General features: G+C 40.9%; 2 protein-coding genes and 4 long non-coding RNA genes across 8 annotated transcripts; 4 read left to right on the top strand and 2 right to left on the bottom strand.

Annotated features, from left to right (window-relative positions):
* Positions 1–539: 539 nt before the first annotated feature.
* LHFPL6 (LHFPL tetraspan subfamily member 6) lies at positions 540–136497 on the bottom strand. Its single transcript, XM_064408930.1, has 4 exons — positions 136279–136497; positions 133229–133786; positions 13907–14005; positions 540–1631 (listed from the first exon to the last, which is right to left on the bottom strand). Exons 2-4 carry the CDS (start codon positions 133611–133613, stop codon positions 1513–1515), a joined length of 603 nt encoding a protein of 200 aa, XP_064265000.1. The 5' UTR covers positions 133614–133786; positions 136279–136497; the 3' UTR covers positions 540–1512.
* LOC135295491 (uncharacterized) lies at positions 47475–49345 on the top strand. The gene is made up of 3 exons (XR_010357606.1): positions 47475–47826; positions 48185–48306; positions 48717–49345. It is a non-coding gene; the product is annotated as an uncharacterized LOC135295491 (long non-coding RNA).
* Positions 136498–141325: 4828 nt separating the features above from the next.
* LOC135294095 (uncharacterized) lies at positions 141326–143446 on the top strand. Its single transcript, XR_010356254.1, has 3 exons — positions 141326–141430; positions 141838–141875; positions 143319–143446. It is a non-coding gene; the product is annotated as an uncharacterized LOC135294095 (long non-coding RNA).
* An 8464-nt stretch (positions 143447–151910) lies between these two features.
* Positions 151911–206179, top strand: COG6 (component of oligomeric golgi complex 6). Of its 2 annotated transcripts, none has more exons than XM_064408927.1 (19): positions 151911–152081; positions 152638–152781; positions 153121–153192; positions 156500–156558; positions 167135–167246; positions 169254–169336; positions 169575–169645; positions 170389–170482; positions 175124–175252; positions 175367–175458; positions 179727–179791; positions 183556–183647; positions 185335–185452; positions 193430–193561; positions 194111–194278; positions 196204–196311; positions 197703–197756; positions 200194–200273; positions 203790–206179. In XM_064408927.1, exons 1-19 carry the CDS (start codon positions 151953–151955, stop codon positions 203935–203937), a joined length of 1950 nt encoding a protein of 649 aa, XP_064264997.1. In that variant the 5' UTR covers positions 151911–151952; the 3' UTR covers positions 203938–206179. The 2 variants fall into 2 exon arrangements, with proteins under 2 accessions (XP_064264997.1, XP_064264998.1); XM_064408928.1 differs by lacking the exon at positions 151911–152081 and adding an exon at positions 152144–152301.
* A 1752-nt stretch (positions 206180–207931) lies between these two features.
* Positions 207932–221546, bottom strand: LOC135294094 (uncharacterized). 2 transcript variants are annotated; one of them, XR_010356253.1, is made up of 4 exons: positions 221455–221546; positions 212761–212818; positions 211416–211554; positions 207932–210387 (listed from the first exon to the last, which is right to left on the bottom strand). It is a non-coding gene; the product is annotated as an uncharacterized LOC135294094 (long non-coding RNA). The 2 variants fall into 2 exon arrangements; XR_010356252.1 differs by lacking the exon at positions 221455–221546 and having other exon boundaries at positions 212761–213190.
* LOC135294093 (uncharacterized) lies at positions 211304–232956 on the top strand. Its single transcript, XR_010356251.1, has 5 exons — positions 211304–211397; positions 219461–219606; positions 219932–220050; positions 227198–227285; positions 227670–232956. It is a non-coding gene; the product is annotated as an uncharacterized LOC135294093 (long non-coding RNA).
* The last annotated feature ends 10837 nt before the right edge of the window (positions 232957–243793 follow it).

Below are 243793 nucleotides of genomic sequence, written 5' to 3'. Positions count from 1 at the left end.
AAAGGATCAGAAAAACAAATTTGAAAGAGAATAACATTATTTTAGTTATGATTAAATAAATTGATTATGAACTTATAAATTAAGTTCACATTGCTTTAAATGAAGAAAATTAAAGATTGATTTTTTATGTTTTTTATGTACAGTGCCAGTGTCCTGTGCAGAGAATGCTGCCTGGTAGGTATTTGATCAGAGTTATTTGTATTAAGGAAGTAAAGGCTTATTTCAGATGGCTAAACTGGGATAGACAGTTTTCTGTGAATTTCTGAGCCCACAGCAGCCAGGACAAAATGGGGAAGGTCTTGCTGAAATCCCTCAGGACATCTGACAGCAGCAGGAAAAAATGTGGAATATGCCAGAATGTCTCCAGTGGCAGTAGATGTCTATCTTCAGGCAGTGTAACTGAACCTTAAATGTGTCTGTGTTTTACAGGGTAAAAGGATAGAGCATGGTTATAGAAGTTGTGAGTATTTCTGAGAATTTTTCCGGTGAAGATTTGAGAAGGAACTGTTTCATCTACTGGCACAACCATACATTGCAAGTATTGATCAAGGAAAAATTTATTTACAGAGATTTTTCAAATACAAACATAAAATAGCACATATTATATATATATTTTACAAAAATGAATATTGAAATAATAAACATGGTACAGCACAATACAACATCAATGAGCTAAACATAACAGCAACAGAAATCTATGTCTGGAAGAAGTTTGCTGTTAGTTGTACATAACCAACAGAGCTCTACAGTACCGTGAGTGGAATTTCCAATGGACAGGAAAATGTCCATTTACTGCATTTCATAAAAAGTACTATAGTAAGGGTACATATGCCAAGTAATTATGTTGCATTTTGTAATAATGCTGAAAAAAACAGAGTCTTAATAAAAGTTATATAGAGCTGAATAAGCAGTGGATAAATGTTTGGGGAAGAAAAATGTGTAGAGATTATACAAAATACTGATAAAGTGGCTTATTGGTCCTTTTATTAAGTTTAACGTATAGATTAAAAAGTGTTGCAACACCAAGTCTTAAACCACCAGAGAGAAGTTAAAAAAAAAAAAAAAAGGAGAGAAAATAAAAAGGAAAAGAAAGAAGAATCGCACCAAAAAAAAATTTCCCCCCTACTTGTTTTGTGCCATGGTCAACATCTGTGCGTGCGTGTGTGCTTTCGGGAGCGCCGCACTGAGGGGCTGCCAGGCGCTACCCCAGCACGCGGGCGCTGCCACCCCTCACCAGCCTGTCCAGTTATTGGTGCATGCAGAATTTCACCATTTGCCAAAGCAGAGTTTTCCTTGCTTATACTTTTGTGGAGCAGACCCTGAGCAGGCTCGGGTGAGAGAGCCAGTCCCTGCCCAGCCCGGCCGGGTGGCTTTGCACCACCCTTCACCTCCCTGCCGCCCCGGGGCTGCCCACCGTCCTGCTCCTGAGAGAAAGCGCTTGAAAATTCCTTGTCCGTGGTTGTTGTCCAGCAGACCTGGGTGAGCCTGGCAGGGCCCTTGCCCGGGGCCGGCTCAGTAGGGGTATTGCTTCTGCTTCTTGCCCGAGAAGCAGGCGAGCCAGGTGCACACCAGCATGGCGGCCGCCGCGCCCCCGCCCGTGCAGTAGTAGGCCCAGCCGATGTGGCAGGTCCCTGCAAGGCAAACACAGGGACAAGGGTCAGCGTTACAAGGGGGGGAAAACACTGCTGCCGCCACCCTCCTCTTCTGCCCGCCCAGGAAAACACTTTTTGGAGATTTCGGCCCATTTGTACGCCCACGTCTGACAGGGAATGCAGGGCTTAATTCAGGCTTTGCCACTGCTACGGGAGAGTTGGAGACTGGATGTGGCTGAGAATTTCTGGGTGATCATAACCCAGGGCATGGGGGACCTGTCACATCCCCTCACACAGGCATCGACCGTGACCATCCCCAAAGGAGCACAGCGTAAGGGGATCACCTGTATGGGGGCTGCTGGGGGAATGGAAGCACAAAGCCCAGAAATAAAAAAATAGACACATCTCCCTATCCCCCCCCCCCCAAGGTCACAACCCATTGCTGAAAAATTCACCAATCTTCTGTCAGTGAGTGTTACAACAGGGCTTTCAATAATTTAAAGGCCTCAGTATCTTTATACAGTCAAACTCATCAACAGTAAATGGTGCTGGGGAATCCCATAGTGGACCACAAAGTGATTACTTTCCTTTCAGGCCCTGTGCCTGCAGTAGGGGAGAATATCTGGGAAAGAGCAGCTGCAGTAGGGAGGAAGCCTCTTTAGAGATCTCCAAAAGCAAGAAGATAGCTGCTGCTACTCCTCAGGATTTCAACCCATCTCAAAAGCTATTTTCACTTGGGCTGCATCATCTTTGTCTTTTTTGAGTGCTTGGGATTTGTTAGCACTGAGGTTCTTTCTGTGTTGTGGTCACCTCGGGTGATATCACCCTGCTTTGAACAGTGAGTGCTCTCAGTAAGACACAAGCAGCAATGCAACACTTCTTTCCCAACCTTCCCAAAAGCAGCAGAAACCATTCTTCCCTTCAGAGAACAGAAGGTATCAACAGAGTTTGCATCTAGAAATAGGTGTCATGCTGGTATTCTGTCCCAATGGCATCCCCAAGGGCCAGGCTTGAGGTTCAGGCAATTATCAACTCAGCTAATCCTGCCTCAGGCACAAGAAATACAAAATGTCTGTTCATCCTAACATGTCCAAGGCATTTGCATGCCTCAAGGCAAACAGCACCACCACTGCAGGATATTGTCTGGCAGGCTTTGTAAGGAGAAATTAGTGAGAGGCAACACTTATGCTCCTGGTCACTTTGAAGATCTGACACCACAGCAGGAAGCATAATACTTGTTTCAATGTTTTATTCTTCATAACCCTCACAAATTTTATTTTAAAAATGTCCAGTGAAACAAAGATCCTGATGTGACCAAGAGGATTTGAGGACTTGTGGCCTTGGCTTGAGCTCACTACCCTCTCTCCTTAATGTGCTGGAGCAGACAGAGAGATTTACTTGGTTTTGCCATCTAGTTGTGCTCTGTAGCACATTCTTGTCTTCCTTACAGAAGACTGCACAGAGTCTGACTTGTGAAGAAAAGGCCATCAGAAACCCTGGAGAGCTGTCAAGTGCCTGGCAATGTCCCGATGTGATGCTGACACTTGCCCAATCACTTAGCAGTCCATGGAGAGACCTGTCTCTGAGCCACCTATTGCCTTGGCTGAGTACACACCCTGTCCTTAGCTCCTGCTGGGAATTTGAAAAACAGACTTAAGCCTACACCAGATGTTTAAAATCACTGGATTACTTTGAAAATTATCATGTTTATCCAGAGTAGGGTGTGCGACAGCATTTCTTGTGATGAGATGGATAGATCTATCACAAGATAGGTGATCAGACCTATCCATCTGAGAGGTCTTTTTAAATTGTGAAATATTCCAAAAAGTACTAGAGAATTGTAGTTGCATCTTGAAAAAGTAAATTTTTCTCATCATGATGTTTCCAGATAGACAAAATGTCAAAATATTATTTTAAAAAGAGCTTAAAATTCACCTCGTGGCACTGCCCAAAGGTGTAACTTAAACATGATAGAATGAAGAAAATTTGACCTTTTTATATGGTTTGATTTCAGCTTTTGTGCCTTGGCAGTGGGAGAGAGTATGTGTGTACATATTAAGAAGAAAGAATTGTTAAATCAGCGCCAGAGATGTGTTCAACAGATACAACACACACATTCAATATTGCCTGAAGAGAATAACATTTATTTCTCCAGACCATGATCCATTCCCCAAGGAAAGGACCCAAAGGACCACTGCCCTGCTTAATGTTCTGAGGCACGGCAGGCAGGCAGCCTCTTGATCTAACAAATGCAATGTAGTTCACAAGTGTGAGTTGGGTCAAGATGAACAAATGAAAGAATGGGAGAGCAGGAGAATGGATGAAAGAGCTGGGAGCTTGACCTTAGAGCAATAATAACACAGCAATAAACCTGGCCATTATTTCCATGCCCATGTCAAGAGCAATGGGAGGCCTTGGAAAGAACAGCTTGATCTGTACTCGGATGATGCTGAGCAGAACAGAATTTCAAGCTGTTGTGCTGAAAAAGAGCCTGTAGCAGGGCAGATGTCTGAGGGTATAGGACTTAGCTATACTTCTCATTGCAAGTTTAGTTAAGGATAGATAAAGGACCAGAGATAATCTATCTCAAAGGTACCCATGGCAATGAATGCCTGCATTGCATAGCCATGTGTCAAAATGAAACAATGACAGGCATTTTATAACCCTATATTACACAAGGAGGAAAACATTTTTGAGTTATTGTTTCTGCTTTGGTGTTCTCATTTTGGCCTATTTTAGTCTGCTGCATCCTAAAGAAAGATTGTTGGTTATCAATAATTGGGTAATTTAGTTGCAGTTTAAATTGTAAAATGACTTCTGCTTCACATTGATATAAAACACTCATTTTAAAAGGAACAGAAAGCTTTATAAAAAGCAGAGTTGAGAAGCTATTACTGCACTGACACCAGCAGGACTAGTCATGTTTCAGTGGTAAGAAAATGTTGAAGAGATTTGCAGAACTGGGGCTTAAATTCAACCATCAAATAGAGCAGTTTGCATTCATGGGGCCTGTCATATAAAAGATTAGATATCCAGGACTGCAGTTTCCTCTCTTTTTTTTATGTCAAAGTTCTAAAATGAGAAGCAATACTACCTAAATACTTGTAGAATTAAAGAGTTGTTGAAAGCATGTCAATTTTCACACACACAAAAAGGCACAGAAGTTTTGTTGTTCCCCTGAAAGATGCATTGGAATACACACATATATAGACATAGGTAGAGGAGTCCCCATCCATTGAGGGTGTGGAGGTGCGAGCAACAATGTGCTCATGTTCTAGCTCCTAAGATGGGCTAGATCTGAGTTTGTGCCAAAGTAAATTCCCTGCAGCTGAAGTGCTCTTCTAGCTGATAGAGATGACAAGCACCACAGCAGCTTGCTTCTCTGCACAGAACTGGTGTTGCTTTTAACAAATCAGTCTTCACCGACAGGTCAGTATCAAGGGAGAAGCTGTGGCTCCAGCACTTCAGAACTTTGTTAATTCTAGTTGTTTTTTTTATTTTTTTTAAGAGAGCATAAATAATTGGAGCTTTTGGTTGTTCACTGAAGTAGGACTGTCCAAGCTGGCTCAGATATGTTTGTAGCCAGCCATTAAGAACTTTGTTTTCACCTCTATTTTACTGGGATTGGCAGCAAGAGAGTGTCAGGATGAACACTGAAATAGAATCATGGAGCTTGCAGCTATAGGCATGGATGGCCATTTTCCAAGCAAATAAAGGAATGAAAGACTGGAAACATTCCACTCTTTCTTAAGAGGATTGAAAAAAATCATGGTCTCTGAGGACAGAGGACAAAAATTATGGAGAGCAAGGACACTATGAAAAGAATATTTACAGAAAAGAGTCCCATGGAACAAAAGACAGCATTTACTAAACCAAAAGAAATCAGTAGATGTGGAAAGGTAGTTTTGCAGTGATGAATGGGCTTACTAAAAAGCAATTCCATGTCTTTTCCTGATTTCTAATGTGATCCTCAAGGCCAGGATATGCATCCCCTTTCTTCCCTGCTCCACTTGAATATATAGGCAAATAAAGATTAAGACAAATATGGGAGTGAGTAAAATTTGGCAACAGAAAATACGTAGATACTTGATCTACCATGGAGCTGTGCCAGGATCCAGTTGCCAGAATGTAATTTTACCAGGATTTCTATTCATGATGTCTTATAAATAATTATCACATATAGTTATCAAGGTCTTGGAAATAACATATGGTTTCATCTAAAATAACCAATAATTGCCACTTATGAAAAAATATCCTGAATACCAAAGTGTCTTGGATGCAAACCTGTTAATTGCAAGACTTAGAATCTTAAATATTTTTACCTTTTTTGCTGTTAATTTTAAGACTATCCTGGACTCGCAGTCTGGAGTATTTGGCAAACTCTAATCAATTAACCTTAAGTACAGCCTATTTTCCAAGTTGAAGGAGAAAAGGTTTCAGAATTAGTCAGACTGTAGAGAAAAAATTATATACCTTCAAAAATAAAACCTACAATTCCTACTTCCAAGAAGTTGTGCAAGAATTCTAATTAACAGATTCACATGAGAGTACAGTACTATAGAGAATGCAAATTCACATAATCAATCAGGGTGTTGGAAAAGTAGTCAGAGAAAAAAAAAGAAAAAAGCATGATGCTAAGGGATATACTGGGATTTGGAAATGTGAAAGACATAAATGAATGTAAAAGATAATCAGCTAATTAATAAGAAGTTAAACCTATTTTGAAACAAAGCCAAGATAAATTAAATAGCTGAAGATCTTTTTCTTGACACAGTAACAATGAAAAACTGTCATGTGAAATCAGCTGCAAAAGCAGGAAAAGAAGTTGAAACTTGGAATGCATCCAGAGAGAATTAAAGTAGTTATGTGAAACAAAGAAAGAACACTATATAAGGTAAAACTGCAGCCCAGCAAACAGCCTGATAAAAACCAATTAATTCAGTGGAGCTGGTTACTTTTTCTTTTCCAGATATGACCTTCTCAATGGATTTATCTTTTAAAAAAATATATTATTTTTTAATGCATGTATATTTTTTCAAGCTATTTTGGTTATTTAGAATTGGTCTGTAACTAAATGCATAAAATTTTCATGAAGTTCTGAAAGGTAAAATAGTGAGGAAAAGAATTCCAAATTGAAATTCTTCAGTCTTGTTGAATATAGACATATATATATGATCAAATCCTCCTTTCTTTAGAGGATCACATAATTTTGTTTAATCAAACCTCAAATTTGCTCTAGGTATGCATTTATCATGGAGCAATGAAGGAGAAACCAACACCCAGTGTCAATTACAATGCTCAAATTCCCAGGAGCAAATAGCTTATGTGCTGCTTATGAGGAGTTCTCTCATCCTCCTGCAAGAAGTCAGCAGAAAGCTCACCTACTGCAGAAGTGAAATCAACTTCCCCTCTCTTTGAACATACACAATGCCAAGATTCACACTGGACTAATACCCCAGACTCTCTTCAGAGACAAGGAAGAAGAAAAGTCACTTGTGTTGTATTTCCTCTTATAGTAAACATGTAAAGTACAGCAGATGAACCCTGCTCTGGTAGCTCCTATTTTTCTCCTTTTAACTGGGAAGGGATTCCAAACAATCACTTCAGTTGCACTTTTTGAATAATAAAGGGTACCAAATAGTTGCTCCAGGTGGTCTGAGTCCCTTTCTGGATGATGCTGCTTATGTCTACTGACTGCAGAACGTTCTTGCATGACCATGTCTAATACTGGCAACAAAGGCATGTGCCTTATCACAGAATGATAGAATGAACAGGGCTGGAAGGGACCCTAAAGATCATCTAGTTCCACCCACTTTGTCATGGGCAGGGACACCTTCCACTAGACCAGATTGCTCAGATCATCCAACCTGGCCTTGAACACTGCCGGGGATGGGGCATCCACAGCTTCTCTGGCAATCTGTTCCTCACCAGTAAAGAATTTCTTCCAAATATCTAAACCTACTGTTTCAGTTTGAAGCCATTGCCCCTTGACCTGTCACTACACGCTCTTGCAAATAGTTTCTCCTTATGTTAGACAGAATATATGTGGACCTTGATATAGTCACCAAAATCTTACGAAGATTTAAGAATGGAAGCTGTTTGGGTAGCACTAAAGAGGAAATGTTTCTTGATGGAATACTTCCTTTACTAGCAGGTAGTTTACTCAGTCATTTATCTAAGAACTCAGCAGCCGCAGCTCAAGTATGCTTGTAAAGGTTGTGCTCAGCCCCAGTCAAAAAATGAATGCATGAAATCTCCGTGCTGTTTGCAGAGGATCTGCAAACAAGAAAAATGCCTTTTTCAGATAGATTGCTTATAGAAAAACACCTTTGAATGTTTTGCCTTTAATAGGATTCTAACAAATTGTCCTCCCTTCTAAATCCTTTTCTTGTTTCTTTGGCACTCAGTGTCAACACTCAGCCAGATGCTGAAATGATGACACCTAAGACAAATTTAATAGTTGACAAAGCCTTTTTTACATCCATACTGCTTTCTGCTTTCTTTTTATGCTGTTTTAGTAACTTCACTGTTTGCTTGGAAAGTGCTTTAAAGATCATTTACTCTAACATTTCCACAGCAAAAATAATTATGAAGTCAATGGTTTTCTTTAAGATATGTCAAGCCCTCTAAAAGTGGCAAAGGGGAACCTTAATAATAATGATTTTTTGAAACAAATATCCATCACAAGAGAAGTTCCAGAGAGCTTTTGAGGCCAATCCACCTACTTGTTTAGTTCAGGATAGGAGCCAGGCTTTTAAGTTTCTGTCTAGACAGCGGCTTTGGCCACGTGTGCCCTTTCACAGCAGTCCACAGACAGATGGGATGCCACAGATGGCAAGCAAAGGTGTGTGTTTGGAGCTATCTGCTTTGGTTGCTGCTGCAGCTGGACCCCCAGGCCAAGGATGTCTCTGACCCTGAAGGAAGAGATAGAGCTGCTGTATTTTGTCCAAAAAGAAAAAATATCTTACATGTAGTTCAAAAAAAGTTCCGTTAAAGAATGGAGTTTATCTTAAATTTTGTGTCTTCATTCTCCTGGCTAATAAGTACCTGGTATCACTTCGTACATCTGCTGGTTGGGAAGTGGCAGCTGGTGGCTGGTGATGACATGAATCATCTATGTTTCAGTAAGTGAATCTTACTCTAGATAAATATTTTGCTGTTTGGGCTCTTAGGTATTGGTCTTGTAGTGCTGTTTCACCAGATGCCAGCTGAGGCTTGATTTTGTGAGTTAAATTGAGCATGCCCTGACCTCTCTGGGACCTTCTGTGGAACTTGGCTGCCTCTGCACCCATCACAACAGAAATCAGCATGTAAAACTGAGCAATTTCCACGTTTATCCAGGGAAGTCAATGGACAAAAATAAAGTCTCACATTGATTTTTAGACTTTCAAAACCAATACAAATGTGTTCACACATGTACACTCACATTGCCCCTTTAAAACAAGCATGCAAGATAGAAGGTTTCTTCACACAGCTTAAATATATAGAATGTGGAAGCTTTTGCAAATGTCTAGTGCAGTCTTCAATTTTCTGCATACTCTCAGCTTAATGCAGAGTCCCTCACTTTAATGAATTTCCTGATAAAACACTCCTTTTCCATATGTTTTTCTCGTGTATTACATTTAGAAATGAAAACAAAATGTCATTAGTGCCTCTAGCTCAGCAAAATTGAATGTGTGCTATATGATATGCCATAATGACGGTTACTTTTGGGAAATTGCCTGCTAATTCCTTTTGCAGACCCAGGGATTTCGTAGATGTGACTCACTTTTACACCCTTCAGTCAGCAGCTCCATCCTGCTGTGCCACATCACTGCTGCCCTGAATGGGCCCACAAGGCAAGTCCAGGGTGTGAATAATGCAACATAACAGTAACAGTTTGCATGGTGACAAGAGATGAAGATGATTTTGATCCATCCTCAGTGACAGGCAGTCCCTTTGAGCACTGGTCATTTCCTACTCCAGTCTCCACCTCAGGCACTATTACCCTGTTGCCAAATTAGAGTACAGACTTTGACTTGGTCAATGAGCAAGCAACTGTGCTGGTTTAAAACATAAGCATCTCTTTTTTCCTTGCCCCCATTTATTTGTATTGCCCTATTTCTAGGCGTTAACACCCTAAAACAGTGGTAGAAGATTTCTCCTGCTCATAAACTAGTGTTTCAGTGGGAAATCCACTCCATGTGTGACCTGTGATCCAGATGGGATGCTGCAATAGGCAATGGGGCTCCAAGACTTTCGTAGAGGTCATGCTGACTGCTGGGAAGCTGGGAACTACAAGCAGAGCAACACAGCACAGACCTATCATGGCCTTGACCTCTCAACAAGATTTGCAAGAGGTCATTTGTCAAAGGCCTAAGCTATCAGTGGGCTTCTTTTCATGATGGCAAAACCATACTTCTAGAGAAGAGCAGGGAGCAAGCCCCTCTACAGGTACACCAGGCTCTTTATGGAGATCTTTGTGGTGGTGTCTGTTTATGGAGGTTATTCCCCACCCCCCTTTGCAAAACAGCTCATCTCTTGAATTTAATTTAATCAACAAATGGAGTTGTCCTTGGCAGGGTATCTTCATTTGAGGAATAACTCCTCTTTGTCAGAGATGGAGCTATACAACCACTTTTATTTGATTGAAAAAAAATAGCCCAATTAAATACATAAATGTTTAAGTGAATCCTTTTGCAAGGATTCACTTGTGGACATAGTGCACGTAATAAAAACCAAATAAATATAAATTTTTTAAGAGAGCAGTAAACTGCTGGATATTTCACACTGTCAGCTCAGGTTTTCTGGAAAAGAATACTCAAATCAACTTAAAGGCATAGTTATTTTTCCTGCAGCCTTTTTAAATACTACTTTGGAAGCTACACAGAAACGTGTGTGTTTGGCAGGGGTGGAGGGAGGGGTCTCCTCTTCACAGTATGGGCCATCTCAGCACTATTTGGAGTGCCTATTAGTCTAATGCCTTTTCAGAGTACCTGAAGACATGGCATTTCTTATCTGGCACACCCACTAAAGATTAGCCCTTTTTTCTGGGTTCTTAGCATTGCTATTTATTTATTCTCTCTAGTTATGAGCATGTTATGGGGGCAGGAGTTTGACATGTTTTTGTTAAGCAAAAGTTTTCATTTAATTATTTATTCTAGTATATTTCTGGTTGACATTACATATCTCAGTGCACAATTCAGCTGCTTCTCAAGAGAGTTTTTGAAGTCCCTCATCTGTACCTGCCTCTTGTTCTTCTTCATCCTCTTCTAATATAGATTGCAGTTCCTGGATTTTATTTTCTACCTTCAAACTCAACCATTTTTCCTCCTTACTTTTTCTAAGTCCAGAACAAGCATCAGTGCTGAACCCCCACCTTTGCTGGCTCTGTGGTTGAACCTGTTGAGCTTTGACCCTCTCCCAACTGCACACACATGTTCCCTGTAGCCCAGGCTTCAGCACTTGCTCTGCCATCCTGGAAGAGGAGGCTGAATGCTGTCTGCTGATCAGCATTCCTGTGAATACATCTCCTTTGAGAGCAACCAGGAGCTGAATTATCCTCTCTGTGTCATCCTCACTGGCACCCACAGCAGCAGGGGATGCAGGACCAACACTCCCATCATCACCTTTTCTCCCATTAGCAAACCAGTGCAAGGCTCACAGCAGCTCAGATTTTCTGAGAGCAGATTTTGAATGCAGCGTGGTTCTTCAGACAACCCATTTCACAGGCTTATGAACAGAAAGCATATCATTGCAGCTTAATCAAATTAAATATTCAAATGAAAGCAATAATTACTTAAATTTGTCTTGAGACTTAGTAAGATTAAGTCTTTGAAACATCATTTTTGGCCTGTAGGCTATAATGAGTATGCCAGCCCCTAATGATTCAGAAGAGACCTAGAGGGCCAGGGTTATCATCAACCAAGAGGTATTTATGAAAGACTAGCAGCGTGGTCATTAAATGGCCCTCGGACAGTATCTCTTCTTTACAGATGGTTTTGATAACACACCATCAAACAGACACTGACATTAAGTTAAAAAAAAATCATAGCCAAGCATTTAAGCCAATGTATGTGGAAAGGAGATGTTTAGTGGCAGGGCTGCCTAGCAGAAATTACTGCAGCAAATTTCAGCTCTTATTATGATCTGTTAATTAATGTGTTGACATACGATTGCAACAGATCAGTGAGACCAGCACTGCTGTCAAGTCTAGGCATGTGTCACACAGGGGCTGTGTACTCCAGCTCTAGGAAACACAGAGAGACTTCACATTTAATGCAAGGCTTCTCATTGTCCTCATGTGTACCTGGAAGGAAAGCTGCCAGGTGACATTTTTCACATTGGTTTCTTCACTGACTTTTAAGGCAGAGTGACTCAATTTATGCAAGTATCTGACTCATGAGTCAAGATTGAGACAGTGAAGGTGGTCTTGGAGACTGCTCTGACTGTGGACATGACAGTGTTTAGGAGAAAGAGTCTGTAACTGCCCAAGTGCTTCGAAGAGCTCACACTGTCACAACACCCATCTTCTGTGACTCTGCAGAGAAATAATCTGGAAGATAATACCCTTCTGCACCTGGGAACAAACATGGGACCCAAGCTGGAGCCCCAGAAGCAGAGCTGCTCACATACTTGGCATGGAAGAGCAGGAACCAGCGTGCACCAGTGAGGTGCTAGCTGGCCTTTCAAAGGGTGCACTGATCAATGGGCTGGCCAGGAACTACTTCAGGCTTCCACACAGGATTGGCCATGGGCAGGGATGAACCTGAATCTGCCCTGCAACATTTACCACAGAGTTTTGCCTGATCTTTCTACTAGATCTTTACATCCTTTGACACATCTTTCCATGGAGCTGGGAATCTAAGTTCTGGAACATTTTTTTTCTGCTAGTTAACTACACATTTCTGTTCTTATTGTTCTCTCTCCTCTGTGTTTAAATCTTTCTATTATTAGGTGAATTAAAAATTTGCAGGAACTTTTTATACTTTGCTGAGGAGCAAATTTAATATCAACAGCACAGAAGGATATTAGAGTTCAGAATAACAAGGTAAAGCTTCTAGAGTATATTACACATCCCCTGAGCAACACCATAGGTGGTTGCTGGTAAGACATCAATGGCACAGTAGTGATGGGTGCTAATACTGGTTATGAGAATTTCTGGTCCCCTACCAGATCAAATGCACTCAAAACACCACAAGAATTCTGCAGGGGGAGTGGCCTGGAGCATCTCTCCCAGAGCATTAATTTTTAATCTGTCAACCTCAATTCTATTGCACATCTTGACAAGAAATACCTCAGAGATGGAAACAAATCTTCTTATCCTGAAATCTGACAGGAACATCAGTGTAAAATCAAGAGATGATGCAGCAGGTTTGTCTTTGACCCATTAGACCATTTTTATCTACTATTCCTTGCACTGGGATTACTGTCAGACCCTGCACAAGTCCTTCACGCAAAGAATTTCTATGCTTAACTAAGGTTTAGCTTGCCAGAGCTGGAAATGGGGAGCTCTGTATGCTCTAAGAGCAGAAGCTCTCAAGTCTGTGAGGAGTCAAAGTGTTCAGTCCTTCAGGAGGATTGCAGATCCCCCTCTTCCTCAAGCAGCACAGGATCAGGGGATACTTATAGACAAGGGATCGGCAATTGCATTGATCCTTCCAGCTAAACAATTCATTCAACACGCATTCAAACATCAGATCCTGATCATCCACATGGCTTAATCCTTAGGTCTCTGCTGTTCCCTTGTTTTCTAGAGCCCCTGCAGAGAAAGCACAGGTGTGAGCCCGGTGTGGCTGCATCCCTGGCTCTCACTCCAGGCTCAGTGCAGTCAGTAGCAGTAAGACAAGTAGCTTGTTTGGGAGAAGGCAAACAGAGGGTGCAAGTGTTATTTGCCAGCTTCCCAAGTATGTGAGTAACATACAAATACACTCTAGGCTTGTGTTAGAAGGCCATAAACATCCCAGAATTCAAAGACAGTCAATTGCACTCATGGAGAATTACCTTGACCTGAGCTGTGACAGGATGCCTCTCTCTACCCTGTCAAGACCTCCAGGAGTGTTAGCTCCCATATTGCAAGACCATTAAATCTGATTTATTTCTTAAAATATGCATATATACATATATTTTTTTTATAATGTTCTTCTGGAAAATATTTCCAAAGATCCATCTGAAATCCCCTGCCTCGGCACCATTCCAGAATTATTCAATATGATTAGCCTACCACACACTGGTAGGTTGCTTCCCCAAGCCTGTGCTTTTAAAATCCTAGTTTGCTTTTATGGCCCACACATAGAAGAGTCTAATGTGGCTGAGATGCTCTGGTGATGACTCACCCAATTCAAACTGGTTGGAAAGGTTACCACAGGTTTGTCTGACTTCTTCACTGTCCCAGCCAAGAGGATAGAGGGCACAACCAGAGCCAATCAACAAACCTATGGAGAGAAAAGGAAATAAAAGTTTATACAAGCAATTGCCATTAGCTTCAACACAGGCTGCCACTTGGGAATCAGTGTCAAAGTGCAGTTTGAGAATCCCAGAGAAAAAGAAGTCTCTTCTTCTCCTAAAAAAAGATGAAAACCATTTGGACTGCTGCCTTCTGCTGCAGTGTTTTAGAGGTGGTCTGTGGGATGAGCCAGTCTGAGCAGTTCAGCATCAGAAGCCATGCTCAGCTTCTGAAGCTTTTATCTCAGAGCTTTTAGACTCCTCTTCTACTCTCCAGAATAGCTTAATATGCAGTTTGGAATACACAACATGTGGTTAAATAGAAGTGTTAATGCCAGCATTTACAAGCTGATTGCTTCTGATTAATTAAAACAACAACCAATCAGGGTCCATCTAGGTTCCATCAGGAAAACTGACAATTGTGCTAACCTGTTGCCATTTTGCTTTGTTTTTCACTCTTTCAAAAGCAAGGGAGTAGTGGTTTCATACCACTTGATCAATGCATACCACAGGTACACACTCCACAAAGTTTTCCCGATTCATTCAGTGGAAACAACTGAGGTCTTGAGTCATGTTATCATACTTGGTTTAACATTCACAAGATGCTTTGCTTTGTCCAGCCCTCATGCTGCCCCAAACAGACGTGTTTTGGCAAATCCCATCCCTTCACAAGACATCACAGGGAATCAGCAATGTGCCCATGCACCATGACTGTTTTGCAGAAGTGGCATTTTTATCATATTGCATTCTCAGCTGTCACTGCAGCAGCTGCCAAAAGGCCGATGTAGCTGGCAAAGCATTTTACACAGCCTAGAGAGAACTTTTCAGTGTACGTTACAACATTTAAATGTTACCTCCTTTGTGTCAGATCTTATTTATGAGATTGGAAACAAAGTACTGTGTAGATAATGGGCTAGGAGCACCTGACATTTCACAGGCTGTAAAGCCAAGCAAACCGAAGGTTTGCAGGGGTGCCTTTTACCTGCTAGGTAGAGCACAAGGTTTCAAGCCCTACAGCTGTCACACTGCATTTGGGCATACCTCTTGACCTCACATAATCTTACTCCTCCTCTCCTGACAATGAGGAGCAGTGCTCCATGGCAAAGCACTTCTGCTGCCGTGTAATCAGGGCAGAAAAGTCCCGGGTGTTGTGACAGAATCACAGTGGACATCACACCAGTCTAACAGGAGTCCTGAGAGGGATGATGGCTCAGGGCCTGGAACTTGCCATTCCTTCCTACTGTTTCAGTTCTCAAGATTCCTAAGCTTCTCATATTGCTGATGTTCCTGTAAGATATGGAAATCATTTTATTATGTTCTTGATTTGCTCAAAGACACACCTGAACAAGACCCTGAAGTCCAGAAGTGGTATCTCATCTTTCTTCAGATGTTTAATGCTCTTAACATCTTGGCTGTTAGCAAAACAGCTCAGCAGCTTCTCTGCTGCTCCTCCAAGCATGTCTGCCTCTGTTTAAGCCAAATATTAGCTTCCTGGATCTTCCTCCACTATGTTCAGTTTTCTTCTTGTTGCTCAAGCCTACTTCTTCCTTGCCTTGTTGAGCAGTCATTGCCTGCTCCTGTCTCCATATATACATCACATAATGAAAAAGAAATCCCTGAGGCAGCCCTCTCTCAGATGGAGCATTCACCCAACAGCTGTGACAGGAGAAAAGCAATTAAGGACATGTGAATGCTAGGTATTTTGAGAACTTTGCCTGATCTGGGTATAGTTGCTTCTAATGTCCTCACTAATATCTTTCACAGTATCATTTCTTTTTTTTTTTTTTTCCCCTAGGGCCATAGAGCTAAGGGCAGCTGGTAGAATCCATGTAAATGAGAATCACTTTAATTAAATTCTCAGAAAGCATGTTTCTCAGACAAGAGAATTTAGGCCAAAATGGGTCTACTTTTACTAAAGACAACTTAAGACTCTCAAAAAAGCCCCTGCTGATTGTCTCTTGAGCTGTTAAAGCAAGAAAGGTGTTGTGAAGCACAGACAGCATGGGTGGTGTCCTAGGAAGGGGCAGGACCCCATAGGACAAGGAGGAACATCACCACTGACTATGAGAATGGCCGGGGAAGGGAGGAAGAGCACCCTAGATGCCAGAGTCAGCTTCACAGACCAGTAGACTGTGGCAGCCCCAGCCAGTCCTGCCGTGGTTCTGACCCCTGGGCAGCCACAGCTCAGGAGCTGCTCTGACCAAAGTGAACCGCCCAGGCTGGGCTGTTTGCAACCAACTTTTGCACTTGAACAGACTGTCTGGGAGACCTCGAGGGCAGGGAGATGTATGCAGAGGGTAGGAGGGACGGCAGGCTTGCACCCAACTGCCTTGGACCAGATTAAACTGCGGCCAGCCCTTCCCTACAAACAGGTCCTGGGAAAGACTTCTGCCCAGTTCTTCCAGGAGAGCACAACAGCAGCACTGCAGGCAAGTGAAAGGACTATTAGCATAACAATGCTGCTCCTCCAAACCCAGAACAAGCTCTTACTCAGCCCTTGCCAATTACTCTCCTCAGGTGGCAAGAGTGTCTAGTGCCCATTGCATTCACACACTGTTTGTTTTCAGCTCTCTTTAGGTTTTGTTGCAGCAACAGGTTGTTTGGTTTTTTTCCCACGAGTATTGCTCACAGCACTTTCCAGGGCCACTCTCCAAACACAGCTCATCCTTTTCCAGACATGAGTACCTGTTCGCTCTTTCTGCCTCTGATGCTACAGTGGATCAGTGATCACAAACCTTGGTAATTTATCTCCTTCCCTATTCAGCCCTCTCTTTTCCCATTTCTGTACACCCATATCTGTAAGTTCAAAGCCCAGTTTCAGTGAAAATAAATTCTGGGGTTCAGTCAGAAATTCCTTAGCAATGCAATATATTGTAATGTTGAATTGCTCCAAAGGAGCTCACACATGGATGCTCACACCCTTAAAGCCATTCCAACACTGTCTAACAACCAGCCCACAGCAGTCACCACTGAGCCTCACCATTAGCTGTGCCTCCTATTAAGAGATAAACCAAATAAGGGAAAACTATGTCAGAAAGCCTCCTTATCCCAGTGATAGCTGGCTCTCCAGCTGGGTAGGGGCTTTATCAGCACTGCGTTTCACTTGTGAAGTACCAGTCAGCAAGCAGTGCAGTTTCTTTTCCTCCCACAGTCTGCACTGCCCGGGATGATGAGATCAAATGGGAAACTGCTGCCTATTGCTGGTGCTGCCACATGACCCCAAAGCACGAGTGGTGCTTTACACATAAGCATGCTTATGTGCAAAGGACAAGGTACAAAGCCATCGGCAAGCTCACACACTTCTTTGTGTGAGCACCTTTCAGAGACCAACAGGGTGCCTGGAGTTTCCATCTGGCAAAAAGGCTTATACAATTTATTTTTTTTTTTGTTACAGGTACCCACTGGTCACAAGACTTGAAGCTGTTGCTCTGACATATCCTTGATATCACTGGTTTTCAGCCGGTTTGACTGACCTTCAGACAGCTCCCTTTTGTGGTGCATATGCACCTGCTGTGGATTTGTGTCTTGACAAAACACTTGTGTCCTCCAGTACTTATTGCAGGCAAGGTTCAGGCCAGGTTTAGGGATTTGCCATCAGCACAAGATTTCCACAAAGATTTAGAGCCTGCTAGTCAGCAAGAAAAAGTTTCACAAGCTTTGCTTTATGCCCTGAGGTATATTTATATCTATGAGCATATGTGTGTCATATCCCATTGCTTTCAGCAGGATTCTACATGACTTCAACAGGGCTGACGCTGCCTTGGTCTGCATGGGCATTGCAGTTGACAACTGGCATTTGGGCTCCTTTATTTTATGCACTGAAAGTGTGGAGTGTGCCTCAAAGCCCATGGTGGTAATAGGACTTGGACAAAAGCCCCTCAGTTCCTTCCTTCCCTTCTAATCAACCCATCCCTGTTTGCATGCAACTGTGTGGATCAGATCCTGCAAAAGCAAAAAGGCTGCATACCATTACCACTAATAATTCATACACGCTCACAGCCAATTTATTTAATCACAGAGGATGTAGATCCTGCTGAACAGCTGCAACATTCAGTGAAAGATCCAAGTTGAATCCAAGGGCTGCAAACCCTGTGGAAATCATTTAGCTAATTTTGCAGCTTCAGTAAAGAGCAGTTACTAGTTTAGCTCAAAAGTCACTTTCTGGCCTGCTCTACAGTTATTGCATTTAGCCAGCTATGATAGCCAGGATACCACACCCATCTTTACAGCTGCTTAAAATGCTTAGGATGCCTATAACATTTTTTTTAAGAGGAAGAAAACCAAAACCAATAATCTGCTGTAATTATCACCCTCTGTCATCTTCCATTATCCACTGCAGTCATGAAAAGAAATTGAAAGGGGAAGGAAATGTGCAGATCCCTAAATGGCACCTTCACAAAGGGGGTTGCAGCCTCAAGGTGTGCGGGACCCAGTCAGTGGGATGGGGTGAGTCAGCAAGTGGAGGTGCTGGTGGCACTTGGCAGCTTTTTTAGATGATTTACAATGTACCAGTGGAGGTGTTGGCACTGTCACAGACCAGCTTTTCTGGAGAGGTTCCATATTTGGGAATGAAACAGGCTTCTTGCCCTGCTCTGTGAAACACTGCTATTGTGAATGCTGCATCTGGCTCAACGTGCTAGCAAGGCATGGGGAGAGACATGCAGGGCTGGCTGAGCACAACCAGCCTTGGCAATCCAAAGCTGGAATTAAGACCTTGGCTTCAGTATTTAAGAGGGTCCCAGACAGCCCTTAGGCTCTTCGCGTGGTCCATGCAGAATGATGGATCCCTTCAAAAAGTGATCTAAAACCAGCCTACATGGCTAAGTGAGGAGCTGCCCAGACCTACAGATTGTAAAACTGCAAACCAGGGGGTCAGACAGTGGATGCCTTAATATTAAACAATCCAGAGTAATCCTTGTCCCATCCAGACTGCCTTCTCTGTCACTCTTGCTGTGAGTATAATGCATGACCATATTTTAGTAACACTTAGCACTTGAAAGATGATCTTGTCTGTCTGGAGTGGTGTTTGTGATTGAAAATAATTACATATAACAGGTTCTGCATATGGTGGATGCAGCAGGGAAGGGACAGTAATTACATTAGTGGCTTGGCACAGATCTAGGTCTCATCTTTGAAGTGATAAAGAAATGATTTCTGGCATGCAGCAAACAGCTTGCTCCAGGAGGTAAAATATTAAGCACTGTTAATATCTCCAAGAATATCCTGTATATGAGCAAGTCTTCAACAATAAATAGAGAAGGATTAACAAACCAAGAGCCATTAACCAGATTTTGCTGTGGGCAAAATGACTGCACTCATAAACACCAAGACCTATCAGCAAAAGCCAGTGCACAACAAAGGAAACTTGCAAATCCCTGTGGTGGGGTGTTCTCAGATTTCTGCTGTGGCTTCAATGGGAGCCTCCACTCAAGGACCTGATGTGCCTTAAACAATCCATGCAGACATCAGATCATAAATGAATTGCAACTGTCCTGACCTTTCATAGCTGCAAGTCGTGTTTCCCAGCTCTTCCTCTCACTTGTTGAGGGCACAGTGTTCCCCGATTTCTAAATGGCTCATTCTTGGTTGTTTTGTTAGTCCATTTGATGATTGCATCCCCCAAAAGACTGTTAAATAAAGCCAAACCTTCGATAGTCTTCTTCCTTCTCCCTTGCCTAGGGTGAATCTAAGCACATGATTCAGCTAAGTCTGATGATGAAAGCCATCAGTTTGATGAATAAAGAGAGGTGGTGATAGCACTGAATGAGGCACTTAGCTTTGGACTCAGAGTCTTGCTGCTACAAAATGCACTTTAAAATGGTAACTGAACCCTTGGTGGCTTTTCTTGATTATGGGCTTGTTAAGAGCTTTTTACATGCATTCATTTTTTGTATATCCTCAGCTCCAGACAGTTATACCCTATGAATGCAGTGGAAGAGGCTGCTGGGCACCATAAAGGCCTCCTTGCCCAGCAGTTAGAGGGGTCTGCACTGCTGTAACAGGAACCCAGGGAAGCCTCTGAAGAAGGAAAGAGCCCTTCAGTGGGCCTTGCCATTGTAAAAATCCAATTTGTAGTTTCACATAGAAAAATAAAAGGAATGGGCCAGACTTGATATATATACTGCAAAGAAAAATAAAACCAGAACTGAAGGTTTCTTTTTGTACAGTCACTTTTTAGTGAGAAATATCTACTTAAAGTTATCTCCCTCTTTTCTTTTCCCCGTTATCTACTTTCTCTCCTTTTATTTGCAGATCTGACCAAAAAGAAAACTTGTCCTTTTTTTTGTTTGTTTTGTAAGGAATTTCTAATGTATACTGTTCATCTGACAGATATTCAGGCCATATGGAGAAGCTGACAGACAATAATTTGGAAGTCATCGCTTTCAAGACCATTTTCAATCATCATTTTAATGATGATTCTTCCTTTCACATTTTTTCTCTATTAGCCAGCCTGAATGTTCAAGGATGATAGAAAGTTTTCACATTCCCATCTGTCACTTGAAGGTACAGTAATCTCGACAAGCAAAACAAAACCAATTTTTAGATGCAGCACGGACTTTGACTTTATGTTTCTTGTGATTTAAAAACTCACCTCCCTGTGATGATTTTAAAGCATTTACCTCCTACAAAAGGGACTCCAGAGTGTGAAAGTAAAATGGAGCTGGCATCTGAAGTGGTCTGTTGCTTTCAGACATACCTTAGCCAACAATGTACTTAAAGAAGAACTGGTTAAAAACTGGGATGTGAAATACTTCAGTAGACACAGCTTCTGAAGTCCCTGTTCAAAGAACCCTCCAGGAGCTGATACCAAGCAGCAGTGAAGTGATAGAAGAGGGTCAGAACAGATTATGACAAACTCCAGAGCCTGGGAAGAACAGCAGGACCCAAGAGAAGAAAGAAGGGAGCAAGGCTGTGCCAGCTGCAGGCAGCCTGGCTCCCATGCCCGCAGGAGTCCAGCCTCAATGCAGTCAGTGAGGGACAGTGTCTTTATACCATCCCCTCCCAGAACTTGACCCAGAACACCCCTTCTTTAGGGTTACATTTCTACCTTCTCTCAGCACCATCACTTTGTTCTTTGGTGTCTCTGCTGTTCTTCTGTTAGAGAAACGTTATCACACCAATCCCTTCCATTGCTGTTAGTATCTGTTCCTCAGGAGACCCAGACATGGAGCTGAAAAGGGCTTTTATTAGGATTAAACACAAGATCAACACTTTGGGAAAAAGTTCTATCTTTAGCTAGTAGTCACTAAACACAGGACATTTGACTGGTTCCTTATAGAGCCTGAGCTTAATGTACCCTCACCATTTGAGAGAGGGTACAATCCTGTCAATTCACAAATATTAATTAATTCAGCAAGGGACTCCCCAGTGTCCAGGCAGTGGGAGTACAAACAGAGAAATAATTCTATGCTGCACCAAATTTCCTCCCATTCCTCTTTCAAGTGTCATGACATGTGAGACAGCAAGTTAGTTCAGGGTTTCACTCAAGGTCAAAGTGTTTCTGACACAGCCTTCCTGTAGCAGGACATTAGAGAGACTCTCAACACACAAAGGAAAATGAAGCATAAGAACAGCACAAACCAGAAGGAATAAAATACTTCAACCTTCAGCTTGCAGATCTTGCCTCCAATAACACTGCTTAATCTTGAAAGTGATAGAAATAAGGTTTTCTGCCAAGTGCAAAACCCCACCACCCTTTCTCTTCTGGTTCTGAGCTCCAGATTTTAATTCACACCATTTGACTTTACTTAGCCCCCCTTTTTCTGACTGTCAAGCCCTATACTTTTCCCGAGACTTTTTGTGTTACTTTGGGTTACTCCACACCATGAGCATGCACTGCCTGGCACGTGCTTGGCTCCCAACCCCAGCAAACAGGCACAGTCAGGAAATGCCTCCTGCCTGCTGGAGCTCTTGGAAAGCGGGACCAGCGACAGAAGCCTAAAAAAGGTATTACAAATGTGTGACAGTGTCCAGTCAGCAAAGTGCTGTGTCATGGGAGAGTCACAGCCCTCACTTTCACCATGACAGAGCATGGGGCAATGGAGGGTGCAGATGGGAGTTTTCTGACAGATGAAACATCACTTCACTTTGTTTTTTGTTTGATCAAAACTGGTGACCTCATTAATACAGAGGTGCTTCAGACTCAGAGAGGGAAATTTTCTACCCCAGAGATGCTTCGTTTCTAGGTGCCTCAGGGGACACAGGGCACATCAAACCTGTGCAGATGCCTCTGCAGTGGCAGTTGAGTTGAGATCTTTGTCAGTACAATCAGAGAAGTCTAGAAGACATTTTTTCTCATCCTAAAGAATGCATAAACATAGGTCTCTGACTAGGATACATCTATGCTCACATAACTCTTAAGACAGCAAAGACATTCACATGGGACTGGCAGACATGACAAAGAGGAAGCAGGCAAAGCCAATGCATCTGGATTAGCAGCTGGAGGTGGAATAGCCACAGGGACCTCATATGGCACTAGGCACTTGTAGGTCAGTGACTTGAATTGTGCTCCACTGGCAGTACACACCCAGAGTGGGATTTAGCCACCCAAGTATGTCACCTTCTGCCAGTTTAATTGCTGTTCAGTATCTTGCTCCTTTAGCTGCCTCTCCAGAGCAGTGGAAGGCTCCCCTAAGTTCTCTGTCATGCCTGCCAGCCCACACATAGATTTTGCAGACCCTAGGGTATCTCTAACAGTGCAAGGCATCTAGATTTAGCCTAATGAGTTCCACCCTGGATATCTATTGATCTTAATGTGAGTTTAGAAACCTACCTCAAGGGAAAATAGCTGTGCTGTAAACACTTTTATAAAGTGTATGAACCCAGCCCAAAGTTACTTACACTTTTCTTTATCCCTTATCTTCTATCTTTCTGCCCTCATTCTGCCCTGAAGATGCAAATATCTCAATTCCTGTCATCAATTCTCTTCCTTTATGGGAAATTATCTGAATTTTAAGGAAGAAGGAAAAGATTGAAGGAAAAATTGTGTTTCTCCTGAGCATAAACTTGTATGCTTGACTTTAAAAGAAAACAATTTGTATTGAAAAAGTTGCTGCCTCAAAATGTCCTTGGTCTGCCTCAATTGCTACCATTCAATTGCTTTGGCAAGTCTCTGTGTCATTTCTCCCAGAGTCTGTCACACAATAAAATGATTGACACCAATTGTTCTGAAAAGGATGTGACATGGTCCAGTTAAAGACAGAGTGAATCTGCAGAGTGGAACTGAAACGCTTGAAGAGCTCCAGAAAACACTCTGGAGTTTAACTGTCAGCTCATTTCTGTTTGGCAAGCCATGATCAATGCTTGTACATTATGAGCTTTATGGCAAAAAGAAAAAAAAAAAGCCTGAGTGTTATCACATGCCATCAGACTTCTTTATGTGACAACCCATCTGTGTGCTCACCCCGTCGTTTTGTGACTCAGAATCAAATGCTTGACAGTTCAAAGAGTCTAGATCAGCATATGGCATATGGCATAATGTATTTAAATAGAAATCATTCCATTAGAAACACAAGGATGCCTACTGTAATTAATAAAAGGTAGTTTAATAACTAACTTCCCAAAATGCATAACTCCCCATGTAGTCATAGTAGATAAGGCATATTCCTTTTCATTAATATGAATTTCAATAGCAAACAGAGACTGGCCAAAACTAGACAAAACTTTTCAGAAGCTCCATGCTCGAAGGATTTCCCAGTACATGAACTGATCTCCTGAAAGACTGTAAGGAGGGAATGAAGGAGATATATCCTGCATCAGTGAAGGTGCCTAAGCACAAAAATGGATAAATGGACAGGCATCCTCATATATTTTCAACAAGAACTTAAGGACTAAGTCTGCAACACCCTGACTCTTGAGCACTACTCCAGTGATTCCACTGCTTTTGGAAATATTCAGTCATGGATTAAACCAAATAATTGCTTTTCCATGGTTTTCCTATTAGTTCACTAATTTATTAAAAAGCAATTTTTTGTAGATGATGAATAAAGAAACAAAATATGTCCAGCCAGGTCCTTCACACTTCCTATTTGGTGACATATCCCCAAAATCACAGGGAAACTGGAATGGACACAAAGTCTGTATCCAGTGGGGAAACTGGAATGGATGCAAAGTCTGTATCCAGCATACCAGGATTTTAACCTGTTTAAAAGTTTGGGGTCTTTTGGTTGATTTTATTTCACTTGAGTTGTTCGTGGATTAATAGAAGATCCCCCACTGCACATCTCAGTAAAACTTCAGCTATACTCAAGACTTTAAAGTCATATTTTCAGTACACACTCTGCAGACCCTCTGACAAACCACAGGGTACTTTCCGAGGAAGTTCATACATGCTACTAGGAAATCTATACCTGCAATAAAAACTGAATGGCTCCTCATTTCTACTGGATAGTCTCTAAGACCCCTCAAATGAAATGAGTTTGGAAATCACTTCTCTAGATAGGAAATAGAGTAAGATAAATAATGCTGTAAAAGTCAGTGGCAGTCATCAAGCACAGCTGAGAATCACTTTTCATTTTATGCTTTTCTCACTGGTGCTTCCCAGGTTTAAGTCTTCTACTCTGCAAAAATGTTCACACCAGCAGCGTAGCTGATCCACAGGCCTGCAGCCATCAACTGCATCTCTATCTGTACAGTGTATCTACTGCTGATGGATAATGCTCAGCCAGCAAGGTGCTGTAAAATACAGAGGAGCTGGTGGAGAAGAGGTCAGTTTCATTTACTGTTTGCTGCTGTAGATGCAGCATTTTTTAGCAGCTTTTTAAATACCCTTTACATTCACAAGGCTACTTGCAGAGCAAGCAGCTAAGCACATGAATTAATCTATGCATGAACAAAGGTGCATTCAGTGCTGTTTGCCTTTGTGCTGAATTACAGTGGGAAATCAAAAGAAATGGAGTTAAATCTAAGCAATAATAGACTTCATGTGATATCGATTGTTCATATGGCTTCCTCAATTAAACTAAAATCAACTATTACCCCATTCTCAGCTACTTTGTTTTCAGTAAGAGGGACAGTAAGATTCAACACAGCTAAAATTAGAACTGTGTGACACTCAAAATACTGTTTCCCACTGTTAGACTGTCTGTTTTGTTCTGCATGATTTTCATATGCTGAAAAGCTTGCATCACGAGACATATCCAAGAAAAAAAAATTATTTTAAAAAACAAATAAAAACACAGCTTTTTCTGTGCTTCCTATCCAAAGGCATTCAAACTCAATAACTGACCCAATTTGCAGAGGGAAGAACTACTCTATCAAGTCAATTTTCCTCAAAGAGATCCCATTTTTCAGTTTGCCACAAAATGTGATAAAAATGATTTTGGATAGGAGCTGCAGTTTGTTACAAATATATTGCACATCTGCAGCTCAGAAAAATTTGGCGCTGTCACTTATCCTCTTCAGAGAGAATCCATATGGACAACCTTACTAACATCTAAAACAAACCTGACTCTTTCTGTTAATGCAAACCAGTGTGTGAGAGGGAAGAACTGAGTAGAAGTGTGTGCTTCTCCCTTCTCATGAGCCCACCTTTGAAATAATTTTGAAATTAGTTCAGTAAAGTTCAGTTAATAAACTAGGGCTGGAAGGGACATGAAGAAGTTATTTAAATCATCTTTCAGCCTCAAAGTCAGGATAAGCTCTACTTGTACCTTCCAGAAGATCCGTTTGTTGAATCTGTTCTTAAGAGGCCCCTCACAATGGAGATCCCACTACCTTATAAGAGATTCTGTTCTTGTGGCTCTGTGTCTGCTACAGAAGCTTTTCACATTGTCTAACCAGCATCTTCCTGTGGCAATTCCAGCTCACCCCTTAAACCATGGACTCTGCTAAACCTCTACTGGAGCTCTGAGAAACCGTTTCATTTTCTTCCCTTTTTGCACCACCTTTCTCTATAACAAATTAAGCAGGCCCAATTTATTCCTTTTTTCCCTGCTAGAACTGGCCATTCTATACAGCCTCTTTTTCCATCCCAGAGGATTTCTGTGGCTGCTGGCTTTACAGTCTGTTGGAATTTTCCCTTCAAAAAACAAAAAGCCATGCCAGAATATTATGACAGCAGTCGAAAAATGAATCAAACTTGTTGTTTTCAATGGAGAGAACCAAAAGGAGAGTTAAATGAAATTAAGACCTTGAAGAGGTGATAATACCAACTAGCAAAACCCTAAAATGAACGGTGTGACTCTTGGAGCTCATCTTTGTCCGTTCTTCCTAAAAACTTTTTAGAAATAATGCTTTATGAGCAGTGGAAGGCTCTTCTAGAAACTCTTCACTATAAAGGCTGTCCTTGGTAAAACCAATCAATGCTTTGATACCATCGCCAGCACTCAATAGTTCTGGTCCAATTTACAAGATCATTGGCTTAATGGATTAATACTTAGTGAATGGAGCATGCAATTCCTAGATACAAGACATGAATTTTTATTTGGACCTAGGAATAGAGAATGCTAAGGAGAATTATCAGCATTGGCTGGACCTCCTAAAAGGATTGATAGAGAATTTAAGAAAAAAAATGAAGGAGAAAATGAGCAGGCTATGAGGTGAGTGTTAGATGGCTGCAGGAGCCACTAACAATGGTACTTAGACCATTTATAAAGTCTTCAAGGAGGAAAAGCCCCTTATTTTCAACTCTCCTCATACACTGACTATTGTTTGCATTCTTCTTTTAGAACCAGCTGACTCCTGTGACTTGTCCATCTCCTCAATGGCCACTTGTGCAGCTGGTTCCTGCTTGAGTCCCCACAAATTTATATCTCAGATATCAAATGAGCATCCTATGATTTCTGTGATGCAAGTAAAACCACCTGCAAGCGATCCCAAGCCAAAGCTGTTTGACAGAGTTATTTATTCAGCAAACAGCCCCTGACTGAAGCTGGAGTGCAGCTTTTGGTGTGCAGGCTGAGCTGAGCTACTTACAGAGGCTGCAATCCCTCTGCTGCTCCAGGTCCCAGCAGCTGCCTCCTCCTGCTTTCCACACAATGCTGTCCATACAGAACACTGGTCTGCTAAAGCATTTCAAAACATGAGCTCCCTTTATGGCTTGGACAGGGACTGGAGCAACCATGGTCTCATAAGGGTTATAGGATATATTTTTAGACTTGTGAAAGTATTACACTTAATATACAAACGCATGAGTAATTTTCACTGCTGGAAATTGTTGAAAAGAAAGTATATTTTATCATGACAGAAACCCTGTGGTCCTTTGAGTTTCTATTTAAAACTAGAATAATACCCAGCAACTGCTTTAAAGGAAGGGATATTCCCTCCCTCCTGGGTCTGACAAGACTTTTTCTTGTCTAACTTATGTACTCCAGAGGCACCTCCATTGTAACAAAAATTGTATCTAAAAGCATTAGAAGAGCCCTATAACTAAGTCAGAAACATGGAGATCCCTTTACTCCTGGCTTTTCTAAAACATAAATATTCATTTTAAAATGATACCATCACAGCTTCTAGGACCAGCAGTTCATCTTTTTTTTTCCTCCTGTCTCTTTTACTGCCACAGAATTCTTGTTTTGAATTATCAGAACAATAATTACATTCCAGGAAGGAGGAGGGGGCAGGGTGAGCATTCTTGTCCCCCTGAGAGGAAGAGATAAAAGTTTCATTTCTGAAAGCTGATGTGCCAATGGCGGAAAATGGGGAATTGGGATTCCTGCTTAACTGCATGGGAGACTTCAGTGAAGTTTATTAATAAAACAATTTAGATAAACTCCATTTATGCATTATTTGTACTAGTATCTTGGCAACTGCTTATTTAGCATCTTGAACACATCAGGAATTTTAAAGAGAAATACTGAAATCTTCCCTCAGACTGTAAAATCTTTGACAGCAGTGGGTCTGGGAAGTAACGAAGAGTTTTAGTTTTCTGCTTCTCCTTATTTTTCTTCCTCCAACCAAAAACAATTTTCTAATATCCTTGGCATAACTACTATAATGAAGCATAATTTATTTGATCCTTACACAGCCCCCTTAGGATTACTTCGTGCAGATAGCCAATTATAAACTCTTACATACTTTATAGCCCTCATTACGTCTGACAGAGACACACTAATAAATAATGCAAAACCCCTTTTGTACCCAGTCTACCTTGAGAGAATACCGGGGTCTGCTGTGGAGGGAAAAAGTGCATTGTAATGCATTCCTATTTCCAAATGGACTGAAAAACTTTCTAGCTTCAGCTGGCTTCCTTGGGACACGTTTTTTCCCAGACTGGACTCCTGTGGCTTGATTCATTACTAGATAAAAATCAAGTTCGAATAGAAGTGGACCATGACATATGGAGTGTCACTGCCATGTCACTTCCTCGTGACATCCTGTCAGCTGCAGACAAGAAAGGAGGTCTGAAAGCAGAACAGCCAGGTTGAATACAAATGAATGAATATTCGGTTTTAGGCTTTTCACAGTAAGGAAGCAGAAAGGGTCAAGGCTCAAGGAGCACATTTCACCCTGTCTGCACTGCCTTTCTGTTACAACTTCCAGACACTGCTAGTGCTCAGGTCAAGGCTCTGGAGGAGAGCAAAACAGCTCTGACCATCTCTCTGGTGTTAGGATTTAAAGAGCAATGTGAGCAACTCAGCAGAGACATGGGGTTGAATATACATAGATATATGTATAGACTGCTTTATTTTTGCCTTTAACTGACGTGGTACTACCTTTTAAAGGCAAAAGCTGCTACTATAATGACTGAGAAATGTTACCAAGATTTCTGCAGAAACCTGGGGGATCCCAAAGGTTACAGCCAACTTCTGTCCCTACCAGGGACTTCTGTGCAACCACTGTGTTACTCATATTGCCTCTTGAAGCCTTCTTTTCCCTACATAAGGAAGACAGGATAATAGCTCCAAAAGGCACTGGGATTTCTTGCCTCTGTGTGTTGCTTTGAGATCTTGAGAGAGGGTGTTAAAAAGATTTAAAAATCGCAACAGCAAGCAAATAAACAAACCCAACTTTTCCAAGAGCATAGCTCACCACAGCCCTTGATCCTGGAGGAGTGGGTACAGCTACTTTCACAGACTGTGATATGTGCTGCAGAAGCCTGAAGGTTCAGCTCCTGGCACCAACACTAAGCAATATTCACTACATGACACATCTACTCAGCTATTGTCCTAATGACCACAGTGAATTACACAGTCTGAGATTCCAGCAGACTTCTAGGTCTACAGCATCTTCGATATCCCCATGTGGCCCAACACAAATGTGGAATGAGTGCATAGAATAAAAGTTTGTGTAGTATGAATACCTTAGCTACAGTTAAGTTAGAGCCCTGTCACTGAGCCCTGCTAGACCTGCTAGATTATGCAATTAAATCAGCAGCCCTTCATAGCTGGCTCTGGGGATGGCAACCAACAAGAGAAACAGAGACATTTGCCTTTGCATGCAGCTACAAGGAAATTATCTGCCATTTTAACTACAGGGTTTGACTAATGCACACTGAAGCACTCACCTTCAATTAGCCATTTAACCCAGCAGATCCAGCTGTGATCTGAAGAGGCTGAGACACCGCTAAGTGTTTCTCTGACAGGAGCCATAGGAAATGGCTAGAGGATGTGATAAGCAGGTATAATCCAACTGGCTGACAAATCCTGTGTTTACAGGAATGAGCAAAATCCACGATATCTTTTCCATTTTGTGCACCTCTCTACTTCTCATAATCTCAGCACCTACATGCCTCAACTGGGAACAACATGCCCCTGGGAAACCGTGCAAAAGTGTCACTTGAAGATTCGATACTCTAACTCATTATTTATGTTTTGTTTCCTTTTAAAAAATTAAATAAGCATAAATTAAATATGAGAAACATTTTGCAGTTTTCAGGCAGAAACAACAACTAAACTTTAAAGTGTAAGTGTCTGCTACTCTTGGTTAAGATGATTCTGGAAACAGCCTTTACATAAAACCTGATCAAGACAAGGTTGGGGTGCTCACAGTCTGGATATTCCCACCTGAAAAACCTGCTGGCAGTGTCAGGGTAACTTCAACAGGATCAACAACAGGAACCAGAATAAGGCCATCTTCCCATCTGGCTGTCACTGAGGGATGGTCTAAAGGCTTCCTCCTCCCTGTCTGCACCCTTCTCCTCACAACACTTCCATCATCACTTCTTCCTCACCTGTCCCAACAGGATATTGCCACAAGCATTTACGTGGCTGCTTTGTAGAAAACAAGCATTTTTTGCTTCCTGAAGACAAGGAACAACATAGAGTCAGAAATGAGAGTTTGGAAGTGATACTTAATCCAGTTTAAGATAACTAAAACCAAAGATTTGTGCCACTGTATTCTGCAGCAGATGACTGTGTTTCAGGTCTCTGAGTCTAACATACAGCAGATTTGCAAAAACTCGAGATGGAAATGTACAATTGCATCCAGTCCCCTGCTCCCAAGGGGTGGTTCATTCCCTGAGGTAGTCTGCTGTGCTTTGCTCCCTGAAGCACTTTGCTTTAATCTGTGCTGAACACCATGGTGTGTCCAGTCCAGTTTCAAAGGTCTCCAAGCAATAAAGGTTTATGGCTTTCCTGGGGCAACTGTTCCACAGCCAAATGGTTGGTGTGATTTCAGGGGTGCACTTAAATGGAGGCTTGTATCTCTGTCTCACCAGGAAAGTACATCTGCACTTAAGAGCTCTCCTACAATAATTTTTTGTGTATGCATACACACTAAACCAAGGTTGCCTCCCAATACCACACAACAATCTTGTGTCCCATCACACTGACCTTTCATTTCCACTGAGGAGAAAAAGACTCAGCTTGCCTCTCATTCCCCACCACACAAACACCAAACTGTGAGAACAAACAACACAACAAACACTAATGGCATCTCCAGGCACAGCAGCCTCCTCTGGAGCAGGACAGCTCACCACTGCCTTCAGGAGGTGTTCAGTGCCACTTGGTGTGGCCACGTGGAGAGCTGAGCAGTTGGGATTCTCTCTCCCTGGGTTGAACTCCAGGTGCTCCAGCTCACCACGTGCAGTGCACCACAAACAGGCACAGGTGGCAACACAAGGGGCAGCCAACAGGACTGCTCCTCCTCCCCACGGCAGCGTGCTCCTACACTGGTTAATGGCCACAAAATATGACTTTGGGATAATTTCATATCACAGAGGATCTTATGTCATGCCTTTTCTGAAAAAAATAGTTATACACATTTACACGTTCCCAACTGCGTCTTCTTACTCCCTTTCTCCCCTTTCCCTCATGCAATTTCAAGCTAACATCAACCCTGAACATCCAGTTCAGGGAGCCACACCAGCCAGAAAAGAATCACAACTTTTTATAGAGTTATTATTCTGCTGGTATTAACTCTCCAAATTGGCAGACTGATGGATAATGTTAGTGCCATGCCAAGGGCAAAGGGCCACTCCCTCTCAAGTACCAGTAAATCATTCTGAGCAAATAATCAAACCTGTTTGGAACCCTCCATGCAACCACACTAACAGGTTGGGAGCCTAATATGGACACATCAAGGGAATAAAGGGTGTCTGAACAGAGCTCTGGCACCTGACCAAGTCCTGGAGAGGTGGGCAGAGCTGAGGGGACCTGCAGTGCTGCCCACAGCTGAGAGTGGCTGTGGAGAAACACAGTAAATGGGGCTGAGAAAAAGCCTTGGAGACAATTGCGCAGAAATGAGACAAAAGAGGGAACTGAGTGCTGCAAATGTGACATTGAGGGATATTCAGAGACATACAAAATAGGAGCAGGATGAAAGCTGAAAGCTGAAGGAGCACAAACTTTCGAGAAGATGGGAATAGCTTCTATATTCAAGGCAGTTAAAAGGCCAAGGAGGAAAAGATTGTGACAGGAGCCATAAACTTAGATTACTTGCATCAATAAGGAAGAATAAACTGTTGTGTTATAAGAAGGGGCCCTGCAGTCAAAAGGCAATTGGTGTTGGAAAGGGGTTTCTTAAGAGATAATCCTGTCTCAGTTCTCTGATGTATTGCCGTGCTCCCGTACTTCTCACGTTAGTTGGTTACAATGATCTGCCTAACTGCCTAATAAGCATCATTCCGTCTGTCAGCGCAAAAGGAGCTCATGGCTGCAATAAAAAGCTTGGATGCAATTCAGCAATCCCAAATGCCAGGCCTCTAATTTATTCATTCATTTAGTTTTCAGTGGTGCAATGACACCGGCCACAATAGTATTACATGATGCTGGTTTAAGTATCCAGGAGAGCTCAGAGAGTGGAAAATTCAATTCCCATTGCCATGGTGAGCGATGTATGCCACTGAAGAGAGCTTAACTCCCAGGGTAAGAAGGGTGTTCTCCTTGCAATATTCCTTTTGAGCATAGCCACTGTACTCACAAAGAGCATTATCAAAACTCAGAACCCATTTACTCTGACCAGGGCGGGAGGGGTGTGAAAATTCCTCCAAATCTCATTTTTGTGGAAACTCCTTCCAGCAAGCAGTAGTACTGAAAATATGCTGCTGAAAATAATCTAATAGATCTACTATATATCAGGCACTAAAAAAGTCCTTTGCAAATTTGGGCAAGGCGAATGTTTTCTAATTCCTTACAAACTGTCCCAAGAGACACCTTATGAGAACTCTCTATCCTGACCTGCCACTCAGCTGAGACTAATTCAGCTTGTTTGGGGTTTTTTCCATAGGTAGAGGAGTGTAAGAACATAAACAACTTCCTTTATTGACCCTTCACATAATAAAAAGGAGTTAGGCAGACAGTTTGCAGCAGAAAGTCTTTTTGCTCCACAGAGCCATGGCAAAATGTGCCTTTGACACCCCCCTTGTAGTGATGCACCCCCTTGCTCTGATGCAGTACCTCGAAGCAGGGGTGCACAAAACACCACCAGTGACTCACTGCATGCCTAGAGCCTGTGGTGCAGTGAATCAGGGGCAGCTGCTTTGTACCCAGCTTTACATAACTCCTGACAGGCCTATGAGCATAAGTCAAGGGAAATGTTATTCATACAATTGTAAAAAATAACAGTGGTTTGCAAATGTTTACATGTTCAATTATATATAAGCCTTCCCCAGTGAGTACATCTGTCTCTTTTTGCTTTTCTCTGTCAGTCAAAATGCCTCTAAAATGCAGAAGCTGACTGCTGCAAATGAACATCAATGGAATTCTTCCAGCAGGGCCCATGAAAAGTAAGTGGGGACAGAGAAATATGTATTTGTATTCTCTTCTGAAGTGTTCTCTGGGCTGGAATTGCCTCAGTTGGAAGCTTGATAGTTTTAAGAAACCATTTTGCTTTGGTGAATGCTATGCATGATTTTCTTCCTCCAGCATCTGAAATCAGGGGCAGCCCTTTACCTGTTATCACTGCCTAGGTTACAGATCCCGCAGCCACACCTCTTTCCTCTGACAGATGGTGGTTTTACAGGTAGACCCAGAATACTGATGCTTTTTGATGGGAAGAGAGAAAGGTGGCATGGTATATTACTAAAAGACCACATTATATCAGAAGGTAGGAGCAAGCTGCCTGCAGGAACAATTCACCTCATAGCAATGGGAGAGAGACAAGAGAAGGTCAGGGAAAATCAAAATGTTTTGTATTTGTGACAGATAAAGTGCCTTCCATGGGGTTACTGCAGCTCAGTTTTCATGGGGCAAATAAAGCCCTTACATTTAACAGCCAACGTTATTCCTACATTTCATAGATATTTCCATGTTGAGGTCCATTGGAGACTATATTGGGCTGACTATATGCAGAACCTGTGGAAGATAAGAGGTATTTCTATGTCCCCTTGTACTCACTCAGTTTTCACTCGTCTTTCCCAGCTGTTACAACAGACATGGGAAACTAGATGGCTATAACTTTCCAAGGTGGAGATGTCCAGAGGCAGGCTGACTCCATCCTCGAATAGAGATGTGGTATCAGCCACAGGTGCTGCTGCTCATCAGCAAGAAATGAAATGCTTAAGACATTCTCTTAGCAGAGTCATGAAAACTCTTTTTTCCCCTCAGTAAAAGAAAATCATCACAAGGTTGCCTGCCTTAACCTTTTTTTTTTTATTTTAATAAAACTATTTTGCCTCAGTTTCTGTGCAGGAAGATCTTAGGTGACCCATTACAGGTCAGTGACTGATTTAATACAGATGGAAGAAGCTAGAGACAAAGAGTAGCAAAAGTATGACATCATTATAAAGTAAAATTTATTTCAGCTCCTGGGAAGAATATTGCATTCATCAGAGAGCAAATGAAATAAATGCTTATGTCAGAAGAGAAAGATTTGAAAAGTTTATTTGTGCTCTCCTTCCTCACCTTATCAGAAAAAGAAGAGTTAATGCTGCTCCTTGGTATCAACTTTATAGTCAAGAAGATTATCACAATCCACTTACGGATGTGGAGCACAGCAGCACCTTTCCTGAAAGGCAGCAGTCTGTGGGCTGTGCCAGGATGGGATGTGCTTGGTGGGCAGCCCTGCTCTCTGCCTTTGTGAAACTAAGAGTAGCCATTTGACACTCAGAGAAAAATTAGGTCAAATCACTACATTAAAGCCAAGCCAGAGAAAACAGTGCTGATGAGGAACAACAGCTGTGTGACCAATTACAGCGAATGTTGTGATGTGTGCAGGGGCTGCGTTAGATTTTCAGCTAAACTCCTGGGAGAAATGCATTATTTATTGGCATTACTTTGCCAATTATTTCAATGCAATATTTATTACTGCATTAAACAATAAGCCTTAGATCTTTGTAATGGAAGAGGAAGACGCTTGCTTGGTCTCAAAGCAGAACACCAAAGCACAGCCAGGTCCCGCTTGTCCTCCCCCAGAAGTTTATTAATGAATGAACTGCTCCTGACAACACACTCTCTTTTTCTTCCCTGCCTTCCCCCTTTTCTGTCTTGAACTTCCAGCAGAGAATCGAGTCTTTGTTATCACTGAGGCCGTTAGTGAACTTTAACCCCCTGCAGCAGCCTCATGCTGCCCCAAGGACCATGTTCCAGTCCAGAGATGGGTGAAAACATCCCCTGTCCACCCTGCCAGCAGGATCAGGACCCAGCGCTGTCCTGTGCCTGTGTCTGGATATGTTTCAGGGACCTTCAGCACAGAAATGGGCTGGGTATTTGCAGCTATTGAGATGGTATCGAAGATTTAAAGCATTACAGAAATCCCTCTTATCTTCCACAGAATGGATTTAATGGACGTTCCTTCATTTCTAGCCTCTCTCTCCATCATATGCAGCCTGCCCTAAGTAATACACTGGCAACAATGATATGGGAAGAAGCAGAAGAAGCCTTGGTAACACCAAAGTGTTTCATTAATGCATCTTGGTTTTCTTCCCTTTGAACTTCTTCAGGACATTAAAAATTGCATTGTACCATAATTTTCTTTTCTAGGCATGAAAAATGCTGTGAGGGGTTCCTGCTATGCAACTTAATTACACTACTCATGCATCTCTAAAGCTTCATTTACAGGCACATTTTTTGATACAAGACAGAAGGATTAGAATACAGTTATTAGAGCTATAAGGGGAAATACTGTGGGGCCACTATTTACACTGCAGTGGCTTTGAGGGTTCAGTGGGAATAAGCTGTACTCCAAGGACATTTTAATGTGCTTTGGATTATGCCTGCATTAAGAAAGAGATCACAATGGTTCTTATCAATGGTTGTAGAAACCAGATGCCACAGTCTGGTTATTGAAGTTTTATTTCCAGGAAGCATGTAAATCCTCTACTTTATAAACACATCTCCTTTTTATAATATGAATGACAGATGGAGTAAGAGGAAATTGCATAATAAAATGAGTAAAAGCTGATATCAGTTTGAATTTGTTCAGACACTGATGATTATCTCATGCTTTGAATAACAGACATCTGCATGCCTCTCATTAAAGCAGGAGTCCCTGAGCTACCATGTCACAGCTGCAAGTTTTCCTAAGTTTTTCAAATAAAATAACTGGTTTAACCACCAAAACCACCATCTTGTGGTATCTCAAAAAAATTAAACAGCCTTGACTTTTCAGGACTCACTGGCTCGTTTGCATTAACATCAAAGTTCCACAAAAGGAAAACCCCCTGTGGGATTTATAGCATGTAAACAGTCAAATTAATCCAGAGCTTGGTATGAGATTGACACAAAAGAGTAGAAAGGTGCAAAGCACAGCTTAATTAGACTATTATATTCCACAATGGCCAGCACATGGATTATGGAAATCCAGCTTTATTAAAGTCCCAGATATGCTTATTTTGATAGAGAGCTGATATTCCCATTTAATATTAAGTTCAGAGAGTAATAATAATTATAATAATAATAATTATTATTAGATGGACTGGGTCCAGTATGACCACCTTATGCAGGGAAGCACCCATGTTTTACATTTTCAGCATTTAAAAGTACTGAGTAAAATAATTTAGCTAAAGCAAGAGCTAGTGTTTTGAGACAGGGGAGAGGGAGAAACACACTTGAATTTCACCAGAGCAATTCAGAGCAATCCAGTCCTAAATCAGATTTGCTTGGACTGGGCCCAGGCCTAAGTCATCACAAGTTATCACAGCTGAGGTTGTGATCAGTGACTGAGGGACAACGAGCTTCATCTTATTTTTCTATTTCCTGAGGATTACAGGTTGCTGGGACTGGTCAGTCAGCCCAGCTCACTAGGTGGGCTCACTGGGCAAATTTAGGAAGAAAGCTCTTCTTCAGAACAGCCTTAACCAAATATGAAAATTCACAAATAAACAGGTACAGTTTGAGGAGGAATGATAGGGACAAGAGCCAAAAAGGTGCTTGGAAATAGGAATGTTTGTAAACTAGGAAATGTAGGTTTTGTGAGCTGAATAGCAACTCTGACAGAAGCATTTGGCCAATACTCTCAGGCACATGGCATGACTCTCTGGAATGGTGCTGTGCAAGGCCATGAGTTGGACTTGAGGATCCTTATGGGTCCCTTCCAGCTCAGCTTATTCCATGATTCTTTGAGACGTGAGATAACTGGTGCAAGCTAGCAAAGACATGATGTGATGGAGAGGAGTTTGTGAGGGAACTTCCAGTGGGTATATGGGATCAAGAGATGAGCACAAACAAAAGTATCTATTCAGTAGATTAATGCACAGTCAAGAAACTAAGAGGAAATTATGGGGATGTTTTTTTTTCTCTGAAGGTTAAGCAAAACACAGCTGTCCCATAGGAGTACGCACAGGATCAATCATGCTGTTAAATAAACCCCACATCAGGATGCAGGAGTACTGCATTTTGTATGCCCACACCATCCACCCTTCCGAAGCTTGAAACCTTTCCACGTGGGCCATGTTGTTCCATCTAGCACCAACTCTGCATGGTCCTGGCAGAGCCAGCTGTCCAGAAGCCTGCTCAACAACTCTGTTAATTCAGGAGTACTTTTAACTGATAATAGAAGACCCATTACGCCTAACTCACTGCTCTTTAACTCCATTAATATGGAGGAAAATACTTCTAATGCATGCAAAATTTCAAGCCCTGAGCTTCTTCAAAGACCCCAACAGCTTAGTTGCTATGCATTGTTCCGTTATGAATCATTATGAAATCCATAGGGCTGCTTTTTTTCCAGGAACAATCAAAACCTTCATCACAAGACTCCCTTTGTGCAAGATCTCCTGGTGTATTGAGCAGTTGCATATTGTCGCACACAAAAAAATTCTTAGAATGTTTTTTCTTGTAATAGAGTATTAACTGCATTTGTACAATACAGAATTATATTATTTTCAGCATGGTTTTGTTTCCAGCCACACTACCAGGCAGAAAAAAAATACTTATCATTTAGAAATGTCAGCTGAGAAAAATAAATCTAAGGTACATTAAATCATACAACAAAAATGCTGTAAGAAAGCCCCTTACTTCTCCATTGATGCCCTGCAGCTTGCTGATCATTACATATAAAACACACGCTTATTCTCATAAAATGCATTAAGATTTTATGGCACAGTGTCTTGAAATCACTCAGAAACAACCTAGAAATGTCATTAGTGGGTGACTGTGCTATGTGAATTATAGCTTTTGCCCAGTATATTATTTCATACCCTGAGAAATTTGATCTACTCAAATCATAATTATTTTCATTTTCATCTGAACATTAACCCTGCTCCATCTATGCGTGAGTAACTAGCCTGGCTCAAAGTCCATTCCCCTTGGAAAGCAAAGCGTACACCAGCACATTAGGAAAACAAAGAGCCAGTCTCTGTTTCATGTTAAGCTGAACACATCTGGAAAAATAGGTCTTGTTATATTTGGTGCATACTGCATGGCTGCTCTGAGATAGCAAGGCAAGCACCGCTATTTCAGATTAAAAAAAGAATAATAATGTGTTGTTTTCTGACTTGGCAAAGAAGATGCTAAATAAATCATGTGAATTATTCAGTGTTGAGAGACAGGTTATATTTTCTATTTCTGCTCTTTGCTCCGTCTCACATGACTTTAATAGATGCAGAGGTGAGAAAAAAGGCCTTTCTTAATCTCTGAAGTATGGCTTCCTCAGTATTGACTGTAAATTGGGTTTTTCTAGGTGAATGGTCCGAATCTGGGTCTGCTGAAGTGACTGCCAGGAATGACAACACAAGGTTAGATTGGCATCTCCATCCTCCTAAAACTTCTACAGTTGGGTAAGTCTTCTCCATTTTCCTCCTTTTCCTTCCTGCATCTTTCCAAATGGTGGAGATGAACAGTCATGTTGGCAAATCTGTCTGTATCCTTATATCACCCCAGAAGTCCTGCGGGAGAGGATGCCCACCAGTGCTATGCACACGTGCTGCCAAATCCTGCTGAAGAGGATTCAGCAGGAACAGCCTGTTCAGCAGGAACAGCCTTCTCCTGGATATTTATGCCTCCCTGCTCAGAGCTCAGGTCTGACAGAAGTTATGATACCTGAAAGTACTCCATCAGAGTAGCAATAAACATTCCCTAATGCAACAGAGTGCCTGACTTACATGAAGCCTTTCTTCACAAGCACTTTAAACAGAGGATTACGGTTCCCTTGACACAGCATAAATCCTGGGTGACGTGCTGGATGCCATGAATCAAATCAACACTCCAAGGGCTGCACCAGACAGTGGCTGGCTGCTGAAGGCAAGGGGAGAGCAGAGCCAGAGGAACGCCCCTTCCCTGCTTTGTTGTGCTCATTCTGCACAAGAGCTACAAGGCCATTGAGCTAATCACCACCATAAAAACATTATTTCAATGGCTCGTACATGTGACAACACTCTTTACTACTCTGCCCTGCTAATTTGTCTCAGCTCTCCTCTTTGGTTTTCACTCTGAGAGATACTCTGTCAGTACTGGACCTTTTGGGTAATTAAACTTGCCAGGATGCCTGCCTTTTGTCCTGGGACAGGTGTCCATCACCAGGAAAATACACCCAACAACTCCATTCATGGCTGTCTGCAGATGCACGTTATGATGGACATCACAGGACTGTGAGGCCTTACAGATTTCACCTTCTCTGTGTGACTTTTGCTGTGTCCTTTTGTGATATGCTGGGACACGGATGGATGCGACCATTCTCTGGCTTAAGCCAGGGGCATGTGAGGGGTGGGTTTAGATCAGGACCCCACAGGCCATTGCAAACACTTCTGGTCTCTTCATCAGAAAGACTCATTCCAAGAGGAAGGGGAGATTTTTATTGTTCCACTGTCCTTTATTGTTCTCTCAAATTTTCCCACCTCATTCATAAATGCATCCAGGCTTGCATTTGGGGAAGGGAAAAGACTCGGGTCTCTTTTTGAAGGTAAGAATTTTGCTGCTATGTGTTTCAGATAAATTGTTGTTGTTTTACATCACAAGGTTAGACCAGTTGTAAGCCATCTTACAAGTTCAGCTAAGAAATACATGCTTTTCAGGTGCTCTCACTACACCTTATTTGGCTTGTTGCATACTACTTTGGCAATTCTTGTAAGGTAGAGTTTTTGTCATTCCATATTGCACAACTGTAAATCAGTGATGCAGATTAAATATAAACAGATGCAAAAATGGCAATAGACTGTATTTTGACTACTTGTCTTTAAAAAAGGGTGGTTACAGTATCATCCATATTAATATAATTTCCTTGAAAGATTTGAATAATGGCTCAAATGTTATAGAATCAGATTTATAGAATCATAGAATAGTTTGGGTTGACAGTGACCTTTAAAGGTCATCTGATCCAACCCCCTGCAATAAGCTGAGACATCTTCAACTAGATCAGGTTCATCAAAGCCCTATTCCACTCAACCTTGAATGTACCATATACTGCTGTTGTGAAACCAGAAAACTTGTTTAGTCAGTGTGGGTATTTGTAATGCATTAATTGTCACATCTCATAGGTATATAGCCTTCCTTGTACGTGATGTTACAAAGGCATCAAGAAAAAGAGTGTCTTGCAATGTAAAAAAAAAAAAAAAAAAGGAAGGAGTCTAAGGAATTATGTAAATGGCAGAAATTATACAAAAACATTGAAGGAAATAAGTAATCTAAACATATATAGTATCACACACACAAAATATTATTTCAGACCAAAGAGAATATAAGAGACATAACTGATAGCTGTACAGCTGTATAGAAATATAGAGATATGGAATTCATGTTACAATATCCTTTCCACCTAGAAAGTTGCAGTCAATTTAAGTAGTATTTTTTTCTTTAGAATAATGCAACTGAAACCCCCAAAAATGCCTCTTAGATAAAGAAGTACTTAAACATTATCATCTATGGTGAAAAGTAAATTACAAAAAAGTTAAAGAAGTGTGAGGAAGGACAGAAAAGATGCTGGAAGAGCACTCTGTTTAGTTTGACAATACCAGAAGATTCATATTGATCTGGAAATAAGAAATCCATCAGCTAATCCTTCTGTGGAGATGGTGCTCATGCTGCTATAATAACCTTTGAGCAACTGAGATGTGGAATGCAATTATAGATGGTGGAATAAAAGAGATTGAATTAAATGATTGTATACCGGAATCTGTCATTTGTCAAAGAGTAAACTTTTCCCCCTTTCATTCTAAAATATTCCTTAGAATGAAGATCAAACCAGTGCCCTAAAATGAGGGTGAAAGTTTGCCTCTGCAAGACCATGCCTCAAGTATGTTTACAGGACATGAGAATTCCAGGATCTCATAACAAAAGTTTAAATTTTCCTTCCAAGGGGTAAATGTCCCTTCAGTCAGATAAGAACCTCTTACCTGACTTATTCCTCTCTTAGCGTCAATTGATCTTTCTCATATACAACATAAAAGTGTCACAACCACCATCCAATGCTCATCTTTCATTTAACCCATGCTCCTTGGTTTTGTTTTTGTTTTTTTTTTTTTTCAAATATGGAGACAAAATGTTATCGTTCAAAGTATGAGAATATTTTGAATTCTAAGAAATGAAAATGAGGAAGCCATGTTGCAAAAGAGGATGCTTCATCCCCTAAAATCTTCCACAGAGCAACGCATAAGTCCCTATAGACTAAAGTAAATTTAAACACCTTTTGCATTTTTATCAGACATTTCTTTCTAGGTTTATACAAAAAAAAAAAGCTTAATGTGCCTAGTTTCTCCTTCTAGGCTGGCACAGGAGCCAATGTGCTGAAAATCTTGTGGACTCGTCACTAGGTAGAATTAGCTCATTTTTTTTCTTTTTACTGAATTAGCAACATAAAAGAAAGATCTTTTACACTCTACAATCTGCAGCCAAATGCAGTGAGACAGCTGCAGTTTTAGAGAGCATCCTTGCACTAAATGAAATCCTAACAAATGAAAGTTCAGCGCTTAGAAATATGTGTCTTTTCAAACTGTCATGTAAAATCTTTTGCCTTTAACTTGTGTTATATCAAAGTTTCCACTTATAACTAGAGCTACAAACTAGATTGATTGCCAATGTTAGAAATGGACGAGTCCTTTAAAAGCTTCTCCTTTAAAATCATTTTATGCAGTCTTCAAAGCTATAACATCAGAGATATTAACAGCCCCAGAGGCTTTATTTTAAAGACCACATAGAAAAAAGGAAATATTTTAATATTAAAAAGTCTTTTATATAACCCCCTCAGACAGGGAGAGGGGGGAGAACCTCTGCTGAACCTTTTCAAAATATGTGAGCCAGTTTTTGCAGCAGATGCTGGAGTTTCTCAGCCTGGATGTCAAATTGTATTAGCTACCCTTCCGTTGCTCCATCCACAAGAAGGGAAGCTGAGGGTGTTACTGCTGTTGGCATATGGACTGTGACAGCATCAGTATAGGAAGGTGTATCCTGGAAAGTGCAGCAGTCAATATGCAAAATATAAATCGATTCCACTTCTTTGTAGCTTTAATGGCTGTTGTCTGCCAGACTGAAGCTGCTCAGACTTGGTTACACATGCCTGATAGCACTTGGATGATATAGTAGGACTTGCTTTCAATAGACATTACCTATCTTCTGTCAAATCTTCCTCCTGTCAAATCTTTTAACCTGTCTGTGAAGCTTCACTTCCAGTAACCATGAGAATGTGAAGGGGCACTACCTTGCTGCAGGCTAAATTCCATGGAGAAGTATTTCTCTATGGCCAAGCAGTTATGTAGTAACTAACGCAATGTCAATAACTGAGGATGATGAAAGATTCCCAGAATGCTCCTTAGACCACTCTGATGCCTGACAACTCACTGTTGGGTGAGGTTTGCATTTTTTTGAAGCTCGCCCATCACAAAGTTTCAAGGGCTTCACATTCTGAATCTGAACTAAGCTTTAATTCAGCCATATTTTTTTGAGGAATGTCAGTTGTGATGTGTTGGGAGTTGCTTCAGCATGCAAATATTTTCAGGAAAAAGAGCAAACTAATAGAAATCAAAGCAAACAGTAGTTTCCATCACTACAAAGGACTAAGAAAAATAAAAGGAAGGTTACAGTGATTTCACAGCAAAATCATACCAATTTCTATTTTTCAGTAGGAAAGACACCCTCAGCAAGCTTTCTGTCTAATACTCAGATATTATCATGTACAAGCAAGTATACAGTATGAGGCACCTTGCCCTTAACACTTTTTCCTCATAAGCTAAGGTAGAGCTATCATGATGACATTAAGAAAACATTTCTCTGAAGCAGCAGATGTCAAGTCATAATCACTCAGTCTGTGTCCTTACTTGACACAGGTCAAGTCAATTGACCTTCGGAGTCATTGATCTGCAGCAGAACTGAGGACAGAGCCATGCAATGACTGCTTCAACATCCACATTGAAGGGCCTTGTCACAGGCTGAGTGATTGCATGCAAACCAGCTCCCTGCTGGTCTATAGCCCCTCAATCAGGTGTCTCTAACACAGAGCAATGGAACAGGAAGGTACCATTTCACTTTGCTGCAATGCTCCTGTAGTTCTATCCTGCTATTCATGGCTGAAGCCGCCCATTCTGACTGAAACACAGATTTATTTCTCCCGTCCTTATTTATTGTTGGTTCGCCTTGTTTGAAAAATGGCCACTTCCCTTCTTTGAAAGACGTCTGGTATTTTCTAACATTGGCTAAGGGACTTTCTTATCAACGGCTGTTGTGTATTTGGCATCTCCATAAAGCAGCACACCTTGCTGGACCACAAGAGGAAACTGTGAGCCTGTAAATATCCCTGTTTTCTTGTCACTCTGCTCTCTAAGGATGACTCTGAGAGACAATAAGCCTGGACTGTGCTGGGAGGCAGAGCAAGGAGCGAGGAAAACCCACTGTGCTATCTCAGGGGTCTCCTCTCCAGAGCTGTCAGACAAGCAATCCATATTTCCAAATGCACATTTAAGAGAAAAATGTGAATGCTTAGAAGTGTTCCTTCAGCAAGCCATGTGTCACATGGGTTTGCTTTGAACTGGAAGAGAAAATATAGGGTATTAGACACCTGGGACTTTCCAATTCATGTAGCAATACACCACCTGGATCTCCCCCTGACCCGTTGTATTTTAATCCTGCTGCAAAATCTGAAAGAAAAGTTACAGTAAATTTCTGACAACCCAGCTGACAATCCCTCCAATTGGGGACCACAATTCTACCACCTGACCATCAGGCACTTCAATTTTAAGAAGCTTTCCATTTCCCTCTCCTTTCCAAGGCTTGTGCCGGAAAATGTCACAAAAGACACACAAATGAGACATGGCAAATAGATTTGTAGAAATACTTAGCTAAAAGATCTTCTGTAGCAGTTAACAGGTCTCTGCTGAAGAAAAAAGGAAAGCACTTCTACCCACAGGGTTAAACAGATGTGCTAGGAGCAGATGCCTCAAAAATGGTAGGAGGTATGGCCAGAGTGAGTAAAATTCTTTGTCATGGACAAAAAGAAGGAAAATACAGTTCACAGTCATCTGAAAGGAAACCTGCAGACCTCCACAGACTCTTAAAAGTTTTTTCCAGATGCATATAGTACTCTAAAATTCATACTCTAAAAAGAAGGTCTTGAAATATAATAAGCTTCCATGAAGCTTCAAACTTAGGATCTACATTTATCACACTTTAAATACAACAGATGGGTCCACATAATTAGCAGCTTATCTGCATACATTTGTAGATAAGAAAAGAAAATGCTTAATGAGCAAGTAGGAAGCCTGTATTTTTCTAAAACTTCCAAGCCTTTGGGCCACAGCTCTATCTTTGCCCCAAATACAAGAATTCTACTGGCATCACAAGGAGCAGTGCAGGTGCAGGATTCTTTAATCTTTTAAAAGTGAAGAAGGCTTTCAGATGCCCTGCCTCCTCATCCCCACAATTTCTGCAATTCAAAATATGAAAGGAGAAGAAAGAACAACTTTAGAAAAGAATTAGCCATACTTCAAACACTTCTAGACCATCTCGTTTTAACTTTTTTAAGCCTCCACTAATTACACAGAGTTTCGCAGAGCTCCTGCTACAAACCTGACATACTTAGGTTTCTGTTGTAGCCAGCAGTTTTCAGAAGAGACAAACCATTTTTGCCAGTATGCCATGATGGATGTGTCAGGCACAAGAAATACCAATGACAGATCATTTTACTTCTATGCTCAGAGATCAAAATTAATCTAATATAAAAAAAAAAAAAAAGAAAGAGAAGTCAAGAGATTATATGGGCTTATAAAAAAATGTATGAAGGAGAATTTGACCTTGATTCCTGAGCATTCAACTTTCTGTGCTTTAAACTAACCACAATTTCAGCTCTGGTATCACCAATATTCATACACTGACTGAAACAAGCCTATAGTTTGTTGACTTTAATTTATGCTGCCTTGAACTATTTAAGAAACTGAACCAAAAGTCACACACCAATGAACAAGCCAGGTGACAGGTAAGCAAATAGTTATAAAGTTGTCTTACTCTTAGTCAGATGGGAATAGTACCCACCTGAATGTCACTTGCTGAACTATGGCTCCAAGAGCACTGTGAAACAAATAAGGATTTCGGAGAAACTAGAGGAGACAAAAGTTGTGGGCTGTATAGAAAATTCCAAGGGTGCAAGAAGTGAAGGAAACACTCCTGATACCTGGGGAAAGACACAAGGACAAATGAGTGGAACCAATTAATAAATGAGGCCAATCACTCCTGTAAATCTTTCTAAGTTTCTTCTTCTTGTAATGGCTCTATATAGAGCAAAAACATGAATACTTCATATTTTAACTTGGAAATTGGGCCAGTCTTTTTAATCCACATTTTAGTAAAAAAAAAATTGTGCTTGAAATTCTGAATGTGATAGTTTCTGACAAACTTTGGAAGGAAAGTCAGACATAAAGTTCAGATTTGAATAATGCAATTGCTGAGCAGCAGGTACAAGCAGTTACAGACATAACATGCTGAAGATTATTAAAGTCAAAAAGATGCGTCCTCAGCTTCAGCATGGCAATTCTTCTACCATTTTTTATTTGAAGAAAATTAAACTAGGCACTGTAGGCCAGAAAGGGAAACTGGAATAGTTACAGCTAGAATACCTTTTCTTTCTTTTCTTTTCTTTTCTTTTCTTTTCTTTTCTTTTCTTTTCTTTTCTTTTCTTTTCTTTTCTTTTCTTTTCTTTTCTTTTTTTCTTTTCTTTTCTCCTTTCTCTCCCTCTCTTCCTCCTCCACCTTCCTCCCTCATCCTCTTTTGTTCTCTCCCCCTCTTAAAAATCTATTTTTAAGAAATCATACAAAAAGAGCAACTGAACAAAAGAACTATCATGTCAAACTACATCAATAACAAGTTCAATAGGTTTTTTTGTCACTTATTCAGAAGAATTTGAATCTATTAAAAATCTGTGACTTTCAATGTATTGAAATTTTATAGGATTAAAAAATCTGAAAGTTTGGATTGTTTTATTTCAGTATTTTTCATCCCTGATTTTGTTTTAAGAAATAAATTATAAATACGACCTTTTTCATATTAAATGGTTTGATTTTTCAGAGAAACTGAACATATTGACAATGATATACTCTTTCTAAGGAACAGATAAAACTTCAGCTAATCCACCACAAGAACCCTCTACAGAGCACAGAGCTTAACAGGGTATTAGCCAACACATGACAGTGCAGAGAGCAATGCTGCTGCTGAAATAAATTTAAGACACTTCTTTTAAATTAGAACCTTTTGACAAAGCCATGCATGAGGAATGCAGACTCATTTCAGGCCAGTGTTGTTCTGCATCTCTCCCTTGGTGCAGGGTAGACTCAGCTGAGTGATGACAGTGGGGGATCCCAGAGGCAGCTCCCACTCTGTGCCAGTGATCACACACCTGTGTGGCCTTGCCTTTATCTCACGTGAATATCCTCTCTCTGTTTGGCAATGGAAATGATGAATGGAGTTGTTTTCTTGTAAGAACACCCTGTAAGAGCTGAAATTACTAAAACGGGGTGAGCACTGCAGAGAGAGGGTCTGCCTGGAGTGCTGCACCTGGACTGGAGCTCCACACTGCACACACAGCTCAGCATCCCTGGCATCTCACAGCAGACAAGATTATTTATGCTACTGCCTTTATAGTGTTGGATCCACCAAATGGCACCTGAAGTGATTCTTTGCAGAGCCTGAGTGCCTTTCTTACCCGGGTCATAACAAACCAGCAGCTCCCAGCACAGCACAGGTGCCTATGCCTGTGCATCAAAGGCTGCTCTCCAAGGCAGTCTTCTGTCTTTAAAAAACTGGGTTTGAAAGAAGCTGTAGTGGGTCAGTGCCAAAGAACAGAAAGGACAAAATCATTCACTGTTCTTCTGTACACACAGATGCTGGTTATGTTATAAACCATATTTCAAAGTGAGTTGCAGCTAGTGAAAATACTTCATTTGCCACTTTACCCTCTGCTCTAAATTCCTATCAGCTCTTCTTCTTTTTTCACTAACAAAAGGAAAAAGCAGGTGATGAAAACTAATGTAAATAAAATAAAGAGAAACTGTCCCTTCTCAGAAAAAAAAGAAAAAAAAAAAAAGCAGGGATCAAACTGCTGGGGAAAAAAACATCTGCTGCTGGATCTCATGCCTCCCCACAGGAAAAGTTAAACTCATTTCTCCAGGACTCAGTGAGACACAAATAATGGTTAGAGGAAGGCAGAGACTCACTGAGTTATTTCACTTGGCAGAAACAGTTGTGTGACCCTCCCCAGTGACATTAAGACACCTGGATGGAGGGAGGCTTGCAGCAACAGAACAGCTCAGCTGAGCCAGCTTGCAGCTGTATGAATGGGGTTTTAGAGTCACAGAGGGGGTGGGTTTAGTGGTAATTCCTCAGGATTGGGTTACAGCCTCTGCAACTTCAGTCACCCCAGGGGTTCTCAAATCCACAAATGCCATTTCGATGCAGGCTTACCAGAGTAGGCAAACACACATTACAAAACCTTGTAAGGTGGCTCATTCTGCTGGCAGATATTCAAGTAGGTCTCCAGAGCAGACACCTCAAGCCCAGGCAGCTGCCACCTCTAAGGCTTGGACCTCATTTTTTTCCCTGAAGGTTGCCATTCTCTTAGGCACATACACAACATCACTCAGAAGGTAAAATAACATCGTGTGAGCTTCCCAGCTGATGGCTGCTTGCGTGAACTAGGTCTTGTTGTGACTCTCTGTAGCTCTTGGCTTCTTGGTCTGCTGCCATGTGAAAGTAAGATGATTATTTGGGGATAGTTTCAGGAGAGCTCAGTCCCAGCATTGCCAAAGGCTGCAGAGGATACTCTGATCCTTATGAGAGCTATGGTCACCTTCAGACACCGCCAAGTCTGTTAAAGAAGTGACATAATTAACCAGGCTCAAAATTATTTCAAATTAGAGTTCATCCAAAACCATCCCTTTATTTTGCTGATAACTGTCTGCCTTAACAGTGACTAAGTACAACATTCACACAAAATCTCCACAGATCATGAAAAATGTACTCGAGAAAAGTTTGCCATTGAAAGAGGAAAGCTGTTAGAACCACCTGATATGTCAAGCACAACAGAAATGAACTACATCTATGAAGGAGAACTCATAGGAGACACAGTAAGCAGTTTCCAGAACTTCAATTTTTCATTCTATTTTCTAGCTTGTCTGAGTCAAGTTCAAGGGGGACAAATGACTTATCAAAAGGGATCAGACATGAAGGAAATCAGTAATCCAGGACAGGCTGAGAAAAAGCTTGTGGAAAATCAGAGTATTTTATTTCAGTCAGTAAAGAAGTGACTAGTCAAATATTGGTGTGGGACTCAAAAAAAAAAAAAAAAAAAAAAAAAAAAAAAAAAAAAGAGTTAAAAAAATAATGCATAGGAAAGATTTTGGAGGCTGTAAAGAATATTGTGCAGAACACTTAGCATGTATAAATCCTCAAAAGCCAGAGATGCTGACAATGATGTTTGAACAAATACAGAGTAAGTTTTAGCATTCCCTTGCTGACTGATGTATTTTCCTTTCAGCATTCAGTTTCAACACAGACTGGAGAGTCATTAGACTTCAGCAGAGATCCTGTTTTGGAAATGAAGATGTCTGTGTGGGTGTAAGATTAAATGTTCTCCCATCTTTCAAATGACTCAGTGTCTGAAAGACCCAAATGCAATATTTTGGTTGAAATGGTGCTTAATCCAAGCCCAGCCATAATTTTAAGCATTCATAAAGATCTGCAAAAGGACAAAGCCTGCTATCTGTCATTCTACTGACTTAGGTGATTTTACATCCCTTCTGTTCAGTGCTTGGTTCCCTTGGCCGTGTCGTCAAGATTAAGCAAAACAGCACAGACAGCAGGATTTTATAATATCCTTGACATGGCTGCTACTACCTTTAGTTATTGTTGGAAAGCTATTTGTCTGAATCCTCAATCTGTTTAGCAAATGACAAAAACATGAAGCTGGTAAAAGGAGAGCAGAAGGAAATTTTCTGCAAAGAGCGTGAATTGTGGTTACGGGGTGCTGCTGGTGTATTCAGAATTTGAAGTACTATGTGGGATTACACGTGGGCATGGGTCTACAAGACTCTTTATTCAGTTATAAGGTGCCTTGTATCAGAGCAAGAATTGCAACAGGCACACAGTATAAAGAAGCAGGTAAAAATGCACTACATTTATTCAAATTGGACTAAAATTTTGAAAGCATTACTTTTTATTTGAAGAATTTGTTTCAAAGGACCTAAAGAAATTTCATGCTGGACCACATGTCATCTGCCACCCAACAGCCAGCACAAAGCTCAGTGTGCACCTTGGCAAACTCAAAAGGAATACGATCATTGATTAGCGCCCGTCCTGGATCCCCCTGGTACAGCCAGGTGATTTTGCAGTGCAAAGATCCAGAATTAATGAACATGGAATGGTGGCCTGATTTCTGTTCCAATAACTAATTGGTGAGAAGCAGAGCTGCTCCCCCAGAGCCTGTCTGGACACACATGCTGCACCAGGCATCACTAATGAAATGAGGGGGGTTTAACACGCTTCAGCTGAAGCCAGGGCTGGCATTAAGTGCTCAGACTCTGAAATCAGCCTTTCCTGAGGAGATCCCACCAGCCGTGAGGCACCATAATCACTGCTTACTTTTGAAATTATTTGCCATAGGTTATGACCTCTGGATTTCAGAAAAAAACACCTGTGACTGTGATTTGTGGTGAGCTTCCTTTACCCAAACCATTGCAGGCTGTGGAGATTAGAACACCAATTCACCCTCATGAACTCAGCAATTCCCCCTCGAGGTATTTGATGGATGGAGTGTATTCTTGTGGCTACGACGTGTTGTTAGGTCAAATCCACCAAGCTCTAGCAGCCACTAATACTCAGAGTAGAAGAGAAGGGACTTACAGGCGTGAGGCCAGGGTGGAGGAAATCCAATCCCAAATCCCCAGCTCTCACTGCTCTGCACGAACTGCTGCAGGCATACAAGGCAATGCTGCTGCCCCAAAGAGAAACTGGGGGAGCTGCCAGCTCCCACTTGCAAACTCCCAGCCCTGCCCCAGCCAGCAGCTCCAGGGCTGAGCCGCACTCCTCTTTCCCAGCTGGAGCCGGCGTTGTGCTACAGACCTTCCCCAGGGCTGAACCCAGCCTGCTGTGGGAGGCAGTGCAGAGGGGCAGCTCAGCCCCACACACTATGAAGCTCAAAAGTCATCGGGCAAGCGTATTCTGGAAACAATTACAGTTTCCTTTCTCCAGTGAACAAGGCTCTCAAATATTGTATTACCTTTCTTCCAGCAAACCCCATGATATTTATTTGCTGTTACACAGTGTATACATTACCTACATGAATCTAGCGCTAAACAGTGTTACAAAATGAAAAAGCAGATGATAGTGTTGTCCAACAGCATTAAGCTATAAAATGAAGGCAGTTTTGTCAAGTAAGTAAAGCACCAAAATTGAAAATGAAACAGTTCTGCAATGAAAGTGCAGCAAGAGAGAAACAATTATTGAGTAATTATTTCTAGCAGGATTATGTGATAATTGGCCCCTGAATCAAAAATGAAAACATCATTGACTTGTTAAATAATTATTATAAATCAAGTGAAGTAAAAAATATGGGGTTTTGGGGTATTTTTAGTATTTGCCAATAAAACAAAAAATCCCAAACAAATTTATTTCTGTGTCAACACTCTGAATAACAAAAACGCTCATTTTTTGGCAGATTCACACAAGCTGCCCTGTGCTGAGGTCAGCCCTTGTGAGTCCCAGCACTTGGGCTTGCATGGAAGAAATAACTATTCAGTGAAACAAAGAGTGAGAGAGACTGCTTGGGAGGGGAAACCTATTTTTCCATCTAGTGCAACAACTATTTAAGTACTTCATATTTAATAAAAGTTTCCACAAGTAGGACAGAAACCAGCCCCCAGGGTATGGTTTAGCTTTCCCAGGGGACAGAAGCTTGCACCTCTCTGGCATTGAGGGTAACACCTGGTTTGGGCTCTCACTATTCCCCCCTTGGTGACCCTCATCCTGAAAATGTCTTCAGCAATCCCAGGGCAAGCTCCCAAATACTTTAAGGATGACTAAAAGTCATGCTTTTCAACACAGCAACTACTTGGTGGGGGGAAGGGGTAGGAGGGATGCTGCTTGGTGCAGAGGCTTGCACGAACTGGACTGAGTGCTGTGTGGGCCTAATTTTGTCATCATCTGGTTCACTGGCTGCTGGGCTTTCATTAATCAACAAGAAACACCATGCTCGGGTAATTTGGAAAAGTCAATTTGTTTTGAGCTTTCACTTGCTTAGAAACAACCCTGAATGAAGAGAACAGCATGGCTAGAGCGAGTCTTAAAAACAGGCTTTCAGCAGCAACCCCTGTTGTCAGGTGTCAGACAGCAGGGGAGTCCCCTGCTAATGCCTTTTGCAAGCAAATCCTCTCCCCTCACTGCAATATCTATCTGTATCACAGTTATTGCTTTCCTGACAATTCCTCTGTCTCTCCAAAGAGATAATTGAAATGTCCTGCTGTTTCTCTGAGTTTGTCCTTTGAAGCCCATTAAATCTTACTCAGCTATGTATACCTTAGAGAAAATAAACTGCTATGCCATGATTAATCATCTCAGATCTTGGCTTATTTGGGAGGTGGAGGTGTACTGAGAACTGAGGATGTTGAAGGGTATTAAAGCAAATTGAACAAGAAGGAGAAAAATGAAAGCCCCTGTGCACTAACTAGAAGAGAGGGAATAAACAGCTGAAAACAAGGATTAGAAAAAAAAAGATCCACTACCCAAACAGAACCTCTTCCTACTACTTGCACAGTGATGTCTCTGAATATCCCACTGATCTTAGGGAGAAGGTGAAAAGGAAAACACATGGAAATGATTAGTCACATGAAGGACGACACTTGGACAAACAGTGATGAATACTGTGTCAGCAAGGGAAGGCAGTCTATAAGGGAAAGCAGAGCTTCTCTGTAAGAAGGAAAGGAGAAAATTATATTATTAAATTCTCATACTTAAAATGAAAAGAGAATAATAGGTTTAAGGATTTGAATCCTCTCCTTTAAATAAACCCCTCAAAAATCTGAAAAGGATATTGGTCTAATTGTGCCTTACTTTTAAATATCCTGGGTCCAAGCAACTATCACCCTAATTGACTTTGAAATTCCATTTTCAAGCAAAACCCGCTGTTGTAACAGCTGCTTCTGGAAAATGTATGTGCCTGAAATGGTACATACCTGCTATGCTGTTCCAGTGGCAGTGATCTAGCACAAAAGCCACTGTGGAGTTAGACCAGATGGCAAGACAGAAATAGGAAGTTTCTGCAATTTCTTTAAATAAAGAACAACTAGGGGAAAAGCAGAGAAAGCTAAGAAAAAGCAAAGTGCACAGCAAAAAAGAGGAAAGTAGCAAAGTTTGGTGGATAATGAAAGGAAATGCAACTTGAAATCAATGTGAGACAATCACTCCTTATCTGCACACAATTAACAGATAACTTGGACATCAAAGGCAAACTCTGCTTTTTTCAATTTGCATATGCTTGTTAACACAGATTTCTTCATCCAGTAACTTTTCCTCGGTTTGACTTTTCAGATAACATCCTATGGCTTCTGTGCCAGTTATTGGAAATGAGAAACCACTAAATCTTATTTTTATTTGCAAGGTTCCTCTCGCCTTGCTTTCCTTGTTAGGTAGTTTTTACACAAAACTTTCACTCTCACAAGAGGTGCTGCTGCACAATAATTTAAAAGGTTTCCTGTAGGACCAAGGTCTGAATAGCTTATCCCATACACGCTTGTGGTGCCCTGGTGTTGCCACAGAAAGAGATGTAGCCCATGTCAGACCAAAGTATCAAGAAGGAGTTCAAAAATCCAACACAAACCTCCTCTGAGGTGCAGTGACCTTGTCTTCCTAAATCATCTTGTTTAACCTCTTCTTTATGGACAGACCACCATAGCCTTTGTTTTTATAGTTACTTTTAAACAGTGCCCAGTGGCCCCGAGAAATCCCGACTCCAACCAAAACTGTGCAGTGCAGATTGGAGCAGCAAGGGTCACTGTCAGCCACTGACCACGCCGTGTCTGGCCCAGGGCCAGCACCATTTGCCTTGTTCTGCTTCCTCCACAAAGGGCCTGGGTCCCTCGGCCACAGTCACGTCAGAAAATAGGATCATATTAAAAGGCTCAGGACGGGTGCCAAAATGATACATGAGCTATTCTGAATCCCTGCAATCAGCTTAAATATTACAAAAGAGCAAGCTGCATCGTAGTCTACATACCCTCTCCCACTTCATCTATTTTACATTAAGCAATACATTCCTTAAGTTACTACGGAAATCCTTTCTCTGAGCACCATAACTAATTAATCCCTCTGCAAATGAATAGTGTTGGTCCAGAGAAACTGCAAATATAGTGCTTGTCAGTTCACTTGATACTGCCTGATAGATATGGCAAAACCTCAACTTCTAGGTCACAGTTGCATCAACACTTAGACAAATTAAAGTCCTCGGAGTTACAGGGGAAATATGTCCAAGCCATAAGCAAGCATATAAAAGTTATTTCTATTTTATTGATTCCCTGAGCTGGCACTTAGTCCTGTGCCTTTCAGAGATGTGCTGCCATTGCATATTACAAACATGCCTCTTGTTTGGTTTCACCTTCCCCTCAACAGCAGCTGCCTTGGTAGTAAACAGGGGACGTAAACATGAATCCTATCCTGCAATGAGCACACATCAGAAAAAAGGCATTGTCCCCACTGGCCATCATGTCACAGCTTTCAAGAAGTCCCAGGAACAGTAGCATTTTGAGGCCAAGAATTGCTAAATGATTAAAACTCAACCAGATGCACTGTGCAGCAGAAGCAACTTCCTCTGTGGAAAATTCACGAAGGTTATCCTTTGAAAATGCTAATCAAAAGAAAAATGATTTGCTTTGGTACCAGCCATTCTTTAAAATAACAAAGAGTGTGCTCATTTGGATTGCAAGACTATTTGTGTAAGGAGAGGAAGAACATGGGTTTAGCATAATGATGAGGTCATGTTGTCAGAAGCCAGCCCAGACAAACATGTCCCCAGGGGCCACCAGTTTAAGGGACAGAAAGCATCACCATGCTGAACTGCAGGGATTATTTTTTTGCTCTGCAAACAGCACGCTCCACTCTGCATCACTGAAAACTTTTTCACCATTCAGCAACACGTGGGCTTTGGCACTGCAAACTCTATGAGTTTCTCGAAACACCAATGAATAATAGGTGTTGTTGATAGGCATTACAAGAGCCATGTGCTCAGTGTTTTAACCAAATATGGTTGGCCTTGACATCCAGGACTCTAGCTGTGGGCACTTCCCAAAACAGAGAAGACATTATCTTTGTTTTCTAGTAGTTCATCATGAAATTCCCATCTTTCTCCAAGCTTGTCGTTCTTAAAGATGCTACCAATGAGTAGAAGAGAAAGAAAACTCTACTTGCAGATCAGAACTTGACCAGAATTTGGAAATTACTTCTAATACAGAGCTTCCACAGAGACCATGCATTTCTCAGAATGTGCACAGCCAAAGCCTGACTTCACCAATTGTCCAGGGAGACAAAGCAGGTTTAAGTGCAAAACTGTAAAAATATATTACTGTACAAACAAATATTGGTGGGAGAGTGCAGTCCTCAGAAATATATCTCTGCAGAGGTGAGGCAGTGTCATGCTGAGGGCTGCCCAGAGGTTTTGAGATCTCCATTCTTGAAGGTATTTAAAACCCACCTGGACACAGCCTGAATAACCTGCAGGATTTTTTTTGAGCAGGGGCTTGGGCTAGAGAACTCCAGAGGTCCCTTCTCATCCCTGTAAGCCTGTGCCTCTGTTAAGCCAGGCAGAACTGAGCAGCTGCACCTCCGCAGAAGTATCTGTTTAACAGCAGAAGAAATAGAGAAGCAGGAAACCACTTAAACGTTCTGATTCCATATGAGCACAGTGTAAGTGTTAGCTGCATGTTACAGCTCCAGGAAGCACATTGCCAAGGGCTCCAGCAATATACCCAAACCCACACAGTAAAACCAATGTATAGTCCTGAATTTCAGGGCTTTTCAGTTGATGACCTTGACCTTAATCCTTTATTCCATGCCATATCAGAAGAATCAGGGATTATTAGACCATGACAGTTAATGATTCATATTTTGATCTCATTCAAAAGAGTTGTTTGAAGTGATTAACTTATTTCTGCATTGCAATTTCATTCACATACAGTGGAAAGGTGGAGCATTCTATAAAATGGAAGCAATTAGAGCCTGTGTTTTTTTCCAACCAAGTGACCCCCATCTCCTTCTAAGGGAATGTAAACCAGAATTAAGATGATTCTAGGCAGAAAAAAAACAAAACACCAAAACTAAACTATAACAGTAATTCACACTAGTTGGCTCTAGATGAGGTACTGAATTCAGATGATGAAGTAAATTCCTCTATCAAAGGGTCTTATTAAACCAGAGTGTGGGAATACCCTCCTGTGATAAAAGCACGTATTAGTCAAGAAATAACTTCCAAGGATGGCTGCTGCCAATGAGCATAAATCAAGAACTGCAATTGATTAACTAATTTAAACACTAAAGACAGCTTTGGTTGCTATGGCAATGAAAGAAAGGTCAAAACCCTTATGACCTTGGAGGCTCATGATCCTCTGGGGATTTCAGAACCTAGTCTGGAAATATATTAAAAGGTATAATGCTAGCCAGATTGCCTTGTAATAGCTTGGCTGTTTTTTCAGCTGGAAGACAGACTTTGCAGCATGTTTCATACCAGTCTCCAGTGTGCAGCTAGCTTCGACTATCTGATATCTTTTCAGCATCAAAAATCAGCTGGGATATCTGAAAGCCTCAAACATTTCCTCTGTGCTCCATTGTTGGCGTGTAACTACTCTCAGATTTCAGTTCCCTTTCTCATCGAGCACTTTTATTATCAAGTTCTTATTGCTAAGTTAGCTTCCTGGGTAGCTGCTCCTAAATTCATTGTACTTTTCATCCTACATAGTACTTAGAGGTTTGATTCAGAGCCTTTTGATGCATAAAAAGCCACTGCAGAAGGTGCCAGAAAAGCAGGACCTGAACATCCCAGGAGAAACCAACACAGGCCACTGAGCTCAGTGATTCACTGTGTTTGCAGCACCTGAGGATGTGGGGAGTGATACTTAGGAAACCTCCTGGCCAAATGTTACACCTGACTGCTGTTTGACCTCTACTGTCTCCAGTAGGACTTTGCTAGGATTCTCCTGCTTTTACCCACCCAACCCAGAGAGCAGCAAGGAACTCAGAAACTCTGCCTGTGTTGTGTCCAAATTCAGCTATCACTGAATAACAGGTATCTGTGAGAAGCAAGCAAAAATTAAATGACTGTGTGACCACAACATCCTTATTGTGTAAAGCATTTGTCACATTTCAATAATATATAGACAAGCCTTTTAGTCTCCTTTTGAAAAACATGCTTTTCATTTCAGGACATACTAAACAGTCATATGTTTTGTGTTTGAGTGCAAACACTGATTTCTCTTGTCAAGATGGTAGGCAGTTTTTCTGAAGACAGAACTACTCCTGTGCAGAAGGGCTCTGCTGTTTCAAAATAAATGCTGTTTCTATGAGGAATTTGTCAGAACATCAAGATTAGCTGTTATTCCCTATTGCATTTGTAAAGACTCAGATTACATTCCAATCCTACTTTCTAGAAAATATCAAAGCATGCTTTCCTCAGTTTTTAATTAAGATGTTTATCTGTAATTGGTATTACATTAGTATTGTATTGTATGTTAACCAAGGTAGAATCCACATTTGTTCTGTCTAAAACCACAGCCTCCAAAATTGCCAGCTGCAAACTGGCAAAAACCTTGAGACAAATGCATTCTTGATCATTTGTCTTTAGACTAGTCCCTTAAGCTTATTTACTTGTTATTGGGTTTCAAATATTTTAAAAGCTGATCAATTAATTGTAGGTGTGTTCTTCTTACCTTCCATGGGGTAACTACAGACTTCACAAAGACTATAGAAAAAGTCATATTTGATGGGCATCACAGAGCAAATCAGGACAAGAGGGAATCAGTCAATTCATTGGCTGAAGGACGTTGAAAAGATTCATGGTTTGAGGATGACACTTGAAGCTTTGTGTTACAATGACACTCTAGACAGTGCCTGATTCACCTCCAGCACACAGGCACAGGGCACCAGAGAGCATCAGCTAGAGATGTCACTTACTTTGAAAGGAAAGCATCCAGTTGGCTGGCTTTGCTCTTCCTAACAAGAAAACACTCTGGGTCAGCTCCACAGAACATCAGGCTCACTTGAATATTAAGTATTTTAATGGCCACATATCTTCATCCTCTCTTTTTTTCTGCCCTGAATCCATGAAAGCTTTTGTGACAGCTGCATACTATTTATTTATGTAAGAGCAGATTATGGCCCACTTGGGAATGTCAGTCTTGATGCACAGAGCTCACTCTGCAATGCTCCAGCAAGAGCAGAAGTATTGAGCTTTCCACCATAAAACTGGAGGGTGCTGGGAAGAATTCTCCCATAAAATTTATAGTTATCAACATATCTACAACCTTCGACCTTACTGCACAGTCTTCATATGCTATAAACCTCATCTCCATCCACAGGAGATCTGCTGGCCCTGAGGGAATGAAGTTTTCCCTGATAACCACACTAGTATCCACTTCTTTTTCGTTCTTCAGAGGAGGGTGTAGTAGTTTGACCCTGGCTGTATGTCCGACACCTACCAAAGCCACTCTGTCACTCCCCTCCACAAAGGGACAGAGGAGAGAAATTGTAGCAAAGGTTTGTGGGTTGATACTAGGTTCATGAGAGATCACTCACTGAATACCATCACAGGTAAAACAGCCTCAAAATGGGGTTATTAATTGAATTTATTACTAACAAGATCAGAACAAAATAATGAGAAGTAAAATAAATCTTAGAAACACCTTTCCCCTACTCCTCCTCCATCCCAGCTCTTCCTCCCACCCCAGCAGCACAAGGAGAAGAATAGGGGTGGTCAGTTCATCACATGTTGTTCCTGCCAGAGGGGAGAGCCCTGTGCATGTGCCTCCCCATGCACCCTGTGGTGCCCCTCATGGGGCTGTTCCAAAAGCCCTTGGCCCTTCTCCGGTGTTCCTCAGACCGCTGCACCAGGGCGTGGTTCAGTGTATGATCCTTACGAGTGACAGTATCTGAGGGTGGCGAGGGTGGGGAACAGAGATAGAAAACATACAAGCTACCTGTGGACTCTATATCCCTAGCTTTCCCTCTTCCCTGACTTTACTTTCCCCCTGTGCCAAATTTCCTCCTCTTGCCTTTGGTCTCGTCCCCTGCCAGCAGCAGCAGCAGGTGATGTCCCAGCCACCACTGCTGTCCCACATTACTGCTGTCCCATCACAAGAGGAATGCCTGGGTTCCCCCCCTCCCCTCTTCCCACCCACGCCCAGCTACGTGGCACTTGCCGAGGTTTACACTGCAGGAATGTTAATAGGAAAAGCCAGTTGAGCCAGGCAGGCATTCAGCAGATTTTCCGCTCTGTGCTGCTGGCAGGAGGGACGTGGAGCTCTTGGAACGTGGGCTGGTGACTGGGGCTCCTCGACTGCCAGGCAGCCCAAACGCTGCAGGTTTATCGCCTCGCCCGGGGACACGGGCAGGGAGTGATCGCTGCCACAGGTCACAGGAGCTGGGTGTGTGCCACAGGACCCTTCCAGCAGCCCACGGCTGTGCACTCTGCATCTTGCAGACATGGAAGTGCTATAACAAGTTTAAACAGTGTGGTTTTACTAAGCAAAGGGTGAGTTTGTGTAACATTTAATAGTCTGATTTTCTTCAGACTTTTTCTTAAAATACATTTGGTTACTATAACTGTTAAGCTGCAGGTCACTGAGTTTCATGAACAGATTCTGGTTGCCATTAAATAATTTTAAATAATTTTACCTAATTTCACATTCCAGAGGAATCCCCTCAGCCAAAGTTTGCACCCAGTTCAATGAGCACATGACCAGAGGGTTGAAGCCCACCTACATTCCCACCTGGCCCAGCATCCTGGGTGTGATGGCCGCAGTGGGGACTGGCATTCAATGCCCTTGCACAGGGCAGGTGCTTAAAGAAATAAGGAAGGAAGTCCAGCCCACATCCCACACACCCTTGTCTGTCTAGGATGGGTTAAGAGCCAACCCACTGTCTCTTACCCCCCCTAAGCTTGAGCCAAACAAGATGCTTTCCACAGAGCCCAAGAGGAAAGCTGTGGATGAACTGGAAGCTGCTTCTTGTGGTGAACTGGGAGACAAGGGAAATGACAGAGGATGATGAGGTCAGGTCGCATTTTTAGCCTGGGCACCAACTAATTATTTTCTAATAATTTTATATTTTGCAGTGCTCTTTGCCTCTGGTTCTTTAGTATCTTGTATGGAAGAGTTACACACACTATTTATTACCATGGACCACCCAATCACTTTTATGTGACAAATATAGCCTTCTCAAGAAGTCAGACCCAGCAGGGAGTAATTCTCAGCTGTTCACAAGTATTTAAAAGAGCTTCTGCTTTGATAAAGGAAATACTACAAACCTGCTTTGGTCTAGAAGGTTGCCTCAGTCCCACCAGAAAAACTGGCTTATGCATACTATCCTTGACTCAATAATTCCTTGACATGATTCAGTAACCCTAAGCAAAGGCAGCATGTTACAATCCATTGCTGGACCTTACCCCATCAGCTCCAAATTGTTATAATTTATCACTAACCCCAGGCAGTCCAAGTTTATTCCATTCAATATACACTGACATTCACAATCATGGAATATTTGATGGTTTTTGCCAGAGTTTCCCATTTTCAGAATATGTTTGAGCTACACATTCAGCTAGCAAATCATTGTAACAATATTAAGACAAAAGCCATCTTATGCAGTTTGGGCACAGGCCAGTTTATACAGCAGAATCTGATGTGTCTAAGCCTTGATGGATGCTCGCTACATAAATTCCCCTAGTAATTAACCTGGACTAATAACTCCCAACCAGGCTTAGGAGACCACCCTCTTGCTCTCCCCAGCTACAGACTCATCATTTAAATGCTTTAGTGGCTGCTCCTGGCAGGCTGGGGAGGAATGAAAGCATAAACATTTCTGAGAGTGAGGGAGAAGGTGGTGAGGAATGAAATCACATCTCAGTCAGTCCCCAGTTGATATATTATTTTTGTAAGAATGGTATGTCTTGTTCATTTTGCCGATGTGAAATAGAAAAGAGGATGTGGGATATAGAGGATGAATTGATAATGGTGAGAATGGAGGAATTCCAAATGACAAGACAAAGCAGCTCTGGAAATCTTCTTGACCAATTTGCCTGCAAAGGTCTAGCAGGCTTGATTCTCCATTATGCTGGAAATTTCATCTTACTCTGACAAAATAAGTGAGCTTTGCTAACCACTAAGATGCTGCATTTTTAGAAATATGAAAATCTAAGAAGAAAGAAAAATCCCAAAGGTAATCAAAACCAGGAGAAATCACCCTTCTGCTACCTATGTAGGGCTCCCCTCCCTTCCTCCCTCTCTCCCTTTTGCTGTGCCTTCTTAAGGAGCAGACACAAGGAGCAAAGAGAATAAAGGCTGTCGTGCTTATGGTCCTCAGGATAAGGAGTGCATCAAGGGCATAATTGGAGTGTGCTGCTCTCCTGTTACTTGTTTTCCAAAGCCCATAGAAAGATAAGCATAAATTAGAGCAGCTCTGAAGTGGCTATCTTCATATCAGGGGCTGACAGTCCTTGCAATACTCTCTGAAAAACACTGGACCCAGGAATTTCCCATGGCAGCTTATGCTATCTTTACCTTTCCATGGCTTCCCCTATCACAAACACATACAATTAAACCCAGTGCACTTAGCTCACCAGTGGGTTTGTGACTGGGAGGGAATAAAGAAAAAAAGGTGCTTTAAAATGCACTCCAAACATACTTTAAAAGCATAAGCACAGGATTTTGTTCCTTTGTACTCACCAGCCTCCCAGGCCACAGCCACAGCAGTGTGCAATCCATGTGGTTAAACCAGCAAGCAGCAAAACGTGCGTGTGGAAGAACAGGAAGACATTTGTAAAGGTTTTGAGATGATCCTTCTAGAGATGGGTCTTTGAAACAGATGCTGTGGGATAGAAGCTCTTCCTGAACTGTAAGATGAAAATTAGGGATTTATTGGGTCATGTCAAGGACCCCCCTAGTTTCCCATCCAGCCATCTGAAGAAGGACAGAGCAAGTCTGTTACAGACCCTTCTCCAGATCATTTCTCCAGGCTTGCAGACTCTGCAGCTCAAGGACTTTCTGAGCCTGAGGCAATGCCCTTATACTCAGCAGCCCTTGGGGAATTTTCCTGCCATGAATTACTCTCATAAAAGAGACAGTTCAGCATTTTAAGCAATGCTATGCACGTTTCTCACTACCTGGGTAAAGGAACACCTCCTTTTGTTTGTTTTGAACTCACTGCCTGCTAATACTTTTTGATGCCCTTCAGTTTTTCTAATGAATAGGAGAGTCTTTTATTCACTTTTCTTTCTTTCACTTTTTTTTTTAAGTCTATCACATAACCTTTTCAGTAACCTCTTTTCCAGGCTTAAAAAATCCTACCTACTTAGCCCTTATGTAGAAGCTATTCAGTAAATTTTAGCACATATTACAACTTTTATTAAACTTTACCTTTTTTTTTTTTTCACATTCTAGTCCATGTTTTTAGGGAAGGAGGGGAAAGAGAACCAACGTAAAACACAATATCCACAACCTGTGGAAGCCACAGTCTAATTGATGATCTGGTATGCCCTGGCATCTTTCTCCCACACAGAATCTGGATTGAGCCATCCCAGCCCCTGCATTGTAATTATGCTTCCAAGACCTGAATATTCAAACATTTTTAATGAAAAAACAGCAGTTCTTGAAGAGGTTTAACCCATCTCCCTCTTAACTCCGAAGAATTTTCTGGTTCCTTTGCTCACAGGTCTTTGGTTCTTCCAGTAGCTGTGGTATTCTCAGTAAAGTTCTGAAGGAACCCCCAGGAAGCCTTAATAGGTCTTCAGGTTCAGCACCTTCTGGGTTCCCTCTGTGGTACAGTTGGTCTGTGTCTCCTCTAGACATCAGCCACACAGATCATGCCCCCTCCACACTTGTCTACCACCATCCAGTATTATACTATATTATACCTATATTACATTTCAATGTGCTTCATAACCAAGCAACATGAAAGCTTCCATCAAATCTTTTCTTTCTCTTCCCAAAAGATCTACTCGGCTACAAAGAGGTTCCCATTGCTGCCCAGACCTTGTCTCCCTCTGGTCTCCTCTGGTCTCCTCTCCTCTCCTTTCTATGCAGGTGCAATCACTGAGGCAATCTTCCTTACAAATGAGTAAGTTTGCTGAAGGTGTTCCAAAGCATTATGGTGAGCTGGGAATTAACAAAAACAGAAAGTGCAATAAAATGGGATATGCAATATATGGAAAATATTGATTGTGCAGCTGACATTAAAATATTTTAAAACTTTGTTTTTTCTATGCTTGGAATTGCTCATCACCTGATTTTGGACAAAGCTTTTGTTCAACATCGCAGTTCAAATTTCTTTTTGCTGTTTGTGATCAGCTGTGTATGTTTGTGTTTGCCTTTGTGCTGTCTTTCAACAACACAGATGAAAGTCTATCAGAGCATTAAGTATTATCAGTTATCACTGTGGCTATATAAAGAGATTTGAGGGCCCTGGGTCTGTTAGGATTTTTACATTTAATTGTGTTCACCTTGAGAAGGAGAGTTACACAACTACTCCATTTCCATGCAGACAGGATTTCTTGTGAGCAGGAACTAGCACTTTGGGGGGTTCATTTGCATAAAGCCTTATTAATAAAGCAAAATCATTTGATCAGATTACTGAAATTCTAACGAAAGAAAGTTTGGATGTTGTAAGGAATGTGGATTCCACCTTGACAAATCACCTATGTTCTTTCTTGTTGATTTAGCATTGTAATAAAAGACAATGGTCTGAGGTTTTGTTTTGCTGGGTTTGATTTTTTTTTTCCTTTTTCCACTGGGTTGTAATAATTTACAACTGATTTTTTATTTCCTTTCACATAGTGCCCTGGAGCTGCCTCCAACTTTTTCACCTGAAGCAGTAAGAATTTGGATCCTTTGTTACACAGAAATAAATGTAATATTCATCGTCCAATGTGTGAGGGTGAGGACTGGTGTGAGGCCATTCAGACTCAAGGCAGCCTCTGCATTCCCTCCTCACTCAGGTTTCCTCTCTGTATCACCAGCACTTTGCACTGTCCTCTGTGAGACTGGGAATAAAAGCATCACTGCCTCAAAGGGACTGCTCTGTCCTCTGTCACAGAGAAACCAGGAGGTTCTGGGAAGTGTGGAACCTTTAGCAAGATGGGCACAAGCACCTAGAAGACACAAGTCCTCTTCTTTGCAGCGGCTGAATATTCCCCAAGGGCCTCTTTGGAGATGCAAGGCTAAAAATGACCTCTGGCTGCCATGGATTCACTGCAGTGTGGCTGGTAAGGGCACATGGATCAAAAACACCAATGTCTTTGGAACCTGGCTTTGGAACTTGCAGGACCTCCAGCTGGAAGTCAGATGGCAAGTTCTGCCCCAATGCCTAAAAATTGTAATGAAGCTCTCCTCACTCCTTTTCACCTGCACCTGCCCATACCTCACTTTTAAGAAGTCTCTATGGAATCTCCTTAGGCACTGAACAAAGCAAAGTCATGACTCCGTACCAGACTAGGCAGAATAATTGCTCACTTTAATTTGCATCACTCCTTTGTCCCATCTCTCCGCCCTGTCATAGCAGGTAACAAACCTATCACCATTTAAAGCCAAAGGGTTAACAATATCATGCATTTCAATCCATATTTGGCACCCAAATAAATAGACGTCACAGGAGGGGCAAGGATCAGAGGAGATTAAAAAGACTCCACACCTCAAAATACCAAATGCCTTTGATTCAGGGTTTTATGACATTTATGACATTATGGCAATGTCAGGTTTTGGATTAAAGGTGCCCAAGTCCATAAACTCAGCAGAGGAAATATTCTCACTGGCAAACAAAATAGAGCCAATGGAAGAGAGCAAAGAAAGCATGAACCTACTCCCATAGTGAAGAGATCTTGCCTCCCTCATATTTAGACTTGATACACCATTTCAGTAGCAAATAACAACTGTAAAATCTCAACAGTATACTGCTCGGGACAGGAACTTGCATTCTACATGAGGGAAAATGATATTCAGCTCTTAAATGACAGAGTATGGAATTGTTCCCTAACATTGAATTCGCAATGTTGAAAACAAGTTAATCTCACAAACAAAAGACAAGGCTACAAGAAAGCATCTCATCCCTGTGCTGTTACTAATGATAAATGTATGTGCTCTCAGCCTTGGCAATACAGTGCACTCTCCCCAGATGAGTAATATGCTCAAACAACCAGCCTTGGAGACAGGAAATGGACAATTTATTTCACCTTTATTTAATGGTCAGCAAACAACACATTACAATTAAACCAGGTCCCATCTTTCATGCCATGCACAAGGACTTTAATCTCATGGGTCTACACTGTAAAGCCAAAGGGAAATTTCTGAGGAAGTTCATTAGTAGAAATGACCTTTTACAAATGAATTAAAATATATGTACACTGGCTGAGACTCCAGCTTCGAACACAAGCTCTTGCAAGGGAATAAGAAACTCCTCTGCTCCCTATTTTCCTCCTGTAGTTATGAAGATGCAGCATTAAACATGTCCCCTCCCTTTACAGATCATGTAGAATGAGAAAAGATAAGAAATCTTCAAACCTAATGGCCAGTAACATAAGATTCTTTACTGTTTATTCAGGGCATCAGCAAATTGTGTCCCTGGTGCCTAAATATAATAATTACTTTTTCTGGGGATGCTGCTGAAGGTCATGGATGCATGCTCACAAGACTACAGATTATGTCCATACAAAAGGCTGAAAAGAGTAGGAGAGGCACCAGATCAGGAGACCTCCTGACTACTCACTAACTGCTCTTTTCTGCAGAATTTGCAGATTCATCTTTTTTTAAATGTTTCCTACAGGCAAAACTTCAGAAAGGTCCAGACACTCTTCATAGGAGTCTCAGATTGGGGGGGGGGGGTTGCGTCATCAGCTCGACTTTCATGGGAAAAGTTACAAAATAAAGATCCTCTTGGGCTTCCACCATGAACAGTAAAAGTATATGGAGAAATGCTAAACATATTCATTTGTTTGTTATAGGTGAAAAATAACCAGGTTTTGTGAAAGTAGAAAAAAGCCCAAAACAATATTTAAAAATACCACAACAGTTAGTTAATTTTAATTTTTTGTGCCAATGGAAACCAGATACTTTCTGATAATGATTGTTTTTTGTATTGATATGCATTAAGACAAACTGAAGCATTTCCAGTGCTGGTGCAGAGCAACTGGTCCTTCAAAACCACACAGAAACAAAAAAAGGTACCTTGGGTTTATGTCCTTTGATTTTCTGTTTGTTGCAAGTTTCCAGTTTTTGTCAGGTAATGATGCTGCAAAACAATGAAGACTGCCTGCACAACACAGAGTTAGTGATATTTACAGCAGGAAAACCCAGTGGCAAAATTCCAATCTCCTCTAAGGATTTCAGTTCTCTATTGAACACTTCAGTGCTGGGCCATAACTAGTTACAGAGAAAGTAGACCTCATCCACTCCAGTGACTGTTTTCATTTAGTTCTTTTGCACAACACTCAACAACACCCAAAAAAAACCCAAAAAAACCCCGAAAAAAGTCTTTGATATCACTCAGACATTCCTGAATCCAACAGAGTACATGCTTAAATTTCTGATGTCTCCATCTCTCCAAGCCAGTCAGATGCAATCTGGAAGCTATGTAGTCCTATTAGTCTGGCTCCGTGCTTGAACTAATTATGTAGAGACACAGCAGTTCTGTGATTTCCAAATACAGATGGAGACTCTTCAGTTGGCTCAAGCTGCACGTAATGACCTTTATGCACATTGGTAAGACACTTAGAAAAAATAGGCAGTATTGCAACATATACAAATAACAGACTGGAATATGACTTTGAACGGCTCCATATTGTGCAGAAACTTAAAAGCAAATATCTCACCTGGCAAGGGATTTGCATTCTTTAGTGAAATACTCATAGGAACAACAGACTGGACCTCTTTTCCAGAAGTCTAAAGAACAGCCCAGCAGTTATATTTAGTCTTGGTGCTATTAAACCAGTAATGTCTCCTTCATGTTTTTCCTCTAGTAACACACTGATTTTCTCATTTCCTGAAGTCCAGTTGAATTCAAGTTTTTATTACATATGCTGTGCTGCAACAATCTGATTTTTATGGAAGACTTTTCGTACACACAGAGAAAGGTACAATACACACATACACACATACACATGCTGCAGTTGCTGTACACCGGGAGGGGACTCAGTTCCACATGGATGTGACCACCTGGTGTTCCTTTGCAGTCAACTGAGAGAAACCTTTTGGTGCACAAACTGGAGTTTCTGCACCAAAACAAGATGATTCAAATCACCCAGATGAATTAGAGCCCAGGAACCCCTTCCTCTAGAGTGCATGTAGACATCTGTTTCAGTCATAATCATAATAATGCAAGCATTCAGAGCTAGGATGAGTCCCCAGCCTAACATTTTAGCCTAAGTATCTTTGTAACTTACACTGTTTCTAGGGCCATTGGTTATCAGTTTGACTCCATCTCATAAATACATGATACATTCTACCTTCTTCTGATACTAAGTACACTAAGTATAAGAAGGGTAATTTGTAAGTAGGTTTTTGTCATTAGACAGCAACACATGGGTCAGATTCTAACAAGATCTGGTTTGGCAAGAAGGCAAGAAAAACTGGGATTGAGACTTCTGCATATAGATAAGGAAAGGGTACCTCTTCTTGGATCCCTTCTTCACTGTGACTCACCACATCTGCAGCCTCCCTGAGGAGGTTCTGCTTTTAGGAAGTACCTGGTGATCAGTGAGTCACAAAGGTGGTAGGAGGTAAGGCTATAATGGTCCTGCTCTCTCCTAGCCACTGAATCAGGGACACAGTTCATCCCTGAAGGCTGCATAAAAGCTAGGTTATGTACCAGGTGGGTTACCTACCTTCTGGCTTTCCTCATTTAAGGATGTACAACATCGGGGCATCTTAGGATGCAGAGGAATTTATGTGGCTTTTTTGTGCCATCTGAAAATACCACTTCATAAAATTTAGAAAGAGTTTCCAAAGCAATCTTTTCAAAGCTATCAAAGCTTGGAAAGGTTTTGTTTCGAAAGACTGAAACAATTTTCGGAAACTGTCACCCACAGACTTTAATTTTTCAATCACATGATATGTCTGTCTGCAAAAGCATCTACCATAGTGCTTTCTTAAGAGCTACCAATAAATAATGGATGGCTCACTCATTGCCTTAATTCTCTTTAAATAAGTAAAGAGGCTCTGAGCACACCAAATTACCACATCATTTCTGATGTCCTAATGGAGTCCCCACTTAAATCAGTTTGAGACAGGAAATCAGGAAAGTGCTGTGATCAGACAAGTTTTCCAAGCATTACATTAACATCAAAAAAACAAGCCCAGGAGTGAAATTATTTTACCATATTCTGAAAGGCTTTTCCTGAGCCCTCTGAGGCTATTCTAGTCAATGCTTCACAACTGCTACATTCTGGGTCTCAAGTAGCACTAACAAGCAGCAGCCTATAGTAACACTCATCTTGACAAACTTTAGCCATCTGAAAGTTAGCCACTTAATCTGAGCTATTCATCAAGCCTCCCCCTTCAATCAGTGAAGTGAAATAGGTGGCTGGAGTGAACAAAATTTCTCCAGACTATTTTAAAGGTTGCTCAACTAGATACCGACTGTGACAGCAAAAATTGTTTATAAGATTTCCATTTCCTACCACTCTAAAGTCAATTTTCACACTTTTGTGGTCCAGTTTACCACTTCTTAATCCTTCCATTACAGCTATTTTTGGAACCATGCTTTTAATCCTGACTTTAACAACTGATGTGCCAAGTGTAAAAAAGAGCCTTTTTGTGGAACAGTCCCACAAATCAAGGAATAATTGTACAGTTGGAAAGCACCAACATTTGAAATTATTTAGCCCAAATGCTCTGCTGAATAAGGGCCAGATAGACCAAATTGTCCAGGATAGTGTTCAATCAGGTTTTGAATACCTGGCTACAGCCTTGGGCAATCTTCTTCAAGGCATGACATAACCTTAACTTTCACCCAGTGTCTATGAAGGATCTAGATCCGTGAGGCATTTTGTATTCATGAAAACACACACTACTACCAAGTGGTCTGGCCCAACCTCCTCCATGCTCTCTTCTGTGACCACCAGTGTTATCATTCTGGTGGGTGCAACAACAAAATCAAGGTCACAGTGTATCTAAAGAAATTATTATGTTTGGTAGTGCCTGTATTCCATTTGATAGTTTCCCTGGCAAGTTCATCATGCAAGTACAGGAGCTTTGTGCTGACACGGAGAGAGGATGGAAACTGGACATGTAAGGAAGAATCAGACCATTCCGTTAGAGAGGCAGAGGGAAGATGACCCAGACCTTCACCTTTCGGTGTCAATCAGCCATTCAATCAGCTCAGCAGGCTTGCAAAACCATATCCTTAATTTTCACAAGAGTCTTTCGTGAGGTTAAAAATGAAAAAAAATCCATTCCGTTTCCCTCTTCTAGCACGATCCCAGCAATAGGTGTACCAGCACATCCAAAGGGATGGGAATTGCAAATTCAGGAGCAGAAACTACTTAAACCAGTCTGTCATTGAAGTCAGCATCTTGTCAAATGAAACCTCTAAAGACACCTTTTTAGGAGGAAATTAACTGCCCTGTGGAGGTTCTTTTGTCTCTCTACAGTGACTGAAGACATAGCCTATGAAGATATAGGTAACTAACTCAGCTTAGGCAGCTAGCATGCAGACAGTTAAAGGCAGCCAAGATAAATGTCCCTCCTGCAGCTTGGGGGACTAAGAAAACTTGGCCTGCAAATATTCTTCCATTTTGAACTTTTCACAAGTAGAGCTGAAACACCCTGTCCCTTAGCAACCACCTGAGGCCATTTATTTAAACTTGCAAAAGCTTTTGACCAAGCCCCTTTCTAGAGACTTATTAAAAGTGAGTAGTCATGGGATGAGAGGTAATGTTTCGTCATGCATTGGAAAGTGGCTAAGAGACTGAGATCAAAGATAGTCAGTTTTCTTTTACTGTAGAAAAAGATTAACAGCAGGATGCCCATAATTTCCATGCTAGAGATGTTGGTTATTGAATTTATTAATGATACAGAGGCAAGAGCAACAGCTAGCACTGAAGAAATTATTTATGCTAGCCTTTCAGCAACATCCAAGGTATGGGAAAAAAACATGAGGTATTTTGTACAACACACATGCTCCCAACTGATAAAGTTTTGAAAGTGATCTTCCCTTCAGCACCAATATGAAGCACTGACCATTGTGGTGAGAGGATATTAGGTGAAATTCACTTACAGCATCAGAACAGACAGTTCTTTGCTCCTGTGTAATGCTGAAGTGGGCCAGTACACAAAGACATAAGGCTTTGGCATGGAGAAGACAACAAGAAACACCCCACAGACTCTTATTCTAGTATTTATTGCTTAATGGAATGCCATTAAATTAAACTTTGTGAAGTCTGTGAAAGCCAAACTGCTTCACCTTCTGCTGCTTTGCCATCTAACCTAGATTGTCATCCAGGTCTCCTACAAAGGCAGCAACTTATTTTTCTTTTAGCATCTCATAAGGTTAATCTGCTTGAATTAAGTGTGGCACGTCATGATGTTCATTGGCTGGGATGTTCATTAGGCTCATAATATACCTGTAACATATGATCCCAGTAATACAATTTTGACAGAAAAAGTAGCCCAAAACAAGGAGAAATTCACATCCAATTCCTGAAGCTGCAAAACCATCACAACATAACAAAGGCCAGTCCATTGCTAAAGAATGGCAAAGTAATAATGTAGAGAATGTTTCCCACCTGCTTCATGTGGCTGGACACCTCTAAAATATTCTTTTCAGATGCAAAGACAAAAGCTGCAGAGTTACCCATAGGGTATAATTAATCCTATATCATATTAAACCACAGGAAGTAACAAAATTGTCCCAGAACCCAGAAAAAAAAATTGCCAGTCTTTTTAAAATACAGTCTGCAGGTGGGTACATGAAAGTTTTGCACTAAAATGATGGGGCTTTGCCATCTGAAATGCATAAACCTATACAAAATCTAACTACCTGCTGTAAATTGAAGCACCATAAAAATAAAATTGAACAATTACCTTTTGTAGGCAGTGTAGATTGAGCTATATATCAGATTTAACATGACTCTAAAGCAGTAAAATTCCACCAAACACAGCTGAAAGAGTTGCAGTCAGCACCTGATTTAAACTTTGGACTGAGGATACAGAGGGGGTTCAGGAGACAAAATTATCAGAGGGATCATGGCAGTGGCAGGGGGCATGGAAAGCCATTGTGTCACCACATCTATTCAAGAGCTTAAAAGAACTGGAGGAGTTCAAAGTGAGGAAAAAAAATAATACAACAGAGAAGCCACAAATGATGAGGCACAATTCTGCTGCCAGATACATACACAATATTCCTACAGATTTCAGTGTTCTGGATGAAGGGCAATGAAAGTGTTCATACTTATAATAGCTTGTCTTTCTTTCACTCCTTCATTTGATATCTCTCCTTAAGTAAAACTGGGACTGGACAAAATCATTATTCTCAGGAACAATGGCAGGACTTTAGAGAGAGTTCTCTATTCACTAATTCAGAAAGTGACTCTATTTGTTCTTTATCTTGTTTTTTAAATTATGCTGACAATCCTGCTTAGGCAGAGACAATTGTTATTGGGAGTTTAGGGGGGTTGGATTTCTGATTTTGGGCTCTGTGAGGACTCTCTGTGGGACCTCACCTGGCTGAGTGAGAGTGTTTAGTCACTGCAGGGGCACAAATCCTCCAAGGCAATGATGTTAGACGCAGTCTTATCCCATCTTGAAACAGAGATGTTTAATGGATTTCTAACAGACTGGTATGCATATTGCTGAGCTCTACTACTTGTAGTATGGGCTGAGCAGACTACAGTCTGCTCTGATCTGGAAGCCCTTACAACCACATCACTGAAGCAATGTCCTTAAGCTCAGTAATGCTACAGGCCTTGGAGTTAGTACACTATGAAAGAAGGCATGTTAAACTCAAACACAACCTGGCACTAGAGCAGTTTTACAGGTCCTGAAGCCATGATGTCATTCTGTGTCCAGCCAAACCAGAGAGAAAGCACAAGACCTCACCTTATCCTGCTCTCACCTGCCTGAAAGTGTTCTTCCTGGACATCCAATGAAACAATTAGTCCAAGCAAGGCTTATTCATGGGAGGAAAGCTTGTGAAGCTGAGCTGGGAGTATCTGTGTCACAAGTCACTGTGGAATAATTCCCATCTGAGCCCTGACAGTCTACCACCAGCTGGGAAAGCCCCTGATCCCCAAAGAACTTTGTCTAAGACAACCACCACAAAATAAACACAAACTATCACCCATAGTCAGCTGCAGGCGACTTCAGCTTCTGCCCACATGTACACAAATATTTCCATGGCAAAGTGTGCAGTAGGGTTTTTGTTGTATCTTCTGGCCAAATATATCCGAGAGGAGGAAAACAAAACCTCTGTGTGTGTGTGTGTGTGTGTCTGTGCGTCTGTGTGTCTGTGTGTGTGTGTGTGTTAACAGTTATTATCACTTACAGCCCTCACGGCACTTAAAATTCCTACCCCTCCCCAAGCTTTTGGCTGCTCAGAGTTATGATCTGGAAACATGTTTGCCCATCCTTAAAAATTCCTGAGATTTCAAAATTGTTTCCTGTCCTCCTTTAGAATTATCTCAGTATTGACTCTTGAAAAATCATGAAATGCTGACACCAAACCTCTAAGCACTCCTTCTCTACAGCAGGCAGCAGACAGGTTGGTTAGAGCTGCTCTCTTGGTTTGAAAGTTGCAACTGATGTCCCAAAGTCAAGAGATTCAGGTCAAAGACCTGAGCAAAAGCTTCTCACATCTGATTCTGACAAAATGAATTTGCTTCCTCAGAAAGCCCCCAGCCACCATTGCTTGCTATGCCTGTCATACTGGAGGCAGGCAAATGGTTTTACATCTATTTTATGAACAAATTAGCTAAAATGCAAGATAAATGGTTGAACTTCTCTGGGGTCATCTTGAAGATAATGGTAAGGTGTCTTCTCAGCTAGAAAGATGTTAAACATGACTTAGTGACCCTTTCAGAGACAATTGCTGCTGGTGAGCACTGCAACAGTGACCTCCAGCTGACCTGCCATCGAGCAGAGTTTGACCAGGTCTCCATGAGTGCAGAAGCTCTGCTCCAGGCCATTTTAGCAAGACCAAATCAGGGAATTTATGTTTTAAGATGACCAATGAAACTGTGCCATCATTGAAGGGCTGCACCCTGAGGCTGGGGTTAAACAGCTTGCAGCAATTGTCATTTAAGCCAAAGGGCAGTTCCTCTCCTCTCTACCTCCAGTGATCTGTGTGCCACATGGAGGCAAATGCAGGGAGTCCCATGACCTTTATTTCTTTTCCTCCTTCTCTAGTTTTGGTTTTGTTGGTTTTGGGTTTGGTTTTGGTGGGTTTTTTTTTGTTTTGTTGTTTTTTTTTGTTTTTTTTGGCCAAGCCAGTTCCCTGGCTCAGTTTGCTATGTATTTTCACAAACACCAGCACCAGCACAAGGCTGGGGCCAACAAGAGCTGTGGATGGGGACTCCCTGGATCCAGTTGCAAAGACTGTGTGAAACAGTTTGGGCTGGAAAGCACTTAGCCCAAGAAGAGCACGTTCAAACCTGATAAGAAAAACTTTCTATGGCCTGTATTTTCAAAGGTATTTCAGTCACTTGTGGATTCAAGATTGATTATTTCTGAATAACAGGGTAGAGTCTACAATAGAGTAGGCTCTCATATCATGTTTGGCTTTGGGAGTTAGCTTGGAAGTTTTTGCCAGTATACTTTCCCAAAAGCTATTCAATCGAGTAAATGGTAGTACATGCCTGCCCCTCAAATAATAGGGTACTTAATAAAGACCTATTATGGTGCTATCTTGCTTGTGTTTAGATAGCAATTCAGAGACCTACAAGAAATATATCCCAGTGATTGCACCCTATCACAGTTCCCTTTGAAGATACTTTTCAAAGAATTAGTAGGTTTCAATACAATCATGGCTATTTGAGATTGTGTTTAAATGCCTCGAGGTCAGGTCTGACCTTTTTCTCCCACATAGGAATGTAAGACCTCAATCACAACCCAGTGAGAGAATGCACATTTTTCCCCTACTTAAAAATCCATAATGCCATTAAAAATGTATACGTTGTTGTTAAATAAATGTATGATGCTAAGATTAAATCTGTTTGCATTTCCTGCCCTCTGTCAATTATTAATATTGCCCATTACACAGAGACCAATACCAACGCAGTGGGATATAAACATCCAGAAAATAATATAAGCTTTTCCTTTTGAAACACAATTCTTTGCTTAGGTTTTACACCTAAAAGGAAGCAATTCTGAAATAAGGAGCCTGGTTTTGCACCTGTCAGCACATGACTGAGCAGAACAAGCTGCTGCTCAAATTGTCAAGGGCATAGTCCAGCAGTGGATAAAACCCACGTGTTTGCATTCACAGAGTCAATATGGGAGAAATTTGTATCTGAGGACAAGAACTGGAGTCAGAAACTGAACAATTAACATTGTTTTCATGCCCCTCTGTAATTAACACAGATCAAAGAGGACCTGAAACCATCGATTTCATCAGAAACAGGAGGCAGCAGAGTACTAACAACTACAGCACCAGCACTAACAACTACACAGCAGACACAAAAGCACCTATTGCAGCCACAGGCAGAGGGCTGCAACACCAACACAAAGCAGACAGAAAAAAAACTTTGAAATGAGAGAACAGAATTTTAACACCCCGAGGTCTGTCAGCATAAGGACAGTGTATGAGAAAAGCTGTTGTTTTACAAAGCCAGCAAATAAGGTTTGCACTCATACAACTTGTATTCGCTATTCAAGGATGTGATGAGGGAGCAAAGCAAGAAATATTCATGCTATTGGTAAAGACATTAAATACAGAAGGTATATATTATAATATATAACTTATAATAGAGAGAGGAAGGGAGAAAGGGAAATGTGTCATAGTTCTTTTAATTTTGTATTTACAAGATTATTTTCTTGCATGCCTCAGCTGCACTGGTAGCAGCATTTTCTTTATGTAAAGAGCATTACATTTAATCCAGCAGTGAAGACTTTTGTGCTTGGCACCACCACGTGAATGTGTTTTGACTTTCCATCTGTTTGCCCATGAGAAACCAACAAATACATGGTGCTTTGCAATTAAGAACCATAAAGCTCAGACATTACCTGGACAAGAAAGCAGGGGACATTGCCTGTAACACAAGTAAAAGGTGAGAAAGAATAACTCAAAACCATGAAGGTGATATGCAACAGCCACAGGTCTTCAAAGTCAACAATAAGCACTTGTCCACTGTATTGTTTCACTTCCACAATTGTGTTTGTTTGGAAAGTGATGCCTGTGTGAGCTACACTCAAGGGTGATGTTAGGGGTAATAAAAGTGCCACGACTACAAATCAGCAAATCAGTATAGCATGTGTGAAATACAGAAGAGGAGGGAACTACAGAGTAGGAAAAATTTCCAGCAGGAGATAAGGGACAATGAAACAGAAAGTGCTTTTGGCTGTATCTTGTGTTTTTTGATAGCACTGCCTGGTGTCACTTTATCTTTCTGCCCTTTTGATCTGCCAGGTGAAATGCTCATCTGCTCCATTATATTTTTACACTGACTCCACAGAATCATAACCTTCGGTTGGAAGGTATCAAAGATGCAATGACCAGACCTTGCTCTGAGGCAGGATCAAACATATTTTATAATTTGTGCTAATTCCAGGAAACTTTGGGTTGGCAAGTAACATCTAGACTGAACTTTGATTTCATCCTTTTAAGTATGGTCGGTCCCATGTGTGCTTTTACTTAAGTACAAATAATCATAACAGATGTCAATCCCTACTGGGATCATCCCATTTCAAAGGTTGTTATGATGGTCTATTATTACAAACTTGCATTAGCTGCTGTGTACTGCATGCTGATAAAGCAGTGGTTTTTGTTGGTTTATACTGTTTCCTGAAGATCAGCCCTTTGGCCATGCACACCAGAAGACAAATAATGCAGTTTATATTCACTAAAAAATATGTTGTTTGCTGTATCCATGGACTTCCACGTACAATAAATTAACATCATAGTGGAAAGTGATAAATTGGTCAGATTAATCCTGTGCTTTGCTTGAGCATCTTGCCACAGATAATATTAATAAACAAGATAAGAAATAAAAATATGTTTAAAGTCTTTAAATAACTCCTATTTATCTGGCTTTACAAAGGACCATGATCAGTTACAAACTGAATCTTTTATATTTAGATGCCAATATCGGTTCACTTTTGATCAGTCTGCCTACAGATGAATTCAGAATCACTGAGAAGCTTTAGTGGTAAAGCTTTTGAAGTTTCCATTGAATGCTGCTATTGAATGTTTGCATGTATCTGATCAAAAATTACCATGAAATATTTCTGATAAGTGTTTATTAAAAGCTGGAGCATGGCTAATTGCTAAGCGTACCGGCTTAAAGTAGTTTAAGCAGAATATGGCTTCTTCTTATGGATATATATTCACAGCTATTCCACATGAAGAGATCTTTATAATCAGAGAACTTCAGAGAATAACTTCTGCACTCCTATCTGCTGCCTGGGCCAAAGACAAATGTGCAGCACCCAGTGAGTGCCTGCCCACACCAATAGCTGTCACTTTAACTATCAAGTGCTCAGCCTTTATTTTTCCCATTAAACTGTGCTTCTCTTTCACTCAGAACAATGCTGCCTACTTTTATGAAAAGCATGAAAAAGGCTTCATCAGATAAAGCATACTGAAGTGCAGCTGGTTCATTCTTGTCTCTTGTGAAGGCGAGCAAAAGAGGCAATTTTAAGGCTGCAGAGAAGAGTCACTTTAACCTGGCATAAATCCACACTGCTTAGAAGAGGTATTCTGGAACTCTCCTGGCTCTTCTTTCCAGCTGTGTCAAGGTGCTGGCTCTAGAATTCATATTGCTGCATGGTAGGACTCATGTCATCAAGTCAGAAAATATTGTTCCCTTTCTTGGTTTTTTAGGATGTTTTTTTCCTTCCAAGTTAACTTCCAGCTGCATGATGTACCTAGGAGTACATAGGTAGTACATAGTACATTTGTACTTAGCAGTGCAAATCTGTGAAAGCTTATGCTGTCCAGCAGAGGTGACAAGAATGAGCCCAGTGAGACAAAGAAGAACATGGGCCCACCACTTCCAGAGGTAGCGGTGATGATTCTGGGATGAGAGATCCTTTACAATCACAGTTTCATGTTCAAAAGGCAAAATCCTCTCATGAATGCAACATTCTCAGTGATGTAGTTTCCTAATTTAAGAAGGCAAACTGCTATCTTAAACTAAAGCATCTACCTTTCAGGTAAAGTTGTGTAAAATGTCTGTGGTAAGAGAAGACTAAATTCAGTGACACAGGAGTTTCATTTCAGTTTTACATTTACATTTCATTATTGCCACTTAACGATACACTAACTTCAGGATCAGTGTTCAGTTCTAGCAATGACTGTAACAGCCTCCTGAAGACCAAATATAATTGCAGTCCTTTAAGAGAGAGGGGTAGGGATGGAACTGAAGCTCTGAGCCACTGGTTGTCCCCACTGCTCTATTTTTCACCATTTCAAAAATTACCCTAGGACCTACTCTGGGGGACCTAAGCATCACTGATGCAACCATGCAACACCATTTAGCCTGGGGTCCAGGGATTTAGCAGACACAAGAATTTAGAGGAAAAAAATCCCTGCCTGAAGAAACTATAGTCTTAGGGCCCCATTATCCCAAGTCATGCCAATGGGTACACAGGGCCTCTCTGAAATCCTGGGAGCCCTATGGGGGTTCTGTAAAGTTTGGTTTGCACCAAAAGTGTAACTAGGAATTCAGGGAAGGCCAAAGAAATGAATGTCCTACAAATCTTTGGGGATCATCTGGCTTGATCCCAAGGAAGATATAAAGGAAAAAGGAATTAAGAAGTATGTCAAAGAACATATGTGGAAGAATGTCCTAAAGCAAAAAATTAAAAGTTATGAAAAAAAGGTCATAGGATACAAGAATGAAAAAAAGAAAATGCTTAGGGGCAATAAAAAGAAGGATTTGGACCAAAATGTTTGTCAAGCACTCTAAGGAGAAGTAAGACTTGACATTAGTTTTTAAGAGCATAATGCAGAAATGTGACAGGATGGGTCTGAGAGCAGCAATAAGATCCCAAAGAGGGTGAGCATCTGTCAGAGTTAGTCTCTGTCCAATTTCATGCTCCAGAGAGAGTGGGGAAGCTCAGGCCACCTCATTTTCCACCCAGCCACATCAGGCTGACACCCTGAGGCACGAAACTTTCCATGTTGTAGGTATTTATTCCTTAAGCTTGTCACCCCATAATGAACAAGGACCACAGCTAGTCATCTGCTTATCTGAGAGGGCGCTGAGATCCTGACAGCCTGCTAAGCAAGCAGCAAAGCTAGGGAGGAGTGGAAAAGGTGTGGAAAGAAATGTGAGAGATCTTACAGCTAATATGGAGTGGAGGCAGTGATGTAGTTATAGCCCTACTTTTATTTTCACTCGATGGCACAAAGAGGAAGGTGATGAGAATCTTTTAAATGAAACATGGCATTCCCTTATTAAAGTCTGATTTAGACTTCAGCAGTCTTTCTGCTCTGTACGCGTCTCAGTGCTCCCACACCATGGTCAGCCAAACAGAAGAGGCTTAATAAAATAAATTTCAATGGTAATTTCCTGAACAATGAGGGCTTGTTTTCTAAGCAAATAGTCCTTTTGGTGTTGTTATCAAAGATGACAGGGCTAGCCATGTTGTAAATATGAAGATAAGAGACGGTCTCATTTATAGACTTAAAAGTCCTGCTAGGCATCTTTGTTTCCTGAGCAAACAAATTTCTTGTGGGGACTGCATCGAAAAAAAATCTCATTATCCAGTTTTGTGGGGGCTGCTGTTGCTGGAAACAATTGCCTTGCTGCCGGTTTGTCAAAAGCATCATTGTCCAGCAGTGGGCTGCTGTGGCCCCACCAAGGTCCCAGCATCCATTATTGCAATTTGATGCAAGCAGCTTCCATTCACATCAAAAGTGGAGCAGAGTCAGCATTCTCTGCCACATGTTGGAGTGACCATAGGCAACAAATCTGCTGCATTCCTGGTCCATGATCCTTGGAGTCACAGGCTTTGTTTGGGCCCAGAGACAGAAGCAAGTAACCCCTTCCAATCATTTACAGTAATCTCTCTTATCCTCTGTGAAGGACATCCCAAGCAGAGTATTTATATTAAATACATATAGAAGGTGGCTTTACATTTGAGAAAAAACTAGAAAATAACTGAACAACCCTCAGAAACATTATTAATAACACTTCCAGACAAGGAAGTGTGGGTTTCTCTATCTCATCAGCCTGCGACTGCAGCCACGGTTTGCCATAATAGGATTCAAAGCTCCTCCTGAGATTGTATCTGCCCTCAAGGGTAAATAAAGTAAGAGCTGAAACTTTCTGACACAACTTTGTCACTGCCTTATTAATATTGTCAGGCAGTGACCGGAGAATGGGTGACACCAGCAGCATAGCAATTTTAAGGAAACATTTTCTATAATGAAAGTAGCAGCAGTGGTGGCCAACAATTACACAAAGACTGTTGGGAGGCTTTTCCTCACTTACTTTTCTGTGGAGCTCACCTTTCTCCAATAAGCAGTGGGAGACCACTTTGTTGTTGATGAGTTCAATGGAAAATGCACAGTTGCCACACAATTCAATATTATAAGCATTTAGGGCCTGACCCAAAGCCAGCTGACATCAATGGCACAACTGCTATTAAAACTAGGAAGCACTGTGGTTTGGGCTTTCACAGAGAAGTGTTCTTAAGCATAAAGCTTTACAGAAGATTATCAACTAATGAACAACAGCACTGAGGGGATGCTGTTTGGAAGGTAACATTAAGTTTTCAGTATTACTCACTTTAAAAACTGTGGTTTGGTTCAGGTTTGAAAGTCAGTGTCTACCTAAGGAGAGCTATGAGCATTCATTAATCCTTATAATCCTTTCCAATTCACATGTGTTTATAAGGATGATATTCTGGTCTTGCCTCAGAGACATTTTTGGGCCAACTCCCAAAACTGCAATGTGGTAAGCTCACTCCTTAAAAAAAACAACTCTCAGAGGTCCTGAGTTTATGCTTAGGTATTTTTCAATTCTGCAGTAAGAAAAGCCTGATGCTTTCCAGCCTTAGAACATGGCTCAGGGTTTATAATGGTGACCTGGGGTGTAGATTAAATAACAAGGCTCTGTAGCTCCCAAGCCACCTCTCCCACTCTAGCCAGCTCTGTACATGCTCTTCTCTCCATGGCAATGCCCTGGGGTGCATCAGAATATCACAGTCCTCAGGGGACAAATAAAGGTACCTGAGTGCCATGAGCAGGTAGAGAAGTAAACACGTGCTGCAGCTGGGACCAGCTTTTCTTTCTGGCTGACACGCCATGGAGATGAGAAGGCAAGACAGTACTGTTGTGGAAGTGACTCTGCCAGTGCCCCTGGCTCCTGCTCAGAAGAGCTTTATCTTTAAAACTACTGGCTTTTGCAGATATGCAATTCTCTTCACAACTGTGTGATAAGGTGTATGCTACTAAAGGCAAAAGCTAATTCATATCCCAGCATCATCCAAAAGCTCATAAAAGCTCTTTCACTACTAGGCCCCCTTGCTTCTTTTGAGGAAGAAGTAAGTCCCTTCATCCAGTGGGATTAGACCACAATGCCTTCCACCAACTCTGCTGCAACAAGCAAGTCCTTTTCGGAGCAAACACTTTTAGAATCAAAAAAGTAAAGAATTCAGTATGTTGAGATATGGTAGCTTTTGTTCTGGTGCCCTGATAAGAAAAAAGATTTAATACAGATATGCAGTTGCATCCTTTGAATTCCTACACACTCTTCAGGCAACTCATGTCACAGTGAAGGCCAGCTCGAAGCCTAAATGCAATAAAGACATTGAATGGTTCTTACCTGATGTCTATCTGGGTATTGGCCATGTGTTTGGAATTTAAGTTGTGTTTGTGGGACTTTAAAGATATGCTCCTTTTGTACTGGCCTGCATGCTGAATTACTTGCAGTGAGGAACCCTTCCTGAATGTCCAAAATATCAACACTTATCACTGTTGCTGTTGAAAGAAACCAAAGATCTCCTGGAATATTTCTTTACTAATGCAGACACCATCATTGCATAAAAGGATTATGAAAAGGGTTTCCTTTTGTGACCTTTGTCACAAAACCCTCTGGGCAAAGCAGTTTGTAAAGGGTTGTGCAGGGGACTTTGACTGAACCAGTCATGTAGCAATGGTCTTCCTTAAAAGGCACAATTCAAACTCCAATAAGCTTCTCTACAAGCTCATTCCTCCGCTGTACCCACAAGATTTGGAGGCTACAAAGACAGAGACCTTTCCCAGAAAACTTTGCAGGGAAGTTTGCAAAGACACCAATGACAGAGCTGCAGATGAGATCTGCTCAACCTCTCCTACAGGTTCAGGTGCCCAGCAGCCCCACAAGCTGTGTCCCCCCTGAACTGCTGTGTCCTCTTTTAAAGAGACCAGGCTATTTTGCTTTTCTGGAGGCACAGGGGAAGGATCTATATGCCCTGCACTGAATAGTCTCATGTAATCTGGGGACAAAGCAGCCATTAATCACTTCTATTGATATACAGTAGCTTTATTAATAGAAAAACTGCCTGCAGTGTCAATTACTCATACACGTATGTATGCATATCCAATACAAAGAATGAAAAACAGACTTCCACCTTCTATTGGAATTGTAAGTGGTAGAATAACTTCTGAAATGTGGGATCAGGTTTTAATAATGTTAAAATATTGTTTTGTATCACTTGCATGCCCTAATTTATCTCTGCCAAACAGCAAGGCAGGCCCAGAGCCTTCTGAATGCTGTGATTAACTAGCTTGCTGACTATTTGTGTATTAACATCAGATCTGTGATTGTTTCCCAGTGCCACGCTACACACAGAAGAGGATGAAAAATTAGTTGATCATAGGTTATTAAGGGCAGATGGAATATCTGATGGCAAGAGCAAGCTCTTTCCCCACATCTCCCTTGCACAGAAATTGGAGCATGTGGTGTGATTTAGGAGTTTAAACTCTTTTTCCCCTCCAGCTGTGAGTGGTTACCATGCTCCAGGGCTGTGCCCCAGACTCCTGCACTACCTGGCAGGGCAAGTGGGCTGGAGAGGGCAGCAGGGATGCATCTGAGTCCCAGTGAGCAGCTGTCCTGCCCCAGAAAGCCCTCTGAAAGCAAGCTGAGTGCTTTGCCCTCCTTTGCCATGCTGAGGAACCAGTGCTGCCAAGGAATACTGGAGGGATGGGTAAGAGAACAGGTTCCACTGGGGCCAGTGGTGCTGGCACACCATACGTCTGCTTTTGATGTCAGAGGGCTGGATTTGGTGATCCAAGTGTCCCTTATCCTTCATATAGAAGTTGAATGGTATTTAGGTATGGAAGAGGTTCAGGAGCAAAGCCATCTTCTCCATGAATGCTGAATGCTGTCACTGACTGAGAAGCCCATCTCACCTGACAAACCTTTGATACATAAATAAACCTAAAAATCTCCACAATGCAGATTTCTGATGAAGCAGTTACAAGTTTTTCTTTGTTCACCATAGGTACTTTTCCATTAAAGTCAAACCAACTTTTCTCTGTGTTAACTTACATGCCCCAGAAGCCCAAATTCTGTGGAGGCTTAATTACAGTTTCACACTGCCAACCCCCTTTGGTGCATCTCCTTGTAAGCCGAACTTAACATATGTTATCAGCAAACTTAAGGCCCTGCAGCAACAACTACAACAACAACCAGGCGCCTGCACAGCTATCCTGCACATCTAGGAGCCTCCAGGAAAGGAATACAAAACATTTTCAGCCAGCCTTCATACCATCCAAGTGATGTAATTTATTTACAAGCCACCTTGCATTCCTGTGCTCCTGCCACAGATAGAGGCTGCAGACACAGAGGTATCAGCCCAGCTTGCTGCAAGCACTCCTCCCCAGCACGAGGTCACGCACACCTTGGCTGTACATCTGCCATGTCATGAGCCATGTGACTCATAAATATTTCTCACCTTTGGATAAAACAAAGGAGAAAGCTGCAGCATGTTGAGACAGAGTTTTTCTACAGGCAATCCTGCCTTCTCAGCATAGAGAGGCAGCTCAGCTGCTCTTTCACAGCCTGAAGCATCCATAACACCTCTACACCCACCAGGACCAGAGAGCTCATCAAAGCTGACACATTAGGGCCCTGTGTGCTCTTGGCAAAGTCATCTTACCTGCTTAAAACTTAGTAAACCAAGCCACAAAATGAGCTGAAAGAAGGTCCTTTATAAATATATATATGTGGTTTCTAAATTAATCCAAACAAGCTTTCTTATGTAACCTCTTTTTTTTTTTTCACATGAGACACAGAATAACATAGCTGTGTGGAGAAATGCCTAGACTAAACAGAGGACACCTTTTTGAGCTATCCATCCCTGTAGAAGAGACTTGGAAAATCAATTTGGTGCTAAATCACGCTTAATTCTTGTTATCAAATCGAAGATGAGAAAAATTTGACAGTTATCATAGCATGTTAAGAAATTGGTCCCAAGGCCCACTGTCAAGGGCAGCGACACCTCCCACTAGATCAGGTGGCACAGATAATCGATTTAAAAGTTCCTTTAGAGCAGGTGAAGATGGATCCTGATCAGCTGGAGCACTAATCTTATCCCACATGACCATACTGACATCCTAATATGATTTTTGACTAACACTGTCAACACAAATACCTGTCTTAAGTTTTATACAGCATCCATTATGGAGATATGAAAGCAGTATGGCTCAAGGGAAGGGAGTAATTCTGAAGTCTCAACATGCAGTAAGAAGTAAGATTCTTCTCCTCTCTAGAAAGTTAATTTCAGAAATCCTACAGTGAGGTTAACGGGATTAGTTTCCAGCTGCCACTGACTTTGCAAGCATAATACCAGATGAAGACTGGAGAGAGAGAGGAGGGGGAAACTGACTCTTCAAAATGCTGTTTAATTGCAAAGTATCTGTATTGCTTAAGATGTGACTTGCTGACAGGGAGAAAAATATATCAAAGCACAGAGGAGATACATCAAAATAGAAAAATTTAGCTGAATAATCTCAAGGGATGACAGAGGATCCATTGCTTAGAACTCATATGGAGGGATTTCTTGTCCTGCTTGCATCTTGCATTAAGCAGACTTTTCTTTTTTCCTTTTTTTTTTTCAACAGCAGCCAGAAATTACTCTACACAGATCAGGACTTGGGATTTAAAGCTAACTGTTGGTGCAGATATAATATCCATGAAAATCAGTTTGAATGGGAGGTGGCTGCTTGCCTACCCTTGGAGGTGCACTGCATTATCCATGTAAATACTATTCTGAAGGCAGATGAACTTCCAACAGATCAGAGCAGCTGCTTTAAAAATACAAATATGTCACGTAGTTTCATATTCTGATGTGAGAGCTGATCCCCTCCTTTGAATTCCCTGCCCTAGGCTAGGGTGAGGTACCAGCCTCATGCAAACCTGCTTCAGAGACCAAGGCAAAGAGAGGCTGAGACATTTTCCCTAGGGAATTGCTTGTACCAAAGAAGCTCACAGCTAAATGCTAAGCTAGGAAATTTCCACCGGCCTGAGTAACACTTCCAATTGCCTGAATCAGCTCAATTTCTCCATGCAAAGTTCCAGTTCCACCTACTCATTAGCAATCAGCAGAAATCAATACTCTGCATTGGCAACTGGCATCCTCCATCTAAAGGATGAACTGTCATCGTTGTGGTGGATCAGTAGCATCTGAGGTGAGTGCAGAAAAGAAGCTGAAGGCTGAAGAAAAACTTGTTCACCTAAAATTGATGCCAAAAAGCCGATTTTAAAATAAAGACAAGGGGACTTCTGAGCTCAGGCTTACAGCAAAGTGCATTTGCTGTTTGTCCCTCACCCACTTACCCCCATGTTTGGGTAAGAATCTCTCTGAAAGCCATCTTGCCCTCAGGAGGAAGCAATACAGAAAAAGGCAGCAGTGGAGAGCTATCTCTGGCACGGTGGTTTATCAGAGGAGCTGGTTTTCACCCCAACAGCCTCACTCTGTTCCTGCAGGGCAGCAAACCCCATGTCCCCTCGAGCCTCTATTTGTACATCATTCTGCTGGCTTCTGCATATTCTGTATCCATGTGGCAGTCCTTCTTTTCCCAAACCTCTCTACCAGAGAACATCTGGGGAGGGTAGTTTGTCACTATTTAGGCTTCCAGTAACCAGAGCCCAAGAGACAATTCAGAGAAAGAGCAGAGCATTCACATCTACTCTGAGAAACAAAATGAGCCACCTGGTGCAATTAATAAAAAATGATGGAACAAGCCTAGGCCATTTGGTTCATCAGAGTTCACTTAGCTTTTCTATTTAACGCTCTATTTCCTCCAAGAAGGCAACTTATGATTTACCAACTAATGCCAGTGTGTTTCTACCTCGATGGCTTTAGCTTGGAATGCCAGCTGAAAATATGTTTTATTCTGTTTGTATGTGCATGGAGACCTAGTTTTTTGGTGAAGACATCCAGTACACACCACTTCTCCTTCCATTCCCTGCCTGCTGGGAGCTACTGCCACTTTAGGTCATAGAGATTTCTTACTTTTAACACCCTCACCACCCTCTAGCCCAACACTACATCCCACCCCAGAAGTCCTCTGGCTCCTGACTAAAGAATAGGAATGTGCAGGTGTGTTCCAAACTCATCCTTCTCATTACTGCTGAAACTTGGCATGCAGTGTCCCACCCACTTAGAAGAAATGTCCTGGAGTTACTCCTGAACTTAAATGCCACAATCTGGAAATAACAATGAGAAAAAATACGTTTTCACAGTTTTCCACTTAAAATTAATTTCCCCAGTTTTCCATCTGACATTCCTCAGTCAAATCCCAAAGAACTTCTTGACCTGCAACTGCCTATTCATATCAGCATCCCCAAACCTCCCACTGTGTACCAGGGAAATCTGCCTGCTCCAGATCTGCCATATTTCCTCCTCCCAGTCCCCTGGAGCAGCTGACAGCTTTTAACAAGGAGCTCTTTGTTCGATCAAGTACTACACTGGATATTACCAGAACTTCTAAAACAAATGCTTTAAAATTCCCTACTGCCTTTGTAATGGGATTTCTCCCAAGACCTCACAGGGTCCTCTCCCTTTGCCTTAATGGACACAAGCTTCTGCAGCTCTCACCAGAAAAAGGACTAAATTCAGTTCTCTTCTGCTTTGGAAGACTGGCTACAAAGCTGAAAACGAGGAAATCTGAGGAAATCAAAGGAAATCCTTGCAGGTGCCATATCCTGCTTATCCTCTCCCTGACCATAGGCCATATGATGAAAACAATGCTCCTGTACTGAAAAGTAGCCAGATATCTTAGCAGTGTCTCAGGTTTTGATTTATTTCCTGGAAACTGATTTCTCAACTGTTCAGCTCTTTTGGTAAACCAGGCAACTGCTACTCCAAAGGCTTTGCTTTGTGAGCTGTTCTCATTAGGTTCATGTGTTTCATGTTTTTACCCATCATTTTCTTCATATTTTCACATAAAACACCATTTGCTGTGCAGTGACCCAGTTTCACAGCACATCTGACATGCCTTTGATTTTTTTTTGCTGCCTGCTCTTCACTTACAGGTAAGAACAAACATAAGCAGTCTGCAGCTGGCTTCTTTGTGTGGGTCATTTAGACAGATTAGAAACACTGAAGGAAGCACTAACTCTGCTTCTGGCTTCAATCAATACTTCCTCAGAGTTTGACACAAGTCCTCTCTATTTTTTAGCAATTCTTTTTTATGTGATACACTGACTGCCTGATCTCTTCAGGCTGAATAGCAACCTGGCAAGTGGCACTTCAGTAGGTTGCTGCAGAACCCAAATAACATGTCCTGCCAAGTCCTATCATTACCCAGCCTTCTTTTTTATGTACGTGTGTAAATGCTTGTTATGGCAGAAGCACTAGAAGGGAGAATAAAGCTAACAGAAGGGAGAGGACATGTCAGCCTTAACCGTGCTTTCCCTGATGGTAACAATTGAACAGCTTCCAGCAAAAATATTTAGTTATGTTCATTGTGTGCAGGCTTCAGCATCTTACTGTCTGAATGCATTTGCTAAGTCACCCCAGTAAGTGGATGCATGTGCATATTTATTCATTTCAGCTGCAATGTTCAGGTGTCTCACGCATTACTGATGACTCTGGGGATGCATAAGTCACTTCCTTCATTTCCTTCCCACTGCCTGGGGAGAGGTGAGAGTCTTGGAGGCAGCAGTGGCAGCATATGACCCAGTGATTCCCCTCTAATCAGCCTTGCAGCAGAGGGAGATCATCCATTTGCTCAACCACCTGAGGGTAAAGCTGCAGCTGGCTCAAAGTGGTTGACACTGGAAACAGAAGGTGCCTTGGTCACGATGGGTCAGGGAACCTCCCCTGTCTGCTTCCCTTGGTGTGGAAGTCCCAGCCTGGAGGTCTCCGCATTTGTCCCCCGATGTGGCTGAAGTTTGGTCACCCATGGGGCTGCCCCAGTCAGAGGGGCTGTGCAACACGACTGCCTCACGTGGCTTTGTACCACAGCCAGCCCGAGCCCTCTCCACGTCCAGATCTGCTCACTGGCACAGGCAGCATGCACAGAGGTGACCCAGGAGCTGTCTTGGAGGTCTCCCCTCTTCCTTCTCTAGGAGCAAAGTCAAGCTCATAAGGGTGCTTTACATTCTCCCGCAGGCCTGTATGTTTCCAAGCCCCACACAAGTTATCTGTCTCTTCAGGTCCTTTTTGATCCACTGGGTTTCTGGAGTGACTCCTCCTGTGCTTTGCAGATCAGAATGTGGATGGGGATCCTACAGCAAGCTGGGATAACAACACACTATAGCAAAAGACAGCTATGCCTTTCCGAGCATTTCCTCCAGAGCATTTCTCTCCCTGCTTTCAAGATCTCTCATCTCCTAAAAACCCTCAGGCTTTTTTCTTTCATGGCTCTATACTCTTTTAATGTAAGCATGAATCAAATTCTGTTCTTTGTCACTCCCATCTCTAGACCCAGAGTCGCAGAGGAGATTTACGAAGTTACGCTGGATTTACACCAGGATAATGTGAGAAAAAAATTGGCCCTTTGTCTTTATATTTTAACTGCTTCCCATCATATTTTTTATTGTGGCAGTGTTATTGTTAGATTTACTTTGATGTTGCTGTTTGAAATTCATTAATCTACAGCATGCTTTAGGAAAGCTCTTTGTATTTGCTCTCTACTTGGAATATGAAATTACTTCACTTTAGAAAGTATATTATAATATTCTAAATTTATGACATTACTATTATCTGAGGAATCTCCAGCTATTCATGCATATTCCCCCTTTGTTTCAGGCCCTTCAAAGTTAGTACAGCTAATTCTACATTTTCTTCTCTTGGCATCAATTGCTAATTATAATGAATGCTATTAAATTACAGGTCCCCACTCCTTTTCCTGGAAACTTGCTGGCTGGCAGGGTAAGATTAGATCTTAATATTATATGCAAGTTTTTTTTTAACTTATCTGCTTTAAGATGCAGATACTATATGAAGCTTCAATGTGATGCCACCCTTAAAAGCATTTAAGAAATTACATTAAGTAAAATGATGTCACTTCTAATCAGAAATTTTATCCCTTTCTTTCCTGATTAGTGCAGCCTTTAGCAGATTTACTAAATATCTGTTAGCTCCAACGGCTTCACCTCATGGCATCTTGAGTCAGCATTTCTGGCAGAAAGCACAGCCATTGAGTGAAATTCATAATGTAAATTAGCATTCAGCACTGGAACCAAGGAGGTCATTAGCAAATGTTTCCAAATGACCTGTGGCAAACCCACTTCCTCACCAGACCTGCTTTAGGAAAAATCTTAATTATTCCCAGAGGGAAGGGGGGAAAAGCCTCCTGATGTTCAGCTGGACAACCTGGCAGGGGCAAAGGCAGCAGCTGTGCTGGGCTGTGCTGGGGATGTCCATGCCAGCCTGTCCCACAGAGGGCTATCCATGCCTCTCTCCATGCCCACTGGTGCCTGTGACAGTAAATAACACAGGCCTGGTGGCATGGAGCCACCCTCCATGGAGGACACCTCTCACCCTTGCATCCTTTAGAGGAGCACATCCTGACACCTCCCATGTATTCCCCATCAGGAAAAACCCAGACGACCTCATGTGTCTGTTGATCTTCTTGAAATTAGGTTATTCAAAATGTTTAATGTAACTTATACTGTAGTAACTCAACTATACATGTGTGACCTAGTGCATTTGTCAATTATTGGATTTTTGAGAATTTTCTCACTGATTTTACACATGCTTGACTGCATTTACCCATGTCAAAGCTTTTATTTGTAACCTAACTGATAAAGCCAACAAAAACCCATCTACAAATTTGCAGCCTACCAATTCATTCTCTCAGAGGTCTCTATGTAAAGTCTGTGCAGCTGCTTTCATAGCTTCATTTCTTTTGGAAACAAACAGAATTATCATTTTATATATATATAATTATAAACAAACAGAATTATTTTTAAAAAATACCTTCTGAAATGTTTAATGTCAGCAGTGAGCTCATTAGCTATTATTTGCTTTACTGGGAAATGCCAGGTGCAGAGCAAATTGCTATCTCTGGCCAAGTCAGGATGGGAAGATCATCCAGCCCAGGAACCAGTGAGATGGGCCAAAGGAGAATGCTGGCAGACTGGTATGACTGCAGAGAAAACATACTGAGATATTTGTGCAGAAAACACAGCTTTATCCTGTAACAAGAGTTTGTAGCTCAGGGATTTCCCAAGGCAGAGAGAGTGTCCACATAAAGGTTTACAGTCACCTTCTGCAGCATCTCCTTTCCCCCACGCCTTGCCCAGGTGCTGTGGCCTCGGGGCACTCCCACACTGGTGGCAGCTGCCAAGATAAGCAGGTGCCAGCTAAGGTCAGACCCTGTGTGCCAGAGCAGGTTAGAGAGAAGATAAATGGGATTTCTCCCAGGACAGACTAAGGCAGATCAGGCCTCGCTGTGCCACATCTGTGTCCCATCGAGCTGCTGACAGCTTGGCCCTGCACTGTTGTCCAGTGTTGAAGGAGATTCTCCTGAGATTATGTAAAATAAAAAATACTCTCTGCTTGCCACTGGCTGTTTCTCCATGGTGTTTCACTGAAAGGCTGGGCTAGAAGCAGTGAGTTCCCAAAGGTAGTGATGGTGACAGCAAGGATGGATGGATGGATGGATGGATGGATGGATGGATGGATGGATGGATGGATGGTGGACAGACAGACAGATGGGTGGGATGCTTGCTCATACACCCCCCCCCCACTGCCATCAGTGTGGGAGCTGCTCTCACCAGGGCTTGCTGTTTACTGGTGATGTAGGTTTAACTTCGGAGGCTTCACCCATAGCCATTGTTTGCAGCCTGTGCTGGCCAAGGGGATGGAAGTCATGCCGGGAACAGGCAGTAATTAAAGCTGAATTTTGAAGCAGAGGGATTTCTCCTCCTCTTTCTCTCACCCATTCCTCAAGCCTAAGCTCTGGCACAATGTTTCCAGAGGACATATTCCTTTCCCTGAGTTTATTAAAGAAAATGCAAAGGTGGCAGGTCAGGACTGGTAGAGTTGCTGAGCTGCCAGGTGACAAAGGATGGCTTCAGGACTGCAGCTCTCATTGTCCCTCAGTGCCTCTCCATGAGCAGGACCCCATGCTGTGCACAGCACGAACACAGAACTTCTCTCCCACCCAAGAGACACCAGGACTTGGCACCCAGCTACCCACAGGGCATGTGAGAGTCTGCAGACCCTCCTGCATTACCTTCTACCTTACAGCCAGGACACATGACCCAAAAGATTCTCATAGTCCCCATTAAATGCAGAAATCGTATGGAACAATGCAAAATGCGTCTATGGCTTTGAAGGAGTATGACAATTCCAGGCAGATGGCAGGATAGGAATTAGCACTTCTTTCAGCACCCAGCCAGAACAGATGCAATACATAATGAGGGTCAGGCAGCAGCACACGGCACAATTCCCTTTGCACTCCCAGCAAACACAGAAACGCTAAGTCACTCTGTCACTACAGATTTTGCTGCTGGAAACACAACGAGTGTCAATTGTCAAGGTAAATTAGTAATGCTGCATAGGCAGGAGCTGGAGGTAGAAAGGGAGCTGTGAAAGAGGCAGCTCCAGAGACACAATGTTTCTTAAAGCAGTTTCTCTAAACTCTTCCTTCTCCTGTATGAATATTGCTGCTCGTGAGAGGTGCACGAAGTCAGTAACTCCCTCTGAAATGGTTATTTGTTTTACATTCCTGATGGGAAATATATTGAGTTAATTAAAATTGTTACAAGGGCAGTGATTCATGAGGCATCTGACTGCAGAAGAAAAATGCACCTACCTGGCTACCTGTCTTTGGTCCATTTCTTTGTGAATTGCTGTATTTTAACACTTGAAACAGTAAAACATCAGAGCAAAGCAATGGAAAGTTACTGCGTGCATAACTGTGCAAGAATTATATTCAGGAAGGAAAAAAGTATAGGCCTAATTTGTCAGCAGGTATAAAAATAGATCTTGAGGCATTATCTGAACTTAGGAAAAATTTTTAATTGGCTGCCTGGAGCCCTCCAGTATTTTCATTTTTCTAAATGAATTATGGTATATTCATTATACAATAGGTGACTACCAGGGTGGAAGTGTTTCTGTGCATTCATTTGGTGGTTCATTCACAATCTGAAAAACAAAGACAACCAGGTGTAATAAGAAATCTCTGTTTAGGTGGTTGAATTCCTTCTTCTTTGTTCTACTTTTCTGCTGGTGGTATTTGAAACCCAAATTTGCATGAGTGAAAAATCTTCCTTGGAAAAGCTAACTCACACTTTGGGGTTCCACTGCATTGCCAAATAATTTAAGCTGCTTAAATGGATTTGCAAGGTAGATGTTCAAATGCAGATTAAAATGTGAATCCACTTCCTAGAAAATCATGTAATTTATAAACGAGAAATCTTCAGACCTTGAGGTAGCCAAAGTGACTTGGCTTTTAAAGGAGATTACCTACAAAAGGCTCCAGCTACCATTCTGCTGGAGACTGGATGCACAACGCTTAAAGCCCCAGAACAAAAGATCAAAGACTGCTTCAGTCAAGCAAAATATTCCACTGCTGGGTAAATAACTTCTGCTCTGCAAAAGGCATTTTCCCCAATGCGATATCACAATTTAGATCTACTGACAGGTGCAAACACAGGCTGGAAGAGTGTGAGAAAACATGTCCCATGACTGGTGAGAATGAATTGGTTACCTGAGCACATTCAGCGCCTTTGAAAACTGGGGTACAGGGGCCATAATGCTTATGAGAGTACAGACACAAGCTTAGCACAAGTCAATGATAGTTAACGGCAGCACTTCTAAGGCAGAAGCCTTTGAGATGCAGCTTGCAGATGTCCAACCCCCACACAACCCTAAAGGGGCAGCTCTGCAGACCTGCTTCCCAACTGTGCCCGTAAAAACTGCATCTCCCTTTTCTCACCAAGCCCCACACCACTACACAGGTGGTCATATCTCTGGACACAGGGGAAAGGTGAGGAGGGACAAGCTAAGGAAATGCATGGACGCTGCTGGGGACAACCTCACTCTCGAGAGGGGCAAGTACTCAAAAGTCCCTCTATCTGCAAAGGCTGTCACAGGGGCTTTGTACTTTCTTGAATCACCCCACCAGCATAAAGACATCAGGGACCAGATTCCCATCACGCCATCTGTGGTGAATTTTTGCAGTGTAAAATGAGTGCAGGAGGGTTTAAAATGTGAGTGAGGTTTTAAATAGCCCACAAGGCATGAGGGACACTGCAACATCTGGCTGCTCATCTTCTTCCATCTCAATCAAGTGCCTGATATAATTATGAGGACAGGCAAGAAGCAGACAGGAATAGCATGGGAGGAAGGCAAATCTCTTCAAAACTGAACATGAAATCATAGCACTTTCATCCTCCAGAGGTTCAGGCAGTCCAGTAAAAGAGTCACATCTAAGAGGCTTTGAATCTGTGTCACATGTGCTACCAGCCTAGCACAGAGCATCAGCACTCAAATAATTATTTTCCCAACAATCAGCATCAAATCATAGCAAAAGAGATCTGGAGAATTTCTACAAAAGAACATTAACCAGAGAGCTAAATGATAAACCCCACAATGTTGACACAATCTTCTTGCAACTTCCAACAAGCATATTTTGCATTCCAGCTGACTCAAGGCATGTCATGGGTAGTGGATAAGAGCACTCAGCATGCCTCAGAGAAGCCTGACTTTGAAACAGCAGGCTCTGGAATACTCACTGGAGAGCTAACACATGTCTCCAGAACAAGGAGCACAGTGGGGCCTTTCTGCACTGCCCTGCTTTCTGCCTCTTGCACTAGTGCTCACAGTAGGGGTGGAGGGAAAAAAGAGGAATAAGACATTAGTGCAAAAAATAGCAGCCAGCCCTGCAGCATCAAGATTCTGTACAATCATTGCATTTAACCACAACATCATGAGACATGGCTGAAAGAAAATCCCTTTGGCCCACTGTACCTGCTGACTTTTGGTATGGTTTGTATCACAAAGACAAAAGAGAGCAAGAATTCTTCAAAGCTGCATGGCTTATTGCCGGGTGTACAGGAATGGGTTAAACCATAGTGAAAGATAGTGCAGTGCTTGCACATTTTATAATGATTTTTCACAGGGTTTTTTCTGCTGTCATTTACAGTGCCTTCCCTAGGGAAATCATTTCCTCACCTCTGTGATGGTGGCATGAATGAAGACTGACCCCTACCTAGGAAGCCTCATTTAATTATGTAAGGTGATTGCATCCATAAAATAAAAGCCTTTTTTTTGCCAGAATTCCTGTATGTCTCACTTTTATTCCTTTTTACTACTTCTCTATCTTTCTCTGCCACTATCCTAGTAAATTACATTGTATTTTACTTTTTATTTATTTGGAAACTTTTATATAAATCTAATTCTCTAATTTTCAGGCTGTATCTTCTGTATCTCTGTGGTTGACAAAATTTTATCTTTATCATAAGTAACCTTTGGCCATTACTGGCCAAAAATCTCTTTCCAGTCACTCCTATGCAAACCCAAAATAATCCACCAATAAGCAAACTTAGCACCTAGACTGGGAAAGTCTGAAAATGTTTCGAGGTGAAATAGTTTTCTTAGATGCAGACTGATTCTCAAGCGAGTCTACACCAGTAGGCTTAAGCAAGATATATACTTTTATATGTGCAATAAATCCCACCAGTAGAGAGACTCTGTGGAGAGTTACCACTGAGCAGCGAGAGCACGGTAAATTTGTGCACGAGCCTTATCTTACCTGGGCAGACAAAAGCTTTTATTATAACCCCCATTCCATCAGTAAGTCTTGCCTATAAATATTAGTCATGCAGCACAGGAGAATCAATTTTTATGATGATGACAAACTAAAGCACAAAATTGAGCACTTATATGTGGGTTGCCTTTGGGCCTTTTGATGATTCACAAATTAGTCCTGACCCTCCTGGATCTAACTCTAAGTATTTTACTTCAAATGCTTCTAGTCTTTCAAGTACCCCTTACATAGCTGGAATTTGATCTGTCTACCACTAGGAAATGATTTGACACAGCCTCTGAGTACAGAAAAATAAATGTTTTCAAGAACAGACTCTTTCAGTTCCTGTATTCAGGGGAGAAAGATTGGTTTTATTTAGTTTCACGTTGTAGGACCAGACTTCTTCACTTCTCTTCAGACTCAGTAGCCCTTTATTTTTCCAAGCAGTTCTGTTAAAATCAAGGTTGTTTGTCTTTACTCTGTCTTAAGCAGAAGCAGACTACATAAACTGAATTATTTTGGTTTCACATACAGTTGCTCCTTCTAATGGCATTATCTGATTTTTCCCATTGTACTAAGCCTCTTCACTTAGGTCTGTTTATGTTCTACTGCAGCTCAAGGCATATCATCCAAAGTTTTATGCTCTTTCTATAGACATGATCTGTCACCCTGGCTTAATTTTAGGATGTTCTGGGTAGATCTTTGGCAGGTACAAAGCCTCCCTGGAAACAGTAACAGCTTGTCTGAGTTTCACAGTTTGGCAAGAAATAGACACATACAGGACATTTGCGTGTCTTTTAGTGGGATGAGATCTCACTTCTTTCTCTTTCCTCCACGATGCTGTGCAAGTGCAGATATTTTTATTGTTCCTTCATGAGGAAAAGATTACATGTGAATATTTTGTTTGGATTTTTTTTTTGCTAAAATCTTTGTTCTCAGGGACACAGGCATTTAGAATATACCAGAAAGCATCTTCCTGCTCATTCTGGTTAGGTGTGATAATTTTCAACCTTTGGTTCATGAGTTTATTCCTTAATCAGGGCTACAGCACATGTCAAAGCTGTTCACTTTGAATGAAAGGCTTTTCCAGACTGAAAACTCAATTTACTCCTGCTAGTGACATTAAGATAAGCAGTCCCCCAAGGGGACCCAGTCCTTATCTGATACACTGTGTTATTTGCAGGCTCTGGCAGACATTAAGTGGAGTTTCATGTACACACACTTGGGACATGTGTACCTTATTGAACAGGACCGTTCATTTGCACATCAAATGAAGCTTTCCAGTGGCTCAGTTGAGCCCTGTTCACTTGCTGAATATCATCCCTGTTAGAAGAGGCTGTGATAATGTCACGCCTATATATCCTAAAGACAAAGGATTACTGCTCTGCAGGAGGTGGCTATCAGCCCCATGCCCATCGTCTTGTATAATGAATTTCCTGTAACAAAGTAATAACTTTTTATACCCTTTTTTTGAAAAATTACTTATCCCCTAGGAAAGCTTCATCAGATATCCTTCACAGCCCCCATCACAATGCCAACAGCAGTTACTGATGTTAGCAGCACGGAGGAAGGGCGCTGTGCAAACCCAGAACATGTGTCCGTACACAACGTGCACATGCTGGTGTATGCTTTACTGGGGTGTGCCTCCCACCATTCCCTCTCTCCCCTGCTATTTAACCTGATCCAGTCTCTCCGTCAACTTCATAATACAAAGAGGCTTGCTGCTAAGTCTGAAAAAGGCTTTGTGCAGAATTTTTCTGGAATTAAACATAGGTGAGTCCATATGAGGACAAGATTCCTAATCACGTGAAGGAATTAAGAATTTTAATACAAGTATATTAAATTTAACATTGAAATTGAAGTCATTCAACCAAATTAAACATATAAGAAGGAGCTACCCTTGAGCCTGGAAATGGCCTTCTTTCTACTTAAAGGAGAATTAGTTGTGAAAGCTATCTACCACCAACACACCAAGAGAACCAAGGAATTCTGTACTTGAAAACGTTTTAGAAGACTAAGCAGGGAAATTGTTTAGTCAGAAACAGATTTTTTTTTCTGAGCCTTGAACTCAGAAAAAAAAATCCACTGGGGAGCTGGACTAATGAAACCTACAGAGTGTTGCTTCAATTCACCTCCTAAATATATTACCAGAAACATCAGACAAGGTAATAGAAAAGATCAATATTTTCCTGGGGATTTTTTAATAATCTCACTGCACTGAAATTGATGTCAGTCTCATGGCATGATGTAAAATAGTTCGAATTACCTTCAAAAAAGGGTATTTCCATTTCTTAAAATAGCTTCCCAATTTTAGAGTAATTTTTGTAGAATCATATTAGACAGCCTAAGAGAGTGTTACACCTTCATAACTACTGAAAATTATAAACATAAGGAGCCAAGGTCAAATGCTGTGTTAAAACTGAGCTTGGCTTTACATAAATATAGTGAGTATTCCTGACAGTGGAGGGGGGTCAATGTCCTTTTTGATGGAAGAAATGATTGCTCTAGGACTAGATAATTTGCTCTCACTTGGCCATGGGAAGTCTTAGGCTCCCTTTCTAGGTAATTTGTCAGCTGGAGCTCAGGATGTGCACTACAGGTCATGAAAGTTCTCAGTGGAAGAATTTCTAATAGAAGAAACACAATTGGTTTCCTAGGTAATTAGGAGAAGTCATAAGTAGTAAAGGACTGAACCAAAGTATAAGCAACAGAGAAAATTAAATACTTGGTCAAAGTGGGCAAGGACTTCACTAGATAAGTGTCAGATTATTATATATGCTAGATCAAGCTTTATAACACCTGTGATGGGGATTGGTAACAATCATACCTCAGAGAATTTCAGTGCTTTTTGTCTGGTTGTACTTCAAGTCAGATACCACAATTCGATGCTTAGAGTAACAGAATGCAGTATTTACTTGCTAGAGGAGAAGATTGTGCTTCCATACATAGCATGGTCCTGAAGCTGGGAAAGCACACACAGGATCCAGTTTTTCAAGGAAATACAGTTAACAAACTGTCTATTCAGTTTTTCCCAAAATCAGATGATATCACAGTCTTTTCCATAACTGTCAAAACTCATGAGAAGGGATGTCAGTGTCATGGCCCCCAGCTATTGGAAAAGGATGTTGAGGTACCAAGCTGTGAAAAGATTTAATCACAAGCATCCAGGACCTGATTAGAAAAGAAATAAACCCTGATTTCCAGGCAATCCTTTCTCCAATTCTTGGGCTTGTATCCCGGCAAATGGCAAAGGCAAGGCAAGTAAGTCTACAGTAGGTTTTTAAAGATCTCGCTTGAGCCTGTGTTCTCCTTCTCTGAGCTCACATCTAATTCAGCAAGGTCTAAAAGATGCCCAAAGTGCTACCAAATAGGTTAGCCTGTGTGATGGAAGTTAGTTGGTTTTCCACTGAGCAAGAACTAAAGGCTATACTCAGACTGCCTATAACAAACTTCAAATTTCTCTCATCTCAGTGAATTCTGCCAGAATCAGGCAGTCAAGTTAATTAGAACTTGAGTCAACGGCCTAAACATAAGCATTTGGTGCCACCCAAAATTCCCTAGGGTATCTCAGATCACAGGCCTGGCATGTGTGATATAAGATCTATGGGAAATCCATGCAGTTCTGGAGCAGCAGCTAGAGGCCGGGTAAGGCTCCTTAGCCCATCTCAAATGATGCTAAACACCTGTGTTAAGGCAACAGAATGGAGATTTTTATCCCCCAGTTCTCTGTTGCTTGATACCTTCTGTGCTTCTCAGCTTCTTCAGAAGTTGCATGGAAAATCCTGCCACTGAGATTCTGGAGACCTTTGTATCCACTTTGCAGAAGTATAAATAATTATGCAAGACAGGAGAGAAATTAAGCCTCTTTTCTCCCCACCTCAGAGAGATATGAGAAATATACTGTGAAGAGTTAAATACTTGAGTCGGATTAAATTTACCATGACTGCAAAATTTTCTATCAAAAGGTTACCTTTGACACAATGTTTCAGCCTGCAGACTTCTGCTTCCCAGCCATTAAATTCTGTTGTAATAAACTTTTACAATATGCATCATTATAGGAAACTTAAATAGGCTTAGCTCTTGAGAGAGAATCACAAAGACAGTAGAAGAGAGAGAAGAAATGCAAGGTGTCTGGCTTTTTGAATATTTAAGAAAAGGTTCTTCTTTATTAAATAATGCATATGAGGAGAGGGATTTGGAATGCTGAATTTTCAAGGTCGGGGTGGAAGGAAGTCTGTCTGGAGATCCACAAATTCCTGATCTCAGCCCTTGCCTCTGCCTCTGTCTCTGCCACACGGCCTTGTGCGGATCAGAGGACTACCCAACCACTGAGCCCCTCAGTTCCAACTTCAACTGAGCCCCCGGGGCAAATGGGTTGTTAACACTCTCCCCTCTCAAAGAAGAGTCATGGCAATTGCTCTTTTTATTCTTCACAGCATTTTTCTGATACCCATGAGGACAGGCTTAGAAAATATAAATGGCTCAGCTTTGTAGCAAAATGGTTGCTGGTGGTTTAAAAGTAAAATTCAGAACCACTTTTCAGCTTATAATGAGCATTGCAATGCAGAACGGGCAGCAGCAGAAAGTCCAAATGAGAGACAGGAAGGATCAGCCTCCTTGTTATTACTATGGTTTATGGAGACATTTGTCCTCAGATATACTCTCCTTCCTATTCTGCTGGTAATTCATGTGTTTAAAGTACAATATAATTGTCTGCAGACCATGTTACACTCCTTTTCAAAGCTCTGAGCATGTTGGTTACTTAACAGACCTTCTGTCACACATGGGTGAAATGAAAATTCCCTTCCTACAGAAGAGTTACATTTCCTCTTACATTTGTTTTAGAAGAAGGGATTTATATCCTATTTTGTTCTTCGTGTACTCTTGGAACATCAGGTATCAGCCTTAGGATGGCTAGAGAGCATTCATCAGCCAGTGTTGCATTTCATGGCCTGGTACAAACACAGGGAAAGATAGCTGATCCTCACCCTGTATAATGTGGACTTAGACAGGCGTTGACAAAGTCCACATTCTTAAAATAACAAATCCTTCATCCTGTCTATACAAGGAACGGAGCAGAGGCACTGCATCACCTTCAAAGTCTTCTGAGAGGCAGAAGGAGGCAAATATTAAGACAGAAAAACTGTCCTCATATACTCCTTTTCTAATTATTATTCTGCTTCCCTCCCCCTGCCAGCCTACAGACAGTTGCCTTAACAAGCAATGCTTTACATTGATCAAAGATTAGATTCCTAGGATTTTCTCTCTTCCTATTGTTCAACAGATTCCAGCTTTTCAGGATTTTGTGGGTTCACATTTGGCTTGGCTGTGTGGGTCACTGTGCATCTCTGGGAGACTTAACTCCTTCTTGGATTAAATGAGCACACTGATCACTGAGATCACTGGAGGGGGAAGAAGGGAGGAGAATAGCCTGAAACATCACTCATGATTTGCATTGCAGTGTCATTTGTAATCAACAACAGACTCCAGTGCCCTCCATTTAAGATGCTGGACTCCTTCCCACTAGACTCAGTAATACACTTAATTCTTACAACACCCTGACACTTTATTTTATTTCTGGCAATGCTCATTCTAAAGGTCAAAGTCCTGACTGAGTTTCTCAATTGGCAATACTATTTTAATTTTTTTTTTTAACTGCAGAAGGCACACCTCTCATCTGTCCTGTGGCATTTTTGCAGACACAAAGGAAATACAGTCCACAGGGCAATCTCTATAAGAGTGCCAACAGGGACACCCCAAACTAATCCTTCAGAAAAAGCCATAGTAAACTAACAGACCTGCTGGTTAAGAAACTCAAAATATGACTCAGATGCAGTGACTATCAAAGCAAAGGGTCCCACAAGTTCCCATCCAGGAGGCAGAAATGTATAAATGTTTAGTGTGAGTGACATTTATTGGTGTTGGTTCTGATTAAGGGGAACAAAAAAAAAAAAAGAAGGAATGTTTATTAAAGTCTCCACTCTGGCTTTGCAACTTAATCTTAAATCTAAAACACTGCCTTGTCAACAGACAGGGAAGGAGACTCATTGAAAGGTGAACTATGCTGTCCTTAGATGTATGTTAAGTGCTGCCACATTGAAGCCAACTGAGGCTAGAATCTGGCCTTATAAATCTTGGTAGGTTCTAAGCTGGCATGTAATTTATTATGAAAGGAAAACTCAACTTTCCCCAACTCTGGGAAAGGAATAAGGACTGGTGACCATTGTATATCCTTTTGCCCCAATGATGGTGAGATCCAGCAGACCTTGTTGAGGTGTGCAATAAAGGACCTCAATTTTTCTGTCTTCTGACAGTGACTCACCTGAGAACGGTAATATCTATTCAAAGAGTTTGTACCTCATAATAAAATTTAAGCCTGTGAAGCCCCTAATTTATTCACACAGGCAAATTAGAAAGCTTTGGCTTGGTCTAATGTGTCAGCTCTTGCAGCATTCCCCCTGCTGTAGCTAATGAAATGTTACCAAGAGTGACGCTCTGAAATCTGAGGCTGGGGATGAAACACCCTCAGTGCAATGTAAAATACAGAGCCCCCTGTGTGGGCAGGCAGTCTTCCCCATCAAGTGCCTCTCCATCCCCCTGTTTTCATTTCTTAGGTGATTTTTCCAATATTTTAGCTTCAAAATTATTCATCTGGAGGTGCTGTCCCATGCAAAGGAAGGTGAAGCTCCTTTTTTGAACACATTGGGGAAAACAGTTCTTCACCCTCAGCTGGGTTTGCAAACCAGTTCAGTATTTACCATTGGCAAGGGAGGAAGGGAAGAGTATTTGCAAGCCTCTGTTTAAGCACATTTGCCTTCCTTGCTGCTGGGAGGTGCAGACTTTGTTCTGACTGTGGGCTGAACAGCAGAGTGCAGGTTTGAAGAATGCCTTTTTTATTGGCCAAATCCATTGTTTGGAAGCTGCTGCTGCTGCTGCTGCTGCTGCTGCTGCTGCTGCTGCTGCTGCTGCTGCTGCTGCTGCTGCTGCTCCTATAATTGCTGAGTTTATTGGTGCCCGAAGCAAATGAGAGAGTAGGAGGAAAAGTAGGAGGAACAGAAAGTGCATTAATCTACTCTTTGCTGAGTTTGTGGGGGGAATAAAGGCAAGGATAATTCCTGTGGGCAGTCAGTTTGGTGATGAGCACTGCAAAAGCGGTCAAATATCACATAGTACCATACTAGCAGGATGAAGAAGGCAAAGGAGGTCTCAGATGGTCACAGCCCAGGAAGGCTCTCACCAGGGTGCTCTGCAGCATGGGTCTCACTCAGGGCTGCACTAACTCTGTGCAGCCTAACTTCCTTGCAGGTCCTGAGGCAGGACCTGGTCCCATACTTTCTTCATCTAGTCAGGATATGGCCTTGCCTCCCTTCAAAATTAGAGCTCTCTTCTGCAAAGTAGAGAGGGTCAGGTCTAAAATATATATGTTAAAAAAAAACAAGAAATATGAAGGTGTTAACTTATCTGTAAACACCTTTGCTCCAATACATGTCTGCTTATAGATATATTATTATCTTAAATTATTTTCTTAGACAAGACTATCAGTATTCTGTACAAGAAGGAAAATGCAAAACGTAGATATCTATCTTTTACTGTAAAGGTCACTTAAAGTTATTTCCAAATGGAGCAAACTTCATAAAAATGGGAACTCATTCTGTGATCAAAAGAGTTAATGTGTTTTTTAATAAACCATTGATAGCTTTCCTGCTACTCTGGCCATTTCTCAACATAGTTCTGCTATAATAGAGACCACTGAAGTATCTCAAAAAGATGAAGTATTCAGGAAGATACAATATCTTTTGTTAAACCAACTGATTCAGTTGTGAATATAGGCAGGCTTTCTAGTATCCCAGCTTTTCTTCAAGAAATTTCCAAAGAGAAGCAAAGTGGTTCGCCCAGCAGTGGAAACCCTACAGGACAAAAGCTGATTCACTGGAGACTGAAAACCTGCACTCATTAATGTAGAAGGAAGCTCACAAGTCCTCTGTAAAGTCCACAAGGTTTGGGAATGCAAAAGACAAGGTGGGGGGGCAGTGGCACACAAGGCATAATTTTTTGGCTTCAGGAGAAGCAAATTACAGGTAGAACCCTAATACTGCAAGTTTCAGACTCCTATCTCTGTGTAACTTGTAATTACATGATTTATTAAGGAGTTTTTCATGTTTAAGTTGACAGAAGGAGATAAGCAAGGTCATTGAAACTCTACAGCCACTTCATGCTCTTGAAGCATATTGGGAATTGCGGCACAAGAGTCCACACAGAGATGAAGGAGCCCTATTTGTTTATGTTGTTGCTAACTGAGTCTGCTGCTGGCATCACCATTTAAAATTTGAAGTGTATTTAAAGTGGAATTGACTCAACCAAAACATCCAGCAAATCCCCAGAGATACAGATGCAGAACAACAGTGGCAAACTTCCAGCTGCCATAGCAGGCATTCAAAATCCTCTGGAAATAAATTACTTAAAAGCTTTAAAAGGATAAGAAAGGACTGCCAAGCCAGACAGATCTCAGGGCCTGTTCCTGAAGGCACCAGACATGCATGACTTCAACTGATTTCCAATACTGTCATCTTTCCAGGACAGGCATTAAGAGATGCCTGCCTTTGTTCAGGGGGTTGCCTGCCTTGCTACCTTCTACCCCAGTGCTGTGGTTTACATGAGGATGTATTTGGTGCAAACAAAGGGTCTGTCTAGCCCAGTTCCAGCCTCCAGCAGAGCCATAAGCCATATCCATTGCAAATTAAGAAATGGGGGAACATTTACAACATTTCCCCACACACACTATCTCAGCTTCTTACTCATTTCAACTGAGCAAAGGTTTAGAAAACCTTATGTGTTTCACCTGCTTAATGATCCTTTGTAAATCTCTCTTTCAAGTACTCCTTTTCAGTCTCTCCTTGAACTTTTGCATTCATAACACCCTTTGGCAGGGAAACCCATAGGTTCATTGTCTGTTACACAGGGAACCACCTTCTTCTGGTGGTTTTGAACATGTCTCCCAAGCAGTCCATCTGAGGGATGTTTATCTTTGCCCACGATGAAGCACTGAAGGTTTAGCCCTTATTCACCTTCTCCACATCCAGGATTTTGTAGCTCTTCAGTGTAGCCTAACTATGTAGAGTTTTTACAGTCCTAATCCTAAATTTATGCCTATTCCTTGGCCCCACAGCCAGGCAGAGACATCTGCCAGATAGGTACAGGTGAGTTTAAAGCTGGAAGAACGCCTCAGCACCAAACTTCTGCAAAGGAGAAGAGGTCAAACCCAGCCCCACATTCAGAGAAGCCTTGCTAGATGGCACATGCACCAGTGGCAGTCCAGCTTCTGGTGATCCCCAGCCACAGGACACAGCACCGTGCACCTCTTGCCTCAAGAGGCAAGGGCCCATGTCTGCAGTTTCACTCAGGGCAGCCCATCTCCACGGGCCTGGAGACCTGCCAGTAACGGGGCACCAGGCAGCAGCACCCTCTAACACAGACAGGAGCACGTTGAGATGCTGCTGAGATGCTGAATGGCAGGATGGTCCCTTGTCCTGGTCCCCAGTCTCAAGTGACAAAAAACAATGAGTTGTAGCTTACAAATGAGTGAACAATGTTGGCTATACTTCACCTTACATTATTTATATAAGACATGTGTGACATGAGTCATATAGAAATATATCCCATATATCCCATATGTCTTTATGGACACACTTTGCATTCCAGACCTATTCTAAATACCTTTGCCTTGACAGGTGTTTGTGTGTTTGACACATCCTCTGTTTTATTTTCATAATTCCCAAGAAAATTAAACTTTTTTCACTGAACAAATCAGCTTCTCACATTTAAAAAGAAGAAAAATATTTTCTATAATACAAGCTTCCAGAATTATTGTCTGTTGTTTGTGAAATAGCTGTACTTTCATTAGACAAGACAAATTATCTATAGCCCCAGGAAAAATTAATTTCATGGGATGCAAAAGATTGAAGGCTTATTGATAGAGTACACTATATGCTTGGCAGATGTCCCTTGCCTGAGGCATGAAATGGCCTGACTATTATCTTGTCTACAGTTCAAAAGTAATTGCACACATTGCACAGAGAGCACCATCCGCCCACAGAGCAAACACCTAGTGATGATGGATATCACTATTGATACAATTCACACCTTAAAACTAAAAGTGCTGGGAAAAGGATTGTGAATTCTAAAGTGTAATATGAATTCATTAACTGCAAAGAACACACACAGTTGCATTTAAGGAGTAGAGATGTGACAGTAATTGCTGAATTGAATATTTTTAAAAAGCTCTTTTGTTCCTATTGGCATCAAAGCTATTGTTGAACTATGCTGTACTGTCAGCAACGTGAATATTAGGGGTTTAGATCCATGCATGCAAAAGATCAAAAGCAGTGATGAAGGATTCTGTAATTATTAGTAATTGCTTCCCAAGTGGCCATTTTTTTATAAATTCTTCATAACAAAGTGTTCACTAAAGACTATGGGTTGAACTTATATTTTTATAGCAAGCACATGAGCCCATGGAAATTATTTCATATATTATCATCATAACTGGAAACTGCCATTAATAAGAAATACATATGCTACATAAAATCTGGGTATCATTATTATGATTATTGTAATTTTAATGCAGATTGTAATTTTACATTTTCAATTAGAAAAATTTCAACCAAAAAAAGCCAGTTAAACTAGTTTCAGATTGAGTAAAGTCTTAATTTCTCTAATTCAGTGCTCAAAATTGCTTCAATCAAGTCAAATATTAATGGTGCATCACCTGTGAACTGCCATTGACTCATAAATGGTACTTTCTAGGCTCAAGTATCCATCCACTTAAATGGATGTGAATCCTTACACAGACATACAACTACAAGCACAGGTATGAAGAGCATTACAACAAACCCACAAAAGGGTTAAAAAGCTCTGTCATGCCCTCTTCTCACATACCAGTACCCATCCTCTTGCCAAATGGATCTTTAGAGCCTTACTTCATATTTGACCCTAGGGTTTGCCTTGGAGCTGTGCTTGCTTATTCCAGGACTGAATTTGTCTTGAATAAATAAAAATTAGAACCATGGCACTATTAAAAATAACTCATACATGACAGTAATAATCCACTAAGTCTCACTGAAAAACACTGAAAATATTTAAGAACTTGAGTGTTCTGCTGTCCAGATGTGGCATTAGGCAGCTTTCTCCAATCTTCTGCTGAGCAAGGTGATTGTTTGTGAGTACACAACCCACACAGCAGCTACATCTCAGTCAAGCCAAGCACCAGGAGGGAACAGCTCCACCATGAGCTGGTGACTCCTGTGCATTTCCTAGAGGGACATTTGGAGAGCCTAACTGCAGCTGTACAGCTCCAGCTCTTCTCCCTTCCTGCATGTCAAAGCCCAAATGCAAAGGGTCAACAGACCACAGATTAAGAAAGATGCTGAAAGGGGAGGGAAAAAGTTTGGGCTTTGTGGGGCAGACACCACAATTTTGCAAAACCGGTCCATACCTCTCCTCTACATCTGATTCTAAAATCAAGATGTAATTTTCAGTGCCTGAAATGTCCCATTAAAATCATTGCTAGGATTAATTACACTCTTATGCTCCTCAGGGTAAAAACCTTACTGTGTCTGTCTGCAAAGTCCTGTTTGGATGCCAAGCAAATTAATAAAAAATAATAAAATTGATGCCTGCACAAAAAGCCATCTCATTCTACTGAAACCAATGCGACAACTTAGTGCCTTCCACTATGTGCAAAAAGCAATATTCAGTGGCTTGTTTATGACCTCTGAAGAAAAACACATAAAAAAACCCTTCAAGGTATACTTCAGTGTGGTCAGATTTTTTGTTTCAGTTAGGTTACTTTGTTGAATATGTTAAGGCACTCTACTAACATTGTCATATGACACTATTTCTTATATTATAATCTGCTATACCTTACAGAATAGCCTTCTTTACCATGCCAAATAAATTAACTCTCTTGCAGTTTTCTTTCTGTCATGGTTCAGTCTCCCATCTCACTCATAAGACATATTAGTACCATAATATATATATAAATATATTTGCTCCACAATAAGTACTAATTTATCATAAAGGCAAAGTGTGAGTTCTGCCCTGACATATACCAGGCTGTAACAGGAGACTTTAGTCAGTCCAGTAGCTTCATTATTCTCCAACAACTACCTCAATATCGTATCTCAAAATAAAGCATTTTTTTCACTCTCTTCACTGCAAATCAGGAGTAACATCACTGAACTTGATGTTTCCCTTCCAGTAAGGAAGAATCAGGACTGGTGTCTCCTATTCACAAGGTAAGTGGGGAAACAAATCATGTCACTGTTTTATTTATGTTTCATTTAATTATTCAAAGCACAGCTTGCATTCATCTCCTTATTGTCTGTCTGCTTTCTGCACTTCTCCACCATAGCTTATCCATTCTTCAGTAGGGATTTTGATATCTGTTTAATTCACCATGACTTGTGCCACATTTTTCCCTGCAAGCAGCATATTCTGTGCCAGGGGGAGAGGGCAGGGGGAAACCCCAAAGGGGAAGCACTGAGCAAGCCCACAAGGATGCATCTTAGATGACAAGAGACTTGGAGGCCCATTCTCCTTTCAGCACAAGGGAGATTTACACCCATAGCTCCCACTGTCATTAATGCAGTTATGGACGTAATTTGTCCCAAACACTGAGAGGAAAATAAACTTGAGAGAGGAGAAGTAAAGGGTATTTGAGGGGAAAACTATTTAGTATGTAAAGCTTGTGGCTGCCAGTTGCTAATGAATGTGGCAGACATAATAATGGTAATAATAGGAAAAGACACCTACATATCTGAGCTAGGGTTATTGTAATATGGCATACGAACAGAGGACTAAACCATCAAGGAAACCACTAAATATCATCTTGAGGATACAGAAAGAAAATATACTTAAGACTAAAGACAAAATTAAAAGGAGATCAAAAGTAGGACTAGGAACAAGCCAGGAAATGCAGCAGAGAAATACGGGGTGTTTTCACTGAAGGAAACAGCAGCTCTCTGAGAATACCAGCCGGCCTAGGAAGCGGCAGAAATAGATGGGATGCCAGCAGCAAGACACAGAAAGCACAGAGATATTTCTATCCATCAGAACACAAAAGCAAACACATTCAGAAGAGACTGGAATAAATTAGTTTACAGCATGATAAGTGACTCAGACTGTTCAATATAGGAGTGTTTATGTAATGAGATTATGGATCAGAAATAATTGCAGAGTCTAAAGCATAGAAATCAGCACTAAGGGAGGACTCTTAAGTGGTGGAGCTTTGTGATTCAGATACTTCACTGGCTCAGACAGTACAAAACACAGCCAGAGGTGCTGGGATAGCACTGAAGTTGCAGACAGATCTAGCATATGAAAGTGTATGTCATGGTGTGTCACCTTTCACTTCTTCCTGGTGCCAAACTCACTGGCATTGTTCCTTTATATAGGAATAGCAGTATAGGTAAGCACTACAGATACAGCAATACAGATAATATGTAATTGCAGCTGTTTTAGGAGTTACACAAGCCAAACATTATCAAATATAATTACACCAAAAAAAGCATTTAGAAACAGCTCTATTACTTGAGAAATAATTCTCAGTGAGGAATCACCACCAAAGCTGGGCGACTTTCAGGCAAGTTTCTGACACTTATGAAAGAGCACGATGAAGCAGAGCACCAAATACCAGAGCACAGACAAATGATAAAGCCTCCATCATCTAGGACAACTATTTAGGGTATAAATAATAGCCTCTGATTGATGAACTGTTCTCTCCTTTGAGTGTAGAGACAGATCAGGAATGCAGTTATCTTGTCTTGCAGGTGGATGAATGCACCCTGAGAGTCTTGGTCAGGATCACAAAGGAAGCCTCTGATCTGAGTCCTGGTCTCAGGCATCTCCTCAGCTGCCTTGTTGTACCTCTGAACTGTTAGAAGACTCTTTCACATGAATGGGGCTACATGAATTTTAAGTAGGGACTTGACCCATTATATGCAAAACAGAATAAATCAGGAAAAATTATTCTAGCATAAAATTGAGAACCTGTTTAAAATACTGCTGAATCTTGGTTCTGTAGAAGAAATATTACTGAGTCTAAAGCCTTTAGCTGAGAAAAAGCAAAGTAAAGCCAGGTTTTGGGAGGTATGAATTATGAGGAAACACTGATCAGATGTTGCTTCTATAAATAATAACAGCTCATTAATTCTCATTTTGCTAATCCACACATTTAAAGAACTCAACAACCCCTTTACCCCCAAGGGTACTACTCATCCCACTTCACAGCAGAGTTTTAATTTATGTTAGTAACAAGATCTCATATTTCTAGGAATTCATTACTCTTAAAAAACCTATTACACTATTTTATTGGCAGGCTAGAAGATATTATCATAAATAATTGAAACTCGACTACACTTGTTCAGACATTAACAAACTACATTGGCAAGGCAGCACACTTGAGTCCTTTTTTCAAGCATGTTCTTTCATTCATGGCATAATTTTATGCCTATGGAGTGAGAGTCAAAGAAAGATCTACTGAATCCAGAACATGGGGCTTACATGCCACACGTGTTCTGAATTGTTTGTTGTGCAGACACAAGTTTCACAATTAATTGTCAAGCCTTATTAGTGAACAAAAGATGCTGTCACTATCCATGAGAGCAAGTTCACAGTTTCCTATAATTTAAATGTACAGACAAGGGGTCATCCAGTGAAGATCTTGAAACCGAAGTACGAAAATCAGTAATGTGAGTCTGATGTTAAATAAGGCACAACCTGTAGTGCCAATATTAGCATTCATCAGGCAGAGCTCTCTTATGCAGGGATGATCTGAAGTGTGAAATGCAGAAGGATAATCAATCAGGGAACAGACCTTCCACATGGACAGCAGGCAACCACCTCCGTCTAGAGTTGTCCTATGGGATGTACTCAGTGCAGTGGAGCATAGCAGATGATAAAGCATTATGCCATGGTGTCATTGAACTGATTCTCAAAAAGATTGCAAGGTGTTTTCATGCTCTATGAAGCCAGCTTGGAGGAGGAGAATCATATCAATGTGTGATATGGGTGTACTCATAGATCATCCCCTGGTCTTGCAAGAGACTGACTGCTACCAAATAAGGTTGTCCAGAGGCAGCAGGATTCATCTCACTGAACTTCAGCTAAAACTGAAGCATCTTACATGAGCTAATTGTTCAGGCTCTCTCTACACTGACCAGAGGCACCTCCAAACTATGTATTGTCTCTTAATATAGATGGGATGTGACACAGGTGGGACCAAGCTCCTACTGGAGAAGCCAATCCCCCTTCACTGCATAGATCACCCCAATCGATGGCTGAAACCATTCACCTGAAAAACTGAGGGAAGCAAAAATTAAAAACAGGAGCAATAAACTTGTGCAAGATTGTCAAGGACTAACAGAGTGAGACAGACAACTGAAAACCCTGTCTCAAAAGAGGAGGTGAAACTACCCATGATTTTAAACAAAAAAGAACAGAAGTAAACAATGGAAGTTAAGCCCTGAGCTGAAATTACTGTCTATATAAATACATCAGAGTGGCTTAGAGCAGAGGGGGAAAGCAGTCATATAATCTAAGGTGCAACATTGGCCCAAGAGCAAACAAGTATGTACTAAGAATACATAAATTCATCTTGAAGATCAGGAGAAGACTTCTAACCACTAAAGGACCAAGGGTCTGGAACAGCCTTTCGGAGTAGTGAGATACTATTTTTGGAATGACATTGCCTGTAAAGAAGCTGCTCTGCTGTGTTTATGGCATGCTTTAAGACATTATCATGAAGCATTTAAAACTGCTTGTGCAACCCTTGTTGAAGTACAGTAACTATTCTGAAATAAAATATTTCAGAAAGACCTGCTGCAATGTGAGTGACTGTGCACATTTTAAAAACAACTCCGCATTTAATTCTAAGTGTTAGGATAATTTATCACAGAGGTTTAAAACTGGGCTCTTTTTGTTTGACTGCCAAGTTTCAACACCAGCTTTCCTGAATGTCAGGATCTGACTCTGCATTGTTATCACTGTCACTGAGATCATGAAATTCCCCTTGTGCCCCACTGGTTCCATAGAAAAAATAAGTGATTGTGGGCACCAGCTTCACAATGGGCAGCCGTAGAGGCTAACTTCAGCATCCCATTGCAAATTAGAAATGGGAGGAGAAGGCTAAAATAGAGCACACTGAACTTCAACTGTCATTTTGGTGTTGTGGCTTTGATATTTTTATTCTTCTGAAAATTACATAGTTACCTGCCAGTGTCAGACATCTGACTGGACTTCAAGCAAGCAAATATACAGCAGAGTAAAGAAGAGATGTGTAAAGAAATAACACTGCAAGGCATTTTAAGGGAGAGATTTGAAATCCACTGTGTCTCTGGAAGGGGGTCTTATGTTTGCAGACACAAAGACTAGTCATCTTAATTGTTGGTGCTCAATAACATACTGCATGGATTCCATTCACTCTGGGAAACCGGTGCAATTCTTTGTAACTTGGTAAGATTTCTGGAGCTGCTGACACTTCCTGCTCCATTATTTGCAAACAGAAAGATTCCAGAGGATCAAAGTCCCTGGGAACATAGACACCCCTGCCATTCTTCCTTTTGTAAACAAAAAGTGTTAGATATTGCAATCCACAGTGAACATGTTCTTTGTGGGTTTTACGCCCACAAAGAGAAGATGGTTACATTTAGAAGACCGTGTCTTAAGTTTAAAATACAAGACAAAAAATGCAAGGCAGATTAAATAGTGAAGCTACTAACATGGCATAATGGATCATTTTGGTATAGTATGTTAGGAGGATGCTAACAGCATCATAAAGCACCCAAGTATAATAACAAAAACACTTCAGCTGATGCAGCTCTGAAAAAATGCCTTTTTTATGAGAGTATACTTTGAAGAAGAAAAGCCTCAAATTTGCACAACCTGGCTGCAGGCCTTAAGTAGCAATCAGCTCTCAGAGAAAAGCGCAGTGATGTATTACAGCATTTGGTGTTGCTGGGGAAGACAAACTGTATCATGATTACATGCAAAATTAATCCTGAAAAACCACATTAGAAAGATCCATGACTTGAAATTTCAGATCTATTTGCTTCCCTCCAGAAAGTACTGTTTAAATATTGGGTACAGGAATCCCACTGAAAAGAACTCCTGAATACAAGGGTCATACAATCCTGGAAAGAAACAATAGAATTGCTTCACCTGTGCTCATTAAATATACAGTGCATAAACTCTGGCTTTGGAAATCTCATCAGCAGGAAGCTTCTTTCTTCCTTTCTTCATTTTTGTTTTTTACTTACCCCCTGAGGATTACTGAAATCTCTGCATTAACCACCGAATAATGACAATGTTCTGCAGCCTCGAGGTGTGACTAAGGATTTGGTCACACAGGCTACAGGGTAGGGAACCTAAAAGCTGCCATTGAAAAAACATATTGTAATAGAAGTTATTTGCTTTCTAAGCAATTAAGCACCTAACCTTGTTTATCACATGTACTTCTCACTTGCAGTGTGCACTTAGGAAAATCAGACAATGAGAGACAACCCTGCTGTTTCTGTGATGAGCACATTAAAAAAAAACTGCCCCAGGTTCAGCAAGGCTCTGTTAAAACTTCTTGCTCTGTAACTCCAGCTGCTGCTTCTCAAGTATTCTGGCAGAAAACATTCACTTTCCACATTCATCATCACCTGCATTTACATATAGTGCTACATACTACAGCCCTTTTAGGACTCTACAGATGCTGCAACAGAGGGTCACACCTTAAGGTTCCAAGTGCACAGACATTATTTTGGTGGTGCATACAGTTCCTGGCATCCTCCTCCTCAGATCTGGGACTGCTCATTCCCACTCTCACTGCATGCTTTCAATTGTGCCAGCACAAACATTTATGCAGCCATGCTGGGAATCAAACAGGGGAATTGATCTGGCTAAAAATAACTCTTTTTTTCTCAAGTCAGTTTTCAGGCAGAACAGTTCCTGATGTGGCAGCGTGGTGGAAAGCTGTTGGGCAGCAGGATCAGGATGTGAGGCTGGGAGAGGAGGATGCCCCCCTGCATCTGGTTATGCTGGCTCAAGCTGATCAGAACATAAGGTACAAGTTTTCAAGAATTTCCTGTCTGGCTACTGAGCTTGCTATTTATTGCACTGGTCTTTTAAGCAATAAATGGCTTGAAAAAGAAAAGAACATGAGAACTAGATGCCCATAATACTTTTCCAAAGTGTACTAGGAGCACAAGCATGGCCCAAAGTGCTTACCTCTTGGAGAAGACAGAAAATACTAAAACACACATTATAATCTGAAGCACACAGATACAAAACCAGCAGGTGACATTGCTGATCAGTGCAAAGAAAGGGATAGAAATTATGTCAAAGAAAACGTGTCTTTAACCACTATGGGAAAGACTGAGGAGAAACAGCAGGAGACCCAAAGTTCCAGGGAAACCAACATGGTATCATTGGAGCATCCAGGCTTCAATTACTTTCCAAGAGTTTCCTTCATCTCACAGAATCACAGAATTTGTAAGGTTGGAAGGGACCACAGTGGGTCATCTGGTGTAAGCTCCATGATCAATTAGGATCCTGCTTGAGCAAATTTTACTGAACCTGGCTTCTCTTGAATATCTCCAGTGAGAGAGACTCCACAACCTCTCCAGACAATCTGTTCCAGTGCTCAGACACCAGCAAACAAAATTATTCCTTACATTCAGGTTGAACTTCCTGGCCCATTGCCTCTTGTGCCATTGCTTGGCACCACTGAGAAGAGCCTGGTTCCATCTTCATCTTTCCTTTGGATTCTTATCTGTATTGGTGAGGTCCCCTCTCAGCTGTCTCTTCTTGAGGCTGAATAGGCCCAGATCACTCAGCCTTTCCTCCTCCAGTCCCTTCATCATCTTTGTTGCCCTCCACTGGACTTGCTCCAGGAGCTCCGTGTCTCTCTGGTGCTGAGGAGCCCAGAACTGGACACAGAACCCCAGATGTGGCCTCAGCAGGGCTGAGTAGAGCAGCAAGATTCCTTCCTTTGACCTGCCGGCCATGCTCTTCCTAATGTACCCCAAAATCCAATCGACTTTCTTGGCCACAAGGAGATGCTGCTTATGGACAGCTTGTTGTCTTTCACCACAGAGCTGCTTTCCCAAAGGTCAGCCCCCAGCCTGTCCTGGTGCGTGAGGTTATTCCTCCCCAGGTGCAGGAACCTGCATTTGCCTTTGCTGAACTCCAGACAGTTCATCTCCGCCCATCTTTCCAATCTGTGGAGGTCCTTCTGAAGGGCCACTCCTCCCGGCTTTGTGTCAGTGAACTTTCTGAAAAGGCATCAACGCATTCACCCAAGTTATTGATGAGTAAATGAAACACTACTGGGCCCAGAATTGAACCTGGGGGGACACCACAAGTGACAGACCTCCAACTAGATCCTGTGGCTCAGATTATGAGCTTCAGGGACCTGCCTTTTAGAATTCACCTCACTGTCCAATCATCCAGTCCACACTTCCTGATTTTGCCAGTGAGGATATTGTGAGAGAGAGTGTCAAAAACCTTGCTAAAATCAAGCTAGACAATGTCCACTGCTCTCCCCTCATGCATCCAGGAAGTTGCACAAGGTCCATGAGTAGTGACCAAGAAGAAAGGAACCTCTAAAAAAGCCTTTAAAAAAAGTTATAGTTTCTTGCAAATTATTTTTAAAAAACAAGTTTTGAAAGCAATTTTTTCTATCTTTCTCCCTGGGAGCTGCTTTTTTATTTCACAGTGGGTAGCTGAGTGGCATGATGAGGATTAAGGCAGAGCAGATCCAAGTCATATTAGCAACCACTGAGAAATAAGGCTGATTCATCATTGTTTTAAGGTTAAGTTCAAGGAATTTTTCCAATGTTTGGATCAAAATAAACAGATTTTATCCTACTGTTGAATTAATTGCAACGTTTGCTTCTTTAAATTACAAAATAAATGCACTTTTGGAAATGGTTAGTGGCTCAAAGTCACAACACTAATTTAAAGGACATTGCTCACAGAAAGAAAGGTATAATAAGGAAAACTAAAGGCAAACTATTACCTTTGTATACACACAGTACATATATTTTTAGTGATAACACTGTTGATAAACTTTTAATTTAACTTTTATTTTCATTGACCTCAGCAACTGTAGATCTAAGTCACATCCATGAAGAGTTAAGATACAGTCAAGGCTAAAGACAAATAGCCCACACTGGTTAAAATAATTTCTTTGTAAAGGGAGCTGGGGTTGTGCCTATGTGCCCAGAAAAGAGGCAGGTGCATATTTGGATTTTGGTTACATGAGGAGTGAACCTGGAGAAATCCCATGGGAATCAATGATATTGTCCTAGCAATGAACAGGTGTGTAAGAGTGTAATTTTAGCCAACAGGCATACACAGACTCCAGTCTCTCCATCACTCTTTACAGCATCAAAAAGGATATATTAAATAAGTAGCATGATAAGGAATATCTTTATTCTGTAACAAACCCTGACTTAGAGGGGGTGTTGAAAGCACTCTTGAATTTTAAGCAGCAAGAACTTCAGTAGGAGGCTCTTTCTGGCAACAGTTGAAAAAGGCTGAAGAAGACATTCAAACAAGAATGTATCAAATACCAGAAATTTGACAAGACTGGGTTATGGAGCTGAACTGGGCTGTTAAAGCAGTGGGCAACTCTAATTTTTTTCACCTGTCCTTTTCATATGGCCAGGGAGAGTCTGCCCCACATGTGAGAACCAAGTCACATCACTGCATGCCTGATATCATGCCAACCGTCCTGAATAGAAAAAAAAAGTCTGTTCAATTGCCAGGTGTTAAGCAGGCTCATTACAGTGCACAGAAAGCTCTCTGTGCAACAGATCAACCTGAAGAGGCTTATCTTTGTGGCTGCTGTCTATACAGTCATAATTAAATAAAAGCAGATGGAGGAGGCACTAAATAATTATGACTGCAAGATAAATAAAACGCTGGGTAAGTAACTTCAGAAGTATAATTTAAGCATCTTACATAAATAAAAAGTATCAGCATCTTCCGTGATATGTTTTCACACTGAGGTAGCTCAGAAAATTAAAATAATCAAGAAAACAATGAAGTATTAAACTAAAAATATTAAATACATGTGACAGACGCATAATAGGAAACAGGTACAAAGTCATTCTGACTCATTCTTCCCACAAGCAAATGCAAATTTTCTGTGTCCTTTGCTAATGCATGTGCCAATTAATCTTGCAATCACATTTTCACAACACTATGTTGTTTGGCACTTTTTCTTATTTCTCAGAACATAAAAGAGCTTCCCCTGTTCTTTACAGTCACAGCTCCATAGAGATCCCAATCACTGGGACATGCCAGAGGGTCACTTTAGCTTGCTTGGCAGGCCCAGCTACACAGGATTTCTTGTAGTTTTTGCAGTGAGATGTATCAATGCCTTGGTCCTTCTTCAGCTATCAGATGCAGACTCCAAGTCACTGTGTTGCTCAGTGTATCAAGATCCCACTCCTACAAATGGTAAATTTTCCATCAGGTTCCAAACACTGGTTTCCCACCAGGTGCTGGTCCACCACTGGTCTTAAATGTTTCTTTCTTTGTAAATATGATGTTGTGCAGCCTGCTGCAATTTGTTGTTTGTTCAGTGCCAGGTACTCTGCAGCGCTATCAATTGCTCCCATGAAAGATCCAGTTAGAAAGTGGGACAAAATACCTGAACAAAGCTTTTGAAAGAATGTATAATCCACATTGCCTTAACCCTCTAAATACATATCTGTATAACAGAACAAATGTGCAGGTTTTGTATAGTATACAGATATATAAGATGACCACTTAATGGCTCTATGAGATCTTTGATCCAAAATCTCCTTTATGATCTATGTGGCAGATCTATTCCTTGTTTGCATGTTTGCTTGTTTTTCTGGCCAGAAGTTTACAGGACCATTGTTCTTTGTACACAGGAAAAATAAAATGTCCTTTAAAAAACTCACACATAACAAAGCAGCTCTAACCTACAAATATATCCATGGAAAATGTTTTCTTTTCTAAAATGGTCTCTCAGTGGGAGTGACCCAAGACCACAGAAGGTGTCACAGACTCTTGTTTCATCACCCACAAAAGGTAACTAAGCACAGCAAGCTCAGCCATGCTTTTCAGCAATCTAGGGAGTCAACCAGACAGGAAGAGTTGAAAACCAGTCGTCTAAACAAGCATATATAATCTTTGTACATAAAAGAAGCTATGACCTCTTTTGAACCATGGGGTAGTATTCATTACTGCAAGAAAAGCTTCACAAAGGAAAGAAAATTAGCTGTGTCTTTCAGTTAGGACATGCCTTCTGTACAGCTGGACTACATAAAGCCATTTAATTATGGCAGTAAGAAGCTCAACAGGGTAAATTGCCTTGAGAAACAGTCTGTGTTAGCTTGTGACCATCAGCTCAGGCTGCACACAGTATAAACTCCCATCTGCTTCAAAAATGCCAGGCAGATAATCCTTTAGTCATGAACTACTATAAGGAAGCAGCACATGACAGTTGGGTCAGTGGCTACGCTTGAACCTAAGACTTGGAAGGCCTCCACTCAACACTTCTGTAAATATAACCTTCAATAAGTTTCTAGCCTCCTAACTGTAAAAGGGAAAATTATTCCTTGCATCTGTGCTGAGGCACTGTGAAGATAAAGATTTTCCAGAAAGATACTTCTATAACTTACAATATAGAATTCTGTCAATCAGCTTTGCCAGAGATTACATCAAACTGTATTCAAATAGTGAAGGAAAAAAAAAAACAATTATGCAGTCTTATTCTCCATCAAATCTTTCCCTATTTTTCCATCCTGTTTTGCCCATCTCATCCACCTCAAAGACTGATTCGCTTCATTAGAGATGCACCTGTCTTCTGAGTTTTACTTGTGAGCACTTGAAGATAGGCTGCAATAAAAAATCTGATTGCAACTTTTGAATTCACATTCAAACTGCTGAAACCATGGCCCTGTGGCAAGAGTTGCCTCCCATTCTCAAGATCTCTGAAAACCACACTACCAGTCCCTTTGGTTTACAGCAATCCCCGTCTATTTTCGAAGTGGATTCATATTCCCAGTCTGGAAACAGCACCTCTCACCATGTTTGAACGACAGAAGACTCTCCATTGTCCTTGTGTCCTTGTGTCTTCAGAGGTTAAGAAAAATCTCTCATACTTTAAAGAGAATCTAAATAGTCTGGATTTAAATGGGAACAACCATTACCATACCACCTTAGCATGCTACCCCTTCCTTAGTAGCATACTAAGGAATACTTGTTGGATATGGCATAAAGTGCCTCAAAAAAAGTGTCCTGGAAGGACGGGGTGGGGAATGTGAAGAGGAATCAAAGAGATTTCATGAGAGAGACATTAATGTTTTCCAGATGTTAGGTAAAATCCAGGTCACTGTGCCAATGGATCAGTACACAGGTCACCATGTTCTGAATTCAGAGGTAAGTGAAAGTAGTGGAGGCTGTTACACTCTTGCCAAAGTCTGAATTAAGACAATTTTCACAATGAGCAAGCAAAAAAATATAAAATTTAGGGGGGTGAAACTAATTAAGTCCAACCCCTTTTCACCCCAAACTTCACCGCCTACTGGGTCTTCTCTAGCTTTGGCTTTAGTGTTTGCAGTGGCAGCTGATTCTGTGTAGATTCTCTTTGTTATTTACTTTTGCCCTGTTCACTGGGTGTTTTTTCCAGAACAAAAATATGGCAAAAGATTTGTAGTTTCAAAACTAATTAAACAATTAGCTGAAGCTTCCTCTCCACCTAAAAATGATGGCCAGCTTCACAACAGACAGACGGGCTACACCATCCTTCTGCTGGGAAACAGAGACACCCTTCTGCAGACACAGAGTCCGTCATGTCTTCCTACAGGTACTTGGTGCCATTAAAGCAAAACTACTGCTAATCCCTCATTTAGGGCTCCATTTCACAGAACAAATAAAAAGCACGATTTCTGAAAAGGCATCCTATTTGATCTGATGCTTTTCAAACTGGATCCTAACAGCTTTCACTGAGGCTGAATTAACATCTTTTGAAATTTGTAAAGATTATCGCTGACCTATTTAAAACAAAGACAAACAAAACTAATGGAGAAAAAAATTCATTCTGCTCTCTTATTTTTACTACAAAGACCAACAGTCACACAGCCTAAATTCACAACCAGGTATAAATTTTGACCATTCACATGAGAGCCACTGAGATGAAAGCATTTGCTTGCTGAGCTTCATTGGCTGAAAAACACTTGACTGGGTACATTTAAAAATGCTGCTTATCTGAACTGTTTCAAGAGATTAGTTTGCATATTTAATATGTTAATGTTTCACAAGTAAGAAGATTTGCAGTGACTTATTACAGGACATATAACTTGGCAGAGCCCTGAGTCATTTAAGCTGCTACCTTAGTCACTAAATGCCAGCTACACTATTAGACACCACCTCAGAGTCTGTCCATGGCAGTAAGCCAGTTTTGCAGATCCCCTTCCAAAATCCAGTTTAAAGTCTGTCTTTCAGCAGGATATTTCCCAGTGGTTTATATTTTCACTGTCACTAGCATGTCAGTAAGAGTGCATATCTTTTGAGCTCTGATTAATTTTGCCTTGATACTACTGAAATGCCAAGTATAACTTTAACTCAGGTTCTGAAGTGTTAATCAGTTTTGAAATATCCATAGAATGCATATATATACAGGCCTGCAAGTGCTCAGAGACATCTGTCAGGATCCACATGGCACTGACACTTGTTTCTCTCTAGGCCCACAGGGTCAAGTGATCATCAGCACTGATAACGAAATGCATCATCTCGAAGCAAAAAGACGTGGCCTTCTATTAAAGTCCTCTAAGATAAAAATATGAAGATATAACTCTTCTAAGGTATGCATTAATTTTCATTCTCAAATAATATTTTTATTATTTACTCTTTCAGAGCTGCCACTGGCCACATTGATAAAAAATTTCTCTCTAAATATTGAAGTCCAAAAAAAAAATCAAATAATCACAGAATAACAACCATTTCCTAAGTTGGAAGGGACCCACAAGGATCATTGAGTCCCCTCTTAAGTGAATGGCCCATATGGGGATCAAAAATCCTGTGTCTTGGATCTCTGCATAATTAGGTCATAACCATAATGTGATTTCTGTGGTTTAAACCTCTACCATTATGCTAGGTATAAAATTTATAGGAATCTCCAGACTTCAGGATATAAAATGCTCATTAATTTTGTGGAAGAGGAAGAAACTTCCCTCAGGGCAATTTTATTGCTGAACAATCTGCTACATAGTATTAGGTCTGCTACTTACACTGGCACATTTCATGCTGGAAACACCAAGATTCTGTATTTCAAGCCATCATGCTAAGACAAAGAATAATCTGTATTCTTATATTCTGCTTAGTAGGAAAAAAATGTTCACAGAAACTATGAGCTGCGCTTTCACCCATAAACCAGCCAACCAATGTACTCAGCCAGCCTGGAAAAACCAAAATGAGCTTTCAGTTCGTAGCCAGAGGTTCATGCACTGAAAACTGTGCTCTGGAAAGGCCATTCCCAGAAGAAAGGGTGAGGCCATCTTTTCCAGCCAGACCCAGGTCAGGGCTGGTTCCAATGGCACCGTGACAATTTGCACTGGCTGGGTACCCGGCTCACGGTTCGGAAGTGGCACCTGGAGCACACAGATCTTGCAGCAGCCACTGCCCCTCAGAGACACGGTGGATGCACAGAGTCACTGCCACAAAGACCCCCTTGCTTTCTTGGCAGAGCTAAGCCTCCTCCTTCTCAGGGAACTCAAGATGCTGACTAAAATGTAAACTACAGTCAGCCCATCCACCAAAAAGTGTTGTGCCAGTGCATGCACGGGACTGACCAGTCCCATCACATGGGGAACCGCCAAGGAAGGGGGTGCCTTGAGGAAAATTCCCACCAGGTATTCGCCCTCCAGGAACTACAGAGGATAAAGGTTTCTCCTGCAAAGAAGCTGGGGAACTGCCCATAATCTCAAGCTTTCCTAAGGTGTTTAAGAAAAACCTGACTTGTTTCAGGATGCTCACGACTGTGTACATTTGGAAACCCTTTGCCTACAAGGGCACTGTGGAGACCTTAGGATGGAGGAAAGCAAGACATTCCATTAGTTAAACTAAAAGGACAAGAACAAACACTTTCTAAAGGGCATAAGGAAAAGTTTCCTCAATTGGAAGTCTCATTCTGAAAATAATTTATGTTTTCCCAAGCTTGGCTGCCCTTGCCTTGGCAGAGAGGCGCAGATCTGAGTCACCTCAGAATGCAGGCTCACTTTTAAGAACTTTTAAGCTTCACTTTGAATTAATTTTTAATTAGGTACTTTTTAAAATTTTACTGAGAAACCATAACACATTATTTTTGGAAGTTCAGTTTGGCAGAATGAAAAAGGGCTAGCATTGCGCTCTGCAAATAAAGACCTTTTAGACTGCACCTGAAAACCACTTACACTTTGGCAAAACCGCTCATAGCTGTAAAAATCTGCCCAGTATCTGTGTGGAGAAAGTGTCGCTCTGTAAGGGGGACAAGAGATGCCAGGTCCATGCTGGGGTGCTCGTCTTGCCTCACCCCACCTACCAAAAACTGAGCATCCAACACTGAAAGGAAAAGAACTGCATTTGCTGTCTGTATTCCTGTGCTCATACACACACACAACCTTCCTACCAAAACAACCTCCTCATCTGTTTTTGATAAGGAAACTCACACAGACTTGCTAAGCACTCTGGGTTGCAGGCTTGTCTAACAATCTTGGGTCATCAATCCAGCAACAATCCACTAGGTCTGCTTTTAAAATGAAGCTGTGATTAGCTTGAAGGAAATAAAATTTGCCTCTTACAGCAAGCTCTTTAACTGCACTTTTGACAGTCTTCAATGATACAGAAAGGGAAGGAGATCATTTTTGCTGTCATATGTGAAAAACACTTGCAAGCTGACCTGGCTTCTCATATATTACTTTTGTACAGAGATTTGCAAGTGTCTGAATTGTCTTCCCCCACCTGCTCTGCCAAATTATTATGGTACAAGCACTTCAGAAAAAAAAGCACAATTGCTTGAAATTACACTAGAGTCAAATGTTGATAAAAAGGTGTCACAGAGGGAATGAAAACTAACTGCTGTGAAATTTAATGAAACCCACTGTGTGCCAAGGGCACAGGCAGCCAAATTGAATTTTAAAAAGTGCCAAGCAGAGAAGCTTGTAATCAGACTAGCCACTATGTTAGATGAGATAAGCAGAATGACTTTTTTCTATCACTAGATCAAAACAGACTGCAATTCTTATGCATGAGATGAAAAGTTACAGTATTTATCTTCCCAGCTTCCTGTGTTCTTAGCACCGGATCTCTGGCTTAGCAGCATGAAATGGAATTTGCCATCTCCAGTGTATGGCTTGTCCCAGCCCTTGCACGGTTCTTTCCTGAGTTTTTATTGCAAATTGTTATGGAAAAGAGGAACAAGCTAATCAGAGTTGTTAATGGCTCAGCATAAACTACCTTCAGTCATGGTGTCCCCTTCCACAGCCTGGGCAATGAAGTCAATAGAGGGGAATATGAAATAGAAGATGATGCCAGCACAGGAGAAGGACTCTGTTCAGCGGAGCTCACATGGAGAGCAGTTGCAAAGCATCACTCCACTGCAGCCTCTAAAGGAATCATTTTGCTTCTCAATTATTATATCAACATTATGTTGAAATTGTAAATTCGAAATAAGAAAAGCCTGATCTCCCAAACAGAACTGCTTGCATTCATTGTGCAAGTAACCCCTCAAACTCTAGTTAAGGACATGGGACAAAAAATCTGTGCAGTCCATCTTTGTTGGAAACAGCTTCAGTACACTCATTACTTCAGTTGTTCAGGGAGTTATCAGCAGTCTTAGCTCTGGACAACACAGAGAGGCTCAGAGTCTGCACCTATACCTCACTGATGAATTTTAACATTGCAACCTGCTTGAACTTGTAGCCTGGCCTAATTGGCTAGATTCTGCTTTTAATGGTTTGCTGGTGAAGCTGGAATACTTTCTGGAGAGAAAGTTTCTAGCAAGAGAGATTTCCAGTACTGAAGAAAGCTCTCCAAAGCCAGCCATTGTGTTTCTTTTAAAAATATTTCTTATAAAAATGCCCTGATTTTACCATGACCTCTCAATTTTGCAGAATGTGCCTGTAATAGTTTCAGGGCTTGTCTTGGCTGTAAGAGTTTTATGCCAGTATTTAGTGCCATTTGTCATGTTTTCACTGCTGTGCCAGAAAAGGAACTTGAAAACAACAGAATTCCTTGAAATCTAAAACACACTATAGCACAGAAGCCTTAAGTTTCTGATTTTATTGTGCACAACCCATGCCACATCTGAAATACCCTCTGCAAGTGAGCAGTACTGAAGAATCCATCTGGCTGCAGGTATGGCAAATGGAATTTTATGACGTGAAGTTCCTCTCCTCTCACAGCCCTCTCCATTCCCACTTCCCCTGCTTCCCTATCTGCACATGCCCCGGCCTCTGACTGCTCCCTCCTCTGCTCATACCTTTCTGAGGACACAGTTGAAGTATAAGAGTGTTTAGGGGAATAAAGATCATCTGAACTTTACCCCTGAAAGTAATACATTTAGCCAACATTTATATGTCTCCTTTTACTTAGTCCTCTACAAAGCACACAAGAAATGGGTCAGCATCAATTCTCATCATATTAAAAATAAAATCAACCCAAATCTCCCTCAATTTCCCCATTTGACTTTGTTTCAGCAAGGACTTCTTTGGAGCAGCAAAGCCTTTCCCTTGCCTCTGCCTTTTCTGCTATCACAAAGTAATTCAAGAGTTTCATACATTATAACAACAACCATAACAGAAGCAACATGGTACACCTGGGAATGTTTGTGCAAATTTGCCAGACAGATTGTACTAATCTCCAAATGACATTCAAAGCTCATAGTCATGTAGTAGCACCTGGGCTGAGTCAGAGCAAATTTTGAAACAAATAAATTTCCTCTCACAGATACACTCACAAAGGTCCCTCAACATCACTCTACCTTGGTTTGTACAAATTCCCCAACACAGAGCACTTTTTAGTACATCCTAGTAACCATTCCCAGTGACTGGCATTCAACTGTATTGTGCCTAACCTGAATGACTTGTGACGCTCTGAATATTAAGTTTGCTCTCAGTTTAATAAAATTTATAAATATTCATAAACAGGCTTTCATTTGACTGCAGACTTGGACAAAAACCTGTACTTGTGAACAAGTCAGGCAGTGCTCTCCTCAGAAGTTGTAAGGCCATTTCTCATACATGGCTATGTTAGCAGGTTTCATATCCTTTCACAGGGTGCTGCATTTCAGAAGCAGCTTCTGTTATTCCAGATTGACCATTCATGGCTTTATGTCAATATTTTCTCACTTTGCACTTATTAGAAAACTGTTCTTCTCAAATTAACAATACAAATTTATATTACAAAGGCATCTTTATTGGGAAACAATGCAAGACAACGGAACTGTCAGCTTACAAAAAAAGGGGTCAAATCTTTACATTGCTATAGAAACTATACCATGTTTACCAGAATTCTGTATTTTCTGCTTAATTTTCTCTGAAGCTCTTTGGATTCTGCCACAAGATAAAATAACAATGATTTCTAATAAGTTATTGTTTAGGTTTTCATTCATTATAATTTTATTCATATTCCTACAAAATACTGCCAAGCTTACATAAAAGTCTGTCCTGCTAGTAAAGAACTGTGCCCACAAATAAATTCAAAGTGGTCAGTCCTCATGAAAGACTGGGGCTTATCAGGCTTACGCAAGAAAATGTGGACTCAGCTCAAGGTACAGCAATCCTCCCAAGAAAGAGTTTTGTGTCAAGGTGTTAGTCCTGATGCAATTAATATTCCATACCTGGGGAATTAGGGAGAATCTGGTATCCCAGGAAGGTCTGTGCACTGTCACCCAGCAGCAACCTCCCCCAAATCCCTCTAGTCACAACAAGTAGCAACGGCACTGAGCTCCAGATCCTCTCTTCCCCTGGGTTCCATTGCAGAATACTGCTGTTGATTTCAACAGGCCAGGCTCTAAGGAAAAGCCAGTCTGGAGGGGAAAAATGTCTGCCTCTGTTCTCAGATGTACCTGTGACATCAGGGGACTGACAGTGGAACAAACAAAATAGGCGATCTAATCAAGCCTAGTGAATCAGCCTTATCACCAGCATTGTCTGGGTGCAGTGACCATGCCAAATTTTTCATGCCTGAGAAGATACAGGACAGCTTCTAGAAGGGATCTGTCAAATGCAATATTGCCCCTCTGACCTGTGATGTCTTGTAGTGGCAGAGTCATCCCAAAAACAAGGAGAGCATTCTTTCTTGGTTCTCTGTGACTTAAAGCCCTCTTCATATGATCTGAATGTCACTTTGGACCTCGCACTTGTGCAGCATAAAAAGCTTAACATCACTGAACTCAACAAAGGTGTTCCACAGTGCCAAAGGAAATCCTTGAGCAGGAAGTCAGCCAGCATGATGGTCACCACAAGCTAAGCAGCTGTGGTTGGAGTTTTGGTTGTACAAATACATCCTGTGTTTATTAATTACACCACACTCCTTCCTAATTGCTCACTGCATGGAATCAATACATTGGCTACTCTCAAGTTCTACTCCTTGCTCCCTTGAGATGATAGAGTTTGAAAACTGCCTTATTTTACTTTGTGAAGCCAAAGTTAAAGTCCTTAGAAGGCAAAAACATGCATTGCAGAAATAAAGGGATGTGAGCAAGGAAAAGAAAATACAGTTTGAATACTGTGAAAAAAATTCCATGTGGAATGTACAGTAAGCTGAGTTTCCTAAGAGAAATGAGAAAAAAAATACAAACTACATAGACGTTTAACACCAGACTGGACAAAATCCTGGAAAATACACCATTGGGAACAATTCTGTCCTGTCTGTAGGACATATGACCACTCGCACTGGAAAATATGGAAACATTTTGATGCCTAAATGCAGTTTCCAGCAATATTCAAATATCCACTGAAATATCTCAGGAAGCAAAACAAGCCAGATCTTTCAATGCAGAAACAAAATTTCTAACTCCAACCCAGATTCTTCTCTAATCAACACCAATGTGAAGGATCTGAAATGAGGTACCTCTGAATTTACTCTGACTCCGCACCAGCAAAATAGATTTTTTGGTCCCCTGCCTCACGTTTTCTGAAGTTTCATTAGGTTATGCAAGCAAAACCTTTTGAAGTGAAAAGTGTCACAGAAGTGCTGAGCACCATTGTTTCTTTGTAATAAAAAAAGGGGATAACAAAGCAGGAAGACTGAACTTCATTCTACAGATATATAAAACAGCACACCGGGACTTCTTTAGATCAAAAATTCTGTTATTAATGCAAAATTCTGCTTAAACGCAACACAGCTGCAGCAATATTCAAAACACCACTTTTATATTCAACATTAATAGGACAACAAGTGAAGTAAAAAGATTCTTCCCAGTATTTTAGCAACATATTTTTTAATATATATACATCAGAATTTCCATTTTAAATGTGGTTCCAAAACACCTAAAATCTTATTTGAAGAATTTGCTCCAGGCTGAAACTCTGCATGGGGCTTTTTCTTCCTCTGTATTTAGTCAAAATTTATATTGGGATTAAATGTAATTTTAAAAAAAAAATGAATATGTATTCAAAACAATTCAGTATAAACAAGTTAATTCACTGGGGTAGCTCTTCAACAAGAAAGTCATCATGAGAACCACACCTGTTTTAGACTAATGTCAAATCCAATAATCCTAGAATAGAAATAGTGATGTAATTTGTACTAAGTGTCACTGACTTCAAAGGACACACAAAACTTTGCAGCCGGTAAGGGCCCTGATGCTTTTTTAGGAAGATTTTGAAATACCAGAAGAGATATCTGAAGTGGTGAAGAGTGACAGAATTAAAAAACTACTAAGCTAAGTATGAAGGCTACTCTCCACATCATTTGTCTTCTTCGTTTTACATCCCCTCTGTTTCAACAGCCTTACAGCCCCTTGCCTGCTCTGCACTGCTTGTGACCTTGCTGGCAGAGATCGCCTCCTCAGAGCTACTGTTTCTGCACCTTAGCACCAGTGATGTTTATTACTGATCCTTCCTTGCTAACCAGTTTTGTTAAAATGGTCAGTGTTAGCTTAACTTGCAAACTTTGGTAACCAGGTTTCCTTCAGTGGGACTCTAGAGAAAATATCACAAAAACCTGTGCTGTGAGATCTGCCAGGGACGCAGCCTTTAGCAAGGCAGCAGCAGGAACTTCTGTGACCAAGGTGAAGGCAACCATGCAAAACAGTATAATCTCTTGAAAATATACAGATTCTAAGTGTGCACCTTTCTTTACCTCTTTCAGGTAAGCACCTGCTAGCTGGATTCCCTATCAGTCAGACCTGATGGCCCCTGCATTCAGGAAAGATTCAAGTAATGCAAGTCCCTATCTAATTAAGACAGTAGGAATCTAAGTAATGTCCTTTATAAACTGACAGAGGACGTACATTGTATTGGTTCATCTATTACATTCAGGCTTCGATCCTGAATTTGTCTCATATTTTAATTCTATCTGAACACAGCAGAGAGAGAGCTGGCTTATCTTCAATAAAACATATGCTACTGAATCTTTAAGATAATTTCACTGTCTAAATTCTCTTGTCCTGAACATCTTCCCAAACAGTTATACTTCCCTGTCTTATTCTGGGCTCCAAATCTAAATCTGCAGCAGCGGAAAAACAGACTACAACATAAATCCAAGAATTTGACTCTATGCTGTGCCACAGTACATGAAGGTACCTTGTAGTGCTGAGAAGCAAAGATGAAGATAGGCACAAGCAGTCAGAGGATTCAGTTTAGCAAGTCAAAGTCTAGTTGAAAAGGGATGAAGCTGGAAAACTATACACTGCATTTAATCCTTTGGTGGATTGCTAGAGAAAACTGAAGAAATAACTAGTGTGAAACACACCAGCTACAAAGCAGCTTCTATACAGGTTGTTCTGGTAAAGAAACCACAACAAAGCACAGCTTAAATGGATTAAAAGCAACCTAAGTGTCGGATCTTAAAAGAAAAAAAGAAAAAAGACAAAATATTCCTTGAGAAAGCATAATTTTGCAATGATATATTCTTGGTGCTATATTTTTAACATTTGCATTAATGATCTGGAAGAAACGCAGCCAGAGTAATTCACCACTGGAACAACTTATGGAGATCAGGCTTTTCTCAAACTTAATTAAATTCAGACCAGAATTTTTTTTCTCAGAGATGCACTCTAGTTCAAACTGAAATGATATGAAGGCTGTCCTATGACCCATGCTACTGCAGACCTCAGACTAAGCAGTCACAGTGTTCTCTGCTGACTTTATTATTGCTGAATCAACGAGCCTATGACATGACACATAATGACTCACTACCAACTTCTAACAGTGTCACTTTCATTGTTTTCTCTTCTTCTGTTACCTTGGTGAGGCTTCTTGTCCTTTCATTTGCCTCTCCTGCAGTGTCTATATGTGCACACACACGCTGGATCTGTACTCAGCCTGAAGCTTGTCTTTGTCTAGGATGAGGATTGCCCCATCATGTGTTTACAGGAGCACAGCAAAGTCACTGAAGTTTTGCATCCGACGAGAGGAAGGTGTGACAAAACAGCCCCAAAAGCTAACTTGCAGGTAAAGCAGGGGCCTTGGTGTTTAACAGAAACAATGACCCTGCCTTGCCTCCACCCAAAAATTAGCCTTTCAAACATGTTTTTGGGCTGAAAAAAATGAAAGAACTAAAAGGACATTTTTGCTTTTTTTTTAATGTCTGTTTTATTTCAGGTACAAATTGCAGGAAGAGATGGCAAGAATATGTACAAATGGGGGAAAGGATGAAATTGCTTGGAAGAATCACAAGCAATTTCCGAGGCTGGGGTCACTGTTTTCTTGGTAGAAGTCCCTTGACCATCTCAGATCTTCCCTGTTCCCACAAGGCTTTTCTCAGTTACATTTTCTCCCTATAGGCAGGAAATTACACTGATCTTAGTCTTCCAGGCAGAAAGCAGAAAGCCTCACTTGAGCTGTCAGATGAAATAATGGTTACTGGTCAGTGCCTTTTCCTCCAGCTGCACAAAAACCCTTCCCAGAAGTTTCTAGTTCCTGTAGTCAACTGGAACTAGTCTCCCCAGAGCCCCTTTCTTAGCCAGCCTCAGAACCAAGACTCTTTTGTTCCACTTGAACCCAGAGCTGTCTGTAACTGCTAGTTACTTTTCTTGAAATACAACTTTGTTTCAGTGACTCCATCTCTCCCAAAAGCCTCTTCTTACTGTTTTAACTGTTTCCCCAAGCAAATCCTTTGAGGGAGAGCTTCTCTACATGACCCCACACAGCCACGACCTAGTGTTTTTTCCTCCTCTGTCCCTTACATTTCAGTATCAACTCAACCACAAAGTCAGATTCGGCCATTAACATGCCATTAATGTGCAGATTTTGTTTGGACCTGTCTCCCTAGAATCTTTAGCCCAAAATCGTAAAGGCTTTCTCTGAGGTTTCATTATAGACAACACAGAATCAAAACATCACCTCACACTCTACATTCTCCTCATCTTTAGGGATCAGTCCATATTTTTCTGCCTTTTGCACCCAGCAAACACTTGTCCTGAGCACCTTATGGCTGATGGAAAATATGATGGCCTCTACTGGCACACAACAATTGGAGAAGGACTCTCCAGCAATTTCATGTACTCCTGAGAGCATTTTTCATAAGGCCACATTTTATTTTCTGAGACAAAATCAAAAGTTGTTAGGAACTGTGTCACTTTTTTCTCAAATGAAAAAATGTGCCTTTCACCACCCCCTGCTCCAGATTTTCTAACCAACAATTTCAAGGACCATAGTTTCAGGAGTTTCAGCACTTCCATGAGACACAAGGGAAACAATACAGAGAAATAAGGAGAGGAAGAATAGATGCTGCTGAAAACTTTTTTCATTTAATGAAGGGGGTAGCAAAACTTGTACTTCTTTAGAGTGGAATCAATGAATACTAAAGATGACAGTAAACATGCCAGTTGCTGACAGCCACATGGCTACCCCATAATCATGGAAAGGGTTCACTTCTCATGTAGCACTCAGAATCAGGGTCACAGTGTCAGGTTCAGAGAGATGTCTCAGCCAGCAGATTGTTCCACACTTTGTTCCCTCAGATCTGTATTCTGAGCTTGGTTTAGCTGTTCTACCCAGCAAAAGGGAGTTCTGAGCTAGTGAAGATTTCATTCCCACGTGCTGACCACTTTAATGAAAAGCTTCATCTTGCCAGCGTAATGCTCTTTAAATTGACCATCCTTGCAGTACTTGTGCCTTTTGATCCACTGCCTCCCATAAAACTAGCTAACCTTTAAGTTCATTATGTTCTTAAAAATATTGCTATGTTCTTAAAATCATTGCTCTGCATTTAGAGAGTGAAACTATTCACCAAATTAGTATGTCATATCTGAGCTACCTACCTTTAAATTTCTAGTTTCTCCATTTAAGTGGAATTGACTTGCCATGGCACAATGAAAAGAAGATCAATAATTACAGACTCCAATTTGTGATAGATTTGTTAAACTTCACTCCCTGCTGTCATATCCTCAATAGTTATGGTCAAAGCTACATCCTCACAATCTGTTCTAGCTACATTATATATGCCTCAGCCTTCCAAACACACAAAGGAAACCAGCTGGAAACACTGTACTTAATGTTATCAGTGAAGACTGTATCTATCTACATGACTGTGCCCTCAAGAGGTTACAGACAGCATAACTTCCACCTCAGTTGTCATTTCTTCGAAGCAGTCCAAGAGACATGTCCAGGAAGCATGGTCTGAGAGACCACAGCAGACATTTGACAGCTGTGGACTGCAGACCACTGACACCCACTGCAGAAAAGGCTGGCCTTGGGGAGTTGGACACTTCTTGTCACCCACCACCAAATGGCCTTAGAAAAAGCTAAAAGCGTCACTTTTCATGCAAGCAATTGCTGTAATGGCTACAGAGCTGCCACGTGATCATGTATGGGAAAGGAAGCCGCTCCCACAATTACAAACAGGAGGAAAAGTCTACGATGCAATCTTTCTAGTAGGAACAGAAACTTGACATGTTTCATCCCAGAGGCACCTTAAAATGCATGTATACCCTGTAGCCAGGATCATCTGAAATAGCAAATACAGACTAAGTACATAGGAACAAGAAATATCCAAAGAGCCCTTCTGACTCCGCCTAGATCTGCAATTTCTTGCAGGTTCTGCCATTCAATTTTTATCAGAAGAGCAGATTTATGGTAAAATCACTCATGAATAATTCACTCCCTTGAGCTGCCACATGCAACTTGGGGAAATCCCAACTATAAAACCTTGGCACCATTTAGCTAGCACAAGCTGCACTACTTTTTTACAGGTGTTATTCCACTGACCTACTTGGAGTTATTCCTCCTTCATAGTGCTAGAAGAAAAGGATCAGGCTGTTTGCTTACCACCTCTGGTAAGCAAACCTCTCTGCCACGTCTTCATAGCAGTAAAAATGCTTCTAGTGTTGGACTAAGTTTTAGCTTTGGCTCACCACAGCTTCAGTGGCTTGTACATCTCCTCTGCTCTTGGGCCTCCCACAATAATCCATTATTCATTGGCTTACTTCCTCCTCAAGTCTGTGTTTTTAAATCATGTTGAGAAACTTACTTGGATCCTAAACAAAAGGAGCACAAGTAAAGCCATAAACTAGCTACACTGAACCTGTCTTTATGCTGGTTTCTAACTTCAAGAGAAATATGGTTTATTCCAATACTCATCCTCCGCCACTGGAGCAAGAGCCCCAGCAGGGTATGGGTGCAGATGCCTGAAACAAAAAGAAAGTGAAACCGTTTAGCCACCTCCCTGTCCTAACACAGAGGATGAATTACTAGCATCACTCAGTGGCTGCTTATTTTCCTAGGCTTTTCTATATATAAAGCTAGGTGGGAGTTCTACTTCACAATTAAAAAAAAAAACACCACAAACAAAAAAACCAAACAAAAAACCACCAATATTTATAAGGGTTTTATTTGATTAGATCTCTAAGTGGAGACCAACTAAAATGACAATGACTGTGCTGCCACCAAGCCACATTCAAAGCCCACATCATGGTATACAACTGCATTACAGGGAACAAAGAGAATGCATTCCCTGCTTGTAAATAAGGTGAACAGCTCACGGCTATCTTGACATAAAACAAGATAATAATTATAGTGCCTAAGTTAGACATCTGAGTAAATGTAGTCATGTTATTTAAACAATTAACCTACACTGATTTATAGCAGCTAAGGATCTGATGAGGGATGTAAGAAACTCCTCTTTACCCTAATATGTCCCTTCAGTTTATCCAAATTACTGGCTTTCACCACCTGGCCTTTCCCTTGTGCCCCCACAGTTAGGTTTTAAGCAGGTTAAGAAATGACAGTGCTCACTTTGGTCTTTTCTTACACAATTCCAGCAGTGCTGAATGAAATGCGAGACAACCATAAAAGCCAGTAGAGGGGAAAATTAGACATGCTGCGTAACTAATTTCTGAACTGTAAGCAAAGTTGTTGGCAATTTTCATTTCATATCACAGGTTCATGTTTCTTTGAACTGCCACCTACTGAGAACAAGCACTGGCTGCTCAAGCCCTTCCAGGCAGAATGGGATGCTCCCTGGTCAGCTTGGACAAGTTTAAGAGGTTGCCATGGTGTGCTCCTTCTCCAGGAGCAACCATCCTGCCTCAGAGAAGGGTGCACGCCTCCAGCTCACACCAGTGTCATGGGGAGCAGGGTTCCTCCTGCATCCCCTGGCCACGTGCCCACTGCTGGAGCTGCCGTGTTTGCTGGGGTGGCTGTAAGCAAACAGCTGTAAGCTCGCCTGCCAGCCCTGCTCCACAGGCACACAGGGGAGCATGGTCACGAGAAAGGGGCCAAATGCAAATTAAAACCAGATGAACCAAGATAGCAGTTGGAAAGAGGGGGTGGTTAAAGCCTGTGACAGCTCTAAGTGAAAATAGTCAGACAAAGCGGGCTTGTAGATTGTCACCAAACTGAGAACCTCCTCCACTCCCAACTGCCTGGCTGGAACTGTATAATGGAGCAGGTTTCAAGAAACCACAGCTCCCAGCAGAGTTAACTCTCCAGCAGCTGCTGCACTTTCAAATTGTCAGACAGATTAAACACAAGAATGCCTGTGTGTCACAAAGCTCAGGGAAGGGTGAAGTGATGGGGTCAGCTTGCTCTAAAGTGCAGAAACTACTCAAAAAGTTGGAGACAGGACTCCCTGTGGCCAGGAGGGAGTTACACTGGTATCGTCTGGCTGAAGGCTTGGCACAGGGCCCTTTCCCAGCCTCAGCTGTCCTCACCAAGCTGGACAGTTAGTGGAGTTTTTGTCTTGTGCTTCCTTATAAGCTGCAGTCGTGCCATGTAACCTGACCGCCCTTGCAGAGCAAGCGCCTGTTTGGAAGGGAGAGAAACGGGGCTTCCGCTAGAGTCCACTCCTTTGGGGCATGAGCCAGGGAGCCTGGCTGGGACCAGGGCACCCAAAAAGCTGGCACCTGCACTGCCTCAGCACCCAAAGCTCAGAGAAGCATGTTACCTTATGGGGACAAGTGCATGTGTGTGGTGGAGCGCTTGCATCAGGCAAAAGTGAGTGCCACTGATCCGCATGTCACCGATGACAAGAGGGTGATGATTTACTAGGAATAGTGCCCAGTAAAAAGCATGCTTGTGGATCCTATTTATTGTCTCCTACCCTTCAAATACTCTTACAGTTACAAAGACGCCACACAATTACAAGTTAGAAACAGGAGCGGAAGTAATTCTCCCACACGCTGTCTAGCCCATGGAGCCAACAAACCCGAGGCACCATCAGCAGGCAGCATGGGTCAGCCAGCCCAGCAGGGCTCCTCCCAGGAGATGGTGGGCCACCTCCACCAGGGATAAACAGCCCACACTTCAAACCTGGGCCAAAGCTTGTGCAGCTGCAGAAAGCAGAGCTGGAGGGAGCTCTGCCAATAACAGGGGTAAGAAGGAGAAAGGGAGGTTGTTCCCACACAACACAGCCTCTCCTCTGCCAAACCACAATGCTTCATGTGGATCTGTAGCCCACATGCTTCTCCAGGTACCTCCAACTCAGCTATGCTGTGCTGGAAACTACAATCCAAAAACTGCTGAGAAGATGCTGGCCCACAGAAGTCAACTTGCCACACAGCTCTCAAAGGTCACACAATGACCAGACAGGGACTTGAGCACAAGAGAGCCCAGGCCACTGTGTCTTTGGGCCACATTCGGGCAGCCACACAAGCAGCTCAGTCGTTGGGGGAGCCAAGTGGTCTCCCTTGCTAGGAGAAAGTTTGAATCACCCCTTCCTCTTCCCAAAGCACCAGAAGAGTCTCCCCACAAGCAAACAGCCTGGACATCCCCATCCCCTCACCGCAAGAGCACTTACCCCCCAGGAACTGGATTCCTCCTGCCACCCTGCCCACAGTCCTGGAGATGAGCTCGGACACACAGCAGCCCATGAGCGCTGTCAGGGCCACCAAGAGAAGCAGCCCGCAGCCCAGGCCCGTCACCACCGTGCAGATCCTCCACTCGGCACTCGGGATGGCCTGGAAGGAGGCATAGCGGCCACACTGCTCCACCATCACGGTCATCTGGCGGCTCTCATCCCGCACCGGGTAGGAACACCTCCGGAAAGTGCCGAAGGAAACAGACTTCTCCAGCTGAGAACCCAAGAGCCAGTAGGGCATGAAGAAGCCAACACAGGAGGCAGCAGCGCAGAGGAAGGAGAGGAGGGCCCAGACAATGCCAGCACAGGTGAGGCTGGAGGCCATCTTTGTGTCTGCTCCAAGACCCCACAAGATGGGAAGACAAAAGTAACTGTGTATTTTAGAGGGGCTTTAGGGATAATCCGGAATCTCTCAGCCTTGACAAATCCTCACACTGGGAGAAGCTCGGATCCGAAGAGCCAGGGGGATATTTCCTCCCATCATGAAGTCAAAGGTCCCTAATTAAATAACAAAACACAAAAAGGAGAAAAATACAAGTTCAGTAACGCTGACATTAGAAAAGAATATTTGTCTGCCAGAATGTTTTTCCTTCCTAGAAGACATGTCACTTGTGCTGTCTTGTGTTTTTCCTTTCTGAATAAAACGTGTCACTTTTCTGTCCCACCCTTGCAAGCAGACCCTAAAATCACTCTCAGTGACACCAGTTTCTGTGGTCAGTGTGATGGTGGTGGCCAGCAGCCCAGCTGGAACAGACTGCTGTGCACATCCAGGAATGCTCGGCAGCCACCTTCGGGGGTCTCCTGTGTACTTGCCTCACTTTTCTCCACTGCAAGTCCCGATCTTTCCAGTACCAATAGAAAAAACAGATAAGGTCTTGTTTATCCTTAATTAGCAAGACCTTCCTCCTACAATGCCTGGAGAATGTACTTCACTTTATAGATGGTCCTGCAGCTTCAGTACAAAACCACCCACAATGGCTAAGGCATTTCAAGTTCAGACTCTTGTGGCACAGGTAAAACTTATTAACACACTCCCAAAAGAAGTGATATGAGATGGCATTTTTCCCAGCACTCCAAGTTGTTTGGCATCGCTGTGCAAAAGGAGCCTTTTATCACTTGATGTCCCAAAGTGCCAGGAACCCGTACTCCAGGTGGGCTTCTGGTAAGTGAAGACATTGCCACATCTTTTCACCCCTACACAATCTCAAGGAGCTCACAATTAAAACACAGAGGTCTCTCTTCATATTCCTGCTTGCATTCAGCCCAGCTCTTCTTTGCCTCTTCCCAGCTCAAACCCAGGAGCCATAACCCCTTCGTATCCTTCTCAGACAACTCCCAGCCTCTCAGCTCAGTATCAGTGTTCCCGAGTGCATTTTACTGTCACCGAAACCTACATGCTGTTCCCAGAGGCTGGGGGTGTAATTCTCGTTAAATTCATGTTGGATCATTATTCTAACTGCATTTGTAAATTTATGATCATTTCTCACAGTTGCTGCCAAATTAATTCTGATAGCTATTTACAGGGGCTTTTTCTTCTAAGCATGATTAGGCGCCAATCAGTGAATTCATGAAAAGGCAATAAAATGAATACTACTTTAGCACAATGAGGGAACTTAGAGAAAGTCTGTAAGTGAAATTGGCCATGTGCACTACACAAAAGTTTTGTTTACTTTTAAAACACTAAGAAAATGAAGTCTCTTCTGTGATATTAAAAAGGCCTATACTGCTACTGAAGAAGTGTTCACCTATCTACCCGTAGCCTATCCACAGAAATATCTTTCAACCTGCAGACTGCCAAACCCCTGGGTATAAAAACTTGACAGAGAGGCATGGGGGTTGGGGGGGCACCATTTCTTTAGAAGCATCATCTAGAGAAGGATCTGTCTGTGTCTTGGCGTGGCACCAAAAGTAAGCCAAAGTGGGTCACAGCACTTAGGGAAGATCATTCCCTGAATCGCAGAAGGAGGTACATCTGGAAATAGGGGACAACATGGAGCGTCCCAGGGTACGACCCGGCAAACCCTGCTGCTCCAGCGGGGCAGCAGCTTTGCCTCCCTGGAGCCTGCCAGCTCACAGCCTGGGCGCTCTCCCGGGAGGCGGGCTCACCCCTCCGGCCCCGAAACCCCGCTCCCCGCCCTCCAGGGGTAGGAGGGGGCGGCGGAGAGATACGGCTTCCCCCGAGGGAAGGCGGCGGCCAGGAACCAAAACTCGCCGGGGTGATGCCAGGGAAAAACTGCGGGCGAGCGGGCGCAGCGCCCGCGGAGCCGGCAGGGTGGGGAGTACCGGGCGGGGCGGGCTGGGGTGCAGGGACCTGAGAGGGGCAGGGGATCCGAGAGGGGGAGAGGATCCGAGAGGGGCAGGAGACGCGGGAGGAGAAGGGTTTCTGGGGACAGGGGGTCCAAGAGGAGCAGAATGGGAGGGAAAGGAGGTGCTGCCGGAGCTGGAAAGGCAGAGCTGGAAAGGCAGAGGTGCCGAGAGTGTGGGGAATCCCAGTACCCAAGAGGACGGAGAGCAGGGAAACTGCGGGGCCGGGAAGGGAAAGCGGTACGGGATGGCAGGGAGATAAGGGAAAGACGGGGGCCCGGGAGAGGAAGGATTCGGGAAGACAAGAGGATGAGAGGGCTGGGAAGCCGAGCAGGGAAGGGAGTCTAGAGGGTCCAGTGCAACGGGCAAGGGATGCGGCTAGGCTGGGTGTCAGAGCGGGGAAAGGGAACGCAGGAGAGAAAGAGGGTCCGGGGATGCAGGAGATGTGGCAGTGCAGGATAGGGAGGGGTCGGGGAGGGAAAGGACGTTCTGAAGGCTGGAGGATCCGGAGTCGTGAAGGGAATGCAACGCACCGGGAGCGAGGGAGGGCAGGGGTTAGAGAAAGGAAGGGGGTGCAGGGGCAGGGGATTCAGCCGCGCATGGAGTGCGGGAAAGCCGGTGTCTGGAAGGAGCAGGAGCGCCAGGATGGGGGCAGGCGCGGTGCCGGGGAGCGAAGGGCTACTTACGGACACGCCGGGCGTGGAGGCTGCCCGCCGCGGCTGCCGGAGCACATGGGCGCGGGGCCGGCGGGCGGCGGCCGCCCCAAGCGACTCTACCCACGGTCCCGGCGCGGAGGCGACGCGGGCGCTCCGAGGCGGGCGGGACCGGGACCGGCACCCTCCCCAGCCCGGCCCGTCCTTTCCTCCGCGCGTTCCTCTCTCCCCCCGTTTGATTCCTCGGGAGGCAGCGCACTCCGCCGCCTCTCCTCCCCCTTGCCCGCCACCGCCTCCCCGGGCGGGACCCGCCGCGCTCGGCGCAGTTGCGGGGCCGCGGACGGGGCCGGGGGCGAGGGGCCGGGCGGCGGCGGCGGAGCGGCGAACGGGAGAGCGGGGGCGCGTCCCCGAGTCCTGGCGGGGCGGGGCGGTGGTCCCGGCCCCGCGGGGTCGCTGCGGGGGTGGGTCCCGGCTTCCCGAGCCCGCCCTGGACCGCGACGGGCGGGTCCCGGGTCCCGGGGCCCGGTCGGTGCGGGGGTGGCGGGAGCGCTGCGGCGGCGCCGGGCTCGGCCGCTCAGTGCGGGGTGCAAGGGGCGGTGAAGCCGGGGACGGAGGGGAGGAAAGAGCAGGAGAGGAGAGCGGGGGAAAGACAGCGAAGAAGGAGTATTTGTAGGAAAGGAGGAAGGCTGCAGTCCTTACATGGGAAAATATGGGCTAATCTCCTGATGGTGTGCGTGTGATAAGAACTGTGTCTGTCTCTGCATGCGAGCTGCTGATCCAGCATTTTGATCGCAACAGTTCCCGAGTTGGTCTACAGCGAGAGCAAATGTGATCACAGTACCAAGCAGCTCCTCCCGGATGGGTTAGGTCAAGCGGAGAGACGGGAGCTTCAGCCCTTTCCCAGAGTGTCTTAAGTGGGAAAGTTTTGAGGAGCGTTGCCTTCTGCACAGAGAGCCTCTGGGAGAAAAAGACATTTCCCATTCTGGTTTTTCCTCTACGCCCAGAAACGTGAATATATTTCTCAGATACAAGACAATTTTATGACAGGTTTAAATTGTGTCAGCACCAGACATGCAAAGTCTCTTTGGTAATGTTTCTTTTACAGTCCTGGCATGTAATTTAAACACCATTCATTAATATTATTCATGCTAAATGGAAGTGAGGTTTATTGCACTCAGTCTGCATTTACACCATTTAATAGTAACAGCAGCTATTTTCAGAATTGAATTACAAAGCCACTTTATTGCATTTTTAAAATTAGACATCAATTTTTTTCCCTATAATGCAAAGTCTTAAAATCAGAATATAACTGAAAATGCATTCTTTCTCAAGGGATAAGGAATGAATTGGAAAGTATCTAGCATGATCAAGTTTTCCACCCTAACATTTCAAGTCTATTTAAGGAAACATGTTTCAAAAAATCAAAAAGTGGGTTAAATGTAGGCTGAATGCTAGAATATATGCAATAAAATACTCCACAAGGAAGACAATGAAGGCATAACCCCAAAGCAGCCATACCCACAGCTGACTACCCCTAGGCTACATCCACCTAATATACATCTATATTAGCAAGTCATGTGGATCACTCTGGTGTTGGATCTCATGGGTGTGCAGGGCCTAAGTGATGCCCACACTTTTTCATAGCTTTTTCTTCAGTTTCACTCCAGGTTGGGCCTGTGAATTGAGGGCCCTGTGAGAATTCAGAATGCATCTGATGCACTCCGGGCACCTGTCTTCTGCTGTATTGCTATATGAATCCACTCGGTGTACCCACCTCTGCTGGGCAAAATAAAACGTGGTAAGTGAGGATGATCTGGAGATTCACTTCAAAAGCACGCCCTTGATCCACACCAAAACATGAAAGTGGATGTGCCCACGGGGTGTCTGACAGAAAGGGAGCTGGTATGAATGACTTTCCCAAAGCTGAGAGCTGGAGCCTGCTCCACAGCATACCATTCCAGCATCCTCCCCTCAAATCACCTTTCCACCCAGTGCTGTGCCTCCACCCCCAAGCATGCACGAGCTCTCAGGTCTCCACTTCTGCAAGGAGCTGTGCACGTTTGGGAGAGTGTAGACACTCCTCGTTTACTGCTCACATGCCTTCACTTACTGCACACATGCTCAGTGTGGTGTTTTATCCCCTGCTATTCATTTTACCAATGCCTGAAATGACAGGGATACTAAGCTAACACTGTGCTAATGGAACTCTCCTCTTGATGTAAAGAAAGAGAATAATTGAGTACTGTTATTAAACAGTTGTTTAATTGTTTAAAGACTGAGGTCTGTCATTCTTTTCTTAGCCAAAGGCCTGGGTTATAATGAAACTGTGATAAATATGTCTAAATTAGGCATGTGTTGGGATCAGACATGGGTAGAAATTGCCTGGCATTAAAATGACTGTGGAAAAACTTCTGTTTCACACATGGAAACTGTTTCTCAGTTAAAATTGGCATTGGAAGCCTAGGGAGAAGCAAACAAGCATGAATTTATTCATGCAATTTATCTCTTCCACGATATATGCCAAGGTCCCCAAGTCAGTGTTTGCTTTGCTAATGGCATCTCTACAGCAGTTCATTTATTTGCCTTATATGGCCTGTACATTCACTCCCTGAGCTGCTGCCATTCTGCTTTCCCTCATGGAAACTGTACATTGAATTTTGCATCTCTCCTGAAGCATCTCATTTTGCCAACTGTCTCTGAATGCCCCCACAAGCTGGCTGCATGGCTTAGTCGCTTGCAGGGAAATAAGCTTTATTTCACAATTCATATTCTGTCCAGGGAGTTTTGTTTTGATTAGGAACAAATTAAACACATTGTGTATATAAGGTAACATCCAAACTCTCATTCCATTTTCTCTTAATGTTTAAAACTCATCATGCTTCAACTGTATCAACATTTGATTCACCTTTCAGAATCATTGTGCTTGGAAGTATTTTACTTGAAATTTAGCTGAAATGTTTCTGTCCCAGTCTAACCTGTTCAAAAGAAAAGGGGAGCTATTACATTGTGCTTTAGGATTCACAATCCTTCTCACAACCACAAAAGCAGATACCTCCTCAGAATATAGCAATAACAAAACACATGGTCCCCATGGTCTTGTCTATACTGAAATAGCAGCTAGTTTTAAAATTGGTCCTGGTGTTTTGAATTTTAAGAATCCACTTGTGAGAAATCTTCATAGTTGGTCAAGGGAACCTGAGCTGCGGATTACTCTCTGCTGCAACCACTGAAGTCAGGCTGAATCAAACACCCATGAATACATTGTCAGAAAACTACCCCAGCAGGGACATGGAAAAATGCTTATAGATTTTACCATTTTGCTTCTCCTCAATCCATTGACTAAGCTGCTGTTACAGCTGGGGCACTACAGACTTGATGGAGCTAATCAGCACCGCAGAATAAAGACAGAAAATCCTGTCACTGTACCTAAATCAATCCTGGCTAATATACACATCACAGGCTCGACCACAGACTCTTTCACTGCAGTATGACTTGTAAGACAACATAATATGCCATAGGGGAATATGTATGTTCCTGAATCCAAGGAAAATGAAACAGCTACCAAACCCATCTCATTCTTCAGTCTTTGACCAGAAAATGAACAAAAAAAAAAAGAGTTTTATCTTTCAGGCCACCATCTGTTTTTGGTTGTGCAGTCTACAGGAAAGTGATCACACCAGCATGGTTCCGAGCATCTCACAAAACTGGATCTTCAGGTCGTGTCTGTACTCGATTTTAAATCAAAAAAGAAGGTATAGGTACAAAAATAGACTTGAGGCTATGTACTGGGAGCAACAGAAAGTCAACCCAATTATTCAAATACAGTCACTGAAAACCAAACAGACAAGCACTGTTAGAGAAATAACCTGATAATTAGTACATTTGCCTGAAATTATGTCCAATCTCGAAGCAGCTAGGGGAAAAAAATCAATTAAACAGATATGAAAAGAGAACCTCAACTTTAACATCTGAAAATTTCTCAGAGAAGGTAAGAAAACAAATTCAAGTGACCAGATCCTGTCCATCTGTATGGTGTCATTCCAAGTCAAACAAATTGCATGTTTTCTACTGTGGGTGGAACTAGATACCTGGAGTTTCGAGCTGTCCCATCCAGACCTGAATCTTGGCCAATAAACTTAGCTCTAACTAAAAGCTTCTCTCCACTTCTATTTTAATAGTATCCTGTCATCAACACTTATTTTTTTGGTCGTTCTAATATTGACAAATTTTGTGAATTCTCTTACTAACAATTTATAATAAAACTTGCCTTTTTCTGAAAGACAGTTGTCTTACACAATGCTGTTGTTGCTAACATCAGTCTTTTAATCTCTGGGTGCACATAAAAATAACATGTCAGTGCAAAACAAAAGAGGAAAACAATATTTATTATTTGCCATAAACCCTCCGTATGTTGTTTCATCTTTATGAAGTTATTACTTCTCATCTATTATATAAAAGCCATCAGCTCTACATTCTGCAAGGCTCTAATATAGTAGCCACAGCTATTGATTTTCTCTTTTGTGTCCTGTTGTTGACAAGCTTGGTGGCTGTGGGAGAGGCCAGGGTGGTTTATTCTGCACCAACCCCTTGGCTGAAGGGAGGAATGCCTTTTCTGCACTTGCAAACACAGCCAAAGTGACTGAGCTCTGAGATTACAGTCCCAGACCCATCCTCCTTTACCAGGGAACTGTTTTAACCCTGCACAAACTCACTAAAAACATGATTGGTTTCAATACCAAATTTCCACTATTCTTAATTGGACTTTTTAAAATAAGGAACATCTGGATGATGAACGAGTGATTTCCCAGTAAGAAATGCTTATCTACTGGCAGCCTGCTTTCTGTGCATGCAGACCCAATACCAATAATGTAGTAGTGTCATCTTAGGAGTGGGACACCTGTCTATGTTCCCCTGATTCTGGTAAAGAAAGATGCGGGGAACGCACAAAGAGCGCGTCTAGCCGCGCTGCTTTCTCGCTCTAAGCGGGCGCGTCTGGAGACACGGCTTTGTTTAACGACACGCGCAACAAAAAGAAGATTTTTCTTTTCCCTTTAAAGCCTCAGTCCGGGATCAGCTTTCAGCAGGAGGTCACAGTTTCGGCTCAGGGCCCGGAGCGCTCCGGTGTGCCGGCGATGGGTGCCCGGGGCGGCGGGCGCTGCGCTGCGCTGCTCGACAGTGACACTCGGTGGGCGGCGGGGCCGGGCTGGGCTGGGGGCGGTGGGGCCGGGCTGGGCTGGGGGCGGTGGGGCCGGGCTGGGCTGGGGGCGGCTGCCACGGGCAAACCCCGGGCCGGGGGCCCCTCGCACCTGCCGGCCCCGCGGGGTTGCCGCGGGCTCTGCCCCGGCCCCTCCGCAGCGTTTGATGCGGCCGCAGACGAGGAAGGGCGTGTGTGTGAAAAGCGGGGGCAGAGAGCAGAGCGGGCTTCTGTTCTCCATAAATGCTCTGGGATTTGTAACCGCTCTGGGCCACTGCGCTGAGGCTTCTAAGGTGCCTTTGCAGAGCCCAAAGGTGACTTTTAGCGGTTTGGTTAAACTGGGTGTATCTGAGAAGGGGGCTCAAGGCAGTGTCCTGAGTGTCCTGTTTCTCCCCCAGGCTTTTTCCACAGAACTGGAGCAGAGCTGCCTCTCCCCGTGAGTTCCAACAATCACTTGCATCTAGGTCACCCTATTAGATCACATTCCCAAGGATATGGCTAATGATTTCTGGGGTTTTTAGAAAGGAAAGCTGAAAATCCTCTAATTGGGGACAATGGCCAATTCATTTTCCAAGTGGAAGCTCATTTCCTCCCCTCCCCATCACACCCTGAGTGTTGTACAGAACTCAGGGACTCCACGAAGCTGGAACTTCTGAAATCTCGCAGAGATTCATCCACAGAAGAATTGCAGTGCCAGCTCTTGTCAGCCGAAACCTAAACAGAACTCGCTTCCAGGTGTATCAATGTCCAAAACATCTTCTCAGTGGGGGAAGAAACAAGCTCCTTTTTTTACAACTCTCCAAAAGGCTTGTGCTTAGTAAATCCAGTATGTATAGAGCATTCATACATATGTGTATTTATAACACAGATATATGGATTACATACATATCTCTGTAATAGATATAAAGGTATAGATACAGGAGACAAGGCTGGTCAAGCAGGACCTGCCTTTTGTAAACCCATGTAGGTTGAGCTTGATCCCCTGGTTGTCCTGCATGGGCCGTGCAATGGCACTCAGGATCTCTCGTCCATAACCTTTCCTGGTGCCAAGGTCAGGCTGAAAGGCCTGTAGTTCCCCAGAGCATCCTTCCAACCCTTCTTGTAGATAGGTGTAACATTTGCTAATTTTCAGTCAGCTGGAATTTCTACTGTCTAATTGCTCTAGCAGGTCACTAATCATCTCCTCTTGGTTTATGGGGGATTCACTCATCTCCCATACATGCTCTGGGAAGATCTCTTAACCATCTCTGGGAAGGTGCAGCATCGGGAGTATTCTCTCGATATTATATTGTAACAAAATAACCTACTCATCGATTGTGCTTTTGCAATATAACTGCATATTTCAATATTCCTTTTCCTGATGAGAAAGCTAATTAGCAAGGTCGTTACACTTACCACTTATAAGGGGGAAGATAGTAATTCTATTAATGTGCTCACAGGAACTTCATTTATATTACCTCTTAACCTTTACAAGGATATTACAATTTCAATAATTAATTGCTTTTTGCCATTTGATTTTCAGTTTACCATTTTCAAGGGAAATTACCCATTAAAACAAGGACTTTTTTTTTAAGGAAAAAATTCTTTACTCAAGTATACACCATAAGCTGGCCTTAGAGAAACTGGATATTTGCTAAGCCATTTCCATATTTGAGTAGAGAGGACTCTGTGCTAGCTCTGCATATTAAATAACTGCCCATCGCTTGAGTCTTTAGATATTTGCAGAAAAATGAGGCAGAATAGGGCTGAGGCAGTTACATAAAGGGAATTAATCCTTATCCTCTTCCTTCAAATTCTCAAAGGCAATGAATCCTTCCTCTCTTATTGATGCAGTAAGAATTTACTTTCTTCTTCCTTTGCAACCATCTTGTTTCTTCAGCTGAAGTTAATTTATTCTGCAATACCCATCCATGAGGCCTTCTGTTAACTTCAGTGACTGAAAAAAATAAAGGAACTTTGGCTCAACCTCATAAAACACAGAAATTCTGTCCACGAATCACCAAGAACTTAGGTATATCCTCAAGACAGTGCCTGACAGTTTGGAAAATGGAGCTCAACATATGTATTCCTGCTCACACTCAAGTCTCTTGTATAACAGCTACTCAATGAATCAGACATAAGCCAGTATTCCTGTGGTAGCATGCTGGCATATCTCCACTACTGATAGTAGAAATTGTGTCCAAATCCCATCACATAAAAAGAAATTTAGTTAAATATTGGTATCTGAGAAGGTGAATAATGCATTCCAAGTGGGCATGTCTGTGACAGAGCGAAACACATACTTCTGAGAGAGGGATTTTCATGGGAAGATGGAGAGAAGGTGACAAATGAAGAAAAGAGGCACAGCAGAAGAGGGAACAGAAGAAGCAGGTATGAACTAGACTGCAACATTGATTTATGAATGAAAACGTAAACATTTTTTCTGATTCAGGTGCAAAAATTAAACCAGCCCTTGGGCTGTTCTACCTTTTCAACTGGCAAATCCATGATATGTCATCCAAAAGGATAAACTCTGCATGATATGTCACATGCCTACAGGCACCAACTAGATCATTTTGCTGTGAAAACAAGATATTTTATTTTTTAATTGTAAAATCAAATCTGGGGGTTTTATCCCTTTCCCCATGAGTATAAGCAGAACCTGGGGTTACACCAGGATTCAAACACAGCATTTCATTTCCAGTGTACTGAAGCTGGGGCATACTCTTAGAATTATTTGCAGACAAGTCAAAAGTCACAGTCAGACAAATAGGGGTAAAAAAAATTGTCTACTCAACAGTCCAGTGCACAAGTTTTCTATGCAGATGAGAAGACTCGATGGGAATCTGAGCATGAATTGCATTCTGAAAGTGCCTTTCTTTCCATGGTCCGATAGATGGTTAGCTGTGGGTTTTACCTCTGACTTTTAGGAGTTAGAAGATTGTTGAGATGTATCCCTCTAAAAGTTCTTAATTTTGTCCGCAAGTGTTCAGATATTCAAGTTGTAGAGAGTAAGAATAGATTCAGACCACTTAATATTAAGAGCTCCCTATATCACTACATCAGCAATGGATCAGCAATTACACCACAGCAAAACAATCTACTTTTTAACCAGTAAAAGGAAAGTCTAGCTCCAGGCCAGCATGGGCATTTATTTTCATAAGCTTTCTTCAGTAAAGCACAAATATGTTAATTTTGTCAGTTAGCACTGTAATCTGGTTAAAGCACCTAATGCTTTTCCTTGAGATAACCTTGCCTACATTATTAGAACTCTAGACTTTATCACATAAAAGGACATGTATGGGATAGAAGCAGAAAGAAGCCTCTAATCATCAAAATTAACGTAAAGATATCCTTTCAAAACCTCTAGACTGGCAGTTCACTCAACATGACATTTGCTTTTTGACAGGCATGTGCTCTGCATGCACAACAATATTTTAAGATGGCATTGTTTAAAGAAAGTTGACAGTGATAAGTGATGTACATTGAGACGGATGATATTCAGAAGAGAGCTTTACCTGCATGAACAAGAAAGTTGTTGCTAGTTTGCATGCAAAAGGAAGCTTGGGGTCTATTCTGGGGAACTTGATAATCTCTTGTAATTAGTACTGTAATTGGAGGTTGCTGGAAATGCTCCTTGAGCTTCTGCCAGGGAATGTGAGTGCTTCACAAAGCTGTTGACACTGTTCTGTACACCCAGCCTCACCAACCAAGTCAGCTGCAGTAGATGCCAACACAGAACTCCTGCTTTGTCAAAACTCTCATCTAAGCAGCAAACACACAGTGCTTTTTCCTTCCAGTGTAGCCACAGAGAGACACCAGTACTAGCCAGCCTATCACCATGCTCCCCCCAATGTCCTGCAGCCTACTGGTGATCCCAGGACACACTAAGTCACCATCAGGCAGCCAGTTTTTGGCAGAGACTCATTCCATCCCCACTATTTCAGATTGCAAATGGATAAATATGAGCCACATATACCAAAATTTAGAAACAACACTTGCCTGCCCTTGGGGACACAATTACTTGTTTCCAGTGCATCAGTCATGGGAATGCTAGCTCTGTAATAATGCCATGAAGGCAGAAATGACCACCAGAAAAGGCTGCCAGGTCATTTTAGCAAGAAACTGAAGGTTTAAATGTATTTCATCTGGAGGTGAGAAGATCTTTGCATAGAAATTGTTTGCAATTCAAAGCCAACAGCAGTGACTGTAACCAGTGTCAGGCATTAAGTAATAAGTTATTTTTATACACAGCAGCTCTCCAGCGACTCTGAGGGTGATGGCATCTCGCCAAGGCTTTGGAAGGGCTGTAGGAGCTGACACACAAAGATGAATGGTTGAGGCAAGCCCAGATGACACTTCTGAGTCAACTTTACAGAAAGAATCAAATCCAAATATACCAGGTAGCTCCACACTGAGCTGAGAAGCTGTTTGGCTAGGCTCCTGACAGATGTCTGAGAGTGCAACTTCTGGCATTTTGGAAACTTATTTCTCCTGAAGTAGCAATAAAGTTCCATTAAAACCACCCAAACTGAATTGTTATGAGCACTAAGAAAAGCTATTTATGACACCCATACCTGTAAAATTAGGTTGATGTTATATTACTGCTATGAAAATTGCTGTGATCATCAACATGCTTTTTGCAACTTTTACTAGCAACATCCCTCAAGTGCTCCTTCACAAGACAATGTGTTGAAGCTGTACAATTTTTGGCTCATGCCCAGCTATGGCTTTTCCCTCAAGAGCTCCTTGTGCGCTCATGGCTCCAGATACACTTTTGCCTGACAAAATTGTTAGCTGTCATTTAAAAGGGAGTTTCTATGTACCAGATGTCCCTGACCATATAATCTTTTCTGTTCTGTGCCACCACAATATTTGTGTAGGATTTGCTGGAATTTTATCATCTTATGCAACTGCATCCCAATGAACAGCTACCAGATTCAGAAGAGCAGTTACTAACCCTAAGGACTGTACTTTGGATACTGACTATGGTAAAGAAATTGCTGGGACCTGAGAGAAGCCTGTCATACTACCCTGCCTGCGTGGCAGAAGTATGTGTGTGTAGATGCAAAAAAGGCAAGAGGGCAGAAGATGTACAACAGGAGTTTAAAAGGAGCTTTGGAAAATTCAAATCCACTTCAAAACACAGACCAGCCAGTCAATATACTGAACTCCAAAAACAAAGTGACCAGAGTGATTGGGAATAACATTCCCATTGTTATTCCCATTTGTTCTGGGAATAAGGAAAATGCTTCAGTGAAGAATAGTCATACTTGATCACTAGCTGGGGGGGCTTAAGGCAATGCCTGAGTTTCCACTAAGGGATCACAACAAGAGCCTGTTCACAAGAAACATACCAGAAAAGTCAAAGGAGGAAAACACTAAGAGATTTGATAGAGATCCATAAGACATGGACGTTTGACCCAGATGTCTGGATTAAAATACAGCAGTTGGCATCAAAATTTGCAGCAGTCTTTGTCAATACTTGTGTTGCTGATGTACTGACTCAAAAGGTATTTTTCTAATGTTGACATTCTTGCAATTTATTAGATCTACTTTTGGCTTGTCATGATGCACATCATGACCCTGGCATGATCTCATAGTGAGCCTTTTGGTGATCAGCTGATCTGAGGGCACTGCCCAGTAATTTAGGTTTCATTCTTTAGATTTTCTTTGCTAGACATTGACTTCAGCTGAGATCAGGACATAATGAAGGGTACTTTTTTTTTGTCTGATGGTGAATAGTTGTAATTTTTGTTTAGTTGTTTGGGTTATTTTTGTTTCACCTATAAAACACAACACATTCCAGAGACTTTTTGCCAGCAGACAGTCATTGCTTGAAGAGATAGGTCAGCAGACCTGGCACACATCATTATAATTTTTTACATGTCCTGCTTGTATTTTCTTTTTGCAGTTTTTTATTCTTTATTGTTATTGCAATGGTAAGCATACTAGTGAGCATATGCAAAGCAATATAAGCTTTATATTTTAGCTTTATACTTGAGTCAAAGAGATGTGGTGTCACTAAGATGATGCAGTTCATCAGCCACAAGCAGATATTTGTTCTCATGGCTCCATGATCTAAATAACTTTTTTCTTTCTTTTTTTCTTAGGTGAAATTTGGGCCCTCACTGAAGTGAATGGCAGTACCATACCAACGTAATTGACCTTGCCAGGGATGTGGCCACATAGATTAGACAACCACCTGCTTAGAAAGGTCCTTTTTTCTGCAGTGTTCTAGAATCAAATAAATTTAGACCAAATTAGTTTTGCCGATACAGTACTTCCCTTGAAATCAATGGTTGAGTTTTTTTAGCAGGAGATGAACAGGAAAATTTCATGGGTTTGGTATGTATTAAAGTGCACACTGTACTGCTGGTGTTATCTTTTCAGTGAGTTATAACAAACAGAAGTTTTATAGCTCCTCAGCCAGGTGGCTGATTCAGCATCACATATATTAGAGCCACTACTGCTGACGGTGAGGCATGACAATAAATCCTCAAGTGAGACAGCATGAGCTAACCTAAAACCTCAGAACTGTACATTCTCCTGGACCTTCAAGGGACGCAGACTACATGACTACATGTTGCTGTCAGGGTGACCTTTGGCCAAATCATTCACAGAGTCATATTTCCAATTTTCAGATGATGTCAACATGGTCTGAATTTTTTTTAAAAGTTAGCTCAGGAAACGGATTGATTTGGTCTGGTGAAAAGATTCTATAATATTTAACTGTAAGAAAATAAATCATTATAAAACTCAGCTCTAATTGACTTAAAGACACAGAACATTTTCATGTGCTCCTGCCTATTGGTTGCATTTTCTAGTCCAGCCTTAGCACAAGAAGACATCAAAATACTAGAGAAAGCCAAGGAATAATTTCATGGCAGAGAACTAGTGAAGATTATAAGGCACTGGTGGATTTCTTTTGGAGTATGCTGTGTGCAGTGGAGAGCCTGGCAGAGCCAAGTTCCACTCCACCATCTATAGGGATGTAAGCATAAAAGGCTGCAAACATTTTCAAAGGGATGACATAGTTGAGCAGCAATATATCATGGCCAGCTTCCTTCAGATACTCTTCTTCACTGCAGGACCTGTAAATTGTATGCAAAACAGCATTGTCAAATCATTTTTATCTATTATACTGTAAGAAAAATCCAACTAATTATGGGCATTTGTTATACGAACTTTCACATCCCTGACTTCATAATGCTTCCCATTTCTATGTGCTCTGTGCATCATATTGAGGTAAATTCTGCATTACGCCTTCCTTCCTTCCTTCCTTCCTTCCTTCCTTCCTTCCTTCCTTCCTTCCTTCCTTCCTTCCTTCCTTCCTTCCTTCCTTCCTTCCTTCCTTCCTTCCTTCCTTCCTTCCTTCCTTCCTTCCTTCCTTCCTTCCTTCCTTCCTTCCTTCCTTCCTTCCTTCCTTCCTTCCTTCCTTCCTTCCTTCCTTCCTTCCTTCCTCCCTCCCTCCCTCCCTCCCTCCCTCCCTCCCTCCCTCCCTCCCTCCCTTTAATGTATTTGTATTTTCTTTTTCCTTCATCACAGAAATTTTCCTTTCTCACTCTCATTTGCCTGTGACAACACCCTTAACAAGAGCTATTCCTTCTTCTTTGTGTTTAAGAAAATATTTTCTTTATGTCCTGCTCTGTCACTCCTCTTTTGTCCCAGGGTAGAGAAATACATCCAGCCATGTCTTTGACCCCAGTCAACCTATTCATCCACTGAAGTTTTATTACTACTTAGCCTTTTGTGGAACAAATTCAGATTACTACTACAAACTTTTTTTTGTCTTTGTCTTCAGAAAGCACACGTACTCCCAAGCATTTGAAAGTACAGCAGCACTTGCTAGCTTTGGCTAGATAGACAGCAGGTGGCATTCCTGACCACACCTTGTTCTGCAGGCTGAACTGTGCTCCTGTCTGTGCACCAAAGGAGTGGTTTGTGAACACTTTCACCAGCGGTACAGCGCTAACAGCTGTCAAACAGTTTTGCAGTCTGAGAGGGAAAGCCTGCAAAACCAGAAACCACCACAGTAAGAAACTAAGCAAATTAACAGAAATACCCTGTGCCCTGTGTAAGGTGTCTTTACTGACACCTGTAGTTCTGCTGCTGTGTCAAGCTTTGGTAAGGGAACATGCAGTAGCACACACACTACACAAACTGTCTATCACTGACACACAGAAACTGATCACTGAAATCAAAGTACCTTCTGGGAGTTACAGATCACAAAATACCAAGCATTTTATCCCACAGCGTACATCCAATTGATTTAACAGGATGTTTGCTGGTGGGCAAGCAGACTGGTAAGGATGTCATGCCAAACCCACTTTTGTGATGAATATAAGACATGGCACACCAGCTGAGTTCTAGATGGTGACTTTGTTGCAGTTACATTTGCATTTCTGTTTTAAAAAATCTGTTCTGAGGAAAAACCTACCCTGTAAAAATTATTCATATCAGAAAAAGAGAGAATTTATTTTTATAGCTGCATCTAATATTCCTAAAAGATGAACAAGATATAAGCACTGGTATCCTCAGACAAACTTGTGAGAGGTAAAAAAGTGCTCCCTTGATTATTTTTTCTCATTTTTTTCAAAAGAACATATGCATAGATAAACACACGCTATTTCAAAACTCCATTGGTTCCTGTCAGCCCAATGTTTTACATTAGCTAGAAGCATTCTGGCTCACAAAACACATTCTTGAAGAAATGCACACCCATGAAGAAGCATCTGAAAACAGAACTGGTTGCTTCAAAAGGAAATGCATGTACCAACTGATAGAGGGAATTCTTTCTGGCTCCTTGTATGTTTGTGGTATAACTTGTTGGACAAGACTTGGCAATGGTTGTGACTTATCTGACATTTGTGTTTCAGATGTTGGAGCCTTTCTGACTTCAAGGTGTGCCTTCACTCTGTCAACTCATCCATCAGGTTAACAACATTTGAAGCGTTGTTCAGACAACTAACAACATCCAGCTTATAGGTGGGAGGGGATTTTTTTTAATAATAGGATTTTCTTGACATGTTTTAATATTAATTGCTTACACCTGTGATGACTGCAGGCTGTTTTATCTCTTCTGACATGAAGAAGGGAGATCCTGGCTCCTGGAAGCTTAGTCAGAAGTAAAGGACATCTAGGAGATAACATCAGTGTAATAGGGTGGATGAGAAACAGAAACTGAGGAAAACAACGTGTTTGAAAATGCTTGAAATCCTTCTTGCTGACGAGAAGCCAAGAATAGAAACAAGGCACTACAGTGGCTGTTCAGAAAAGCTGCCCTTTTAAGCAGAGGATCCATGTGAGGAAGCAAACAAAAAATAAATAGCAAAATATCCTATCACTGTCTGCATCACACTAAGATTTCAAGGGCTCTGGTCATACAGTTTTTCCTTGAGGTAAATGACTCAAACTAAAAGAATAAATAATTAATGAATAAAACCATTCAGAAGCTCAGTGCTCCCCCTTGGACATAAAGGCAATGTCTATTTGATGTGCTTGCAGTTATTTTCAGGAAGGGTCTTCAGAAGAGCAATGTGAGATCCCCAAACTCCTGAAGTGTTAAGCTACGGCTTGAATCTTTGGGTTTTGACCACACACCATCAGACAAATGGAAAGGTGGTGCTGTTTTCACAGCTAATACCATGGTGGAACCCATGTCCTCTTATATAACAGCTGTGCACTGTTAGTCATCCTCTCTCCATGGCATCTTACCTTTATCTGTGTACCCACTTTCCATCCTTTGGAAAAGCCACAGAAATCCCTCTGCTGCACCTCAGCATTTCTGATGGGACAAGTGACAGTGCAAGAAGTCACGGTGTTAAGCTGCACCAGGGGAGGTTTAGGTTGGATGTTAGGAGGAATTTCTTCGCAGAGAGGGTCACTGGGCATTGGAACGGGCTGCCCAGGGAGGCGGTGGGCTCACCGCCCTGGAGGTGCTTAATGAAAGATGGATGGGGCACTCAGTGCCAGGGTCTGCCTGCCACGGCGCTGTCAGGTCACAGGTTGGACTCGATGATCTCGGAGATCTTTTTCAACTTGATTGACTCTGATTTTGTGCTCTGGGCTGTGGGGAGACCTTGGGAGGTCACCTCTGTGTCAGCAAATGCACAGCAGAAACAAGACAGCCTCTTCATTTTGACACATATTACAGCCACTGCTGTGAACTTATACAACAGAGACCTCATTTATTTATTTATTCCTTTCTAGCTGTGCTCATAATTAAAACAATTGTTTTGTGAAATGAATTCAGCTATGTTGTCGCATGAAGCGAACCCTGTATCATCCACTCAAAATCCTTAATTTAGTGAGTAAATTCTTTTTAATTATTAATATTTTAATTTTCATGCACTTTTTATATTTTATCAGTGAAAACAAACAAAAAATAAACAGAAAAACCCCGAGTGCCACCTTGCACCAGGCCAGGCCTGGCCCCACGGCCGGCCTGCGCTAGGCCGGAACCAAACGCCCGGCGCGCGTTTCCGCCGGAGCCGCTCCGAGAGGCGCCGCTGTGGCCGGGAGGGCCGCAGCCATGGCCGACACCGCCGCGCCGCCGCCGCCGCCCGCCGCCCCCGCCCCGGGGCTCCCGGCTGCCCCCGGCACCAACCCGCTGTCCCGCAAGCTCAACAAGATCCTGGAGACGCGCCTGGACAATGACAAGGTGGGTCGGGCGGCGGCGGCGGGACGGGTGGGGGCCGGATGAGCCGTCAGGGGCCGCGGGCCCCGACAGGCTTCGCGGCGGGGAGGCGAGTCCTGCCGGAGCCTCAGTTCCGCTGCGGAGCTGCGGGCGGTCCTTTGCGGCGTTAATTACAGATAAAATTAGTTTTCGCTTCTCCAGCAACATGCCACGCTCCTACTTTATCCCTTCGGATCGTAGGGAGGTTTGTATTACTTGCCTCGGAAGGGCACTTCTCAAGCTTTTTGTAACTTAAATGTTTTCTTGCTGTGGATAGGTCATTCATTTACAGAAAATAGTGTTATTGGTTAAAGCTACTGCAAAATTGTGGACAGAGTTTTCTGTTAGAAGAAGAAAGGCTCAGCAATGATTTTAGTTGTTTGTCAGCTGATGTGGAGTGTGTTAAGGTAGCTTTTCCTCTAAAACCATTTATTAGGTTTGCTTTATTTTTAATAAGACCACGAACTTGAGGTGGGTACAGACTATTTAACTTGCTTCTTTGTAACTGCATGCAAACTGAAGGTCCTTTTTTGTTTTCCAGGAAATGCTGGAAGCACTCAAGGCTCTCTCGACCTTTTTTGTGGAAAACAGTTTGCGCACCCGAAGGAACCTGCGTGGAGACATTGAACGACGAAGCCTGGCCATAAATGAGGAATTTGTGCACATATTCAAGCAAGTTAAAGAGGTAATGTTTTTGCAGCACGATTAGCTATTTTGCAAGAGTACTGCTGCGTGATTTAAAATTTTAAAAAAAGGATAAAAAGAGATTTTAACTTTCCAGGGTAGATATACTTTTACAGTAAAATTGTTTCATTTGTTGGACATGTTGCATTGGATGTTTCAAACAGATCCAAATCCTGAGTGAATCTTAATATTATATTTAGAGGTGCATTACTCTGTGTTGATTAACAGGGAGCCCTGAGCATGTACCTTGAAACTGGGGCATCTAGTTGTGGTGGGGAACTGGGCCTGGACACAGCATTTCTGATTAAAAATGCAGTTACTGTTATTTGAACTTACTTAGGAACTTGAGAGTATAAATGAAGATGTGCAAGCAATGAGCAGCTGCTGTGAAGACATGTCCAGTCGTTTGAAGGTAATGTATAAATGGAAGTGCTTCGAATATTTTTCCTTTTGAGGTGTGACTACGTCCTTTTGAAAGGACAAGAATTATTTTTGAGGATTAAGAGCAGCGAGATGTTTCTATGGTATGCATGTTATGTTACTTTAGGATATTAATATGCTTCTTCTTACTTGTTTAGAAAATGTATCAAGGAAGTAATTTTAATTTCTTCCAAATTGCAGTTCAAAATGCAGCCATATACTTATTTGGATAACAGCAGTGTGAAACCGATGTGTCCATCAGTGGAGAGAAAATATTTTATTAGATTGGATGTGTGTGAGATGTAAGGGTTAATTTGTGTATTTCCATTTAAAATGGCTTTTGTATTGACTGTATCTCTTGAGTTATGTGTTCATGCAAATATCTCAAGTATATTGATAGGAAAGTATCTGGTAATTCAAAGAGGGAGGCAGATCTGGCATCTTCAGCATATTGGTTTTGTTTCTTAACGTTGTCTCAAAATGCTGATATGCAGGAAAACCAATTCTGTTTCATCTTTATCCCGAGTCCATAATATTCCTGGCAGGGCTGGGGAGTACAGGACATTTGTGTTTTATGGTGCATTACTAAATCTGGCTTGCTTTTAGGGTACAAATTCAAAATTCAGTGCAGTGACGCGTATAAACGGCTTATGGATGCTGAAGTGTAGATGTATTGCCAAACCAAACCTGTTCCCAATACAGCACATAAGTTATAATACCTGAATAAGAATCCTTCCCCCAAAAAAGTCCTGTGAAAACAGTTGTTTTCCTCTCCATGTGTGTGTGGATATTAGATGTCCTCCTACTTAGATAAATAGGTTTCACAGTCATTGTTCAAATGCTTGTAGCTTGATGAACTTGTACCAAGAGATGTGAGAGTACAGCGTAGCCAACTGCAGTACTTAATTTTCAGTTTTGGAAGGAGCTGGGTAATGCACCTCAGAGGTCTCAGATCTCTTTGAACATTGTTAATGTGAATATATTCCCTGGTGCAGTTCAGGAACTGTTAGACTGAGCTCTTAGATGTGGAAATGAGTCAAGTGTCCATGCAGATTTTTGCTCTTTTCTGTCTTTAGATCATGAAGTGTAACTGTCGTCTGTGATTTTTTTTTCTTTTCCCAGAGTAGAGCCACCCTGCAGAGATTTCTTTTACTGTTAAAGTCAGTAGGTAGTTTTGTTCTGTGCCCCATAGGGGGTTTCCTCTAGAGCCCTGTAGAACTCATAACTTGTCTTGATTCAATCCATATTTCCTTTTTATGAATGTAAAGGTAATAAACTCATGAACTAGCTCTCAGATGTGAAATACCCTGGTACTTTATCTGTAGAAGGACAGGAAGACTTGCAGGCATGTGCTCAAGCTGAATAAGAAGACAAAAATGAGCTAAATAGAGCAAATAGAAGAAAGAAAGAGGAGGATTTGGGGCACATAATGCAGAAAAGTGTGCAAAGAGAGCAGTATATTAAGAAAGCAGAACAAATGCAGGACATGAAAGGGAATATATTTGGATAAGCCAAAAAGCTTTTTGGCTTTGTTATTTTGTAAATTTATAATACTATCTGATCCAAACAGTCATATATTGTCACATCTGATTTTAGGACAGTGACTTGATAAATACAGTGGCTGAAAGGGAGAGAAGGAGCAAGTAGTAAAATGGAGTTCAGTGGGATTGAAGTATAATAAAATTGTTAACTAATGTACAGAGGTGGGGAGGAAGGGAAAAATATTTCTGTTTTGGATATACAAGAAACATCAAGTACCAACTTTCTGATTTCTCTAGCATGTCTGGCTCATTTGTGACAGCTACCTGGTTAGGCTAGATGTCAGCTTTTACATTTCATACATAAAGTATTGACAATATCTGGGGTGCATTTGAATGCACTTATGTAAAAAATGGCTTCCTGGTATATCTAGGTAGATTCAGAAAAAATGCTTTTCATTCTTTTCTGCTGTTCTACTGTTGGCATTGTTCATGGTAATCAGTACTTCTGCCCAGAAGGTACTGGAAAGAAAGCAAATTTCCTCTTTTTTTTTTTTTTAATTGAAATTTGCAATTAAGTTTGGCATGAATTGTTACAGTCCTACTTTCACCTATCAAAGCATTCCTGTACCTTTACTGCTTTGCTGTTATAACTAACGTAGTGGCAGATAGAAAGGCTGAAATGAATCAGTGTGTATAGATATTTTTGTTAAACCTCTCGGGGGTCTCAAGACTGGCATCTTCAATTTGGCAAGTTGTAATATGGCTGTCATATCTCATTGAAATTATTCACAGAATGTCTTTATTGCCATTTCCATCTCCTCACTTGCAGTATTATTCTATACTGAATGCATTTTGATGTTAGGATTTTTTTGTTGTTAAATTGTCTCTCTTTTTCTGCATAAGGGATCACTGGTGGCATCCAGTGTGAAGCCAAAAAATCCAGCTGTTCTTTAGCTTTTCACAGAGCAATAACTTCCAGATCTCTTTAACTTCAGTTGCAGCAATCCTTTCAGTTATGCAGTTGCTGTATGATGCAGAATTGTTTCTGTATGGATTCCCTTGCACTGCCATCACTCAATATTTAGGGCTGTGTTGATTTTCCTAACTTAGAATGGTAGAAGCATTTAGATTGGGAAGGACTTCTGAGATCAAGTCCACCCCAGCATTGCCAAGTCCACCGCCATCCCATGTCCCTCAGTGCTACAACTGCACATCTTTTAAGTGCCTCCAGGGATTGTGACTCAGCACCTCCCTGAGCAGCCTGTTCCAATGCCTGACCATCTTTTCAGTGAAGAAATTTTTCCTAATAATTGTCCTTGGTCCATGCAGTTCTGTAAGCTGTTGGACTGTAGAGCAAGACTTGCTTAGACTAGCAGAGCTGTGTTCATCATCTTTTCTAAAAAGTCTGAGTGGACACTGGTACTGGGCAGTTTAGCATCCAGAGCTGTTTGTTTCATTTTTTTATTTTGTGACATCAAATGATTTATAGTTGATGGGCATACAAAATAATCAGAGCTATTACACTAATATTGGTAGTATTTCTCTATTAAACACAAATTAAAAATAAACTGTGTGAATATATGTGTATATTAATATGAAAATATATATGGATAAGGATAAAAATTTATGTATTTTCTGCATGGACATAGGGAGAGTTAATGAATACTTGTTTCAAGAAGGCCTTTTATTTCAAAGAATATGCTCTTTAAATTGCTTATACTCAGAAAGCTTCGAAAGTATTACCTATTTTAAAGATTGTTTAATACAGTTGATATGTTTGTGTTTTTCACATGCTTAACAATTCTAATTGTATTCTAGGCAGCAAAGGAACAAACCCAGGACTTGATTGTAAAAACCACAAAACTCCAGGCAGAAAAGTATGTATACTACCTTATTTAAAAAGTATGTATACTGCCTTATTTATTTGATAGAATTCTCTTTTTGATGTGACTCTGACACTTTGATTTAGGACTTTGGGTTTTTTTTTCAATACTATATGTTTTTAGCTCAGTTGTGCTCTTAGATTATAGCTAAATGATCCAAAAAGATAAGAATGTGTGTTAGTGTGTGTTTCAATAAAATTAGCTTTTTAGGGAAAACAATAATTTACAGTGTAGCACATATGTATGTGCTTTGCCTAAAGTCTGTTGATAATGTAAGTTATATTGTGTCATAACAGATATGGACCAACTCAATTTCCCATCAGTTTGACAGGCTCCTTGTTATTAATGCTTTGTATCCAGTGGAAATCTCTCTCTTTTTCAGGGGCTGTATGAGGGAATGCAAAGTTGGATCCTAACCTACTCTGCCATATTTAAAGGTGACTGTAAAATACAGGAGTGCTGTTTAATGAGCCTAGCACAGACCACTTTTTCCATTGGTTCTCCAGCCTCCTGTGGAAGAAAAGATTTGTATTTTTCGCTTTTCAGTATTTTTATTCCTGAGAAGGGGATAATAGCCAATGGTGGATTCAAGCAGTTTATTGTTTTTTTGCTAGGATGTATGGTTTTACAGCTTCAGGTTTTCTCAGTCTAGAAGAATGAATCACCTTGCTTTATGAGCTTTCTTCAGAAAATTATATACAGTTCACTGAAGGTTAGAAATAATTATTTTACAGCAGTAAGTTTCTATTGGAAATTATGGTTTTGCATTGGTCTCTGTGAGCTTTCAGAATCAGTAGGTTTATGATATGCGCTTCAGTAGAAAATCTGTACGTATTTTAAACATTGAATGTAGAATAACTGCATAAAATGCAGTGCTGTTTCATATAAAGTGAAGGACTTGGTAAAGACATTTAAAGTAAGTGAGCAGAAGTCTTAGCAAATACATCATTTTGAATATGAGTATGTGAAGTAGTAGAACGGAGAAGTGGTCATATATTTGTAGTCTCAAGACAAGGAAAGCTGCTTTGATTCTGAAGGAGAATGGGAGATACCAAGACCAGTCCCAAGAGGTGTATGGTTAACTGGCCTTAAATTCCATTAAAGGAGATTATGCAGACTGTACATCAGTACCTCTTACTTGCACTATAGTTTCCTTAAAAAACTTTCTGGTAATTCCTTTAAAAGACAGAACATCCCCCCTAGTGTGAAAAGGAAAAATGTTTAGGAAGTAATCTGTCCTTCTGAGGGTCTGTGTGATTTTGGAGTGCACATGTGGGAAAAAGTTCGGAAGTTTATTTTTTAAGTATACCATGAAGTACCAATGAGCAGAAGCCAGAAAGTACTTGTGACTTTTGCAGTCTGATAGTTATGGAGATTCATAATACCATTTATTAGCAAAGTTGAATTTTTCCCTGCCTAAACATATTGACAGAAAAATTGTGAAGACTGTTTGGTTCCATTTGGGACATTTTAGTCATTAGTTCTTTCAGCTTGTTAAAGGACTGTTTGTTCTGATGCATTCCTTTGGTTTACATCAGGCATATGAAGAGGCATCTGCTGCCACATGTCAGGGGATTCTTGAACACCTGAAATCTTGCCTCTGAAAAAGCACAGGTCTTAAATTGCTGATGCCTTCAACTTAATGTGACCTTTTTTAGCCAACAAATGAGTAAGTGATGAAGTTGGAAGGACACGGCTTCTCTGTCGTCTGAGGGTTGTCCCAAAATGCTGTCTGGTTGAAATGCAGAGATGAAAACTGGACCTGTTCTTTTACCTTTTTCTATTAGGCTTAGCATTTGTGTGATTTACTTTAGCTGACCATGTTTTTGTAGCTGGAAAAATGTTAGGATTTTATTCAATGATCTGAAACTGAAGGGAGACTGTAAACTTCTAGATGCGTTTCATGTATTAATGTTAACTAAGGATTTAGATTATTTTCCTTTTATTTTCCTTTTTTTGCTGTACTTAAAAAGGAATGGCTGTCTCTGTGGGGGTACTAGGTTTTTTAAGCAGTTTTGTCATTGTATTATCATCTATATAATTAGTTGTAGTTCAGGATGGTTTTCAGTTTTCAAAGCTTCTTACCTGAACTCTTGTTGGTTGTCCTGGTCACTCAGGTTTGTGGTTTGAAGGTAGAACTGCTCGCCATCAGGTAGTCCTGATGAGTGCTTTGGGACTTCCTGTATTGGTGAAATGTGTGACTTTAAGATATCTAGGTAAATATTTGGGACAGAAAATCAGATTTTTGTTTCAGATTTAGGTTAAAACTTAAGGATTCTTGGGTGTTTGCTTGGCAGCATTTTTTTTCTTAGTTTATGAGCTTTACACCTGCTTTGGCATAAATGCTAAATGTAAGGTCTTACTTAGGTAACAAATTTTAAAAGTAATTAATACAACTGCATTTTTATATTTGTGAATATGTCAGAGTTGGTGCATTTATTTGGTCAGTTCGGTTGCTTATTCTGAATTTATTTCTTCAGTGAAGTCTAGTTAAATTACTGCACATTGGAAACAGTTTTCCTTCACACTATTTAAATTATGGTACCTGCTTAGTGTAGGAACTAAGATGATTTCTTTTTCCTTTAAAACTGAGACTTACCATAGCTTAATAGAATCATGTTGTGTGAAATAAAGTAGTCCAGACATCCAACCCATCTCTTCATAACAAAAGGTTAAGTTATTGCTTCTCAGGAACATAGAGTCTTGAATAGAGTGTTCATTTTAATGTATTTAATGACAAACTTCTATAATAAAGAAAAACTGAGTTGGTTAATTTAGACAATTTCGTTTGTTAAAAATCCGCTTCCACTTCAGTTATCTTTGGTAGATTTGTATACTTCTACTTGAGCACACTAATATTGCTTTTAGGTTGCATTAGGTTTTTTATGTATAGTAATGAAGAGATTATTTTGTTTTCAAACAACGATCATCTGTTGTTTATATGCTATTGCTAGTAGGCTGACAGAAAAAGTATCTTGCTCCTTGAAATGAGATTTTAATAATAGCTTCCTCTGACTTGTTGGTTCTCTGGTTCTCTTGTTACATTTGACTCCAGTTTTGTTGGGGTTTTTATTTGTTTTTGGTGTTGGGGTTTTTTTGTTTGGTTGGTGTTGGTTTGGTTTGGGTTTTTTTGGGTTTTTTTTTTTTTATTGGTGTGAGTCTAAAACTTACTTGCAATACTGAACTACTTCACCTTGCATAGAAGACAAGTGTCCCCGACTTCAGTAATTCCCACACCAGAGAAATCATTTGTATAGTTCCAAATACTCTATGCAGAATTCTGGAATCCTGGCTTTGTAGTAATTCTGCCAGCCACTTAATAATAAGATGTTGTGCAAGATGATGTGCTGTTTTTGAGGTTAGCCACAATGTAACAATTGAGAAGAGAGACTAGAAGGTAATACTTATTGCCTTATTGCAATATTAATACTTATAAAATTAAGTAAGAGCAGTTATGTAAGTGTATGTATATGCTCAGGGACTTTGCTGAAAATAGGTCTGCAGAAATACAAAAGCTGTTGAGGACTAGAACTCGTGTTCTAAAAGTAAAAACCACAATGCTCTGAAAACTTATTTCTTGAGTCAAATTACTGCTTCAGAGCTTTTGTGGAGATTATGCACTTGAACACCTTTACAAGCTATCTTATTTTGCTACACTCTCTTTAATTGTGTTCTTAAACAGAGTGAAATTTGTATTTTGGTGTCAGAATCATTGATAGTTATATCAATTACAAAAACAGCCATTTACATACCCCTAGGATTGTTTTACTTTTTAAAATACAATTTAGTATGATTCCCAGACAGGAATGTAAGTGGGTACTTCAGTTTGTTTTAATTGAATCACATTACATTCAGGCTTGATCTCTATTTAAAAAATAACAAAAAACATTCTTGGAATTTAGTCAATTATTTGCCTGTCACCTCTGTGCTCAATACAGCCTTAGAAGTCTTACGAAAAATGTTTGTAAGTGAATGTCTTCTTCAGTATGGTCTCTCATCGTTGTGTCTTGGTGGTGCCTTTTTCCTTTTCTAACAAATATCTTTTTTGTCATAGTCAATTTGGAACTTTTGTAGGAAGTTCAGCACTATTTGTGGCAGGTTAGAGAGGTTTGCTTTTATCCGACTGTGCTAAGAAAAGTGGTGATCTGGTGGTTTGCATTGATGAGATGTATTTCATGTGTTGACCTTTTGAAACTTGTATTTACATTTATTCTCACGAATGTGCTTCATGAGAAAAAGCAGTGAGTGCCTAAACTGAATTATAATTCCATTTGGCAGAGGGTGAAGACTTGAAATTCCGAGGCTCATTTTCTATCCTGATTTGTAGCAAAGTAAAGTGTAGGTGACAAGGTGTAGCAGAGGAATAAATGGATCTGAAAGAAAATTGATCAGCTAAAATGGAGCTGAAAGAAAACAAACAAAACTAACTTGTCACATTCTAGCCATGACCAGCAGAGAACTTGCAAAGCCTTATTTTCTTGCCAGCTTTTCTTCCTGGCAACTCTGTTGAGACATGAAGTGCTCTTGGTCAGTATGAAATGAGGTGTGGTTTTACAGGTCGAGAAACATTCAGCAGAAGTGCAGAATCAGTTACATGGTACCATTTCTGACTGATGTTTGTCTGATCTGCTCTGGGAAGAAAAGCCCTGGAATAGAAGGGCCAGAGAGCTTGTGGTCTTCACTGCAAATTGATTTTGGTTGTATTGTTTTCCTGCTATCTGATTTAGTTCTTCTTTTGCTGCAGCTTAAGCTCATTTGTTTTGATTCTATTCCAGGTGGATGTAGAGAACAGTGCGTCATTTCCATGCCTTTGGCAACATTGTTGAATTTGATAGCAAATTTGAAGCTAGACTAAGCAGGCCCCTTTCCAGTGACTTTATATAGATTTTATAAAAGATAAACTGATAATACCAGATTGTTTGGTATGGAAATATCAAATAGCTCATCTTTACAAGATGAAAAAGGATGTGTTTATTGCAAATAAACTGCTTTTAAACTTAATCTCTGTGCACTACTTAGAAACCATGGATCATGGATCTTAACCATTGCCAAACACTGATTTACCGTGTGTTCGCACATCTATATCTGTATATATCACATGATTTCTGCAAAGCTCTGCATATGAAAGTTTTGTCAAAAATACTCTGTAGATGCATACCCATCATTTAGAGGAAGCCTTACCAGTGTAAAAGTAGAAAATTATTTAATTTCTCAAATTTATTTACAACATGTAAGCTTTTTTATTCTAGTAAGATTTTAATCATTTCAGTGCAGATTTGTTGCTAAAGTTTTGATTTAGCTTTTTCAATTTTTTCCCGTTTATTTTTATCACAGAATGTGTGAGATGGCAGGGCTGCAGCATTGCAGGCTGTGTTCAGATAGGTGTTACAGATGGGAGGGACCTTCTGAGTTCAAGTCCACTCTCCCGCTGCCACCTCTTATTTCCACGATGACTTTGGTAAACTCATCAACTATTCAACACATAACTAGTGCATTATTTTTGTATGTTATGTGTGTTACTATTCATGGAACACTTACCAAAGCTCATTCTTTCCAGTAAAAGCCTTTCCCTGATTTCCAGCCTAATTTTTGGATATAAATTGACTGTTTTTTCATCTTGTCCTTTGTTTTAAAGGCTGCCTTCATCTCCTGTGATAAATTAGTTTTTCCATTTCCATGATCATCCTGCTAGCTGTGGTCTAATGGGAATCCATTGCTCTTGCACACAGATGATAAGGATTGTGATCTGTTTTCCAGATGAGGTCTCACTAAAGCCTTCTTTACTGTTACTGCTATTTTCTTGTATCCTGGAAACATCAGACAATTCACTGGGTTTTTTATGTCTTCCTATTTTTTAAGTAAGGAGAATATTTCATAATAATTCATAATGATGGAATGGGTCACTGAATACCTCCTCACAGTATTTCAGTTTGCTTCAATAAGAGACGTGTTTGACAGATAAAATACAGAACAAAACATTTGTTCTCAGCATTTATAAATGCACTTTTGCACCTCAACTTATTCTTTAGAATGGCTTTCTAATGCTTGTGTGTAACCGTTTTGCTACACAGTCTTGTATATTTGCCTTTCACATGAAAGAAAAATAATTTTGCAGCTTTATACAAGTCTGTTAAAGATGATTGTTATTTACTTATCAGTTAGAAATACTCCATTGTCCTGAGGCTTTAGAAATGTGTTGAATCTTCAGTACCACAAATTGAAAGTAATTTCAGAGTGACTGTTCTGATTCATCCTAAGTAGAAGAAACTAGCAGATTTTTATGCTGTGTATGGTGGCAAGATAAAATTCGGCTTTGGAAAAGTCTGCTTCTTCTCCACCTCATTTTTGAGCTGTCTAGGTGATAATCCTAACAAACAGTGCACATTTGTATTTGGTTCAAGGGAAAAGTGCATGAAGTGCATAGTTTCCCAGCCTTTTGAGTTCTCTTGCAAAAGAATTCTGTCTCCCTGGTAACGATTAAAACTGGGGAAATTACTCTTTGTTGGAATGCTGTTCTTTGCCCAAGTTCTAAATTCTACCAACACTTGGCACTTCCCCTTTTGCATCAATACAGGGTTCCCATAAGCTGTTAGTTTCGTTCATTTATGCAGGATTAGCTGTGTTAAAGGAAAAAAAAAATTGGGGTAACAACGTGGTGTGGCCTTTCCTCAGCTGTACTGCACTTCTTAGAGTTTAGAAATTATTATATCTACAGAAAGGCCAGTGGGTCCTGAAGTGTCCAGTTGTCTGCACGCAGGTACTGACTGCTGTGGGTTATATGTAAGCCAGCCTTACACTGGCTTTTGTTGTTACCTGCATGGTGTTTTGTTAGGCACTTACTTTAGTGAAATGATTGTAGTAGCCTTGAGTGACATTTTAATCCATTGCCCTGCCTTAGTAAGATAGATTAAATTCTAGTTAAATATCTGTTAGCTTGTATGTGAGGAAATTAATACATAAATAAATATATATGGAAAAAAATTAATACAGATCTGAGTTTATTGGTCTCACTGCCAGGCAAAGATCAAAGGTATGTACAATTTACATATTTTGTTCCTGATCCATCGTCTAGGATATGGGTCTCTTTCTTGTGTAGATTGATAATGAAGGCAACTTTGTCAGTCATCTCAAGAACTGGCTAACCCGGATTCTGAAACTGAGTAGCTCTTTGAAATCCTGGGTGCTTTTTTTTTGTAAAGAGCCCAACAGAAACAGCTTTATCAAAATTCAGACACATGCTTTTGTTTAGGAGAGATGTTTGTCACCACTTCCCAATCACCAGCTTGGGAAAAGTGAATGAAACATTGCTGCCACCTTGAGGTTGTTATTTTCTGAGTACAGCGTGAAGCTTAGTTTGCACAGTGTACTACAGTTTAATGTATTGACTCTATATTGTAAAAGTTAATTATTAGGAGTGTATGGAGTCCATCAGTGTGCATCAGGCCTTAGCCCAAGACACAACCAGGGATGGGAATGGCTTTAAAGCACAGGGTTTGATCAAACCTTGTTCTCCATAGCAGCAAAATTGGAGGCAGGATTGTAGAGAGTGAGGACTTGCAGAAGGAGAGAGATTGATTAGCAAGATTATTCTTTTTTTGTAAAGAAGGAGTAAAACAGGGCACAGGCTTCCAGGACTGACTCATGAGCATGCTGTTTGGACAGTTCCTGACTCTGTTCCTTGTTCTACTGCAGCCCTACTTCCACCTGAAAACTGAGAAAACCATTATGCCCAATATACTACACTTCTTAAAATCAGACCTCCTCCCATCCTCAGTTTGATGGAAGTATAGATTCAAAAAATCTGAAGAGAAAATAATAATAAATGGAGATCTTCTGTAAGAGCAGTTTAAAGTTTATGCACTCAGGAGATACACAGGCTCAAAGAACAGAGAAGTTTCTCCGCATCCGTCTGCACCTCTCTCTGGAAGATTTTAATTGAAACCAAAGAAGACCTTGCATTTGCCTTCTCTCATCTCTGTTACCTTCCTTCTCTTATCTAAATCCAGTCTGTTTTCAGCTTTGTGGATTTATATTAAATTGAGAGTTCCATCCCAAGAGGAGAGACTTGGAGCAGCTATTGAAGTTAATTCACTAATTTACATTTTCTGTTGTTTAAACGAAATGCAGTGGTGGTGATGTGGCATTAGACTTGCTCAGCAAAGTGTGAAACAGGAATGCTTTGTTGAAAGCAGCCTCATTGTGTTAAAATTTAAGTGTCCTTAGCTCATTTTCAATTTGAGTAGCCATCTTGATGCCTCTAGGGTTTCCTTGAGTCACAGTATTTATAATTTTGATTAGTAGTAGTAGTTGTAATTAGTACTTGACAATTGAAATGAGCTCTTCTTATGCTCCAGAGGAGTTCTGGAGTGTAGTTTTTGTGAGAGTTTTGTAGCAGCAGTGAGGTCAGTGCCTTTTGCCTGTGACAGCTCCTGGTGCTGGCACACCCCAGTCCCTTAAAAACTGAATTAGAAAATACATGTAATCCACCCCCAAGAAGTAAGAACTGCTGGATTCTTTCCTGTCAGATTTGTTCCCTGATCTAATTCACTACATGATGCTATAAACAGTTGTCCTGGCACAGTGGGAAGGTCGGTACAGGTCAGGGATGAGCAGGGATGGCTGAGGCAGCCTGAGTAGCATGGCTTACACATCACTGCATTGAGTATATTAGTGCAGAGCAGACCTGCCCCATCTTTCATCTGTGTTGTGAGAATTTCATAGTTACCCTCAGAACATCTCTCACAGGCTTAAATACTGATTTTAAAATACTCGTTTGTTAATATCTTCTTGTCTGTTTCTTGTATGTTCTGTAGACCACTTGTCTTTTTGCCTCTTACAGCATGACTTGTTCTCTTCAGATTTCACCACATAAATCTTCTTGCTGAAAATTTACTGAATTTGTTCAAAATGGTCTTGTTCCATTCCCCTTCCATTGTGTTGGAAAGTACCAGGATTTTTCATGGATGCGTCTGCCTGTAGAGTTGGTTAAAATGATCCTCCATCAATCTTGTTCCTTTCCTGAGAAACATTTGGCTCCATGAAGACCCAAAATTTGGAATTGTAGAGTTTACTTAGAGAAAATGAAATAGTTTTATTTCAAGCGTTGCAAAACTGTCAATGTAAAAACAAAATAATTATATTTGCCTAGGACCCCAGTGAAACCTGAATTACCAATTAAAGATGTGGTATTAAAGCATATGGGTTTTTGGTTTTCCTTTTTGATTAGGTCTCTTTTGTGTAACTTAGAAGTATTGGCTTACTTTCCTCTTTGATTTTCATAGATTTTACTGTTAAAGTACTGTTGGATTTTGTATTACTCTCCCTCTCATTTTCAGTGTGCTAGAGCACTGACAATTGCAAAACATTTAATCTGATCTCTGAAAGATTTTGTGGAACTGCAAGGTGGGAAAGTCATCCATATCTACAGAAGGGAAGCCAGTTTTCCATAATTAGTAGCTGAATGAAGTTTGGACACTAGTTGGGTAAATAAGTGAGAGCTTTCTTTTAATGCTTTGATGTTGCAAGGAAATTTAATTCTACAGTATATAGAAGTATACTTACCTGTCTTACCACCCTGTAACAACAGTGTATTTGTCTTGTAGTAATTATATCACATTGAAAGATGAAATTATCTTAAAGGAATTGAGCTTTATTCTTCTGCAAATAACTAATTGGTGCCTTCTCAATGTCCTGAAAAAGCAGTTTCTTTATTTTCAGGAATACTGTGTGCTCAAACCACAGTTAGAGCAAATTTTCTGTTGCTACAGCAATCCCAGTCCATTCCATTTGGGTCCTTCTGTGGTTGTAAGGCATGTGACAAAACATATGCAGGAAAATGCTGCCCATGAGATGGTGTTTGCACATTGCATCCTAGCTGTGTTTATTTCAGGAACAAGAGAATTTGCTATTGCATTTTGATTGTTTGTGACATTAGTAAATTGATATCCCAACTGTATGGTGTTACAAAGAAATGGATCTGGTCTGCAGAAAAGTAGATTAGTCTAAGGTTAATTTTGTAATTTTGGATGCTATAGGCTTTTCCTTTCTTTGGAGAATTTGAAAGGTAATAACTGCAATTGTTACAAATGTGCAAGCACAAAGTATCTGGAGATAACTTATGATACAAATGCTAAAGAAATATTATTTAATGGATCTGGTCTCCAGAAAAGTGATTAATCTAAGGTTAATTTTGTAATTTTGGATGCTATAGGCTTTTCCTTTCCTTGGAGAATTTGAATGGTAATAACTGCAATTGTTAAAAATGTGCAAGCACAAAGTATCTGGAGATAACTTATGATACAAATGCTGAAGAAATATTATTTTAAAGTACTTTGTAATTTTCAAATGTGTTAAAATAACTCTATATTGTCTTTACTGAAAAATCTGTGTAAGCTTAATAGAAAGTCTCATGTGAAAAAGCAACTCAAGTGTTTGATGGCAAGAATATGCTATTATAATTTATAATACCAGTTTCTGATGCTGGTTGTATTTTTGCAGATATAAATATGAAAAATAAGTCTTCAAGATAAGCATAAAAAGCTAATATCCTCCACACTTTGTTTTATTACAGTCAGAGATTAGAAATGAAAGCACAAGTTGCAGATGCATTCATAGCAAAATTCCAGCTGACACCGGATGAAATGAATCTGCTTCGAGGCACAAAAGATGAGCCAATTACCGAGGTAACTCAATGAGCATTAAAATCTTCACCCTGAACTAAAATGTAGAAATGCCCTAACTGAATTGTACATGAGATATTATTTTTGGTTTGCAATTTAATTTTTATGGAGAAATGTACCTTTTAAGAGAATGGTGAATTTATGATGAGTTTGAAATGTGTGATGAAAAATTCCAGTAAAGAGACAGGAAACCAACATTAAATTCTAGTTTGTGTAATGATGTAATGAGTTTGAGGTAAATGAGCTCTCATGTAATCAGTTTGAGGCAAAGTAGTTCTCATATGGTTCTACACTTCAAAAAGACCTTTATGAAGTCTGAATTTTCAGTGAAGATAGTTTAAAACTTCGTGACACTCAAAGCAAATGAGAAGCTTGCAGCTCTCTAGTACTGCCACTGTGCACATGTGTGTACATTTTGCATATTCATGAATATAGGTATTCAGTGACTTGGGACAATATGATCTGAGGCTTTCCCTCAATGTTATTCGGTTGCTAAGTATATTAGGTGCTGATTCACTTCAGCCACCTTCCAAAACAAGTTTTGGGATATGTTATGGTTTGAATAAGAAGACACAGTAAAAGGAAACTTGTTCTACAGTAAAAGCAAACTGAATAATGAAAGAATTGAGTATACTGAGTAGACTGAATAGACACTGTAGTTGCATGGAAAGCTTCATGTAATGTATCAGCAGGTAGTCCAGATTTATCTATTTCTCACTGGTATCCTGTTTGCAGTTAAAGCACTATTAAAAACATGGAACTGATAACCATAAACAGTGCTAATGAAAGCATAAATGGAATGTGCTAAATAATTATGCTCTTGAGTAATTGCTGTATGCTTTTGTACCACTATTGCCATGAAAGAACATTCAAGTTTCTAGAAAGCACCCATTGCAGGGAGCAATGACAGCAACACTGTGCCAGTTACTGCGTGATTGGTTTGCAGCCAGCAAGGGCTCGTCTTTTTGATACTTCTTCTAAAATATGTGCAGAAGTAAACGAGATAAAACAGTTCTTCTGCTTTAGTTGGTGGTGTTCATGAACATCGTGTGTGTGCATTTCTGCTATGACAGAGTCAAACCAGTGTGCTTAAAACACCTTTAGTCAGACCTGTGGTTTGGAAATTTTCTTTTATCCCAAAGGAAGAGTGCTTTGGGTTTTTATAAACATGGTCTTTAAGACAGTTGATGTAAGGCAGTAGATTAAATTGCTGGCCTCTTGTACTTAGAATATATCTATTTTTATGTGACTTGAACCAGAATGAACTTTGCTGAGCAAACTCTGTTCAAATCACAAAAGATTTAACAGTTGTATCTGAAATACCTGGTCTTCTCCAAGGCATTTGAAATATGTCTTCATGAGAAGGTCTGTTTGAAAATGTTACTGGCTTTCCATTTGCACTCAAACTAATAAAGTAACCTTTTCAGCCATATGTACTTGTCTTCTAGGCTTTGGGTTTGTTTTTTTTTTTTTCCACTGCTGCTGTTGAGTTACTCCACAGAGAAAGGTTATTCTGGAAAACCTTGGTCTAGTCAATTGCAAATGGGTTTTTTTCAATTTTTTTTTTTTAAGAATAGTTATTTCAACCTGTAATCATTGTACTTTACAATGTTTCATTTTGCTCCTTAGTTTCTAACAGTAACGGGAAACAGTGATGTAATGCATAGCAGTGTCCTCAAAATCTCCCTAGGGTTACCTAATGGATGTGAAACACACATACTTCACAGCTTGACAATACAGGTTACAAATACATCTTTAGTGCTTTTTTTTTTTTTTCTTTTGTGAGTGAAAAGTTTGATACAACGGGAAACTAAAAAATCCTAAGGCTCTTAAGATGGAATGAAAGTTAAGTGGCAAAGGTGGGGTGTGAATATTAAAAGCAGCTTTTGCAACACAGATCTGCAAGAAACTTAGGAGTGGAATTGAAAGAGGGAGTATAGAGTGCTAGAGATTTGAATAGAAATTACGGCTTTTACACACTGCTTGTATTTTGTTTTTGAATTTATTTAGGATTTTTTCAAGGCTTTGGGACGAGTAAAACAAATTCATGATGATGTCAAGATTCTCCTCCGAACAAATCAACAAAGGGCAGGGTGAGTCCTATTTAAATGAGTGGAAGAGAACCATTTACAGTTAAAAGCAGAAGTTCAAGCAAGGTCTCATTCTTTGCTTTATATGACAGAATATATACAGAAATGTATAGAATATTTCACCAAAAAAATTTTAAATACTCAAAATTTTAATAATGGTATGTTTAATTTGACTTGCACATGCCCTTGCTAATACTGCCTAAAATAGTATTTGAAAATAAACTTTTTATTTGTCTTGTAGCTTGGAAATTATGGAACAGATGGCTTTACTGCAAGAGACGTCTTATGAACGACTTTACAGATGGACTCAAAGTAGGACTAAGAATGTTTTTATGTTTATGCTTATTATTATGATGATTTCTATAATTTCTTAATGTGGATTGAATTTAGCAGAAACCCCTTCCAATATATATTAACACTTTGGTTTACTTCTTAGGGAACCAAACTGCTAATTGTCAAGTCTCTCATTTTTTGGGTCAATTTCATTATTATAAAAGTGGATTATTCATTAACTGTTCTTCACTGACTGCTGAAACCTCACATAGTAATTGTGATTTTACCCTTACGAAAAGTCATAATTTTTCTGTCAATGTTTGATTTAGTTTATGTGATTTCCACATTCTTGCCTGGACTATAAAAGATTATATAATTATTTTGATGAGAGAAAAAAATACCAGAACCAAATGGCAAAATAAACAGCTTGCTTAACTAGTTGCTCCATTTTTTCTTAATAGTTTACCTGAAATGCAGTAAATAGTTACAAAAGAGCCCAATAAAAAATTCTGAAGGTTGAGTGAGTCAACATTGGTATGTGGGCATGAAGAGATAGTAAGCTTCCTTTAATCATTTTTATTGTTGAAATTGGTGATGGACATGCATTTTACAGTACTGCTTGCAGGGGAATTTAATTGTATTAACACTAACTAGCCCAGGTAGCATATTCTGAAGTCTTCAAAATTAAAAGCCTTTGAGTTTTTAACTCATTTTCTTGTTTGACAGCTTGTATAAAATTTATTGCAGGGTAAAGAATGTGCTTTTGTGTTGCTATTTTATAGATGAATGCAGGACATTGACACAAGAATCATGTGACATTTCTCCAGTTCTCGCTCAAGCCATGGAAGCCTTACAAGACAGACCTGTCTTGTACAAGTAAGTGTTTGCTATTATCTCTAACAGAAGCTAGTATTTTGAGCTTATAAAACTTAAAGATGGGCATGAATTACAGTGCCAAGACTGGTGGTACTTTGGTCCTGTGCCAAATTCAAAACTACCCAGAAACTTAAGTTATAAAAAATGATATTTTGACTGTTTTAAATTTCAGAAGTCTTTTTGACGTAATTACGATACAGGAAATGTCATTGGACTTTTCTAACTTACAGGTTTCTAATTAAAGTAAAATGTCAGACTGTTTTTATTTAAATGAATTGTGTATTTCTGTGCTCTCATTCTAGGATTTTTCTGAAGTAAAGAAATCCTGCTCAAAACATGTGATTGCGTCTTTTTAAGTCCTCAAAGTAAAAAATTGGTAAAGGCTAATTAGCTCTTACTGAAGTGCCTGTGGTAGTAAGAATGTCTTCCATTATGAGTTATACAGTAATCTATTAAAAAATCCTACATATGGACCTCTAAAGTGTAGAGATATTTATATATGTATATCTGTGTAAAGTACTACTGTTCTTATTCTGAATTTGCTGTTGTTGAAGTAGATGAAATGGTACTTAGGAGAATGAACCAGCAGGTGGCACTGTAAGAACTGTTTATTGGGGTGACCATCCCTCCATCCCTGAAGAGTTATTTACACTTCTTTGGGTTTTGGGCTTTTGGTTTTCGTTCAACTTTTTTTTTTTTTTTCAATGCATTCATCACATTTTGCAACCATTGAAAATTAATTTCAGCCACAGGTATCCAGGGCAGCAGGGTAACAGGCAGCCTTTCAAAGACTACCCCTGTCTTCAGGAGTGTCAGTGTGAAGGTGTAGGTACATGATGCTGTAAAGCTCCATGGAACCCTTCACAGGAAAGATGCATAGGGCATGTGGACCTGAAAAATGCTGTCAGTGTTAGAGAGAAAGCTCAGGTCTGGACATGCTCAGTCAGCTCTCTGGTTAACGTGAGGGAGAAGTGGTGTCACTTGACCTCCCCAGCTGTTAGAGTACTTCAGGCCATAGCTGGGAATTGGAGTCCTTTCTTGCTTGCTTCTCTCCCCTACACCCTCTTTTACAGCTGCAAAAGATCAGTCACTATGCTGTTCACAACATTTTATGGGGTTCCTTTTAGATACAGTTTTATTTTCTGTAATAACAACTTTGAAATATGATGCTTTGAAACTTCATAAAATCATTGTTATGCTTTCATAGTTCAAGGAAAGAAAATCCCATCTTGTGTATAAATCCACTGCTGGCCAGTTTAAAATGAATCTGCAGAAGAGAATTTTTTTTCTGACACTTCTGTCACAAACAACAGTAATAGTATTAATGTTACAGTATTAACAAAGACAGAATTTGATTGGTAAGACCTTTCCTCTTCCAAAAGGGCAAAAAACCCCTATTACTGTAGATGATGCAGACACGTGTCTCTCATCATAGATTATCAAGCTTAATTACTTACTACAGCATATTATCAAAATTGCAGTAGTGATGCTTTACATTTTAAATCTCAAGATTTAATTTATTCCTTTCCAAAAATTTTTGTATACCTTTAAGTAACAAATTGCTGAGTTCATAATATAGAAGCTAGGTCACAGAAGAAAGCAATTTTAAATAGTTTTTTTGTGTATTAACACTGTTGTGAGAACTAAACACTTTTCCTCCAGATCACTGTCATTGCATCTGATAAAGATTGTGATTCGATTGGGTGAAAGTGAATCTGATGGAGAAGGGCAAGAGTTTAGAACCAAATCTACAAATTCTTGTTTCTTTATATTGGTTTACTAACTAAAAGTGTCGAAAGGACTGCACTGTGGAATTTTTGGAACTACAGTCAGTAGGGGATGTAAAATAAACATTTCAGATTGTTTTTCACTTCCTGGCTCTAACAGAAAAATTGAGAACTGTTTCCTAGAAAATGCATGCAGATATAGCTGAAAGCAGTGTTCCTCTTCCGTCATCCACTCAGGTTTACAAAGGTGGTTTTTTTTTTTCTCTTTCCCCAGTGATCATTACTGTATATTTTAAACATTAAAGCTGGGTTGAAAAAAATCCAATGTTTTCTTCTCTGAACATGAGTATGTATAATAACATAGTAGTAAATACTGTGTTCTTGTGTAAATAATAGTTATTGCTGAATTTTTTAACATGCAGGATTTTGTAATGGTTATACCCTGTTCTAGTGAGAGCAAAAGGAAAATTAGTAGTTTCCTTTTTAAAACAAAATTATTGTTATTGAATGCTGTTTTCAGAACTAATAATGATCACAAGATCTGTTTCACTGCTGTACATTCAATGATCTATTGTATAGCTGTTTGTTGGGGAGGAAAAAAAAGGCTAACTGGTTTCTACAGATTTGAGATTTTTCACTCCAGTTCTGCTCCTTCTAGACAGTGGATAGTTGTCAGATGCTAGATGCTATAATTACTGCAGATATTTACTCTTCAACTTAACAGGCACATTGTATAAGGAAAAAAGCTTCACCAGAAATTTCCAGATTCTTCAGTGTGCTCTTTTCTTTTAATCCCAATATTATAATTGGGATTAAAAAGAAAAAAACTGAAGGTTCCCTCTGACTTTATATAGCAGAGTAGAAATCTAATTGAACTTAATGTTGAACATTTTTGAAACCATATATTATTTTCTTTTAAATTTTGTTCTCTACCTCTATTAAATGTGAATGCATTGCTTATTAAATGCAGACTTAAATAAGTCAGAGAATGACATTCTTTTTATTAATATTATTTTATATGTATATTCCTCTGCTGGGTGTCATTGGTAAGTGACTATGTTCACTCTTTGACAATTTTCAGTTACATTGGAAAATAATCTAGAATGTTTATTTTTGTCTATTTTCTTTCTCTCCGTTGTAGTTTGTGTGTTGTTCAAAATGCTTAAATTGGTTTTTAAAAAAAATAGAAGTGTTCTCTGGCTTGCAAATATAACTGGAATGTTACCAGTGTTCATTTCCCATCGTTCACTTGCTTTCATGCTTCAATGCCAGCAGAAAGGTAGCCCACTCCAGAAATGAGCCATGTGTAAGTTATTGGCATCTCCTCTACCACCAGCAAGCCATTTGAGATAACGCATTCTGGGCTGTAATTGTTCATCCATTAAATATCTAGCTAAGATTGCTTTGATTAAAGTCAGTGAACAACCATAAAATGAGTATAAGTCTCTTCCTACTAGTCATGTGGTAGCCTAGAAGGAATAACCCTTGTGCTGCAGTGCAATAAAATGCTGCTTTGTCAATCAGCTGGACCATATGCAAACAGGAGTCCCAAACCTGTCCAAGATGCTTATGTGTACAAAAATTAAAAAGCTGAGTTTTCATTTATTTATTTCTGGGGGTGAGGGAATGGGAGGGGCAAGGAAGAGTTCTCTTTAGTACCTGTTCTGAGGAGTCAAGAAAATCACAGAGCATGCTGAGTTGGAAGATAGCCACAAGTATGATGAAGTCCAGCTCCTGGCTCTGCAAAGCACCATCCCCAGGAGTGACACTGTGTGCCTGAGATCATTGTCCAAACACTTCCTGAACCCTGTCAGGCTTGATGCTGTGATCAGTTCTTCTGGGGAGCCTCTTCCAGTGCCCAGCCATGCTCTGGGTGAAGAACTTTTTAATATCCAACCAAAACCTCGCCTGACACAGCTTCAGGCCATTCTCTCAGGTCCTGTCACTGGTCACCACAGAAAAGTGATCAGTGCCTGCCTCTTCCCTTCCCCTCATGAGGAGGTTGTAACTGCAGTGAGATCTCCCCTCAGTCTCCTCCAGGCTGAACAGACCAAGTGACCTCAGCCACTCTTCACGCAGCTTCCCCTCAAGGCCCTTCACCACCCTCATTGCCCTCCTTTGAACACTCTAGCATCTTAATGTCTTGTTTATATTGTGGCATCCAAAACTGCCCCCAGCACTTGAAGTGAGGCAGCCCCAGTGCAGAGCAGAGTGGGACAATCCCTTCCCTTGCCCAGCTGGTGATGCTGTGCCTGGTGCCCCCCAGGGCCCTGCAGAAGCAGTCACTTCATTTTCTTCTCTGGCTCCCTTTTTTTTCTTCAGTAATAGTAACCTGATCCTGGCAAGACTATGGCCTCTGCCAATGCTCCTGTATAGGAAACACAGTGCCAAGTACTTCTTTCAGTCTATTTTGCAATGGTATCAGAGGAGGCACACTAGAAAAACTGTTCAAATTCAGTAGAAAATCCCCACAAATAATAATCTGGCAGGTAATTGATTTTGCCTGGAAACTAAGAGCTATCCAACCAAGAAAGAAGAAGAGGACAGCGTGTGTATATATATATATATATATATATATATATATATGTGTGTGTGTGTGTGTGTATAAGACTATATATTGCAGCACCTGTCTGCAATATCAGAAGTCTTGTCTCATCCTACACATTTGCTCTAGAGCAGACAGGCAGGTGACAACATAAAATTTGTCTTCTCCTGTTTATCAGATGTACCATAGGCAGAGCAGGATGATATGAATTCCGGCATCATCACGTGGTTTTGAATGCTTTATAGTTGAAGCATTGATGCAAGATTTCTAGAACTATAAAAATGTTTACTTGTATTAGCTGAGGCTGAACTAATCAACTGTGATAAGATAGACTGGGTTTTTTAACCTGTTTTTGTGTTTCAATAACAGATACACGTTGGATGAGTTTGGGACAGCTAGAAGGAGTGCTGTGGTCCGTGGCTTTATAGATGCTCTTACTAGAGGAGGTCTGGGCGGTACTCCCCGCCCTATTGAAATGCACTCTCATGATCCTCTGAGGTACAGTAACAACAAGAATGTATACGAAATAATCTTTTGTTGTTGTTGTTGGCATTTTGAATTCCTGACACCAATAAACCACTAATTTACACAGAAATTTCTGTCTTTGTGTAGGTATGTAGGAGACATGCTGGCCTGGTTGCATCAAGCTACAGCTTCTGAAAAAGAACATTTAGAAGCTATGTTAAAGCTTGTGACTATTCAAGGTAGTACTGGTTTTAAGATATAAATTGTGAAGTGATAGTAAGTCTGTGATAAGTAAGAAAGTGTGATTAATTTCTTAGGCTGAGCTTCAGTTACAAGTCTGAGTTTAAATTTTCCTAAAAGCAATCTCAGAATAGCTGGTGGTTGCATTCTACCAAAAGGCCTGTAACAAAAGAAGACTATTTGAAAATGCACTCATTTTATTTTACTGTACTTACAATAGATTTACATTAAATTTACAAAGGGACATTTTAGGGTGTAGTTGAGAGTTCAGAAATTGTTTGCAATTTATATGAAAGCATGTCTCTTTGAAAACATTACATCTTATGTTGAGGATTTTCATTATGCCTTTGTTCTTTTGTTTAGTTTTTGTTTTTTAAAAATAGAATTCCTTGTTTCTCTAAGCCTCTTTGTTCTACAAGGAAAATGGAATTTTCATCTATCATTTAACATCATTCCATATTTATGGAGGTTGACATAGGCCACTCACAAATAGGTGAAGATTTTAAAAACAAAACTCTCCTTCAATTCAGAACTGCAGATTCTCGTGCTTGGTCTTCAGCCCCTTTGCTTTGTTTTCAGTAGATTGGACCTATATTTTTAAGACTTTTATCCTGTAGAAGTTATAGTATGATGTGCCACCATAGTTTCAGAGGAATATATTTTTTATAAATTAAGCATGTGTACTTAATTGTAACAAACTTATTGTAAGAACTTAAATGTGATCAGTATCTGGTGAGCTCTTCTGATTGTATGTCTCAATCCTACTCTGGGTTTTAAAGTGAATATGTATTCTGATTTGCCTTACTGCTGTAAGTATTAATTGCCTTTCCTAATTAATAGTATGTGAGAAAAGGAGGCTGTTTAGGAACTGTTGTAAATCAAATTGGAGGAATGCTGGTTTTTAAGCACAGTTACAGTGTACTGTGGAAGTGAATTCAATACTGTTTGCTGACAGTATTTCAGGGAGACAGGAAAGCAGGCCTCATGATGGTTTTATGGTAGAGAAAAAGGCATGGCAGTGCTTTGTAGATGACTGACCAATGGGGAGCCCTTCAAGAAAAGCTGGGCCTGTGGAGCAAGTAAATGTGTCTGGTTCTGCTGTGGGCTGGACTTCTGTTGCTGTGCTTTGTTCTGAAATTCTCCCACTTCTTTGTGTAGTGCTTTGCTTAACTATGAAGTTCTTTGACCTCCTGACAGGATGTTGGGCTGAGATGATATGAACATGGAATGAGATATATTTAGAGCATTTCAGCCGCAGAGCAAGATACCTGATAATACAGAGAATATAAATATTTGGGGGAGAGATTTTCAACAACAAAAAAAAAATCACCAGGATAAAACCTTTTTCTGGGAAGACTGGTATAAACAAGAGATTCAGTAGTTCAGTCTGAAGGAAAATATGTTTTCCAAAGCTCTCCAGGAGTGGGTCTGCTATCACTGTTGCACAGTTTTCAAGAAATATATGTTCCTTTCATACTGGAAGCAACAAACTGGGAGCTTGGGAGGTGCTGTCTGTAACTATTCCTCTGTGTCTTGGGAAAAAATTTTTTTGGTGGTAAAGATAGTGATGTGATAAGGGTCTGTAAGACAAAACAGTACTTAATAGCATACCACTAGATTTAACAAGAAACAGGTATGGGCAGTGCAACCCCAAAGTACCCTGAGATTATATATTCTTTATAAATTTAGGTCCTGAGTTGGTAGTTAGGACAATATCTATGGTACTGAAAAACTCAAGCTCAATTTTCTCTGCTGGTGTGCAGTCTTTAGGTGTCTGGCTGTGCAGGCTAGAGTTAAAATTGAGTTAATTTCATGTAGCCATTTAACAAATCGACATCATTTAGAAATAAGGACAGAGATTTGCATCTTCAGAGTGCAGTGCTTCCTAACAAAATTTGAGATCTAATGTAAGCATTTCTGGAGACTTTGATCACCAACTGGGATTTTTTTCCATTCCCCTATAGAGGGAGCCCAAGGAGCTGCATAGATAAAACACCTACCTGGCTGTCTGAAGTTAGGTCAGTCAGATGTTTTCATTTCAATTTCAGCTTGAGTAGTTTTTTGCAGATGGAACCACTTCTTTTATTTTCCTTCAGGTGTGCCTGTACTGAGTTCAGATTTCTGTTTAAATTCTCATGTAAGTTCTTTGTACTTTCAGGTCTGTGGAGAGTGTGGTAAATCACAGCTGTACAAAAATTTCTCTTCTCAAAAAACAACAACAACAAAAAAAGCCACTTGTATACCTGTTCATGGGTATGGTCCCACTGGATGAAGAATTGTATATGTGGCACTTCTTTTTTTGAGGAATGTTTCCATCCCAGTTTTTACTTTAAAGTGACCAAACTATGTAGCCCATAAGCAGAGCGTGCAAGGATTGTTTTTAAAAAGTTTTAAAATATTAAGTTTGCAAAAATTAGCTGTTTCAGATTAATCTGACCAAAAATGCTATTAAATATTTAAGTGCTGAAAACATTCAGAAAAGTTCAGCTCTTTTGCTGGACAAGCATAAAGCATCTGGTTTTCCTCTTCAGAGTTTAGGTATTCTGTAGCTAGCAGGAGCCTCCCAGTCATAGAAAATCTTCTCCTTGCAAGGAATGGAGAATTGCAGGCATTTTAAGAGATGCAGTCGAAACCCATTTTTTGTGGAGTTACAGGAACCCAGATGGAGAACAGAAGCTAAACAAAGTCCAAAAAAGATCTCTCCTTTTATAGAAGGATACTCAGAGAAAAATTATATGTGGTGTAGCAAGGAGTTGGAAGTGTATCTTCAGTTATGAGCTGTATTCTAAAAGTTATTTTGGACGTTTGAGAATTGTTTATTGTGTAAGTCTTTTATGTCAAACTTGCACCACTTATGTAACCCATTCTGCTGGAAGATTTCACTGCTTTTGGAATCCAGATATTCTAATTGGACATGAAAATACATGCAAAGGCACAAGCATGTGGTGTCTCAAAATTTTTATTCCATGTCCTTTGGTATTCGAACTTGTATATTTTTTGAGCTAAAATTTTCATACCAAACAACTTGTTTTTCAGTCAATCTGGTCTAGATACACTATTGCAAATATGTGCTAGGTACTTGTTACATTGATGAGCAGTACAAGTGTGACTGTTCCTACTAAAAAATGTGTAAATTGCTAAGGTCTGAGAGCTAGCCATTACGTAAAAGAGCATGCACGCTGTGGTTTTTAATCTTGCTTTTTGCCTTGATATCAATACTCAAGTATATAAGTGTATTTTTATTACCTTACCAGTTCGGTATGTTGAAATTCTTACAGCCACCACACTGAATTCAGTTGTTACGGTTTATATGGCTTTTCATGTAACTTGGTGTAAAGAGGCATTGGCACAGATCTCTGATCTTTCATTATTTTTACTCTCCGAGGTAATCTGTCTCAGTCTGAAATAAGCAAAATATAGCTTCGGGTCACCTGATTTCTGTCACATGTCACAGTCAGTTTGTTTACTTTCATTGCATGGGTCCCATCTGAAGATGAACTCCTGTTGACAAGTTTTAAATTAGAATTAAAGTATTGCTTTCTCCATAAATCTGTTCTGAGTTGTTACTGAAGTGAGAGCTTGAAGATCTGTTGCTTTCAGTTTGATTGATTTATGACAGCAGTGGTTGCCATGCAACAATTCATTTGTGTTTCGTGATAAGATAGGGCAATATTCTCCTTTGTACATCGTTCTGTGAAAGATGAGTTTCAATTGCTGCTGGGGAGGAAGCGTTTGCCAGCGCTGCACACGCAGCAGTGTGGAGGTACACATGTCACTTCATTAGTAACAGCGCCACGAGCTCGTCAGTAAGCAGCACTGACAGACACGTGTGTTTGCCAGTCAGGCCTTTCAGATGGGGGCTACTGCTGCTCCTTGGGCGTCTCACCAGCCTGGTTGTTTTTTGGGTGTTTTTCTAGTTTAATTTCATGAAGTGCTAATACTGAGCCTTACTGAGATAGCTTCTTGCTAAATCATTTATTCTTCCCCTTGCTGCTTCTACCTCAAATTCCCACACACTGTGTTGCCCTAGGAAGCAAATGCATAGCAAAAGGTAATGACTCCAGGACTGTTTTGCCATGCAGCTATTTCTTAATGGTTAGATTGGGGGTACAGTGGAGGTGTGAACTAGTCGTGTGGAGAAAAGAACACACAGTTCATAATGGTTTTTATGGAAGAGTACCTCCTACATTTGTTTATTTGTTTTATAGTCTTGAAGAAAAGAGAATTACATTTGCATAATCTTAGCATGTGTTTGCATTAACTATAGGTGTGGAAGAAAATATTCAAGAAGTAGTTGGGCACATCACAGAAGGTGTCTGCAGGCCTCTGAAGGTGAAGTATTTTGTTTTCCGTAGCACTCTAAATACAAAAGCTGTTCTGTCATGTTTTTTCAGAACTTGTGCTCCCATCTCTTCAGTGTATTTTCATTGCCCTTGGTTAAGAATTAGATTGTTGACTTCTGAAGGATTTTTTCTCAAATTAAAGATTTCTTTCTTCAAAGATATCTGGTTTATAATAGTCATATAATGAGGGATACTAGGATGCTAAATTAGAGTCTTGATTTTGGTTTACTTTTCCTCTGTTGAGGAGTGCTGATGTATAAAATTACAGCTTTGTGATAAGTGTATGGGAATAGCTGTAGTGGGTTAAATGAAAAATCAATGTAATTCACTAACCTGTTTTTCATAGTGATCATTTTGCTTAGGGAAGAGTGTACAGGTTGTGCAGTTGTGTCATTCTTCCATAGGATAGTTTCCTTGCCTGTTTGTTAATATACTAAGGACTTACTGAGCCATAACTTCTTTGTATATAATAGATCTCAATAGATGTTTTCTTGCATGAACATGTCAAATTGGTATAAACTGATGATATTCACAACGTATCTTTCAGGAGGGAAGTGAACATTTCAGCTTTTGTGTGAAAAGCCAGTTCCTTTTGTTGTTTATGGGGTTTGTTTGTTTGTTTGTTTTGGTGTTTTGGTTTTTTTGGATTTGTTTTAATAACTCCTGCTCTTGTATTTTAAAGACACCATGAAAAATTGTTTCCTGATTACCGTCTTTATGCTACTGCAGATTTTCGTATTTGTCACATCTTTCTATACTTGTCTTTTTTTCAAACTACAGCCACAGTAAGTTTAGGGAACACATGTGATAGAAATCATTAATGATGATCCATCAAATGATTGACTGACTTGTCTGTTGTATGTGCTTCACATAAGTACTGAGGTAATCAAAGTGATGAAGCTGATACCAATTATTGCCTGACTGTGCAGTGTATAAATCCAGGTGGTTTTAAAGCAAAATCTACTGTGCCTAAATATGATTATAATAAATTTCTCTTAGAATTCTGTAGCTATAACAACCATACCCAGTTGACAAATACTCAGTCTCAAATGTGAACAGCTAGTTTTTGGATACTATACATAAGTTTCTGCTAGGAAAAGAATAAGGTCTGGAGAGAGGTAAAAATCAGAGGTGCCTTTTAGAAAGTCACAGAATTACAAAAGAATTGAGATTAGAAAGGACATCCGGAGGTCACTTGGTCCAAACTCCCAGCTCAGGCAGGGCCACCTAGAGCTGGTTGCCCAGGACTGTGTCCTAGTGACTTTTAAATACTTCCAAGGATGCAGGCTCCACAGCCTTGCTGGGCAACATATGCCAGTGCTCAGCCACCTGCCTTGCACAGTGAAAAAAAAGTATTCCCTGATGTTCAGACAGAATCTGTTGTATTTCAGTTTTGTGCTTGTTGCCACAGAATTATGATTATCCTTCACAACCTTTCTGGTTTTGATCTGTTGGAAGACATCTGTCCTAATAGACACACAATCACCACAGCTTTGTTTTTTTGGAATATATTTCAAAACTTTCTGTGCTCTTGAATCAGTTCTGTTAATACTGAATGCTGACGTTTGAGTTCAGTATTTCTGTGCATTCTAAGTGATTAGGAATGAAATCAAACTCCTGTGTAAGTCAGAGGAAGTTTTGGTCTTGATCTGAGTGCTCGTGATTTTTATAGTTAAGTGCACGGTAACTTTAATTTCAGTTGCCAAACTCTACACTTATGTGCTGCTAGTATCTTTAGAAATAATCCCCTGAAATATTGTTGTTGGTTAGTTACTGTGCTAGTAAAAAAAAAAGTTAAAAGAACAATTAAAGACTTCCCATTGTATGCTGTATTTTAATAGAATGCAACTTACATTATTAATTCACTGACAGTCTAGACTTTACAGTAAAAAGAATGAAACACTTACTGTTTCCTGAGGGGGGGGGTGGGAAAAGTAGAAAAAATCCCCCCTGAGAAGCCCCCAAGCAGAAGAGCCTTGATACAGTGCATAATAGGTAGATAATTAGATAATTACAAGCCACCATGTTCAGCGGAACAACAGTAGTAGATTCAGTTTTTCTACAATACATTGTAGAACAGTTATGCTTACATGCAGTCTGAAATGCCCACATTTCTTACTGATAGTTGGTTTGTATTTTAGGCACTTAAGTGACTCTTGAATACTCCCTAGTGGTAGATCTTAGCACAGGCCTCTCATTTCAGATGGAGGAAGGAGAATCCTAAAAAACATTTAAATTAAACTCGTCATCTTTTCTATAACATTTAAGATGAGTTCAAAGCAAAATGTCTTTGATGCCCTCCATGGACTGAAGGTAGTGTTATATGGTCAGTTAACAATAGGACGTACAGGACTGAAAAATAGTAGGAGCTGTAAGTCCAGAGCTTCCCCAAAGAGGTTCGGTTGTGTCGCTTGCAAATTTTGGTTCTCCAGTGCAGTGAAGACTTCTGTATGGGAAGCAGCAGTTCTTCTTTTCCCACTTTGTCTTTTAAATTTTTATTTTTCTCTCATCACACTAAAATATTTTTCCCCCTCTTGTTCTGCCTGTTCTCTTGTTCAGTTTTTAATTATTTTATTTACTTTCAGTTATTCATGTTTTTTTGTTGTTGTTGTTAGTGTATTGTTTTCCCTCTTTTCCCCCTGCCTGCCATATTCTCTTTTGCTGTACAACCAGAAAATACTCAGTATTCATCCCACAGGACCTTTTAGGTAACACTGGAAACATATATTTGTATATAGACCTTTGTATATACAGACACATTGAAAAGCAGAGTTCACCTTTGTGTTGAAATAAACTTTGTGCATTAAGTATTGCGAATAAGAGTTAAAAAGTATTATTTGGTTTTGGTCTGTGAATTAGATACAAACTGAAAGGATTGAGGAAACATAATGTTGGTTGGTTTTCCCTACAGCTGGCTCTGAGAAGAAGGGACTGCAGCACATCATGTTCTATTGAACAGCAAATAACAGGAGAGTGGGTGGTGGCTGCTGATTTGTGTGTAGCCCTTTCACACTCAGGCACGTGGGAGAGCAGTGCAGGGATAAGTCACTGTCTATTCTGCTTCATAAGTGCACAAAGATTGACCCTGGGGCAGCTTTTTATGAGTGGATTGAGACTGTGTGTACCAAGGAGACAAGACATCAGCTGTCCAACTGTAAAGACACTCAGCACCATTTTGTTGTGTAGCCAGTATCTCCTGGTTGAGATAAACAATCAACCTAGCTGGTTATTACTTATAAATTTCTAACTAAATACTGGAGGGGATATATATATATATGCTCTCCTTTCAGGGAAGAATTTATTTATCCAGGTGAAATTTGTTTCTTAGGCAAAATACCTAATACTTTGATGTTCTGAATTTCTGCATGATGCTAGAAATCTACTGCTGTAGTTTAGTGATTCTGCAGCATTGCAACTGTTCTTGCTATTCAGTGCTGAGGAAGACTCCAGTATGTACTGGTATTAATCCATCAAATGATCTGAATATTTTTAAATTTCCAATAACAGCAGGGTTTGTAGTTTTTATTTTTTTTAAGAGTGCATATGCCTTTGTGTTTTCTGCCCAGATGTTTGGCAGCCCAGAAAGCACTTCAGTTCAAGCCAAACATTAAAGTTAACTGGACATTCTCTTTTAAAATTTATTTCTGATTGTATTATTTCTCAAAAATCAGAGATATATTGCATACAGAGTCATAGAAGGCTGGCTCTCAGAATTTATGACCTGAAGAATGTTTGTATTTGTTCATGCTACAGGTTAGAATTGAGCAGGTGATTGTTGCTGAACCAGGAGCAGTTCTACTGTACAAGATTTCTAATTTGCTCAAGTTCTACCACCATACAATCAGGTATGCAAAATTACAAAATATTTTAAAAATGCCTTTTTTCCTTAATTGTATATGTAAGAACAAATCTGTTAGGAAGAGTGCTTTTGTTGCTTAGTTGTTGCTCTGCACTTTAACATCAAATACAGACATACATGATGTCAAGCAGAAACCATTTACCCATTGCCATTCCTCAGTTCATCTCAAAACTGCTTTGGAATACAGCACAAATTTGCCACAATAACTGTTTCTTTATTGTTCTGTGTAGATTCAAGTAGTATACAAAAAAAACTCTATACAACATTTCATATGACAAAGTCAAGTCCCCTTTGAGAAAATATTACTAAATAAAATTTCTTCATGTTTTTGGGAGGTTTGATTGTTTTTTGTTGCTGTTTTTGTTTTGTTTTAAATAGTTGTGTTTTGATAACTTTTTGATAGCTTTTTTTCCCTAATTATGCACTCCCTTATCTTATTGTTGAAGATGCACTGATCACCTTCCAACCTCCTAGAGGTCACTAGGAGTACAGAAACTGGAGAAAAGCAGAGCTGTTAATTTATATATAATTTATATGTTGTGGCATATGCTGTAGTTTATGTTGGTTAGAAAGAGCAGTAGGAGAAAGATCTTCCTCTACAGCCCTGAACTGCTGAGAATTTGAAACATTAATATTACTAGTTGAGCTTCTTTGTCTGAAAATACTTCAGATGTTGGGCAGACTGGGATAAGTGGTTCTTGGGCACCTCCCAGCTTATTTAAATTCCTCAATTGTGATGGCAGGACTATTGTAAAACACATGTAAGACCTAGTCTTAATTTTGTTGTCCAAAAGTCCTGGAACATTTTGATGTTGTTTTGCTGTCTCCAAAGTTAGTGTATCCCCATGGTTATAAAGCTTGGTGCAATTGAAAACGCGATGTTAAAATGGAAGGTCATACACAGTCTTACCTGTTGGTTTCTGTCTTGTTAACAGCACAGTGTTTAAAGACCACTGAAGTACCTTCTACTTGCTGAATAATTTCCTCTGCATAGGAAAGGTGCACCTTACTAATGAAAGGAAAAAGCAGTTTGAGAAGTGATCTATTAAATACAAGTTTACAGTCTGAAAATCGAGATAGAGGTTTAGTCCTATTATGACCTGATGAATTTTCGCTGACAGTTTGTGGCTTAAGAGTGCAATTCCTATAGCCAGAGGGAGGGTATATCTGTGAGAGGGGCATAGTCCTGTAGTGCCATTTAAGGATTTTGTGGTGTCTGTGCTGTGTGATAGTTTAACACTCGGAATAGCAAGACATGAATTCTTACAATTTTGGGGATGCCCAGCATCTCAGTGCAGAAATGAGAGAGGTAATGCTATTCCTAACAGGCAGTATGATAGAATATTGTTAACCCTTTTTGTTATGTAATTTGTTTTTGATAACAGAAGTAGTTTTATTGCCTAAGAAAGCAAGAATCTGGTAAACTTTAGTACTCTACCAAAATGTTTATGAAAGTTTGATAGCCTGTGTTTAATATTTGCTTAGTGACATACTTGATGATACTTGTTCTTACAATCAGCTTATCTCTTAGCCTTTATGGAGAATTGTTCCCTGCAATTATTTGTTCTAAATTTTAAACTTTGAAAATAATATTTTTTAAAATTATATTTAAGTATCTGACTATCATGTTGTTCTCCCTTTGGATTTGTCAAATAATTTTAATTTTTTTTTAGTGGTATTGTAGGAAACAGTGCAGCCACACTGTTGACAACAATTGAAGAAATGCATTTGTTGAGCAAGAAAATATTCTTTAATAGCCTGAGTCTTCATGCAAGTAAACTAATGGACAAGGTTTGTTTCAAAATTGTACAGCTTTCATGTTTCAAAACATGCTTGTATTTCCCTTTTGTCTAGTAAGATTACTAGGTAAATAGCTGGTTTATATGTCAGCTTTTCCTAAAGTTAAGTCTTGTATTTTCAATATTTTAGTCATAGAACTACATTACAAACTTGCTGTTTATATTTTAACTCTTAATAATGGTGGTGGTTTTGTGGATATGTGTCTAAAATCTTGTGGTTAGCAATATTCTTTTGCAGAACAGTTTACATATTTTTTAAATCTACAAGAAGAAACAAAAGTAGGAAATTTTCTTAAGTGCAATAGAGCCAAGTCAGGCAATTGAGTTGTATGATGTGTATTAATGCATCATCAGATCAGTAGTTAATTGTGCATAATTCGTTTTTTGAAGTTGCAAGGTATATCCCAAAATTTTCTGTCTATTGTAAAAGTAGTTTTACCATATGAACATTTCTGTGACATTTGTAAATGCATTTCTAAATTATTTAACCTACAAAAAGATGGAAAAAAAATACTTCATTTTCCAGAAACTATTATTTGTGCAGGCTTGTAATTTGCTGGCCACTCAGTCAGGTTTTCTAAGTTTTGTCAGTATTGTTCTCTGGTTCCAAATGAGTTTCCTCGTTCAGCACAGTCTGTCTGGTCCTAATTTCCTGTCTTTCTGCAGGAGCTAGGGAATGACTTTCTCAAAGAAGCAGTTCCTCCTGTTCTCTCCCAGATACCCCAGTGACCACTTTCAGTGGTTTCATTTGTTCACTGGGTTACTCCTTAGCTGCTGCCACCCACAGTCCGTACTGCTAAAGTCCACTTAATGCGTTGTTGCTGTCGGGTATTTCCATTTGAATGCAGGATCATATCTGTAATAGTTCCTTTGCTATTAATGCTTCTTCAAGAATCAGCTAAAGCTGTTCCTAAAGCATGCAATGGACAAGTACGACATGAATTTACCAAAAAAAACCATTTTATTTCCTAATATGTAGGCTAGAATAAAATTGGTGTAAATTTTCCTTGTATGAAAAGAAATCAGTGATGGACTGCAGCGAAAATGTATGCCTGCTCTTTGCTTACAAAGTGCTTAAGGAAAAAAAAAAATATTGGCTTGAAAATATCTCTTTATTCATGTCTTTTCTTATTTATTTATCCTGTTGAGTATTGCATCTATACTCAGTTAGGATCCAGTATGATTTTCCAGCTCACGTAACTCACAGTCTGTGAGGTTTTGTTTTGGGTGATACACTGTTTTCAGTTTGGAAATGTGTAGAATTCATGAGAAGGATGATAAAGGAATTATGATCCCCTAGTCCATGATGTGTGTTCTTTCTGTTGTGACTGTGGGAAGGTTGTGTATTCCTCTTTGCCCTCTTAGTTCCCCTTCCCTCAGCCCCCAGTCTGGATGTAGCTGGTTCTAGATGCTGTCATTGTTTATAGAGTAGTCAAATTTGCTTTTACTGGCCTTAAATGAAGGCAGTGATTGCCCTGCCACCTTCAGTGGTGTTTTATTACAAGTAATGAATGGCATGCTGAACCTACCATGTAATGGGAAAAGATCATAATATTGCTCTTTCTCAGAAACACATTTATAAATTAAATCTCAAATGTCGACAATATTACATTGCCTGTGTGCCCTATGAAGATCTTTCCTCAGAATATAATTGAGGTCAAAAGCTTAAAGAGATTTAGAGGACTGTTAGGTATATGGGTAACAAAGGCTTCCAGAATTATTTATTAATCTGCTTCAGGAGTTAACAATGAGGTAACTCTATGTCTGAGAAGAAATCTTCCTGTTCTAATGTGTAGTTCTTATAACTGAGTTTTTGATAGTCCTCTGTAGCACGTTATATTATTACCCTTTGTGAGTGGATTGCTAAATTGATTGAATAATGTCTTATCTCTTCATGACTGAAATTAGTTTTCCTTCATAAAAAATACAAAATTTATAGGCTGATTACACTTAGAAAAATATTAGTTTCCATGTGATAAAGATGTTTCTTTTATCATAAATTTAATTATCTTGTTACTTATTTTTTTGTGTTTAGTGTACAGATAAGCAGGTTTTATGCCTTTTCATTTGTCTTTGTAAATTTAGTAGTGAATGTCACAATGCCTGTACATTTTGAGGAAACTGAAGGTTGCTTTTTACCGTGTTTTTTTAAATGCGTGCTCAGACCAAAATTGTGTATATGTATTAGTAGGATTTTCTTCACATCCAACTTTTTTCCAGCTTCTTGCCATCTATGAATGCAATGCAATTGCTTCCAGATTTTTTTTTTTCAGAGGAGATTAAACCCCTGGAAGATAGACCTTTTGTGCTTACATAGACAGTTACAAAAGCTTCATTGCTGTTCATGTTGTGCAGCTAGTGAATATTCACTAGTATTCACTAGGGAAAATTAGTAAATTATTTTTCACTTGAACAGTCTAGGAGTTGTGGTTTCTTACTTCAATTTAGGTTATGCATTTTAAGGCATTGATAAGCCTGTTTCAAAGAATAGCAATTGTCCAATACTTCTATTAAAGTATGATCCTTAAGACAATTTGAATAATTTTCAATTGTTGGGATGTTCTTAAGTAAAAATACTTCTATTTCTTTAAGTTTAAATGTCTCTTCTGTTTAGATTATTGGAAAGCGGTGAATGGCCTGTCAAGTAGACAATTTTAACAATAGTATTTCCTCAGTGTCATCTATTATTGCTGATAATTCTCTTTTTTAATATCTACATTGTATCTAGTGTATCTAGCTGGTAGACCAGAATATGATTTAAGCAAATCCTTCATTTAAGTATAGTCAGTTGGGAACATTTTTTAGAAAAAGCAGGTTTCATTAAATATGCTAACTCCTCAAGATCCCAGCCTTAGGGTGGAGACAAGTGACAGCATGGTAATTGGGTGTCCTCATCGCCACAGACAATTTAATTCCCTAGATTATTGATTATCCTGAGTTGAGCATTGTCTTCAATCTGCCTGGGATTTAATTTCTAAAGTACAGTGGGAAACTGAGACTTCAGGCTGTTCTTTCTAGGACAAGAAAATAGCTTCCTCTTCACATCTATTTTTGAGAAGAGTCCCACATTACATAAGAAGTGTCACTAGTGTGGAGGTGTATGGGAGCTTTTAGGCAGTCTTAGATCAGGATTCTCTCTCTTGGTTGTCAAGCCATCGGTGTAAATGATAGCGGGAAATCCCTGGTTACTTCAGAATACTTAGTGGTTTGCCCAGAAGCACTTTGCTATGAACTTTTTTTTATTACATAAGAAAATCTCAAGCATCCTGGTTGGAATCTGAAAATAAAATACTCAGCAGCTCTCAGCTTCAAACTGTTTGTTCTGTGAAAGCTTTTTTTATGGTGTTCTCATTCCAGCTTCTCAGGTAGCTCTGTTTGAGCTGAAATCCCTGTAACAGAAATATTCAGCAGTCTGCTGGAAAGCAGGTCCATTGTTATCAAAGAAATGCAGTACACAAGGGAGTCCCTCTAGTTCTGACACTTCTTGAAACCTGTCACAAAGCTTGGTAACAGTTGTTGCAAAGCCACTTTTTTTTAGGGTTTAAAATGCCATTCACAACTTTGAGATTCTCAGGCTGCTGTAGAGCTCAATGTTGACATCCTGCAGAAGCTGTGCATCACCAGCCGTCTCCTGTGTCACTGAAGGTTTGGTGCATCAGCTCATGGGAAGCAGTGTCTCTCCTTTGCTTTAGTGGTTCTTACCCTTCAGAGCCAGTTGGGCATTCTTGCCAGTACTTTCTAGTTCTGGTAGCAATTGATTTGTTCTGGTTCTTGGTTGAACTGGAATATTTTTTCACCACTATTGGTGTTGTTATGCTGAAAAAAATGGTGTCTGTATTTGTTGCTTTTTAGCTTTTTTGGACCCAGCCATGGGTCTACCAACAGTGCTAGTAAAGTGGATCAGAATTATTATTAAAATCCTTATCTATCCTTTTCCATGGTTCTTTTCACTCTGTGCTTATAGAATAAATGTATAGGTATTCAGGTTTCTGCTTGTGTTACCCATTGTCTGATTCTAAGAACAGCCCATTGCAGATGACCACTTTACGGATGATTATAAATCCAGGAGAAAATAGTGAATGAAAATAATCATCAGAACAACAGAAACTGTTCCAATGAAACTGGAAGTAAAGTTCAGAGTACCTAATGGACTGGAGTGGCTGGACTGCTCTTTCAGTCCCCTCAATATGGGAGTTATTTAATATCATGAATCCATTGGTGAGGCATTTTAACAAGTGTGTTAGACCAACTGATGTCAGCATGTTTTATTGGACCACCTGTTAAATTAGGAGAGTGGGAATTTTCAAGCCCACATGTCCTTCCTCTGGTTTCACTAGCGTTCCAGAACAATTATTAAAGGAAAGAATAATTGCAAACATTTAATAAAATGGAATGAGAATTATCATAAGGGCACTAATGAAGATTGTGCCAAACTCCAGTCATCTGCTGTCTGAGCTGTTAGAAGACTATTAGTAGAGTATCCCAAATTAAGTTCTGGGATTATTATTCCTTAATGCTGTTCTTTTTAGAGTAGATGTATGCTAATTAAATGCTGTGATTGCATTATCTTTTAAGTTTGTCAGTGAGAGAGATATTAAAATGTTGCATGGGAATAATTGTAAACTTGTCCTTCATAATTTGATTCCTGCCAGAATGAAACCTATTAGGTTTCTGGAAAATCAGATGTGGGGCACATTGAATAAGACTGATTATTATTGTTGTGTTCTGAATGCTGTTGTGCTTTTAAATGGATCCATGAGAACAAAGCAAACCTAGTTATTTTTTCTTCCAAGACCAGCTTGATAGCTGAAAAGAAAAGCATGCCATTAGGCATTCTACTTTGTTGACCTCTGTAGGATCCTGATAGGACCAGAAAATCTTAAAATGGCTTCTCTGATAAGACATGCACTGAGGTTTCTTGGAGTGCTGGTGAATATCGTGTCAGCTGAGGAGAATGGACTCTGCAGTTGATGCTGCTCAGTGTTAACTGAGAGCATGAAAAATTCATAACATTTTTACAAGGTCCCCCTCTGTAGTACTTCGGACCCAGCTCCTGCCAGTGGGGTTTTTTTAAAAGGCTGTATTTAATGCTGATTAGGCTCTTATAAAAGCCACTAACATTCCATTTGAGACTTTTAAGTAGGGTTTTCTCTGTGGAGTTCTGTGTTTTAAATTACCATTTTGTTTTATTTGGTAGTAGTATCACAGAATTAAAAAATGGATGAGCTCAGCAGGAAACTAGAAACCATCTCATGCAGCCATCTTGCTCATGACAGAGTGTCAGCTAGAGCAGGTTGCCCAGGGGTTGCTCTAGCTGAAGTTTTAATATCACAAAGGATAGACTCTAAAACCTCTCTTCTGTGCAGCTGTTTCCAGTACTTGTCTAACCTCACAGTAAAAAATTGTTTTCCTGTGTCTTAATCTTGTGCCCATTGCCTCTGGACCTGTTACTGGACACCACTGAAAAGTCTGGCTCCATCTTGATCCCTCACTTCACATATTTATACACATCTCCCCTGAGCCTTCTCTTCTCCAGGCAGAACACAGCCTCTCCTTGTGTGGGAGGTATTCCATTCCCTTTGTGAGCATTGTAACTGTTAACTTTCTAATGCTAAAGTACTGCAGTATATAAAGTTCTGATGAGCTGTGCAGTATTTTCAGAAGAAAATTTGCCCTTTATTAAAATGTAACCTTTTCTGTAAATGAGAAAGGGAAACAAAATACATGCGCACTTCTGGATTGTTGATGCTGCCTTTTCTTTTTTCTGTATTTTCCTTTGCTGTTTGTAAAATTCTGTAGGACAGCCTTTGAGCTACTTGCTCTCAGAGGAACCTGTTCTATGTTTGGAGGAAAATTACTGGCCTGGTATCTGTTCCCCACTGATTAATATGCAGAAAAGAAAATGCATATTTTTGTACTAAAGCTTATGTACAACTTTTAGTACCCATTTCAGAATTCATTTCAGTTTTGTATGTTGGATTTTAAAAACGGACAATTTCTTGGGTTTTTTAAAAGGTTGAAGAGCTGTTTGGCATCATTTCTGTATGACTGAACTGATAGTCAAAACAAATTAGAGACTTAATACTGTGTTGGAGTATGTTTTAATGCAGTTGAACTCGCTGCTGCAGAACTTCCTTAATCATGTTTTAGTTAGCTGCTGTCTAGCTTGCATCTGAAAGAGGTACTTCAAAAGTAGAACTCAGCATGTATTTGAAACCTATTTTTCTGGAAATAGGATAAATTATAATGATCTCTTAGTGCATGTAAAACATCCAGGGCACCAATTATTTTTTTATTAGAAGAGTGATTAGTGCTCATGAGTTGGAGTCCGTAGGTTCCTGTATAAATTTGAAGTGTCTGTTTTTAAATTTTCTTTTTTGATTTTGAAAAAAAGGCTTCACTTTGTATTCATCTGTCAAAAGTTAGAATATTCAAAATTAATATAGCACTACTTAGATTCTCTTTCCACTTTCTGATAATATTGTCTCTATTGCAGTAGTCAGGAATTTCAGGGTAACCCAAATAAAATCTAGTGATATAAATCTTTTTTCCTTGCTATATTTTCTTCTTCCGTTTTGTTGTTCCCAGTTCTTACCTAGAAGACAGTGGACTGTAAAGGAACAGCCAAATGAAAGATTAAGCTAATTTAAGAGCTTCTGAGCACTAGCTACCTCAGGAGACAAAAATTCTGTGCAAAGCAGCCTGAAATTATAATTGCCATGATCTATGTGTGTGTTGGAAGTGAAAACTCCATCAAACGCTAGTCTCAAAGTAATGCCAAAATATCACTGAACATGGTCCAGTTCAAGGGTGAGAATGGTGTGTTCAGGAGCATCAATAGCCCTAATAATAAGAAGAAAGAAAAAGAATGTCATTCAGTGCTGTAAATTTCAGTAAACTTTACTGCTGATCAGCACTAAGTGCCTCTTTTTGAATTACTGATACATTATTGCTGGAATATTTGTTTCATGCTTTCAAGATTACTTGTGCTGAACAGCTGTTCTCTGAACCTATTAGATTTAGTTTTCCATTCGTCCTTTGAGTTCAGTGTACTCTCTTTTGGAATGTGAGAATAGAGGAACATTTTATATTCAGAAGGATGAAAAAAGTTTTCATTAAATCTTTCTTGATAACAGTGTGGGGACATGTATTGTATCTCAGATGTTTCAGAGCACAAAGTGTGAAAGTTCGGCCTGGTTTCAAAGAGAGAGATGGGATTTTTTTCTTTCTTTGCTGACATGTTCATCAGGTATAGTTTCATTTCCAGGAGGCTCTGTAGTGTTCTACTCTAAAGATGTTTGCTGTGCTCTCCTTGGTTTCTTTGGCCATCAGCCTCTGCCCCTGGATTTATTTTTATTTTTTTTTTTAAGTTTCCAGCATCCATATTACTATGCCATTCATCAGTATTTCTCATTTGGGAAGGTATGGAACATGTTGCCCGTGACTTAGAGCCATCCAAAGCTGCTGCCTTTTCTTTAGAGCTGGAGTCTTTAGAGCACTGCAGAAGTGCATGCTGCATTGCTCTGCTGTGGCCAGATACCCTGAGTGATTCACATGAGCCAGTCCCATCCAAACTTACTTCTCCCTACCTCCTTCTGGAGAGGGGCAAAGTGAACTCAGTGGTGCCAACAAGGTGGCTACTCTTTGGCACCTCATCTAGTAAATGTATTTTTTTCACTGCCAAACCAGTAGTGTTTGGGTTTCTCCAAATGGTAAAGGAGGTGTAGTCTGAATGAAATGAGAAATTCAGTGTCGCTTGTTTGGCTGAATGAGATGGTTATGCTGAAAGGTGCAGGCAGTTATTGTCTGAAATGTGCTAGACTTGTCCAGTGTCAAATTTAAATTCTTCTCTGTATGCCTATATGTAATTTTGTTATTGGCTCATTGCATTTGTGCTGACAGACTGGATGGTATTTGCTGTAAATGAGATTAATAAAAGTCACCCCAAACAGATAATCTTGTTCTTCAGGTTGAGCTTCCACCTCCTGATCTTGGCCCAAGCTCTGCTCTAAATCAGACACTTAACTTGCTACGGGAGGTTCTGGCATCTCATGACTCATCTGTTATTCCCCTGGATGCCCGTCAGGCTGACTTTGTACAGGTACAAGAATGTTTGATTGCTTTGTGTGTGTGAAGAGGAGGGAGGGGGGCAAAAAAAGAATGTGTAAGTTAACTTCAGTGCACAAAGGTAGATGGAGCATTAATCTTTTTGTCTGGTCTCATTTTGGAGCTCTCTGTCAAACCAGAGTTTGTAATGTGCATAACAGGGTGACTAACAATATGGATAATTACAGTTGAGTATGGAGTGCTACTCTTAACACAGTATCTAAATTCAGTTATCCAATTACTACTCCATTAAGTAAATACACCCTCAAGATTGCACAATTACCAATTATCTAATCTGGGTTATTCTTCCTCCTGCTAGGCTGGAATCTGTTCTTGTCAAGTTTTTATACTTTCCCCATCACTGTGGTAGGTGATCACCTGCTGACAAATCCAGTAGAAAACTGCTTTCACAGTTGGAAACTCTCATTCCTCTTTATTCTGCTTTGGGGGATAAATATGTGATAGAGACAGAATGAGGTTAGAAGCCTCATGTGACATGATTTCCTCCCTCCCCTCCCTCTTTTCTGTGTGTTTGCTATTTTAGGTTCTGTCTTGTGTGCTAGATCCGTTGTTACAGATGTGTACTATGTCTGCTAGTAATTTGGGCACAGCAGATATGGCAACCTACATGGTAAATTCACTTTACATGATGAAGACTACTCTGGCTCTCTTTGAATTCACTGACAAACGTCTAGAAATGTTGCAGTTTCAGGTAAGCTATAGCACCCCCAAAAGAAAATCAATTTATTACTGATTTTTGTACAGTGTAAGTTGTGCTGTGAACATAAAAATCAACCCAAAGCAAACATTATGAAAATCAGGGAAGTGGGATAAGAGGGCTTATCAGAGACCATAAGCAGATAGCATCTTTCATTTTAAACAGACAAAAAATTATTACAAGATTTGTGTTTGTTTGGTTTAGTTGCATATAAACCCAGACCAGTGAACATTTTCATTATCATAATCATTCTAATATTTATCTGCAAACTGTATGAGAAGAAGCAAATGGAAATTGAAAGCTCAGCCAAATGGCTGACTATATTCCATCATGCAGTTAGTACATCATCTACTGTTAGATCATCTTCTATTTTGTACTAGTATATTGTGTAGCTGAAATTACTGCTTCAGTCCTGCTTTCTACCTCTTTTCTCATTTGTTTGGTTTCTCCTCACATCCTGGGATAGTTGTTCATATGTGGTGCAATTTTGAAATGGAAGTCAAAATTTAGAAACTGTTGACTTACAAAAACTTGGCCACTACCCGTATATATTTTGCTACATGAATATTTCTGCACTTTATCTCAGGAGAGCCTTTGGAGCTGGGGTGCTTGAAAAAAGTCACAAATTCTTATTTGAAGGGATCAGAAAGGATTGACTGAGAGCCATTTTTCACTTTCTAATCCTAATCAGAATTTTTAGCACCTTTTAGCTCTGAAACAAGTAAACAGACAAAGTCACCGAACTGGCTGGGTATTTCTAATTTCTTTTATCAGAGTTCCTTTCACAGTAAATGTTGCAATTGATTTATTCTTCAGAAAAGAAGTAGAGCTGAAGCTTACACATTTAATACCATTTACTTTCTTCAAACATTTTACAAATACAAGAACAGACTGAAGAAAATCTTTAAGATTATACATAAGTAGGTTATTCAAGTAGAGTTAGAATGGCATATTTAATAGGAGAAACATTTTTCATAGAAAAAGAACTCACTAAGACAGTTAAAAACTACAAATTGAAATATTAAGATTTCCCTTCTGATTTAAAAAGGAAAGTGTATTCTTCTAAACAATTTTAGGAAGTAAAAAGGTAAACTCTTCAAGTATCAGACAAAAGAGTCTTACATTTTACTAGACTTATATTATAACTTCTTTAGGATTGGAAGAAAAGTTTGTGGGGTAGTTATCCGTAAAAATGAAATAATATTGTATATATACCCAAATGTCTTTCTGAGACTGCTTAAACTGAAAAATGATTGCTGCTGCTGTGACTGGATTTAGGGATTAGGTTTTCCTGCAAAGTACAGATTATATTAAGAATGTAAAATACTCTTACAAGTTTTTTTATATTAAGATAATTAAAACAAAGTGGATAACTGTAATTTCATTGTCTATTGTTCTTTCAGTTGACTTTTTTGAAATATATGTTTATCAGTATTGAATTTAAAATAAATTCTGAGTATGATTTAGTTTCAGTTTTATTTTCCTTATAAAAGACTGTCTCTTGTTTACTGAAAAACTGCCATGTTATTGTCACTATTTTCAATAAGAGTGGAATGGTTTTTATCATGTATTTTCAAAGAATTACAGCAAAATAAAATTATGTAGGAATTTTTAAAATCGAGGCTAGAATCTTAATTTTTTGGTGTTATATTTACAAATAAAAAAAATAGGTTATTTTATTAGTCAGACACGAAAGAACTCTCTGCATTTTTATTATTGGTTGCTTATAATATGAAAAATGTAAATGGATAAAATAATTATGTTGTATGTATTTGTAGTATTTCCTTGTTTGATGATCAGTCTCCTTATTTGTGGTTTTTTTTCTTGTTATTTGTGTTTCTAGACGTTTTAACCCCAGAACTTGTTACATTTAATATTCTCACACACTCTTTATAAATACCTTATGCTTAACATTTCAGATTGAAGCTCATTTAGATACACTGATAAATGAGCAAGCTTCCTACGTGCTAACGAGAGCCGGTCTGAGTTACATTTATAACGCTCTGCAGCAGCACAAACCAGAGCAGGTGAGCTTACAGAATAATCATGTTGAGGGGGTACCATACACTTGCCAGCTAGTAGAATTTTGGCACTAATGTTTTTGCAAATTGACCTTCCTCTGAAAGCAAAGGTTCAGTAATATTGGTTTCTCACATGGGACCAGGACTATCAGACACAGGCACCTTACAGGTACAGCTTTTTTTACTGTCTGTTCAGCAGGCCTAGTAGGGTTGTGTGCAACAGTCCTGTCTTGTACACTCTGAACACCAGCACTCCCATGGCACCTAGGACATGTTAGACTTGTGTGTGTAAGCAGCATTCAGCTTCTTCATTGCCTCCTGTAGCACCATGCCTGGAGTCCCTAGATAGCTGCATGCATTTGGTAATTGCTGCTTTTTTTCTTCTGTGGAAAATTGGCAGATGAGTTTAGTAGTAGTTTGAAATAGTTTCTTCTTTCACCCTTATTTGTTGCTGTAGCTATTCTAGTACCAAGACAGTGAGATTCTCAAAGTGAAAACTTGAGATTTCTTAGAGGAGCTGAAAACTGGAATTCAGTGCTCACGCTCTCCCTTTCTTGTGAAGCACAGTTGCAGTGTGGTAGGTGTTAATACAGCCCTTCTTCCCTTCAGCTGTGCTTGTGTCCTTTTGTGATCTTTTGTAGAATTAAAAAATAGTGTTTTCTGGAGAAAGCAGAACTCTGTTGGAAAGCTTTATGTTGTTTCTTCAGCTAATAATTTTGCATAAAGTGCCTAAACTCAACAGATTTTTATGTATAAAGATGAATAAATAAATGTATAAATAATCTGATTAATAACTCAACTTGTTTTCTATTCACGAGCCTAGTTCCTGTTTTAAAACCAATCTCAAGTTGACCTAGGGCAGGTTGTTAATGGGATGTAGCAATTTCCATTTCTGTCTGTACAGCTGCCTGGCTGTAGAGGTGGTGATTTGCAGAATTGGGTAGGGGGTTAAGCAGCATTTGTGCATTGTACTGCCATACTAGCACAGAAGTTTTACTGGGATGCAGGTCTGAATTCTTCATGGTCCAAGAGCAGATAGAGCAAAGTTGTTGTCTCTTAAGTCTGGATTATCAACAGTTTGCAGTTCAGTTTTAATTGTAGACCTTGTGGAAGGCTATTTTTTGCTTTATTTAATGGTGAAGAAGGAAGAAAAGGTTTTGAAAGGACGTATTAAGAATTGAATATTCTCAGCTTTTAATTTAAGGGAGTGGTAGAATACAAATGAGCTGTTAACAGCATTGCAGTACTGAAATGGTGGTAGTTTCCAAACATTTAAGATCCTGTGCAGGACCAAATAAAAATTACCTACTGAATGAATTGTAGACTTTATTATTTATCTGTTTCTATATGCTAGTATGACCCTTTTTTTATCCCCTTGTTCGCTTATGGATTCTTAGGGTCCTCTTTCAAATTTGTCAAGTATGGATTCCGTGTCCCTGAAGGTGGCAATGGTAAGTATTTATAACTTTCATATTATGGTGGTGATGGCTGTGACATAGTAAAGAATACTGTTAATTATGTGATTAGAAGATATTCATCTGTAGTAGAAGATATTCATCTAATCAGTCCTGCTCTTTAACAATAGATAACTTGCATGTCTGTGAATACTTCCTTCGTTTGTAGTAATTTGACCACTTGAAGTAATCAATACATAAATTATTTCTGAAGAGGTAGTAGTAGAATATTATTTTCTAAGCCTTGAGAAGCAGATCTTTACTTAGACGAATGCTGTCCCATGAGTCATAAATTGCTAAAAGCAAATACTTAGCTCTAATTAGTTTTAATCACCAAAGTTTCTTTTTTTGCCTCTATGCTTTGAAATATAGGTTCTGCTATCATTTATAATCTTAGTCCTAAGGCTTTGATTTTATGCAAATAGTTCAGCTTTACTCAGAAGTTAGATTCTGGGTATATGTCACAGTTATGTTTTTTTTAAGTTGAAAGCTACAATATATTTTAAAGCAAATTATTAGCTGATATTTTTTCTTAGAGTGTGTGAAGGCTATTTTGCATAGAGATAGCAGTACCACAGTTCAGTAGGCAATAATGTATAATCTCTCACTCTTCTTGCTTAGCCAAGTTTAGCTTTATTCTAGAAGTTTAACAGTAAAGGCCTGCTCATACAGCAGTGTATGTACACACCTATAGAAACAAAGTAGACTTTAAAAGGTTTTTAAAAAAACTTGCATGTTGAATGTATCCCAATTATGATAGTGTAACCCATTTTTTCTGTTCAGGATTTAAACCAGCAATTCCCAAGCTGGTTGGATGAACAGAGCTCTGGCACAGAGCACTCAGTGGTTTACTCAGATCAGCATGCATTCTCATTAAAACTTAGGAATTTTGCATTTAAAATATCTTCTATTTATCATGGTCTTGTAGACTAACAACAAATTTAAAGGCTGCATCTTGGGGACCTTCTCTTTAAATTATACATAAGTGACACTTATCTGTAGTGGTACATCATAATTTCTCTTGAATAGTTAAGAGAAGAATCCAGCTGTTTTATTTTTTCATTACTTAACATCTTCTTCTGTGAACACACTTTAACCAGAATGGAGCTAAGTGTGCTGAAATCAAACCCACATAAATCCCATCTATCAGCCTAATCTGTTGGTTTTTCAGAATTTAAACTAAGGGGGAGTATTTGCAGGCAGATTCACTGCCTCCCATTTATGCTTGAAAGCTTTCCAGGTTCCAGCCTTTTAAGTTGTTCATACATGCTTGCAAATGTGGTGCTTGTTAAATTCATACCCTTCTCAGCAAAAGCTCCCTTGCTTTTGGGACAGAAAACCGCAAAAAATTAATTTGTAAGAACTATAACTTCATTACTCATTTTTGTCTCTGTTATAAATGATGGATCAATGGGGATGTTAGGATTTACCAGCTTGAGAATATTTATTCAGTGAATGAATGAACAGGAAGGTTGCCATCATTAGATAAACTTACTTAGGGCCTTGTCTTGGTGAGTAATTCCAAGATTGGAGATTATACAGATTTTTTTGATAATCTGTTCAATATTTGTTGACATTCTTGATAAGAATTTTTCCTCTCACCGTCTAATTGAAATGCTTCTTACTGTAATGTTGTTCAATATTCCTTTGTTTTCACCTGTGAGAAGACCTGGTTTCATCTTCTCAGTAGTCACCCATTTGACCACACAGTCACAGAATGGTTTGGGTTGGAACACGCCTTAAGGACCCTCTTCTTCCAACCTTCCTGCCATGGGCCAGGACTACTTTCCACTAGGCCAGGTTGCTCGAAATTCCATCCAGCCTGGCCATGAACACTGCCAGGAATGGGGCAGCCACAATTTTTCTGATTGACTGTTGAAGACAGGAGTAATGTTTTTTCTTAGAATCAAAGCACTGCTTTTCTTATCACTATATTCTTTGAGAAAGAGAAGTAGGCTTAGAAGCAGTTCAAGAAGCCTGAAGTGAAGGATTTGCTTTTTATTTTTCCCAGCATAAGCAGTGACTCCCTGCCAAAAAGTAAAAAGAAACATGCAAAAAGAATCAAGCAACATGTCTAATTTGGACAGAATAGATAGTAGATAGCTCTGAAGCTGTCTTGTATTCCCTCTGCATCAAATAGACTCAGTGTGATCTTCAGTGGTGTATAAGTACCTGCACCAGATGCATATGAAGCTTAGATGGATAATTATAGAAGCTGGATTCTCATTATTTGTCCTCCACTCATATGCCTCTGAGTCAGAAACAAAATTTTGGTGGCAGAAGTACTGAAGTCAGTAAAATTTGTTTTGGGCAATTAAGTTATGTCTGTTAATGTAATCAGTGCTGTTTTCAAAAATTGTGGTTTAATCTATTTTCATGTTATAGCAAGGTGTTGATCCCATAGCAATGTTGATCCCTTATTCTCTTCTCACAGGCTCAGTTTGATCGCTATCTGTCTGCTCCAGATACTCTGTTAATGTCCCAGCTGAATTTCCTTCTCAGTGCCACTGTGAAGTAAGTACCTTGCCTTGAATTTCTGTTATGCCTGAATAATGATCACAATCACAAAGATGAATTTGATTAGGTTTTAGTGAATCATGATGTGAATTCAAGTTACCAGTAGTGATGATATTTGCATTTTCCTTCAGGTCACAGTTCAGTTGTGTTCGGACTCTCCTCTTTCTGAAGCAGTGAGGAGTATCTAATTGTTTAATTTTCTGAAGTTTGAAAGTTACCATCAAGATGAATTACACTTTGAACATATTCTGCTGTGTCAGCAGTTTTTTGTCAACTTAGTTGGAAATTGGTTTAGAACTATTTGTATGTATGCTTTCCAAAGACAGGTGAAATATATAATTCTCCAAGTTTTCTTTTATCCCTACTGCTTTGTCAGTTCTAGAATTTTCACCTTTGTTGTCTTCTGCTGTAGAATATTGGCATTCTGTCTCATTGAATATTTTGCTGAGATTATTTTACTTTTCACTAATGTATTTTTTTTAGAGAATTCTTCTTTGAAGTATGGAAGTAAGAACTTTATTATTTATCTCTTACCTTGTTTTTTGAATATAACTGAACCCTAAGGCTAGGGAAAGTGCCACGAATTTCTTTCCAATTAAATGTGAACCACATGAAGACTTTCTGTAGTACTTAAACTCAGAGAATTATATGTTGCACTGATCAAAAACTTTCCTTGACATTATTTTTCACACTTTTGTGAAGATTGCAGGTAACTGAATATACCAGAAACTGAGACAAGTACATCACATTTGCAGCAGTATTTGGAGTTTCATTACTAGTGCTTGTCCTTGGTGGGGTTGTATTGCAGCATCTTGCAATTAAAAAATGATGTGTCAAGGGAAAAATAATTGTTGTTGGGAATTGAATAGAACAGTTTGTTTGGAAGGGGCCTACAGCTAGTCCAGCTGCCAGGTTGTCGTGCTGCATTGCTCATGTTCTCCTCATCCAAAGACTTCCAGTGTCACACCATACAGGTGGAGCATGGCTGGCCACAGGGAATGCTGGTGTTTTTCAGCTGGCTTTGGGTCTCACCACTGGATTTACCATTCCCACAGCTCAGCTGGCAGAGCTGACCCTGTTGTGGGAGAGCTCTACTCTCTGTACAGTTCAAACAGGGTAGCTTGACCAGTAATGTCATTGAAACATCACAACTCCTGCTTCTCAGCATTAGGGCATTAAACCTGTATTTTAGCTCTTGATGCATTTTCTTAAATGTAGGTCTATTTAAAAATGGTAATGACAGTAAATGTGTTTTGAAAGCCTCAACTTTTCATTGCTAACACAGAGGCAGTTTTAAGAGGTAGACTCTATGCTACCATAATGACTCTGGCACAATGAAATTACTTGAACTTAATCAATCCTTCTGTCAGATGAACCAAGATAAACTGGTTATGTAGGCACTCTTAGCCTTATCCCATTGATAAGCTTTTTAAGCCTCTCAGCACATGTTAAGCTGAATTCATATCATCTTGCAGCGGTAGACAGTTTAGAGGTAAGAGGGAAACCTTGAGTGAGGGTGGTTGCTATAGCTGCTTCAACTCAGCTAACATGCAGAAGTTTATTACAGATTGTCTGCTATAATCCGTGCTATAGGTAAAGTTCTGCTCAGAATGTAAACAAAATAAATCAGTTAGCCCATTAGCCTTCAAACAACTAGCTTTAAACAGAAGCAATCCTTCTGAAATGAAAATACCCATTTCCAGAGATGCTTGTACAATCAGTGTTGATAGTCAATATTTTGGATAGTAAATAAGCCTTGAAAATTCTGAATTTTCTCAAAATTCAAACAAAACATTTAACTAGCGCTATAATTTTAATCCTTTGCTATAGTAGCTGAAATTTTCAATTTTGAAGACATTGTTCCTGAAATCAGAAAATGGAGATCTGTAACCTATGAGGGCTTTGGTTCTCAGAATCAGAACCACATGCTTTGATGAGGGAGCAATGTATTATATACTTATGGGCAATAATCATTTAAGATTTGCAGCTGTGAAGAACATTCCTTCCAACATTACCAGTGCATGTTCTTGTCTTTCAAATTCCTTCACTCATTTAAAAAGTCTTAAGCTATGTATTCATATGGTTGTTGGTCTTGAAAAGCTCTTTTCATTCGTCTTGGATCTCAGAAACTGAATGCTGAAATTACTATTTTTAGCAAGTGCTGCCATTTGTGTTAGTAATAAATGTATCACGTTGTTATGGCAACTGAAATCTAATGTACTGATTAATGACACTGACATTATTTGATTGAACAACACATGTGATTCTGTTCTGTTCTCTGAATATTTTAACAAACTTTTTTATTTATTCATTTGGTGCATTAGTTCTACACAAATTCAGTGTGCAATGCTTTCACAGAAGATTGTCATGTTACAGTACCTTAGGGATCCCAAGCTGAGGTCAGAGACAGTTGTGTTACCTGAACACCCTGAATATATTTCCCTTATAATAGTGGGTTTGAATTTGCTATTATAAGGACAGTCTATTTTTCAGGTATTCTGATAACCTAGTAGTACTGGCAGTTGATGCTGTATATAAAGAAAACTGGATACTGTGTCTCAGAATAAAATGCAGGTTTGGTCTTCTAATCTGCTTTCTCAGACCTTCTGTTCCTTAATGTTTCCTGTAAAGACAAAGATTTTGGTACTTGATCTTTGAAATTTCTGTAACTTGTCAATTCCCAACAGTCTGTGAATTCAGCCCTGATTTTAGTGGATGCACTTTTGTTGTCTTTGTTTCTCTGCTGCATATTACAGCAGGGCTGAATCTGGATTTGTGGTTACCTTGGTTTCTTCAGCTTCTGCTGGAGTTCCCGTTGCATGGGTTTGGCTGTAAAATAGTTGCAACTGCTGTTGCTAATAAATAAAAATTCATCTGCTACTGTAAGCACCATCACCAGTCACCATGATGATTGAAGTAAACTGATTCAATGGGCAATATAAAATAAAATTATTAGGTTGTCTTTAAAAAATATTAAACTTTCCAGATAAATTTAGCATTCAGTCTCTACATTGTTACTCATTTATCTCCAGAAAAAATAATAGGATACAGACTTCATAGCATTGTTGGTAAAAGGCTGTGTTTTAAATCTCTGACCACTATCACTAGTTTTTGTCTGATCATGGAATCACAATGGAATCTTGCTATCAAGATAAAGCAAATCAAATATATTTTCTAGTAGATAAAAGTGTACACAGTGAGAAGCCTCTGGAGGTAGAAGATAGATCACTAAGTTTATCGGTCTTCTAAAAGATACAGGTGAGTGCAGGTGGGAAACTGATGTATGCAAATTAAATCTTTCTACTAGCTTTTGCATGACTAGGAATAAAAAAGCTTCTGTCTTGGTTATCAAGTTATATATGAGGGTTTATCTGTGTATGATACAATGAGAGAAGGAGCCCTCTTTTTTAATTTTTAATGCTTATTTTTAATGTATACCTTTAATTCCTTATTTGTAGTACAGTTATATTCCCTACAAGTTGCAAATTATGTTATTTTGTTTTGGTTTTTTAGAGAGCAGATAATAAAACAGTCAACAGAACTCGTCTGCAGAGCTTACAGTGAGTTATATGCAGCTGTGATGGATCCTTCAAATGAATACAAGGATCCAGAAACCATCCTACACAGATCTCCTCATCAAGTTCAGGCACTCCTTTCATAGTCTTGCGTCCCCCAGATTAATCAGAATCCATAATTCTATATTTCTTGAGTATTTGCATTGAATTATTTTTCTGCTTTAAATTTGGATGTGTAACTATATTATTAAAATGTGTAGGAATGCAGTTTTCTTTAATCTGCTTGGCGGAAGTCTAGTCTTTCCTGTGTCTTTGAATACTTTCAATAGGCCAGAAAATAGAATATAGATTGAAAATTATTTTAATGTGTTTCTGTGATGGAAGTGGACCTTGACAATGTGCAATCTCTTTGAAAAAGGAGAAAAGCTTTTTTCCTTGCTGTACATAATCCTTTCAACTACAGGTTTAACCAGTGTCTGTTATGACCTCACAAATATTTTTATTTGCTCTATTGTCTGTTCTCTCACTCTTTTTCTCAGCCTGCCATCAGTAAACACCGATAACTGAAATTTTAATACAACCGATATACTTTGAATGACTCATGCATCACTTTGCAGCTCATAAATCATTTAAAAGTACTTGATGCTCTTTTGCAAATCCTGTTGATAAAATCTTTGAGGCAAAATTTGTGTGGTTTTTTTTGCAATGTATTATCTGGTGTTTTCTGCCAGGAAAAGAAATGTTTGAACTACACACTTGTATATAACCTAGAAGTTAATGCTTTAAATTATTTTTATAATTCTGTTTTACTGGAAGGATTTTGGTTTAGTGCAGTTGTTTTCAGTAAGAATCCTTGTATCAGTTGAAACATGCTGATCTCCTAAGGCTGGGACCAGTAACAATGTAGGTTAGGAAAGTGGTTTGCACAGCAGTGTGGCCATTCCTCCCTCACGTGTACATGATTTTTGTTTTGTTTTTCTGTACAAAAAAAGTCCATCTGCTCTGGTAAAGTATTTACTCAGTTCATAATCCACCAAAATATTTTCATGGTTTACATGACTTGGGATTTATATGGGAGAGTTGGGGAGTGTAGATGTCCCAGTCTGCTGTGTAGAAAGCCATAAGTGAAGCTTTCATTTGTTTCCTCCTTGGTGCAAGCTGAAGCTTCTCTATGTAGAAGCTCTGATATTACAGAGTTATGATTTAGGGACTTCTGCTTCCAGGAAAAGAGGAAAATAAGTAAGTAGGATATTTGTACTCCTTTGGGTCTTGTGATAATTATCTGCAAATTCCTTAAACATAGTTATTTTTTAGGAAAGTATTGTTAAAGAGAAACCTTCAGGAAACAAAAAGTAAAACGGATTTGTGACTAGGTTTTTTTGTCCATTTGTTTTTAAAGGATAATTTAAGTGAACTGTTTTGTTGGAAGCATTTCACTTTTTCTTCTCTTTGTTACTGTAGGAGTGCCACAGAGTTATTACAGTCACCCGAGTTTAGTCTCACATCATATGAGACTTATTTTATGTACATCAAGGGGGAGAGGAGCAGTCATTCATATTGAATAACTTATTTTACTTTTATTAGTAGTAATAGTCCACATATAAAATACATACTTGGTGGCAGCCAAGTCTGCAGCTTAGTGTATGCTTGCAAAAGAGCAAGACATAAAGAGCAGCAGCAATACATTTTAGCCTCTTGGAAGACTCATTGCACAAAATGCATTCAGTGCGCTCAGAAAGCAGCTTCTGTGGCAATGCCACAATAAAGCAATAGCTCCTTTTCCAAATGGGAGTAATTTGTTGGTATAGAAAGTGTAAGTGTCCCTGGAGTTCCTGGGCCAGGCATTTCTGTAAATATGAATGTTAGATTTACTCTGTTTAAAATCTCTAGACCTATAAGACAAAAAATTCCAGAAGCTTAGAAAAGCTCTAATGGAAAATTACCAGGTAAGTCTCTTTATATTACTGAGATTTTGCATTGCCATAGTATACCTTCAGACAGCTGTTCATTGTTGTTTAATAATGTTAATATTGTTTAATGTGCCTGTAATTATTATCTAATATATGAAAATTACATCAGTTGTGAAAGGACTATAAATCAGCTTGAGATGAGCATAGTCGTAACAGTGAACTTTTTCCTGAAATAACGCTCAACCTCAGTCTCCAATAATCAGTAGCTTGCATGAGGATTAGTATGAAGTTGCTTCCCATCTTTGATTCCATGTAGAGACTGACTCATTATTTTGTCTTTTCTTGATAAAAATGCAAAAGCTATAAAAGTTGTAGTTTAGGGAAATTAAAATAAATCACTAATTTTGGTCTGTGCAATTAAAGTTAATGACCAATGGTCACAAATAAGAAAGGACATAAATAAAAATATTTGACTTACTGACTCGTGTCTTTCATGTTGTTACTTTCTCTTGTTTGCCTTCCTGTGAGTAGGAAGGATAATGTGATTCGATTTTGACCTGCCTTTTCCATCTTACATTTCTGACCCTTTTATTTTACAAATTCCCAGGATTTCCACGCTAGGAACCTGCAGTCCCCTGGTCAGCTAGAGGACCCATAAGCATTGCAGTAAATGAAATCACTCTGGGTGTTGGTACCTGGCCTGTTTCCAGACCAGTTACTGCAGCTCTGACCTGAGCATCCCGTGCCTCAAGAGATGCTCCTGTGGCTGGGCTGTCAGTCAGCCCTCCTGCTGTTAGTCCTTATCACTTTTCCGGGAGGGACATGGCTTTTCCTGGAGAGAGCAACTCCCTGCTCTGTGCTGGGCCATGCCTGGGGAAGGTGGGAAAAGAGAGGGGTTTGCACACTGCCCACAGCAGGCAGCACTGCCTGCGTGTGACACCCTGACAGCCCCGTGCTGAGAACAGATGTGTTGTCTGGTACAAAGAGCACTTTCCTGGGAAGTGGGAGAGCTGGGTTCTGGGCCAAAGGAGTTTGGAAACAACATATCCCATCTTCCTGGCGAGCACCCAGCCCTCTGACTGTTGTGTAGTGTGAGATGGGGCAGGTCTGTTTCTTCTCTTGAGTTCAGCAGCTGTGCATAAATCAGCACAAAATATGGAAGGCAGGAGATGGAATAAGCAAGGAGGCACGTACATAAGGGGTCTCTGAGACCACCAAGGTCTGGATCTTCCTCCATTTGTTATATCAGGACCTTATCTTTGATTCCAATACATGCATCCCTGAAACAGAATCAGGTTCCCAGGACTTTATCACCCACAGAGTATCCAGTGAGTATCAAGATAAAGAGTTGGGCTTGGGTTGGACCCAAGGTGATTAGTCTGTGCTGGTGGCAGTTCCTATGTGTTCACTCCTACATGTACAATTTCCTCCTTCCTGCTTTATAAGTGTGCACACCACTGAGGAAATACAATATTAAAGTTGTTTTAATTACAGCAAGCAAGTAGCAATCCAGCCATGATGATTTTTTTATTTTCTATTGCAGGGAAGGAGGAGTTTGCAGAGGTTTGGAAAGGTGATAATCTATTTGTTTTGCAGCATTTCACAGTGCTCCTCCCTGTTCTCTAAAATTTATTACTCTAGCCCTGCATTTTGTCTGTTAGACTCAACTGTAATTATTTTTATTAATGTTTTGAAATATGTGTTGAGGGAAAATACTTTCAGAACTGCTAAACTTTTCCATTCATTTAAAAAAATGGAACTGTTCTTTGATCCCTTTGCTTGGCTTGCTGAATCACTTTGTGGGCAACCCAGGGGGTGGGACCCTTATAAAGTTTTGAAAATGAAACAAAGAGGTTTGACATATTTCCATGAACAAAACACACCCTCCAGAAAGGAACACAGACATGGGTGTGGGTTTATTTGAAATCCACTGCCACCTGCTTCTGAGGGAAAATGTGGGAAAAGAGACATTTGCTTATGATGAGAACACTCATCCAAAATGGCCTGGCTAGGGTTAGATGCTGCAAATGGATGTTAAATTGATGTTATGTTTGAGAAGTTCGGAGGATTTTCAAAAGTCGTATATTCAACTCATATTGAATTTACTTGGTAAAGATTTCCAGAACTGCTACATCTTTTCCCCACCAGTCTTAAGAACTTTGCAAACTTTATTTCAAGCCAATCCAGCAACTGCTACACAAATTCTAACCCTTGAATATTTAGAGTAAAATGAGATGCTTTGAGTCAGCCAGTGCATACAAAGCAGTAGTTGAACTCAGAACAAATGTGTTTCTTGAAAGAACTTCAAAAAATGGGAAATTAATTTGAGCTTGGATATTTGTCCTGAGGGATAGGAGAGGCAATGCCATTCATGTGGCAGGGCAGATCTCTCTGGTGGTCCACTACGCAGTAGGAAATGGGCTTCAGTTGTTCAGAATCAAACTCCTTGGAAGTTTTTGAAGGTGCTCGTGTGCTGCTGTGCTGTGCTCAGCTGTTGGTTGCCCAGTGAGGCGGCTGAGCTGTGATCCAGTGGGGATGTCTGTGCCTGGTGTACATTGTTACCAAATGCTCAAAATGTGGGTGAACCCCTTGGCACACCAAGATCCTTTTCCAATATCCTAACTACCTCCGTCCTTTAGTAAAGAGGCACTTTGTGCAGTGCTAATGCAGGTCTGAAGTAAACACAGGACATTGCTCATGGCTTGATCCTCCACCAACTGTTTATCCACCCGGAGATAGTGCCAGTAGATCTCCAACAGTCTGCAGAACCCTCTGGTTCAAAGCTAAGGAAAGGCTTTTACAGGGGAGCCCTTTACACCTGAAAATGCACAATTTTGTCCATTATTTTATGTATCTTGTGTGTATTAAGGCTGAAATGAGGGTAGAACCCCCTCATGCTACAGTTGTCACACTGACTTTGCATACAATGGAAAGATGAACCACAAAGGCTTTGCTCTTAATAAAAGGAGTTTGTTTTGACTACCTTGCTTTAGTAGTAAGGAAACCTTGATGGAACAAGATGTGGCTGAAAGGTGTTTGATAGATTACTGCAGAGGAGCTGGCAGAAAAGAAAGAGACTGTTGCATGTTTCATATTCAGACAATGAAGCTTTCACTTGCTGCTTGGTTCACAGATGTGGCATTGTCAAATTGCAGGAAAATGCCTGGCAGACTGTATCACTGACTATTTTAGGGAGGAAAAAAAATCAGAACACACTATTTATAGAAGCCACACAAATAAGTACTGAGTTCTTATCAGCCAAAGATAACATTAGTTGTGATTTATCAAAGTAATCTTTATTTTATGGAAAATGGATAATAGGGTGTAATTTAATCCTCTGTGAATGTAATGTATATATCAAAGGGTTCTTTTTTGTCAATAAAACCATTTGTTGTACTTGTTAAACTAATTAGTCTGGTTGCTGTTGCTTAGGACAGGATAAAAGATGCCCATTAATGAAAAAGGGGAGGAAAAGATGGGTTTGAAAGTTTGTGAAAAATTTTGTAGTCATTGCAAGCCAGTTTTCTGATCAAAACAGATTTCGCTTCTCACTGCAAGCCTGTGTTAACTAAGTTTGTGAAGATTATACATTTTTCTTTTTTAATTAAAAAATAAACGATTACCCCAAAAAGTTAATCTAATCTGTGCTTCACCTACTCCAGGCGTCAGGGTCTCCTCCAACTTTTTTGGCTACCAATGCTGGCACAAGCTACCAACCCCAGAGCTGAGCGCCGGCAAGGAGGGTGATGTTCCTGGCTGCTTCTCCCTCCTCTGCATTTTTTCCACTATGTGCAAACACATTCCAGGAGTCACAGAGAAAGTGAAAAGGGAAGAAAATTGAGCTGTCTGGGTTCATCCTGTGCTGGTCCCTGGCCAGCCATGCACCTTTCTCTGGGTGAGGGCAAGTTTTGCAGGGGCAGAGCATGGGGCTGAAACTTCATTGAGTCTTGGCTGTGAGAGGGGTCCTGGCAGCAGTGCCAGGCTGTAGAGGCAGGACATGAGATCATTCTTTGGATCTGCAGTTGACCTTGAAAGATCAGGAAGTCAGAAGTAGGTAAGAGTCAGAAGAGAGCATGTATTTTATTATAATAATTTTTTCCTTTTTTCCTTAGTGTTTTGGTGTCCTTGTTTGTAGCCTGGCAGCCTCATGAACTTTTAATAGGAATTTATGAATGATTTTCAGAGAATGAAAATAAAAACAAAAGTCTCTTAAAAGACTGGCTAAGCTCTTAAAGGTCTTCTCCCTTAGAAATGTCTCAGAAAGTGCTCCTTAGAAGGACCATGTTATGGTCCCCATGTTATGGGGAAATCCTTTATGGTCTTTTCCTGGTTGTCTTTAGCAGTTTTGCATGACCATCCCAGTTTCTTGGTTGTCCTTGTACGCTCTGTTTTATAAACTGTCCAATTGCAACGTTTCTAATCGTGAATTGCTGCATCCAGTGGTTTCAAAGGACCTCAAATCTCCTGGACACAGAGGTGAGAATCCTTGGTCACACGTCCAGTTCCCAGGACCCCAGATTGTAGAGCAGATCTGCTCTCTCCAGCCCTTCCCCACCTTTGGGGACACCTGTCTGCTACAGCAGGAGAGACTTGGCCCTGTACACAAAGGACAGGTTCTCTGCTGCCTCCATTACCTCTGTCCTGAGCGCAACTCACAGCTTGGGATAGGGCTGTCCATCTCCTCCGCTGAAAAGAAACAGGAAAATTACCAGATGAGCTACTTGATTTGTGTAGGTGAAATAAAACCTTCAATTCAGCAGCTGTCCAGTCAGAAATCTGAGTGTCAAGTCCAACCCTTCTGCCTTTGCATTTGGTGGCCCTGCTGCCTCATACCTACGTACCATGGGAAAGACAAAACTTTATCCCTGTGAAGATCCATCCCCAGCTGTGGCTCAGAGAGAAACCTGTTCCTCAGGTCTGGGGCTCCTTTCCAGCCCAGCAGAACAGACTGGGTGTCTTCTCACAGCAGCCCTGCTAACACTGCAAGGCAGAGCTGAGGTGCCCCATGGGCTTCCAGGACAGGGATCCAAGCTATTGCCAAGATCAGCTTGCCAGCACTTTGATGTGGAAAGGGCTCTGAATCTGAGGATGCTCTATCCTTGCTGTGCTCCCTTTGGTTTCAGTGGTAATTTCTACTTGAACACACTCAAGCACCATTTGGTTATTTTATAAAATACACAAATTTCTGTTGATCCTCTTCCCCAGGCCTTCTTGGCAGCAGTCAGGAATATCACAGTAGTGATAATGATATGTCAACCTTCTAATTAAATTGGATCAGTTTAGAAAGTTGGGTTTTATGTTTCTATATCCAGAATGGCAAAAGGACTGAAAACTGCCAACCATACCCAGAGCTGCATCAAAAGGAGAGTGGCCAGGAGAGTGAGGAAGTTGATTGTGCCCCTCTAATCTGCTCTTGTGAAATCCCACCTGGAGTACTGTGTTCAGCTCTGGGGCCTCCTGCATAAGAACAACATGGACTTTTGGAAGGAGCATTCCCACCCCTCTGATTGCTAAGGCAGAGCCCAGGAAGAGAGGTGATTTCCACACAGGGAAGTGCAGAATCTGTTCCAGTAATCCCTACTGGGCAGAGGAAAATAGTGACCTTACTTTCAAGCTTATGTTTTTATGTAAACACTGAATGACTCACATGGCTTTTACTTCGGGGAATTGATATGGACTGAGAAAATTGCAGAAAGGTGAGATGTATTTTTTACCAATATTTTTTTCTGTCCTGCAGAGCCTGTGTTGTCTTTCATAAACAGGTGAGGAGGTGTCTGTGGTCATGAACATGTTCTTCCTTTTTCTTCTTGGAAATCCACTCTCAATTAGTCTGGAACATTAGATAAACTGGTGCTAATGAAATAAAAGGTTTTATTAGGTTAGACAACGGTATGCAGTGACTTAGAGGACAAAGTCAAATATTTACCCGGGCTAACTTTAGGAAACAAAACAGCGAAAGAGATCACAAGTAAAACAGCTGAAAATAAAAATTGCATCTGTCAGGTAGATTTGTAAATTAATTAGGGGGATAAATAAGGGTGTTATGTGAAGAGCAATTGATTTTTTTTTTCTAACTTTTTATTGTAAGTCTTTGTGGTTACTTCCAAACACCCAAACTTTGGATCAACTCTGCTAAAACTCTTCAGTGTATAATTAAGACTAAGTGACTTCATGGGAATGTAAATTTACTTGGAGTCCAACAGGTGCTTGAGACCAAAAGACTACTCTTGTTGAGGGCTCACACTGATGTCAGGAGCACAGGACTTGGTGCTCAGAGTGATGCTTTTCTGATCAGGCTGAGAAAATTGCTTCAGAAGAGATTAACTGTGTTGTGGAATTGCTTATCTCCCCCCACAGACACCACAGTGGTGACCAGTTTGGATACAGCTATCTGCAAACTGGAAACTGAGTTTGTTTGGGTTGGCATAGCTTTGAGTAACTAGAGATTCCAGCATGGCCTAAAATACACTTAAATGCCACAATCCCAGCAGAAACAAAATAATTTGATGGGCACTTACCCAGCCAGGTACATACACACACTCCTGTCTGTATTTTTCTGGACAGAATGTGTAGGCTGCAACCTTTCCCAGATATTTTTGAGCAATATCCTCCTCAACACGTCCGGGATGTCATGAGACCTAAGCTCTGCCAGTACCAGCCTGGAGCCCAGCTCATGAACAGCCTGCTGCTCCACACTCCTCATTCAACAGGTGCCTACCCTGACTGCAGCCACAGCGACAGGAGCTCGTACAGCAAAACTGAGGCTGAGACCCCCTAATTGCCCCTGTCTCCTCCATCTGAAAAACTCAACAGCCAGTGTAAACCCCAAACTCCTGAGCAGAGATGACTTTACATGATTTAGTAGGCACAATTTCTCCCTTCCCCTGATGTCATATTTTCTCACCAGGTAAGCAAGTGCACACTTCTGAGCAATACCAGCATTTCTGAGATTGATTTTACTGATTTTCTGGATGCAGAAATGCAGTGGATTTAAAATGTGTTGTTTGGGTACTGAGATTTGCAGAAGCAGAAAATTTTTTGCTTCCCACGTGCACTTACCCTGGATACATTTTTTGAAGTCACGTTCTTGGTCCAGAAAAGTTGCTGCCATTGTTGCCTAAGTGGAAACCAGAATCATCTCAGAGCTCTGTTGCAGGTGACTGAAGTGGGTGGAGTGGCTGTAGGTGAAGCATGGGACTGCCTGATTTTTCCATAGTTTGCTTTTCCATTGAGTTCCCAAAGCTGTAGAACTTTTTACACACAATTCAGCACACAAGTAATCCTACTGCATGGATATATTTCAAATGCAGGAGGTGAATTCAAAGGAAGGGGACATGTTCACACATCTGTTCTTGTGACCTCCATCCCACAGGCACATGAAAAGCTGCATTTGTTTGAAGTTTGGTCTCTCAGCAGAGGTACAATCCTAAAATAACCTTTAAGACTGTACCATCACACCTGAGTTTTTTCTGGCTGCAACTGAAGACAGAGAAATAACATTTTTCTGATCAAGGGCTGAATCCAGCAAATGTACTTAGAGGAAAACTCTCAGTCCAGCTTTCTCCACGGAGAAGACCACTGACAGTGAGATTTTTAAAAAACAGTAGAAAATAAGTTTTCCTTTCAGCATTTTGGTGTGTTAAAAATATGAGCAAAAATTTATACTTGTATCTTGGCTGGTGTTTACCCTTTGAGAGAATCTCCCATTAACCTCAGATTTAATAGATTGAAACTAATCTATTCACTGAATTTTTTATCCCCTCCTAAAAGGAAAAAGAGATAAATTTAATAATAAACTGTGTAACTTGGATATTGATGCTGCTCGGTGTTAAAAGAGCACAGAATATGGAAATCCCCTGGCACACTTATTTTCCATTTATCTGTTTTCTAAACCATACTTTTCAATAGTCCACATATTTAAAGCTCAATCTTCACAGTATGTCCTGATTTTTGCTATGCAAGTGGAAATACATGGAGTGCTGTGAATTTAGATCCATATTTTTATATGATGCCCATTCTTTCTAGTTTCAAGACACAATACAGAACATTTGCAAATCCTTTATGACTCTCCTATATCCACATTGTTATTTTAGAGTCAAGCTGTTAAATGCGTTGCCTGTGGCAGATTCCTTGTGAAAAGTCTTAACTGCAACAATGATCAAAAGCAGGTTTTGGTCCAAAAACCCTGATGGAGAAAGAAAGCAGGAGAAAACAACGTGTGCAGTGTACACTTCGAATGCAAGAGAGCAAGAGTTAGCTTAAATACTTTAATCAGAAGGTGGAAAGCAATTTGGCTTGGCAGTTTTTATCTCATTGCCTGTAGATCCCAGCTCCTGAGAACAGGAAACCCTAAAATCACAAGTCAGAAAAGAAGAGATTCCCTAGAATCAGAGGAAGTGTGAGGGACGGGAGCAAGGAAAGATACGGTTTGGAGAAAGACATGACGTGGAAAATGCTCACGAGAGGCAGAGATTACTTGAGGCAGAAATTAAGATACAAGTGGCTCAGAGAACATTACAGGAAGCTGCTCTAGACCTTGATGGCACAGTGAAAGACAGAGGAAAGGCTGGCAAGCTCAGATAAAGGAGGTTACAGCCTGAGTGATGGGCACAAGGGACTGTGCGGAGGCTGCCAGGACACAGGGAAGGAGGGAAAGGTGTTTCTGTGGGTAGCAGGGCACTCTCTTCCACTGTTTCAGAGAGGTGGGGAGGGGGAGTGAGCGGCAAGATCAGAGGGTGCTTGCTGAGCAATGAAACAGAGAGGAGGAATTAACGGGGAGCTAATGATCACTCTGGAGTGAAGGATCCTGCCATGTGCTAGAAATGGCAGGCAAGAATAAAGGCTTTTCAGGTTTCAGGTAATGACAGTTCAGACAGGCCCATCTATGTCAGAAACATCAGTAGAGTGTATTGCAGATGTTCACATGCCAGGCACAAAGAAAGAAAACCCCCTTCATTTAGAAAACACCTGAAGTCACATTCACCTTTCCATAAACCTCCAAGCCCCACAGCTGGCACAATCCTTGTTCCTATTTGCAGTGCCACAGGCTGTATGATGCAGCCTGCAGGTGATGGAGACAGGTGGCTCTGTGTCTGTCCCCTGTCCCTGTGCAGAAGATGGAGGGCCTCTGAAGAGCCTTGGAGGATGACTGGGAGAGGCAGTAGGGATGCGCTCGGCCAGTGGGACCATTTCTGCTTTTGGCACCAGCACTAGAAGTTAGTGAGCTCTGTGGGAAGAGAAAGGGAAGTGAGAAGAACAGATGGAGACTGCCCTGCCTGAGCCCCAGCAACCCTGATGCCATTGTTTGCTAATGATCTGGAGAAGTTTGCTTGGAGCAGGGGAACAAGCAGGGGAGAGGTTTGCAGAGCCTGTAGTGGAAACAGCAAAGCAGGAAATCTGGGTTTCTTTCGTGGCTGTCACCAGTGCTGGGGAAGTCACTTAATCTCTGTGCTTCAGTTCCCCACGCTGGGTGTTGCAAACACTCGCCTGGAGTCAGGACCAGGCTCCGCTCCTGGCAGGTGGGAGGATCCTGAGCACACACATGGGAGAGGAAAGGGCTTCTCTGCTCTGCTTTCACATCCAAAACCATGGCTCTCAATGAGCAGATATTTTATTACCCTGATGCTGGCAGTCCAATCCGAATCTCTCCTCTCTCTTTGTGCCCTGGTATCTGGCCACAAGGTGCAGGAGAAAGTCAAGGAGGAGGCTCTGCCCAGCCCTCCTTGTGCATCCCTTTGCTTCTGCTTGCAGCAGGAGATTAAATTTGCTTACCTGCCCTTCTTACTCTGCCTCTGCTGCAGGTTTGTAGATGGATGCCAGATCTCTGCCCTCATCTGGAACACCATTTAGCAAAGATTATGAGGTAGTAGAGTGGTAAGAATAGTTGCATGATTAAATAATAAATGAGGTCCTAAAGCCAGAACAAGCAGCCTAGCATCAAATTATTCAGAAGGTAGCTCGGGTGTAAAGCATCGATATGTGCCTGCGGAGGAGAATTCCAGGGTTATAAACACCTACAGAACTACAGGTTTGGCCCTAACTAAGAATTCACCCAAAGTAATTGCAGCTTTAAGGCTTTGCTTATATTTTGCTGCTGTTCAAGTTTATTGAAAGAGATTATTTCTTAATTTTTCACCTAGCCAGATTAATTTTTTCACTGAGAGCTGTGTCTGCTGTCTAAATCAATGTTTCTTCTACATTAGAGGCAGAACTTACTTTCTCCTGCCCCTTATACTGCTGTTTCATTCTACTAAAACATTGTTAAGCTGGTCATGGGGAGTAGATGGGGAATGAGAGTAGAGATAGCACAGATATTTACCCTCACCTAGGTTATCCTTATAAATACTTAAAATCTCTTGCCTAATAACTGAAGTTTTTTTACATGGTACACCCTTTTCCTCTTCTCTTCTTCTGCCCTTATCTTTTCTGTATCACAATCATCTGACTCTCTTTATCTTGTCACTTTGACTCCCTTTTTTGTTGCTAACGCAGTTTCCCTCTCTAACCCCCCTTCCCTTGTGAAGTCTCCTTGCTTTTGTTCCCTTTTCCAGGAGCATCATCTTCTATCACAAACTGCAGATTGCATCTTTCAGCCTTCTCCCATCATGGGTGATTTTAATCCTTAGTCCTAGTCACTTGTGACTAATTGGATTGCTTTCATAAAATCATAGGCATTTGCACTGGGAATTTACCCTGTGGTAATCTAAATTTAAGTGGCTCCACTCTCAGTAGTTACTACTTTCAATCAATTACTTTTCACTGTGAAAAATCAGGTTCAGGGTAGGTTTTTCTCTAACTTCTTAATTTTGAAGGCCATTAAGGTGTATTCTCTAGAAAATGTGATTTATTTTTTAGCCTTTTCCTTTGTTTTGTTTTTATTTTCTATTTGTTTATTTGATTTGTTTGTTTGCTTCTTTTAAGTCACAACACATAGAAGAGAAGGTTTTGATTTAATTTCCCCCTTTTCCTGCATCCAGCAGTTGCTCAAGCCCTTTCTCCTGTTTTCTGTCTTTTGGCTCCTTTCACCCCAGAGCTGCCTGGGATTTCTTTATCACATGGCACTGTGCCAAGTAGTGCCTTCCCTAAGACCTCAATATCAAATCTCTGATTGCATTAAGCACCATATTCTTCCGGTGCTCTTTAGGCTGCATCTTCATTTTTCAGCTGCTTTTCTATTTCTTGTTCAGCACTGCTTTTACTTACAGACATTTTTTAGTATTGATGACATTCTCAGGCTGTGTGTACTTGTTCTGGTGGGGATTTTTGTTTTGTTTTGGTTGGTTGTTTTGCTTTTAATAGATAGACCCTACATCTCATACTGGTGGAAACAGCCGTCCTGTAAGACTTGGTGCACCCTTGGATCTCCTGTAGATGTGTGTGTTCTCCACACCTGGAAGAGGATACAGTAGAATCAAAAAAAGCTATAGGGAATGGCAATTAAAATGATGAGGAGAATGGAGCAAACTGTAAATTAAGAGAAACTGAAAAGGCTGGATCGCCTTAACTTGGAGAAGAGAAGGCTGAGGAAGGATATGACGGAAGCTTACAAAACATGAAGGGGACTGTAAGGGCAATGAAAAGCTCTTGTTCACCTCATCCATCAATAGCAGAAGTGTGGGCATTCAGTGAAATTCGAATGAATTTGTAACAGAGAGTAGCAAGAAAAATTTTACATGGCAAATAGAGAAATCTGGGAACTTGTTGCCACTGGAGGTTGTGGAGATGGACAGTAACATAAGATGCAAAGGGTCTAGAGAAAAAAAAAGTCATTAACAATAGATCAATAAACAGATTCTAAAGAAAATAAGCCAGGATGTCCCTTCTAACCTCCCTAAACCTGTAATTGCTGTGTGGGGCATTACAAGGACAGAGGGCCTTGAGGGGCACCAAGGCTTGTGTGCTGTGTCCAGAGAGCCAGGACACACAGACACTGACCTGACCTGACCTGACCTGATCTGATCTGATCTGGCATTCCCTGCACTCTCCTGCCTTTCCTGTTTATTGCTAGAGATCATTAAACAGCAGGAGTAACACCATGCAGAGAGAAGAAAGACGAGCAGGAGCGTGGTCTTTTGGGAGGGTGAATGCTCAGAGGATGGCAGAGTTAATAGGAGTCAGCAAAATTTCAGAGGGTGAGACTGAGACACTGGGATGCTCAGCAGGAGAAGGCAGAGGGAAGATGTGATGCAAATGGGTCTCCTTCTTCATCAGACTATCTTGTTAGATAAAAACTGCAAGAGAGGAAAACTGATCTGTAGTTTTGCCCTGCTACAACTCATTGTGGGTTGTAGTGGTAATGAAAATAATCCAGAAAGGAAATATATGGTGCTCCTGCAAACTGTTATGAAATAGACCTGCTGTGTGTTAAGGAGAAAATTTGTTGCACACAAAAGGATACTTTGTAATTAAAGCCAGTTTCTACTTTCACCCAGCCTTCCTGTATGGGCTGATGAGGGCTGCTCAATCTGTAATTTTTAAAAACAATATTTATGCCCCCTGGTTTTAGCCTTGCCCACCCAAACTGTGAGCAGTTGCAGCCAGGGACCATCTCTTTGTATCTAGAACCTGAGAAAGATGATTTAATTTGGTATGTAATGCCATTCTATAAGTACTTTTCCCTTTGAATGGGTGTACTGTAATGTCAGAGTATGTAAATCCAATAAATGAGGTGGGAAAATCATAAGTGAGCAAGGGAAGCATTTTCCTGTTGTGTGTAATCAACCTCTGGGAATCAGAAACCCTGAGGTTTTAAACCACCATTGAGCATGTGCAAGGCGAATATCAGAAGTTTGTCATGGCAAATAAACTTTGTTTATTCAAATAAATGTATTTTGCAAGACATAATATACTTCACATTTAGAAAATCTCCAGCTTCAGTAACGGAGCTGGGGACCTGGCATGAAGGTGGATCTCTTACCACTCCCCTCCGTGAAATCCTGGCCACCCTGCTTGGCCCTTTCCCCAGACAACTGTAAGCAGGAGGGGAGTCAGCTCAACTTTAGATCTGGTCCAGGATGGAAGATTTGCAACTCCAGTTTATTTATAATACAGAGAATGTTAAAACATGCAAGCACATAATCAGTAACCAAAGGATAATGTTTTAAAAAACTGATTCTTTTTGTGTGTGTTTGTGCAAACTTCTTCCCATTGTCATCATTTCTGCATGATTCCTGCTTACCTTTTTTGCTAGGGAGTAATTTCACAATCAGCTTCAGCTAGTTCATTTTCCAGAAACCCAAACTGAAACTTAAAATAAATGTGACTTATAAAAAGAACTCCAAAATATGCACAACATAGAAAAAAAATAAAAGGAGAGAAAGGTTTGCCTTGAGCCCTGATAAAGAGGTGAAGTGTAATACTACCCTGCTCCCTATTTACCCAGTCCAACAGGCAGCTGTGTTTGGTCCAGCCAAGCGAAAACAGCAGCAAAATGTTCCTGTTTATATTGGGGCTCCTTTAAATCTGTTTTGGCGGCTGTTTGCTTAGCTCTGATTTATCAGAAAACAAGACACCGGGAAAGAGTGGGTCCAGTTGAAAACCTTGAGGCAGGGATTTTTTGCAGGCATCAGTGATGCAGAGCAAAGCTGTCCAAAAAAGCTATCCAAGTCCCAGTCAGAGCCAGGCATTGCTGATCTCCACACACCGAATCTGCAGGAATTTGGGAGGTTAAAGGATGGACACAAGCCAGAGGCTGTAAAAACAGGACACTAGACTCCTGTTTTGTGGCAGATACTTGTGTTAGCATCTTTCTCTCCTACAGAAATCTTCCATCTGCCTGTGTTAATTCAGACCCACCAAGAGCCAGGCTGGCCCCAGCAAGTCCCCTCACCACTGACTCCTTCTGGAGCATTTCTATCATCTAAAGTTGATGGTGTCTTTTTAAATGCAGTCCCAGCCCTCATACAGGTAGGAAAAGAATCTGACAAACACACAAACAAACAAAAACTCCTCAATTCCTTTTCCCCTACTATTCGACCTGTCAGAACATCATCACTGGGGAAACTGGATACCTTTCATTTCAGAAAAGGGAGGGGAGGCACTCTTATCACCTTTTCACATAATGACTGAGGATAAATAAATAAAAAAAAGAAAATGAAATGTTTCAAGTTGAGCAAATCCTCTGGAGGTGCTGCAATTTGTCAGATTACATGAAGGTTTTCTGAGACTTTTGAAACATTTTCAGATTAAAGATTTTCTTGGAAACTAATGTCTTTCTCTCCTTTTACCTAAGGACTGTAAAATATATCCTGAAATGCACTGTGGTTGGACAACAGAGAAAGAGATCCCCAGCCCAGGATGTCAGTATCGAGTGCACCCTCAGCAAATTTGCAGATGACATCAAGCTGACTGGTAAAGTTGACACACTGAAGGACAGGATGCCATCCAGTGGGACCCCACAACCTCAAGCACTGGGGGTCCTGGGGAATCCCATGAGATTCAAAAAGGCCAAGTGCAAGGTGCTGCACCTGGCCTGGGGCAACCTCCAGCATCTACACAGGCTGGGGGATGAACAGATCCAGAGCAGCCCTTCCCAGAAGGAGCTGAGGTGATGGTGAGGGAGAGGCTGGACACAGCCCAACCATGAGCACTCCCAGCCCAAAAAGCCAGAAGTGTCCTGGGCTGCATCCTAAGCAGCGTGGTCAGCAGGGTGAGGGAGGGAATTCTGCCCCCCTGCTCTCATGAGAGCCCACCTGGAATGCTGCATCCAGCCCTGGGGTCCCCAGCACAGGAGGGACATGGATCTCTTGAAGTGAGTCCAGAGGAGGCCCATAAGGATGATTAAAGGGATGGAGCACCTTTCCTGGGGGGAAGGCTGAGAGAATTGGGGTTGATTAGCCTGGAAAAAAGAAGTCTTTGAGGGCACCCAATTGTGACCTTTCAGCACCTTGAGGGACCTTACAAGAAAGGAAGGGGAATTTTCACAAGAGCATTTAGTGACCGGACAAGGGTGAATGGTTTCAAACTGAAAGAGAGTAGGTTTAGATATGAGGAAAACAAATTCTTTACAGTGAGGGCAGTGAGACACTGCAACAATTTGCTCAGTGAAATTCTGGGTCCTCCATCCCTGAAGGTGCTCAAGACCAGGTTGGATGGAACCTATGGCAGGGGGGGATTTGAATTAAATTATCTTTAAAGACACTTCCAACCCAGTCCATTCTATGATTCTGGGTCTCTATGACTGTCCTTTAACCTGCAGATTATAGGAGCCAGGACTGCATATATTTGTTGGGGTAAAGTTGCTACCTAACCTCTGTACTTTGAGTCAGTCTGTTTTGTATCTGTACTGTTAATTTTTGCTCAGAATAGCTAGCCACAGTTGTGCACAGTATTGTGATTGCTACCTGCATAACCCCTGCAATATCAGGTTATCTGAAGAACACCGTGCTATTGAGATACTGCTCAAAAATGCAAATATGCACTGTGGGAATACCCACAAAATATGGTTTCCCGTCTGACTTCTATTTTTGCAAAGGAAGATAAACATTAAACAGTGGAAAGAACAAAAACATGATGGGAGTTGAGAGCATGAGGCAACAGGAGAAGATAGAAAAGTTCTTTAGATGAAGGTTTTTTGCAAAGCAACAAATACACTTGCCTTGAAAGCCACAGACATGGTTTTCACACAACAATAGCTCTCACACAGGGACCTCAGGTCAATGTAATCTTACTAGGTATTTTTAGATGAGGGTGGCTATTGCTGCTATCAGAGTGTCTAACCTCAACTATTCCTTAGTGTGCCAGTTCCTTGCTTACCTTCTAAATCTCTTGCCTTGGCCTTCCACAATAGCTCAGATTTCTGAGACTTCTGTGCATGAGCAGATTTCTCCCAAAAAATTGGTGCAGTCTGTAAAGAAAGTCTGTGAGTTCAAATCAAGGCTTAGACAACACCAAAATATACAAACCCAGAGGTAAAAGATAGAAAGCTGGAACATCATTTAGAAAGCATAGCTATGAAAATGCGAACAATTCCCTTCTTCTTCTTCTTTGCCCTTTTTGTATCATTCAGACAATGTGGACTTTTCCAAGGAGATATTTTATCTATAACTTTGTGAACTTAAGTCTATCATCTTCAAATTGTTGAAAGCTTCAGGCGTGAAAGGTTGTGGTCACTCAAAAGCTCCTTTGCAAAGCACTCTTGGTGCAATAAAACCATCATGTTATGAAAAAGAAAAAAGGAATTAAAACCTGAGACAACTACAATGGAACAATTCTGCACTTGGAAATAATTTCCAGCAATTAATTGATGTTCATTTACAGGGATGGGACTAGGGTCCAAAACAGGACTAGCAGACACAACAGCTTGCTCAGGGGGGCTAAGGCCTTGCCCAAAGTGGAGAGAGGCGAGGGGGCAATGGGGTCTAAGCAGACCCTTAGCAAGCCAGTTTTTAGAGCAGCCTGGCACATAAGTCATTGTGTGGCTGGAGCCATTTCAGCTATAAAAGTTGCCACCAAAGTGACATATGATTGATAGCTGATAACACCTTAAATCTTACACTGCCTGAGTCATCCTCATTACAATTAGCACACCAAGAGCAACTGGTAAATTAGGGGTGTAATTGCCTTAACATCCCAACAGTCAAGAAAGAGAAGAATTAAATTCCCAAATTAACAACAATTTCCTGGAGGCGCATCTCCTTCTCATGGAGTGTGCACCTACAATCGTGAATCAGCTACACCTTTTTGGTGTCCAGACTTAAGTAGAGAAAATTGGTCTGGAGGCCATTCCCCAAAAAGTCAGAAGGAAGCAGTGATGGAGCAGACTCTGTGTCACACAGAGAGGGATGAGTCTATGCAAGAAAGGGTACCAAGGCATGGAAATGAGGAGCTGTGTCTGCAGCAAGGGCATGCCTCCTTCTGAGACCATATTTATCAGTAGATCTCCTCTCCAGTGTTCTTTTCAAAGTTTATACAGTCCTCCCCAGCAATGTATGCAGGTGTCCCCCACAGGACAGGTGACAGGAATGTCATCTGCCACAGCAGGCTCAGTTTCATCCATAACCTCAAAGGAAGTTTATTTCAGCTCTCCAGCATATATATTGCAATGATGGATAAATTGGTGCCTGTTCTCCTTAGTGGGGATGGAGCCAGTGCCTAGGTCCAGCACTATGGATCAGAAACCCCTTCAGAGGGTAATCCAGTGTCCTAAATATTGAACAGCTAATAAACCACAGGGCGTGCATCAGTCCTGCTGTACCTTCCCCCTCTTTGTTCAGCTCCTACTGTCAGGAATATCGATGCATTTCCTGTAGAACCACCCAGCTCTTTCACACCAGAAAAGTGACTGCTTTTCCCTTTGAGGCTCTGGAGAACTGTTGCCAAGAGAAAGTAGAGACGTGTCTGGTGCTGTGGTGAACTATGAAGACAAGGATAGCGTGCCTCTCCTTTCTGAGAAAACTGGGGCATCACATTCCCTCTTTAATCTCAGAGCTTTGTGATACCCTTCTTGATTTCCATATTTCAAAATATTTGGGATAGCTTAGAATGGATACATTTTTATACTCTTCCTTAGGTAAGTGTCACTACATGAGAAACAGGATCTCTGGGCTGCACAGGTCTGTCAATTCTCATCTCCTTAACATGTTCTTATTTATTTCTATGTCAATATTTTCCACTGTATGAAAGAGCTTTTTGGGATTTTACTCTAATACTTTCACAGGCAACAAACATATCTACTGTCTGCCTTCAATTTGCAAGACTAAACAAGCTGACATCTTTCTCTGTCCATTCATACAAAAGGTCTCCTTTCCCTCAAGCATCCCACGCTGTGAGAACTCTGCTTGGAGAAGCCAAGGAATTCCTATGATGTGCATAGAAAATTACCAGGCATTAAACTTTTCTGAAAAGTACTGTGGTTTAAGGCATCCTATCATCAGTACTTTTTATTTTTTCTTCTTAGCACATTGAGGTTACCTATTAAAGTAGGATAGATGTTCTAAGAAAATAATTCAAATCCTTAAAATGAAATTTCAAGAAATAGAAAATCCATAAAATAATTGTAACATTTTTTTTAAATCTAAGAATTTTCAGTAAAAGAATTTTAATAAAATACACAACCTTATGTTACAAGTCAAAATAGCATTAGTAGTTTCAATGATGCTTTAAATTAAGCTGAATTATACAAGTGTTATTTAATATCACTAAGCAATATTTGCCTCATTTCATATAGATTTCAGGTTGCTTTTGGCAGTTTATATATAGTAGCTAACTCCTTAACATATTTGTGAATGTGATTAATTTATTTTTAGTTGTTTATGGCAAGTTAATATCTTTCTGTAAGTAGCAATGATGGTAAAATTCTCCCAAAGCATGGCAGTTACAGATGTAAGCATTATAAAGACTAAATAGTGTGTATCATCTTATAAATTTGTCCTTGAGATAATACAAAATGAGGCACAGTCAGTTAAGATATTAATCCTGTATGTTTAAAGTCCCTGACAATGAAACTATTTTATGAAATAGCTTTTAAGGCAGTTATAAGAGCGGTTCTCTCTCCATTAACACCCACACACACATTAAGCAAGCCTCCATTTCACTCTGATAATTTTAGAACTGGATAGCTTTGTTATGAAGCTGAGAAAGCAACAAACTCTGCATTTCTTTTGTGCTGCCTGCAAAACGGGGGAGATGAACTCCAAAAGTGGGTGTCCCTTATACAAAAGTGAGCCATGGACAGCAGGGCTTGCACCCAGGTGATGTCCCTCTGCCTCCTGGGGAGCTGCCATCATTTTATGGGGGACCATCACTGCTGGGACCGCGAGCTAACATTTTGCAAACCTTCAATGTCACAAAAATGGTCTGCTCGTGACAGAGGTGTGACTGGGCACGAAACTGCTTGTCAAAGGCTGCATCACTTCTGCCCATTCCCATTCATCCTGGAGGGTGTATGTATGTATCACATAGAGCTATATATTTATCTATAGATGCACAGTCACAGCTGCTTTAGAATGGAGTCCAGTGCAGTACTTAAACCCAAAGTGATGGTCTGAAGAGGTAAAAAAAGGCTGCGGGGAGAGGCAGACCTAAGGCAGACCTCGGCAGGATGTGGCTACAGCACAAAGCGAGTGCTTTGCCTCTTTTCTCATCCTACCAAGCTGCCGTGCTGCCACCGCGGATGGCCCCGTTTTTGGCTCTAGAGCCGGGACGCTGTAGGTACAGCTTAGCTGAGCACCTAACTCCCAGCTGAGCTGGAGCGGGAGCTGGATCTTCAGACGTACCTCCCTCTGTCCCTCTCCCCCCTCCCTCTCTCCTCTCCTCCCTCTCCTTTGCTCTCACAGCTCATTAACTCGCTGATTTCGAGCTTAGTCCCAGAAGATTCTCACAGAGGCAAAGCAGCAGCTGAGATGCACAGAAAATTTGTGTGTTATTATCTAAAAGGAATTGCTGCTGATCAATTGACAGGAGGGCAAACTAAGAGACAACAAATTCTCCTCTCCTTGCTCCTCCTTCCCTCCCTCCCTTGCCCCTTCTTTTGGGTAGTAAGCGGGAAATAAGCGAGGATAAGGCACCAATACGGATAACGAAAATATGCAAAATTCTGTGATAGAAGATGAAAAGCTTAGGCGCAGAAGCACTCAGGCTTAGGGGGAAAGCCTGGCTCGTAGCTCACGGGCATTCAGAAGAATCCTCAGCGCTGCAGTTGGTGCTGCCCGGTTTCACACACTTGAGGATGAAGCAGGTGTTGAAGATGGATGGTGCCAGAGCAGCGTGGCTGTGAGGATGTGACTGCGGGGGTCTGTGCCCCGTGCATTGCTGTCGGACCCCCTGGCACACCTCTGTTCCTTTCCTGGCCATGACGAGGAGGGCTAGCCAGAAAAACTATTGTGCATCTATGCCTGCATCCGTCTCAGTGTTTGTAGTGACAAAACCAGCAGGATAACCTGTCCAGAGAAATGCCACCAAAAATGCTAGAGAGAGCTGCTGGGTACACAGAGCAGCTGTGGGATTTTTTCATTTGAAGGTCCAGGTGCTCCTGAGGCCCCACGTTAACCCCATTATTCTTTATGTCAGGATGAGATTCCACTGTCAGGAGAAACTCCAACATAACCACAGCATTGAGGAGGGTTCACCTCTCTAGAGCATTAGCTGCCACAAAAGCTGTCCCAAGAAGAGCCACTGGTTACCACTGTTTCTGCTGTTTTTTTCCTGGTGTCAGCCAAATCTCTTCAGGATAGCACAAGAAGAATGGGTGCAGAGGGGGGTAACTTTGCTTCACCAGAGGCTGGAAGGTGACCAGAGAACAGCAGGGTGGCAATCAGGTGTGGAAACTCAGCAGAACAAATAAATTAGCATCCTGTCCCCAGTGGGAAAAGTGTTCCCATGCTGCTTACAAAGCCAGCAAAGAAAATGGGGATTTCTGGGCCACCGCCCCGTGCAAGGAGGGATGGAGGGCAGCCAGCTCAGAAGGAAACTCTGCAGCGCTGGCAGCTGCCTCTGAGCAGAGGAAGTCCCTATCGTGGTGGGCCTTGCTCTGCCCTCTTGGGCAGAATTATTTACACTCTTCATTTCCTAATGTTTGCTTTAGAGTAACAGATAGATGCACCACATGATATTTACTTGTGTTTTGCCTTGGTGCAAGTACTATTACCCTGTCTTCTCTGTGTTGAAATGTAACAGGGACATCACCTGCTTGCTGAAGGTGCTTTATGCGCAAAACAGAAAAAAGCCAGACTTTTTTTCTGCAGTCTTACAGACAGGAGGATGAGCAAAACCCCACCCAAGTGGGGTTGCACTTCAGCAACTCTTAAGCACATCCGCTTCACAGCAGCATGTGCTTAAATGGTTTGCTAAATCAGGACCTTCAAACGGAGCCAAAGGCATTTCAGGAAAAAGGTCCCAGGGCCAGCAAAGTCCAGGGGACTAGCCAAGTCCAAATTTTTTGTGTTAATTATAGGAAGGTATTTTATCTACTAGTGCATTCTTTCAAGTCATACATATAACTCTTCCACAAGTAATCCATGAGGTCAAAAAAGCATTTTGCAAAGCTTCCAAGATGGAAAGACACAATACGAGGAAATAATTATTTTTTCCATTAAATGGCAAAAACAGAAAGAAGGGTGCCACTTCTCTGGAAATCACATTGGTTCTCCCCCTCCTCTGAGGCTCTTCTAGGAAACACGACCGGGTTCCTTTGGTTCCCTTTGAAGAGGACAATGTCACTGAATTTCAAGCCATTCATTTACAGAGACCAAAGACAAATATTTTCCTGAACTTTGACTACCTGAATCAGGAAAAAAAATGTTTATAAACAGAAGCTGATGTTATTGATGACATACTTGGCTGAAATCACAAAGGCTTATCAGTATTCAGGGCTTCTGAAGTAGGGTTTGTAAATGTCTAATATGTGTGTAAGTGAGCTATTTCCTGTAAATCAATGTACCTTACTTTAGACTTCAGCTTAATAGCAAACATACCCTCCAAAACAAATGACACAATCATCGCTTTATCTCTACATGAACTCTGTCCTATACCATTCTGTTCTTTTGTCTTTTTCTTTCAGCAGAAAATTTGTACTCGTCATAAGCTTCAATTAAGGTAAATGAACGCTATAAATCTGGAATCCCCGAATGCATAATCAGCAAACAAAGGTTGGTTTCTTGGATGTTTTTATTAAGAGGATGTACCTTAATGAATAGATAGCAACAAATGCTAGAGATGACAACAGCATGGCAAAGTGGGGACTTGCTTTATATGATTTTAAGAGTGCTTATTCTGGTAATTTAGGAGATCAGAAGAATAACACAGAGCAAACACACTAGTTCAGAGATCAGGGAGAGAAAACAACCCCATTTCTTCTTGTCCTTCAGACCACAGAAGGCAGATGGGTAGAGGTCTCTGTATTCTGGATTTTTGTTACTAGCAAGATTTTCATGGCCAGTCCTCCTGCCAAGTGATGTAAACAAACAATATCCTGAACTCGTTGGAGCCCAGCCAGTTTATCACACCTTCGTGTGCCCTTGTCTATTTTTCAGAGCTGCCATGTGGAAAGCACACTGTTGGCCAAGCAGCAGAAGCTGATTGAACTGGCTCTCACACCACTGGTGAACCTGGTCCACAGCTCATTTTACCCTTTCTTTCCAAGCCAGTACCAGGATCTAAGGCACATAATGTGTCCTACAGAACTTCTGCAGTAGACTTGCTGTGTCATTTCTCAGGCATGAAGTCGGCAGAAGGCAGTTTGTCTGTCTCTTTCATGGCTCACAGGGTGCCCAGCTGAATCACCATAAAGTGGGAACCTCCAGCGCCGTGAGCTTTCCCTGTTCTATGAACTGAGGCAAGCAAGCAGCCCAGCCTCACTCTCCCATGGGCACTGGCACATCACAGGGTCCCTCTGGAGGCTGACCCTTGGGCCCTGCTCACTGTCACGTGCACCAGACAGGGCAGGTAAATATGTCATGTGGTGCTCTTTGGACAAGGGCTGTTTGCCAAACTTTAGAGGAGATTGATGCACTTGTTTCACAACTGAAGGGGGGAAAGTGAAAACATTTGGGAGCTGGCCCTGTCAGAGTACACACATCTCTCTATCTAAATGGAATGTCTAAATTGCTAAGTCTTCAGAAGTGTTTTCATCAGTAACATAGCATTACACAGAAACCTCTTACACAGAGCAAAAGATAAAAAAACTCACCCCAACAAGCAGTCAGGGATTAAGATCACTTTGAGATTTATGAATTTGAAATAATCTTCTCAAATTCAAAATGGCTGCCCCAAGGGAGGGAGAAGGTAGCCTGGACCATCTCACTCATCTATGACATGAACCAGGCAGAGCAGAAGCTAAACCAGACCTCTCTGAGCAGATGTGTATGGAACCTTCCTGCCAGCACTCCTTGCCTGTGTGGATTCTCTGATGTCCAGAAAAAAAGGAGTTAATCATCCATCACCTCCCTTCATGGTAATTCTCATCTAAAGGGAAGAATGAAACCACTGGATTCACACATTATGGACACAGGAGAGACACACACATGCCTGTAAATTTTCTAAGATTATGAATTAAACTTAGGAAAAAAGAGTTATTTTTCTGCTAGAGTAGAAGATGTTACAACGGCTATTCCTAAAATTAGAAGTGCTTACTGAAAAACCTAGCAGCGTGTATTCCATTAGCTAAGAGGAATCTTTGCTGTGTATCTTTGCCCATACAAACAGCAGAGAATTTGCCTGCTCCTCTCCCTGATGAGCACAAACACATGCACAGCTCCCCACTTCATGATGTCACTGATATCAAAGAAAAAATCTCCCTGCACTTGAGCAGGGCAGTCAGGTGCACAGTGAGCTCCTGCCCAGCCATGCAATGCAAGAGAAGAAGGTCATCAGCGTGATGAACAAATGTAGGTAAATGCACACAATTCCCTTGTCTAAACCCTCCATGCATTTCATGCAGCATGGATGCAGGATAGCCATCTCCTGGAGAGCACCATGTGTTAGTCCATGGCAGGATCACTATCCAAGGCATCACACTGTTCTGCTGTGCTAACACTGCACTGAAAAGCTGGACATGCAGCACCATCCTTTAGGTCTTCCACTCTTTTCACCAGACACCTGCTTTTGTGCCATTAACCCAATAAAATTTGTCTCAGCAAACACTAGGGACATTTCCCCAGCAACATGGCTGGGACAAGAAATCCACTGGGCCATAAGGTGCCCAGATGAAAACTCCTTTCATCAGGAACTTTGGCCACAATTTTGCATGGGTCTGAAATTCACCATTCCCAGGGGATGGCCGCAGTGTGCTATGCAGGGAGAGGGATGTAGATGGACCAAAACATCCTGGGGCGCTGCTCCTCCTGCCAGCTGGGCACTACTGGAGCCATCCTTGGGTCTGGGAAAGTCTAATGCTCTGTCAGGTAAGTGTCCTTGAAGGCCTGAAACTCTCTTTTGTGAAGGCTGCATGCATGGCTGAGATCAGCCTTGAGGTATGCTGGGAGAGTTAGGAATTCATTCCCTCACTGCAAGCTCGGTGAGGGGATTTTCTCCATAATATCTGAGTGCTGCTTTACAATAAGAAACTAATTATTTTAAATGAAGTAAGGCTCAGTGCAACTAGAGAATTAAATGTAAAATATAATCATGCCTTGTATCGACAGGACAGCAAGTAATTGGCTACTTTCCTGCAATTTTCACCTCAGCTCACCTTGGTATGCAGTCACTTCACTGCTCTGCCTCAAACTTTGTTTCTGTGCCAAGTTAATAAGGGTGCAATCTTTTCCATTAATTTTAAGAGGCTTTGGAGCAAGCCCTGCACATGTGGGAATTACAGCTGCAGTGTGATGGTGCTGCCTGCTGTGTCTGAAGCTTTCATTCACAGAGCTCATCACACACCAGTCCATAGGCAGGCAGCCAGAAATGCACTTGTTAGCTCCTTGTAGATACACCTGTGAGGTGATTACAGCAGCACAAATGGATTTTTGTGAACTGGTAGTCACTGAAAAAGCCAGTGCTTTTCATAGATGCAGGCCACTGGGTCTGACCCAGAAAAGCAAACTGAGGTCAGATCAAACCATTCAACTCTGTCAGCTCATGAGAGTGTTTCAGCAGTGCTGTGTGTGGTACCATTCAGCAAAACTAAGAAATTAGTGTATTTCTAATAGTTAAAAGAAACTGATACTTCCTTTTCTATTCATACTCCAGGGTACTTTGGGCTTCTCCAGGTTTACTACCTCTGTCTGCCTGGAAAATTTTGAACCTGCCTTGGCTGTTTCCTTGAGCAATGTGGCAACAGCCATCTGGGGAATACTTTCAGTTACTGATTCTGGTGTCTATTTATGGAGTAATTTACTGAATATATAATATTTTATTAACCACTGAAGCAGACCCTGGTCCCCAGCTGCCAGTTTACAGATCCTATGGATTTTCTGTCCTCATCTCTCAGTTAATGTTTAAATATTGAATAGTTATTCTTTATTGATAAATATTTAAGTGAGAGAGGTATACTTCTGAGGGCTCTTACAAGAGAGATGGGTGAGGAGAATTAAAAAGAGAGAAATTTATTTGAAGCCAAATGTAAATCACAGTGAGGATACGACCTGAGTCTCTTATCCCTTGGATGAACAGCCACAGAACTCTAGAATTAAGGAAGAAGATTATAGCAGTGTAGGCAGTCAACACCTTTGAGGGTATTTGTTGGTTTATTTCTTAGGAAACGTCTCTGGGATCCACCCAAGGCAATCAGACACAAATTCCTAAAAGGACAGAGACCCCATCTGTAAATGGGAACATCCTGCCACGCCTTACTGCAGCTGTTCCCTGACAAGAGGAAACAGCCTCAAGTTGTTCCAGAGCAGTTTTAGATTGGATATTAGGATTGTCAAGCATTGGCACAAGCTGCCCAGGGAAGTGGTGGGGTCACCATCCCTGGACATATTTAAAAGATGTGCAGATGTGAAGGACAGGGTTTAGAAGTGGGCTTGGCAGTGCTGAGTTAATGGACTGAACAATCTTGAAGATCTTTTATACCCTAAATGATTTTATGATGCTATGGCAACACCAGTGGCTTTTCTGTCCTCTTCCCAGGCATAAAAATAGGAGGAGCTCCATTTCCTTTTTCCTCTAGCTGATTGTGGAGCTTTCTTGGCCTTTTCTTGCCACTATAAGCATTAGCTTTTCCAGTGTGCTGGGATTTGTATTGATTTGGGTCTCAGTTTCAAAACACAGTAGCCCTGACTACAAGTGTGTTACCACATCTGTGTTTGTAAACATGCTGAAAGGTGCATAGGATCATGTCTCTGGAGGCAGCTGAGCATCTCATGATCCTGTGGAACACAACAAGAAGAGAAAAGAGCAAAATGTCTCATATATGCCTCATAATTCATGTAGAGGTCTAAGAGGGATACAGAAGAAAAATGGTTCTAATGAGCAGATCTGGTCAGAACCAGTAAGACTGCAGTTAAATTGACTTCCTATGGTATATTTGTTTTGGTACTTCAGCACAAATATACTTTTCCTTTGAACTGTGCCTCAGCCATGTACTTGGAGCCACCCTCACTGGCCCTCTGCCTCTTCAGAGTCTGGAAAGTGGGACAGCTTCAGCTGAGAAGAGCACAACCCTGCCCAAAAGGTAGTCAAGATGGTTGCAGCACTGCAGGAGAAGATGCTTTCAGCTCAGAGAAGGCAGGGAATAGAAGATATCTGCTCATTCTTTGGCCTTTAAAATCAGCCCAAGGCCCCTTGCCAACTTGTCACCACCAAGATGTGGTGGAAATGGAATTTCTTGATCCCAGCTTGGTTTTATCTGACTTGTTTTACACACAAAACATGGCCAGTTCTAGAGCTACCCAGGGACAGAGAGCCAGCTGCTAAGTGGGATTTTACATCTTAAACTTATTCATGGGAGCAGATTAGTCGATTAGTCATATTTTTTTCAAGTGCTGGTCTATAGTATCTCAGAGTCCCAACTGTAAAAAAAACCACAATGGTTTCCAGCTTTTGGAACTCTTCAGGAAAGAATGAATTTCTTGATAGGAGTGTGAAGTCAGAAGTGAAAGCTGTGCTTTGGTGTATGAACACACATCCCAGTGAGTCCCTGGGACAGAGGTGTTAATAGATGCCATGGATACAATAAAGCAGAGGACTTGTTTCCTGGTGGAGTGATATTTCTTTCTGTTTATTCATATTACACTTATTATAACACTATCAGCATGAAGAGGGTTATATTAATGAGGGCAGCAGAGATAAGATCATGTGCCTGCACGGGCTGCTGGTACCTTGCACACAGCTTGATCCTATTCAAAGGCTTAAACATACTTAAATCCTATCCAAATCCTTTATCACTTTAAGCCTCTTATGGCTTTAATGCTTCAAAAATACACCCTGGATCAGTCAGCCTGACAAACTGGAAAGAGAGGAAAGGCTAGGGCTTTTGATGGCACCCGGGGCTTGTGCCTTGCACACTTAGCTCAGGGTCCTCAGAAAATCCTCAGTGGCCAGGCAGGATCACCCTGGGACCAGGGGCAGGAGGAAGTTCCATGATCCCTGTCTCTGAGGAGTGGGATGGTGCTGGGCATCATGGGCATGGGAACATGTTCCTTTCTGGGAGCAATGAGATGTAAGTGGGTTCATGGTGCCCACTTTCATGAAAGCCTCTGCATGGCAGTGAGCTGTTTGAAAAGGTCAGTGTTCCTTTCATGCTGCCACCCCTTGTCTTGGAACAGGACAGTGCCAGAGATCCATGTCACCCGTGTTTACTGTAGTAAACCCTACAGTAGCAACTGCAGGGGTGTAGGGTTTATTTTCCAGCATGTGTGCTCACCCTGCTTGGCATGGCAGAGACCCCACACTGGCTACAGCCTGCAGCTTTGACTGGAATATGAAGAAAGAAAAATGACAGCAACAAAGTCACTCTTTGGAACTGGAGTTTGCTCTGCAGGGAGATCTCTTTTTACCTCTGAAGTTTAGGTGTGAGTTGAGGGAAGGCATTATTATCCAGCATAGTTCTTTCCCCAAAGACAAAATAAAAGGTTATAGGTTTGACATTAAAAGATGCTTTTAAAGTGTTCTTTTGCAGTATATTTTGTTGTATATATCCACCAAGTGTGGGAATAAAATGTCACACTTAGGGGTTTAGTCATCATGCGGCTTCTCTTATTCAATAAAAATAATTGATCCCAGACATGTACATGCAATAGTGCTTTGCAAGGAACCAAATACTGTACCAAATGCTGCATACTGTACTCAGATTAGAACTTTGTGTCAACTCATGTGAATTATTGCAAGAAAATACAGGGGAATTCTCTCCAGGGTAACACTGAGGTTACAGCAGTTCATTTAGCAAAGACAAATCAGCTTCTGGGCTGGGAAAAAAAGAACTTTATGATCTGCTTGTGGGGCTGGTCTGGTTCAAATGTTCAGCAGCAAATGCTAACAGGAAGAGCAAGACACATGTCAGAGATGGGCAGCAGTGACCATTTTCCAGCACACACTGCAGGCTGGGGACGAGCTCCCGCTGTGGCTGAGCAGGGACAGGGTGCACAAGCGACGCTGAGCGGTGACTGCAGCGCAGCCCTGGGGATGCACTGGGCTCCCGACTCCTCTCCCCATCACCTCCCCACCCCAGCCTCCATGCAACTGTGGCCCAAAGTAATTGAGAGTGACAGGGCTGCTGGGATGACAGGACGATGGCATCCACCCCATGAGCAGCCTTCCTGCTGCTGATGACAGACACGCATCACGAGGGAGCAGCATGTTTTTGGGCTAGGTGCTCCCCACCCCTGCCTGCTCTCATGACAGCACAGCCTCTTCAGTCTGCAAGTTTAGACTTCCTGATTCACCACTAAACTTGTACTATCCTGCAAAACCCTCTTATGTCATCAAGCCAGACCTCCAGAAATTGCTCTGTGGGCTAATGCTCATGCTGCCATGTACATCAGTGACAGCATGCATGTGCCAGCCCAAACTAGGCACCTGCCAGATGCATCAGGACCTAAACTTCTCTCAGCTAATTTGATTGTTTAACCCCAGGACACCTCGGGTCACATATGAACCTCATACAGCACAGCCTCACCTGAGAAGCCTCTTTAGTGCCCTGAAATGCCAGCTTCATACAGTTCAGATCCCCAAAGCTATTTGGGCTGGATATGGGGAAAATTGCATCCCTGCCTCCTTAGCCTTGTATCACACTCCTCCTCATGGTGAAGATGCAGTGCTCTGTTAAGTCTCACGCCTACTCTGCCCTCCATCCTGTTGGGAATTTTTCTCTTCTCAGAGAAGCCCATGGACTCCTTGATACCCTATGACTAATGGAAGGGCAGAAAATGCAAAAGGACTTGCAGTTCTCAGGGACAGAGGGTGCCTCCAGAGAGGGTGCTCCAGAGGGTCCACTGAAGGTCAGAGTTATGAGCTCGTTGTCCAACAACAACAGATCATGGGAGCTACAGGGTCCACAGCACTGCACATCCAGGTCTGATGTGCTCCAGCAATGACCATGACCAATTATTAGTAGCAATTTTGGGGAAATTTAAATTTCCCTGAATTACTTAACTTTTACATAGACTTTCTGATGACAGCCCAAATAGATATGGGGGAGTTTTTTGTTTCTTTGTTTTCTTAAACTTTAATTTGCTGTTGTTGTCATTGTTAGGGTTTTTGTTTGGGTTTGGTGAGTTTTTTGTTTAGTTGATTGGCTGGGTTTTTGTTGTTTGTGTTTTGTTTTGTTTTATTTTATGTTATGTTCATGTGGTTGTTTTGTCTTCATTTCCATCCCTGCTTTCTGTTTTTCCAACACTGGGAGACAGTCCACCCTTGCAATATTTCTGATGTGACTTACACCCAAAGGAGCTGGCTCCATACGATGGAGACTTCCAGCCTTCATAGGCAATTCAGCACACGAACTACAGATTTCACATTACCTTTCCTTGTTAATCAACTGCCCAGGAATCCCAGCATCCAAAGATGAACAAACCTATTCTTTACAGGTTATCCTAGAGAAAGGAAGAAGACCACAAAAGGATAGTGCATAGCCCTGTGCATGGTGTCTGCAGAGAAGACCAGCATCAAAAACCCAAAGATGAGCCTGCCATGCAAGCTTGTCCATCTCCAGAAGAATTGGCACCATCTTCTGTACCATCCTCTGTGTGTGTTGACACCTGATAATCCAATCCTTTAGTACTCTGACAACTTGGGAAATCTACCTGTGTCCATCTCCTGACCTTGGTTCTGAGGATCAAGTTTGTCTGTATGTATCTTTGTAAGACTTTAACACTGGTGCTTGTTTTGCCTCTGTGTGTGTGGGGATGTGCACATCTTTTTTATTTTTTTTTCCCTTCCTTTCTCTTTGACCCTACATATGAACTTCTGGAGCCATAGGAAGAGAAAATTCTTGCATCACCTATAGACATGAAAATCACCTTCACAAATGTCATGTATAAACAAACAGGCAAAATGATGGCACCCTCTGTTCAAACTAGATTTATCCATCACAGCCATGTGCTGAAGGGGGCCTGGGTGGGAGGGATGGACAAGTCACTTGGGAAATCTACCTGTGTCCATCTCCTGACCTTGGTTCTGAGGATCAAGTTTGTCTGTATGTATCTTTGTAAGACTTTAACACTGGCTTTTGTTTTGCCTCTGTGTGTGTGGGGATGTGCACATCTTTTTTTTTTTTCCCTTCCTTTCTCTTTGACCCTACATATGAACTTCTGGAGCCATAGGAAGAGAAAATTCTTGCATCACCTATAGACATGAAAATCACCTTCACAAATGTCATGTACAAACAAACAGGCAAAATGACGGCACCCTCTGTTCAAACTAGATTTATCCATCACAGCCATGTGCTGAAGGGGGCCTGGGTGGGAGGGATGGACAAGTCACTTTCTACCTTTTGTCTAAACTCCTACTGTGACATGTGAAAGGAATCAAGGAAGGGAAAAAGAATCTGGCTGTTTTCCTGTATTTAGACATCTTGTGTCTTTCTCAAGCTGGTTGAAGCTTCTGCACGTAGAGCCACTGCCACTTGAGCAATCTGTCTCTGGGACAGCCCAGGGGTGTTCGTGTGCTGGGGCTGTGTGACCAGGGCTTGCACAACATGGGCCAGAGTGCTCCCTGGTGCAGAGCAGTGTGAAGCAGATATTGTGAAAGTCATCTGGGTGGCAGCAGGCTGAAGACCTTTATTTCTCTTTATTTCTCTCCCTAAGTGAGGCCCTTATTTTTCATCCCCTACCTCTCCTGGACACAACCCAGCTCCCAGTCTGGCACTGTATTCCTCTCACATTGGGGTTTACACCTGAAGAACTGATACATCAAACCCAGGATACAATGGCATGAACATGACAAAACCAGAACCACTCAGCCTCCCCAGCAGCCACTTCCCTCCCTCTTTGATCACCCATCAAGTGCTAGGCAGGTTTTATTGCAAATATATGTTTTCTATGACTTGACCATTCATTCTTTCAATTTCTAGAAATCAGTGAGAAACAGAGAGCTTGGAGGGAAGCTCTGGCCACTTCATGCTGCTGCCAGCAGCTGTGGTAAGCCACTTGGACCTGAAACAAGCACAAGGACATCTCTTCCAACCTCCTCATAACAGAGACTACAAAAGCTCCTGCAGGATGCTAAAGCAACTTTGGAAACTTCTGTAGCAAAGACTCAAATCATTGGGGACTTCACTTGTACCACACCCAGAAAGCAGGAGGACCCTTCTACATTTTTGCCCCCTATAGTGCAAGTAGGTCAAGGCCAAAGTTGCTGAGAAATAAAAACAGCCCGTTCCACTGTCCAACAGCCAAATACAATATGATGGCAATAGAGATGCATCTCAAAGATTTGGAAACAAGAACTGTCTCCTAAATTGTACTGATAATTTTCCTGCAAGAAGTAAATTTAACTTCGCAGCCACAGCTTCGAAAGCTTCCCCTGTGTCTTGGTTTGCATTGTGCTTTCTTCCAGGGCTGGGTAGACAGGTGTATTTCAAACTGGGATTAAGAAAGACAAGACGTCTGAGGTCAAGAAGATTAGCAGTGAAATTTTGTTTAGCTAGACAGATCACTGCCTACACTGTTCTGCAAGAGCTCCAGTTCAGCTGGCCTGGCCCAGCTGTTGAGGTGACAGGCAGTCTTGCACCTTTCAACAATGCTGTGGGTTTATTTCCCAGCAGAAATACTTGAACTCTGTCCAAGTGAATACTGCCTCTCACTTCTCCCCCTAGCACAGGAGGACAAGCAGGCCTGCTTGGACGGGAGCTCACATTTCTTCCTGCCTTGCTCTCCGAAGGCGTGTGAGCTCAGCCGCGTCTTATCACTCCAATCTCTGCGGGCCTGAGCCTCTGGGGTTGAGGGAGTTCAGGACCACACAGAACCAGATGCTGCATTAGATGGATGAGTCCAAAGCTGAGGCTAACACTGAGAACTGCGCAGTGGGAAAGCAGATACTGCATTAGCTGAGTGCTGTGATACTTTCAAACACTCTTTGATACCATGATGCTGGAGTTTGTATTTTATAAGCACAATTTGAACACTTTAGTGAGATATTTTGCAAAATTCTGCTAATCAGTTACAGTGTGTGTTTCATCTTCTTTTATTGTGTTACCCCATCCCTTATTTCACCATAATGATCCTAAAAAAAGTCTAAAAAGGTTAAATGCACTACTCCAGTGGCAAGGAGCTTGGCCATGAAAACATAATTTTACAAGTTGCTGCCAGACAGTGAGTTGCGAAAGATTCACCATGACCAGCAAGGAGACTGGATATGGCCTTCCCCAAAAGTCTTTGGAGTACAACTATCTTTTATCAGCTGTGTAAAATACCAATGCAATGAGTGTGTGTGAGAATGCCGACCAGGCTGCAGCACGTCTGCCTGAGCACAAAGGCAGTCTGGGTCGGAGAAAGCTATGATGGATATAGCCTGGGAACCTTCTCCTTGGGACAGGCAGCAACAAAGTGTTTCTAGGATTTTTCAAGGCAGTAATTTCTCTGACCTCTGAATGCAGAAGGACACTCATAGCAGCTATGCCCCCTAAAGCCTGATTGTCATTGTTCTGTTTACTTAAGCACCTCCCCAGTTCTAAATAAGTAGCAGCAGATGCCAGACAGCACCAAGGCTAAGAAAGGAATTATTGGTAGCTCAGAGAGATTCTCCCAGTGCTGGTCCCCTCCTGTGTGGGTCCACTACTGCTCCAGCTGTCACCAGGGAAAAGTTGCATTTGCTGCAATTTTGTTTTGTATCTCCTCCCTGCCTCCCCCACAGTGTACTTTATGGAAAAAGTAAGAGTAGGCAATACCCTACATTCACTGAGAAACAGCAGTGAAGTAGCCTTATTAGGGGGATTTTCCAAAATTTCAAGGTCTGGTTTAGCATTTCATTTTGGCACTTGTTTTGATTTATCCCCTCAAAAGGGGATCAGCCAACTGTGATACTCCAGAAGGTTTTACTCAGTTGCGATGATGGTGAGAAGTGTGCCAAACCAATAAGAGAAGGTTTGGTGAAGTTTGCATTCTTAAATCATCTGGTAATTGTTATATATAACATGTAAGGCAGTATTGAGCCACACATGCCCCGACCAAAGCTCCCTGTTCCTCAGCACCCCATCCCTGCTACTGCAACCTGCAGTTCCTCAGCAAAAATGGAAAATATAAAGGCACTTTCTCAGATGTACTGTCCCAAATTCCAGCTGTCAGGGAACTCAGCCACAGAAGTGTCCTTACGCATGACCTCCATGAGCTCTTCTTGTATGAAGTGGTGCAAATTGCTTACTGATGCTCCCTCCCTTTTCTCTCGTATCTCAAACTGAAGTAGAAAACACAAAGTTCAAGACAGAATAAGAGGCTCATGGCTGTGGCCTCAAACAGCAGCAGGAATGCTGGGAGAAGGGTGAAAAGGAAAGGAAACCAAAGTAGTTGGCTGTGCAATACTGTGATATTTTTATGCCATAGCAATGTCAGATTCTGCTCCTTCTTGCAAATTTCAAGAGTTTCAGAGATTATGTTTGCTGTTTCAGAGAAATGTTATTTCTACCAAACATATATCTATGTATTTCATAGCTCAGTGCCATCTCTCTAAAGAAAGGAGAGGATAAATACTGCATGACTTGAGCGACTCATTACACTTCATTAAGAACAACTATTGTTTATGTAAAAATCCAGGGCAGGAGCAACCTGTAGGAAATCACATTCCTGTAATCCTTAAAAATAATGAACAAATTCACAGAAATTAAGGAATGATTGGAAGGCTGTACTGATTGAATAGTTAAGCCTGAACAGATGATTCACTTACTCTAATCATCAAAAATACATGGAGAGAAACTTGAAAACCACTTAGCTGCTGAATTGCTTGGCCCAGTGGTAGTTGTCACTTGTTTTTATTGGCCATTAATTAATAGATACATTTTAAAAGGCTAAATATAAAAAAGCCCCTTACAAAAAATGACAACGGCAAGCCGAGCACCATGTTTGACCATGACAGCTGGAGCAAAGGTCTCTGCGTGGTTATCGCTGTCACTCCAACTCACTCATCTGAAGCCTCTGCTGCCGTTTTGCCCCTGCTGCTGTTTTGCCTCTGCCTGCTCCGGGCACAAGAGCTGTTTGTCTCAGGGCTGTGTGTTCCTCAGAGCCAAGGAGAGGGCTGGGAGCAGCCCAGGGCCGTGGCTGGGATGTAATCCCCCTTTGCGCTACATGCGGCTTTTCCCCGCACCAGCTGTGGAGATAATTTAATTTGTCCACGGAGCTTTGGTCACACTTGTCTGCACTTCTGAGTGCTGGCAACTGTGCTGCCAGGAGGTGGGGTGGGCTTCAGGCATCTCTGTGTGTATTTATAACTGCGCCGTGCTCCGCCACCGCAGGCAGCTGACAGCGGCAGTCGGGGGGACTGAGCCCAGGACCCTCGTGCCTGCCCTCCGAACCAGCCACTGTCAATCAGGATGCTGAGATTTAAATTTCATGAGCTAATCTGGTTCTACAATGAAATGTCTCTTGGCTGGAAAATTCTGCTTGTGTTAAGACTACCTTTTTAAAAAAAAAAATTTTGGGTTTTTGCATGAAAGTTATTTTCAAAAAATTGGTCAGAAGCCATCAGTCAAAAGCATTCCTATTCAGGCTTTTTGAGATGAAATTTTATTTTCCATTTCAAAGCAACTTTTCTATTTTGTATTAAGAACTTTTCAGATGTTCTAAGTCCCAGAAAAACATAGCATTTTCATTTTTTCCCAAAACTTATTCTGACCAGAAGAATTATTTTTCTCTTTTCAACATTGTCTTCTAAATGGTTTATTCTTTTTGTCATTTTCTCATCTTCCATTCCCAAAAAGAAAAAAAAATTTGAATCACCAACTGTCCTTTGAAATGTAAAAAGCTTATTCCCACAGAGCCCTTTTTAACAGAGCGAATATATTTCAGTGAGTGTTCCTACCATAAAGAGCTTCCAGTAAAAACTGGTTTAAAAGTAATTTAATTTAAATTTCCTTTTTCTGCATAAGCTTCTGCTGGTGCTCACTATTGTTTCTAGATCTCTGTTCTTCATTCATAGGAGACTCATTCTGACCTCAAATCCCACTTCCTACTAAGCCTGGGAATAGAGATTCATAACTTCACTGGGTATCAAATACTGTGGATTTGGTGGAGATACTGCTTTTACAACATTTCATAAGTTCCTCTCCTCACTACAGTCTCCCTGTCCAATAGGCATAAATAAGGAGACTGTCTCTCTTTTCCTACTGAAATTAAGTCTGCTTTATAGGTCCCAACAACCTCCTTTCCAATCCTCTGAAAAAAACTAATTACACTCAGGGCATTTGTTCACAATCCTTATTCAGCTTTGAAATTTGCTGCTTCTCTATCAGGCCTGAAAAACCTCTTGCCCACCTGACAGCCTGTCTGCTTGTGTCCAATAAGAGCATTTTTTTTTACAGGCAGATTTTACCTTGCTTTTTATTGCAGCTCTATTGTACAACAATTATTATTGTCAGGGACAGACATCATGAAGCAGAGCACGAGACAGCAGGAGGAGAGCAGAACACCATCATAATGCCAATATCATGTTGTAGACCCTGGAGTAAGATTCAGGGGACCAAATACAGACATATCTGCTTGCATCTTCTGTCTGCCAAGATGGTCCCACTCTTGGTGTCAGGATAAGGCCAAGCTACTTCACACAAACCCTGCTCTTCCATAGAAACACTTCAAGTCACACCGTAGAGAACAGCCCCTCCATGCACCTTCCATCTGTAAGAGAGTTGCTGAAATAGGGCAAGAGGGTCTTCTAATTTGGAGAAACCAATGCAACTAGAGCTAAAAGCCCTTTGAATATCCAGTGAGCAACAAAGCCAAAATCCAACAGTCCTTCCAGCATCATAACGTACAATCCTGCTTGCAATTCTTCATCAGATAAGAATGTTTTATGTACATTGGGCCAATTTATTCTGGAGCAGAAAGCTGTAGCCACACACAGCCCACCCCACTGTTTTCTGTGGGAGTCACTAAAAAAAATCTTCTGTCCTTCCATTCCCCTGACCAAAATATTTCTAAATATTCTGGGAGGATCTTGCAGGCAACCATATGACTACATTTAGGAAGCAAGCAGACAACAGCAGGCAGCCACCAAGGGATGCACATTCATTCCTTCTGTATCTTGCTGAAGTTTTTATGAAAGAGAGCTTAACCTTTCTTTGGCTTGCAAAGCCCTAACCAATTAACTGCTATTTATACAAGATAATTCCTTATAATTGTAATAAGAAGAAATTCCCCTTATCCAAATCCTTAGAGGGCATAAAAATACAAGAACAATAAAGTGTATCTAGCCCTGAATATTTGACCTCTTCTACTAAGTTTTAGAATCAGTGTGGAGTAATTATTCCAGCATAAATTCTCTTCTATTTCAGAACATAATGTCTACCTAGGGAACTATCATGGAATCACACAATCTGCTGGTCATTTCTCCATGTAGTTTAGACCTAAATCTTATTTTCCTGCAGTTCCTCAACTACTATCTTGCTTCAGATATAGTTTAAAGAAAGGGAAACTCATACCATGTGCATGAACTCTTCTGCCAAATGAAATTCAGTAAGGTATTCTGTTTGTAAATCTTAAAACTATAAAGTGGAGTAGATTATTCAGCAAATCTCAGAGACAATGAATTAACTGAAGAGCTATGTAGGAGATAATTCCCCAAATAAGATAGATTACCAAGCAAAAATTTTACAACAAATGAGAGCAAGCTGAAATTAAGCCTGTGGGGAAGACTTTTTTTCACAGTGTGAGTTTTCTCCTCTTCCTAAGCCTGTTTTATCATTATAATGAGATTACCGATTAATGGCTCAAGTAGAAGACTTAGGATTCATGAGCTCCATTTTAGGGTGCGCAAGGAAAGCAGCTGGGTTACAAGAGAGGAATGCCTGAGCTGCCTCCAGTTCTGTAGAGAGTTCCTGTGGGAATTTGTTATAAAAGGAGAGGATGGCTTAGACAAGTCCTGCTCTTGACTCAGATTTCTGGCAGTACCTCTGTTTGGGGTGGCCTGCACCCCAGATTGCTCTCATTCCAAGTTCTTAATAATGGCCCATTAGGTCTATTACAAAATGAATTATTTGTTGAATGGACACAAAATTAACAAACATAAGACTTTAAACAGGCTACTTACTACACCCTTTAGGTGATTATCACAAATGTCATAGTAGCCTCTTTCCACTGCAAACACAATTTGCTCGCAGCAGCCTAAACCATGAGCAGTAGTGTCGAAATTTTTTACCCTTGACAGGCAGACTAAATTCCCCATTGGTATTTTCCACAGGAGTCCCTCAGCCCAACCACAGCAGACCATTTCCTTCTCTTTAGTATGTGTCTTTCCTTACTGGGTACATTCAGTTTGTCTCTGGAGCGGTTGTGCAGCTCTCAGTTACCTTGGTCACCCTCAGCATTTCCTACAGCTCTGTCACAGCCATCACCTGCTCCTGCTGGGCCTCTCCTCTGCCTTCCCACCCCTTGTCCTTCGTGCCTCTACAGCAGCATGTCTGCAGCCAGGCCAAGAAAGCTGCCATGGCAGCTTAGCTCTGCTGCTGTGTCAGTTTTGAGCACTACAGGGGTTGAGCAAACTTACAGAAAAGTTACAGCAAGTTTGCAGCCAGGTTTGTGTAGGGGCCAGTGGATGATTAAATGGTGTGGTGTGAATTGTTGTTATTAAAACAGTCAAAAAAACAGTTTCTGAATGCTCTGAACTGCAGCCAAATAAGTTGTCCTGAACTGCAGTATATAGAAGACATCAGAATTGTCATGATAGTTCCACATTATTCCACGATCTTCCCAACAACTCCATCCTCAGACAGGCACCAGTTTATTCACAAGTTAATGCACAGAATCAGATGCAAGACTGGATATATAACAATATAATTAATATTTCAGAGAAGTATGATGTAGTACAAATACCTAGGGTGCCCCAGGGTATTCTAAAAAAGTGGAAAGAGGTCACCTGTGAAAGTCAAAGAGCTTTTTGTTGGCTTAAAAAATCAGCATGTAACCTTAAAAATGCAGAATATTCAAGAAGAAAATCAGAGGTCACTGAGTTTTTGTCACGTTTTTGAAGTGCTTCTGCTATAAAATAAAGCTCTTTTCTGCCATTAAAACACCATCCAAAATATGATAGCCTTGCTATTGTTGAGTCTGCAACAGAGTATAAACACATTCTATTGGCA

The sequence above is a fragment of the Passer domesticus genome, chromosome 2 (assembly GCF_036417665.1).
Source record: "Passer domesticus isolate bPasDom1 chromosome 2, bPasDom1.hap1, whole genome shotgun sequence".
Lineage (NCBI taxonomy): Eukaryota > Metazoa > Chordata > Aves > Passeriformes > Passeridae > Passer > Passer domesticus.
The sequence above is the reverse complement of the archived record's forward strand: the minus strand, read 5'-3'. Positions and strand labels throughout refer to the sequence as shown.

Coding starts and splice junctions, on each gene's coding strand:
- COG6 (XM_064408927.1), top strand. CDS start 151,953: ATGGCCGACACCGCCGCGCCGCCGCCGCCGCCCGCCGCCCCCGCCCCG. Junction 169,646..170,388: donor ACTTTACAGATGGACTCAAA/GTAGGACTAAGA, acceptor GCTATTTTATAG/ATGAATGCAGGACATTGACA. Junction 194,279..196,203: donor TAGAAATGTTGCAGTTTCAG/GTAAGCTATAGC, acceptor TTAACATTTCAG/ATTGAAGCTCATTTAGATAC.
- LHFPL6 (XM_064408930.1), bottom strand. CDS start 133,613: ATGGCCTCCAGCCTCACCTGTGCTGGCATTGTCTGGGCCCTCCTCTCC. Junction 14,006..133,228: donor AGGAATCCAGTTCCTGGGGG/GTAAGTGCTCTT, acceptor TTCTCTCCATAG/GTTTGTTGATTGGCTCTGGT. Junction 1,632..13,906: donor TTCCAACCAGTTTGAATTGG/GTGAGTCATCAC, acceptor TTTGCCTTGCAG/GGACCTGCCACATCGGCTGG.